Raw genomic sequence first — 288,358 nt, 5'->3', positions numbered from 1 at the left:
CTACGGTAGACATTTATTCATGGTTCTCCTTCTCTGTAAGTCCCCCCTCCCTCCTTCTCTTCCTCCCTCCCTCCCTCTCTTCCTTCCAGTCTGGTGCAGGGGCTGCTTTCTATAGACTCATAAATGCCAGTTTTGCAGGTCTCTTTCCAACCCTGCATTCACTGATGTCACACTGGTGGCTTGAAATCAGCATTGGTGGGAGAAGGTATACTCTGGAAATTGGAGGCCAGTACAAGGAAAGGCGTTTTTTGTTTATTTGTTTCTTTTTCTCCTTTAAGATTTTAAAAAATTGATTTTGAGAGAGAGAGAGTTAGAGGAACATCAATTTGTTGTTCTACTTACTTAAACATTCATTGGTTGATTCTTGTATGTGCCTTGACCGGGGATCAAACCCGTAACCTTGGCATATCAGGATGACACTCCAACCAACTGAGCTACCTGGCCAGGTCTGTTTTATTTCTTTCTTGGACAGATATTTCCCAGCACATCATTGCATCCAGCCATCCCTTTTTCATTCATTCATCTCTTTGTGTGTCCAGACATCCACCCACCAAACCATCACCCACTGACCCATCCATCCATCCATCCATCCATCCATCCATCCATCCACCCAACATTTATGAAACACTTTTTGTGGGCCAGGCCCTGTACAAGATCCACTGGGAGGGCACAATTGGCCAGAGCCTGCTCCCTGCCCTTGATGAATTGTCAGTTTAGTGGAACAGACACCTTACATCTGTCTCCGATTCAAGGATTGTCCCGGATATCATCTCATTTGATGATCATGGTCAGCATTGTTATCTCAGTGTAACAATTGAGGAGATTAAGGCTCAGAGAGGTTAAGTGAATTACCTGAGGTCACACAGTTGGCTGTACATTCATTTGTTTGCTCTTATGACAAAGCATGATACTCGGCTTACTGAGGAGCTCAAATCCAGCCAGACAAGGTGAAAACAGATTTTCAAACCTGTCCTTCAGCAATAAGCCTTCTTTTAAAAAAATAAAAAGAAAGAAAAGGAAAGAATAGAAAAAGTTATTTTTCCATCTTGCTTAGATGGGGACAGTTTTGAATTTATTTTTTCAGATTGAACAATCGTTCCTCAAATGGATAGTGATAGGTGATCTAAAAAATAATCTTTAAAAACGTCCCCGAGTTGGGCATTTCCTCCGGGTGACATAACTCACTGTGACAGAATGCATTTAAATTCACGGGCAAGAAATTGAAAGGAGTGCGGAGTGGAAGGTGTTTGTGTGGACCGCCAGCTTCTTAACCCTCTCCTTGCCCGACCGCACCCCTTCCCGCCTCACCCAGGGGCCTGTGGCTCTCACGCCCTCCCCACCACCCGCCGCCCGGCTCCCCGCACGGAGCCCCGCACGGAGCCCCGAGAGCATCTCCTGCTGTCCTCCAGCTGACAGGCGGGCGAAGAGCGTGTGGCTCCCCCAATGGGCCAGGAAAGAGGCGCTTGGACCTTCTGGAAGCTGATGCTCCCCTTTCCTCTGGGCCCCTGTCTGTTCCCATTGCGTTTCTATCCCTCACCCGGCTAATGCGGCAGCAAGAAGGGGGCTTCGCCCTGGGAAGGCCACGGAGAGGCTGGGAGGCCGAGGTCAAGGTGCCGGCAGAGCTGCGCGCTCTGAGGTTCTGGGTGGAGCCTTCCCCGGCTCCTTCCTAGCTTTTGATGTTGGCCGGCAATCATTGGCGTTCCTTGTCTTGCAACTGCGTCGCTCCAGTTTCTGCTCACTGTCACAATGGCTTTCTCTTGTGTGTGTCTCTCTGTCTTTTCTTATAAGGGCACCAGTCACATTGGATAAAGAACCAGTCACCCTATTCCAGCATGCGCTCATCTTAACTAATTACATCCGCAATGACCCTATTTCCAAACACGGTCCCATTCTCACTTACTGGGGTTAGGACTTTCTTATCATTTTGGAGGGACACAATTCAACCCCTATTATATTCCTAATCTTTTTTTCCTTCTGAATTTGTAGAGAGTGAGGGGAGAAAAAATCTCCATAGAGGAGAGAGCTGGGAAATGTTAATTACATTTTACTTGTTAGAAACTAGTTTTCTGACTGCTAGAAATATAGCTGCTCTCTGTTAATCACCATCTCCTTGTAGCAGGTAATCACTGCAGGCAAAAAAGCCTCTTATTGAGAAAACAAACAGAAAGGTAAGGGCTGGGCCCTGCTGTGCTTGGAAAATGCAGATGCATTCTGCCCGTCTCATCTCTGGCACATTCTCTGGGCGGGGCTGGGGGGCGGTGCAGAGCTGATGGTGGGGGATTGTCTTTCTGCTGTCCTTAAACTGGATCATTACATTGTTTGCCTTCTCCTGGTGTAGACAGCAGTGTACGTCTGCCCTCCTGCTCCAGGGGTGAGCCAGCTCTAAGCTGGAGGACCCCAGGACCAGGACATTTTGTGAGCCTCATGGTGCGCACGCTCTCCAACTACAGACCTGATATCCAATCCTCATGGCTCAAAGTTTGCCATGAACACAGGGTTGCCATGTATGGCGTATATGTTGTGCACTCTACAAGCCTAGAGGACGCCATTCAGATGGACCACTTGGTGCCCCTGGCGTTGTGCAGTGCAGCAACCTGGCCTGAGCACTTAGGCATGAGGGGCCCACCCCCTTCGGGAGCTCATACCAATGTAGTTAAGGGAAGAGATGAGGCACCTGACCCTGGTGCCCACATCGAAGTGTGATATAACAACAATGAAAAGAGCATTTGTCTAATGTGTCGAAGCATTATTCTAAGCCTTCTACATATATTATTTCAATTAATTCTCATCACAGCCCTGTTAGGTGATGCTAATATTACTCTATCCCATTTTGCAGATGGGGAAACCGAGACCCAGTGAGTCTGGGTAATTTGCCAAGGACACGCAGGTGAAAGTGGTAGAGGCAGGATCAAACTCGGGCAGTTGAACTCCCCAGCCTCTAGTTAACTCTTGAACACGCTCTAATACTGGTGTGTCTGACTTTTTCATATCAAGACTGGGAACCGGATCAGCCTCAGAGGAACCCAAGGCCTTACCAGATCCTAAACATAGCACTGAGGAAAGAGATTTAGAACTAGGCAAATGTGGGTCAAAGCAGCCTTCCGCCATTTACCGACGTGACTTTGGCCCCATCCCATAATCTCGGAGCCATTACCTGTTCCAGTGGGCCTTGGCATTGCGCTTACTGGATGCCAAGCACTGCTAGGATTTCGACCACATGACCTCGTTCGGTCCTCATGCAGGTCTTCCTCGGGCCCTCTCTGCATGGGACCTAGGCCTGGAGTGACGTCCAGATGACGTGCGTGGAAGGGCTTTCAGAGCGGCCATATCCCGTGCACACAGGTTTGCTGTCCAGAGCAACACCAGCTAGGTCTCGCCAGCCCCAGCTGGCACAGGGCGGCGCTCTGCTAAGCGCTTCCCTGCGGCACCTCCTTCACTCCTGCAAGGTCACCAGGCTACGAGGTGGTGGAGCTGGTTTTTCAGAGCCCATGCTCTCGACTTCAAGTGCCGGTGCCCCGTGGCTTCTCCAGGTGGCCCTTCTTCCCGGGGCCCTGCCCACAACCTGCCTTTGGCTGGAACAGGAGGTAGGAGGGGGGAAGGTAGAGAGACTCCAGGGGAAGGGGAAGCTCATTTTCAGCGTCTGCAGCTGGGAGCATCTGTGTGACTGGGCCCAGTTTCTCCCAAGGCTGGTTTTGTTGTTCTCGGGAACGTGGTGGGTGCAGAGCGGCCAAATCTGCCTCCTGTCAATACAAGAACTTGGGCACAGGGAGAGGGCCCTCGACGGCTGAGCTTTCTCCTTTGCTTTTGCTGATCTCATCTTCATTTAGGGCCATTGAAAGGGAAGAATAAAGTCATGAAAAGACTTGCTTCCAAGGGCTGTCGTTCAGGCCCCTCTTCGTTTGCCGGCTCCTCCCGCTGGGATTTTAATAGCGGCCTCTGCAGCACATGGGACTTGTACCCTAGCTCTGAGAGGGGCCCCCGGCACCCACGTGGCCCCGCAACACTCTGGATGGCCCTCTCACACGCCTTGCAGGTGGGCAGACTGAGATCCAGGTGTGACAGGATTTTGGATAAAGAGGAGAGCAGACTGGCCACCTGGACAGTGGGGACAGGGACATCGGGCAGGGTTGTTGGTCACACACAGGATTTCTCTTAAACTGAAAAGATGTTTGAATGGTGGGAAATCAAAAAATCCATAAAGGTGCGCTACCCAGGGGCGAGGCCCGACCTTCAGCCCTGAGTTGGATTCTAGGAGGCATGAGAGCTGCGGGGGGGGGGGGGGGGCACCGTGGGGGAGGAGCACCTGGGGGTGAAGAGCACCATGGGGTGAGTTCTGGTTTAAGCATCAGCTGCCCGGGCTCTGGCTGTGCTCTGCACCCACTCACCATGTGACCTCAGGGAGTCTCTTAATCTTTCTGTGCCTTGGTTTCCACGTCTGCTGCAAGGACAGTGAAATCAGTTCTCAGAGCCTGCATCACTTGCGAGCACAGTTAGTGTTTTCCTGCCTAGCCCTCCTCCCCGCCTTTCTTCTGGCTGATTTTCTTGTTCTATGTGGTGCTCAGGGCCTTCCAGTCTCAGCTTTGCTAGTCCCCAGCGCAGAGCCTGGCTCAGAGCAGGTGCTCATAATGTAAACCAAATTCACAAATTAGCAAAGAAATGAATGTTGATAAACAGACTGCCTGGGTGGAAGTAAAAGCTCAAAAGAGATATGTATGGACTCCACACAGTACAAGAGCCCCTGGGGAGACCAGTTATTTCATCTGTCTTAGAGTTTTTTTATTCCAATAATTAATTTAGTGTGATGAGTGATCCTTGGCCTTGCCAAACTGTAGACCTCAGCAGAAACGGCCATTAATGTTACCCATTTATATGACAAAGTGAAGAATTTCTGTTGTCCAAGCAATTAGAATTTAGTCTGATCATTTATGCTAAATGTATGTCCCGATTGACTAGTGCAGCAACTGTCAGTAAAAGAGATAACCTTTTATGCTAGGTCACTAAGAATCTAAGAGCTGTATGGGATGCAGGAAGGGCTGGATCAAGGGGACATCCAGAGAGAGCTGTGTTGTTGACTCTGCACATCTACAGATTCCTTTTGTAAGGTTTTTGTTGTTGTTTGTTTTTCATAGAATAGAAGTGTTGGATTAACATCTCAGTGGTTGCAAACTGTGAGAGGCTCCAGGAACACATCTTCTAGGTACAGTACCAGCACAGACTCACTGAGGTAGAATCTAGTCCTCCGGCGCTGGCCTTGTGCTATGCTGGGCTCTATGATTATGCAGCCTCACTTAGGTGTAGGTGGGGAAAGTAGCCGTATCCTATATGGCCTTAGAAGCCTTTATGTGCGCTTGGCTTTCCTCTCAGAAGGGAGCCCATGGAGTTTAGAGTGAGGAGTGATTCGATTTGACTCAGACGACGAAGGGATTCTTCCGGCACATTGAGGATGACCTGGAAGAGGGCAAGGTGAAGGCGGGGGAGCGAAGAGGCTATTACAGTGGTCCAGGCAAGGCATGATGGTGGCTGGAACCAGGGTGATGGTGGCAGAGGTGGTGACAAGGGGTTGGATTCTGAATCTATTCGGAACCTTAATATCCCTAGGATTTGATGCCCAGGATGACGTCAAGGTTTTGGGTCTGAGAAAGGGGAAAGTTAGAGCTCTGGTAGGAGGAACAGCTTTGGGGCACAGAGGGGCAGTAGGAATTGGGACCACGGTGTTGCACGTGCTTTGAGGCACCGGTTAGAGACCCAAGTGGAGATGTTGGCTGGCGGGCAGTTGGATATCTGACTGGAATTCAGGGGCGAGTTCTGGGGTGGAGGTGGAAACGTGAAACACTTAGGTGTACACAAACTTTTTTAAGGCTTTTGAAAATGACGGTCAAATTCTTTTACAAATAGGTTAGTAAATTAATGCTGTCTCTAGAGGATATGGAAATTCTCAAATGTTGGGTATTAACTGGAAAAAAAAATCTATGCTGCCCTGGCCGGTGTGACTCAGTTGGTTGTGTCGTTCCACTCACGGAGAGGTCACTGGTTCTGTCCCCAATCAGGGCACATGCCTGGGCTGAGGGCTTGATCCCCAGCAGGGGGTGTGCAGGAGGCAACCAATCGATGTTTCTCTCTCATCCATTGCTATTTCTACCTGTTTCTCTCTCTCTCTAAATCAATAAAAACATATTTTAAAAAAACGATGCCAATTTAATAGGTGAAAGATGGTGTCTTAATATTTTAATCCATGTACTTCTGATTTGCATGGCAGCCAAGAGCACCGAGGTGTTCAGTCCTCAGCTGTGGCTGAGCCTGCTGCGAGCCTGCTGAGACTCGGTGTCCCAAATAAAGGAGGCCAGTCTTCAAGACGGAGGCCAAGGAAGGCCTGAAAGGAAACCCATGATTCCATTGAAGTAAACTTCAAGAATCGGCAAAACTCATCCGGGTTGACAAAAATCAGAGAAGTGGTTGCTGGGGAGGGGTGGGCAGATTGACCGGTCCAGGGCCACAAGGGAACTTTCTGGGAATTATTTCTGGCACGCTGAGTCTGCTTGTCAGAGTAGAGTGTTTCCCCCAGGACTTTTTATTCCCTAAACAGCAAGGTACAACCATAGTCGAAGCCCTTTGTATTCCTCTTTGGTCTCATTCCCCTTCCTCTCTCCACAGGCAGCTAATGTCCTGAAGCTGGAAATTCTCACAACCATATTCCCCCCCAGATTTCCAAACACTGTAGTTCAGTGCGTTTTCAACCATTGCATTTAAAATACCACACTGCACATAACATTCTTCATTTTCATTCTCGCTCAATATTTTTGTATCTACTAAGTTTATTTTAACTGGTGAATAGTATTCTATTGCACGTGTCTGCTTTTATTTATCCAGTCTCCTATTATGGGACACTTAGGTGGTTTCCAGTTGTTCCTCGTGACAATGCTTCAGTGAGCATCCCTGCTTGTGGCCGCATATTTATTTGTAACTGGTCAGAATATTGTTTTTCAGTTGGCCCTCTTGAATTCTGTTGAAAGACAATATTACCATGGACTAAAAATAATACTTTTGTCTTTTTCTTTCCTGTAGTTATGATTCATATCTATTTCTGGTCCTTTTACGCTGCTTAGACGTTTCAGAATGATGGTGAAGAGCAGTGGGAATGGAGGCCACCCTCATTTTGTACTTGACATTAATGGGGCGGCCTCTTGAGTTTCACTGTTAAGGATAATTTGGGCTTTCGGTTGGAGATAAATATTATTTATCATGTTAAAGTATTATCTTTTTGTATATGAATTTATTAGGAATTAAAGTGTAAATGCATTTTAAAACTAATTTCAATATTTTTATGATGTGCTTTTAAAACTTGAATTATTATGGTAATAGACTTCTAATATCGAAATAACCTTGCAGTTGTTTTTTTTTAATGTTTTTTATTGGTTTCAGAGAGAGGAAAGAAGAGGGAGAGAGAGACAACATCAATGAGAGAGAAACATCAATCGGCTGCCTCCTGCACGGCCCCTGCTGGGGACGGAGCCCTGACTGGGAACTAAACTGTGACCTCCAGGGTCCTGGGTTAGGCTCAGCCGCCGAGCCAGGCTGGCGAAGTGACCTTGCAGGTTTTGAGGTATTTGCTCTCCTAATCTTTTGCAAGACTACCTTTGCCTAGATTTTCTTCAGTATTTTTGCATAAGCAACATATTAAGTGTGATTCGCCTGCTATTTTTGGCTATCTTTTCAGCTAAGGTTACAAGGTTTTCTCTTTCCTAACAGTACATTATCAAGATATACTTTATATGCAATAAAATGCACAAATCTTAAGTGTATAACCTCATGACTTTTGACAAATATATACACCCCAATAGCCATTCCCCCAGGTCAAGATACGGACCATCCTCATGGCCCAGGAAAGTTCCCTGTGACTCCTTCCAGGCAGTCCTCCATGTCCACCTCCAGCAACTGCTTTTTGAATTTTTATCATCAGACATTAGATTTGTTTCTCCTTGAACTTCATATAAATGGGATCATATAGTTTATACTCCTCTGTATCTGGCTTTTTCCATTTAACATGATGTTTTTGAGATTTATCCAAAATATATATCAATAGCTTTGCTAGTCTTGTAAAATGAACTGATAAGATTTACATCTTTTTTCATGACCTGAAAGGGATTTATTTTACATGGAAATTATTTGTTCTGTGAAAGGTTGAAATAGTGTACCCATGAAATCTGAGGCTGGAACTTCTTTCAATTTTTCCCTTATTGTTGGGCTATCCAGATAGTGTAATTCTTGAGGCAATTCTGGTATGTTATATTTTCTCAGAAAATAATCAATCTCACTAAAGTTTAGAAAATGACTTATAATTTTGCATAAAGTACGCTTATAGTTTTAAAAGCCATAGTTTCCCTTTTTGCATCTATAACATATATTTATGCTTCCTCTAAGGGAGGAAACAAGGCTATTTCATGAACCAACTCTAAAATTTATCTATTAATTCTACTGTGTTTTTTTTTGACTGATTACTAATCAATAAAGTTTGTTTTAACTATATTTTCCAGAATTCTTTTCATAGTTACTTTGATCTTTTATAAAAACCAAATTATTTAAATGAATATTTATTTTACACATTTTTATTCTTACTATGAAGGCATTTAAGGTTATGAATTTGCCTATGAATCAGCTTTGCCTCACTCCATGAGATCTTCTATATGATTTTCTTTTTTTCATTTTTTTTTAAAAGAGTCTGCTTACAGTTTTGATTTTTTCCTCTTTAGCCCAAATATTACCCAGGAGGACACTTAAAAGTATGTAAGTGATTGTTGTTTTTTGGTTGTGGGAAGAAGTATTTATTATTTCTATTTCCCCACTGCCTTTTAGGGAAATGGTTTCTGGTTTTTTTATGGTCCTTTGCCAAATATACAGATAAGAAAGATATCTTACCAAAAAATAAGAAAATTAGAGAAACAGACTAAGAGGTCAACATCCAAATAATAGGAGTTCCAGAATGAGGAAACACAGACAATGAAAGGGAAGACATATTTAAAGAAATAATTCAAGAAAATTTGCTATACTTGAAGGATGTGGAATTGTAGATTGATAGGACCCCTTAAATGTTCAGTAAAATAAACCCACACCTTTAAAAAGATGATATTTTTTAAGGATGGTGCATCTGATGTTTCTGGTTAACTTAGAAGATAATTAGTGCTGCAGTTGAAGAATACAAATTAACCTGTGATTTGCATATCACCAGGCTATATACAAAAGAACTTCTGGCTGCATCTGATAACATAATGGATTAGTATCATGTCAAGGAAATCGATATTCCTATTGTGAAAGAATGCTGTGTAGAAATATAACATTCTTACTTGTAAAGTATTCTAGATTAAGGTGGGGGAGAAAAACCTGTCATTTACAAAACAAGGGGAGGAGGCAAAGAAACAAACAAATAACCTAGCTTTGTTTTTAGAGTTATACAATTTACAAGGCACTGTCACCTATGTGTGATAAAATATTGTCACAAGTGAGGCATTGTGACTCCCACTTGGTAGATAAAAATGAGGCTCAGGGAGGGTAAGTGAACTGTCCACGTTCATAGGGTTTGCAGGTAGGAGAGCTGGGATTTAAATAGAGGCCTCTGGTAAGCCTGTCCCTTATGCTTATCTCAAGGTCACAAGATAGTTGAAGGTCATGAGATAGTTGGAGAAGGGAGAAGAGGAAAGCCTTAAAAAGCAAAGGACCAAAACGTACCTGTGCCACTGAGTCTGCCCTGCCTTTAACAACATTTCTCTGAAGTCCACCAAGCAATTTCTGCTTACATATTATTTTCCAGACAATGCTATGTGGCCACACCTCTTGGCAAAGGAAGCTGGGAATTGTAGCATTTTAATTGGGTACATTGCTTCTCAGATGAAACCAAAGTTCTGCTAGTAAGACAGAAGGAGATTTGAGTAGACAACTAAGAGTCTCTTCAGAAGCCAGGAGCAAAAGCAGCCAGTGCATCCCTTCCTTTGGCCCTAGAAACTGTTTATGTGGATGGATGAGGTGTGCTTTTTCCTCTTGTTGCATTTGGATGATGTGGATTATTTTCATAGAATGGAATCAGGTTTTCAATATAGTGCATGTATTTAATATTTAAATACCACAAGTTGGCTGGCTTTTTCTCTCCTTGTGACAAGATTATTACAATGGTCCCAAATCTTAAAATTTAGTCTGAGTTGTTCTGCCAATAAAAATACAGTGACAACATTTAGTGTTTTAAATACACTGAAAGTAGTTGCCTATAATTTTCTAAGCTTGTCTTTCTGCTCTCTCTCCCCAGGATCATTTCCCCTGTCCCCTCTCCTCACTTCCCGCTCTCCTCCTTCTCTGCCAATACCCCTGCTGTCACCTCTTACCAAAATTTAGCTCATAGATGCCAGAGGGAGCCTTTAGTTTGACCAATTCACACTCTACATGGGGGAAACTGAGGCCCATGGAGTCAGGGAGATCTCTGACAAAAATTGAAGTCTCCTGGTTCTGCTCAGTCTTCTTGAAGGAAGGTCAGTGATTCTTATTTCCAGCATGCAATACAGAGAGTGATGGCTTTGAGGTGGGAAAGAGATTGGGGGCATGTGAGGAAACAAAAAGGAGGCTGGTGTGGCTGGAACATAGGGAGTGAGGAGGTGAGTGGCTTGAGCCAAAGCTAGAAGGGTCAGTAAGGGTCATGGGAAGACAAGCAATGTAGGCCAGGGTTAGGATATGGACTTTATGAGCTAGAGAAGGGCTGTCAGTGGTGTGGGTTAGCTTAAAATCTCAAAAGGTCCTTATGACTGCTTTGTGGAGACAGGAGAACAGTGAGGAGTTACTACAGTTGTCCAGGTGAGAGATGATGGGGGCAATTGGGTTGGAGAGAGAAGTAGATGGAAATAAAAGGTAATGTTGTCAGGGTTTATGACAGATTTACGTATTAATCTATCAGAGAGGGAGAATGCAAGGATGAATCCAAGGCTTTGCCTGTGCAAATAGGTAGATAGAAAAGCCCCCACTGTGTTGGAGGTGCTGGAGGAGGAGCAGATTTGAGGTGAAAATCCAAAACTCACTTTTGCACTGAGGTTTCTGTGATACATTCTCATGGAGATGTAATCAAGGTAGCTGGATATATATCATGCACCATATTTTAAAAATTTTATTTCTAATTGGCTACTGGTAATATATAATATATTTGGTATTAGACTATTTTACTGACCTCTTTCATTAGTTTGAATAGCTTTTCTGTGATTTTTTTTTTTGTTTTCTGATATATAATTATATTGTCTATAAATAATGATAAATGTCTTCCTTCCTTCCCAAGAGGTTTACTTACATCTTTTATTTTTCTTGTCCTATCACAGTGGCTATAGCAGAGGTTCTTCTATAGTTATTTTCAATGGTAAAAATGATATTGATATTTGAGCAGCCAAGAAGAAAATGATTTTGAGACAGAGGAAACTAGAGGCAAAGTAGACAAATAAGAAATTATGGCAGTAGTTTAGGTGTGGTGTGATAATGTCTTTGAATAGGTTGATAACTGCAGCCATAGAACTGAATAGAAATACCAACCCCCTTCCCCCATCCTCACAAAGAATTTTTTGGGCATAAAAATTATCACTAGGCATCAATCTAAAGCAAGGTGGTTGGAGTGACAGGAAACCAAGAATATCTAAACAGTAAATGTTAACGCTGGGTACAGTATGCTCATCTGAAAAAGAGAACAGAAAGGAAATTTATCAAAATATCTCAGTTTATAACAGTTCTAAAAAGATAGGATCAAAAGAAATGAAAAAATATATTTTTCTGATCTATCTCCATGGTTGAAGTTTAATCCATCTTCCAAAATAAAACAATGACAGTTTATGTAATGCAATTTATGTGATGCATATAACATATCATTTGGTCCCCCAATACCTCTGTGATGTGGGGAGTTATTCACATTTATCCAGGCCTTGACATTTTCTAACATGCTTAGATTACCTCATTTGATGCTTATATTCCCAGGGCTCACTCCCTCACAATTCAGGCTCCAATAAAAATCAATCTACTTCCAGTTCTTCGAACACATTCTCTTGTGTTCCCTCTATTAAGCCTTGTGCATTCCTGTTTCTCCTTCAAAACCCAGTTTGGACCCAAGAAAAGACCTTGTTCCATTGCAAGAAGGGGGAGATAAGTATAAACAACACGGTCTCTGAAAGAATCCCAGCCAGAGGGCATAGCACTACCTCAGCTATGCCACAGACACATTATCACTTTTCACATTTTGGGGCATACCTGTGGGAAGGTACACATTAGGTTGTTCATTGGCCCATCTTTATCAGCCACCCCTCTGTTGGGGCAGATGTCAACTCGTGTCTCGTGCTGCCAGAGATTCAAGGGGTGGCGGTGGGGTGTTGATGGGAGCTGTGAGCTGTCCCAATGAGGAATGCCCCAAAGTTCCAGAGGCTGAACAGTCTGAGGCTCTCTTGCTGGGTGATTTGGGTTTTGGGAAAGATGGAATATGCTTGGCTAGATCTGAGACTTTCTGCAGTTTAGGTCCAGTTGGATGGGAGGAGGCCTTTGGTGGCCTGCAAGCCTTGGAGACCCCAAAGCCAAGATCTATAATGACTTGTTTCTGGAACCTCTTCTACACATGCCCTGAGTTTTCCCCTCTTAAGCCAGGAGATTGTTGAGCTATGGACCAAGCCTGTCCATCTCTCTCACCATATTGCCTATTCTGGCTCCTGGAACACAGAGGGCCACAGTGGATGTTGAAACCAAAGTCAGGCCTCCCTCTCTTGTCTTCTCTTTGCCTCCAGCCCTGCTTCTCAGCCATTGCTCCCTGACCTCACAGGGCTGCCTGCAAAAAGACAAAGAAAGAGAATCCCAGGTGAGTTGGTGGGTTAAAGAGGTTTCAAAGCTCTGACTTTAGAAGCTCAAGCAAAACTTTTACCCTGTGTTGATGGGATAAAGCATCCTGTCAGCAAGCCTGGGATTGCCCAGGACTGGGGGCTGGGGAGAAGGGAGAGCAATGTTGTCACTTTAATTGCATTGGCATAAATATTTGATATTCAATAAATTAGATCTGGAGCAAGGAAAACATTCTTGCAAATGGATTTTTTACCTGGAGCCCAGCCCCATTAGCAGAAGAGTGGAGGGCAGCCTGCCCCAGGGCCGGTAATTAACTCAAGTGGAGCAGAACTAAGCATTTTTGACAGCCTTCCTGGTCTGGAATTAACTGTCATCTCAGAGGGAAAAAGAAACTGCACTGTCACATTACGGTTTACAAGAGGCTCCCAATGCTGCCAGCTGACCGAGTTTAGTTATGTCTCTCCCTTGTGCCCCACAATGTTTTTTCATCATTAAAGACAAGCTTAAAAGCAACTAATGATGTATTTTATATCCACGTACCCGAACCACAGATTTCACCCAAAGAGAAGACATTAGCATGGTAATTCAATTTTTTTTCCTTTTGGCAGTTGTAATGAAACAAGATACAGTAGATGCTGTTATAAGTCATAATACTGTGATATCTGAAGATAGTACAAGCTGGATTTTTCTCTCCTCTCTGTATCAGGTCTTGCCTGTAATGAGCAATAGCTTAGCCACTGTTGGTCTGTGCTGTCTCCCCAGCCCCCACCCAGTGTTTGTGAAAGTAACAATTGCTTCTCAGAAAAGGCAAAACCGTTGGAGCCTGAAGCTCCTTCTAGAAGGCACTGCTTGTCTTGTTCCGTGGAAACCGTACAGCGGAAATTGGCTTTGTGCCAGGCCTCACCTTGCCGAGCTGCGTGCACGCACGTTTTTATAAGGTCGGAGAGCCCTTAGCCAGGTTTGGCGCGTGGGGGTGTGGGCCGTCCCCTGTGCCGGGCGGCTGGCTTCAGAGAGGAGAGGCTGAGTGTGTGCCCGTGTGCACTTGCGTGTGGGTGTTGGGAGGGGTGAGCTGTGCTGCGAGGATACACCGATCACGCACACCTGCTTGTCTTAGATCCTCTGCCGACTTCAGAGTAGTGTGAGTGGCTCACCTTCCTCATCACTGAACCCCAACACGGGCGCCCTCCTGTCCTACATTCAGCGGGGTCCTGAGTCTCTCCGGATCTTTCCTCTCTCTGCAGTCCTAACCACTCTTTGCTTTCTGTCTGGCCTCCCTCCCGCACAGCAGTGGATATGAAGATGGGATTAGGTCCCTCCCCTGCTTGAAAATATCTCCAACTTTCTTCTTGATGTCCCAACATGGGTCCCCAACCTTGGCCGTCATTAGAATCTGAGGGACCCAGACCAGCTGGACTAGTTGGGGCCCAGGCAATTCAGATGCTCTGTTAGGTTGGCATCTCCTGTTTTATGGGATCAACCCCTAAAAGCTTAATATCTTAGTCTCCATGCCACCTCCCCTTTGGGCCCCAGAAAGTGTCAGGCTCAGCCACACCCCTAGAAATTCCCTCAACAATGCAACACCCTTCTCCACTCTTCCCCTGGTTAAGTTCTACCCATCCTTTAAGATACACGCAAATGTCACCTCTTTTGTGAAGCCTTCCCTGACACCCCCGGGTCATTCACTTATTCATTCGTTCACCCGTTCATTCATTTGCTCATTCGGTAAACATTTATTGAGTTCTTGTAGGTGCCAGGTTTGAGCTGGGTCCTGTAGATGACTTAGCAGTGAATAAAACAGGTGCAGAGAGGTCCTGGCTAGTGGGGGAGGCAGGGGTGGGGGCTGTCAGTACAGGCTTCCTAGAGGAAGTGACATTTCAGGGTGATCTGAAGGGTGTGTAGGAGTTAGTCACAAGGAGGAGTGAGAGTGGGGGGAAGGGAAAGGCCTTCAGGATAGAGAGCGTGTGAAATCTGAGACTGAACAGAGGCCAGATTCCATCCTGCCTCGCAGCAGAGGGTGGTGGCTCCCAGGGGAAGAGGGCTCGGCAGGTACTTGCCGGTGAAATAAGAGGCCTTATCCTCGAGGGTCAGGCCTCCCGGTCTAGAGGGCTGGGGGCGGGGAGGTGGAAGGTACCGGATGGAGAGTCAACATCAGAGGGAAAACAAGATATAATCCCAGGCCCGGCCGGGCGCAGCTCAGCTCCTGAGCGTCGACCTAGGATCCAGGAGATCGTGGTTCGATTCCAGGTCGGGCACGTGCCGGGGTTGTGGCCTCGATCCCCAGTCGGGGGCGTGCAGGAGGCAGCCGATCAATGACTCTGTCATCACTGATGTTTCTCTCTCCCTCTCCCTTCCTCTCTCTGAAAGCTATAAGATATATATATTTTAAAAAGCATATAATCCCAGGATTATAAAGAGATGGAGAGTTGGTGAGGTGGGTGCTTACACTTTAAAGATATAGTATATGTAAAAACTTCAGGGCCCTCTGTGAGGCAGGAATTATTATTCTCGGAGGCACAGAACAGCTAATGAATATGTCCACAGTCACTCACCTGGAAGGGGTGGAGCTGGGCTTTGCACCCACAGCGCGGCCCTGGAGCCCATGCTTTAATCACTGTGTCCTGCAGCAGTGGCCTGACCTGCCTCTCGCCAGAGCTGGTGGTTCCTTCACCTCCTTTAAGCAGCCCTGCGCCTGGCTCAGGGTGGGCTCCTGGGGGGCTGGAGGCTGTGGGGTCTCAGGGCCCCTGGCTCACAGGCTGCTGTCTGTGTCACACCCTGGGGGTTTGCATTGCCAACAATAATATTCAAGAGGGACAAAGGAGTTGTGAAAAGGGAGTTCAGATCCCTTGGCGAGAGTAAGGCCTGGCCGGCTGGGGGAGGCCGGCGGGTCGGAGGAGCAGCCGACAGCCCTTCCCGAGAGTCAGCTTGGCGTCCCCACTGTTGCTGGCGGGGCTCCCCAAAGCTGCAGCTGGGCTGGGCGCTGGCCGGTAGGGGAGCCATATTTTATTGAGGGCTAATTCACATACAGTAAAATGAGAAATCTAAATATTCAGCTCGATGATTGTTTTGAAAAATCACCTTTTTGTTTCGGAATAATTTCATGTTTATAAAAATATTATGAAGGTAGGACAGAGGTCCCATGTGCCCCACACCCCATTTCCCCTGTGTCATACCTTACATGACCATAACGCCATGATCAAAATCAAGAAACCAGCGTTGGCGCATTACTGTTAACAAAACTCTGGAGCATCTATGGATTTCAGCAGCGTTTTCATGAATGTCCCCTTTCTGTCCCAGGGTCCCACGCAGGGCACCGCATCGCACTTAGTCCCCACGTTTCCTCAGTCCTCTCTGGTCTGTGACAGCTTCCTTGTTTTTCATGACCTTGACACTGTTGAGCAGGTGTTTTGGGTTCCTCAGTCGGGGTTTCTCTGAGGTTTTGCTCATGATTAGACTGGAGTTATAGGTTTGGGGGAGGCGCCCTTCTTTCTACTTCATGTCAGGGGGCGTGACCTCCGCCTGACTTATCACTGGTGATCGATGACATTTTTACAAGTATGTACACCCAAATCTAGATATAGAACATTTCTGGCTTTCCAGAAAGCTCCCTCGTGCCCTTCCCAGCCAATTTCTGCCTCCTACTTCAAGATGACCACCCCTGGGATTTCTATCACTATGAATTAAAATAATTACTCCTGTGCTTGAACTTCGTATTAGAGAATCATCAGTGTGTTCCCTTATTTTGTCTGGCTTTTTTTTCCTTTCCCTTTATTTTGTTTAATTTTTCCCCATCACCATTTATCCCCCACATACCCTCTTCCACCTCCACCCACCCTTCTCCCCCTCATGGTTGTCTGGCTTTTTTCACACAATATAATGATTTTGAGGTGCGTTCAACTTGTCGCTGGTAGCAGCGGCTTGCCTTTTCGCTGCTGTCTAGTGCTCCCGTCTCTATCCACCTTATCCGTAGGCATTTGGGTTGTTTCCAGTTTGGGGCTATAAGGGATAAGCTGCCATGGACATTTTCATGAGTTTCTTTCTGTGGACATGTCATGCTTCAATGCTGAGAGTCCAGGTTGTGGGGCCGGGGGACTTCACCCTCATCTGTTCAGCTCTCACTCCTGAAGACTTTCTAAAAATACCCTCATTTGCTCTCTCTACAAATGGATTAGGGAAGAATAAAAGCCTCTAAAAGGAACAGAGAAAAAAGCTCTTGCCAGGAGATGAGCACTCTTTGCGTTAGCAAATCTCATTAGCTCTAGCTCTAAAATATTTCTTAAACATGTCTACTTCGCCTTCTTTCCCGCCCCCACCAGGGACAAAGCCATGTTCATCTCTTCCCTCCTCCCTCCTCCCTGATCTGGTCTCTCGAGTGACCTTTTCAAAACACCAATTAGGCCCCAACCCTCTATCCACCATGAATGCCCCCAAAAGCTTCCCTTTGTTTTAGGGGACACTCTGAACTCTTCCTCCTGCATTCTAGACTCTGTAACGTGGAGCTCTGCCCTCCTGCCCTGCCTCCTCTCCCTCCCCAACAAGCTCTTTCCGGCTCAGTCTTTGCACTGGCTGTTCCCTCTGCCTGGAATGCCCTTCCCAAGGAAACACGCGTGGCGCGTTCTGTCCCTTCAGTCAGGACTCTGTTCCAATGCCACCTCTGCAGAGAAGTCTTCCCTGACTGCCCAGTCCGAAATAGCAGCCCCTTCCACCTCCCTGCTAATCTGCTTTCTGTCTCTAGATGTGCCTAGTCTGGACATTTCATATAAAGGAATCATAATACCATAGGAATCACAGATTTTTGTGTCTGACTTTTTTCACTTACCATTGCTTTTTCAAGGTTAATCTATTGTAGCAAAAACCAGTACTGAATTCATTTTTATGACTGAATAATATTCTGTTGTTTGCATATGCCATACTTTATCCATTCATCAAACTGATGAACATTTGAGTTGCTTCTACTTTTTTGACTATTATGAGTATGCTACTATGGATATTTGTGTACATGTTTCTGTTTTAACATGTTTTCAATTCTCTTAGCTGTGTACCTAGGAGTGGAATTGCTTAGCCAAATGCTTTTCCAAAGTAGCTGCGTGATTTTACATTTCCACTAGCAATGTATGCACGTTCTCATTTCTCCACATCCTCGCCAACACTTGTTTTTCTCTGTCTTCTTGATTACAGCCATTAAAGGGTGTATGAAGTGGTTTCTCATTGGGAGTTTAGTTCACGTTTTCCTAGTAACTAATGATGTTGAGCATCTTGGTCCTTTGTATATCCTTGGAGAAGTGATTGTTCAAATCCTTTGCCTATTTTTAAATTGGGTTATTTGTCTTTTTATTGTTGAGTTGCAAGAATATTTGAGATATTTTGATTAGTCCCTTGTGAGATATATGCCTTGCAAATATTTTGTCCCATTCTGTAAATTGCCTTTTTAACTTTTTTAATAGTATCCTTTGAAGCACAAAATTTAAAAAACTTTAGTGGAGCCCTGGCCAGTGTTGCTCAGTGGTTAGAGTGTAAGGGCACCTACCTGGGCTGCAGGTTCAATCCCCGGCCCCGGTCGGGGCACATGCAGGAAGCAGCCAATCGATGTGTCTCTCACATCAATGTTTCTCTCTCTGCCCCTCTCTCTTGCCCTCCCTCCCTTCTACTCTCTCTAAAAATCAATGGAAAAAATATCCTTGGGTGCGGATTAACAACAAAATATTTAGTGGAGCTCATCCATGTTGTCACAATGGCAAGCTTTCCTTTTTCTTTAAAGGTTGAATAATACTCCTCTGTACATATCTGCCGCATTTTCTTCACCCACTTTTCTGTTGAGGGACATTTACCTTGTTTCCATATCTTGGCTCTTTTGGATAATGCTGAGATAAACATAGAAGTGCAGCTATCTCTTCCAGACCCCGGTTTCAATTCCTTTGAATAAATAGCCGGAAGTGGGATTGCGGGGTCATAAGATAGTTATGTTTTTAATTTTTTTGAGGTACGTCTATACTTTTTTCCATAATAGCTGTATCAATTAACAGTCCTTCCAACAGTGCACCAGGCCTCCTTTTCCACACCCTTACCGATGCTCGATATCTTTTGTCTTTTTGATAACAGCCATCCTAACAGGTATGAGGTAATATCTCAGTGTTTATTATTATTATTATTATTGATTTCAGAGAGAGGAGGTGAGAGGGAGGGAGAGGGGGAGGGGAGGGGGAGGGGGAGGGAGAGGGAGAGGGAGAGAAACATCAAAGTGAAGCATCGATCGGTTCCTCCTTCCTGCACGGGCCCAGACTGGGGGTCCCACCCGCCACCTTTTGGTGCCCAGGACGATGCTCCCCGCAGCCGCCAGGGCTCATTGTGGTTTTGATTTGCGTTTCCCTCGTGCTTAGCGATGTTGAGCACCTTTCTGTAGATCTGTTGGCCAGTGTATGTCTTCATTTGCAAAATGCCCCTTCGGACCCTCTGCTTATCAGAAGTGCTTTGTTTCCGGCCACCGCGGTGCAGGCGCTCCCTGCGTGTTTCGGGCGCTGTGCGGTTCCCCTCTCTGGCCCCCAGGTTCCCTCTTCACTCCGTTTACTCCTTTGCTGCGCAAAGGCCTTCTGGCCTGATGTAGTCCCGCTTGTTTATTTTTGCTTTGTTGCTTGTGGTTTTGGTGTCATAAAAAAAAAAAAAAAATGTTGACCAATGTCAAGGATCTCTTTCCTTATGTTCTTTTTTAGGAGTTTTACAATGTCAGGTCTTATGTTTAAGACGCTAACCCACTTTCAGTTGATTTTTGTGCCTAGTGTAAGATAAGGCTTCTTGCTGACATCTCCTCAGGCTTCTCCCTCCTTTAATTCTTTAAAGGTGGTTCCCTTTGCTTCTTTTACCATGTTTAAAAGAGCTGATTTAAAAGCTTTGTCTTGTAAGTCTAATATCTCTGCTTCCTCAGGGACAGTTTTAGTGACTGTTTCCCCCCCTATGGGCCGTGCTTTCTTGTTTCTTTGCACGTCGCATGATATTTTTGTTGGAAGCTGGGCATTCTAAATAACAGAGTGCGGCAACTCTGCAAAGCAGATTCTCCCTTCATCCTAGGGTTTATTGTCTTTGCTGTTGTTATTGTGTAGTTGTTCAGTGACTTTCCTGGACTAATTCTGTAAAGTCTGTATTTTTTGTTGTTTGTGGCCACTGAAGTCTCTTCTCAGCTTTGTGGTCAGCTATTAATTGGACAGAGATTTCCTGGAAGCAGTGAGTTTCCCCGTCTTTGCAAAGGGATTCTGTATTCATGTCAGGCATGCTTGCCATACTCAGTCTCGCAGCTTACAACTGCCTTCCCTTCCCGCTTGCAGGGAGCCTCGAGGATAGCCAGAGGTGACAGCTCAGGGCCTTCTCATGTCTTTCCTGATCATGCACACAGCCCTGGGCACGTGCACGTCCCAATGCATGGTTGTGGCCTTCTTTTTAAAACCCTCTATGGAATTTCATTCTCCAGCTTTTCCTTTCAAGTTTTTTGGTTAACTTTTTGTTTGCTCAAATTGTTATCTCCCCCCTCAGGCAGTCACAATGTTAAATAATTGTTACTTGCTGTTTTTGACAAAAGCCCTCTTGGGGGGAAAAGTCTGTTCACACTGGGCCAGCTCTGAGCCAAGTCAAATAAAGACAAATCTTATGAGTAAGGTTTTCCAGGGGACTGCCAGGCAGATCAAATAATGATGATTCTTTGAGAAGGGAGACTTGAAAAGCTCGAACCCTGTCCTGACTCCTCCAGTGGCTGCTGGGCTGCTAGTTTGCCCTGCGATTATGGGCTATGAGCTGACAAGGCTATTGTGGGCTGGAGAGCAGGAGGTGAGGACAGGGCAGGTTAAAATGCTACAAAGCTACTGTTCTCACCAAGATTCATTGTTTTTCTTTACAAAAAAAAAAAAAAAAAAAAGTCCCCCTCCCAGACTGCTGCAAACTTTTGGTTAATTTAGTGTTCTGAAAGAGTTGATTCTGACAATTTTGCCAGTGTTCTCATTGCATTTATGGAGGAAATGGTTTTTGGAGATTCTTACTCTACCACTTTTTGACAGTGTCCCCCCTTCGTAGACAAATTTATTCATTTTCTTCTTTGTGATACTGTCGTGAGCAAGGGAGCATTCCTGAAAGGAGTCACACACATTTGTGTCTTTCCACAAAGCCAGGCTTATTAGGGAGATTTGAAGATGCTGGCATTGAAAATTGGAGTGATGTGCCCACAAGCCAAGGAGTGCCAACAGCCACCAGAAGCTGGAATAGGCAAGGAATAGATTCTTTCCTAGAGCCTCCAGAGGGAGCACAGCACTGCCCACACCTTGATTTCAGCCCAGTGAGACTGATTACAGACTTCTGGCCTCCAGAACTGTAAGAGAATACATTTCTATTGTTGTAAGTCTCCTAACTTGTTTGCTGGCTTAAAATATTTGGTCATTTTTGTGGTTTAAACAATGTTCTTATTTTGCCTAAATTCATGGACTATGGATTGAGTTGTGTTCCCCCTCTTCCAAGTTCACGTGTTTAAGTCCTAATCCCCAGTGCCTCAGCATATGACCTTATTTGGAAATGGCATAATTGCAGATGTAATTAGTTAAGGTGAGGTCAGTAGAGTGGGCCCCTAATCCAATATGACTGATGGCCTCGTGAAAGGGGAAATTTGGATACAGAGATGCGCATACAGGAAGGACACCGTGTGAAAATTGGACTTAAGCTGAGCAAGCCAAGGAACTACCAGAAACTAGGAGAGAAGCCTGGAACCCATCTTCCCCTTCATCTTCAGAGGGAGCTTGGCCCTGCAGACACCTTGATCACAGATTCCACAACTGGGAGATGGGAACTGTTATTGAATCCACTCAGTTTGTGATGCTTTGTTATTGCATCCGCAGCAAACTAATACAGCTCAGATATGATTACAGAGTGGTCTTGCTTCTGTCTTGCTCAGCCATGGTCACAGAGTCGCCTTGTCTGCTGTGGATGTTCTGTGAACTGCTGATGCCCAACAGGAAAGCACCAGCATCTGGCTGTGAGTGCCAGGCCAGCTCTCACAGGCGTCAGGGGCTGCTTTCCTCTTTCTTACCACAAAGCCTTTACTCATCTGATAAATGTTCACTTTATGTTGTCTTTAGGGCTATTCACTAATTCTTAAAAAACACACAAACTGCACCACACATTTAAATCTTCAAGCCAGTTGGCATTTATTTTGGGGGGGTGATGGGGCCCAAGACATACGGCCTCATGTGGGGGCCACGGGGGGTAGAAGTGATGAAAGGGGCTCGGGGGCCGAGCTTGCTGAGGTCTGGGCCGAGTTGCCACAGGGCTTGCTTAGACCAGTCCTCTCCAGCTGGTTCGCACATAGAAATAACGTCAGGACAGCCCTTCGGAGCATTTGGGGCCTTGTTTCTTTCTCTGTTCCTTGTTTTTCTTGATCGAAGGAGAGGTGCCAGCCCCTTTAGTTAGAACATGTCATGGCTGTGAGTGCCTTCCCATGACAGCCATTAATTCGGAGGCTGGGCTCATCAGCAGAAAACCCTCCCGGAGCCCCACGTGCCCCGGACATCTCCTCTGTCTATTTGGATAAGTGCAGCTCGGGATCAATTATGGATGAGGCTCTATGGGAGATGAGTAAGTGGGCTGTTGTCTACTTTGAAAAATTAATGGGATCTGATTAACACAGGAGCATATTCCCTCTTCCTCAGCCCAGGGAAATTCAGATCTCTGCGGAAGCTCAGGGTGGGGGGCAGCACCCCCGTGTCTGTGTGGGGTCAGATTTGATTCATAGAATCATGCTTTGGGATTATTTAGCCCCTTGAGAGATGATACTGAGGTTAAGCCATTTGTGCAAACAGTAAAGAAGGAAAGACAATGGCCAATTATTGTTATATTTTTAAATAAATTTTTTTTTAATATGGAAATTTTAAAACACATGCCAAATAAAGAGAATAATATTATGTAGCCATTCTCAAAAATTTTGGTCTCAGGAATGTTTTACTCTTAAAAAATTTTTGAGGACCTCAAAGAGCTTTTGTTTATGTGGGGTTGCATCCATTGATATTTACCATATTAGACACGAAAACTCAGACATTTAAAAAATATTTATTTAATAACTCATTTCAAAGTAACAGTAATCCCATTACATGTCAACACAAATAACTTTTTTTTTTCCTTTAGAGAGAGAGAGAGAAACATCGATGTGGAAGAAATATTGATTGGCTGCCTCCCGCATGCACCCCCCTGGGGATGGACATGTGCCCTGACTGGGAATCGAACCCACCACCTTTGGTGCAAGGACAGTGCTCCAAGCAACTGAGGCACCGGCCAGGGCTCTGCTTCTGCATTCAATCTGTTGGGCTATCACACGCCGTGTAGTCCCTGGAAAGCTGCACAGTACCCTCAGGAGAGGAGGGGAAAGGAGCGTGACACTGTAGCATTATCAGGAAAAGAGTTTTCACTTTGCAGACCTCAGCTTTAATGGTCAACTCAGGGTCAATCTCGTTTCATCTCTTCCACCTCCCAGGCCTCCCTTCATCACCTGGAACCAAATCTGTGACTATCGATGATTCTGAGCATTGTGTTGGGTGCTTCCCTGCATGGTTTTCCATCTCCCCATGACAAATCTGCTTTGTTAGCATGTACGAGTATGTGGTTGTTCATTTGAGGGTACCAGGCCTCAGGGAAATTTTCCGAAGTTCATGCCTTGGGAAGCTGATATGATGTCATCCAGATGGTGCTCAGGTAAGGTCTTTATGACACGATCTTCTAAATTTGACTTCAGACCATGAGAGCTGTTGGGGCTGCCTCCTGCTTCCTTCTTTTTCCCACTGGGACTTGGGGGGAGGCCCTGGTTTTCCTCCCTGCCTCCACCTCGCACGTGGGGATGCTCCCTCAGTAGACCTTCAAGTAGCTGTCTGGGCCAGACCTCCTGGGGCTGCTGGACAGAGAGCTGAGTTGGATGCTGCCATGAGAAACAATTCTGGGTTATTTCTTTGTGCATGAGCTGAGAAAGCATTTGCACTCCCCATTCAAAAGCCCAGCCCTGGGAGAGGGAGGGAAAACAGCCGAAGGACCCAGGCTGGTGGGGTTTGGTATGTTCTGCTCTAGTTTGATGTGGGGACACCTCCACTCACTACAGAATCATGGGGTCCAGAGAAGACGGGCCTCCAAGGTCATATAATACTGACCTCTGCTTGTGTATCTCCAATGACAGGAAACTCACTACCTACCTCAGCAGATAGCCAGTCCATGCATGGCACTCTCATTGTTAAAAAACTCCACTCACACAGAGTAAGCTTTCAGGAACAACCTGGGTTATGCCATGCTAGGAAGAACCCAGACTGGGAGTTGAGATTCTGTGTATGGGATTAAGGTAGCCACAAGTAAGCTCCATCCCCTCCAACGGTTTTTATTTCTTTGCTGTGAAAAGAGCTGGTCTCTGGTTCCTTTAACTGCTAACATTCGAATTTATTTTCTGATTTGGCCCCCTTTTCTCCGGGAGCAATCTTCAAGGATTTGGAGAAACTGAGGTCCTCTTCCAGGATGGGCACATTCTCAGTTGCCCACCTGGCTGCTATCTCTGGACATACCCAAGGCTGCCCTCGGCCATCTCCATAGAGTCTGTCCCAGCACAGGCCTCCAGGGGTTCCCCAAGCAGCCCTGAGTTCCCCAGATCCTGCTGCAGCCCTGAACACCCAGAGCAGCTTCATTCACCTTCTGTGACACACGCCCCCCAATCACACCAACATAAGCTGTCCTCTGACTTTACAGACAGTAATTATATAATATAGGAGGCTCTCCAGGCCTTTGCCATACATCCCAGTTGATTTTCAAATAGTGGGACCTTCTGACAGGAAGGAGATAGGAAATTAAGTGGAAGAACTTCCCAGCCAGCTCACTGGGGGAGAGCTGAGCTCAGGCTGCCTCTTCGGTTTGTGGATGTGACTATCCCGGCCCTGGCCTGAGAGTCATTCCAGGCTGGTAGGCTGGACTGCCAGTCTCCATGGCAACTGTTGTTATTGGTAACCGAATAAGCATCTCCGACGACAGCCACTGGAGCTGTTGGTTTTCCCTCCTAGTTGAAAGTGAGAGGAGCCAGGCTCTTTGCCGAATGATCCTAAGTGCTGGGCTCTTGGCTCCCATTTTGGGATCTTTAGTTGAAATCAGGCAAGGTGGAGCCCCTCTTCTAGTTCCCCTCTGACCTCTGTGGCCTAAGGGGTGGGACAAACTGACATAAGCTGTGTTTTCCAGCTTCCTTCTGAGAGGCTGAGAAACCCACTCGGGGCATCCAGCGAGCAAGACGCAGAACTTGACGCCTGACCTGTCTGATTCTGTAACCCATGCCTGTGACTACAGGACTGTTGTGTCTCTGTCTTTTTCCTCTGAGATTGCACAGAAACCCAGCAGCCCTTCCTTGTGACACCATTGGTCTGTCTGATTATTTGGGAGGACAGTAGCATCTCATGATGGTTCATGGGCCGCCGTGAGGGCTCTTCTAGAAGCTGTCTCATTTGATTGTCCTGTAATGGGGTCAGTGAGAACTCAAGATGCTGTAGCCCTGGAATATTAGGGAAGCAGATCAGCAAGGCGAAGGGACTTGCTCCTCCAGGCCGTTGTCTCAAACTGCCTGCTCTCCCCACCACTCCCTCCACCCTGGAGGGGGACGTGCGGTGGGGCAGACCCGCCTCAGGACTGAAACTCGGACCACTCTTACGGAGAACCTTCGGGCATTGCACCAAGTTTTATCATTTCTTTCTCTGTATTCTTATTTTATAAAGCATTTCAGACCTACTTCCACTGGTTGAATTTCCCGGATGAACTTCGGAATCATTTTGGTCAGGACTTAGAACTAATCCTGCCGAGATTTTGAGTGGAGTTGCATAAAGCTCGCAATTCACGAAGGCCCTGCCACAGGGAAGTGAGAGAGAACCCAGAGTTTGGCACCTGGCCATTTTTGTTCAAATTCTAGTATCTCTTCTTAAGAAGGACCCTCATCTTTCTTGATTTCTTGGTGGCTTCTGACAGAATTGACTGCTCCTTCCATCTTGAAAATTCCTGGGCCTTTGGCTTCTGCGACCACACCTCTCCCTGGTTTCCCCCTTGCGTCTCTGGCTGTTCCTTCATGTCTCCCTTTGCTGTTCCTCCTCGACTTGACCTGTACATGTTGGAGTGGTTCAAGGCTAGGTCCTAGGTGACACCATCCACCATGGCCATGGCTTCAAGTCCCACCTATCTCCACCTCACACCTCTTCTGAGCTCCAGACCTGAATTTCTCATGGAAAGCCTCAGCTCTTCCTGGATGCCCCTAAGGCATCTCAAACTCAACTCACCCAAAACTAAGCATGACTCTTCCCCACCAAAATGTGCCTCTTCTAACCCCCACCCCCCACCCCCTCTGCCTCATTCCAGTGTTTCCCGTCACAAGAAATGGTGATACCCCCTCCTCACTCCACAATATTCTAGTCAGGAAGTGGGGGATCACCCTCGACAGTTCTCTCTCTAATCCCCACAACTAATCCATCTCCAAGTCCTGTTGATCCTACATCCTTAGATGTTTCTAGAATCTGCTGACTTCTATCTCCACTATTATGGCTTGCTTCCTTACCAGTCTCTCTGCCTCCACTCTGCCCCCGGACTATCTCTTTTCTATTCTAGTAAGAATGACTTTAAAATACAAACCAGGTCATATTATTCCCCTGCTTAAATCTTTTCACAAGCTTCCACTGCTCTCATGATATAGATCTGTGGTGGTTTTAAGACATGGCTGCAAACTACATTCTCTCCCTTGGATCTAAGGTAATGACTGTTTCAACTAACAGCATGGCAAAAATGATGCTGTGTGACATGAAAGGCTGTGCAGGTTCTGTCTTGTTGGTGGAACATTAGCTTTGGAGCCCTGAGTCACCATGTGAGATGTTTTGACCACCCTGAGACCACCCTGCTGGGAGGAAGCCCACACCATGAAGAGTCCATATGTTGGTGTTTTTGGTTGACAGTCACAGCTGAGCCCAGCCTTTGAATTATTTGCCAAATATGAGAGTGAAGAAGCCTCTAGATGGTTCTTGATCCCCCACACCCCAATTCACCTGCAGCCACTCATGTCTTTCCAGGTGAAGCTTCAGGCATGGAGAAACAGAGAAAAGCCATTAATTTTGTTCCCTGTTTGAATTTCTGCCCCACAAAAAGCATGAGTATAAATGGCAGTGGCTTAGGGTGGTTTATTATGCAGCTGTAGATAACTAGCCCAACATTCAGATCTTACAGATGGCCTTCAAGGCCTGCAAGTCTTTACCTCAAACTAGTACTCAGTGCATCATCTCATTTCAGGGCCTGGCATGTTCTTTCCTCCTCCCCAGCTCCTCAACTGGCCACCAAGGACTCATCTTTTAATCTCAGCTCCAACATCACTTCTGCTGGACACCCTTCCTGACCACCCAGGCCAGGTCAGGCCCATCATGGGCTCCCATCACACACCCAACTTCTCATAAACATGATCCCCAATTGGACTATGAGCTCCATGAGGGCAGGGTCCATGCTTGGATCCCTAGCTCCTGGCAGACTGCCTGGCATGCAGTTGGCACACAGTAAATGTTGGATGAGTGAAAGAATGGACAAAGCTACTGTTATCATTGATATTGTTTGGTGGGCATATTTGGGAGGCAGGAGGGCTTCTCCTGTTGGTTCCAAATTACATGGGGCTGTCCTGATAAAATTGCTTACTATGACCAGGGAGCAGACAGGAAGGAAAGGTCCTGGGCTGTGTGGGTTCCAGCGGTGGTGGCGGGACAGGGGTGGTTGAGCAGTGTGGACACTCCTATCTAAAATCAGCCATGCTGAGTGGAGGCAAAGCCCACCTCCGACTTGATGGGGAATTTGGATGGGGTTCACTCACCCTCCCTGGGCCCCAATTTTATATAGATGTTGGATACGAGCCCAATAGAAGCCTGCTCCAGCTCTGTGAATCTGTGTATAAAGATAGCCTGGAGACCAGGCAGAGTGGCTCCTAAACGGCTCTATAATCCAGGCAAAACCAGCAGGAAGGGTTGCATTTTGTAATATTTAAAAAAAAAAATTAACAATTACATTATCAATGTATTCAATTCTTAATCCCCTTGAAAAGGCTCTTTAGACATCTAATTGACATATTTTAAGAGACATATTGGCTAGTTAGACATCAATTGACATCCTTATTAAATATCAATTAACACATTCCCTTACTTGATATTTAATCAGCTTGCCGTAGCTATTCTTTTAAAAGTCAATTAAATGCTTGGAATGTTCTTCTTACAAGTTGACTCCACTGATAGCAATTATGTATGAATTCCTGTCACAAATGGTTTTTGGTTAATTGCAGGGCAAGCTGATTCTGAATATGCATATCAGGTCTTTCGATAAGAATTTTAAAATCAATCATTAGATATCTAATGAACCTTCCTCTCATTCTGATTATGAGTCAAAGGCACATCTGGCTCTGGAAACCGTCTGCTGTTGTGTTTTCAGATGATTGTAGAGGCTCTGGGTCAAATAGCCTTCTAGGTAGAGTCATGCTTCAGTTTTTAAAAATTGTGATAAAATACACATAGCATAAAACTTACCACATGCCACTCAGTAGTGCTAACTGCATTCACATTGCTGTGTAACCATCACCACCATCCGTCTCCAGAGCTCTTTTCATCTGCAGAAGTGAAACTCCGCACCTGTTAAACAGCAGCTCCCTTCCCCCAGCCCCTGGCCACCACCTTTCTGCTTTCTGTCTCCAAGACTGACTGCTCTGGGTACCTCATGTAAGTGGAGTCATACAGCATTTGTCTTCTGTCTGTCTGGCTTAGTTCACTCAGCAGAACGTTCTCAAGGTTCATCCATGCTGCAGCAGGTGTCAGAATTCCCTTCCTTTTTACGGCTGAATAATATTCTCTTGACTGCACAGACCACATTTTAGTTATCCAGTCATCTGTGATGGACACTGGGTTGCTTTTGGCATTGCGAAGAACACTGCTGTAAAGTTGGTGTCCAAATATCTCTTTGAGAGCCTGTTTTCAGTTCCTTTGGTTTTACCCTAGAAGTGGAACTGCTGGATCAAATGGTAATTTTATGTTTCACCTTTTGAGGATGCATTTCATTTTTAACTTCATTCATTCAATGCATTCGTTGAGCACCTGGGCTCGGTGGACGTTCCTAGAGTAGGGGAGCTCAGTGCAGTGGGGTTGCCAGCCCGGGAGTCATCCTAACACAGTGGGGCTACGCTCCAGTGGTGGGGACCCCGGCACAGATGGGGTGCCCAGGGTATTTCTAATCGTGGGCATGTGTCAGGAGCTGTAGAGATGCGAGGGGGAGAACAGGGAGTCAACTGTAAGGGAGGGGCGCCGAGGAAAGTGAACGGAGCAGGCCCAGGGCTCCCCTCCGGCCCCGCTGTCACTTCTACAGTGGCGGATGCTTCCCCTGTATTCTCGTTGTCCCCCTCACCCCACCCAATACCTGTCCTCGCCTCCCATTTTCTCCCAAAATTACTGAGTTCCTATTGCTTTCCTGGAACTCTGCTACATTTTCTCACATAATCTGCCCGATAATGAGGAGTTGTTAGTGTTTCCTCCACTTTGCACATGAAGATCTAACTCACCCACCTGGGGTCTCACGCGGCTGAGGGCCGAGGGGTCCACACCTGTCTGACGCTGACGCTGTACCTGCCTGGCTACCCCCCGTCCTCCTCACATCGTCTGACCTTCACCCCATTCTCTCCGCAAACCCTCCCCTCCAGGCCTCTGGCGGAGGCTGGAGAAGGTGCCCTAGGGCAAACCAAGGCTGCATGTTCTGGGTGCAGGGCACAGAAAGATGCAACAAGCACAAGAACCTCAGGCTCTTAGAGCCTCAGCTTTTCTGCCTGTAAAATGGGGGTAGAGATGTGTCCCTCATATGCCTGCCTTGAGGATAGATGAGATAAATACTTGTGTCATCTACAGGTGTACAGAAAACATTTGATAATTGCACAAAAATATTCAAGACACAAGGCTCCATCAGATCATGAAGAGCACCTTTTCCAGCCCCACCACAAGGCCACTGTCATTCCATCTGTGCCCAAGTCTGCTGGGGATGGCGACAGTCACTTCCAGCAAGCCCTGCAGTCCAGGGGCCTTCATACCTGCTGCCTTAGTTCTTAGGGAGGAAGACCCACCACCAGGACCTAGGACATGCTAATCAAGAAGTTGAACAGCACTTGGAATCAAAAGCTATTAGCGATTGCTGTCTGCTGAACTTAATGCCTTTGTACCTCAGTTTCGTTACCTGTAAAATGGGGATATAAATTGTGCCCATCTCATTGGTTGTTGTGAGGATGCACTGAGTAAATCCATGTGCCTAACACATAGTGAATGTTCAATAAAGGTTAGCTAATGTTCTCCTGGACACCAAGCCTGCTGGGCCCCAAAATCCAGTGGTTCCTGCTCAGGACCAACAAGATGCCTTAATTGCTGGCTATGAGTGGCCCACAGAGGGCTAGGCCCAGACTCCGGGAGACGGTCTCTCTCCAGCACTCTGTGTGATAGGCTTTGTCACCAGTTCTGTCTACCACACTGCTATTTATGAATAGAACTAAGAGATCCATTTGTAAGTGGAGAAACTGAGGCTCTGAGGGGCCGAGGAACTTTCCCTTGCTGGTAAGAGGTGGTCAGGGCCAGATCCCAGGTTGGCTGGTCGTTTATTTACTTGTCAGCCAGCCAGTCACCTGATAGTTATCGAGAACCTGCTATGTTCCAGGTACTGTTCAGGTGCCAGAGACACGGTGAAGAGAAACATAGACAGGACTTCTGCCATCCTTGGTTTTTTACAAGAGCATGTTGCCTCAGAAGTGACAGAGCAGTCAGGCCTAAAAGTTTCTGGCCAAGCATTGATCACAGGGTTAGCCGAGCTGTGGATGGACAATGGTAATGAACTTGAAGGGTTAAAAAGAAACAAGAGCCAGATACTCTTCTGGGTAACGATCACGGCTTTATCAGTGCGAAGGGGGAAGAAAAGATTGGGATGCCCTAAGCTTCAGTAATAGAGTTATAACACCCAGAATACGGGAGATGAGAGTCCCACTTGCTGCAATCCTGGTCAGACCTCATCTGTGTTTGCAGGATAAGTCGAACATGGGCCATTAGAGCACATGTCATGGAAAACAGCTAGGATGGCCTATGGGGCATGACTGAAGGAGCTGGGTGGTACATCAGGCAAAGAGGGGACTTACCTGGGGGCATTATTGTTTTCAGCTTTCCAAAGGTGTCTTATAGACCAGCTTGGAGTAACTTGGGTGGTCTTAAGGTCATGCCTGGACCAGTTAGTGAACATTGCAAGGTTCATATGAGAAAACTTTGACCTGTCAACGTCCTCAACAATAGGGTGGGCAGTTCCTATAAGCAGTGAGTTCCTTGTCACCTAAAGTGTGTGAGTAGAAGCTAGATCATTTAATCACTGGAAAGGGGAGTTGGACTAAGGAGTGTTTCAAGTTCTTAAGCAGTTCCTGTCCACAGTCTTGTCCTACATGTGCTGTTCTGTCTGTCTGGAAGATTTTTCATATGTGCCTTTTCCTCCTTCATTTCTCAGCTTTAATGTCACCTCCTCAGGGAGCCTGCCTTGATTACTCACTCAAGGTAGGTTTCTTTCTCTCCCATCTTGCCATTCTCTATTTCAGAGGCCTATTTGATTCCTTTGTAACATTTCCATAATTTGTAACTATTTAGTTTGTTTACTTAATGTCTGTATCCCTGGTAGAGACCAAAATGTCTTGTTTACCATGTGTATCCCCAGGACCTGGCACATACTATGTCCTCAAAAAGCATTTCTTGTATGTAGATATGCATGTATGTATAGATGTTTATATGTATGTGTGGATGGGTGGGTGGGTAAGTGGATGGATTACTTCCCAGGGCTTCAGATTCAAGCTTCTCCTCTCTGTGTCCAGGACATCCGTACATGTAATTTTTCTGCAGAGCGCTGAGCTGTGTGTGTGTTACATCTTCAGTTCCTGTGGACAAGAATTATGACTTGTCCTTGGGGATTCACTGTAGTGAACCGATTAGGAGCTAATTACAAGAGAAAATTTTTATGTTTTCGACCCCAGAATTAACCACATGAACTTTGATGAAGAGGAATATCAAGGACTGGGTGAATTCATTAGATATCGTTTAACATGCCCTTTCAGCATGTAGGCAGCTAAGCATGAATATCTTTCATGTCCAAATCTGTTCTAAAGGGTCCTTCCCGGATGTCCCAGAGTCACAGCCAGCTCTCTTTGAAGTGCAGCCCAAAGACCTCTGGAGATAGGTTCACTCTGAGTTTTGTTAAAATGTAGATTCTGGGACCCACCCCAGACCCAGTGAATGAGAACCTTAAAAGTGGGGCTCATGATTGGGACATTTCTGAAGTACCCTGGGATGATCCTGGCTCCACTGGCATTCATCTCAGATTCCAGAGGGTGTCAGAGCTTGGGAATCTGGGAGACCATCTAGTACAGACCCTAACAGGTAATGAAACTGAGGCCCAGAGAAGGGCAGTGACCTATATGAGGTCACACAGCAAGTTCATGACAGAGCTCAGACTAGAACTTTCTCTTCCTTCTGCTAGACTTACAGCCTCTTCTTGATAATGGGCCAGACGGAACGAGATTTAGGGTTAAAATAACCATAATGCTCTCAACCTTAAAATTATATTTAACAGTTAGTCCCAATTTTCTCCGAATAATGTCCATTAAATAATTAATGTTCCTTAAAATAGCTTGGGCTCCCTCATGCCTTTTTATTCTTGGAACATCAAACCCTTTCAGATCATAATTAATTAAGAATCTTGATGGCCCCGAGAGGTAGACAGACACCCACAGAAACTTGGTAATTGGTTCTGAATGCCGAGAGAGACAGTCTGTATTCCAGAATTTTCCTGATTTGAGGACTGCTGAAGGAAGGAGGAGGGGTGGGATCGGAGAGAGATGAACATGGGTCGCGAGGGCTGCCACACACCAGGTAACATTCAGGGTTCTTTTCATGTATTCTGGCAAATTCTCTCCATTTTACAAACTGAGGCCACAGAGGCTCAGACCGCAGGGCGAGCTCTTCAGCACAGTGGCATTTGAGGGGGCAGTAAATCTGTGTCACAGAGTCACGTGCCCACCAGCTGAGGCCAGGCTGGTGATTTACCCCACGCTCTTTTTAAAACACTCTTTGCTTGTGGTTTGACTGGTCCTTGACCAGCTTGGCTGAGGGGAGTGCAGTGTGTTCATCCTGGGGTGGGATCGGTGGGAACCATGGGGGAGATGAGGAGGGGTCTGCAGAGCTGGGGTCTGGGCTTGGACAGAGGCCAAGCTGCAGAGACCCTTCCTCAAGGTGAAGACTTATTTCTGAGTCTGTTTTGTGTTATTTATAAATAACCTCCCCTCACATCCATTGAGGCCTGTATGGGCTGCCATGCTAGGGGAGGTTACCCCCAGCTAAACAGAATGCATTTATTCACTCAACCGATGTTTGTTGAGCACCTACTATGTACCAGGCATTGTTTCTGACACTGGGGAAACAGCAGTGAGCGGGACAAGCCTTGTGGGTGAAACAGACAATAAATCAGCAAGTGCATTAATGAATTACCAATGTGGCCCGTGTAATGAAGGCTGAGGGCGTCAAGGGGCCAGGCTGCCGCAGAGAGGGCAGACAGGCGGTCAACGCCTCTCTGAGGGATGGAGGTTTTCGGCTGCGAGCTAAGGACTCAAGGACTAGGCCGAGGAATGGGGATGGAGGGGGCGGGCGGGCTGTTTGAGGATGGTGAGGAAGAGGGCTCCAGGCTCTAGCTGCGAGCTGCGAACTACGGCTGAGAGGTGAGAAAAAGCTCCAACCATTTGAGGGACTAAGAGACTCACGTTCCTGCCAGGTGGGAGGGTGGGGCGTGGGAAAGGGCAGGGCTGCCTGATCTGGGCCAGGGCAGCAGGATCGACTGGCACAAGGGCGTTTTAGCCCTGGATGAGGAAATGGGGGCCACTGGAGGGTTCAGAGCAGGAGGGTGACAAGAATTGACTTATGCTGTACAAGGTCCCTCTGGCTCCAGAGTGGGCTGGAGGTGAGAGGTGCTGGTGGCTTCGTCTGGGGATGGAGTGGTGAGGGTGTGCGCCAAGGCCAGACCCAGATATAGTTGGTGGAGGGATGGACACCGCCAGAGCTGACTCTGGGTATTTGGAGACCCCTCTGGGCCAAGGAGGGGACTTTTCTCCCATTTGATAGGTGAGAGCGCTGAGCCCCAAGAGTGAAGTGATTCACCCCAGTTCTCTCAGCACATATTGCCCTAAACAAGACCTATGTCCACCCTTGGGGCCTGGCTGAACCCAGGGACCTTGTCTCTCACGATGTCAGTGATTCCAGCTTAGGAGAGAACCCAGTCCTGCAGGAGCTGAGGGCTGGCACAGCCATGTTTAGAGGGAGCCCTTCCGCTGGGCTCAGAGAGGCGGGAGGTCTGCCAGGCTCTGGAGGAGGTCACAGTCCCGTGTGGGAGGGAGATGAGAGGCCCAGGCATGAACACAGGTAAATAACTGCGCTCAGCAAGGGCTGGGGACTGGACAAGCTCTGGTGGTGGGCAGCAGGAGGCCCTCCCAGAGGAGCTGAGGGAACCAAGAAACCAAAGTAGCCAGCAGGGGTGTGAGAGATGCCAGGGAGAGTAGAGGGTGGTGGCCAGTGGGTAGTTGGTGGGAAAGACTCTCAGGTTGAGAGGTTTGGGGGAGGGAAAGGTTTTAAGATTGAGGATGGGACCCCATCCAGGCTGGGAAGCAGGAGACCTGTCTTGTTTGTGACCTCAGTTCTGCCCTGAGTGACCAGCTGTATGACATAGCCAGTCACATTTCCTCTGTAGAGTTCTTCCCCCCACTGAGCCTCAAGGGGTGCCCCTCAGCATTCCTCATTCATGGTAGAAATAATCTCTCCAACCCTCTGAGAAGATTTATAATCTATTTCATTTCTTTTATATGGTATATGGTAAAAGGCCATTAATTATTTAGATCAGCACGTGATTAAAGATTGCATTCATGTTTAATACAATTGTTATACAGAAGACACAATTTTTATCTTGCTCCTTTAAAAAGAGATACACACAATTAATTTATTTAGAATTAATTATGTAACAAACTGCACAGTCTGCTGACAAATAAATCTCTGGATGATGTATCATGTTGGATTTGGGGAACAAGTGCATATAAAATGTAGATTGACATTTAATCATGTGTTCATCATTGAAAAAGAGAAAAACTATTCCGTGGCCTGATGTTAGGGATTTTTGCATTCTGTGGCTAAAATAAAAGCCATTGGCTTATTAGTTAATTTTGAGGTTTTGTTTCAAAATGACTAAATTGGAGAAAGGGCTTCAGGCTGGTGTTGGTAAGACCTAGTCAAGGAACACACTCTGTGCCCCCCCCCACCCCCGTGAGTGACAAGTCAAATTGATCATACTCACCCCTGAATTTCCTCTCTTTATAATTGGTTTCTGAGGTGCTGGAAGTGGATGGATATGCTTTGTAAGGACTATGATCAGGTGACACCAGTGAATGCTACCATGAGGCACAGCAAGTGAATTAGCATCACTACGGCGATGCTCATTAACTCGTATTTCAGATCCACTGTTCTCAGGCTTCCTGCCTGTAACCAATATTCTGTTGTGGATATAAACGAAACAGGGGGTGAGTAAGAACAGGAACAACTTGAACTGTCATACAGCCCAAATCCTGCAAACAGATGTAAAGTTACAACAGCCATAACGCTCCTAAGGCGCTTATTGCAGTGCCTGGAATATGCTAAGTGCCCAATTAGCTATGGTAATGGTGATGATTGATGCTACCAAGTAAAGACACGTGGTGCCGAGTGTGTGTAACGTGGGATTTGGTCCAGAGAGTGAGGGTTCTGGAGCTAAGCTTCTGTGTGGCCGTGATTAACCTTTCTGTGCATCAGATTCCTCATCTGTAATATGGAGACGATTAAGGCGCCTGTCTCATAGTTTTGTTGTGAGGTTCAAATGCATTAATACATGCAAAGTGCTTAGGCTGTTCTGAGCACACGGTATGAGCTCCAAATGTTACTTTTAAAAACTCATCATCATCATATCGTTATGTTAGTCAGGGGAGGCTTTCCAGAGGAAATGACTTTGAGCTGAGCTAAGAAAGATGAGTCAGTGGTAGCTAGGCAACAGCGGGAGGGACAAGCATCCCAGGCTGAAGGAACCGCATGCACAAAAGCCCGATGGACAGGATGGCGGTGCCTTTGGGGAGCCGAGTAAAGCTAGCGGGGCTGGAGCAGAGTGATCAAGGGGGAGCATGGTGAGAGATGGGGCTGGCGAGATCAGCTAGGACCATGCAGGTAGAGCTTGGGGACCTTTATGAAGGTTTTTGGTCTTTTACCCTGAGAGCAGCCAGTGATAACAAAGGGTTTTAAGCAGGGGCATGCAAAATCCGATTTGGGATTTGAAAAGCTCCCTCTAGTGGCTTCGGGAAGAATGAATGGGAAGAGCAGGAGAGGGCTTTGGTGGGGCGGGGCCGGCAGGGCTGGAGAGATGACAGTGAAGAATCTAATAGGTGGACCCCATATGAGCTCGAGACCTGCTTCTTTGCAACATAAACATGGAGACTGTCTCCCTTGTAGACACGGTCCTGGGGTCAGTATGTTCATTCCGCCTGTTCCAGGTTCTACCTTTAGCTAATTGTGGAAGGCTGACCAGATCCCAGCCCTTTCCATCTGTGAAGGCTTCTCGGCCCACTGGCCTCTGTGTCTTCACAGATAAATAGGAGGTAATGAGTCGGCTAGAAAAGTGGGTCAGAGGCCCATTAGCTCAGGCTCAGTGCTGCTGAAAGCCTCAGCACCAACGTTTGCTTTAACTATCACACGGGCTCCAGGATGAGCACAGCTGGAGTGTTGGGCCTCTTGAGAGGGGGGCTGGAAGGCTGTGTCATGAGGGGCCTCAGGGGGGCAGGACTTGGAGTTGAACCAGATTCCTGGGGCAGCTTCCTGGGGCCCAGTTGCCAGCCCTGCCACCTGGCATCTGCCACATGCTCAAGCTCTGAGCATCATCTCATTTAATCTTCTCAATGACCCGATGGGGAGGTTGTACAGTGACCATCCCCAATCACAGATGAGAAAACTGAGGAAGCTGCCCACAGTTTCACACTTAGGAATGAGAGAACCTGGGATTTGTATCTGACCCTGGGGTAAGTTGTTTTCTTTGTCATGCAGGCCAGGCACCTTTCCTCAGTCAGATCTCTTGCCAAGCTCCTGTCCCAGAGAACCAACTGCCCCAGGAAGTCTGCCCTGTGGGGAAGTCTGGGGTACTTCAAACACAGTATACCAAAACCTGACCCCCTGACCTTCTCCTACTCTGTCCCCTTCTTGGGGACAAATGGAAGGCTTTCAGAGCCTGGAATTAGACTCCTGGAAGTCACCCTGAACTCCTGTCCCTCCCTTGACCCCATGTCCAAGATTCAATGTCTCATTCATTCAACAAACATTTAGTGAACACCTACTGTGTACCAGACACTGTCCTAGGCTCAAAGGAGAAACCAGTAAACAAAAGACAAAACTTTCTACAGTCTACCTCAGGGATACAGACTAAACAATAAACAAAAACGAGCAAGTGATGTGTGTTAGAGGATGGTGAGTATTGTGGAAAAAACAGAGCTGGGTAAGAGGAACTGGGAAACTTGGGAGGGAGGGTGGGTGCCATTTTTTAATAGGCAGTCAGAGTATACCTTTGAAGAAGCTGACACTTGAGCAAGGGCATTCAAGGATCAAGGGAACTGGTTATGGGGATATTACAGGGAAGACCATTCTAGGAAGGGGAACAGTCAGTGCAAAGGCCCTGAGGAAGAGATGGGCTTTGCATATTCAAGAAGCAGCAAAGAATGTGAGCGGAAAGGAGTAAGAACAGGAGAGAGACGTTAGGAGATGAGGCCAGAGGAGAAGCAGAGAGGGGGATAACATGCAGGACCTTGTAGGACATTGTCAGACTTGGCTTTTACTCTGAATTGGACAGAGGAGTGATGTACTCTGACTTACCTTCTGAAAGGCTCACTCAAGCGGGGAGGCAGGGATACCAATGAGGAGGCTGCTGCCCAATCCAGGTGAGAGAAGACGGCAGCTGGGGCTGAGGGTGTGGGAGCAGAGCCGGTGAGGGAGTGGTTCGACTTGGGTTGTGTGCAGAAGGTCGAGCCAACGAGGCTTCCTGATGGATCAGATGTGGGCTGTGAGAGGAAAGGCGGAGGCCAGGTTGGCTACCAGGTTTGGGGCCTGAGCTCCTGAAGTGCGGAGTTGCATACAGCTGAGATGAGTAAGGCTGTGGGTGGAGCAGGTTTGGTGGCAGACCAGGAGTCCACTTTTGTGCCTCCTGGACATCCAAGTGGACATGCTGAGAATGAGCTAGGTTCCTGGAGTTTGAGTAGGGGAGTGAGGTCTGGCTGGAGCCACTGGCATAAAGGGATATAAAGCTACAGCCTGGATGACCAGCAAGGGCTGAGTCTCAGAGCCCTGGGGAGAAGAGAGCCAGCAGAGCCTGAGAAGGAGGGGGCCAGTGGGACACGAGAACCAGGAGAACTGAGCTGCTATGGGTCAAGTGAGGGGAAGACTGAGCATGAGCCATTGGGTTTAGTAACATGGAGACCATAAATTTTGTGTGGAAGTAGCCTTGGCTGCCGTAATTCTCCAGGTCTGGGCAATCTGCCTTTACCTCCATAGTCGGCTGAATAATCCCCACCCCCACCCCCCAGTCAAGGTATCGGGTCTTGGCTCCTGGAACCAATTAATGTTACCTAGTGTGGAAACATGGTCTTTGCAGATGTGATTAAGTTAAGGATTTTGAGATGGGAAGATTACCCTGGATTATCCAGGTGGACCCTTAATACAATCATAGCTGTTCTTATGAGAGAAGGGCAGGGGGAGGTTTGACACAAATAGAAGGGACAACATTGTGACCACAGAGGGAGAGATTGGAGTGGTGAGGGACAAGTTATGGAATGCCAGCCCCCTCCAGAAGCTGGGAGAGGCAAGGAACAGATTCTGCCCCAGAGTGCTCGAGGGAGCACAGCCCTGCTGCACCTTGATTTCAGATTCTAGTCTCCAGAACTGTGAGAGAATAAATTTCTCTTGCTTAAAGCCACCAAGTTTGTGACAATGTGTTATAGCAGCCACTGGAAACTAATACACATAAACCTCCTTCGCCTGATCACCAGCAATTGTAACAATCTCAGCACCAGACTCCTGCCTCCTGTGTGCCCCAGCCCTGCCCTCCTCTCACGCTGTCTGACCGGGTGACTTCCCTCTGGGATTTCCTCAGCACAGAGCCCACCTTCATCAGCCTGAAGCCCACGGCTTTTCCCGACGTGGTTCCTGACTACCTCTCCATGCTCGTTTCTCACCACAGCCCCCCACCTCTTTTGCTCCAGCTGCATCAGCCTCTGTGTAGTTGTCAACTGCTGCATGTCCTCAAGCTTCTGAGCCTTTGCACTGGCTGTTTCCTCTCCCTGTGGAACACTCTTCTGCACACCAGGTATCCGCATGGCTTGTTTCCTCATTGACTTCAGGTCTTTCCCAAAGACCTTCCCTGGTGACTGATTTAAAAGCGCAACCTCCTCTTCGCCCTCCCATTTCTGATTCCTCTGCCCACCTTGTCTTTGTCCACGGTACTCATCACTACCTCTGTATTTAACTTATTTGTTCATAATCTGTTGCCTCCATTTGAATGAAATTCTACAAGGCAGGGAATGTAGAATGCGTGGCTTAAACTAAACACTTATTTCTCACGGTTCTGAAGACTGGGAAGTTTAAGATGAAGATGCTGCAGACAGATTTGATGTCTGATGAGAGCTCTGGGCTCTCAGTCCCCTTATAATGGCGCTTAATCTTGTCATGGGGGCTCCACCCCCATGACCTCATCCAAGCCAAATTACCCCCCAAAGGCCCCACCTCCAAACGCCATCACATTGACTATTAGGCTTCAACATATGAATTTGGGGGGCACACAAACATTCGGTCCAAGGTCTCCTGGGACCTTCAACCTCTTACAATCCTCCAGGTCAAAAAACCCTAACCTTTCTGAGCCATGGACTTCCCGTCTGAGCAAAACTTATAAATGCAAGAAATAAAATACATTCGATTACAAAGGGTTCCAATTATATTGAAATGCAGTTATCAAAATATTTAAAAAGCAATTTTGATATAGTAATAAATGTGCTCCTTTATTAATGCACTGAGTAACAGGAGCAAGGGGCAGGTGTGATTAGTATCATCGCTTTGAGGCAGTGGTGAGTGTAAACGATCTTTCGAGATAGCTGCGGTGACGGTAATGTGACATGAAAATATCTGTGATTTCTCTTAATGACAAAGTCATGGGCACTGCAAAAGTCGTGGCTTTCTGCCGGCTTCCCAAGGGAAGGAAATGCTAAATTTTAGTTAGAAGTGAGTGAAAAGAAAGATGTAATTTCTTTTTTTTATACAGCTGAGTTTACCCACCCCCTCCACTAAGATGCCCCGCCATTGATGGAATTAGAAGCCAGCAGGGAAGAGCGTGGGCCCCAGGATTTTTCAGAGTAGAGAGGGGCTCCTGAGGAGGGTACCTTCTGTGGCTAAAATGGGGACAGTAGGGGACAGACCTCAGCAGCCAGCAGACCTGAGCCCTGTGCAGGGCCTGCCCCTCCCCTCCGCAGCCTGGTGAGTCACCGAACGTCCTTTCTCAGGAAGACCAAATATAAACAGTTCAGGATTATCTTGAGAACAAGATGTTTGTTTACTTTTCAGAACTGCAGACGTGGCAAAGCGCTCAGGCCTACAACTGCAATTAATAATAATTTAGGTCAATCTCTCCTGGGAGGAAGCTGCTCCTGAGTGTCAGAGGCGGAAACCAACCTTTCCCTGTTCTGTGCTCAGGTAGCAATGCGTGGTGGATTGCCCCTCGTCACAGAAATTTTTATTGTGCACCCCTCCCAGATCGTACAGGCAATACATGCTCATTGTAAAAATCAAAACACGACAGAAAGTGACATTTCCCCCATCTTAACTCGTTCCCCAGAGAGAACCACCGATAACCGAGGAAATAGTCGTACATGCGTTTTATCACCATACATGTACTTACACACGTTACCACTCGCATAATTCCTTTTTTTCCAGATAACGACCTATGAAAACTGTTCTACAATATGTGCTTCTCACCTAATATTATCGCAAATATTATTTGTCTATATGTCTGTTTCCTCAGCTGGAATCTGAGGTTCGAAGGGGGAAATACAGCACCTGTTGAATCTTTATAAATCGAATGCATTGCCCAATAATTTGTACAGAGTAGGATTCAATAAATATTTGCTGAACTCATAACCAAACTAATGAATATATACTTTTTTTTTCCAAAATGATCGCATAAACACCTTCCTATGTTTTTCCTTTGAATAATACTTCATTGTTTCAGAGTAAATGAGAATTAACTTCTTTAATAACCACAAATGGGTCCTTGGACTTAGGTTATTTTCTGTTTTTCCAGCTTATATCTGTGGCGCACTGAGTATCCTTATAACATATGTATCTTTTCATACTTCTCTGTGCATTTTTTAGACTCACAGAAAGGCTTGTTTTGAGAGCTGTTGCCAAATTGCCCTTTCTACAGGTTGTACCAAATTACCCATCACTTGAGAATCTGTTTTTCTGTTCTCTCACTATCATTAAAAAAAATTTTTTTTAAATAATGTAATTTGAAGTTTCAAGCTTATGAAAAAGTCACCAGAACAATACAAAGAGCTCTCATATACTCCTCACCCAGATTCCCCAATTGGTAACATTTTATCACCATTTGTGCGCCCGCGCGCTCTCCAGAATTCTTTCCCTGAACCTTCCGAGGGCAAGCAGCAGACACAATATCCCCGCGTCTCTAAACACCGCAGCGCGTGTTTCCCAGGCCGGGTTCATTCGGCTGCATCTCCCCTGCAGCGCTCCGGGAGTCCGACTTTGGTACCAACCCCCATCCCATGGGCTTGCACAGACCCATTCAGATCATCTGTCCCGACACCACGCCTTTTCCCGTCTGGTCCAGGATCTTCTCCACGAATATGTCTTGCATTTAGTTCGAATGATCTTCAGTTCCTTCCAGTCGGGAATAGTTCCTCCACTGTCCCTGTCTTTTGCGTCTTCAACAGTTTGAAAAGGATGGGCCTTATGTTCTCTACAAGGACCCTCGACCCAGATCCGCCTGATGGGTGCTCAGTTCCAGACTCAGGTCATGCTCTCCAGACAGGGAGACCACAGGCGGACAGACGTGATGCCACGCTGTGCTCCTCTGTGTCCTGTGGAGGGGGCACATGGCCGCGACCCATTGCCTCCTGGAGATGTTAACTTTCGAACCTGGTTATGTTGACGCCTGCTCCATATCTCTACCTTAAGCTCACTGCTTTCCTTTAGTAATCGGTCAGTATGTTGCGGGGATGCTTTCTGAGTGTATGTCAATATTCTGTTCCTTGTCAACCTCCAATGGATGACTCCCGCAGGATCGACCACCTCAGTGACAGTTGCTGGATGGGGATTTTCCATTTCCGTTATTCTTTCTACACTTATTGGTTGGCTTTCTATTGTAAGGAAAAGCCTTTCCCTTTGTCACGTTTATTTGTATCAGCAGGAGCATAAGGATTCTTATTTTATAATCCTTTCTATCATTATTTATTTTGATGTCCAATTTTCCGAGATTTGGCCCGCAGGGAGACCAAGTGGCCTTTTGACAATGTATCCATCATTCATTAATTATTTCCTTACTTTTGGGCACAATGAGATATTCTAGGTTCATCTACTCATCTTGCATTTTCCCTGCCTCGGCCTTGGAGTCAGTCATTTCTTTGATTAGCTCTGGTTCATTTCGGTGGAGGATAATATTTAAAACCAAGATATGGGCACTCACTATGCGTGTGCTAGTGGGAGGTCATTGCCTCTGTCCCTCTATGCCTGTCTGTCTGTCTATCTATCTATATCTATATCTATATCTATATCTATATCTATATCTATATCTATATCTATATCTATATCTATATCTATATCTATATCTATATCTATCTATCTATCTATCTATCTATCTACCTACCTACCTACCTACCTATCTATCATCTGTCATATACACTCATATTTGATTAATTTTACTATTAAGTATATTATTTGGATTATTTATATCCTTTTTATTTTTACTTTGACCTTTTTATTTTTTGTTATTTTTTACATTTTACTTTTCAATTACAGTTTACATTCAATATTATTTTGTATTAGTTTCAGGTGTACAGCATATTAGTTAAACTTAACTGTCAAGAACCAAGAGGGAGAAGCTAAAGTTTTCTACTCTGTATTTCTATTGGCTTCACATTATATTTATCAATAGTTTTCGCTTCCTATATTTTGATGTTACATTATCTGGAACATAGAGTGTCATGACACGTATTCTCATCATGTTTTATATCCTCTGTCATTATGGGTGATGCTTTTTCTCATTGAATAATTTTTGGTTTCAATTCACCCTTTTCTGATATTCATACCATGGATCTTGGTTTCTTTCAGTTTGCATTTGCCTGGCATATCCTTGAAAACCATTTTAATTTCAACTCCTGTCCAGTCCCTGTCCTTGCATCCCACTTACTCTACTCTCAACTCTCCAGTTACTGGTACAGTTTGTCATATGTCTTTACTTTAAAAAAAAAAAGAACATACTCAAACCTCTTTTCTTGATTTATCAACAAACAGAACTGTGTATAATAATATCAATCAACTCTTTACTAAGAAAGATTACAAATCTAAGGATTCATATTTCCTCCCCATCCCAATTTTGTTATGATCTGAGATTTTTATCACAGTTCATTATATTCTATTTTTATTATTTATTTTTATATAATATAGATTTTTAAAGGAATTTTCATTTTGACTTAAAATTAATGTTCACAGTTATGGGGCCTAGTTTTATATTTAAAAGAATCCAAGACTCAGTTCTTGTTCTTTCTTTCAGTAGCTTCCCTATTCTGAACTTATTTTGAATTATCTTTTGGTGGTCTGGATTTTATTATAAAAATCTCTTAAAAAAGAAATATTGGTGGATCTAATGGTTCCCAAAAATAAATAAAACATTTCTTGGGTATAAAATTCTTAAGTCATACTTCTATCAAAACTTTGCAGATGTTACTTTGTTCTGACATCAAATGTTAATATGGAGAAATTGAGGGGATTCCGATAGTCTTCCTCTTGTTGATAACTTGGTATTCCTGGCTGTGTGCTTAAGGATTCCTTAAATCCTTTAAGTTGGGCTTTTTTTATTGATTTTTAGAGAGAGGAAGAGAGGGAGAGGGAGAAACATGGAGTATAACATTGATTGGCTGCCTCCTGCATGCTCCCTACCCAGGATTGAGCCTGAAAACTGGGTATGTGCCCTTGACTGGGAATTCAACCAGCAACCTCCTGGTGCGTGAGCCAACACCCAACCAACTGAGCCAGGGCAAAGTTGAGCATCCTGATCAAAATATGTCTCATTTATCATCTTCCTCTACTGTTTTTGCAATGCCGTATACTCTTTCAATCTTCATATCCAGTTTTTTTCCTTTATAATATGGTGGATTATTTTTTATGATGTATTTGTTCTGCTCTCTTTAAGGTTACTCCTCTGTATGTTACACTTCCATTGTCTGTCACCCATAACAATCATATTCTCTAATTGTTCTCAACTCTTTGACCTGCAACTCATCCTGGATTCTCCTATCATCCTCAGCTTCACCATCCAATTAGTGAACCTGTCTAGGCCTTACCCCCAAGACAGCTCAGTAACTTTTAGCACAACCTCCAATCTCTCTTGACCCCAGTTTCCTCATGAAGGAAGAAAAAGGAAGAAAGGGGAGATGAAAAGAATGAAACAGTTACCGAGCTCCTTCTTTTTGCTCTAGGCAAATTATAAGGAATTTGACATAAAAGTGATTGGTGCAAACCCAACTTTGCTGCGTCTTAGGCAAACTAACATCCCCTTTCTGGGTGTATTTCCTCATCTTTATTTTTCCTTATTTATTTTTTTAAATTTATCTTTATTGTTGAAAGTATTACAGGTGTCCCATTTTCCCCCCCAATTGGCCCCCTCCACCTCGCTCCCACTCCCTTCCGAGGCCTTCGCTCCGACATTGTCTGTGCCCGGGGGTTATGCACATATGCATATAACTTCTTTGGTTAATCTCTTCCCACCCTCCACCCTCCTTCCTCTTTCCTCTGAAATATGATCGTCTGTTGCATGCATCAATGTCTCTGGATCTATTTAGTTCATCAGATTCTTTTGTTCATTAGCTTCTTTTTAAAGAAAACCCTTCAACATTTCCTGTAGTGCTGGTCTGGTGGTGGTGAACTCCTTTAGCTTTTCCTTGTCTGAGAAGCTCTTTATCTGACCTTCAATTCTAAATGATAGCTCTGTTGGGTAGAGTAATCTTGGTTGTAGTTCCATGTTTTTCATCACTTTGAATATTTCTTGCCACTCCCTTCTAGCCTGCAAGGTTTCTGTTGAGAAATCAGCTGACAGTCTTCTTGGAGCTCCCTTGTAGGTAATTAACTGCTTTTCTCTTGCTGCTTTTAAGATTCTCTCTTTGTCTTTAACCTTTGGCATTTTAATTATGATGTGTCTTGCTGTGGCCTCTTTGGGTTCCTCTTCTTTGTGACTCTCTGTGCTTCCTGGACTTGTGAGTCTATTTCTTTCCCCAGGTAGGGGAAGTTTTCTGTAATTATCTTTTCAAATATGTTTTCAATTTCTTGGCCTCATTCTTCCCCTTCTGGTACCCCAATAATACGAATGTTGGGCCTTTGAAGTTGTCCCAGAGGCTCCTTACACTGCCTTGCCCAGGGCCACCCAGCAGGATCTACACAGCAAACCGTAGATGGCTGCTACTTGTGCTGGGCTTGGTGTTGCCCAGGAGAGGCCAAGCTGTGAGCCAATGCAGGCTGCCGCTAGTGCCAGGCCTGGGGCCACTTATCAAGCCGTATGGGGCCCGCTGCTGCTTGTTGGAGAGATTTTAGGAAAGTCCTAAGCATGAGGTTTGAGAGGCCACTTGCACAGAAAAGCCCCTGGAAATGGCCTGGATGAGCTGCAGGTGGGGAGGGGCGGGGCCTCCGGGAATCACGGGGCGGGGCCAACGGTGCGAGTCAGGTGCTGGCGATTCCAATATGGCGCCTGCCTGCCGGCTGTGTGCGGGGAGGACTCGCCAAAGGAGCAACGGCCTCCACCAGCCCTTCTGCCTGGGAGGAAGCCGCCCCTCCAGCTCTCGCCCGGATCTCAGGCAGGTCAGTTCCTCCCCGAGTGTCCCGGGTCCTTTCCAGCTGCTGCCCGGCGCTGGGCTCAGAGGGAGCGTCCGAGTGAGTCCGCGCCGGGCCCTTTAGAGGAGCCGCTGGGGCTCCCGCGGCCTCTGAGACCCTCAGGGACAGTCCCCGCTGGTTTCACAGCCCGGAGTTGTGGGGACGTCTCTTCCTGGCCTGGAGCCCTGGGCTGGGGGCAGCTGTGGGGCTGGGACCCCTCCCTCCTCCGGGAAACCTCGCCACCGAGATTCCCTCCCGGGTTTACCCCGCGGCACCGAGTGTGGGCCCGCGGCCAGGTCTCCGGGATTTGGCCCGGATCCTCCCGCGTCTCCGCCCCTCCTCCCGGTCTCGGTGTTTCTTCAGCTCCCTGGTTGTCAGGCTTCTGTTCAGCTGGATTTCAGGAGGCTCTGAGTGCTGGTGGTTCTGTGTTTTAGTTGTGATTTTGATGTGGTTGCGGGAGGCGGCGGGTGCAGCGGTTACCTACCCGCCATCTTGTTTCCTCTCCCTCGTCTGTAAATGGAGGTGATAATATGTGTTCTGAGGATGACATGAGACAGTGGACCTGGCACAGAGTAAGAAATGATATACTTTAGCCAGCCTGCCTGTCCTTCCTCCCTCTTTCCTTCCTTGCCATGTCCAGAATCTGTCTATTGAGCTGTAGTTTTCCATCCGGGCAAACAATCTGTCCCTGCAAGTGTGCGCCGTGTCTGGGAGTGTGGACCCCGAGATGAGGCTGTGAGCTGCAAGCACATCAGTTCCTCCAGTTTCTGTCACTGGCTTACCGATGTCACATTCATTGAAATAGCAATTTCAGGGCATGCTTTGCTTCTGATTGGTTGGTGCTTCTGCAAAATTAAATGGAGAGAACATCGAGGTGCCAAGGAACATGATGAACTCATTGTAGAAGCAGAGTCAGCTCTTTGCCCAACTCCCAAAGCTCTAAAATTAGACAGCAAACCCTGTGAGGAGGGCTCAGTCCCCTCTTGCCCCAAAGCCAAGGGTGTCCTGTTTGCCCTGAGGCCCTGAAGTTTGGGGGACAGACTCCAGGCTGACCTTGACTCTGTGGCATCTCTCCTGTCCCTCCACTTCCATGTGCAACTAGGTCCCATAGAGAAGAGTGCAAACACAATGGTAAATAGCATCGTCCTGGTCTTTTCTCAGGATTGAAGGGAAATGCTCTTGGGCGTCTCCCCACTGAGCATGATGCCAACAGTCATTTGACAGGCTTGTGGAATTGTTTTTGGTCATGCTATGAAAATATCCTTCCATAGTACTCTTATGAAACATTGCTATAAGGGATAGATGTTATTTTTATTTATTTATTTTTATTGAGTTTTAGAGAGAGAGGAAGGGAGAGGGAGAAAGAGAAGCATCGATGTGAGAGAGAAGCATCTATCGGCTGCCTCCTGCACTTCCCCTACTGGGAGTCAAGCCAGCAACCCGGGCATATGCCCTGACCCAGAATTGAACCAGCAACCTTTCGGTGCACAGGACGACACTCCACCAACTGGGCCACACCGGCCAGGGGCTAGGTATTATTTTAAAAAATTGTTATTTAGGCATTTATTGAGATTGTTATTTTTCTTCTTATATTAACAGACTATCAGATTTTGAACAATCACCACTTAATCTGACATCTCTCCTTTTGACGTGCTATTTAATTTATTTGCTAACATTTTACTTAGTTTTTTGCCAGTATATCCATAATTGAGTCTGCGCTGTTCCATTTCGTGCTTTGTCTACTTTTTATTTTGAGTCCTGCATAATTGGTAAAAATAATTGAAAATTTTCTTTCATTATGCATTGGAACTATTTAAACGGCAACAGACTTGTATGCTAGCGAATGTCTGAGAGCATTCTGCTTCGTGCGATGTTAACATTGCGGCTTTGCTTTCTTATTTGCATCCCCTAGAACATCTTTGTTTCTCCTCTTAGTCACAATCTTTCTGAATCATTTTGTTCAACTTAGTGTTTTGTTGGCCTTCTGGAGCTATATTTTTGCGTTTTAACTAAGCTTTTCTTAAAGCATGTGTTTATTTCATTTCCATTTATTGTCACAATAATTTCTGTTGTGTGAAACTGTCCTTAGGTTATTTTATTTTTTGTTGTGATTCATTGTGGAATGATAGCTTTGTATCTTTTGCTGTGTTGTTTATAATTTTTAAAGAACTTTAATGACTATACAGATTCTGTTTTTCAGCTCTTAATAACCGAGTGATGATTAATCCTCCATTCTCCAATTCATCACTGTTGGGAGCAAGACCTGGTCTTTCTCGTCTCTCTCTGAAAGAGGAGGGAAAAGTCACACTTTAATTCCTTTCATTCTCTCCTCTGTCCAGCTTAACTCCACATCTGCTCCACCAGATTTGTGTATCTGGAATTTCTGTCCCAGTGTGTTATAATGAAATCATTATTAATATTTGTATTATGTTCCTTTCTCTGTCGAGGAATTTAGTATTTTCATTTTATTTTATAGCTATATTTCTCACAGTGACTGAGTCTTATTTCCGTGTTTAGAATTTGGATGGATTTGGCTCTCACTCCAGCCCTTCCACAACACAATTTTCATGTTCAAAAATGCTTATTCATTCAACTAGTTCTGGAGGAAGAGCGTTTAGGTGCCCTTCTCCTCACATGCTCCCATGTTTGACATCTTGTCTGTTTCTTAACAGGTGACTGGCACCTTGGCTGGGCGAAGAATTCTGGGATCATGTGTTGTTATTTTTTTCAAACCTTGTTGTGTCTTCTGGCAGCAAATTATATGGCAGAAAAGCTAGACTCCTGCTTCTTCTGCATGGATATTTACATACATTTTTACATATATGTAAAGTGAAATAATTTTATCAGAATTTGACTTGGTATTGTCTTTTATTTTGTCTTCTCCTTGATGGGCGACATGGAGCTTCAGTATGAGGTCCTGTTTCATATGAGGAAAGACCTCTGAGTCTTTTGTGTTTCTGACATTGTTTCTGTCTAGTTTGTTCTGGTCTCTTCCTTAGGAATAGCAATGATCTTGTGTTGAAGGTTGTCTTTCCTCCATGGGTTTTCTCAGTTTTAGGTCATTTGTCTCTATATTCTGCATTATTTTTCTCACGTCTACCCTCTACTTTGCTAATTTGGGTTTCTTCTGTGAGAGTGTTATTCACTGCTTCTTACCCCATTTTTTGAAAATATTGCAACAGCATTGTGCATGTCCTTAATGTCTTCTCTTAGGATTGCTAGTTCTTCTGTTATCCTGGTTGGCTTTTATAGGATCTCATTTCTCATTCTTTTTGCTTTGGAGTCCTTGACCTTTTTTCCCCATTCCAGTGAGAGTAGAAAGTAGATTTGCCCAAAATTTACATCTGTTCTATGGGTTCAATTTTCAGAAACATATTTTTTATATTCCTCTGCTGCTGTGTTTATTTCATTCTTTCGTTGCAAAGTTTTTGCTTATGTCTCCTTTTCTCATCTTTGAATAGAATTCTATTTAGGATTTTAATTTGCTTCAGACTAGCATGGACAGATTTTCCTTGATGATTCCCCACACTTCACACTCCACCCCCATTTTTCTGAGTAGCTTTGAATTATCTTACTAGATCCACATAAGTATCTATATATTTGGATGCATTTAAAGAAAGACTTAGAAGGATACAAAACCAACAGAAAATATTGGTTACTTCAAGGTAGAACTGGGAGGAGAGAGAGACTATTAACTTTTTCTTTAAAAATTTCTTTTTAAAACATAGGCGAACATTATGAATATCAGATAAAATTTTAAGTGACTAATTACCATTTAAAAAGATGCTTGACCTTGCTGATATCCAATGAAATATAAATTAAAATGACACTGAAACATCATCTCTGGCACATCAATCGGAAAAACCATTAACATTTTATGATATCTAATATGGCAAAGATGTGGGGCAAGATTCACTATTTTAAAAAAATGTTTTAAGGAAACTTGAAGACTGTATTATGTAGCTCTAAATACTATGTCAGGCATTTTAAGATTGAGATGGGGCTATGGACAGAGTGGGTTAATTTAGTCTTTGTGTATTTTGTTTTCACTAAAGAAATATCTTACGTACTTTAAAGAACACTATGAACAAATTCAAGATCAGACTTTACTTTGCATTTAGAATGGCCTTCAGTTTTTTTGGACTGTTATGCTGATTTCTCCACTGCTTTATCAAGAACCAGATTTGATTCTCCACTGCTTTATCAAGAACCAGATTTGACCAAACACATCAACATTATACAGTAGATACATACAGAGCCCGAGGGCTTCAAGTTCCTGTCGAGGTGACCTTGTAGCCCAAGTTGGGGGCTCTTGCCTTCAAACTCTACCCTGGAGAAACCGTAGAAATTCGAAGAAACACAGATTTGTGGAATTAAGGAACTGTTAGAAATCCCTAGGGAGACCAAAGGCTACCTTGAGCTGGAGCGTGTGTGTGTGTCTGTATGTGTGGTGTGTGTGCATGTGTGTGTGCTCTCATGAATGTTGAGGGGCTGGGGAGAAGGCGAGCAGAGGCAATGGGGGGAGATAGGTTACAGCAGTGACTCTCAGTCCTGACTACACATTAAGTATTCACACACACTAGATAATGATGACATGTAGGTGAATGTCCTTGTTCTTAGGAGATTCATGTTGAAGTATTAGGGATGAAAAGTTGATGTCTGCAACTGCTTTCAAAAGATTCGGCCAAACAAAACAGCCCCCACTGGGGAGAGAGGCAGAGAGAGAGAGGAAGAGAGAACACAAATGTGGCAGCATTTGGTGAATCCAGGTGAAGACCACACAGGTATTCATTGTACTGTTTTTTCCAACTGTTTTGTAGATTTGCATCCCGTCCCCCCCCCATATACAATGTTGAGAAAACCTATACTCCCCTCCCGGCCTCATCCCAGGCATTCTGATTTTATTGGTCTGTGGTATGGTGGCATTTTGAAAATCTCCCCACATGAATCTAGTGCAGAACCGGATGGAAACCCGTTGGGTTTGAAAGGTCCTGCTCCTGCCACTCCCGAAATGTCCTGATAGCACCTTTGACGCGCACTTCCCCGTAGAAGTCAGGAGCAGCGGCCCAGACGTCCCGTGCTGGCACAGTGAACAAGGCAGCTGGGCACTCTGCGGCCAACCTGGAACCATGACCTCTCAGGCCAAAGTAACTGGACACCTGAGAAGTTCATTTCATGTGAAACAAAGACCAGACACTGAATGCATTGCATTGAAGCAGAATTATTGAGACAGATGGATCCTGAATTTAAAATAAGAGTTATAAAAAATGAAGGAAATAAGGGAAGGTGTTAAGAATATGAAGAAAAAGTAGGGAATTGAGGGGTTTTTTGTTTTTTTTTAAACCAAGTGGAAATATGAAACATGAAAAATATAATAGTTGAAGTAAAGAATACAAGAAGTGGAATTGGTAGCAGGATGGAAACAGCTGGAGAAATTCAATGAAATGGAAGATAAGGCTGAGGAGCTCTCCCAAGAGGTAGCAGGAAATGATAAAGGTGTGGGGGGAAATTAAGGGCTTTGAAATACGGAGTAGAACTGTTAATTTTCTGATATAAGAACTCTAGGAGAGGAGAAAATTGGACAAGATGAAATATTTGGTTGAACAGTGGTGATTCAACTTTCTAAAATTGGAGACGAGAGGCTCTGGCTTGAAAAGGCTCACAGAACACCAAACAAAAGAGATAAGGGAAAACCTGTACCTGCATTAGGGTGACACATAAGAACAGCACAGAAAAGTTCTAAGTGTTTTTGGAGATGAAACAGATTGCCAACAAACAAAAATCAGACATCAAGAGACTACAAGAAATAATATGGAAGTAAGGAGTGGACATAAATATTGTCAAGTTCAATACCCAAGTAAGGGGGAAAAAATTAAGTATGGAACTTAAACTAAGGGCAACCACTATAAGACCAAAAGCAAAATATATACCTTTGAGCCAGCAAAAGGAAATTCTCTTTATCCTATGGAAAGCAGGAAAAACAAACAAATCTTCGTAAGTGTAAATTGTGAAGTATGTTCTGATATAACAATAATTGCAATAGATGAAAAAGGATCAGTCACTAATTAAAAGACAGACACCTAAGATAAATCTTTTTTTTTTTTTTAAAGAGTCAGTTACTTTTTAAAAATAAGAAATACAGTTAATACAAAAGGCAAAGAAAGTTAGACAAAGATTGGATTCCAGGTAAATATCCAAAGAGATCTAGGGTACTAATTTTAGTATGTGACAAAATAACTTTGAATGTAAAAATTTCAGTGAACGAAGAGGTTGTATACTAGTAAGAGAAACAACATAGTAAGAAAATATAACCAATACAAAAATATATGCACTCTGCCAGAGGGGAGGAGGGTGGGGGAGTTTGGTAAAAAAGGTGAAAGGATTAAGAAGTACAAGTTGGTAGTCACACAATGGTCCTGGGGATGTAAAATACAGCCTAGGGAATATTGTCAGTAACATCGTAATAACTATGTACGGTGCTAGGTGGGTACTTGAGACATCAGGGAAACAGTTTGTAAAGTATATGATTGTCTAACTACTATGCTGTATACCTGAAACTTCACCCAAAATAATATTGAATGTAAACTGTAATTGAAAAATAAAATTTTGAAAACTATACACACTAAAAATATATCAAGCAACAATGGACAGAACCTCAAGGGGATGTTGATCATTCACTATTTGTTGTTGGACATTTTAACACATTCCTCTAAAAAATGGACAGGTTAAGTGGTCTAAAAATAATCAGAAATATTTTAAAAATCTTTTCTTTGCTCCCAGTGTTTTGAGATTTCATGATGATACCCTTCAGCACGAATCCGTTTTTGTCCATCGCGCTGGGTGCTCATGACCCTTTTCAGTCTGGGAATCAATGTGTTTCTCTTTAGGGCAAGCAGTTGTTTTGTTGCTGACACTCCCCTTTGTTTCTCTGGAATTCCTCTTATTTGCAGGTGGCATCTTCTGGACCGTTTCTTTTCTTGCCTATTTCCTATATCTGTCCTTTTGATCTATTTTTCTGGGAAACTTCCTCATCTATTTCTTTCAACCCTACTGTTGACTTTTTTTGTCATTTGTTTGTTAACCCTTGCCCAAGGACATTTTTCCCATTGCTTTTTAGAGAGAGTGGAAGGGAGGGAGGGAGGGGGAGAGAAACAGAGAGAGAGAGAAACATCAATTGGTTGTCTCCCACATGTACCCTGACCAGGGCTAGGGATTGAACCTGCAACCCAGGTATGTGCCCTTGACTGGGGATTGAACCTGAGACCCCTTGGTGCATAGGCCTTATTTATTTATTTATTTATTTATTTGTTTGTTTATTTATTATTTATTTATTTATTTATTTATTATTGATTTTTTTTTTTTTGAGAGAGAGAGGAAGGGAGAGGGAAGAGAGCTAGAAACATCAATGTGAGAGAGACATTGATTGACTGCTTCCTGCACACCCTCTACTGGGGCTGGAGCCCAAAACTCGAGCATGTGCCCTGACCAGGAATTGAACCGTAACCTCTTGGTTCATAGGTCAACACTCAACTACTAAGCCACACTGACTGAGCCCAGCTGTTGACTTTTTTTAAAAAAAGGTTCACTTATCATATTTTTAACTTCAGCAGCACTTTCTTGCTCTCAGAATGTTGCTTTTTAAAAAACAGAATACTGTGCTTATTTCATGCATGCATTATTTCATTCCTTTAATATGTTGCAAAAAGAGATTTTCTTCTTTCTGAATCCTGTGTCTTTCTTTAACACCCCGGTACTGGTTTTTCTTGCTGTTGTAACAAATTAATACAACACACATTGATGATCTTCTTATTCTGTAGGATAGAATAATATCGATTCCACTGGCTTAAATCATCGTGTCTGCAGGACCATGTTTCTTTCTGAGGCACTAGGGGAGAATCTGTTTCCTTGCCTTTTCCAGCTTTTAGAAGCCACCCACATTCTTTGTCTCAAAGCTCCCTTCCTCACCTTCAAAGCCAGTAATGTCATATCTCTCATCTCATCTCTCATCTCCCTCTGCCCATGGCCAAGAAGTGTTCTTGGCTTTTAAAGGATGCATGTGATTAGATTGGGCTCTTTCAGATAATCTAGGCTAATCTCCTCATCTCAAAATCAGTTGATTAGCAACCTTAATTGCATTTGCAACCTTTAACCCACAAATGTGCCATGTAATATAACTATGCACAGGTTCTATATGCCATGTAATATAACTTATGCACAGATTAGGACTTTGACATATTGGGGAAGAGCACTATCTTGCCTACCATATCCCCCCATTTTTTGTTCTGTTCTCTGATTTTCACATTAAAGGTTTTCCTCAGGTGTCTGGTAGCACTTAGGTATCTGAACTTATTTAATAATAGGGAACTAAGAAATTTATTGGAAGCCTTAAAAGCATGAATGGAGCTTGTTGGCTGTGAGTTTCACTTTGGGTGGTTTGCCTGGCCATTTCCTGGGGGCAATCCCAATGTCAGGATCTTAGGGTCTTTCCCGTTGCACTGGTCAGACTCCCCAGAGAAGAGAAGACTTTGACAGTGTTCTGTCTGGAGGAAGAAGGGTTGGCCACCAGAGTGCTGCCAGCTAAGTTGGGGAAGAGGCTTGGGGCTTTCAAGATCCAGGATGTATATGTTTACTTCTTTTGTTTCCTTCCACAGAGAGCAGACATTCAGTCTTCTGCCTGGGTGTGAATAGGCAGGGAAAGAATGGGGTAGAGCTGTCCAACTGTCTCTCAAACAGACTTTCAAAGAATCCTTCAACTTTTAGTTGAATCCTCATCTCTACTTCCAGAGAAACCTGATAACAATGGCTGATATTTGGGGAGAATTACTGAGTGTAAATTAAGTTTGTTCTTGGATTTACTTCCTGCTGTCTTTGACTCTAGCTTTCTTAGTTCCAGGCTAAGAAAGTTTCACTTGTCATCTGCTTTCCAGCTTCCAAAGTATTGTTGTTGCTTTTTCTCTTTTTAGTCCCTGTTAATATAGGCCTTATTTGCTGTTGCTAGATCTTTTATTGTCACTTTAATGGAATTTCTAAGGGGAGCGGACCTCATAGCTTGGGTTCAATTCATCATCTTTAACTGGAAGTTGGTACATTTTTATATATTTTTTTAACCCTCCAGGCAACATGGAGCTGGGGAAGTGCCATAGCCATAGTAATATCCAATACTATATATTTTAATACAGGGCAACCAAGAATGTAAAGCCCCCCTCCCCCCATCCACTTTCCAATTTACAACAGCCTCCAAAATTTTGGCCAACTTAAATATCAAAAACCACAGGGCAGAGATTAAAGATGGTGGCAGACTGAGTGGAAGCTACACTGACACTCTCCTGGGACCAAACTAGAATTACAACTAAAATATAGAAAAAACATCCTGAATAATCAACTGCAACTGAAGACGAGCTAGAGAGCACCCTCATAACCAAGGAGGAAAAGTGGAGATAAGTAATCAATCAGATATAGAGTTCAAATATAGAAATCAATCCTTACTGATTGTAAGGATGTTCAACAGCATGAAAAAAGATATGGAAATTATGAAAAATGACCAGTCAGAAATGAAGAATGACATAGCAGAAATAAAGAATACATTGGAAGGAATAAACAGCAGATTAGAGGAACCTGAGGATCGGATCAGTGAATTAGAAGACAGAGTAGAAAAAAATCACTCAATTGGAGATCCAAAAAGAAAAAACAAAAAACAGGAGGACAGTCTAAGGGAGCTGTGGGACAACATGAAATGTAACAATATTCATATCGTAGGAGTGTCAGAAGAGGTTGAAAGTAAGCAAGGGTTAGAGAACCTGTTTGAAGAAATAATGGCAGAAAACTTCCCTGACCTGGTCAAGGAAAAAGTCACACAAGTTCAGGAGGCACAGAAAGTCCTAAACAAGAATAATCCAAAGAGGCCCACACCACACACATTATAATTAAAATGCCAAAAATTCAAGACAACAAGAAAATATTAAAGGCAGCAAGAGAAAAGCAATCTGTTACCTACAAAGGGGCTCCCATAAGACTGTCAGCTGACTTCTCATCAGAAACTCTATAGGCCAGAAGGGAATGGCATAAAGAATTCAAGGTAATGCAAAATAAGGATCTGAAACCAAGATTACTCTATCCAGCAAAGCCATCATTCAAAATAGATGGTGAAATAAAGAGCTTCCCAGACCAAAAAAAAGGCTAAAGGAATTTGTCACCATCAAACCAGCATTGCAAGAAATGTTATAGTGATTGTTGTAATTAGAAGTAGAAATAGAAGCATTGCAAGAAATGTTAAAGGGACTGCTGTAATAAGGAGAAATAGAGAGAGAAACATAGGCATAAAGAATTAAAATGGCAATAAATAAGGACCTATCGATGATAACCTTAAGGACTTTAAGGGAGAGATCAACAGCAATACAGTCATAGTTATGGACTTTACCACCCCACTGACTTCACTGGATAGATCTTCCAGGCAAAAAGTCAACACAGAAATAGTGACTCTAAATGGCACATTAGATCAGATGGATTTAATTGATATTTATGAACATTTCACCCCATCGCTGCAAAATATACATTCCTCTCAAGTGCACATGGGCCATTCTCAAATATAGACCACATGTTAGGACACAAAACAAGTCTCTACAAGTTCAAGAAGATTGAAATCATATCAAGCATCTCAGATCACAATGGCATGAAATTAGAAATCAACTACAGTAAAAACACTCAAAAATATTCAAACACATGGAGGCTAAATAGCATGTTTTTAAACAATGAATGGGTTACCAATAAGATCAAGAAAGAAACCAAAAACTTCCTGGAAACAAATGAAAATAAACACACAACAACCCCAAATCTATGGGATAAAGCAAAAGCAGTCCTAAGAGGAAAGTTCATAGCATTATAGGCCTACCTCAAAAAGCAACAAAAATTTTTAGTAAACTATCTAACCCTACAACTTAAAGAATTAGAAAGCTCTCCTGTGAAGCCATCCAGACCCTGGCTTTTGTTTGGTGGGAGTTTTTTTTTTTATTACTGCTTCAATTTCATCAGTTGTTATTAGCCTACTCAGGTTTTCTGATTCCTCTTGGTTCAGTTTTACATGATCTCACTCATATGTGGAATCTAATAAACAGAATAGACTGAGGAACAAAATAGATCCAGAGACATGGAAGCATGGAACAGACTGATGAATCTCAGAGGGAAGGCAGGAGTGGGAGAGTGGGTGGGGAGTGATTAATCAAAGAACTTATATGCATAAATTCATAACCCGTGGACACAGGCAATAGTGTGGTGAAGGCCTGGGGGCGGTAGATGCTCGGTGGAGGGGATCAATGGGGAAAAGTAGGAGGATATCTGTAATACTTTCAACAATAAAGATAAACTAAAAAAACCCATTAGGGCATCATTGAAATAGATATTTACTTATAAATTTTACTGGAATAATTTCATTTACATTACAGATTATAAACTAATTTGATATACTGCTTTTTTCTACTTTTTAAAGAAGCAATGTTATTCAAACTCTTCACAGGCATCTTGGGCATCAGTGTCTTTGTCATGGACAGAGCCGTGTTTGGAATCATCCGCCAGTTTTCTGCAGAGCCTGGTCCTCATATCCACTTGAGGCATTCGAGATACATTCATGTTTGAATCTGTGTGCTCACTACCACAGACACTTCTATACCAAGCCACAGTGATCCATTACGTCAGGTTGGGCTGTTTAATTTGTCCTGGTGGTGTCTGTGCATGATTTCCACAGACAGCCATTTCCTGTATTGATTTTGAAGTGAGCTTTCAAAGGCTTGTTTACGAAGACACCTGACACTTGTAATTCAGAGGTGCTACCTCCAGCAATAATTACTAAATCTCCGTCAAATGTCTCTGCCTTCCTTATTTACTGATTCTGTCAGGTGCCATCCCAAATCATGCCAAACCAGCATTGATTGAGGTCATTTTGGGTTGATTTTTCTTCCCCAAACAGGATTTTTGTTCAAGATAAAGAAATCAAAAGGGTGTTGTCCTCTGAACCCAGAGTCCTGCCTTGAACTCCAATCCTGTTGACAGCCTTTGGCCCCACCTTCCTTCTTCTGACTCCGCTGGGAGCTCTGTTCTTTACATTCCCACCTACTTGCCAGGATCCCATGACAAGGACCATCACACCTACTTCTCCCTTGTTGTGAGGTTAAAGAGGGACTTACTTATATTGAGTCCAGAATCTGGAGGGACTGAGGATGTCCAGGTGAGGGTGACTGACAGACAGCTGCTGGGACGGAGGAGCTGAGTCTACGATTCTGTGGACAGTGTGTGGTCCCTGAGAACCTTACCTCTCTTGGCACTGACTGGCTAATTCCCAGCATTTGAGGTCTAGTTAGCACCCAATCCAATATTACATCCTTGTTTAAAAAAAAAACCCACACTGGCTCCCCACTGGCTCCTAAATAAGAGGCTAAGTTTAGTCTAACATTCACATCTCTCTAAAATACGATCCCTGCTCCCCTGCCCATTCTCATGTGCAGCTTCCCCCCAGGATCGTCTGTCCTTCTTTGGTACACTGGACAATCAGTGCAGTGACCCCAGACTTCTCCCTCATGCATCCGACGTGCTGCTCAACACAACGCAGCTGAGAGCGTGGACTTGGGATGCAGGGAGGCCTGGTCAGGAAGTTCATCTTTGCCACTGGCTCGCTGTGTGACCTTGAGAAAGTCACTTCAACTTCCCGAGCCTTAGTTGTTGTTTTATCCGTCAAAATGGGGAATATGCCCACCTGTCGCCCTTGGTGGTTGTGAGGTTTAAATGGACTAAGGTATGTGAAGAGCTGCAGGGAACAAACTTTACCTAGTTCCTCATTCCTCTTTTTGGGGGTGAGGCTCCCCACCCTCTTTCCCTACTTTGGCTGTCAATCATTGAAGCTTACTTCCCTGGACCACAGCCTGGGACAGGGAGCCTGCTGGGGCAATCAGAAGCCTTGCTGGGAATTTTCAAATTGGAGTTGAAGGAAGCGGTTTAGCATCTTTCAGAGGGGGCAACGTGGGGGGTGTGAGGGTGGGAACTGGTGGTGGAGAGGTGGCTCGGGAAGCCAGTATGTAAGAACACGTCGAGAGAGAGTTCTGGAGGCATTGAACTTTGGGTTCTGGTTATTTCTGAGGCCAGCTGCAACTCTTTCCATGTTAAGCAAACATGCCCGCCAATTATCTTTTTTGCCCCAGGTGGACTGCCATAGCTTCTGATTCTTGCATGGAGCCACCTGACTAATTCAGGGGTCAGGGATTGGCGAGCTCTCGGATGAAGTCTTTTGCCGCCTCCATTCCCTCCCCTCCTCAGGGCCCTCATCACTCCAGGTTTCCGTGATTGTCCTCTCTGTGGTGTCTTCCTACCAGATCTGAGGCTCTGCATGAGCAGAGAAACAGTCACCTGTCTTGCTCTTCCTGGTGAGCTGGCTTGGGCTTCAGGCAGTGTTTGAGGATGTACTTAGGAACTCACAAGGTTCAGGCAATATCAAGCAGGGCCCCGAAGCCCTCGCTAAGGGAGCGAGGGTACTTGGAAAGCTCCGATAAGGTTGCGGGACTTCTGCCAGCTCCCAAGGAGGGTTGAATTTGGGCTTCTATAAATCTCAACCGACCACCTTCATTTCCACTCAGACCCACCAAGTTTCTGGAATTGGGGCCTGAGTCTGCATGTTTGTCCAGCTCCTGGGTGATATTAATAGGACCAGAAGTAGAGAACCTCTGGGCTGTCTTTCATGAGGCGCTGGGTTAACAGTTTTAGTTCTCCCAACTCCTGAGCAGAGCAGTTTGGGGAAAGTTATGACTAGAACAAGCCAGTGAGCTCAGTTTCTTGTGCTGATGGTCACAGAGGCCTCACGATTACACGACAACACAAGTGCCCCATAATTAGCGTCTGCTGTCCTGTTCCTGGGGGTCAATTGTTCTGTAACAATGGCCATGCTCAACGCGGGCAGCCACATCCCGCTCCGCTCACTCCCCTCCACATTCCATTCTCATGAGAAAAAAGCCCCTGCATTCTCAGGACTTTAACCCTCTCCTTCCAGGACCCCAAGGACCAGGGCTTAGGTGGGAGAGGGTCACGACCTGGGGCCCGGCACCCAGGGGAGTGGGAGAAAGACTCTGTGGGACATCTGAGGATTGGGGCCAGCTAGCACTTTGCCTCTAAGGCTGTGTTTCTCACTCAGACCCAGTAAAGCACATCTGTGGAGACTGAGGCACAGGCATCCTCCTGGGTCTTCTGATTGTACCAGGATTGGAGATGCACTGGCTAAATCCTTACCTCTTTCAGGCTGAAAAATTGGCTCAGAGGGCAGGGGCACTTACTCCTGACACGTATCTGTCACTCGAAGCATCAGATAGCTTTCTCCTCCTCAGTGGGATTAGGAGTGACTGAACAGAAGCACGGTATCCTGACAGGAACATAAATTTGACCTTAAAACGTGTGGAATCCTGCCAATCACCATCTAAGTGATTTTTGGAATGTTGTTTAATCTCTTAGCTACAGATCCCTTATTTATAAAATAGGGATGGGAACACCCACCTCTATTTGGATATTCAGATTGTTTCCACTTCTGTCCTTCTTGCACAATATTCTTGGCATTAGGAGTTTAGCATTCAAGATTCTGACCAATGGATGATATTTGGGGTGTCCACCAAAACCATCTGGGGAGTTTTCACAACATGAAGACCTAGATCCATTGAGTTGAAATCTATGAGGACAAAACTAACTCAGGAACGGGTATTTGGAGAAAGCTCTGCAGTCCCCCTGATAGACACGTTTTGTTCAAACCCATCTCTGAGAGGCCTGGAAGGACTTAGGCCTGTAAATATGTGTGATTTTGCAGCAGCATCCATTTAAATTGTGCACCTTGAAATGTTGGAGTGAGTTAGCAGGGAGTGAGCCTAGACAAGTGCCCAGACTAGACCTGTCTGTCTCTTTCCTAAGATTCACAGTGGCCTAAATACTTCATTTGATTCTCTTACTTAATCCTAGCTTTGTATTGCCACCCTGAGGCCCTCCCCTCCCCTCTAGACCTACATATCCAGGGATTCGTCTGCTCTCTCCACTTGGAACTGAACGGACATCTCCAGTGGAATTTGTCCCAACTGAATTCCTGATATCCCCCAAACCTTCTCCACCTTCAATCTCAATGGCAACTTAATTGCAACTGAATTCTGATAGTTTTTAAAGAAAATCTTACAGTACTTATAGCTCTCACTCTGTCCTAAGCCACTGTCACCTCCCTTCTGAATTGCTATAAAATCTAAACAATCTTTCTGTTTCACCCTTGACCTGCCCCAGTCAAATGCCACCTTGACAAGAGTCTGTCCCTGAATATTCCACCTCACACATAATCCCCTTGCTCCATTCCATTTGCCAGCTTTATTTTTCTTTTGAGCACTTTACTATTAGCTCTTATAATTGTATTTTGTTATGTCTGTTCTCTTCTAGAGTGTGAGTTCCACGAAGGCATGGAGTTTTGTCTGTTTTACCAGTGCTGGGTTCCAGGGTTTAAACCAGTGCAAAGCGTATGACTGGCATTCAACATATATTTGTTGAACGAAGAAGAATGAATGAATTCCCACAACAGCTAGGCGTTATTATCTTCATTCTACTGACCAGGATATGGAGAGTCAGAAGATGTTATGTTAGTTTCCCTAAGACCACCCAGTGAGCGGAGAGAAAGGCTGAGCTTCAAGCCCAGGACTGACTACTCCACGTGTAGAGATTTTTTTTCTACATGTGAAGGAGGGGCCATTTCTGCAATCTACCTCAATTTCCTTCTAAATGTAGAGTGTAGATATAGACTCTATAGAGACAGACGTGCACTGGGCATACAACAAAGTTAGCATTTCCCACGGGGGAGGAAATGATCAATTATTTATCAAATCGTATCTCATTTGGCTAGCCATTTGGAGAAACTATCCTTGGGTCTTACTCCAAAATAAATTTCAGAGATAGATCAAAGGTGAAAGAAAAAAGAAAAATGATCCCTAAATTTATACAGTATGAAAAAAAAACCCCCAAAACCACCAAGGGAATATTTTGGTGATCTTTAGAAAAAGTAAAGGAAATGATTGACAGATTTAATTGCATGAAGATAGATTTCTATAGAGCAAAAGCAGGGACAAAGTTAAAAGATAAACACCAATGTGGAAGAAAAACTTTAAAAATACATATGAGGGAAAAGGTTAACATCATTAATTTTAATTTGGGGGTAGGAGTAAAGTTAGGGCTTAAATAAGTACTTAGATGGGGGAAGAAGAGTCTTAGATTCCATGGCCCCCACCTGCAGGGATCCACCTCACTGAACCCCCACTAGGTGGGGTAGCTTCTAGGTGGGCAGGTTGGGCCACGGGGAGGTTCTTAGTACCAGGAGCTGAAATACCCCTCTACCACTCCTCCACCCAGGTGGCCCACCCTGGACCCTCCTGTTTAAGGGAGTGATGGGGACCAGGAGGAGTCATCTTCCCCTCAGAGGGTGATCCCAGGTGACCTCAAAACCATGCTAGGCACCGGAGCTGGGGGGTGAAGGGCTAGTACTGAGGGGGGGGGTTGGGGGTTATGGAGTCTGGGGGTGGGGTGGGAGGCTAGGTGGAGACTGTGAATAGCAGTGGGGAAGGTTGTCCAGGAGGGGAAGATTTGGGGGATGGGAGCCACAGGCAGGTAGGATTCAGGGGCAGAGCAGAGGTGGGATGACAGGGTGGAGCGTCACAAGCCCCAGAGCCGTCACTTTGCACCTTCCAATACTCGGATTTGCAATTTGTTCCCTTTGCTACAGAGAAGTTGCCCTCATAGCCTGCTTTCAGGAAATATGATTCGTGAAAGCCCATCTTGAAACATTAATTACATAACTGGTTCATGCATTCAACAAATGATTTATTGATTATTTAACTCCAATCCACACTGAGCTAGGCACTGGGGATACTCTCCATGTCAGTGTGTTTATAAATTTTAAGGCAATGTGAGACAGCTTGCATGTAAATGGGACAACCACAAATAACAGTTTTCTCTGCCAACTCGAATTTGCTGCCTTTCAGAGGCTCAGAGAAACGGTTTTCCATCCTAAGTTTACTGAACTGGCTGTGTGCTGGACACTCAGTGAAGCACTGGAATTACAGATCCTCGTGTGTATATTAATTTAATATGAGGCCCAAAGACAATGTCCAAAGTGAAACAAGCTTTGGACTGACAGCCTGTTTCAAAGCAGCTGAGATCGGTTGCCTTTTTGGCCTTTGATTTTTGGTGCTGGGCCAAAAAAGAAAGAAAGAAAAAAAGAGGGTGTGGGGGAAATCTTATCATAAATCCTGCTATTTAAGCCACTGTCACTTTGTAAGGGTCTCATTGAATTTTTGATGGAAAAGATGTCTGGGTCCACCTTCAGGTCAAAGGGAAATGTAACAAACACAGGGCAGAGTTGATAGTGTTTAAAAACACGTTCAAAGATCTTTACTTTGTAACCCAGTTGCTGAGCAATAGTGGAAGAATTCCTGACACAGCAGGGTGAGCCTGGCCAAGCTCCGCCCACAGGGGCTGAGCCCCTCCTCCCAACTGTCCAGAAAGAAAACGCCCAGGCCTGAGGCAACAGGCTGCTGCCCCTCCTTGCTGGAGGAAAGTGTTTTGATGTGATATGCTGTATGCTGTTTTTCTAGAATACACAAAAGACTCGGTGGCATTCTGGAGAATTAATTTAGATGCAGTAGATTAGAGGAGCTAGCACAGATGCTCTGGGTTCCAGTTCTGACTTCACCTTGCTTGACTTTGCTTAACGCACTCTCCTTGAACCTGTTTCCTCATCTGTAAAAAATAAGGGTGCATTATATGGTAACTGAAGGAATACACAGATGTTAAGTTATAGTTTTGTACACCTGCAAATTATATAATGTTATTAACTAATGTTATCCCAGTACATTTAATAATAGTGTATAATTAAAAAAAGGAATACTGAGCTGATGAGCTCCATTTCCCAAGCCAAGTGAGGGTCAAAGGAACAGCCTTCAGTGAGATGGTCATTTCCCCCCCACACAACTCATCTCATGTCCCAGATAGAATCTCAAGCAAGGCCAAGAGCTGAATTCAAGGCTCACTTGGTGGCGCTCATGTCCTTGGCCCTGAAGCTCCAGTTTCCTCACATACCTGTCACCTCCTATGTAGGTGCCCCAAAAATCTGTGCTACCCCATCCATGGGGTAACATTGTTTTGAGAAGGCATTTTTCCAGCCTGGGACTCCATTTCCCAGCCTGCCTTGCATCTAGAGTTAGCCATGGACTAGTTCTCATCGAGGGAAGGTGAGCAGAAGTAATGTGTCAATTCCCGGTTAGAAGCAGCTGGGGTTTCTCACTGTCCCTGCCTTTGTCTGCTAGCTCGAGGCAAAGGACTCCAAGACCCTCAGAGATGGCGGCACCCAAGATAGAGGAAGCCTGGATACCTAAATCACCACATGGAGGAAAGCTATCAGCCAAAGGAGGAACATCTAGATTGGACTCTCTAGTGAGGTTAAGCCTTTGAAATTTGGGGGTGTTTGTTACAGCATCTAATGTTACCCTAAAAGATGCATACTCTCCAAGTAGACTCCTTCCCTGGCATACCCTTACCTGCTTCCTTCTTTCCAAACCTCTCAGACATTCATAGATGATATTCAGGATATCTTGATCACTGATGTTATCAATTCAGTCATTGATGGAAGCAAATATTTATAGTTCATCTACTATGTGTGAGGAGCAGGGCTGGGCACCTGGAACACACTGCAGACTCCACGCCTGTCCTTCTTTGAAGGGATCATGGTCTGGCTGCTCTCTCATCCCGAGGCCAGCTGCTGGCCTGAGGCCTTACCCTCCCACCATGGGATCCAGGCCATCCAGCCTTCTGCTTCTGGACTTCCCTTTCTCCAAACACCATCCTGTCCTCACTGCAAAGGACACACCCTAGAGATGGTCTCCCCCTTAGTACTGCCACTTGCCCATCTTGAATTAATATGTCCAACTTGTAGGCCTCTGTACCATCCTCAGCCTTCTCACTGTTCCTCCAACTCCATCCCATGGAGACCTCTAGAACCAGAACTACCTCCTCCCTTTCTCCTTCCCCATCCTGCCTTGCCTTCTCTCTTAATTTAGAATTGACTTGAAGGCTGAGAGTTTCCACTGCTCCTTTGCAAATGCCTTCACCCACTGGTGCAGATGGTTGGAGATCTGGGCAGATTTGGGGGGTGAGTGCGTGTTCAGACATCACCAGCAGCCCAAGTGGCCCCTAATGAATCTCCAAGGCCTTCTCATTTATCCTGATTCTTCCCCAGCCTCCTTTTGGACTTGGTACCTCCTCCCTCCAATACACTTTGTCTGGAGTTTGGACAGAGGACACTGTTGCCCACCCCGGGGAAAAGACACCTGAGTTGTTGATGCCTTTGCAAGCTGACCGTGCTCCCTCTTTAAGTGGGAGGATTCAGCCATGGCCACAGGGCTTAGCAAGTCAAATGCAGGCTGGATTTCAACTCCACTCACTCCCCTTACACAGTACACAGCCTATCCAACTGCATGGTCCCCTTGGCCTCAAGCTCCTAAGCCTGGCTCATGGGGTCCTCCCTCTGGCTTTGCCTCTCCAGCTGCATTCAGGCCCCTTCCCTGCTATGCTTTGTAGTTTCTACCAATAACCAGCTTCATGGGAGCGGGGAAGGTTGTGCATAGCAGGCTACTTCACACCACTGTGTCTCTGCGTTGGCTGTTCCTTCTGACTGAAGCATTCTTCTTTGCTCAGGCAGCTCCTGGTCATTCCTTTGTTTGGGATTCTTTCTGTACTCCTTACATCCTTCCTTATTGCCTCCTGCAGCCTCCACCCCCGGCTCCTACAGCGTCTGGGTAACCCCCTTTGGGTACTCACCGCCCTCACTGCCCACACACCTGTCTGAATGCAGCCCCTCTCAGCAGGGACCACATCTGCCGTCTTGGTAGCCTGACCTAGCCCTGGACCTGGCAACAGAAGACAGCAGGGAATAGAATTAAATGAGGAAAATGGCTTCAACCTCAAGGAGGGGTAGATAGGATGAAATGAGTCCATACTGATACTACAGACTCATTCACTCATGATTTACTAGTTCAACAAATCCTTTCTGAGTACATACTGTGTGCTAGACTCTGTGCTGGCACCTGATGGACAGTGAGTAAGACAGACACCATTCCCGGCGAGGTCGGAGCTCCCAGTCATAACATCCACATACAGCACTGCATAGGAGAGAGAAATACGAAAGATGGTTCTGGTGGGAGCAGTGATCGAGGAAAGGAAAAAGCGCTCTAAGAGCTTCAAATGGATTTAACCTGTAGGTGGCAGGGGGTGGAACTCCATGGCTCTGTGAGTGGAAGGAGGGCAGTGGGCTGCAGCCTGGGCCTGGGGCTGTTCTCCACTAGCCCGTGACCTTGAAAAGCCTAGGCCCTGAAGTTGAGGTATTGGGCCCCAGCCTTGCTTTCACCGGACCAGCTCAGCCGGCTTGGGCAAAGGCACTGCCCACTGGGCTTCAACTTTGAAAGGGAAGGAGAGTCCAAGGCTGAATGACATTTGAGTCCCAGATCTCATCCCAGCACAGTGGGGCCCTGCCCTTAGTGCAAGCCCCTTGCTCTTGGTCTAGAGCAAACCCCTTGCCCTTGGGTCTAGAGCCTACTCCAGAGCCAGGGGGCCACCAGGACCACTTTTAAGGCAGGGCCTGGCTGCTTGCTAAAATTTGAACAACCCATCTCTCACCCACTGCTGCGAGAGTTACCATTTTATAACCAAGTTTAGGAGATTCAATTAAGATTAGGCGCCTCATCCCTCTTCCAGGGAGGCCTCACAATTGGTGTTTTTCTTTGCAGGAGCACGAGTGGGGCCCTTTGCAGGGGTTTTTGTACAGCAAGCAGCACAGAAAGAGAAAAAGAAAAAACAACAACTTTGGTTCAAAGATGCCAATAATAGGGGGTTTCTTTTCCCGTTTTTCCCATAGAAGGTTGTCAACAGTGCAGGCATAATGGGGCGGGCGGCTGCCCTGCTCGGAGAGTGGGACGTGTGCTCCTTTGTTGCCACGGGCTGAATAGGATGTCCCTGCACCCAGACCTGGCCTCCTGGCTAACAAAGGGCCCCTTTGTCACCCCGGCAAAGAGTGCTGCAGAGGTTGCCACAGCAACTCAGGGACACAGACTTAACGTGCAAGTGACATTTCAGATGGGAAAGCGGGCATTCAAAAATTCAAATTTCTTTATGTATAATTCTTTCCTTCTCTGGATATTTTAAAGGAACCATACAGCAGACAAACGGAAAAACAAATAAGCCATCAATAAACACATAGCCGAGCAAACAAACATCCTTGCAAATCAGCCGCTGGTTCCTCCTCCCTTAATGAAAAACCTGGTGAAAAGCCTTGTCAAGGGCATCGCTGAGGCCCCTGAGTGAGCTGTGGATTCTTCTTTTCCAAAAGGCAATCGGACACCATTAAAGAAAGCTTGGGGGGGAAACGTCTGGAATTCCACCTGCTGGACATAGGACACTTTTTCCTCTCTGTCTGTGCTTCCCCTAAACAATCCTGGAAGGCCCACTGCACGCCAGGCCGGGAGCTGGGGCGGGCAATGCAAAGATAAATCCAGTTCTTGCTCTCCAAGGTTGACGGTATAGTGGGGTTCCTGTGTGTGCGTGATCTCCTTGCAACTCTACGTGGCTTTCAGTTGCGGCCTACGCTGTTGCCCATCAGAAGGAGCAACTGATCCTACGTGGGGAAAGCGGCTGAGCAGGGCTTGATGGGGCGGGGAGGGGGGTAGTGGAACCTGAGAAGGGATTTACTGGCAACCCAGTGTTGGACTTTGTTGCTATTTGCTGGATGAAATGAGGGAGAAAAGCAGAGAAGGAAGGAAGGATTATTTTAAGGGAAAGCATCATAAATAGCATCATAAATAGTCAGGCACAAATGCTTGTACACAGTTGCCACCACAACGTACAAGATACTTTTCTTCAGCACTATTATGACAGTTGAATAAACAAAGTTGAAAGAATATTACAGTGAGCACCTGCATATCCACCACCTGGATTCCGGCCATTAGCATTGTACTCTCCGGGCTTTAACATATAATTATCCATTTAGCCATTTCTCTACCCATCCACCGATCCATCTTATTTTTTTTTTTTTGATAAATTTCAAACACAGACACCCTTTAACTCCCCCTAACACACATCAACCCACGTATCATTAATTAGAGTCCAATATTTGTTTACATTTTTTTCTTTTGATTTGAAATTTATACGCCTTGAAATGTACAAGTTTTAAATGTACATTTGCTGAGTTTTGTCAACCCCATCTGCCTGTGTACTCAAAACTTTATCCACATATAGAACATTAGGATCACTCCAGAAGGCACCTCAACCTCCTCCCTGGTCAGCCCCTGACATACCCAAGCGCACACACACACACACATCATTTTGTCATTTGCTTTTCACATACCATTATAGTAAAATAACTTTCCTATGTTGCTTTATATATCTGTGTATATATATATCCATTGAGGTTATATATTTTTTCTAAGGTATATTAATATTTACACATTATATGAAGATGCAGTATATACTATATATATTTCTCTCTCTCTCTTTTTTTAATCGTCACCTGAGGATATTTTTTCCGTTGCCTTTTCAGAGAAAGTGGAAGGGAGAGAGAGAGAAAGACACATCGATTGGTTGCCTCCCACGCGCTCCCCAACCCGGGTCGGGGATGGAGCCTGCAACTGAGGTACATGCCCTTGGCCGGAGTCAAACCCGGGACCCTTCAGTCCATGGGACAACGCTCTAACCACTGAGCCAAACTGGCTAGGCCTATCTACTTCTCAATGTGTAGAAATACTATTACAGTTTTGAATGTTTATCTTGTATCCAGGAAACTTATTAAACTCTCTTATTTTTTAAACAGTTTTTCTGTAGATTCTCTTTGGATTTTCTGCATAGATGATCATGTTATCTGCAGGGGGAGGGGGGCAGAGAAAGAGAGATTGATTCTGCTCTTCCTTTCCAATCATCTCACTTACTCTTTCTTTCTTCATCTTTTCTTATTGCAATATCCAGCACCCCTAGAATCAACGTGAAATAGAAGTTAAAACCAGCCATTGTTATCTTGTTTTTTTAACTTCAATAAATACACTGCTTATATTTTACCATTAAGCCTTTATGCAGGATACTTATTGTAAATTTTTGGTAATACTCTTTGTCAATTAATAAAGTTCATTTTTATTCTTAGTCTGCTAAGAGGTTGTTTTCTGGCATGAATTAGTTACAGTTTACAATGATTTTTTAGCATCTATTGAAACAATCTGGATTTTATCTTTTAACCTATTGATATTGGGCATTATATTAATAGGTATTATTCATGTTAAACCATCCTTGAATTCCTGAGATAATTGTCAGAACTTCAAATAGGTCATAATTTATTTTTTAATATGCTGCAAATTCCGTTTGCACTGATTTCATTAAGAATTTTTGGCATCTATGTTAATAATTGAAGTGGGTCTTGAATGTTTTGTGCTGCTGTTGCCAAGTTTTGTGTGTCAAGGTTATAGTGATTTTGCCTGAGTTAGGGAAGAAAAATTTTGATAACTGATATAAGAGCTTAACATTGATTGGTTACCTCCTGCACATCCCTTACTGGCGGCTGAGCTTGCAACCGGGGCTTGTACCCCGACCAGCAATCAAACCAGCAAACTTTCAATGCACAGGACAATGCCCAACCAACTGAGCCACACTGGCCAGGGCTGATTCAACTTCTTAAATTATAATTGGATCATTATATCTTATGTTTTTCTTCAGCAAATTTTGGTAAATTATACTTTTCTAGAAAGTTGCTCATTTCCTATAGCTTTTCAAATATATTGATGTAAAGGTGTTTGTAGTATTATCTTATGGTTTTAAAACTATCCTGTATCTATTAACTGTAAGCCTTTCCTCTTATTTTCTTAACTATGCTCAAGTTTTGTCTATTTCATTAGACTATATATTTTTATAGTCTGTATTTTCCAAATTTTCTACAGTAACTGGCTAAAAAAAATTAACATTTAAAAAAACAAGGATAATATATATAAAGCACTTAGAAGTGTGTGGCAAATATTGGTTAAAGTAATATATAAAAAATATTTTTGAGCACATGTCAGAGACTAGAGTTTCAACTATGACCAAGACATAATTTGTGCTCTTAAGGAGCTCACAGCTGAATTGGGGAGACAGGCAAGTAAATAATCAACTAAATACAGTGTGATAAATATAATAGAGGTGAGTACAAAGTGGAATGGGGGTACAAAGGAGGGCCTTTTGAAGGAGGTGATGTTGAGCTGGTCACTGTAGGATGAGTAGGAGTTATGTAGGTGCAAGAGTTGAGTGTCTCTTGGCCCTACTCTTGGGACAGGTTGGAGTGCTGCTGGGGGTGGTGTATAGTGGACAGGGCTCCACGGATGCCCAGCTGCTGCCCCAGACAATAGCTACCCACTCAACCAAGTTCCTGAGGGAGATGCATGCACGCATGCACACGTGGAACAAGGCTACCGAAGGAAAGCAGAGGTCTACTCTATTATTAGATGATCTGAGCCCTGTTGCAGACACTATAGGTGCTCTATTCACCTTCACACAGACTTCACCATTTCAACACACAAAAACTCAACTTCTGAATGTTGTCACCTACATCTCTTTGTCTAACATCTTTCTCTAGTTGCTAGATCCCTGCCTGGACTGCCTAGCAGGCTGAATTGTCTGAGAATTAATGCCCTCTGGGAGTAGCCTTCAATTGTCAGGAGTTGGTCCGTAAAGACCCCAGCTCCTTGCCTCTCGAGTGGGATAGCTCTGGGCTCATGTTTCACATTGTTTCCCAGAACTCCCGAGTGGCATTAAGCTCCAGTTGTCCACAGTGGTAAACTGCCCTTTGTGGACTGTCTTCTTTTCCTTCTCTCACTTTCCCACTCCCCTACCTGTGTGTTTTGGGAATAACTCTCCAATAAACTACTTACAATAAGATCCTTGTCTCAGGATCGGCTTTTGGAGGACCCCAACTAAGAGAGGTTTCTCTGGGGACCTCCATTTTCTGCACCCCAATCTAGCTCAACATATCCCACCACTTCTTAACTGAGTCAACAATTATGCACGCTGGCTACTGGGAAGGAAGAGACAGAGGGACAGATATGGCTGGACTTCACCAGCTAATTTGTGACTCCTCACTGTCAAATGTGGCCCATCTGTGCCCTGGAATCTGAACAATTCAGAGGCTCCTTCTTCCTGAGCTTGCGTGTGCTTAGATAGGAAGGTATTTGAAAATTCCACCTCCCCTGGAGGAGGGCATGAAGCATCCACGTGGAATTACCCCCTGTGCTAGTCACTGGAGGCATGAAGATGAGTGAACCATTGTCCCTGCCCTGAAGATACTCAAAGGGTAAATGTGTTATTATGGTTTGGTTCTATGTGCAGACGATTATTGGAGCAGCAAATAGGAGCACTAACTTGAAGTCTTCACTGAAGAGGTGTTATTTGACTTGGGTCTTAAAGAATGAGTTGTAATAAAAAGAGAGAAAAAGAAAAGAGAATGGGGTTAAGTACACCCAGACCCTTAAAACTCCCGCCTGGAAATAACATGTACCACTTCTGCTCATGTTCCCTTGGCCAAAGCAAGTGACATGGTCATACCTAAATTCAAGTGGGAGAAGCACAATTCTATCATGAGGCAGAACATTCATGATCAGACCTAAGGACTCCCACAGCAGGGTATTTAGCTCCTCTGCCACAGCTGTTCTTTAGGATTTGGTCATTTTGATTTAAAGCTGAGACTTTCCCCAGGTAAGGGACCATAATTGGAGTAGGACCCGTGGGTAGGTGGCTACGTCTCGTAATAACCACATCTTTTCTGTATTTGATGCTTTGACAAAAGGGGCGTTGCAGACCCTTGATGGACTTTCCCTTCTAGGGTTAGCCAATGCCTAGAGAAAGTAAACAATTTTCCTATGCATGTGCTTTTCAAATGTGAACAGACCAATCCAGAGCCCACACCACAAACCACCTCCTTCATCCAGCTCTCACACTTCAGGCCACCTACCCTAATCACCTAGGGACAGGTGCCAGACAACTAGGTACAGCCCTTAGGCCCCAGAGCCTGTTGAAATTATTCCAACTAGTCAATCCTAAGTCTGCTTACCCTGCCTCACCCATTATTTCCTGCAAAAACCACAATAAATGCTCTTCCTCACAATTTTACCCTCTCTCTCCTGACTGATCCTGGTGCTTCCCTCTGTAACCCCCAGGGTGTGGCATGCCCCCTCCTCTTTGGAACTGTATTAAACTATCTTTTCAGTGGCAATGATCTCCTGATCTGTTTGCCTTGCCATACCTAAATAATAATAAAACATATTAAGATACAGCTATATTTTGATATCTCAGCTATTTATGATACCAGAAGCTAAGAATAGGAAGATGCGCCAGCAGATGTTCTGATTTCCCAAACGAGGCTGCTGCAGGCAGGGCATGACCAAGCTGTTCTGAGCCTGCTGGTCACTGGCTGAGACCTGAGACTCTCCTCTCACAGATTCCGCAGGGGGTTAAGAGGAAGATAGAAGAAGGGTTTGTCAAGCCCTATTCCCATCCTGAGGACAATAAGTGAGGCTGGGTGTTTACTGGGGAGAAATGAGTCATCAACTTCCTATCTGATCAACTGCCAACATAAGAGGGCAAACCCAAGATTTGGGGTGTGCTTGGCTTCCATGCCGGGCATCACTGCCAGACTTCCCAGAGACCTCTTTGGTGTTGTGCTCCAGGTGGGATTTTCAGGCTTAGGTACTGCTAATTAGTCCTACTATTAACACTGTGATGTTGAGCATTCCTCTTTGGGCCTCATTCTTCTCATCTGTAAAATGGCCACAGCACTCCTATTTCCTGACCCAGAGGATTGCTATGAAGATTGACCTCCCCAACTCACAATAGAGGAGACACCTACAGATAACAAAACAAATGAAATGAACCCCCACCTCCCTGTCCCCCCTAAAACCTCACAGTGTTACAGTAAGCAATGTAATTATGGTGAAATATTGATAGCTTTTCTTCTGAGGTCAGGAATGAGACAAATATGCCTGTTATCATTACTTCTGTCTTAAAATTGTACTGGCAATAGTAGCCAGTGCAATAAGCCAAGAAAAAGAAAATGTATAAGGACTAAAAAGGAACAATTAAAACTCTCGTTTTTATAGATGAGAGAGAATATGGTATATATTTTTTAAAAGACAAAGAATCTACAGATTGTTAGAATAATTGAGTTTGGCAATGTTGCTAGATACATGGGCATTATGCAAAAAATCTACTTCTATATATGTTCCAGACCTGTATTGCTGAGTAACAAATTGCCCCCAAAATTCATGGATTAAAATAACAATAGTCATTTATTATCTCTCATGGTTTCTGTGCATTTTGGATTTGGGAAGGGCTCAGCTGGATGTTTCAGGGTTTTTCATATGGTTGCATTCAAACAGTGGATGGAGCTGGAACAGCAGGGGCCTGGACCTACTGAGGACTAGCTAGTCATCTTCCTCTTTGTCTCAGGGTCTCTGCAGAGTAGGGTTTCAAAGACAAATGTCCCAAGAGAGGGAGTTAGGCATAAGATATATCAACTTTCTTCACCTTGAGTCAGAAGTCATGCAGAATCGCTTCTACCACATTCTATTTGTTTAAAAATCTATTCACTAAGCCCGGCCGGGCGTGGCTCAGCGGTTGAGCGTCGACCTAGGATCCAGGCGATCAGGGTTTGACTCCCAGTCAGGGCACATGCCCGGGTTGTGGGTTTGATCAATGACTCATCATTGATGTTTCTATCTCTCTCTCTCCCTCTCCTTTCCTCTCTCTGAAATCAATAAAGGTATATTTTTTTTTTTTAAAAAATCTATTCACTAAGACCAGCCTTTTTAAAGGGGAAGTCTATTAGACTCCACCCCTTAGGAGGAGTGTCAAAGAATTTGTTGACTTGCTTCAAAGCCATCATGCAGTACTGGCAACAAACAAAATAAAGCACCATAAAAAGAAACCACTTATAATAGTACCCAGGACTAAATCTAATAAAAGACATACAAATTCTCTACATAGAAAAATACAAAACATTGCTGAGAAAACTTTTTAAAAAATACCCTAAACAAATGAAGGGACATACTATGTTTATGGATAGAAAGACAATATTGAAAATGTCAATTTTACCCAGCTTGATCTAAAAATTCAATGTGATTGCAATCAAAATTCTAGCAGGTGTATGTGTGTGTGTGTGTGTGTGTGTGTGTGTAAACCAACAAGCTGATTTTAAAACTTCTATGGAAGTGCAAAGGTCAAGAATAGCCAAGGTAGTCTTGAAGAAAAAAGTGGGGAGACTTTTCTATAGGACATTAAGGCATTCAAAAACCACAGTAATCCAGACGGTGTGGAAATGGCACAAGGAGAAAAAAACAGGCTAATGGAACAGACTAGAGAATTCAGAAACAATCCCATTCACATATGGACTACCTGATTTATGACAAAGTTAACACTGCAGAGAAGTGGGGAGTGGGGGAGGAGTGATCCTTTCAACAAATAGTGCTGGGTCAGTTGAATGTCCAAATGGAAAAAAAGGAAAGGGGCCAGTGGGAAATTCCTTCTGATGAGATATGGCAATGTATTTCTAGAAACAATGACTGCTGAAATTTATTTAAAAGTTCTTTCCTTTCTGAGCTGTAATTTCCCTCTGTTGTTCCCAAACCTTTGGTGTAAGCCTTTCTCACACATATCTTATATTAATGGATCCTTATGGTCATTGCTGGCAAAATAAAGTCCAAACCTACAGAAAATTTTTATAAGAGTTTATTTGAGCCAAATCTGAGGCCAGACCCAGAAGCAAAATTTCAAAGTATTAGGAAAATGCTTTGGAGAAGGGCAGTTTTGCAGTTCTTTTTATGCATTTAGAATCAAAGGAGAGAATGCAAGGAAAGTTACATAAAGTCTGTTGCTAGTAACTTAAGGAAGTGGAAGAAAGCAAAGCAGGGAAATCTCTAGGACTGGATAAAAAGTAAAATGGAGAGATACATACTTCTTTTGCACTGCTGGGTACAAGACAGATTACAATCAACAATTACAGTAATTAGAGATGGTGTGTGGGCAAAAAGATAACAATGAGGAGTCTCACGTGGTTTTGTGCTCTGGTGCTGGCGGTTGTGTCTCTGAGGGATCTGGAAAAGACAGTTACTCTGACATTTCAAAGGTATGTTATCCTAGATGCCTAACAATGGACAGGGCTTGCTTAAGGAAAAGGTTGACCTTGCTAACTAAGCGATGGGTCTGAAATGTGACTACCCACCATAATGTGATCAGTTAGGAATTTATGATCACACCATCCTGTGTGATTACTTTCCATCACTGAGTTAGGCTTGCCATGTAGCCCCCTAAGTCTGTCAGGTCTGCTGTGTAGCCCCTTTTATGTTCACAACACAAACAGCGGTCCTTTGTACAGGACCAGCATAGCCCAAGTAACAGCTGGGAGCTAAGTTCCAAGCTGGCTCCTGCGTGAGCAAAAGGCTGACTCCCTTCTCTCCAAATAGCACCCCATGTTCCATTCTGACCCACTTCTGCCTCCTTGCCTCTTGGCCCTTCCCAGCCAGGCATCCTGGGTGTGGGAGAGCCAGGAACCAGAGGACAGTGGTGGGACAGTAAATCGAAGGTAAGGGAGTAGAGACTGCTAATGTAGACAATTCTTGGATGAAAAGGGGAGGAGTAACAGCCCAGCTACCAGCAGGTGACATGAGGAGGGAGGGGGCTCTTTTTGGGGGGGGTGTGAAGAGGGAGCCTGTTTCAGTCACCGCTCTGCCCCACCATGGGAGCCATCCCATTTCTGTACAGGATGCCATGAGGTGGGGCAGATCTGGACACCTCCTCAGAACTTCAGTTTCTAGGCCATTCCTCTGGCCCTCTCTCCCTATCGTTAAAGGGGGCAGCGTCCTTCTGCCTTTTCCCAGTGGTTTCAGTATTGGGGACTCCGGAGGCAGCGGAGCCCATCTGGAGCTCCATAACTGGCAGACAAGTCCTTGCCTCAGTTTCCTCTTACGTAAAGTGAGGGTTTAAGCGCAGCCATCTCCCAGGGCCCCTTTCACAGGGACTCAGTCAGTGGGACAAGTAGGAAGCCCCCGAAAGACAGCACTCGTCTCCAAGCGTGTTCCTGTCACCCCCTTCCAAACTCTGCCCCCCACACCGCGTGGGCTTATTGTCGCCCTAAATATTTAGGGCGCAGGGGGATGTCCCACTTCTGGGGGGGGTGTCGTAGGGGCTTCTCCCTCCTCTCCCCCTTGGTGGCGACAGGCGGGACGGGAAAGGGTCTCCCGGACAGGCGCACAACCCTCCGGGGCTCCCAGGGGCGGCCTGGAGGCCGGGGACCCCGCGGCAGCCCCGCCCGAAGGAGGGACCTAAACCCCAGGGCCCCGGCCCCCGCCGGCCGCGGCGCCCGAGGCCGGAACAATAGCGCGGGTGGGGCGGGGGCGGGGCGAGGGCGGGGCGCTCCGCCGGGCACCGCCCCCGGCCCGCCCCCCGCGCTCGCACACCCGCGCTCACACCGACTCCCACCCGCCGCCCGCCCAGGCACTGCCCGCGGGAGCCGCCGCCGCCGCGCCCGCCATGGACGTCCGCCTGTACCCCTCGGCGCCCCCGGTGGGCGCGCGGCCCGGGGCCGAGCCGGCCGGCCTGGCGCACCTGGACTATTACCACTGCGGCAAGGTAGGCGGGGCGGGGGGCACCCGGCGGGGGGCCGGCCCGCGCCTTCGGACCCGCGCGGAAGCCAGAGCGTCCCGGGCTGGAGCGCCAGCAGGAGTCACCTGGTGGAGCAGGACACTGGCGCTCGCGGGGACACACGCGGGGAGATGCCGGCGGTGTCCGCGCGCGGGGACACGCATGCCTCAGCCCCCCCGACGGGCACATGCCACTAACACGGATACCCTGGAGGTTACACTCACGCCCCGAGTTGTTCCTATCACAGGCAGAAGTCACCCCGACAGTCGCTCACACGATGACACGGTGACACTCAGGCTCACCCGTGTCCCCCTGACAGCCTCACATTCACTCACGAGCTGACCCGCGGTCACACACAGACAGCCACGCACCTACTTAGTCTGGCCGTCCCACACAAGTCGCCCTGACGGTCATTTATACGCAATGACACGCTGTCACTCGCCCACATACACTGTCACACGGTCACAGACAAGTCACCCGTGCACACACTACTGCGCCGCACGCCCCGCTTCGTGCCCCCTCGTGTCACGCCCAGTCACAACTGGGAACAGTCACACAAAGAAGGCGCTCCGACAGTCAAACGCTCGCACTCAAAATGACCCACGTAGGCGCGCGCCGCCCCACGCGGCCGCCGTGGACGGCGAGCCTCAGACACACTCGCCGCCCTGACGGCCACGCAGTCCCACGCGGTCACGCGGGGGCAGCCGCCGCCCCTCCCCCACCCGGCTCCTCCGCGCTCGCGCGTCCAGGTTTAACTTCTCCGGCGGCGCCGCGCACTAATTGGGCCGTTTACTAATTGGCCGTCGCTGCCCGCGGCGCCGCGGATTCCGAGTTTGCAGTGGCCAATCCAGGCCCGCTCGCTCCGGGCACCCTGAGCCGGCGCCCCTTCAGGCCGGGGCCGCAGCGAGGGGCACCGCCCTCCCTCTCCTGGATCGCGGTCCCCCCCGCAGCCAGGTCCCCGCTGCGCTGCATGGGGCGCGACAGAAGCTCGGGTGCCTGGAACCCAGGGCAGGAGGCGCCCGACTCCCCTCCCCGCGCCGAGCCCAGCCCGGGACCGTTAGGTGCACCTGTGCCGTCCGCATCTTTTTCTTCGTCCGGGAGAGAGGAAACTTTCAAACTTAGTTAGGAGCCAGCCCGTCCGTGCGTCCGCGGGTCGGTGCATCCGTCCCGGGACCGCTGGAGCCGAGCGCGGCTTCTCGTCACTCGGAGCCCGGATTGAACGGTGCGCGTGGGTTTCCCCGCGGCCCTGGTGCAGACGCGAGGGCTCGGTGGCGTTGCCTGGTGAGTGCGCGTCGCGAGGTCGGATTGCCGGCCCCCCCTGGGTCGGAGCCCCGCCCCACCCTACCCCACGATGGCTTTTCGTCGTGCGCCTTGCTGTGGGGGTCCTGTGGAAAGGGGCGTCCCCGCGCCGAACGCAGGGCCTCCGGACCGGGCCTCTGAGCGCTTCCCCCGGGCCCTGGGGAGCAGCTTCTGGAGCAACCCGGTCAAAGCCCACCGCAGCTTGCCCCCGGGCGGGGCATGGGGTTGGGGCCATAGGGCCTGGGGCTGCGTGGGGGCGGCGGGTGGGGGCGACTGGTGATGTCTCTCAAGGATGGGGGTTATCTTTTGTCCCGTGACCCGCAAAGTTAAAAGCCAAAGAGGGGGATGGGTATGTGTCCTGGCGAGAAGGCCCGTTCTCTGGCTGCTTCCAATCTGACAGAGGGAAAATTGATTTAAAGTAGCAAGTGGAGCCTTCAGGGAGGAGGAGATGGTTCGGTGTGGGGGCAGCTGGTCTGTCTTCTGCCCTTGGTTTTGTTATTTTTTGAAATATGAAGTTGGCAAGCCTCCAGATTCTGGTTTGGGGACATGGCTGGGGATTGGGAATGTTTGCCTCAAAGTCTGGGTGGGTGCCCCTAGCCCAGGGAGTGCCCCTTTTGGGGATGGTCCTTCTGTAAACCTCTCTGGAGTGGAGCAGTCCCCTATGGGGGCCTTTGGGAGGTGGCAGTCAGCGAAGGGCTCTGCTTTATTCTGAAGCTCTGTAAAGCTCTGACTCAGCACCAAGAACCAGTGTGAAACCCCCGGCCAGGAGGGAAAGGCATAGGGAATGAGACACTTGTTTCTGTATGTGTTCTACGAACCCCCCACCCCCATCCCAGGGCTGAGGGTGTGTCCAGGTGGAGGAGGGTGGCCAGCTGAGCCACTAGGGTGGGTGAAAGAAAGGTCTGACCTTGCACTTGGATGTGAGACAAGCTTCTCAGGCCTTCAGGCTTGTGGCCTGGTGAGGGAGGGTGGGTCAGAGGTCTGTGAGAGGCAGATCCTAAGTGGACAGTGGCCTTCAGTAATGGTGGTTGAGGGATGGGCATTTTATGACAAGAAGCTTATGGTGAGGGATTAGGGAGGGAAGTGCCCAGGCTCCATCCTTTAGCTGGTCACTGTCAGAACTGGAGGGGAAACCAAGGTACAGCCATGACCACCCTTAGGGCCTACAGACTGGGCGGCAGAACCAGGACATAGCCTGAACATTGGTGGCTGGGTCTTTGGGGTCCAGACAACAGGCTTGTCCCCACAGGGACCCAGGCCTGAGAAACACAAGGGCAAGGATTTGCCTAAGTGATGCCGGACAACCACTGCGCAGTTGACCTGGAAGGGCCCTTGGCGACTGTTCCCTTGGTGACTATCCCCTTAGCAATCCTCTACACAGAGATTCCAGCCTCTCTAAACCAAAGTCATGAGCAGTGGCTGTTCTTTTGGTATCTTTTGTTTGAGGAAATACACAACGGCAAAAAGCTGCTATGGTTTCATTTTTGCTTTGAAATAGATGTGTATTTTATTAATCACAATAATATTAGCATGCATCTAAAAAATAGCTTACCAGATATGAGGCAGGCACATTACTTATTTCATATAATAACAGTGCTTGGTGAGCATAGGTGCTTGTGGTCCTGTGGCCCCTAGGCTCTGTGGCACCATTCTGGGAGCCATTGATCCCCTCCTTCTTCCTTGCTTCACAGAAGGGGAAACTGAGTCATGGAGTACTGTACTCAGAGGTTACATAGCAAGCAAAGAACAGAGCTGAGGCCTGAACCCAAGTTCCTTGACTCCCAGCTTGACACTCATCTGGCCTCCCCACAAGTCTCTGTTGTGGTTTGGGGACTTGGGGGGGGGGGGTTGTGACAGCCTTCCTGGGGTAACTGTGAATACCCTTCATTCATATTTTGGTAGGGCGCTTTACCACACTGGGGCATTGCCCGAGGCTTCCTGCTCTACTAGGGTAGACTTGTGTAAACTGGCCATTGGTTTGGGCAAACCTGGGTTCAAATCTCCATTTGTGTCTTTGTGTCCCAGGGCAAATGATTTCTTAGCTCATTTTTTATTGGGATATGATTTGCATACAATAAAATGCAAATTTTAAGTGGTCATTGGTTTTGATGGTAACCACCATCCTATTCCAGATATAGAAACGTTTCCATCATCCCAGAAAGTTCCCTCATGCTCCTTTCTAGTCAACACCCCTTTCCTCTCCTCCAGAGGAAACTGCTTATCTGATTTCTAGTGTCCAGCTTTGTTCAAGTTCACTTTATGTGTACTAAGTATATATAAGTTTTAGAACTTCATATGCAACCTATATATTTTTGTCTGGCTTCTTTTTGCTCAACACAGTGTCTTTAAGATTCAATGTATTGTGTATATTGTAGTTTGTTCCATTTTATTGCTAAGTTATATCACATTGTATGATATAGCACAATTGTTTTATCTATTCACCTGCTGATAGATATTGAGTTTGTTTCCAGAGTGGAGCTATTAGAAATAAAGTTGGAGTAAACATTCTTATACAAGTCTTTTTGTGGATGGGACAAATAATTTAATATCTCTGAGCCTCAGTGTCCTCTTGAAGATAACATTGCCTACCTCAGAGGTTTGGGAGGGTTAAGTGAGGTGATGCAGGCTAGGAGAGTTCTTGGCACATGCCAGCTATGAATTACATAATGGTGGCATCAACCACCTGGAACCTATCCTGAGAAGAGGCTTAGCATCTTTGTGTTTCAAGCATCCTTCATTACTGGTCCAAACACCCAAGGCCAACCTGGGTACCACTTTCTCCATGCAGTGCTCCATAACCAACCACCTTCTTTCTTCCTCTCCTTGCTACCCCCAGTGATACTGCACGGGATTCCACGTGTTCTGCATCCATCCATCAATCAACAGTTACTGAGCATCTCTTTGTGCTAGGCAACCAATACTACAGCAGTGAACAAAAGTAACACCAATTGCTGCCCTCTGGAGCTGATATATTTGTATGGAAGTCATAAGTATATGGGTGGAATATATGGTATTGTGACCAATTGCAATACAACTATGGGGAAAATGAAGCTGGGAAAAGGGTTAGAGGTGCCAAGGCCAGGTGCTGGTTTGCAATTTTAGGTAGGGAGCTGGGGAAGGTTGTGGTCTAGACCAGTGGTTGTCAAATTTCTGTACACATTAGGAATCATCTGGCAAGATTTTAAAAACAGATTCCTGGGCTCCACCCCCAGAGATTCTGATTCAGTTGGTCTGGGTTGGGGCCCTAAGAACTTGCATGTTTAATGAACTCCCAGATGAGCTGTTGCTGGTCCAGCAACCACACTGTGTGTAGCAATAGTTTGGTTGGTTGTGGGCTCCCAGCAGACAGGAACCATGATCAGCACCTGGCACGTGCCTGGCGCTTAGTTGCTCAGGAAATATGTGCTGGTGGGTGAATTACTCAACTCTTCATCCACCCACACAGCTCTGGACACAGCATCTCATACCTGGATGGGATCTAGACAAGCTTGGTTATGAATGATTGGAGTCTTCTTGTGATGTAAATCTATGAAGTGGGAATTGCTGTTCCCACCTCATCTGGACTTGAGATATGTGAGGCCTGCTCAGGGTCCCTGCTGGGTGAGGCCCCCATAGCTTCTTTCTCCAGGGGCACAGGTGGATGTGGCTGGGTTCTGTGGAAAGAGCCCTGGGCCAGGTGAGCTCTGAGCTGAGATGGCTGGTCCCAGGGAACTCTGGAAGGATGCCTGTGCCTCTGTTAAGAGGCTCTTTTTTACTTTCAATCTACATATGTTCCCTATAACCCCTCCCCCAAGCCGTCCTGAAGGATCCTCTCGGACCACACTTCTGTACCTTACCAATCTCAGGAGGGGTAGCCTAGGCCTGGCACTGCTGCCCAATCTACTTGGTGACCCTGAGCATGGCAGTGGCCTTCTTTGAGCAAATCAGTGACCATGAGCCTAGTGAGATGGGGAGCTGTAGTGTGGAAACATAAGGAAATAAAGTCTGAGCATATCTTTTTATAACTGTAGAGTGGCGTACCCAGCAAGGAAGAAGATGATGCTTTTTGAGGAGATGGCCCTCACAGGGCAATCACCACTGTCTCTACCTTAACTTTTGTATTCCCAGAGCTAATCTTGCACATAGGTTCTCAGGGTGGGACAAAAGTAGGTTTATAATTGTTTGTATGGAAAATAATACGATAATTAGTAAAATAATACAAGAATAAACTGTTTTGCATACTCATAACTGTAAACCCACTTTTGCCCCACCCTGTATTTATGGAATAAATGAATGAATGGATGAATGAATTCAGGGTGGCCTATTGTACCCAGTGGCTTGAGGAACTTAGTATCTATTTGGCTTATAACCTGAAGATTTTGTGGTGAGCACATCGATTCCACAGCAGGGCTGGGGCCAGGTGTCTTTTGGCTGACCTGTCATTCCTAGAGGGCCATCCCTGACAGGGAAGGCCCAGGGGACAGAGCTCATCACAGGGAGCAGCCAGTAAGTGGGGAAGAGCAGATTTGAGTCTGTGCATGCAGGACAAAGCCCCATGCTACACCCTTGTCCCAAGGACTCTCCTACCGTGTGACTGTCAGCTCTGTGTGACTCTGTAGGGCCATCTGTTTTGCTTCTGTGATTTACTGGAACTGGTCTCAGGATATGAAGGCAGCATATATTCTGGAACCCGGCAGACCTGGGTTTGAGTGCTGCCTTACCACCGTCAGCACAGGCAAGTTAATAGCCTCCCTGTGCTTCAGTCTCCTCTTCTGCAGAATGGGCACATCACTCCCCCAACCCCCCACAGGGTTGCCTGCCAGGAAGGTTGGAAATCAGACATGTACAGCACTCAGCCTCAGCAGGAAATGAGTTCATTTCTATTCACAAAGAGCAGCACAATTGAAAGTTAAAATGCGAGGGGAGCCTAGTTTTAGCTGGGGCTGCTGGAGGATTGGCCATCCCCGTGGTGCAGGGGGTCTAATCAGGCATTTCCATGCCCTGGTCTCTGGATGGGACTTTCCTGAGCCTCCGATTTGAAGAGGTCTCCTGTTGGACTGTTCAGGATTATGAATTGACAGGGAGCTGCTCATTTCCTTTGCGTCTTTCTGTTTCCTTCTTGAGTCTGTGTGGGAGGAGAAGCAGAGAAGACTGGTTCCCATTGCAGCTGCACCATTCACTGGCGTGGGCTGGCGACCTTGTGCGCAGCATTTAACTGCTTCATGCCTCAGTTTCCTCATCTGCACAAGGGGACCTAATTATTTTTCCATATTATTGCTAGGAAGCACAGATTAAAGCAACAGATATGGAAATTCCCTTTAATTTAGAACGGTGTTTCCCAACCTTGGCAATTAACATTTTAGACCTGGTAATTCCTTGCTGTGGCAGTTGTCCCATGCATTATAGGATGTTTTGTAGCATCCTTGGCCTCTACCAACTAGATGCCAGTGGCAGCCCCTCTCTAGTCATGACAACCAAAAATATCTCCAGCCCTGGCCAGTGTGACTCACTGGGCCCGAGCACTGAAGGGTCTCGGGTTCGATTCCAGGTCAAGGGCATGTACCTGGGTTGCAGGTTTAGTCCCTGGCCCCAGTGGGGTGAGTGTGGGAAGCAATCAACTGATGTCTCTCTCTCTCTCTTCTTCCTCTCCCTTTCCCCTCTCCCCTTCCCTCCCTCCCTTTCACTCTCTCTAAAAAAATTTCAATGGAAAAAATATCCTCGGGAGAGGATTAACAAAAAATAAAAATATCTCCAGACTTTGCCAAGTATCCCCTGGGGGAGAAAATCGCCCCTATTTGATAACCACAAATCTAGAAAGTATGGTGCAGCTCAACCAGACAATGATAGTGATGAGAATGGTAGAGCTTTACGGTTCGTGCTTTCTGTCCAGTATTTTAGTTCTGTGTCTCCCTGTCAGTAAATCCTGTATCCGCTCTGTTGACAGTCATCTTATTTACATGGACCCAAAACCTACATAGTGGTTTTTCAGCAGGGTTTGGGAACAGCAGTAAAAACATATGGTAAGTAATTATTAACTTAATGAGTTGTGGTAAATTTTAATTTTATATCTTAGTGAAAACATGGTTTATAACACAGGATAATAAATTCTGATTAATTATCCTGAAGCTTAAACTTGCTCCTGTACAATTGCGATTTCTGGTGCCTGCTAGAGTGAGCAACAAAGTTGCAGTTTTTCAATATGTAATTACCTGTTTACTGCTGGTTTACTGATGCTCAACAGGCTTTTTTTGAGTGCCTACTGTGTGCTAGGGGTTTCAGCCCTATCCTAAAGGCTCAGCGACTCTGTAGGAAACTTGTCTTTCCTGGATGAAAGGCTGTGTGGATCTGTAATATGTATTTCATGTTATATGTAACTCAAAATGTAATTCATAATTAAATATATAATTGTCTGGGGAAGTAGCAGTGCCAGGGGTGTGGGAAAGCTTCACACGGCAGAGTCTTATAGGAAATGCCAGGCGGCCACGTGGGGACAGGTATAGATAGGGTGGTGGGAGGGCATTCTAGGTAGAGGGAACAGCCTCTCCAAGGTGGCTTGGAGGATGGTTTGGGGCTACTGTCAGCCTAGGGTGGGGAGGCCTGCAGGGGAGCTGGGACACCAGCAAAGATCATCATAGAGTGTTGCAGACCAGCCGTGGGGTTTTAAGTAGCGGAGTGCCTTGGAGCCCCAAGCTTGGTGGGAAGTATGGAGTGTTTCCTGTTGCTGGATTCAGATGATTGTCAGCAACTTCGTCTTGGTCTTCTGCTGATGGGAAAGTTTAATGACTTGTGTTTGATTTTCCCCAGTAGCCAGGGATACTCTGCTTCTCACACTTTAGTGCAACAGAAGCACCCGGAGGGCAGTTAAAACACAGGTTGCTGGGTGCCACTTTCAGAGTTATCAGTAGGGCTGAGGAGGGGCTGAAAATGCACTCTGCTAATAAGGCGGTGATGCCAATGCTGCTGGTCTGGTGAGGCACACTGAGAGAACAGGGCTCTAGACTAGATTACAAGAGGGCTTTCCCTCCTTTGTCTAGGATGATGGGGGTATAATGCTGGCTTGGGGCATGTAGCTCTGGCTGGGGCATGGTCAGGTGTCCTAGGGACTCCTGCCTTCTTCAGGCCACCTATAGGTCATGGGGGAGTCTCCTTCACCTTGGAGAGGCTCTTACATTGGGTTCCCTGGACACAGCCTCAGTTGGACAGTTGCCTGTGGAAGGTTTCTCAGGAGGTGCACCTCTGAGCATAACTGGGCAGAGGGAGATGCTGGCCTGGAATGTGGTTACTGATGAAGGCATCTCACAGGGAGCTCTGGAGCTAGGCTGGCTCTTCAGAGTTGTCCCAAACAGAAGGCAGGGGGCTGCTCATGCCTTTGATTCTTGCACCACCCTGTCACTGGCTGTAGTAGTTCCCTGGGCAGGGAGCAATTCCCAGTGGAAGCTATAGCTGTGAGCCCAGCAATAATATTCCCAGCAGTTGGGGGATGAATGCACAGAAAGGGGACCACCACCGTGTCTATTTCAAGGAGATGCATTTTGGGGAGAAAACTCACCTTCCTCTTGTTCCCAAGACAGGGGCCAGCATGATTTTTAGCGACTCACTGATGGTTCTTCTTTATCTCATGACGTGAGTGAGAGCTGCAGGATAACTGCTTCTTACGTCTGAGTGAAGAAAAATCACAATTAATGGAACTTTCGGGGACCTAAGGAGAGTCTCCTACACATTCCACAGTAGGATTCTAGAGTTTTGGGCTGTGATGTCACACATTTTCCTGTGTGGTGGGGAAGACTCCAGACTGGTTTCTGATGAGCTTCTGGGACATGCCTCAGGGAGTCACCTCTGGGTAGAGGACCATGGCTTTCTCTTGGGGCTGGTGTCCTGTCACATCCTTCAACAAGAGGCTCTTCGCCCTGCCTCCACCTTGATGTAGGTCAGTGTCCATAGCTTTGCCCTTCACCATCTCTTCACCTTCTCTGAGATCCCAGGAAGCTCAGAGGCAATTGAGTGGGTCACTTGTAGCCATAATATAGAATATCACGGCACGCCTTTTGCTCATTACCTAACTCCCAATTTCATTTCACTCTTCTATCATTTTTCCCCTTTCTCTTGAGTATCCCCATACTTTATTTTAAAGATTGTTTTTTGTTCTCTGTAAAGTAACAGAGGGGAAAAGTGGGGGTTCAGAAGAGGGGAGAGGTAAAAAGTGTGTGCTCTATCCATCACCTTGTACAAAAGGTCCCCTCTAATGGATTTTAATTTTTAAAATGTATTCTATTTTATGGAGAAAAGTGGGGTAGAAACAAACACAAATTATTCTCTGAGCTCTTACCACATCTCAGGTGTATTCACTCATGTCATCTCATTAAGTCTTCATAAGAACTATCCTAGGCACACGTGTGCCCATTTTGTGGGTAATATCCAAATAGGTCAAGTTATAAAAGGTGGCAGAGGACCTGTCAGCAGAGCTGGGCTTGAACTGTGCTCTCTCTGCTCCTCTGTCCTGCAGCCTCCACCTGCCAGGTGCCAGGAGCTCCGCCCTCTGCAGGGATGGAGGAGTGGGGTCAGCTTGCCCTGGTTTTTACTGTTGGTGTATTGGCTCTTCTGGGGGCCAGGGGGCTCCCAGCTGGGCCTCCTGCCTTGGTTTTCAACTACATTTGCTAATAGAGTGCCTTCGCATTATAGCTAATTAATACGTGCTTATCTCAAAGTAGGGCCTAATTTGCAGGAATGATTTAGAAACTTGTTGGAAATGAATCCAGCTCAGTAGTATGGCCCAGGATCAATCTCATGCATAGATTCTGTTGTTCCATTGCTCTGTGTTTTGGCTTGAACTGAACGTGATAATGTGGAAGATGGACCCTGGGCCTTTTGTTTCTTATTTATTCTGCAAATATTTATTGGGTGCCTATTGGGTGCTACCTACATTCTTTAAAAAGGTCCCCCCCCCCCGCTTTCTCTGTTCTATAAGTCCACCTGAGCTGTAAGTTAATTTTTATGCAAAACCAGATAGTGGATTTAAATGTGACTTTTGAGTTCAGTGGAAGTGCCTGGGTTTCTATCCTGGCACTTACAGGCTGTGTGACTTTGGACCCGTCATTTAACTTCCTTGAGCCCCTGATTTCTCACATAACCTGTGCTTGCATCCTGGGTTGTGGTGAGGCCTCTGGGAGGTCAAGTAAGTCATCCCTTCCCTCATTCCTGCTGCCAGGTGTTACTCAGGTCATCTAGGCACCCTCGTAGGACAGTGAGTGTGGGCTCCATCCCAGTATTTTATGTCTTTTATAAACAATAGAGTCTCTAAGGAGCTTTCCAGTTCAGAATAGGTGTGGGAAGGTCTCTTCTCTCCTGTATCAGTTCCCTTTTGCCTCATTGCAGCTCCCACAGGGACTCTTCAAGGTTCCATTAAACATTCAGATTCACAAGACTCACACAAGCGACACTTGGTACCTGTCTCCTCCAAGGAGTTGAGACAGGAATCACTACCTGCCAGCAGAGCACACGATCTGTTCCTTGGTCCCTGCAGCAGCCCACAGATGTGGCCAGGAGTGCATCCCTTTGTCAGGCTCCCCACCCCACCCCAGCTTTTAGTTCAAGTGCAAAGGAGTGAGACCCACAGAGGGTGAGTGTAGAAGCCACCCTGGCTTAGAAGCCTCATTCCCCAAAAGACTCATATTGCATGTTGCAGTTGCATAGTCTTCGCTTCAAGAGTCCCTGTGAGGGGCATGTCAGTTTTAAGAGTCACTGTACTCAGGCAACCTAAAGCATGGCTTCTTTATCAGATATTTATAATTTATTTATAGTTTCTTCCAGTCTAGATGCAACTTACCAGTCAGGGGTCATTTTTACCATAAGCAGAGTTGCCTAGTAACATAGTTAACATCCTAATTTCATTAGGTTTCCAGGGGAATTATGCTAGACAATTAACAAAAGTGAAATTCTTGTGCAAAGGGAAAAGGGTTTGGTTAACTTTTTACCCAAATTCACATTCTATTTCCCCTGAGGGGTGGTGCTTTTCGGCATCTGTTTTGGAGGAATGAATGAATCCCTCAGTATGTTTTGTAATAAATTCCATATTTCTGTACATTTTCTGATTGATCCATGTAAGACTCACACACACATTCTGGCCAAGAGAGATGCTTTGGAATCATATTGGCCTGGGATCCAATCCTGGCTTCTCAACTTATTAAGAGTTATTTCAGCCATCCAAAGAACATTTACTGCTTGCTGTCTACAGGGTTGTGTGGTAGATGCCAGGCATGAACAGGTGATTAACATGTGGTCCTTGCTCTTGAGGAGCCACTGTCTGAATAGAGAGACAGGCAAAAAAACAATTCCAAATGGGTGTGAGGCCACCACACCAGGCTGGGGGTAGTCAGGGAAGTCTTCTCAGAGGAGGAGACACCTGGCCTGTGTTTGAAGGTGAATTTGCCACGTGAAGAAGGTAGGGAAAAGCATTCCAGGTAGAAGGAACAGCATGTACAAAGGCACAGGAAGAGATGACAGTGTCAAGTGATGAGGCTGGACTTGAGAGGAGCATGGGCATTTGGAAAGCTACTTTATATCTCTGGACCTCAGTTTCCTCATCTACAAAATGGGATTAACAGTGTTTCCCTGTTTATGAAATTAAATGGGATAATAATGCATGTTTAAGTACCTGGGATAGTTAATTTTAATTTCCTTTCGAAATCTGTCTATAGATGCCTAAGATGCAAGCTTTGATTTTAATACTGAAGGGCCTGGCCACTCACCTGTGTAGTGCAGGAATTTCCTCCCATGGCTCTTCTGTTAGTTGCCCCATCTCTCTTGGATGGAGCACTAAATGTTTGCTCGCTATCTGGGATTATGTCTTACAGTATCAGTGAAGCACATAATTGTGTTTTCCTAATGGCTCGACATTAACAATAAGCCACAACCCTGGTGAGGCATTCTCCAGGACAATTTTCCATCTGCCAAAAGCCACACATCTGTCTGAAGCCCTGTCAACACGTCCTGTCATTTGCTGCTTTGTCTTGCTTTTCTCAAAGGTGGCCACCTCCCACATACCAGCTGGGGATGCTTACTTTTTGGGGACATTTACTATCCAGAGACCACAAGTCACACATCAGGATGAGCTTAGGAGCCATCTTGGCCATGATCGAGATCCTTCTGACGTGTAAATTGGATCCTGTGATTTCTCTGAGCAGTACCACCCAGTGGCTCTCCCTTGTAGCTCGGTGAACTCTTACCAACCTACTCGGCCTCTGCTTAAAACCTTCCAGTGGCTTCCCCTGGTGTGTATATAACATCAGATGCCTTTTTTGGCCTCTGGATTCTTGTGTGATCTAGCCCCTGCCTAACTTTTCCAGCCTGTCCAAGGCACCAGGCTTTGTGCTGGGGACACTGTGCTAAGCAAAGCCAGCCTCCCCCTTGTTGATTCCAATCTGGCTCCCCAGGCCTTTGTTGTTTTCCAGATACCCCCACCCCTGTTCTTATTGCCAAGGGCTGTGCACGTGCTCTTCCCTTTGCTGGGAGTGTTCTTGCCTCCATTCTCCTCATGGCTGGCTCATGGTCCTCCGGGCCTCAGTCTTATCCTCACTTTCTCAAAGACTCTGACCCCTAATCTGTGCAGCTGCCCCGATGTTCTCTATCATAGCCTCTAGTGTACCTTCCCCCACTGTGTGATTTATCTGTGAGATTACTTGTCTGTTCCATCTTGAGGACAGTAAGCCTTCAAACCACTGGAACCATGTTTGTTTTCTTTGCTCCTGAGTCCCAGCACCTTAGCATGGTATCTGCTGTGTAGTAGATGCTCAATAAAAAGTTGCTGAAAGATGAAGGCATCCATGTGTTGGTTATAATTTCCAGAGATGGCCATACATATTCCAGGCTATAGCATACATATTCCAGGCTGTGTTTCCAGGAATAATTCACTCACCCTCTCTGGGCCTTACTTATTTGGATATCATTGTTAGGAGGCGTAAACACATCTATGTGAGAGGCACAGTGTCTGGGGGCTGCAAGTGCTAATACATGTGGATTCCTACCAGAACATACCCCCCCCCCCCAGCCCAGCCCATGGAAGAAAACTGAGACGGGAGTCAAGAGGGTTGATGTTCGAAATCCTCACCATTATGGTTGTTAATCAAGCTTGACTCTCTGGGGCGAGGGCTGGCGGACCTCGGCACAGCCACCCTGTTTTCCACTTCCCCTCTGCTTGCAGGCGGTGACCTTGCCGTTGGCAGGAGGAAGGCGTCACTCCCAGTTGCTTGGGTTGGGGTAGCTGGGGCACAGCCGGAGTGGCCTTCAGAGATAACAAATCTCTTTCTAGTCCGTGAGAATGTTTCTGTTGAGCAAGCAGGACTTTTTGGTGACTTGTCTCCTAAAGTTATCACCCCTTCCTTTTTATTAAACTGTAAATTATGAAGACTATGTTTAGGAAATGGGGAGAAGTCACCCACTACTACCCCCCTCCCCAGACTCAAGAACAGTGTTTATTGGGCACTTTCTTAATATTTAACGCTGCAGACTGCTCTATCCCAGCTTGGTCTCCCAGAAGCCTCTTACCCATCTTTCTCTTTTCCCTTCTAACATGTATAATGCACCTTTTTATTACATTTAGTGTTTATGTCTCACCACTGCCCCTAGAACATCAGTTTCACGAGGGCAGGACTCTGCTGTTTGCTTGTGGATGTACCTATCTATCTGTCTATCTATCTATCTATTGGAACAATTCTAACTGCCGTGCCTCTGGTTTCAGCATTTCCCACCTACCTGGAAAATTCCTATATACATGTGTTTTAAATTTCTGCTCAAGTGCCGCCCCCTCCAGGAGGCCTTCACTGCTCTCCCCTATGCCACCCTCCTTGCCCCTGCCCCAGCACCTGGAACACCATAGGCTCCCTGAGAGCTGAGGTGCTCTCTGTCCCTAGGAGTTGGGGCCTCGAAGGCCTTGTCCAGGAGCTTGGACTTTGTCTCAGGGGTGCTAGGAGTTGAGGTGTGTTGCATTTCAGAAGAATCTTTGTGGCTGTCTTCTGGGGAAAACATTGGATGGGAGCACGGGTGGATGTGGGAAGACAGTTGTGTAGTGATTGCTATGGTATAGGAGCGGCTGGATGATGGCTTGGGGCGGCCCTATCCAATATGGTAGCCACTAGCCACATGTGGTGATTTACATTTAAAATAAAATCCAATCAGATTTCATTCCTCAGTCACACTAGATGTATTTCCAATATTCTGTAGCCTCTAGGGTAGTGGAGACATAAAACTTTCCCTTCATTACAGAAGGCTTGATTGGTGGGAATGGAGAGACGTGGAGGGGCATGGGAGATATCAGGAGGTAGAATGCATGAGATTTGGGGATGGGTTGGATGTGGGGTGTTATGGGGTGGGGGTCAAGGGTAAGACCCAGGCTTTTGGCTATGAGCCAAAGTAGAACTCCTTTGTCAAAGGAGTAAGCATTTTCATGGCTCTTGTTGAGGTTGTCATGCCATTTTCCAGGAGGGTCACACATGTCCACCAATAGCACGAGAAAGCGCCTGGTTTATTGTACCCACCTGGCACGGCTTATTAGCTTTTGAAAAACCTTCCATTGTGTATATACCTCTTGCCCAATCTGCCTTCACTTAGGGTCTAACCTGCAGACCATGAGGTCTTTGTGATCAGGGAATTATATGTATATTAATGCAGATTTAAGTAAAAGGAGTTATGTTTGCCATTGTGGTACAGCCCAATGCTGTTTAAATGCCTTTGGTAATATCTTCAATCAGATGGCAAATAGAAAACAGGAAAGTTCATAATAAAAAATGAATTAGGCGATTAGCAAAAGGTGAACCGCTTCCCTCCTCAGGCGACAGGCAGAGTTGACCGAGCTTTGCAGGGGGCCTCCTGTCCAAACACATGTCTGGATTATTGCAGACTCTGAGGCTGGCCCTGGGGTCTGCTCAGCAAGTAGGACTTGGTTATTGCATTTGGTTTTGCAAAGGTCATGAACATCCCCTTGGAGGGGGCGCCGAGGGGGTCATACCCTGGGGTAAGCTGGAGTGGGGCCTCTTGAAGGGTTTCTGACCCAGGGCAGTCTGGGAGCTGCTTCTTCCAAGGCAGAGACATCAGCAGCCCTGCTCCCCCTCCCTATATCCTCTGGGGCCCTGGAGAACCCCATCTACCCTCTTTCCAGCATCTTCCCCAGGGATGCTTTTGGGGAACCTTCCCAGCTCTCCAGCTACCTAGTGTTGGGGGAGGAATCCTTTAAGAAAGAGGCAGAGGCAAAGGCTTTAACTGACTAATGCAAACACTGAGGCTGGTTTCAGTGGCATCAAAGAGAAACAGAATTCTGTTGACTGAGTGAGGTGTGTGGGGTTGGAGCTCGAACCAGGACACAGAGCTTCCCCCTCGGTAATGTAACTCACACTCACGTAGAGCTGGACCATGGAGATCATACCACTGGCGGTCGGGATGGTTATGTCCATATTAGCTGGCTCACCCCACAGCTGATGGTCCGGGTTAGGTGACACCCACGTTAGCTGTAATGGTCACGTTAATACCATCCCAGTTAGATGATCTCCACAGCAGGCTGGTACCTACTTACCGTAAGCCAGGACTTGTCAAACCTTAACGTGCCTGTGAATTGCACGAGGTCTTGTTAGAATGTGGATTCTGATTCAGTAGATCTGGGGTGGGGCCAGAGAGTTTGTGTTTCTAACAAGATCCAGGTGATGCTGTGCTGCTGGTCAGTGGAGCACAATTTGAGAACCAAGGCCTTTGTGTCTTGCCTGTGTGCAGTCAAGGACAATGTAGGGACCTCAGCGACTGGACAGTCAGAGTGCAGCAAACACTCCTCTTAACCAGGCCCTGGATGTCCGGGAAGCTGTCTTCCCCAGAGTAAACAGAAACCATGGCAACCGGATGTATCACGTGGGGGCTGTTAGCTCATCCTGCTGGCCAGGGGAAGGGCCTGTAACAGATGCCTACTAGCGGTGGGACCACCCAGGAGGACCCCCTTAGCCCTCCCACCCTGCCTGAGGTAGAATTGAGAAGTTCTAGGAAAATGCATACTGACTTTGAGTTTCTAGTCAGCCTCAAATTTTATTATTTTATTTTATTTTTCAGTCCTGGCCCAGAAAGCCTGTCTTAAATGAGATAAGTTGGAGCAAACCTTCCTGCCCTCCCTCTCCCTCTGTCGTCTCCTGATTGACATCTGGGAAGGAGTTGCTGGGATGTTGTTGGAGGCAGGCAGTGAAATGTGAGAAATCTGTGGGAGGGAGGGCAGGAGGCCAGTGGGCTCTGAAGCCTCACCAGACATGCAGAGAGGAGGTGGCCTTAATATCCCCTTTACGAAGACACTCACCCTTACCCAAGGGTGATAGTAAGTGGCAGAGCTGGAATTTGAACTCAGGTCTGCATGTTTCAGAGCTCATTTCCACACTGCCTTTGGCCGAGTTGGGGCTCAGCACTGCTGTGGCAGCAGAGTGCATTTTTGATTGAGGAGGGGAGGGAGGAATGGGGTCAGTAGGAAGAATGCCAGGTGGATAGACCACTGGGCCGACTGTGACCTTGGGACACCCACCTAACTTCTCTGAGTCTTGCTTTTTAGCAGTTGCTTATTTATTTTTGGTCACTCAGCCATAAGAACAGATATGAAGATATAAAAGTATATATAATGCATTGTAAAATTAGAGCCAAAGAAAATATAAAATCAAATTATAGGTGGGAAATGAAACCAGATATGTTGGCTCTGGGCTCCACAGTTATTGAAATTGGCCTGCAAGTTTGGCTCTGGGATTCCTGACAGACAAGTGAAAAGGGAAATAGATTTACGCTATGATTTCTTCATTTAGGAGAAGAGGCTTGGCAGCTTCTCATAAGAAGCACAGCCTTGACTGGCATTTGGAGCTAAAAGAAATTTCTCTCACCAGCCTCATGGAAGTTCTCAGACCTGTTTCCCCAAGTGTAAAAAGAGGGATAAGACCCTGGTCCCTTACTTCTCTGGCTGATCCTGGGGATTGCATGGGTATACAGTACCTGGTGCATGCCTGCTGTGTGGTGGGCACCTGAGGGCATGGTTCTCATCCCTCTGCCCCATCATAGCTAGCTCCTGTCAGTTTCTGGGTAAAAGCTGAAGGCAGCGCAAGGTCAGCCCGAACATACCCAGCCATGCCCAAAGTACAGTTCTGCTATCAGAACCCAGGCAAGGGGCCGGTTGGGGGGGGGGGCAGGTAGAAGTTGCTCAATAATAGGACAAATGCCAAGGCCAGTGGGGCACTTTGACAAAATGAAGCTGGCACATGGCATTGTGCATAAGCCCCACAGAGTAGTGGGCTTGGAGGATGAGTGAGGATCCCTTTGGTGTGACCATCTACACAGTCAGATGTGAGTTCAAATCCTGGGAGGGCTGTGGGGATGGAGGGGGTGATTACAGAGGACGGAGGGAGGCAAGGCCCTGTGCATCCTCAGGTGTGCAGCGCAGGCCTGTGGTGCTCAGCATTTTCAGCACGGAGCCACACGGGATTAAGCAACCACCATGTCCCAGTGGGCAGTAGGATCCCAGCGGGCACCTTAGAGGCACAAAGTGGCTTCAGTCACTTCCCTTGGGTGAGATTTGTTTAATAGAAGCTTGTAGCTTCTCAGCACTTACAGGTGCTGACGGGGGCATCACAATATTGTGAAATTAAGCAGCAAAGCCGACTTTTCATTACCAGCTTCCTTGGCAAGGAAGCAGCCACCTTAGTTAGCACCGATGGTTGGATATGACAGAGCTAAAATTGAACTTGGCAATTACCGCCCGTGAGCAGTTCTCGGTGCTATGAAAGGAAGGTTCCATGGAAATCAACCCTGGTAATCACAGGGTTTAAAATTAGTCAGTTACTATTAAGGTTGCTCTGTCAGCATATGCTTCAGGGTGTGAGGGAAGGGGGATGGAAACGAGTGTTGACTGTCTTGGGTTCCCTTGTGTTCACCTGCACCAACGTTTTTTTAAAAATTTACATTAGTTGCAGGACAAATGTTTGAGAGAAGCTGTGTTAATATCATGGTGCGGGGTGGCCATTTGAATGAAGGCTCACTTTAAAGTCCTTTTTTCATGTGCTTGAGCTCACACCTCTGTGTCAGCTTTCCAGTTTTCTCTAGACTTGTGAGGGGTTTTCCAAACAGCTTCATGCCTCCCTTTAGGATGTCACACGTGAAGAATTCAGCTTTTGGTTGGTTCCCCCTGGTCCCAGAGGAAGGAATGATGTGATATTATTGAAGGTTTCTGAGCCCTTTGTGGAATTATTCTCATCAAGCCTTGACTAGAATATTTCAACAACCTCAGAACATCGTGCCCATTTTGCAGATAAAGACAGTGAGAGGCAGGTGTGCACTTGGCTGCTAGTGCAGAGAGAGTTAGACAGAAAGGAAGGACTTGTGCAGATTCAGAATTGGCCTGGGATGTGTGCGTGGACGCTTGTGAATGGGAAGATGGAAACTCAGGTCAACTCATTGCTTTGAGCCTCAGTTTGCTCATCTGTAAAATGGGAACTTGTGCTGGGCAGAGTGAGGATGAGATGAGATAGTCTAGGCACAGTAGAACCTTAGCACAAGTAGCTGTTGTTTCAAAGAGTGATATTTATTGTCCACCTGCTTTGTGCCAGTCACCAGGCCAGACCCTTTCCAAAGGCGATGGCTGCTTCACACAGAGACCCTGCAGGGAGGTTATAAGTTTGCACAGGCCCAGAGAGGGTATAAGTTTGTCCAGGTCCTGCCAGTGAGTAAGGAATAGGGCCAGGATTCCAACTCAAGCAGTCTGACACCCCCAGCTGATGGCTGTTCCTGCCCCTTCCTCTGGGAACAGCTGAACATCAAGAAAACAGACAGCCTAGATGAGCTGCCTCTATGGCTGAGAAGAGAGAAGCATTAAAGCAGAAATATCTTTTCCAAAAGGCCGTGGCTCCTCCACAGGAAGCTGAGTCATCTCTCTTTGTTTTGAACCATTGAACTGCCTCAAAATCCGAAAACTAAAACTAAAACTAAAAATTGCTGAGTTCCCTCAAGGTACTGTGGCCCCTCCCTGGCTTCTCCCCAGAAGGAACTGAGAAGAGGGTCAGTGGAACTGGGACCCCCTCCCCCCAGCATTGGGTACTGTGGCCCAAATAGTGCAAAATGAAGAACCCCACACACTGGGGTTTGCCCTGCTGTTTCAGTTGCCAGCCTGCCAGGTGGGCACACCTGCCCCAGCCTTGCCTGTCCCATGGAGCTGGCACTCTCAGGGTGAGTAGCTCGTGGCCGGGACACTGCTCTGTCTCTGCACACCTGTGACAGCATGATCACAACCCCAGAATGCCTCCTTCTAGCACGTGTGGCAGAATGACATCCAGAATCTTCTGTCACCAGGCTCAGCTCCCACGGACTCCCTTTCCTGCACATGCTAACATTAGTAAGTGGTGGAGAATGCAGGGACTTCCTGCACTTGTCCCACCTTTGCCTCTGCACATGCTTCCTCTCTGTTCTCTATCCTCAAACTCTGCCTCTCCTTCCAATCCCAGCTTGAATGACCTTTTTCATGAAGCCCTCACCCATTTGATGGCCCTGGGGCCTGTAGCAATGAACACTGTCTCCCTTACATCATAACTTCTCACCTACATATGTGAGCTGGGATGTCTTTGAGAGCAAGGACAGTTCACATGTTGCCCTGGTGTTTGGAACCATGCCCTATATAGAGTAGGGGGTAGGCAGAGGGAACAGAAAATGCTTGTTGAGTGAATGAATAAATGATAATTGAAGGAATTATACCTTCACACTTTATCTGTGACTATCAGTTATATTTTTTACTTAGCAGAGTTTCTGGTTTCCAATGAGCAAGTTTAGCATTCAAAAAGCAATATGAACTTCTTTCTATATCAGTAAATGCTGATCATTTTTCATGGCTGCATAGTATTCCATTATGCAGAGAGCTGTGGTTTATTTAACCAATCCCCATCAATGGGTTTTATTGTCATTACCATTTTCTTATAAATTATGTTTCAGTGAAGAAATAAATGTTCTTGTCAATGTGAATTTGGAATGTCTTTTCCAATTTTTATGTAAATATTCACGGATAGTTTCTTCTCACGCCCTTCCAGCTTTGGAGGTGTATTTCCAAATCATCAGTATGTCTGAAATTTTCATCCATCTTTCTATCATAGTGCAAAATCCACAGCCCCCTTTCCTTAGACAAGGTCCATTTGCTTGAATCTTGGCCTTGGATTTATGGTTCTCTGTACTTCTTATTTGTTGAGCATCTACTGTGTGTTAGGCTCTATGCTAGGAGCTGGGGCCTGAAGGTGAACAAGAGAGGTCATCCTGGCCACCAAGGAGCTCACAGTGCAATAAGGAAGATGAACACTAGAGACAGAAATTAAACTCATCGAAACAACCAACCAGAAACCTTCAGCTGGATGGGTGTGCCATGAAGAAGAAAGTTCAGGCATGCGTGAGCTCAGGGGCGCCCTCTCTGGGGAGGAAGGAGATCTTTGGGCAGGAAGCAAGGATGAGAGAGTCAGTTGCGGGAAGGTCTGGGCAAGCGCATTCCAGGCAGAGGGAACAGCCTGAGAAAAGCACAGAGGCACAGGAGCAAGGCTTCTTCCTTTCCAGAACCTTTTCTAATCCCCCACTGCCCCTTCACACAGACACACTGGGTATCAGCCTTTTATCACTTGGTGTTTGCTCTTTCCCAGGCCCTTTTCTCTGTCACTTTATTTATTATTGTTACAAGTGCTCAGTAGTGAAATGATTCCCCAGAACTCCTCTTTTTCAGTCCTGAATGCTCTCAGATCTGCGATGCTTCCTCAGCAGCCTCTGGTGTTTCTGAAATATCCAGAAATTAAAATTGATTCAGTAGTGCCCAGCAGAGTACACGACATTTCATAGGTACTGTCATTCACATTTCACAGATGAAGAAACTGAGGCACAGGGAAGTTAACCAATCCAGAAGGCAAAGCTAGGATTAAACCCAGTTCTGACTTATTTCAAAATCTGCCTAAACACGGAGCCCTAGTTTAACAGCACTTGTGTGAAAGCTAAGGACGCTGCAGGGGGATCCATAGTGCCAACACTGTCCCAAGCTCGATATAGTCTATGGTAGGTGACCTTGGCCCTTGGCCGACTGACTTCAGAGGAGTGGGAAGGAACCAGGGGAGGCTCTTGTGATTTTGTTTTAAATTACAAATGTGATACATGCTTGTGGAAATTTTTTTAAAAAAATGAAACAAGAAAGAAAAAAAGCAGCAGCTGAAGATACTTCCTTCTCCTACTCCCCAAGGGAACCACTATTAACAGTTTGGAATCTTTTACAGTGCATATCGAAACACACACAGTTACTGTTTTTATGCAAATGGGATCATGCCCTTGACTTTCTCCCAACTGGTTCCAAGTCAGCAGCTACAGACCTTCCTCATCCCATCATATTCCATAGAGTGGATGTATTTCGGCCCATCCCACCCAACCTGATTTTAGACGTTTACCTTGCCTCTAATTCTGCTCTGTAAAAATGCCTGTGGGCACACATCGAGCACATAAGCACAGGTATTTCTGCAGGAAGGATGCTCAGAAGCCTAATTGCCAAATGAAAAGGCATGCAATTTTCACACATTGGCAGGTGCTACCAAATGGCCTTCTGGAAGCCTTTCCAGTTCAGCACCCACCCCCAAGGTAGTGGGTGAGTGGGGGTGGCTCTTAAGTCCCCAGTGATGCCGAGCTGGGCTGTGTATACAGGCTGCCTCCCCTTTCGCTGCCAGGAGCTCTGAGCACATGGGCCCAAATTGGGATAGAAGATGGATTTTGATAAGAGAGGTTAAATAACAGGTTTTTCCATTTCACCTTACAGGAATGGGATGGGGGGTGGGGGTGCTGGGCCTTCAGCCAATAGAGGACCAAGAGTTGTCAGGAGGCTTACAAAGCTTGCTATTTCTGGCATTTTTTTTCTCTTTCTCTGCTGATTATGCAGCAGAATTGCACAGAGGCTGTCGTGGGTGCGTTCTCTCGCTGCCTGGCTTCTGTGGAATGAGACTCGGGCTCCTTCTACTTGCAAGACACTGGTGCATTGCAGGTGTGTTTCAGCGGAAGGTAATCAGGGGGTACCTGCTGTCTCCTGGGGTGGGGCAGTCAGGCCATCACTGTGGGATGAAGACATAGATGATGCCTGGGTGGGGGCAGGCAGCGACCTGGACTGGTGCTTGTAGAATGAAGATGCTTTAGAAGGTCCAGGAGGCCTGTAGTTGTCCCTGGACAGTAGGGTACTGGTGGCCAGAGCATCATAAGTGCCCAGGGTGCTCAGGAAGCATATGATTGTTCATTCATTCATTCATTCATTCATTCAGCATACCCTGCAGTGGGCCTGGCCAAGTGTGGCTAGGGAGTCTGGCCCACTCAGAAGCAGTGATGGGGATAGCCCATGACATGGTAGGAGCCCAGAAAATACCTGGGGTGAGGAGTGGGAAGGGCCCTTCAGGGAAGGAGGGGTGAGGAGTAGCTGGGGACATCGCCAGGGACAAAGTTTGAGCTGCCTCTTCCATTGGATTTTGGAGTTTGTGGAATCTATAAAAACTCCCAAAATTTGGTGAGTCCCACCTTTTCTTTGTCCATTAAGGATATTGCCATTTTCGTTTTGTTGCCATTTTCGTGGAAGGAAGGACAGCAAAAAAGGAGGAAGGACATTGTCACAGATTTGAGGACGAACACATCTACACATGACAGATGACAGATTTTGATTGCAGGAACCTAATGTTAATGGCATTTTCCAGCTGTCCCCAGCTAGAGATTGTCTTTGTGGTGGGAGTCGTCTGAGTTGGGGATGGGGCTTGTTGCAGTTGACAGGGCTGCACCCGGCCCAGCAGGAGGCCTGACCTCTCCAGGTGCTCTTATTTACCACAGTCCTTGTTGAAAATCTGGCTTCCTGCACACGTGTCCCAGAAATGGAAACCACCCAGTCAGGCCTGCTTTTCCTCACTTGGAATATCCCAGGTGAACCGAGACAGATGGAGAAACAGGGGCTCCTGGGCTCACTATGTAATCTCCACTTTCTCCACACTGGATCTAAGAGCAGGAGGCCACAGGCCCCTAGGCCTGCTGGGGAAGGCTTTGGAGCCAGCCGGCCATTAAGGAAATAGCTATTGAGTGCCCACTGTGTACCAGGGTCTGGGTTAGGTTTCAAATCTCAGCTGAGCCCCAAGTACAATTAGTGACATAGGGCAAGCTTCTTGAGCTTTGCAAGTCTCACTGTCCTCATCCATAAAATGGGGACATTGATACCTACTTCCCTCTGTTAGGATGATTATATGTGTGTATGCTTCTATGTACACACATACACACACAGCCTAACACTTTGCCTACTAAGTGGTAGGGCGTACATAAATGTTGAGTGAGTGAATGAATGAATGAATGAACAAATGACCCAGAACGTGCAGCTGTGCTCCAGAGGAGGATTTCATGGCTCGCATTGTGTGTGTGTGTGTGTGTGTGTGTGTGTGTGTGTGTGTCCCCGTCCCAGGGAACCTTCCTCTTGTGCTTTATAGCCAGAGACCCTGTGTTCTGGTTCTGTTCTTAGGGAACACCATTGTAAGGCAACGTCTACTGCACAGACCTGGCTGATATGACTTTCTCTGGTCACTTTCATGGGCCCTTGACTGGGAGAGGGATTAACAGGACTTACTGGCTGTCTTGAAACAGAACTGACTCTTATTTTGAACACATTCTGTGCAGCTTACTGAACACTAGTCACCAGCATTGCATAGATGGGGTCTTGGCAAGAATGGCCAGTCAATGAACCAGTTTGCTGAGAGCCCTGGGCTGGCCAGGGAGGACAGTCTTGCGAGGGAGGTGGTCTTGGAAGGGAGGGTGTGGCTATAGTATCACCATCCTCACATACCCCCCTGAATACAGTGAACAGGAGCCGAACCCAGGTTTAACACTTGGCTATGAGCCCTGGCTCTGTTCCTTGCCTGCTGTATGACCTTGGCAGGTCACCTTGCCTCTCTGAACCAGGGTTTCCTTGCCTACGAAATGGTGGATTGTTGGGCGGATTAAATGGGACAAGATATAGAAAGCACATAGTTGGTGCTTAGTAAATAAAGATACTCTCCCCTCCTCATGAGGGGACCCTGGGGAGCCTTTGACAGGGGCCCAGGGTGTCTGCTGGCACAAAGGGTCTGACATACACGCAGGCACCCACTGAATATTTATGGAAAGAATGAAGGTGCCCGGGGAGGGGAAGCCGGGGTTATATGTGTGTGTCCTGCTATGTAACTGTTCTGTGATCTTGGGCAAGTTCTTCACCTCTGATTCCCTCAGAGAAGTAATTCAGGCTGCTCCCACCAACCTCGACTCTTCTGCTCCATGCTGGAAATCAGGGCTGTGGGTGTCCCCTCTAGAGGACAGTGAACATCACATTTGAAATTAATTTCCTTCTGTGGTTAGTGGCATCAGTGATGACTCTCTTTCCCTGCTGCCTTGTGCATTCACAAACCAGTAATTAATGAAATTGGGAGCAGAGACAGGGAGGCGGGGTTTCCCCAGGAGGCAGCTCTGCCGTAGCTTCCTTGGCCTCAGAAGGACCTGAGGGTGGCCCAGGAGTCCGCATCCCTGTCCAGCCTGGCAAATGTTCCCAGGAGTGGACAGTCGCAAAAGAAGCCCTGGCATATCATAGATGGGGAGTGGACTCCAGCTCTTCCCAGACCCTGGAGGCCATTTCCCAGGAGTGCATGGGGGCTCCTGCTGTGTGTGTTGAGATGAGCCCTGGAGCAGGAGTCAGGTGGGCCCGGATTGGCAGGCTTCACTCTCTCGATTTCTGGCTGTGAGACCTTAGGCAGTGTACTCACTCACCTTCTCCAGTCTTACTTGCCATGCAGAACAAGGGGCCATAGGAGCAGCAGCCCCTTACGAGTGGGGAGTTGTTGCCCTGGCCGGTTCGCTCAGTGGTTAGAATGTCAGCCCGTGGACTGAAGGGTCCCAGGTTTGATTCTGGCCAATGGCATGTACCTCGGTTGCAGGCTCCATCTCCAGTCCTGGTTGGGGCGTGTGCGGGAGGCAACCAATTGATGTGTCTCTCTCACAGCTCTCTCTCTCTCTCCCCCCCCACTCTCTGAAAAAGCAATAGAAAAAATATCCCTGGGTGAGGATTTTTTAAAAAAGAATGGGGAATCGTATAGAAAGGCAGCTTTGATTTGCACGTCCTCGCGCCAGAGGGTTCACCTGAAGGAGACAGTGGCTTCTAGTGGTCCTTGTCTTCATTCACACCCCTCCCTCAGGCACGCCCTCCACCGTCACGCCCATTTGGTGAACAACCTGACTGTCCACTCCTTGGCTTAAGCCATCCTTGACTCCCCATGACTGCCTCTCTGCCCCGCTCTCTGCAGGTTGCCTCACTCCCTGCTGGCTCTACCTTCAGGGCACAGTCATTATCTTCCCCCTTTACCTGAGTGACTATGGGAGCCTCCCCCAGGCCTCCCTGACTCCACCTTCTGGCTTGGAATCTGCTCTCCTCACAGCAGCCAGTGGGGTCTTTGTGAACCACGCCCCTGCTTAAAGCCTTTTATTGGATGTCCCATGCAGCCTGCCGGATCTGTTTGGATGCCCTCAGTATGCCCACCTGGGGGGCTGAGGCACACGTCTGATTTCAATTTCTGCAGTCAGTAAGCCAGCTTCTGTTTCCTCCCTCCCGGGCAGAATCACTGCGCTGCCGCTTCCGAAAGCACCCTCCCCCACTGATGCAGCTCTCATGCTTCTTGACTTTGTATAGCAGCCCTTTTTGTCTAGAAGCAGGAGTTTCCTCCATCCCTGGAACTCCTACTTATTCTTGTAGACAGAGCGTGGCATCACTGCTTTCCTGAAGCCTTCTCTGATTACCCCTGGTCCCACCTCCAACAGTCTGGGCCAGGGACCCTTTCCTGTGCCCACCTGTCAAGTCCTCTCCATCAGAGCTGTGATGCCCTCGAGGGACTAGACCCCTGTGGATGCATGTTTATTCTCTCACCTTCTGGGAGCCTGGATGGCACACAGTATTTGCTTGGGAGCATTAATTTAGACAGTAACTGCAGAGATCCTTAAAGTAAGTGCCTTCAGACCTAGACAGACTGGATTAGAATCCTCAGCCTGTGGTTTGATTTGGCTGTGTGACCTTGGACAAGCCACCTAACCTCTTTGAGCTTAAAGGGCCAGGAGGAGTGACAAGATGATACTGATAACCAGTGCCTTCTTTCCCACTTGCTGGACAGTAAATGTCCCCAGAGACACTTAGGACATTTTAAATGGTCCCTCCTCTTTGCTCTGAGCAGAGCAAACCCAAAGAGGGGCCAAGCTCGGTACTGTCCACAGCAGAGCCCTGCATAGAGCCCGAAACAGGAGCAAAAATAGCAGCCTTGGGGCAACTGGAGATGCAGAAGCCACAGGAAGAAGCCGCAGGCCGAGCGGATGTCAGCTGCTGGAGGCCGCGCTGAGGTTCCTCCCGTATGTGTGCCGAGCTGTGCAGCTGTGACTCACCCCTGCCCTCGCTGGCTCCTCTGACCACAGCATCAGATAAGGCCTCGGAAAAAGTGCTGGCTTCCTCTCGCTGGGGAGGGGTAATCTCAGTGCCATCTGTGGGGTACGCTCCATCCCCTGTTGCCCCTCCTCCCCTGGCCCCTTGCTTGTTCTGCCCACCCTACTCATCTCCACTGGCACACTCCCACCCTAGGGCCTTTGCACAGGCTCTTTCTCCCCCACCTACCTGCCTGGCCCACTCTCTCACCTCCTTTTAGTCTTTGCTCAACGGCCGCTTTCTTAATGAGGCCTGCCTTCTCCATCCCAGAACTCCGGTTCATCTCACCTGCTTTCTATAGTTCTTAGAACCTTCTGCCATACTATATAAGTGACTTACCATGCTTATTTACGTCTCCAATGCAGGAGGGAAGCTCCAGGGATCTCTGGTCACTACTGTATCCCCGGGGCCTGGAGTAGTGCCTGGCACCAAGCAGATGCCAATAAATCTTCCTTTAGGACATAGACACATGAGTGAGGGGAGAAGAGCCAGCCCAGCTCAAGAGGGTCAGCCTGGGTTTGTTTGAATTCTTGTTTCATGTGCATGTACACACATGGGCACGTGCACACACTTACACATACGCCTTCAGCCAATTTTTGAGCCTCTAAGTGTTTGGGACGGGGCTAGCCCAGGACTGATGGTCACCCAGTGCTTGTAGGAAGGAAGGGGAGACTGATGGCAATGCCAGTGTACAGGAGACCTGTGCTCCAGGCCAAGGACCTTGGCACGTCCAGGAGTGGTTCAGCTGGCAGGAGAGTAGCGGTTAGGTGGGGAGGGATGGGGCTGGAGACATCAGCAGGACCTGGGGACCAAGGGGAAAATGTGGGCTTTCATCTTGAGGACAGCAGGACCGTTATAGAGTTTTGAGCAGGGGAGTGACTTATAGATGATTTAGGATGGGCTCGTCCTAGTTTGTGATTAGGTAAAAAATCCAGTCTTTGTTCTTCCACTTTCTAAGAGTCAACTCTATGCCAAGAATCCCTTGGCAGTGCTTTTCACAAGGTTTATGAACCCATTACATAGATGAGAAAACTGAGACTCACAGAATGGAGTCTCACAGAATCCATCCTTCATATGGCAACCTGAGCCATCTTTTAAAAGATAAATCGGAGCATGTTTCTCCTCTGCAAAAACTCTCTAAGGGCTTCCTGTTTGGGATAAAATCCAAGTCCATACCACGGACCCCACATGCTTTCGCCACTGCTGACCACTCTGATCTCCTCCTTGTCCCACCTCTCTGCTTCCTGTGTTCCAGCCACATAATTCTCAGATGAGAGCTTCTTGCTTGCTGACCCCAAGGACTTTGTACTTGCTGATCCTTCTACCTGCAGTGCTCCTGCCTCTGCTTAGCTAGTGGCAGGTTCCTTCTCTTCCTTCAGGGCTCTGCCTGTTTAACTGTCACCTCTAAAGACAGACCTTAGCAAGCGTGTTTCCCTCCATCTTCTATCTCTGCACTCTCTTGGTTTGCTTCATGGCATTGATCAGAATTATAGCTACTTTTCTCTGCTTGATTGTTTGTCACTCGCCTTCCCCAGTGGCTTCTGAGGCCTTTGGGGGCTGGGGCCTTGTCTGTGGAGGATGCAGGGAGCTCTGGGCCTCTGAGGATGTCCAGATGCTCCTGGACCTGTCTGAGACAAGCACCTGAGGAGGAGCAGCCTGATTCCTCTTATCCTGGTCTTTTGGTCCAGCCTCATTGCAGCCCACATTCCCCATAATGTGAAAAGCTCTGCCTGACATTTCAGCAACCTGGAGGGTCCACGCGTGCATGTGGAAAGACATCAGATCTGGGTTCAAATTCCAGCTCACCCACCTAATAGCAGCTTCCTTTATCTTTCTTAGCCTCAGTTTCCGCATCTGTAAAATGGGCACAGAGAACGATGGTCTCCCAACATGTGTGCCCAGTGCTTGTTTCAGCTCTAAACACTCTTAACTGAAATCCAAACAAAGTCTGAATTCTGAAACCCCATGGGCTGAATTCTGGCTAATGGACTGTGGACCTGTGTGTGTGCTGCAACTGAGGACCCTCATGGGGCACAGGAACAGAGCCAGAAACCTCTTGTTTCCTCTCAGTTTCTCAGCAGCCAGCATCTTCTTAGTCACCTGGGGTTAAGTTGGTTTTTGTTGGCTCAGGAGCAGAGGTTAAAGCTTAGGCAGAATGAGCCCAGGTGCGCAAGCATTTCTGGTTTGATTTAAAAGGCAAAAATTTTTCTTATGAATCATCAGAAAAAGAAATGAGAAGGAAGTGTGTGACCAAGGAGAGGAAATTAGGGTTTGCAAGCTGCGTGAGTCACCCCTTTTCTGACTCCCAGGGGATCCCTTGCTCTTGGCACTTTTCATTCATCTCTGAGACTCTCAGTTCTGCATTTTGGAAAATACACTGAGGACTGTAGTGGTTTTATTCTGGCTCCAACCCTGCTTCCCTTTCTACCACCCATATAGATTTCTCTTTTTGAATCACTGCCACACTGTTTTAATTCTTATTGCTTTATTGAATGTTTCTTCTCTGCCCAAGCTCTGCTCAGAGTCCTGCTTCCTGGTCCCAGCCCGGATCATCACAGCAGCTTCTGCTTGGCTTCCTAGACAGGCTCCAGTCTCACCTCCCTCAACTCATCCTTCATCCCGAAGCCAGAGGCCAGTTTCTAAAATGCAGCTCACATTCTGGGCTTTGGTCTCAACTCCCCAGTGTAGGTAGCCCTGAGCCCTACCTGGATAAGGTCCTGTTTGCCTTTGCATCTCAGCTCTCACTGCCTTCCTCTCCAATGAATGAGCCCTCTTCTCCAGCTCCTGGCCTTGGCAAATGCTGTTCCCACTGCCCTCTCCCTTCCACTCAGTGCCTTCTCCCCTCACCTGGCTACTTCTGTTCCGCCAGCAGGTAGATCTGCTTGGAAGCCACCCACCTCCTCTGAGCAGCCTGTAGGCTCCCATGCACTCTGGTTCCCATTATTCTTACCATGCATACTTTAATCCTGTTCCCCTCACTACGCCATAGCTTCAGGAAGACAAAGACTATGTCCCTTCCGTCGCTGGTACCCTCCCCAGCACTCAGAACAGAAGGCTGTTGTAAGCAAGACTGAGTGGACAGTCTTGCTTAATGGGCGGTGTGGTGAAGGGGTGACCCCTGAGGCAGTAGGCGGGGGTCTTGGGTCCCTGCCTACCTTACTTTGGCTGGCTCTCGGTACAGGGTGGGGGATGAGGGGGTGGAATGGGGAGATCGCCCCCATATTGTTTCAAAGTAGACTAGAAACTGTTTTCACTGACAGCAGTGGTAGGAAATATCAGTTTCATTATAATATGTGTGTTTTATGTACATTTCCCCCGTTGTCATTGAATCAAGCGTATGTTTTTTTCTGTGCATTTGTCTCCGGGTAGATTGCCTCCTGTGTGACTTTCCTGCTTGTGTGCCGTGTCTTTGTGTCTTTTGGCATCTTGCTGTCTCTTTAATTTGACTGAGCCATTTCTACACCGTATATATTAACTGTCTCATAGTTGGTGCTATTTTCTTAGCCTGATGTCCTTTTCATTTTGGTTTTATTATGCTTCCTTCCCCAGAAGATATTAATGCGTGTATATTTGAATCTGTCAATCTCCCTGCCTCCGTGATTGCTTCGAGGGCCGAGGAAGTTATCCCGCCGCTGCACATCTGATAAACATTCTGTTCTGTTTTCTGATATTTCCCTAAAACATGACTTTTTATACTTAACTCTTCAATCTGTTTTGAGTACATTTTGGTGGGCGGCTTGCAGTGGATATCGAGTTCAGTGTTCCTAAATAGGAACAGGCTAACCCTGTTCTCCCATTCTGTTTATTAAATAATTGGTCTTTGTCTCTTTGTTTCCAAAAAGAGAGACAAAATAGGGTAGTCGTGTGAGTGTGAGCTTGCACAGTTAAGATTGCGGCTTTGCCACTTTCTCGCCGTGCGATCCTTGAGCACATTGCTTGAACCGAGCTTTTCTCCTCTATTAAACGGGATCATAATGTCTCCCTCACAGGCTTGTGGCAAAGACCGAGTGAAATATCGGATGTAAAGCGCGTCACTCGGTACTGGGCATATGGTAAGCGCCCTCCTTAACCACAGTGTGTTTCCAGGCATAGTGGGGTCTAATTCTGCACTTTCCCTTCTGTTGCATTCACTTAAAGTTCTCCTTCGATGTCGCTGCCACATGGCTTTAATGATTTAATTGTTGCTTCACCGAATGATTTTCTCTCTGGCCAAACTAGGCGCCCCACCGTGACTCTTCTTTTAGAAATACTGCTTCGAACTCTCACCGTTTGTTGTTTTTCAGTGAATGTTGATTTTTGTCCACCCTGCACTATAGCCCCACTTCAATGATTTCTAGACAGCCCCCCCCCCACATACACACACACACTTTTTCATTCTCCCAGCTGCCTCGCCTTTGCTCCCTCTGGTCCCTCCACCTGAGAGGTGTGCATCACCTACTCTCATCTGGCCCATCTCCACCTAGTACCTTGCGCCCCCGGGGGGCATCAGTGCTCATGCCAGTACTCCCATTGGACCCCAAGCCTCCCTGGGGATCTGATCTATGTCCCTGGTCCCTTCAGAGACTGACAGGTGGCCGGGTACATCATAGGTGGTTAGGTCAGGGCTTAGTGAAGGTAGGGATGGTCCCTACATCCTTGGGTTAAATCTGACTCCTTCTGGACGCACAGGCTCAGGGATTTGGTAGTTGTAACCCTTGGCATGCTATTGCCAATAACTGTGGGCCATCTACAAGCCCTGGCCTCAGTTTCCCCAGTGGGATCATGAGAAGGTGTCTGAGGCCTTATCAGCCTGAGTCCCTGTGATTTATCTTACACTTGGAGGCTCCATAGTAAAGATGAATTAGAACTCATTGGCAGCTGCTCTGCCTTGGAGCACGGTTTGTTCTCTGCTTTCTGGAGAGAAAAGGTCTATTAGAACAGAGCCCCCCCCCCCCCCCCCCCGCCCTCCTGGCTCCTGTGCTGCCGGTTCCCCAGGGAGAGCACAGGCCTGGGCAGAGGGGTTCGAGAGTTAAGAGCAGAGGGCAGCTGGGATGAAAGGGGGACCAGCCTTCCTAGGGCACCTCCGTGTGCCCACGCTCCCGGCAGTTCGAGCCCCTTCTTACAGGAGAGGAGTCTGGGCAGCAGAGAGGTGGAACCCCGGCAGCGCCACGCGCCTGTGAGTGCGGAGTCGGCGTGAGCCCAGGTCTGTGAGCCTCCGGAACGGCACTGCCCCGGCGTTCTCTAGGCTCCCAGGCCAAGGCTGATTTTAATACAGCACTTAAGTACACAGCCGCAGTGTTTACAAATATCATTTCCTGTGTTATCTGGTACTGACAGAAGGAAGTGAACGTGGTACTTTGTCTGTGTTAGGTTTTGGGGTTAGATGCAAAAGTGCCAAGTTCAGATGACCTAGAAAACCTTTCTAGGTCAAATTACACTTTCAAAAGGCTTTTTTTCTTTTCTTTTTTTAACCGCCCCACAATTGAACGCTGTCGTTGACATATTTCCCTTCCAACAATACAAGCCCTTTGTGGCATGATTGCGGCTTGTTTTGTAGCGCTGGGGAGAAAATATCTTCCAGATCATCTGCCGCTCATTGTCCCAGCCACACTCACCCCCACCCCCCTCGCCACAGTCCCCCCGACTTATGCTCATGTGGCTGTTAGTTAATTGTCTTTGGCAAGGATCTGTTTTGGGACTTGTTCCCAACTGCTCGGATGATAGATAATTGTCAGCACAACTACAGGCAGTGCCGAGCGACCTGAGGTGCTGACCGCTGACCGTGGACCACGGCTCAGCCTCTGGGGAGGAGGCTGGAAGTGGACAGCGCTGTGTCTTTGTGAGGTGGCAGGGCAAGACCACAGGAGTGGCATAGCCTCATGGTTAGAGCCTGGGCTCTGGAGCCTGAGTTCCTGAGTTTGAATCCTGACTCCATCACTTACTAGCTGTGTGACCTTGGGCAAGCCACTTAACCTTGTGTGCCCTCAGTTTCCTCATCTGTAAAATGGGAGCCTTAGGAGTATAATTTATCTCATAGGGTTGTTGTGAGGATTACATGAGTTAAAATTTGTAAATCAATTAAAAGAATGCCTGGCATATAGTAAGCGCTATGTAAATGTTGTCCAAGTTTTAAAAAATGGTCATAGCTATAGGGGATGCTGTAACAAGTCACCCAGATCTCTTTCTGATGGAGACACTCATTTTGCCAGCTGTTGAGAACGTTGGCTGTCGCCAGCTCACAGGTGAGTCTCTCTCTGGGCATTGCCTTTGGTGGAAGGAGGGGCCCTTGCCCAAGGTTATCAGTCACCATCCCCTGGGACAGCCTGGATCCAATGACTGCCCACTTGGGAATGCAATGGCTCAGCTCCCTGCCTCAATTTGGGACATCTTTGCAGAGCCATCCCAGCTCCAGGCTCCGGACAGGCTGAGGCTTTGGGCGTGAGCTTCTCACAGTTCAATTTATCCCTCTGCCCAGCCCTGCTTTCTCACTATTCTGTAGGGCTCCCCAGTGAACTTTCTGCCTCACTCTCAGAGCGTGTTTCCCGGGACCTGCCCTAAAACTACAGGTAACCATCAGATGCTGAATGGATCTTGATATTCATTTAAAAACACCTGTTCCTTTCACTTGCTTGTATTTCCAGAAGTGTTTGAGGAGTAGCCTTAGGGTTCTGCACTATCCCTGTGCCCCCATCTCTGGGTGTGTGCAATTTACGCATGATAGACATGCCTTGGCGAGCTCCCTCTGCTCTGGAGGGTCCTGGGTGGATGTTTGAAGGCAGGTTGTGGACCTCTCACTGTTCAAATGGGAAGAAGAAGGTCTAGCTCCTGGAAAACCCACAAAACTTTAAACTGATTGAATTGCTGAGGGGCCCAGAGAGCCTTGCACATTCAACCTGTCCACAAACAAATGAGGAAACTGAGGCCCAGAGAGAGGAAGGCCTTGTTTAAGGCCACATACTGAGCAAGGGCCTCTTGTCAACTTTTGGGGGATGGTCCTTTGGGGAAATAGTGGGACAGGCTGTCTTAGAAGTGGACATGGGGCAGCTGGTTGTGGTGTTATGGTCCAGTAAATGCTTTTGTAGATGGTCCCAAGCAGAGGGGCAGCCCCTCTGGTCTGCAATTGGGTGTCAGCGGTGGTTTCCTGGAGGACAGCCTGGGAGTGAGTGGAAGTTAACTGCAAGGAAAAGAAAGAGAAGGGAGGTTCAGGTGGAGGGTACAGAGCTGTAGAGGCCCAAACATGTGGGGGTGTGGGGTCCATGCAGGGATCTCGAAACATCTCAGAAAGGCAGAGCAGGTAAGGGGGCTGAGAGGCATAGGAGGCCAGCCTGGATGGTCAAGTTGGCAGGGGTCTGGCTCTCAAGTGCTTTGAATGCTACAATAAAGAATTTGGACTTTTTCCTCAGTGGGGAGTTGAGGCTTGAAGGAGAGGGACCTGGGCAGAACTAGACAGGGGCCTTCTCTGCTGTGATCTCCCCCCCCCCCCCATTGCCTGATCAACTCTATGCTCAGTAAATAGTTGTGGAATAAATGAGTGAATGAATGAGGGAATGGAAGATTGTTCTGAGGAAAGATGGCTTCAGCTGTAGTGGGGGGAAGGGGGAGGGGACAGGTGGGGGAAGGTGGGAGCAGGGAAAAGCCCTAAGGCCTTGACGAAGCCAGCTCCCAGGTGGGGTGGGAGTGTAGGTCCCTGTCTTCTCTCCTCCCCACCCCGAGACGCCCACTAGTGCCAGCTTAGATGAGACTCTGGACAGACTGGAGGTGCAGGTGGAACGAGCTGAGAACACACACACACTGGCATCTCTTGCAGCAGAAGTTTGGTGGTGGAAGGTCATGAAAGTCATGAGCCGAATCCTATGGGGTCCTGGCTCTGCCCTTGGATGCCTCACCTGACCACGCCTTGACCCACTTCGCAGGCCCCAGCTCCCTCCAGCCGCAGGCAGCGTCTGCAGCCCCCTTGGAACCATTCCCCCTCAGTGGGCCAAATGAAAATGTTTGTTGAAAACAACATGTGCATAATTAAAGCTTAATGAGCGCTTGTCTGTTTGGAATGTGCAATTAGATTTATAATCGGGGATGGGAGAGAGCTCCAAATGGCTTTAAATGGAACTGAGAGAGAGGATAATTTTTGCCATAAATCTGCGATAATGTGGACAGTGTGTTAGCTACCACCAGTGGTAGAAACACAGGCATGCAAGTCGACCATACTATGCCCACTGGGCAATCCTGCCCATCAGGTCCTCTTGGCAGCTGCCACTGGATAATGCCCTGCGGTGGGACTCACCAATGGTCTTTTTGGTGTATCTGCTCTGGGCTGGGGCTAGAGCTCCTGTCTGTAGTCTGTGAGCTCTGTGATTGGGCTGACTGTGGGGAGAGAGAGGTTGGTGCCAAATCCAGCTGCTCTGGTCCCAGGGGGACTTGGCCAGGCTAGGAAGCCTACATCATCAGCATGTCACCCCTGGGCTGGGTTGTGGCTCCCTATTTTTCTCTCTGCTGTATCCCAGCACCTAGAACTCAATAAACATTTATTGAATGAGTGAATGCCTCTACCAGACTCTTGCCTTAAACAAGTCACTCACCCTCCGTGGGCCTCAGTTTCCCCATATCTATCAGGTGAATTGGATTCAGCTACTGCTGATATGGACTCCTCTGTCTCCAAGGTTCTGGGCTGGAGCTGAGGGCGGCTGGGACGGCATCTCAATCAGCATAGTCTAGTAGAAATATAATGCAAATGATACATGCAACTTTAAATTCTCTAGTATCCACATTAAAAAATGTAAAAAGAAAGAGGTGAAATTCATTTTATTAATATATTTTAGTTAACCCCATATATCCAAAATCTTATTTCAGCATATAATCAATAAAAATATATTAATGAGGCATTTTACACTTAAAAAATTTTTTATTGTAATTAGTTTTTGAGACCAATGTCTATTTTATACTTAAACACATGTCAATTTGGACTAGCCATGTTCTAACGGCCACATGTGTCTGGTGGCCACCATACTGGACAGCGCAGGTCTAGAAGGGGCATGATATGGTCGGAGCCAGGTGGGAGGGCTCTGCTTCCTCATCTGTAATCTGGGGGCAGTGATTCCCACATCCCGGAGGATCCAGATGCCTGGTAGCACTCTGCCACTGAAGCTGTAGTGATCACTGGCGTTTACACTACCTCTGAATGTTTTTTATTGACTAAAACAAGCAGCACCATTCAAGCCAGCTCTTCTCAGCAATGGGGAAGAGGGTCCTGCAGTGGCCACAGCACTGGGCTTGCTCACAAGGCACACTACCTGCCCCTCTGGCAGGCTACACCCAAAACATTGTCCCCCTCACTGGTACACAAGGCCCCAGGCTCAGAATTGTGAGGTCACCAGCTCGCAATGGTAGGAGTGAGAAGCCAGTGTAGGATTTTGAGGGACCAGCAGCCTGGACCGCAGACTCAGCTTGAGCACGTCCTGGCTGTGTGGCCTTGGGCAGAACCCCTAAGCTCTCTGGGCCTTAGTTGTCACACTGGATTGTATTTCTCAGCAGGCAGAATAAGAATGTGTGTTATATCTGGCAAAGCAAGACCACCAATAAAGAGAAAACCTTTTTTTGGAGAGAAATTGATATTTCAAGAAGAAATCATGAAGTCATCATCAGTCCTCAGTTGGGCTGTCTTATGAAGATTTTAATTTATGAATTTTATTTCAAATTATATAGGGCAGATAGAGGCATTGGCGGTCTTTCCCATGCTTAGGACCTTAAAAGTTTGCATGAAGCCCCACTCAGTTTCTTCATCTACTCAAGACAGGCAATTATAGTACCCTCATAGGGTTCTTGTGAGAGGATTAAATAATAACATAAGTAATAGCTAATAATTATTAAGTGCCTTCTCTGTACCAGGAAATGTTCTAAGCACTTTCTGCATATTATTGTATTTAATCCAAATGATAGTTATGCCCATTTTCCAGACGAGAAAACTGAGGCACAGTAGCTTAGCTAAAAAGTCTCACTGCTTGAAAAGCAAGCCAGGGATTTGAACCCAGGTAGCCTGGCAACACAGCCCATGTTTATAACCACTGTGCTGTCATCTTTCTCAGGGGGTGGTGGGCCTGGAGTGGAGCACACAGGGCCTGGTCAGAGTTTGAGCCTGGGGCTCTATCCCTGTCCCATTTCATTTGTGCAGTGCCTCTCTGTCCCCCTCCCTCAGCCTCTCCCGGTCCTGATACCTATCTCTCTGTGAGATTTCCACCTAAAACCGCACTCTCAGCAGGGCCCAGCGTGCAGCTGCTACGTTCGCTGCCTCTATCTTTTGAACCACGTTTTATCCGTGCAGAACGAATGTTCTCACAGCCCTGTGTGGGGGCTAGAGGGAGCAGTGTATGCGGCTTTGATTGTTTCCTCTTTAGATCTTTATGAGGCTCCTCTCTCAGGGTCTGTGACTGGCTGGGCTGAAGGCTGTGCATTCTTGGGCTTTGATCTGTGTCTCTGTGCAAAGGGGAGGGGCAGCAGCTTCTACAGAACAACTGTTGCTTTCATACTTGGGGTCAAGGCCAGGTTCATAACGGACGGACTTTGAGCAAGCTCCCCAACCACCCTGAGCCTTGACTTGCTCACCTCTACAATGGGGATGGTCATGCAACCTTGGGATCTGGGAGGGTTCCATGAGACGGCCAGTCACAGCTCTGGGATAAGGTCTGGTATTCAGTAGGTGCTCACTGGCCTGTGCTCACATCAGCCTTGGACATCATGTTCCCTGCTCTTCACCTGGCCAACTCCTGGGTGTCCGCCAAGCTTCATCATGGAGCTTCCAAGCTGCCTTTCTCGGATACCTCTTCTGAAAGACACCCGCCCCCCCCCCCCCCCCCCCCCGCTTCCACTCCCCTGTGATAACCTTATCCTGCCATGGTCACATTGGTCGAAGAAGAGGCCATCACTCGATATCTGAAACAAGGTGCTGAATTCATTGCTGTACTTTGCAAAGCTGGTCTCTCCAAAGCAAGCAAGAGCTGATCTTTGTAGGGTTTGGGGAAGCACAGAGTCCTGGAATGGGAGGACTTTCAGAAGCAGGAGGTTCTGAGACTGGCTGACCCCCGGCCATGGACATGTAGCTATTGGAGTAAGACTGTTACTGATCACTTGACTTTCAGAGGCTGGGTGAATCCCAAGCTCTCACTGACCAAATGGAACGGGCTTCACACAAGTTTTGTGGCTGCTTGTTACTGTATTGGGACTATGGACAAAGAATGGCCTGTCTTCCTTTCTCAGGCTTGGAGAATAGGAACGTTTTATTCTCCCGAGCGTCTCCAATCATATTCCCACCCACCTATCTCTTCATACTCACCCAGCCATCCCATCTCATCCACCCATCTGTTAATCCCTCTAATCCCAACAATGCAGTCCACATATCCCAACCATTCATCTGCCCATCCACCCTTTATTCCACCTACCCGTCTCACCTTCTGATTCCATCTATCCAGCCATGGTGTCATCTGTTTATCCACCTACTGGCCGGTCCCTCCCATTCATTTCCCAAACCACTCATCTTCCCCTCCGACCCATCTACCCATTCATCCCTCCCTCCCTCCCTCCCTCCCTTCCTCCCTCCCTCCCTCCCTCCCTCCCTCCCTCCCTCCCTCCCTCCATCCCACTCATATATCTACCAACCATGCATTCACTCATTTTACCTATTCCTACTATGGTAACTTTATGGTAACTACCAGCCACATGCAAATTTTGAGCACCTGAAATGTGGTTAGTCTAAATTGATATGTGATACAAGATAAAATACATTTGGCTGCCTATTTGCTAAGCTACCTTAAAGATTTTTTTAGAAATCTAGGTTTGGGGGGGCTGTTGGAATAGGGGCCCAGGAGCCCCTCTGGCCAAGGGGACCACACAGCGTGGAGAGAGACAGCCCCTTTAGAAGCCTCTGTGAACTGGGTTCCTGGTGGCCGTCATGAAAGGGTTATCCCCACACATTCGATGTTTGCAAAAATGTGGGTTCTTTCAGATTCCAAAACTCATTTCCATGACAAAACTCTTGGGAAAGGAAGATGAAGGCCTGGCTTTTGCAGAACAATCTTCCAGCTGTAATGAGGACTGAAGATGGTGATGGGAAAAGGAATTAGAATTAGAATATGAAATGGGGAAAATTAATCTATTCCAGTCGGTGGTAAGAGGATGTTCTGGCGTTTCATGGAAATTCTTAGGCCCTTGTTTCCCCTACATTTTTCTTTTCACATTTTAAATCACACGGAAGGTTGTGTGGTGTGAAAAGAGATTTTTGACTGAGGGGATGATGAGTGGTGAGCCATGCACAGAATTTAAGTTCATGTGTACCTTTGCTGTATGTGTCTCTACATGCTCATGCTGTACATGTTTGAGTGCACATCCATGTGAGTTACATTTATACAGTTGCAGGTGGTGTATTTGCACAAACCTGGGCCTCCCCTCTTTTCCACGTGTGCTTGCTGTGGGTATTGTGTACCCAGGCCCATAAAGGGTCTACAGTATGTGCACACTCATGCTTGTGCTGTGGACACACCTGTTTGTGTTGGTTTGTGTAACCATGGATGTGGTACATGTGTGACTAAGTGCTGTGTTGAACGCTGTGTTGTGTGTGACAAGGGCCCCCACTGGTTTGTGGTACATATGTGGTAACTGTGCTTGGGCATGCTGCATATGTTGTATACCTTTGTGGTCACACACCCTGAGCATTCACTGTGTGGTGGGTGTAGATGTGGGTGTTTCCATCTGGTCTGTGTGCACACAGGAGGTGGTGGCCCCGCTGTGCCTGAGCACAGAGGCTGGCTTAGTGACATCTCCCCTTGGTTTGTAAGTTCTTCCCTCTAGAAATGGCCCTTCAAGAGGAGGGCCGAGGGGGAAGCCCCAGGTCTTAGTGTCTTGGAGGCTAAGCCAGGGGAAGCCTGGAAGCCCTCAGGGTCCCCCTCTCTCCCTCCTTTCTTACCCCCTCCAAGGGCTCTGGTTCAGTGGAACCCTAGGCAGAGGTAAACAGAGAACAGATGCCCCCACCACCTCAGGGGCTCTGTTCATGGCTGCTCAGTAGCCAGGTCCCGAGTCCAGTGTGCTCCCAAGACCTGTGCCAGGCACCCTGGGGGAGGGAGGGTGTAACTGAACAGAGGCTGACCCGGGCCCTGCCTGGAGACCTGCCACCAACTCCTCAGGTCCCCCTTGAAAGCAGGAAGCAAGTTTGACTCCCGCACATGGCACCTCTTTCTCGGTGGAACAGATGAGTGAATGAATAAGCCCACTTGAGGTAGGCTCTGGTGACATCGGGGAGACCCACTGCGAGACCCCCTCCCTACCCCCAGCACACGCAGATCAAAATCCAGGGTCTCTTTTGCTCACATTCCCAATGCCATTCCCCACTGCTCACTGCGGGTAAGACCTCCCTCCCTGAACCACTAACACACTCATTAAACACTTGTCATGTGCCAGGGCCGAGCTAAGCATTGGTTATATGGTGTGGGGTGCAGCAGAGCCTGACCCCTGCTGTCGGAACCCACAGCCAGGAGGGCAAGCCGAGGAGGCAAAAAGACCTTCGAAGTCTGCCCTCTGCCTCTGTGCCGTCCGGGCAACTGCTCATCCCCTCAGCCGTTTCCTCTGTTTTAAACGGGGAAAATAATACCGGCTTCTTTGGGTTGTGAGGCCTGTATTTTCAGGGCGGGTGAGATGCATTACCATGCATCCTCCAGGTATCTGCTGAGTGCCTGCCCTGTGCATGGAGGGCAAGCAGGCAGGGCCCACCTTTCACGGCGGTTCTGTTCTAGCCAGCATTTAATGAGTGGGCTATGACACAGGACTTTGGGGGACATCTTTCCCTCTCCTTTGACACCTGCTCCCATAGTTTTAGCCCGTAGCATGCTGTTCGATTACTATTGCTTTATCCGCTGCTTCAAATACCTGGTTAAACTTCATCCCCTCCATTTCTAATCGATCATTCTTTCTTTTAGAACATACTTATGTGTGTTTTAAGAAAAGTTTCACTTTTATCAAAGTAATGCATGGCCATGGTGACACATCACATAGTACCCAGGAGCTTTTGTTGAAAGCTCCCCGCCCTGCCCATGTCATAGTCCCATTTCTGATGCCAGCCTGTGTCAGGCGCTGGGGGATTTGGAGATGACCACGATACTGTTCTAGCCTCTGTGTTGCTCCCACACAGGGACAGAAGACAGACATGGAGACAATCTATGTTGTAAGCCAGAGGAGGTGACAGCATGGCAGGCCTCCTGGAGGAGGTGGTCTCCAAGCAGGGCCTTGGAGCATGAGCTCTGTATGCAGTGTGGTAGATGGAGCCCTGCATTTGGAGTCAGTGCCCAGATCCTAGGCATGACAGGGCCTTTTGTTTTGCTAATTCAGCAGCCACTGAAGGATTCTGCCTGTCCCTGTGCTGGGACGGCATTTGGGTGTAACCACTAATTCCAGTGCCTTTGATGGGAAGACTTCCCTGGTAAAGATAACGTGTTTCATCCATCCACCCATCCATCCATCCATCCATCCACCCACCCACAAGCATTTATTGAGTATCTCATGTGTGCCAGGCACTATTTTAGGTGCTTGGGAGCCTCCATTTTAGTGGGGGGGGGGCATTCAACTATAAGCAACGAGCTTGGTAAATAATATAGATGCTAGAAAGTCAAAGGGGTGATGGAGCCACGAACAAGGAAGAGCAGGGCGACAAGGGACCTGGGGATGGTGGTGGCGCTGATGGGCTCTCAGAGCCCACAGAGGTGGGAGGCTGGCATCCGAGCGGGCTCTGAGGAAAGCCTGAGCGAAGAGCGGCTGGATGAGCTGACGTCTTGTGCCTGATGGTGGGAGCGTGGATTTTCACAGCCTCCGTGAGAGCTGCTTGACGATGCCTATCAGTTACAAATGCACACACAGCTGGACCCAGTGATTACACAGACTAATCCCACAGTAAACTATACTGCTGCGAAGTGATGGACGTAGGGAACTGTTCATGGGAGCAATGCTGGGATAGCGAACCACTAGGAATGACGCGATCGCCGTGTGCTCAACTAGGTCCATGTATATGTTACGTCTGCCCTGCGGAATACTAGGCACCGGAAGACAGAATTCAGTTCTGATGTAAAAGACTTTCCCAGATGTGTCTCTAGGAGAAAAATTAAGTGCAAATCAGTGTGTATAATATGCTGTCACTTGAAAGAACATGACTATAAAATGTACACATGCAGACCATCTCAGGAAAAATATAAAGCGAGCTGGCAGACGCAGTGATCACCTCTGGAGAGAGGCGATGGATGGCTGGGAGGTGGGGTGGGAAGGGGTTTTTCACTCTGTTACTTTTTGTACTTTGGGAATTTTGAACCATGTACATATCATCTAATAAAAAAATAAAATTTTCAATTAAAATGGCCAGCTGCCATTGGTGCCCCACCCGGATCCCTTTACTAGCTAGCACAGCCATCTCCCATCTGTCGTGAGCTCTGGCTGCAAATGGCTCACAGCTGGCGCAGTTCTCTGGAGAGCTGTCCTTGGTCTCACGGGGACCATCCTGCTGAGATTATGACTCTCCCGTCTCCTAAGGGCAGCCCACAGCCAGTGGGGCTGCAAAAGGCCAGCCCCTTGCCTCATGATGGGACTAACTCTATGGTGCAGTTGATGCTCATGCCCAGAGTGCCCCATGGGGTCAGGCTGCAACAAGTGTCCAGCGGAGATCACATCCTTGCTTGGCTCCTTGCACTGCCCTCCTGCGTGTCTCCTCCCTGTGAGGTTATCCCTAAAGAGCACTTAGCACCACATGCATTTGGATTCCTGACTCAGGCTCTGCTTCTAGGGGACGTGACCCAAGTCACCTGTCTTAGGGAAGGGAACTACCTGGATTCGAGCCCAGTGCTCTACTTGTGTCAGCAAAACAGCCCATAGAGAGGGGACTGTCATTGTCCTCATTTTTGTCAGAAGTTGCACCACCAGCTCAAGGTGATATTTCAGGGCAAAGGGCAGCCAGTGGCCCCAGAGCCCACACTTCTCCCACTTAGCTGCTCCCTCTCGCACAGAAATCTTCCTGAATCCAGACTTGGCAGCTCCTCAGAACATAGGACTGTAGTTCCTGTGTATGGTTTCTACCACAGTCCTCACTGCCTATGACCAGCAGCGGCCTAAGGGGCAAATGTGAGGGGGCAAAGCAATGTAGGATGGTAAGACCTGAAGGGCACATCTGGGGCAGGCTGTCATGAGCTCTGGAGATCTCAGTCTCCCTCCATCACGTGGAATTCCAACTCTAGCTGATAGCACAATGTCATTTTGGCCAAGGGAGATATTTGCATACTTCCAGGGTTGGGGAGCTCAGTATCTTACAGGGCAGGCTGCCACATCTATGGATGAGGTATAGAGAGCAGAAGGATTTTCCTCGCTTTATCTTAAGTGTGATAGATGATGCTAATCCTCAGGGAACCGGGGCTGCTCCTTCACTCTGGAAGGAGCCCTGCTGGAATGGGAGCTTGGCATCCTGGGCTCCGTCTGCTTCTCTTTTCCCCTCGGCACATTCAGTCCCCTGACCTCCTCTGGCTTCTCCTCCTGGGGCTTCTTGAGAACACTTTATTCAGATGCTTCTCTCTCTCTCTCTCTTCCAGTTTGATGGTGACAGTGCCTACGTGGGGATGAGTGACGGAAACCCAGAGCTTCTATCGACCAGCCAGGTAGGTGCCCCGTCCTTTCTGAGTTGGGGGGTGTCTAACCTTGGGCTGGCTGGGGCCCAGCCACCTGGGAGTCCCAGATGTCAGCTGGAATCCGATTTTCCAGAGAGCCTCGTCTCTGAAAATTAAGTTGTTTTTCCATCTGGGAGCATCCTCATTATATTCTCTAATGCCAGGGAGCGTCCTCACTGCAGGCTGGGATGCCAGGGAGGGTCCTCACCACAGGCTGATCTCCCAACAGTCTTGAGGAGTAGTAGACATTATTGTTAACCCCATTTTAAAGATCAGGCAACTGAGGCTTGAGGATGTTGATTGATTCATCCAGGGAGCAGTACAGCTGGGATCTGAACCTGCACAGCTGGACTCAGCGCTGCACACATTATCTTGGTGTGTATGTGGAGAGCTCCACTCCCACCTCAAAAGCTGCCACCAACTTGTTTCAGCCTAAATGTCACTCTTCAGAAAGTTCTTGGTTGACCCTGAAATCCAAATTTGGTCCCCTCCCTGTGAGTCTCTCTTATGCTACCATGTCCTTTTAATTCATGACATTTGTCACTGTTTGTGGTGGTCTGCTTACTTGTGTAATGACTTGGTTAATGCCTGATTTCCATCCTGGACTGTGACTTCCATGGGGGCAGGATCTGGTCTCTCTATTCCACTGTGTGTCCTCCATTGCAGCACAAAGCCTGGCATATAGGAGGCACTCAAGAAATATTTGTGTAATGAGTGACTGTGGCTTCTCGTCTCTGACTTCAGTTTTTCTAACAGTGGAATGAGGTGGTTAGACTCACAAGGATCTCCCCAAGCCTCCTGTGCCATCACTCAGAGACTCTTCCTAATTTAGAACTTTATAAAGGAGACACCAGGATACCCTGAGATTGACTAAGTCCACTTGGTGGCATGAGTCAACCTTGATGTGAACAGATTTAGTGATTACAATCTAGACTTCTTATAGTGTATCAGTTAGCTTTTGCTGCATAATAGGCACCCCAAAACCTAGTTTCTTAAAAGAATAAATATTTACCTACTTTATAATTCCATGGGTTGGCAGTTTGGTTGGTTTCAGTCAGGTGGCTGTTCTTGTTGTGGCTAGGATCATTTAAGTGACAATAGGAAGCTTCCAGGTCAGCTGTAAGCTGATTAGTATGGGGGACTCACTTCTACTCCAGGTGATTTCTTATCCTCTGGCAGGCTAGCCTGAGGTTGTTCACACAGTAGGAGAAGGGTTCTCAGAGCAGCAAGAGCAGAAGCTGCAAGATCCCTTGACGTCTAGGTGTAGAATGGGCACTCAACTACTTCCAGTGCATTCTGTTGGTCAATGCAAGTCATAGGGCCAGTCTAGATTCAAGGAATGGGCAAATAGACTCCACCTGTTAATGGGAGGAGTGCAAAGTATTGTGGTCTTTTAACCAACTAGCACATACGGGAAACACGTGGCATGTTGTTCGTGCTGATTTTGCTGAAGAAAAACAGATTCTTCTGGGAACTACACTTCCCAGTGGTTTGTTTGGGCTCCACTGGCCTCTAGTTCTTAATGGCATAAATTCTGTATGTTTCCTTCCAGTCTTTTCCCTGGAGTGCTTGCTTGAACTCACACACAACATTTGCACACAAACACCCTATCGTGGTGTGTTGCCTCATCAACTGCAGGAAATGTATGGCCCCCAATTATTGAAGGGTTGACATAAACATGTGGGCAAAATGAAGGTCTTGAAGCCGATAGAGGATTCAGAGGATAAATACTCTAAATGGCATAAAACGCCGTTTGTAAATACAGTTAAATACAATGTTTACCCATTCAGCAAATGTTTATTGGGCACCTATTATGTGCAAAGCTCTGGACATAAGCTGGAAGCCATTTCTGGGAGATGTTTGCTTCCAGAACATCCATTTTCATCATGTTGAAAACCTGCTCTTCCAGAAACCTCATCTTCTTCATTTAGAAACTGCAGCTGAGACAGAGGTTCCAACGGGATATATATCAGCCAACTATGTCCCTTTAAAAACTTTCAAACCAGATCTTTTGGGCTCGAAGGTTCTTTTGCAAATTCATGTCCCATTGTTTGTTTTTTTGCAAGTCTCCACAAAATTCCTGCATAGCTGCCTTAGCTTTCACATATTATCGTGTTTTCCCCCCTCCCTGGACATTGCATTTCTTTTGTACTAGACTTGCCTGGGTGGTCTGAGACTAATGCTGTTCTCAGGCATGTTTCTGACCCATCAGCATCTTCTGGCCCATCAGATCAACTCTTCCCCTGCTGGGAGCAGACCCGGCCCAGGAGCTACAAGGGCTCATCTTTCCTGGTTATGTGATCTGGGAAGAGTCTCCCTCTCCTTGGGATGAATATAAAGAAAGGAACTGGGCTGGGATCTCAGCAGATCTGCTTTCAAATCCCAGCTCTTCCACATCCCAGCCAGGAGCCCTTATGTAAGTTCCTCCAGGTTCCTGTCCAATAGGAGGAGTGACACCCGGCCCGAGGGTGTCCGGAGAGGCGCGTGAGGTGCGTGCTGTGGCTTCTGTTGTGCCTCCCCAGTTTTCCTGCACCAGGCCAGGGCAACTGTGCACAGCTGCCCCTTCTCTGGAGAACTGGCCTCTGCCAAGTGGGAACTATGAACCAGGAGGGACTGTGGGGGATGGTCTAGAAAGCCTGGCCCCTTGTCTCAAGGGGAGACCAACTCTGTGACTCCCCATGGAACTCCAGCTGACTCCAGCTGGGACCACGTCCCGCTCAGCTCCTTCCCCTGCCCCGTGCTGCTGACCTTCCCCCCTTCTCCTCAGTCACCTCCCAATAGGTCACTGTCACGGAGATTCCTATCTCAGGCTCTACGGGGGGCTCTACGTCTAACCTACGATAGTGTGAAGTCCCTGTGTTCCGTAAAACTAGTGATGACTTATTTCTGTTGATTTTTTTTTTTTGTAACTTGATTTGCTATGTTTGTTTTTTTTAATTTGAGGATGTGATTTTATTATTTTTTTCATTTAAAAAGTTTTTCAATTACAGTTTACATTCATTTTATTGTGTAGTAGTGTCACGTATACAGCCTAGTGGTTAGACAGTCCTACACTTCACAAAGTATATTGTGAAGAAAACACTGATATTTCCATTACCCGCCTGGCACCATACATAGTTGTTACGATATTATTGACTATATTTCCTAGGCTGCACTTTATTATTTCTATTGTTTTTGTTACCACAAATAATACTTTGGTTGCACAAGACAAATTTCTGGTCACCTCTTGCGCTCATTTACAACTCTGAGCCTTTGTGGGCACTCTTTCCTCTGATAGACATCCCCCAGCCTTTTTCACTCAACACATGCCTATTTGTTCTTTCAGGGACATGCAAATGTCACCTCCTTAGTACACCCTTCCTGGCTGTGGGTAGAGTTTCTACCCTCAGGGCTCTGCATACTACTTCTGCTAGGGGTTTCTGACTTTGTCCTAAGAGTTATTGAAAAAGCTCTGTGTGTGTGTGTGTGTGTGTGTGTGTGTGTGTTGGGTGGGGGTGCGAGGAGAGAACTGGAACATGACTGTTTCTAACACATTCAGTTAGTCAAAGCAAGTCACTGGGCTTTGTTAGTGAGAAAGAGAAAAGAGAGAAATTGATATTGAATGACATGATCAAATTTGCCGTTTCAAAAGCTCTCAGTGGCAAGGGTGGATACAGGGAGGCCACACAGGAGGGTGTGTAAATAGACCAAGTGAAAGGTTGATGAGTCCTAGATTGTGGTAGAGGAGATGGAAAGAAGTGGACGGATCTGAGATATATTTTGGAAATAGAGTTGATAGGTCTTGATGATGATGGATGTAGAGGGACAGAGAAGTGGAGAAGAGGTGACTCCCTGGCTTCTAGCATGACCCCATTTTCCAGCAGGTGGTACTATTTTCTGAGTTGGGGGCAGCCTGGGGAAGTGCAGGTTTGATGAGGTCAAACTTGAACATCTTATATATGAGATGCTTGTCCAAGCGGGGAAGATAGTTGTCAGGGTCTGGAGCTCCTGCAGGAAGTGAACTTGGAAGTATTAAAACCTCAACAGGATGAAACTTACAGAGAGAGAGGAGAGTGAGAAGAGCAGAGGACCAATGACTCTTAAATTTTGAGCTCTAACATTTAAAATCAAAGTAGAGGAGGAAGAGAAGACTGTGAAATAGGCTGAGAAGCAGTTTCCAGAGAAGTAGGAGAGCATGGAGTCATAGAAACCAATGGTGGTTTGTTCCAAGGAGGAGGGAGGGGATCTCAGGAGAAATGATGTTGGAGCCACAGCTCCTTCCCTATCAAAGAATAAACTTTAAATAACTAAAAGATTTATATGTACTCAAGGAAACTATAAAGACACCAGAAATAAAGCCTTTATAAGGTAAACTTTATAACTTTGGAATGGGAAAGACATTTTTATGCCTCAAAGTCTTAGAAGAAAAAGACTTAAAAGTTTGACCATAAATTAAAATGAAAAACACCTTTTGCAGGGGCCTAAAACAGCATGAGTAAAGTCAAGAGACAAATGAAAAATTGGGCAAGAATATTTTCAACTCACAATATAGTCAAAGGACTAATTTCCTTAATATATAAAGAGTCCCTAGAAATCAATTGTAAAAATCCCAGTAGAAAAACAGACAGGAGATATGAACAGGCAGGAGTTTACAGAAAAAGAAATGCAAATGGATTTTAAATATCTGAAAAGATGCTAAAAGTAGTTCATAAGAGAAACAAATTAAAATTATTATTTTTTACCCATTAGAGTGGCAAAAATCCAAAGGTTTGATAACACACTCACTCGTTAGAGCCCCTGTGGGGAAACAGGCACTTTATATATAACTGAAGGGAAAGTAAATTGGTGCGACCCCTGTGGAGGGCAAATTGGCAGCATTTATCAAAATTGCAAATGCATTAACCTTTAGCCCAGCAATTCCCTTCCTGGAAATATATCCTACACATATATTTGCACACATGAAAAATAACACATTCAAGATTACTCATTTTGGTATTGTTAATAATGGCAAAAGATTAGAAACAACCTAATGTGCAATAATATGGGACTAATTAAAGAAATTCCGTACATCTATCAAGTGGAATACTGTGTGGCTGTAAGAAAGAAACTGAAGTGATGTAGAAGTTCCTTAGATACATTGTTTATTGGAAAAAGCAAGGTTGAGAGCAGTAAGTACAGTAAGTTACCATTTGTGCAAAAAAGGGCAGTAAGAATGTATGTTTCTATGTGCTTGTATTTGATTAAAGCAACTCTGGAAGAATATATGGAAACTAATAGCATTGGCTTTGTACATTGTGTATGTGTTTTAATTGTGTGTGTGTTATGGAAACTGGGCAGATGGGCAGGGATAGAAAAGATACTTTTTCACTGTACCTTCTTATATTTCAGGGGTTTTAAACCATGGGGATTTATTATAATTTCAAAAAGTTACATAAAATGTAAACGGGAAGGAGAGGCTCAAATGCTTCTGAGGGATTGGTTGAGATAAGAGTCAAAATGTGTCTCATAGTTTTAGGAAAAAAGGAAGCCACCCAGGACAACAGAAAAAGCAGTGTTCATGTGTAGGGGATGTTGTGTGGACCGAGGAGCGTGAGGCGAGGATGTAAACTGTAAGTTTAGACAACCTGTAAGAAGCCTCGCTGGGCAGGACCTGGGCGAGGGCTGTAGCTCAGAGAGGAGGACTCCTTAGGTTTTTTTAAAGACAGGAGTCTTTAGAATGTTTAATTGTTGAAGAAAGGAGTCCAGAAGAGAGGGTGATGTTTAGGCTTCAAGAAAGGGAAGGGTTAATTGATAGTTTAAGTTTGGGGAGAAGGTGGGACCACCTGTGGCCAGGGCACGCATAAGAAGCAACCAATGAATGCACAAATACGTGGAGCAACAAGGCAATCTCTGTCTGTCCTCTCTCTCTCTCTCTCTCTCTCTCCTTCTCTCTCTCCCTCCCCCCTTCCTCTCTCTCTAAAATCAGTACATAAAAATTTAAAGCACACACAAACAAACCCAAAACAAGCAATATAAACCTAGAGTGGGTCAATGGCATAACCAAGAGGCCAGAAGACAGAGAGCTGGTCAGTGCCAGACCTGCAGTCCCTGGGCACTGTCCTTATGGCCTTGAAGGCACAGTGTCCTTCCAGCAGGGGGCAGTGTAGGATGCCCAGAATGGGGAGAGCAGGAATGCTGAATTCCAGGTTCGGCTCTTCTCTGTATCCTTCTGTGTTGGCATCTCTCTGAGCCTCAGTTTCCTCATGTTAATAAGGAGGGTAGATGGCCTGTTGGCTTTTCCCAGCCCTAAACAGTGATGCGCTGACGATGATGACGCTCACTGTGCAATTCCTTGGGCTCGGGCTCTAGGGCTAAATGTTTTCCATGGCTGGTCTCATTTCATCCTTACCTGAACTCTATCGGGGAGATACCGTTGCTATCCCATTTTACAGGCGAGGAAACCGCAGCTCAGAAAGGCAGATTGGTGACTGAGTCTTTTTGAAACAAACAAACAAACAAACAAAAACAAACATGATTCCCATCAAATGCACTGGGAGGCAGGAGGCTCTCCTGCCATTGTTGAAATCTGAGACTCTAGGCTTCGTAACTCTTGCTTCTGAGTCTGTGTACCTCATAAAGGGTAAAGACGATGTGGCTTTTATTGCTTTAATTAAAACCTAGGTGAAGGGCCTGCGATTCATATTAAAATGAAATTGTGTTTCACCTGCTGTGGTGCGGAGGAAGGGAACAGCAGCGTTTGCTGCGAAGATTACAAACAATCAAAGAGAAAAGGCCTTTTGCAAGCATTTCCTATTAAACCACAAACATCACACTTTAAAAATAATTACGGTCATGTTATCGGAACATGATTCATGAATTCTGAATAAATATGAGGGGCCTTAAAGGAAACTGTTTCAAGACCATAGATTTTGTTCAAATCTGATGAAATTTAATATCACTGCACAGCTGGAGAGTAAAATGCAAGGGAGGGGGGAAACCCATCCTATGTATATGGAAAGAATTGAGTATATGTCAGACTGAACTAATGAGCTTTCCCACATCAGTCCTTAGACGTGTGCTCAGAAAAATGGAATAGCCTCTCTGGCTTTCATTGAGAGAAACTGCTGAGACGGAGTTGGTACTTACACCTCACCAATCTTAATTTCGCATTCCAATGGCTGAAAATATATTTATTTTAAAGCTCTAGATTCCGGGCTGCAAGATGTTTAAATATTTGAGATCCTAGGCATGGAGGCATTAGGGGGCAGATTTGGGGGAGGGGGACCTTTGTCTGCATTTATTGCACCTCCCCCACAATAAAGATATTTTTCATACAATGCAGTCAATGTTTACAGCATGTAGTTTTGTTTCCTTCCAACTATTATGAGAGAAATTGAATCCCTGGAAACATTCACTCTCTCTAAATGGAATGGAAACAATGAAGATGGTGCAGGAAGTTTATGGGGTGGGGGAGTGAGCAGCAGTGTGGTGGAAGTGGGATTTCAAGGATTTTCTTTAAAACAGCATGCCTTTCCCACTCCCAGCCACCTTGAACTTAGCATCTTCTGTAGGGCCTGGGTCTTTGCTGGGGAGGGTGGGACAGTCTCTGATTTAACACATTTATTTATCACTACATATGTGATCAAGAAGTAGAATTAAGGCCAGAGGTGGGACCTTCCCAGAATGGTGCAGATCCTTAGCTTCAGGAGGTTCAAGAACCTGGGTCTGGACCCTCTTCAGCCTCTCTCACTGTGTGCCCTTGGGTGAGTCATGTGCCCTCTCTGAGCCCTGGTTTTTGCATCTGTGAATGGGGCTGAATGGATGTCTCTGCAGGACCCTCTAGGTTTTGTCTTGTGGCCAAGGGCTTGGCCTCCTCCACCCACCTGAGTCCCTTAGAGTGACAGAGGTCTCTGTCTGACAGAGCAGAGACTGATCTCCCCAACCTGGATGAGGCACCCCAGTGCTGAGGGGCCCTGGAGGCTCTGAGTGAGGTTTCAAAGAGGTGCTGTTGGTCAGATGGGTTATAGGGGTAATGACACAGAAGACAGACAGATCTGGGCTCAAATTCTGACCTTGACATTTCATGGCTGGATGACCTTGGACCAACTTCTCTGAGACTCAGTTTTGTCTTTAGAAGCTCCTCAAAGTGATGTGGGGAGAAGTAAAGAAGATACATTTATACCCAAAGTTATTACAGCTTTTGGTCTAAAGCTCAGTGACCCAGTAATTCAGCTCCTAGGAGTTCACTCAACAGAAATGCAGTCACCTGTTCACCGAAACATACAAGAATATTCATAGCAGCACTTTTCATAAAAGCATAAAACTGAAAACAATCCAAGTGTCCATCAACAGTAGACTGGATAAATGATTGCAAAATATTCTAACACAATGGAATACTGTGCAGTCATGAGAATGAGTGAATTATAACCACATGCAATAATATGGGCAAATCTCACAAACACCAGGTTGAATGGAAGGAGCCAGGCACCAACACAGCACATTCTGTGTGGTTCTATTTCCATAAGGCACATGAACAGGCAAAATTGCTCTGCAGTGACGGAAATCTGAACTGTGGTTATGCCAGTGGGGATGGGTGTGAGGGGCCTTGAGGGGCCTCGGAGACGCTAGTAAGGTTTTCTCTCTTCATTTGGGTGCTGTTTACACAAGTCTGTTTGCTAGGGGGAGATTCATCATTGAGCTGTACACTTATGACTTGTGACTTTTGGTTAGCATTCTCTGCTTCAATAAAGAATTGAAGCAGAGAGGTATTTGGTATTTGTACATCAAGGTATCACCAAGATATTTGTACAAGTGTCTCCGTTTTTAGAGATGGCTGGACGGGAAAGGGAACCTAGCCAGGTGAGCTCGTTTGTATCTTGTGTCCATCAGCTTACGAGGGTAGTGCGTTGCCACCCGGGGTGTGGATGGCTGGCTCCTTACAGCCTGAGCGATTTCTTGAGCTTCCTGGGAGGGGAGGAATTATTTTAGCCTCATAAGGGATGATGGGCTGTGACATTGCTCTGGCCGTGGCTTGCTCCAGGGAAACAGGTGCTATGGGCTTCCCCGGCTTGGCTCAGCTCTGCAGGCTCCCACCTTCATATCATTTCTCTGTGGACGGGGTTTTCGGAAAGGTCTGAAAACATGAACATCTAAAATACAAAAGTGTGTGTGCACGTGCATGTGTGTTTGTGACACAGTGTTGTGGTGCCAGAAAATCTTGATTATGGAATATTTGAAGATATCTGCAGAAAAGTTCCTCCGGGCACACACGTGCACACATGCTTGTACGCAGACATGTGCATGCACAAGTGTGAGCATGTGTATGTCATGCTCATGCAGGCATGCTTGCTGATATATACTTTTTCACACATTAACATCATTCTATGACTCTGGGCACATTACTTAAGCTCTCATGGCCTCAGGTCCCTCAGTGAAATGGAGATAATGATAGCATCTGGATCGTGGGGCTGTTGTGAGCAATACACACACACACACCATGAGATTTTTATTTGTGTTCATGTTTTTAATGGCTGCCCCTCTCTTAGACTCTTGGTTTCACAGGAGCAGGGACCTGGCACATAGTAGGAGCTGAGTTAATACCTGGTGAGGGAGGGAGCGAATGAATGAACAATGCTTGCAAATCTACTGGCACTGGCACATGTGCTGATGCTTAAGCACATTCACATACACATTGGTACAAGTGTTTGTACCTGTCTGAAGACACATCCATTCACGTGTATAGACATATATAGGATATACATGTACACACCCCCAAACAGACAGGTCCAGGCCCAGAACTCAGGAGGGTGGATTTAGCTGCAGTTTTGAGGCTCTGGACTGGAAGTCAGAACACAGGCGTCTGTTTGTGGCTCCAGGTGACTCTAATTTATTATGTGGCTTTGCAAGTAAGTCTTTTCACCTCTCAGAGGTCAAGGATTCCTAGCTGGGATGTGACAGAACTGGAACCTGAACCATGGTGTGATGGGTCAAAGTCTGTGCTTTTAAGGCCTGAGGACTTGCTGTCCACAGCGCAATCGATGGACCAGCAGCAGCATCTGGAGCTTGTTGGACATGCAGCATCTCGGGCCCCAACCCAACCTCCTGGTTATAAAGAGGCAGAATCAAATTGTCATTAAGAGTACCAATTCATGAGTAGACTCTTTAATTTAAAAACAACATGTATTGATTATCTTGTAGTTTCTGTGGGCCAGAAATCCAAGTATGGCTTAGCTGGGTGCCTCTGGCTCAAGGTCTCGCCTGTGGCTGCAGTCAGTGTGTCGATCAGGGCTGTGTTCTCATCTGCAGGCTTGACTGCAGGAGGATTTGCTTCCAAGCTCATGTGGGGGTTGTCAGCAGGATTCAGATCCCCTGACCTGGACTTTTGAGTGGAAGTCCTGGCTCTGTCCCTTCCTGTGTGACTTTCAGCAAGTTTCACATCTTAGTGCTCCTGTTTTTTCCTCCATGAAATGGATATCATAATAGCACCTGCCTCATAGAGTTGTTGTGAAGCCTAATAACTTCATGTTGAAAAGCACATAAAGCAGGGGTGTACCTAGCACATGGTAAGTGCTGTATAAATTCTTGATGTTATTATTATTTTTTCAAAGCTGCACAGAAGCAGGATAGCACAAGCCTGGCTCACAGAGGGGAATCAATAAGCCTTAAGAAGTGGATGGTGTCTGGTTTGCAGTCTCCTGATAGAATTTCCAGGGGCATATTAATAGGAGCAAGGGGGCCAGGCTGTAGGAGGAAGCCTTGCTCCATTCTGCTCAGAACAGGCTTAGAGTCCTGGACCCAGTCCTTGGTGCTGCCAACTGGGAAGGCAGAAGGGTGTTATGACAAACCTGAGGGTGAGTGGGTGTCACCTGGAGGGACACTGACTCAATCAGAGGGTTCAGCACACCCAGGGGCCTGGTGATACCAGAGCATGCAGTGTCTGGAGGCTGTAGTGGGCTCACTGTGCCTGGTGTCAGGTGACATTGCAGGATCTGCTCTAAGAAGCCTCAGTTGCCAAACAGATACTGGAACCCTGTTCTGAAAGCAGTGAGCCTTGGAAGGGTTTGAGCAGGGCAGTGTCCCTGGAGCATTGTGGACTGGAGGCTTCCCTGCTCAGCCCAGATTCACAGAACCTCACAAAGGCCAGTCTCTGAGAACTTCGGCACCTTCATCCCCAAGCAGCTGGCCTGGCATATTTTTAGGTGATGCTACTTCTGTAGTTTTCAAAAGGTGGAAATGGAAAAGAAAAAAAGCTGCAAATAGACATAATTTTTTTCCAGAAGCTATTTTAGCACGGAAACAACTGGAGAGCCTACTCATCATTTTTAAATGCTTTTAAAATCAGCTCTGCCTCATGTCTGGCTGTTTACCTGCAAACCAGTGGCACATACATGAATTAAAAATCCCTTGGTCCAACTCTTTTTTCACAGGTGGTGTCACTGAGGCCCAGAAGGGGCAGTGTCTTTCCTAAGGTCACACAGCTCATCAGGGGCATAGCTGGGACTCAGACCTTCATGGAAGATGATTTCTATGAGGAAGACAGGGAACCAGGAAGCCCTCAGGAGTCAAGTTAGAATATTTTTGTACTGAACAGCATCTCTGAGGGGAAGGCCACTTCATACCTTCTCTGACTTCTTAGAGCTTACAGGGAAGGTGGTACAGGGCCCACCCAGCCCTGTGCCACAGCAGCCATCAATAAATTCATTTGTGCATTCATTTATCAATTCATTCATTCAAAAAATATTTACTGAGTACTCACTGTGTGCTGGGCAGTGCTCTAGGTGCTGGGGATATAACTGTGAACACAGTAGTCCAAAACCTGTATTATTCATTCATGTATTATTTTATTTAGCAAATGTTTACTGAAGGCCTATTAGGGACAGTGCAAGGCATTGTCTTTGGCCCTTGGGATAACTAGTGACAAAACAGTGAGTTTATATTCCAGTAAAGGGAACAGGCAATAAGCGTACTTTAAAAATCAAGTATAGAAAGACGACAAGATGGTAGCTCAGGTAACCGCGTACCCACCGCCTCCCGCAATGACATCAAAATTTCAACTAAAGTACAGAACAACCACCATTCAGAACCTCCTGACCTCTAGCTGAACAGAAGTCCTACAGCCAGGGAACTGAAGAAGCATTGAGACCGGTAGGAGGGTTGGAGATGCGGGCGGATCGGTGCTGGATCCCAGAGACATGGCTGTGGGCCCACACCTGGTGCCACCGGTTAAAACCGGGAGGGATATTTCAGTGCTGGAGGTTTCCTGGAGGAGCGAGGGGCCCTAGCCCCACATCAGGCCCCCAGCCCAGGGTTTCAGTGCCAGGAAGAGAAGTCCCACAACTTTGGGCTGTAAAAACCAGCAGGGATTGTGCCTGAGTGAGTGAAAGCTGCGTGCGGTAGTCTCAGGCAGCTCTTCTTAAAGGGCCCTCACGGATTCACTCAGACGCGCTCCCTCTAAGCTCCAGCACTGGGCAGCAGCTTGAAAGGAACCTGGGATGTTCAGGGAGGAACCGACTAGTGAAATCATCAATGACATGATAAAGAACCAGTCAGACATGAAGGCTACACTAACTGAAATGAAGAATAATTTACAGGGAATCAACAGTAGAGTTGAGGATGCCAAGGATCAAATCAGCAATTTGGAACATGAGGAAGCAAAACATACCCAACCATAAAAGCAAAAAGAAGAAAGAATCCAGAAATATGAAGATAGTGTAAGGAGTCTCTGGGACAACTTCAAGCAAAGGAGAGGGGAGAGAGCAAGAAATTGAAAACCTATTTGAAAAAATAATGACAGAAAACTTCCCCTACCTGGTGAAAGAAGTAGACTTACAAGTCCAGGAAGCACAGAGAGTCACAAACAACAGGAACCCAAAGAGGCCCACAGCAAGACACATCAAAATTAAAATGCCAAAGGTTAAAGACAAAGAGAGAATCTTAAAAGCAGCAAGAGAAAAGCAGTTAGTTACTTACAAGGGATCTCCAAGAAGACTGTCAGCTGATTTTTCAACAGAAACCTTGCAGGCTAGAAGGGAGTGGAAAGAAATATTCAAAGTGATGAAAAGTAAGAACCTACAACCAAGATTGCTCTACCCAGCAAAGCTATCATTTAGAATTGAAGGTCAAATAAAGAGCTTCACAGATAAGAAAAAGCTAAAGGAGTTCATCACCACCAGACCAGTACTACATGAAATGTTAAAGGGCCTTCTTTAAGAAGAAGCTAATGAACAAAAGAAACTGACAAACAAAATAGACCCAGAGACATTGAAGCATGCAACAGTTGGTCATATCTCAGAGGGAAGCGGGGTGGGGGGTGGGAAGAGATTAACCAAATAAGTTATATGCATATATGCATACCCCATGGACACAGACAATAATGGGGTGAAGGCCTGGGGAGGGGATGGAAGCAAGGTTGAAGGGGGTTAATGGGGAATAAATGGGACACCTGTAATACTTTCAACAATAAAGATAAATAAAATAAATAAATATAAAAATAAAACTTGAGTATATTGCTTGTTAGATGGTAAAGTTCTGTGGGGGGGAAAAGCACCTGTAAGACAGGTATCTGCAAACTATGGCCCATTGGCCAAATCTGGCCCTCTAATTGTTTGTAAATAAAGCTTTATTGGGACACAGCTACACTTGATAGTTTAAATGTTGTCTGTGAGTACTTTCATGCTACAAGGCAGAGTTGAATAGTTGTATGACCCACAAAGCCAGAAAGATTTCTTATTTGGACCTGTGCAGACATTCTGCTGACCTCTCCTCTAGGACATCTAAGGGAAAGTGCCAAAGAGGCAGTTGGAAAAGTGAGCTTCCTTGTCTGTAAAATGGGGTACTGCCTGGTGCTCAGGCCACCCCCCCCTTACTCCAGTGCTGTGCCCCAAGTTATTCCCAGCCTTGTTCCTTCAGTTCTGCTGGGATTGCTTCCTCCTAGAGAAGGAATCCCACCCCCAGTCACTCATTTTTCTGGACCTCCCCCCTCCATGGTATATCAGTCTGGAAACCTGTCTGAACCTTAAAGTGACTCAGATTATTTTATGAACAAGAACACATGGGGATTATCATGTTTGTTCCAGATACAGTTTTAGTAAACAAAACTCATGTCTAATGGGATGTCTGTCATTGTCCCATTATGATGCCTCTGTCTGCTCTGATCCAAGCACGTCAGGGTCTTCTCAGCAACGGGAGGTTATTATATGCCCTCCTTCTCCCATATTACCACGACTGTGAGGATCTGCCTGTAAATAAAGGCTTACAGAAGTATTGCATTCTCCACCCCCACCTCTCCCAGAATCCATATGTAATTCTAACAGCATGGCTTTTCCACTCCCATTTCATTTATGTATGGTATGGACTTTTATTTTTTTTAAAGAAGCCTTTTTAGACCAGGAAAATGATAGCCCAACAAGAAGGCATAATTGTACTGATTTTCAGAAGTGCGGCAATACCCCAGGTCTGATGCACAGCGAGGCATGAATCAGAAAAATTCTATTAAACATCTCTGGGACGGGTGACACAGGGGTATTATCCAAGATGATTAATTCGACTCGGTCATTATGGACACAGACGAGCCTGACAAAATTGCATTTCATTCCCCACTGAATTTGTAAAATCACTGTACACATAATGAGAAGTTACAGTGCTGGGTGCCCTGCTCCAGTGGACAGGGTTTCAGGTTTGGATAAGGTACCATTTTCCTTGTTTCAAAACAGTCAGAAAACGCTGAATTGAAGGACAGTCCTTGAGCTGAGATGTTCATACAGGGTGTGGGTTTTACACGTTCAAATGGTAGCATAGTAGGGTGGCCATATTATTTGTTGTCCAAACCAGGATGATTTTAGAGGGCACTATTAAAAATCACCCTAGGCCCTGGCTGGTGTGGCTCAGTTGGTTGGGCATCGTCTCATGGACCAAGAGGTCACCTGTTTGATTTCCGATCAAGGCACATGCCCGGGTTGCGGGATCGATCCCCAGTTGGGGGCATGCAGGAGGCAGCTAATCGATGTTTCTCTCTCTCTCAAATCAATAAAAACATATTTTTTTAAAAAATCACTCCAGGACAAGAGGCAAAACCCAGGACTATCCTGGGCTGATGAGGACTGGTGTAGAGTACACGCTGACTTCAGATAGTCAGGGCTTCTTGTCCTTGTTTCCTTAATGCTATTCATGTGACTTTGGATAAGTCAGTTTGCCTTTTTGAACCTCAAGTTTCCAAAATGGAAAAGACATTTAACACTTCTGTTTACATCCCAGGTCTTTTTTCCCCCACCTTGCGTTGCGGGGAAGGAATCACGTTGACTTTCTGTTCATGTATCTTCGCATCTGTTTCCCCACATAATTCTCTCAGCTGTCAGGAGTAAGCAGGTGGGATAATTTGCCAAAAGCCCTTCAGCAAGTAAGGGTCAGGACTGAAATTCCCCCAGGTCAGTCTAACTCCAGAGCCAACATTCTTCCTACAGGTCGAAACAATAGTACTCTCTGATTATGACTTCCAAGAATCTTCAAGCCTTTGGGGAGAAAAGATTTGAAATACTTAAAAGCATTTGGAACCCCAAAGTCCTGTGTCAACATAAGGTTTTTCCACTGGTTGTTCAGTGAGCTGGACTCCACAGAATACAAGAAAACAGAGGTCCACCCCATGTTCTTTCCTCCCCAGCTCCTGGCCTCGGAAACCTGCAGTGGGGACGGGGGTGGTCCTCTGTTGCTGCTGGAGACTCTGGCATCAGGGCAGTGGGTTGGGATTAAAGGAGTTGGGTCACATTTTGCCGACTAGCACTGTTGATGGCCCGCCACCGGTGCCCGCTGTTACAGCAGGCTCTCACATGCCGGCTCTTTTCCATGAGGCACACTGAATGGGGGGGGTCACTCTACACCTGTTGACATACCTCCTTCTGCTGAGGTCCCTCTACCCTATGAGGCTACTGTCTTGGGTGGGACCCTTTAGATGCCTTCAGCTGGCTGCCTTCCTTAGCTTTCACTTGCCCACAGCAACTCACATTTCCTTGCTTAACAACCCATGAACGTGCAGATCGCTCTCTGCCTCTCCCATCCGCTCAGTCTCTTCATTTCAGGCAGCTGCAGTTATCTTCCCATCTTCCAAAACCTTCCAGTGGCTGTGTCCTCCTAAACCTCTCAACTCTGGGGACACTAGTTGACTTCTGAGATCTTCCTCACTGGGCTTTGCCAGGGCGTGAGGTGCCCCTTCCCCTTTTGTGCTGCACTCAGAGTCCCCACAAGCTGTGCTACTGGGGCCGTTCTCACTTGGCTTGAAAGCAGGGGTCCAGGATGGGAGAAAAGTGCAGTCGCCCTCCTGTAGCCCCCCAGTGAATCTCCTGCCTTTCTCTTATACAGCGTTGGGGTGGGAGATGGACAGGGTAGCCCAAGTGCCCGTCGGAGAACCTTGCGGTAACCATTGACGGGGATAAGGTAAGGAATCATCGAATAGTGAAAGTTACACCTCTCCGAGAAGATATGATGATCATTCATTTGTAAATAGTTAACAACATGGGCCTGAAATATATGAAGCAAGAAAAATGGACAGAAATACAAAAAGATATTGATAAAATCACAATCATGGTGGAAATTTTTAACCTACCTCTTTCAAACACCAATGGATCGAGCAGAAAGAGAAGATGAATAGTCATTTAGAAGATTTAAACAACAGAATTAAGCTGGAAGTAATAAACATTTATGTAAATTAGTCTTATACTGTGTTACAAAGGAATTCTCAATGACTTTCAGAGAACCAATATAATTTTCATTCCTTTTAAGGTATCTGCTTTTTTCCCCCTTCTTAGTGGTTTACTATTTTGTTAGTCTTTTCAAAAAAACCCCAGCTCTTCCTTATATTATCTAAAATTTGTTTTCTGTCTTATTACCCTTTCTTCAACTGACTTTTGGTTTATTTTGTTACTCTATTTCTGGCTTCTTGAGTTGAGGGCTGAGTTCATTTATTTTGTATTTCTTGTCTCCTAATAAATGTGCTTAGGTAAAAAGTTATAAATTTTCCATTGTTCATCTCTCACAGGTTTTGCCAGGCAATGTTTCCATTGTCTGGAATTTCAGTTGTGATTTCCTCTGTAACCCAAGAGCTGTTTAGAAGATTGCTCTTAAATCACCTAAGTATTTAGGAGCATTTGCCTCCCTCCGTTTTTCTGCTCCTTCATTCTCTACCTTCTTTGTATTTTGTTAAAAACTAGGTTAGTACATTTAGATCCTAGAGTGTGGTCTATATCATTTCAACCTTTTGGAAAGTTTGAAATGATCTGTGTATCTAGCACATGATCATGTGTTTTAATTGTTCCATAGGCATTTGAAAATATTGTGTATTCTGTCAATATTGGGACAAATAAAGAGGGTACACTGCGTTATTCAACTCTTCTATCTGATTAATTTGTCCATTTTTGCAGAGATGTGTTAGTGTCTTGTGTTTATGGTTTCATTAACTCCTCTTTGCACTTCTAACAATTTTTTACATTTTATATTACTGTGGTTTATTAGTCTACATAAAAATTTGTGTCTTTCAGTTCTTCTTATTGTATTATATCATTTGTCAACTTAAGAATTCCTCTTGGTTTCTTTAATGCTTTTTTGCCCTGAATTGTACTTAATTTGTTATTAAATTTCCCACTTTTGCTTTTTATTTGCCTGATTAATTGGGTAATTTTTAACCTTTCGTGTCATTTTATTTTACACATGACTATTATAAATGTCATATGCTGGATTCATTTATTGTAATCAAAATACTAATTTTTATCTTTTAATAAGGGAATTAAAATCATTAATATCTATTGTGATTACTAATATTTAGTGTTAGTACTGTCATTTTATGAAGGTTCTTTATTATCTTGTTTCATAGTTCATTCCTATCTTTTTTCTTTCCAGATTTTGTTAGATTGATTAGGTTCTATGTTTTTCTTTTCTTTCTTTAAAGACAACCTAATTTACAAATGGGCAAAAGACTTGAGTAGATATTTCTCCAAAGAAAATATGCAAATGGCCAAGACACCCATGAAAAGATGCTCAACATCCTTAGTCATTAGGGAAATACAAGCCAAAGCCGCAACAAGACACCACCTCAGACCCACTAGGGTGGCTCTAATGAAAACAGTGGAGCCACGTGTTTGTCTGTGGGGATGAGGAGGAATTGGAGCCCTTCATGCATTGCTGGCGAATGTAAAAAGTTTGACGGCTCCTCAAAAAGTTAAACATACACCGTTACTATGTGGCCCCGCACTTCCACTCCTAGTTATACACCCAAAAGGACTGAAAACAGAGACTCAAATGTACATACTTGTTCAAACCAGCACTCTTTGCGGCAGCCAAAAGATGGAAGCAGCTTCCCTCCCCCTAAGCGGGTGAATGGATGAGCTGGGCCGGCGCGGCGCGGTGGAGGATGGTGCGCGCTACGGCGGGATGACCCTCGGAAACGCTGTCTCGGCCAAGGAAGCTGGACACACAAGGTCACATATCATAGGGTCCGTTTATATCCAGAACAGGCAAACTGTCCGGAAAGGTGACTTTACAGAGACAGAATGTAGATTGGTGGTCACCAGAGGGGGGCGGGAAATAGGGAGAAATTGCTTAGTGGGTATGGGGTTTCCTTTGGGGATGATGGGATGTTTTGGAATTAGATGGAGGCAATGATTGTAAAGCGTTTCGTGTGTACTAAATGCCACTGAAGTGTTCGTTTAAAACTGGTGAACTTTATTTAATGTAAATTTTACCTTAATAAATTTTAAGAAATTATAACAAATGTATTTAAATGTACATTTTCCTTGGACTGTAAATAACTGATCAGTTTCTGAAGTTTCTCCTTTAAGGAAAAGGCACAGCTTCTAGCTGAAATCCTCTAGATTTTTGGTTTGTGATCATTATTAAATTTATAATCCTACACCTCTTCTTTTTAGGAATCTTTATAAAATTGTCACATTAAATCCTGCAGTCACCTCATGAACAGCTATTTTGAATTAATATAAATTGTAGTGGCTTTTCAACTCACCACTCCTAGAAATCTCTTGGGTTTACTTTTAATTCTTGAGGTTCAGCTTTTTGTGTATTTGTTTCAGAAAGGATTATTTAAAAGAGTTTATATATTCTTTTCTTCCTGTGGTTGACTTTTTGATTCCTTTGTCATTTTATTTTATTGTGGTAAGCGAATGAATTTATTCTGATAATCCTATAGAACATGAGCTTATCTCTGCAACAGGCTTCTGGTCCGTTGGATGTTCTTGGATTTCTTCCTCTCCACCATCTCCTCAAGGAACAGAGAAAGGGCTCCCTTTTGCCCATTTTCTCCCCTGCCTCGAGGAGTCATTGCCTTCAATATTTTATTAACACCCCTCCTCCTAGGAATTCTAGGGGAGGGCTTACCCTTCTCTGGCCCAAGGGGAAAGCCACAGGCCATTTGAGGCAGCCCAGCATTCTTCCTGGACTGACAGCCTCCTTCTGGATTCCCCTCCTGTCACAGCCACGTTGCTCTGCTCGGCTTGCCATCCTGTAGTTGATTTGAAACGAGAAGCCCAAATGGAGGGATTGGGGAACAAGGTGCTTCTAGCAGCCTCATAACCCGTGCCTGCCTGGTCCAGGCCTCTGCTTCCTTGCATGTTGCTAACCCCCACCTCCTGGCCCTGCCGTTGCCTCAGTGCTCCCCAACTCACTCCCACAAAGGACAGTCAGTTACGGTTTTTTGGGCACCGGTTCTGCGAAGGAGGAATGCGGGACCATATCATATACTCTGTGTCTTACCCTTGGGCCAGAGTCAAGAGTAAACCTCCTCCTAGAAGGGGGGATCTTCATGGTCTGCCAATCCATTCATTTTCTTACCACTATTTCTTCTGGCATTTGGTGAGTAGATCATTTGTTCATTCATTCAGCAAATACTTTTGGAGCACTCGTTACATGCCAGGCACTGCTGAAGAAGCTGGAGATATAGCAGTGATAAACCATATGAAAACCTCCTTCATGGAGCTGATGTTCTAGTGGGAGAGACAGATAATAATTAATAAAAACAATAAGTAGACAAAATATATTGGATATTGGAAGATGACAATTGATAAAAAGGAAGCAATAGGGCGTGGCTGATGGTTTGCCATTTTAAATTGAGCAGTGAGCATAGACTTCGTTGAGAAGATGTTTGAATCAAGACCTGAGGGGGCGATGGAATGAGCTGTGTGAATACGTGACAGAAGCCTGTTCTAGAAAGAGGGAACAGCCAGTGCAAAGGCTCTGAGGCAGAAACATGCCTAGTTTACCAGAGTGGCATGAACAAGGGGAACAGTAGGAGGTGATGTCAAGGAAGCGAAGGGCACAGAGGTGGAAGTGGGGGGACAAGACCGTGTAGCCGTTGTAAAGACCCTGTTCTTACTCTGAGTGGGAAGGGACCACTGGAGGGTGGTGAGCAGAGGAGCGACATGATCTTACAGGATAATTCTGGCCCCGGGTGAATACAGACCATAGCAAGGGTGAGGCCGGGAAATCAGGCCGGAGGCTACTGCAGTCATCCAGGGTAAAGAGGATGCTGGCTTGGACCGGAGTGGTCACATTTTGTATTTACGCTGAAGATGGAGCCAGCAGAATTTCCTGATAGAATTGGTGTAGGATGTGAGAAGAAAGGAGTCCGCGATAGCTCCAAGGCATTTGGCCTGAGCAACCAGAAGCCTGGGCTTGCCACTAGTTGAGGAAGAGAGGACCGTGGGTGGACAGGTCCTCTTTTGGACACGTTAAGTTTGAGATGTCTATTAAAATCCAAACAGAAGTGTCAAGTAACAGTGGGCTATGTGAAACTGCGGTTCAATGGAGAGGTTTGGGCTGGAGGTATGAGCTGGGGAGTCAGCAGCACACCGATGGGACTTAAAAGCCACGAGTCTGAATGAAACCACAAAGGACTGAGTGTGTTCAGAGCAGAGGTTTGGGATCTGAGCTCTGTGGCATGTCACCATTCATTGATTGGGGGAAAGAATGGGACCAGGGAAGGACATGGAGAGGAAATGGCCTGCGATTTAGGAAGATCAACATGTGTGGTGTCCCAGAAGCCAGTGAAGAAATTTGTTCCCAGGAGAAGGGGGGTGGACAACTATGTCAAATGCTGCCGAGAAGGTCAAGGTGGCCAGGTGAGGACTGAACTCTGACCATTGGGTTTAGTAACATAGAGGTTATTGGTGACCTTGCCAAGCAGTTTTGGTGGATGGTGGAGTGAAAATGTGATTGGAGTGAGAAAATGGGTGGAAGGGAAGAGACAACTCTTTCCAGAGATTTCCCTGTAAGGTTCTGCTAATAATTTTTGCTTCTAGAACTCTTACAACTTGATATCTCTTTCTACATTCTCATGAGGACCCTGGTGCCAGAGAGCAAATTGGGCACCATTAAGTGCCCCATCTCTGACTCAGTTGGAAACAGGAACCTTGAAGAGGTCTCTGACTCAGTGTGGGAAAAATGCTGGATTCAGAGTCACAGACCTGGGTTTAAATCCCACCCAAGATTCACAGGCTCTGTGACACCTCTGCTCTCTAAGCTTCATCTTATTTGTCTGAAAAATGGAGAGAATAGTCACTTCTTTGCAGAACTCATACAGATTAAATGGACAATGTATGTGGAAGAGCCGGGTCCGGTGCCTGGCACACAGTAGGTGCTCAGTATGAGTCAGTAGCAGGACTGGCTGGTGTTCAGGTGTCATGCATTTAGGATTTGATTGCATTTGAAGGAGGCATGCAAGTGTTTGCATGTCTAGTTATTTTTAAGTGCTAATTGCCTCTTTAAATGAATTGTCATAATTGTGTTATTCCAATATTTTGATACAACATATGCTTATATTTGCAAAAGGCTTCTGGTTGATTGGGCCATTTCCAGTGTGTTGAGGTTTTGGTTTTGGTTTTGAAGGGAAAAGAATGGACTTGTGCAGTCATTTAGTGTTCACTGGGCACACGCTTTGTGCCAGCACCTGTTCTGAGTGCTGGTGGGCAGAGAGGAAAGTAGCAGTTGACAGACATGAACAACAGGTCGGTCACTTAGGGACTTATAATCTGTCAGGAGGGACAGCTGTGGAAACAGCTGGGTGCAGTCTAAACCTAAAGCCTGGCACACTCCCCTATTTCATGTGCTCATTCAGCGCCTTCTAATTGAGCACCTACTATGTGCCAGGCACGGGTGACAAGACAGCCTTAACCCCTGCCCCATGGAATCTGGGGTCTGGAGGAAGGGATGTAGCAGAGAGTAAGTAAAGAATCAGAAATAACTTCAGGAAGTAATGATACTATAGGGAGCACATGCAAGGGGCTGCAAGGGGAATGAGAGGAGGGGAGTCTTGTTATAGGATGGGCAGGGCTGGGGAAGGCTTCCGGGAACTCTGTTTTCTGAGTTATGTGATGCTGGTGGCTGAGTCCCATCTAAAGAAAATCAGCCCCGGCCCATGTCCATGGTCAGTCTGAAGACAGACGTCACCCCATGGTGCACAGACCGGTGTTGTGAGGAGTTAGGAACATTCATGGTGGGGAAAACAAGGGAGGGTACTGAGTGCATGAGCTGTTGTTTACTCACTCTGTGTCCTTGGAGAAGTTCCTTAACGTCTCTGAAATTCCATGCAAACAACAGCGACAGCAATAACAACCAACACTGAGAGGGCTGGCTAGGTTCCGGTATCCTGAGCAATTTACACATATTGGTTCATTTGCTCTTTATAGCTAGTCTGTAATACATACTGTTATTACCCTCTTTTCACACATGAAGAAACAGGCACAGAGAGGTTAACTAACTTGCCCAAAGTCACACAGCTAGTATGCAGAAAAGCCAGAATTGAAACCCAGGCTCTCTGGCTCAACCACTTGCACCACACTGCCTCCTGAACAATAGGGACAGTAACGCCCCCTCCAGGGCAGTCGCGGAGGCCGAGATGCTGAGATGCATGCTTATGGCATCTGCCCTAGGACCTGGCATTCATCCATTCAACTAGTTTTGAGCTCTTTGTACCAGGTTCTAGAAAACAGGACATACAAGGACTGTCCTAGCAGAACTCATATTAAACATGAAACAAATAATTATATGAGAAGTTAGTTAGCTACAAGGAGCTGAGTGCTTCCAAGAAGAAATGCAGGGCAACCTGGGGGTGAACGATGGGATCTGACCTACTCTAGAGAGTATGAGGGAAGACACTGAAACCAAACCACTGCTGAGGGATGAGTAGGATGCGCCCGATGAAGGGAAAGCATGGGGCCGGGCCGGGGCGGGGACTTTAGCAGAGGGACGCTCACCATTTCTTTTCAGCATTGCACTGGAGCGTCCTGGTCTGAGCAGCGAGGCGGGAAACATGAGCAAGTCAGGGTCGGAAAGGAAGGTTTCTAGTAGGCTCCTAGCTTGTGCTCCTGGCGGGACGCTTGTACCATTCACCAAGATGCGAAAGATCAGGAGAGAATCCGGTCGGGCTGGGTGCTGGGAGCACATAAGAGAAAGTCATCCTGCTGCCCTGGAAAACCGCCAGGCAGGGAGTCGGGATGCTTCAGCCCTGTCCCCCAGTGTTTCTGCTAACCTGGGATAAGCCACTTTCCTTTCTGGATCCCCCATCTGTAAGATGGGTGGCTGTGGCACGACGGATTCACGGTGGCTGTGGAGGCCAGGCCTGTGGGAAAACAGGACAGGTGAACAGGAGCTGCCCCCCTCCCCAGAGGGCAGGTGTTTGTATGCAGACCCTCTACTAGGAGAAGCACCCATCTGGGGATGGGGCAGGAGTCTGGCCAGGTCAGGGGGCCATCTCCACTGCCTGCCTTGCAGAGGGGTCCTCCCCTCTCTCCTTTGCCAAACATTTGTTATCACTGTTGTTGTCGCTGTTATCGGAGCTGTCGAGAGTGTTCTGCAACTGTGACACTGACCCCTGATGTACCCTTTTCATGTTTTAGACCTACAACAGCCAGAACGAGAGCAATGAAGACTATGAGATTCCCCCAATAACACCTCCCAACCTCCCAGAACCTTCCCTCCTGCACCTGGGGGACCACGAAGCCGGCTACCACTCTCTGTGCCACAGCCTCGCGCCCAACGGACTGCTCCCTGCCTACTCCTACCAGGCCATGGACCTCCCGGCCATCATGGTGTCCAACATGCTGGCCCAGGACAGCCACCTGCTGTCGGGCCAGCTGCCCACGGTGAGTTCCTGTCACCCACCGTGGTGTCCACCAGTTACAGCGGGAAAGCAGAATGCTAACACCTTTATGAGGACCCCCTGCTGTGTGCAGGGCCTGGGCTCAGTTGGTTGCTTGCATGGGGGTCTGCAGAATATTGGGGGGGCATGGAGGGAAATGTATGTCTTCATATTGCTTGCTTCTGGAACTCTGTTTATGATATCTTGCTATTTGTTTTAGTATTATTTTTAATAGTATAATCTCATCTGAAGTTTTATTTTTAAGAGCTTTCTTGAGATCTAATTCATAGGCCATGCAGCTCACCCATTTAAAATGTACAATTCAGTAGCTTTTAGTATATTCGGGTTGTGTGACCATCAATACAATCCATTTTAGAACATCTTTGTCATTCCAAAAAGATAATCTGTTCTCTATAGCCATCATTTCCAACCCTCCCACAACCCCCAGCCTTAGGCAACCACTAATCTACTTTCTGTCTCTATATATTTGCCTATTCCAGACATCGCATATAATAAAATTATATTATTTTTTAAATCTTGTATCTTGTTTCAGCTGCCAGGGAAGACGGTGATTACTGAGTTAAAGTTCGCAGGCTAGGTAGAAATTTGGCAGGCAGACAAGGACAGGAAAGGACCCTCTAGGCTCAGGGTACAGCATGTACAAAAGCAGGAGGCAGGAGGGCTTATTTCATACATGGATATGTCATATGGTTTATTCTTTTTTATTGGGTTGGAGAGAAAGATCCTGAAGCCAAGGAGAGAGAGAGGTGGTGAAACAGTTCCCAGGGCCTGGATCATAAGGGTCCTGAATCCCATGCTATAGAGATGTATGATTTTTTAATTTTTTTTTAGCCTAATGGCTGATTTGTACAATCAAGACCAACAGAAAACCAGTAGAGCATTTTTGTGGAATAGAAAAAGCTCCTTAAGGGAATTCTAGCACTTCTCCTGAATAATTGTAATTTACTTATGCTTTTTTCGTTCATAGTTCATATTGTATACTAGTCACAACTCTTGAGTTCATTCTGAAGTGACAGGAACCAAACTCAAACTAGCTTAAGCAAAAGAAGACTGAGATACCCAGGGCTGGACAAAGGGCCTCAGGCATGGCTGGATCCAGGACATCCAGCCCCATTTCCACGCAGCGGGCATGGTGGCTGCTGGCAGCCAGCATCTTCCCTGACCTCTGGTGGGTAGCAGTTTGGTGGGTCATGTTTACCTCTCCTGATGCTGCTCGGAGTCCACGGCCAAATTTGTGGCCCAATTCTAGATGACTGGGACCTTCAGGCATACAGTTTGTAGTCTAACAATCTTGATTGAGTTTTATTTATTTATTGTTTATTCTAATCACTACCAAATTTCCTTGCTTAAAAAAGAAACTGGTAGCCCTGGCCAGTGTGGCTCAGTTGGTTGGGCGTCATCCCCTGCACCAGGACGTTGCCAGTTTGATTCCCAGTCAAGGGCACATGCCTGGGTTACAGTCTCAGTCCCCTGTAGGGAGTGTGCAGGAGGCAGCCAATCGATGTTTCTCTCCCTTTCTCTCTCCCTCTCCCTTCTTCTCTCTCTAAAAATCAATACACTATTCTTTAAAAAAAAAAGAAAGAAAGAAATATATACTCAATGTATTTTTGTAAGCTACCTCACATTTCCTTTTGAATCTGGGTGAGAAATAAAAGGAGAGAAAGGCGGGGGGAGGGAGGAAGCCAACCCGAGGTCCACATCTATAATGTTGGAGGCCTGGCTAAAGGGCTCAATGGAAATTGATGCTCCATTTCTTGAGGAACAATTTTCTTTGGGCCCATCAATAATGCAGGGCCTGAGCTTCCTCTCTCTCCAGGAGAACTAAAGATACCACAGCTGCATGGTTTTAATTCCACTTTGTCAGAATGCTTAGACCTTAGCTGCTTGCCAGCCAATTTCCTAACAAAAGCTCCCCCACTCCAGACTGTCCCAGTTTGGGATTTATGCTGACACGAGCCAGGGCAGGGCTGCGAGTGCAGGGGTGGGTCTGTCTGTGGTTCTGGGCCACAGTGTCACAGCCTTTGGTGCTGGTGATCAGTGGCGGCCGTGTGGAGTAGCGGCTAGTGTGTGGGCTCTGGTGTCCCACAGACCTGCATTAGACCTTGGCCCCGCTCTCAAACTTCAGCTCCCTTGTCCTGGAACCATCACAGTGCCCACCTCCAGGTTGCCGCCAAGTGTACCTGAGATAATGTATGTAAAGTCTTCGCAAATGTCTGGCACTGAGTACACAATTGGGGAATATTTGCTGTTCTTATTATTAGTAATAAAAGTGAATTCCCGCTGTAACCAAATGGCAGTGTGTGCCGTCAGTCTCATTTAGCTGAAGGAACAGACAGCAGAGGTTCTCAGGTACCTTTGTGGGGCCACCTGGTTATAACAGCTCTGATGACTTCAAGAGAAGTTATCTGTTTATCAAAGATGACCCCTGATGGCTCCTCCTAGGAAATGCTTTTGTTGGGCTCGGTCCAAATAGCCACTTTGCAGTCATTTTCCAGATTTCTTTCAAGTGAGCTCATGTTAAAGATGCTTCACAAATTCAGATTGCTTTAATTCTTCCATTAGGCAGAGTTTTCAAGGGTCCATCGAGTTTTATATTCCCTTGTTAAGTAATGAAAGATAAGCCAGACTGTTTCATCCAGGGAAGGGCTATTGGGCCAATTAGGAAACCAGGTAAGAACATGTCCACCCATGTTCTGAACTCTCTGGCAAAGAGAGACAAGGCGCCATGAAGAGAAATTCTGAAAATATGTCTGAGCCGCAGGAAGCAGGCGTGTGTCTGTGTGTGGATGGATGTGCGTGCCATGTGGGTCATGCGGGAATGTGTGTCATCACCTGTTAGGAATCAAGCACCATGCAGAGGGCTTTGCAGATGTTTTCTCACATAATGCTCCCCAAAACCGAGGAGGTGGGTATTACTGTAAGGATGAAATGGAGGCTCAGACCAGGTAGGTGACTCTGTTAGTGTCCTGTGGCTGCTCTAACAAATCGCCACAAACTTGATGGCCTAAAACAACCAGAAATGGACTCTCTCACAGCTCTGGAGGCTAGAAGTTGAATTCAGTATCACTGGGCCCAGATCAGGGTGTCAGCTTTCTTTTGAAAGCTCTGGACGAATCTATCCCTTGCTGCTTCTAGCTTCTAGTGGTGGCCAATGTTCTTGGCTTGTGGCCACATCATTCTAAACCCTGTCTTCACATCACTGTCACCTTCTCTTCTGTCAGTGAAACCTCTCTCTGCATTTCCTATAAGGATGCTTGTGATGGCATTAGGAATAATTCAGGATTATATCCTTATCTCAAGAGCCTTCACTTAATCACACCCACAAAGACTGTTGGTTTTTCCCCCTCAAATACAGTAACATTGATAGGTTCCAGGGATTAGGACCCAATGTGCTTAGGGGGCCATTTTTCAACCTACCAGTGATCAGCTGTGCAGCAGCCTTTATTGAGCACCTACTAGGGACCAGCTGTTGTTCTGGGCCCTGGGTCTATGAGGCGCCCTTGAAGAACTCCTCGTGCAGGTGTAGAGACAGGTGAAAACTTCATTTCTGAAAATGTATTAATGCTCTGAAGAGATCAGTATATGGTGCTATGTGCACCCAGAAGAGGCACCTTTAGGAAGTGATGGCCTGGCGTATAGTAGGTTCTAGAAGTACTTTATGAATGAATGAGACACAGCTATTAAGTAAAACAAAAAAAAGAAAACAATTCAAGTCCAACTCTGTCCCCTGCCATGAACCTCTCAGTTTTACCAGGTGTTTGAGGGCTGAAATAGCTGGGTTGTGGGACCACAGGGGACACAGAGGATGCCTCAATGGCCAGGATGCCACAGATGCTATTTGCACAGACTGAGATGTGTTAAGAATATTGTCCCTGGAGAGGTGGGTGAGGCCAAGGCATTTGACAGCCATCTCACTAATGCTGAGCCTCTGTGGCTCTGACCCAGAGGCCACCAATTCTTTCCGGTCCCCTGCCCTGGCCCTCGCACCCTCCCTACCTTCATGGGAGCCAGCCCTTCTGCTTTAAAGGTATGGCTGCTGGTGGGAATCCTGTACAGTAGTGGAGCTGGGCCCCTTTACAAAATTAAATATGCTTAAGGCTTCTCCCTCGACTTCTGTGTCTTAACTGATTAAACATTCATTTCCAAGACAAAAAGAGTCAATTTAGTATGAAAGATATATTTTGCTGGTTTAATTTAAAGCGCTGCACCTCCATCTGACCCCTATTTTCATAACTCAATAATTTTATCCTGTGTTGATTGTCTCATTTTGAGAGAGATATTGTATGTATAAATCAGCTTCTAAAATACCCAAAGAAACTAGAAGAGTGGAATTTATTAAGCAGCCTCTGGTAAGTCTGAAATAATTTATTTTGGAGTCGTCCTTGGGAAATGTTCAAGCTTATAGTCCTGGTTTACCCAGGAGAGGAATTATCTTGGGAAGGGACAAAGCTTGATGCTCCCAGACAAGTTTCCCGGGAAGTTACACCTTTGGCAAGATCAGAGAAGCTCCTGGGAGGGCCTTGAGCAGGTGGAGACAGGGTCTGACAGAAAATGAGGTCTGGCCAAGCTCTCCCTGCACCTGCCATGGATTCTGGTGATTCGGGAAATGTGGGTTTCCTAAGGCGGAGCCCTGTGGGTGACTGGAGCTGTGTGGTCCAGTCTGCAGCCTTAGTTAATATAGGGCAGGTACACAGCTGTCATTCAAATCTTCTCCTCCAGCTGTGACTCCTGTCTGCTTTCTCTGGGATCTTAGACAAATCACTTCTCTCCCAGCCTTAGTTTTCCCATCTATGGAATGGAGATTGGGATTCCAACTCTGGCAAACTCACACATAGGAAAATGGGAATAATGGCTTTGTCAGCTATGACTTGCTGGACAAGTGTATGGGTTTGAGGTCAGATAAACCCTCTACTACCATGATCGCATATGCCACTGGCCTGGGGTTTCAAATCTTATTAACTTGGATCAAAACCCTGAGTGCTAGATTGGTAGTTTTAGATCCTTTGTGCTCTGGGTCCCTGTCCCAAAGCAACTTGCCAGGACTGGTCCTTTGGAGAGGCTTAGGGGCTGTGGCCCAGAGACCCCCATGCCAAGTGACGGGTCTCTCTAGGCTGGTCTCCTGGGGTAGACTGTTGGGGAGAGGGCTGGGTAGTACCTTAGGTGCCACTTCACCCCTTGCCTTAGAGATTGTTCCCATGAGAGAGCCTGGGTTAGCGCTTGGCACCTGAGGGCAGGGTTCAGAGCTCAGGGACACAGCCTGTGTATTGACTCTGGGAGCTCCTTAGTATCCCCTCCAAAACCTACCCCCTTCTCTTTCTGTTCTCTACTTTTATGGTCCAATTTCTCTCCTCCTTCCCCCCTTCCCCCCCCCCCAGGAGACTAGGTCTACCTCTGATTCTCACAAGTTGAGATGCAGGGAGAGCCCTTCCCAAGTCTAAGGAAAAAGGGACCAAAGACTCCCAAACCTTGGGGATAGTCCAGATCCCCCAGTCCAACCTATTCATTTCATTGCTCTTAATGCATGATTTTGTTTTGTTTTGTTTTGTTTATGATTGTATCAGTTTTTGCTGCGTAACAAACCACCTCAACACTTAGTAGCTTTAAGCAAACCATGAACTTTGACTATTTCTTGTGATTCTGTGGGTCAGCAAGGTAGTTCGTTTGAACTGGACTGGCTTGGCTGATTTCTGGAGTCAGGTTTCAGCGTGGCTGGGACTGTATGGTCTAGGATGGCTTTGTTCACATCCCAGCAGTTGGCCCAATGTCAGCTGGGGCCAATGGGGATGACTTGGCCGCAGGTCTGTCATCCCATGGTGGCCTGGGCTTGTTCACATGGCTATGATCACAGGGTTTCCAAGAGCATCAAGAAAGGGCAGGCTCCAATGTGCAAGCACGTTTCAAATCTCTACTTGCTGTTGTCCCACTGGCCAAGTCACATGGTCAAGCCCAGATTCAAGGAGTAGAGAAATAGACCCGACCTCTTGAATGGAGAAATGGAAGAGTCGCATTGCAGAAGGGCATGGCAGGGAGGCAGGGATTTGTAGCCATTTTTGTAATCTACTGTGATAAAGTTTTGCTTTTTTGTGTGTTTTTATTTTCTTGATGTATGGCATCACCTATACGGCTCTGGAGTTAGGCCAACCCAAGTTCAAACCCAGCTCCACCATTTGTTACCCTCCATCCCTGAGCCTTAGTTTCTTCATCTGCAGAATGGAGGCAATATTATTGCCTCATAGGAACTTACGAAGATTCAATGATCAGATATAGGAAAAGTCCTCAGCCCAGTGCCTGGCACACAGCAGGCATTCAAATAAATGTAAACTACTCTATTTATTAAGTGATTCATTTTACTGACAGCGTTTGGGTGGCTTCAGCCTCGTTGGTCCAGTCTGACCTGCTGGGGGCCGGCTTTGCTGGGGCAGTGGTCAGGCTGGGTCTCCCATGGGGGGCAGGTCTAAGAGGTGGGCGGCAGAGGTGGATCAGACACGGAGGTGGCTGGGACTGGGGAGAAGGGCCCATGTGGGGGGCGGGCAGGAGGGCATATTAATTACACCAGGACCTCAGTCACGGCCGGGAGCTGGAGATCAACAGCAGAGTGATAGTTCCTCTGCTCGCAAAGAGGAGAAGGTCCCAGACCCAACTCTAGCCAGTGCATGACCAAAGGGCAGGACCATCTTGGGTAAAGCAGGGGGTCCCCAGGTACTTGCAGCCTGGCCTTTTCCTGGGTGCCATGTTTTTGTTTCATTTCCTTCTGGGGGAGGGACTGGGAGTGCTCATCTCCCAAATGGGCCTCTGAGGACCCTAAATGGGGGTAACCAGAGGCCCAGAGATTTCTTTATATTCAGCGGAGTCCAGATGAAACTCCCTCCCCCCTCCCATTTTTCAGAGGCAGTAAGCGAAAGAAATATGTCTTTTTACATTTTATAAAACTCAGAAAAATGGCTTTAAACAGCTTTTGCTCCCCTGCTATAATTATTTATTTTCAAACACTCCTTCAGGGGACTGCTCCGTTTTCTTACCCTACACTCCTCTTTCTCATAAATGAACCATCACTTCAATAAATCATTATGAAAACAGAGACTAACACCGGCTCTGAAAGGTTGAAAGATTTATGTAACACATTTATGTTTCCCATTTTCTCATTCTGGTACTCGGCTGCAAAAGCTAAGCTAATAAAAGCTGCTATTAATATTTCTTGTTGCCTAGCAACCCCAGAGCGGGAGTAATAGCTTCAGCTAGAAAAATAGATGACCGATAAGGAAAAATTCAATTCTTTTATTATCTCAGGGGGAAATGGCCTTTTACTGGAACATTATGATGTACGAGTGTGAAGTTGAACACAAAAGGGTTTTTTTGTGTGTGTGTTTGTTTTTCTATTTTTAATGAACATTATTTTACCTCCACCAACTCTTTCAGGGCACTTTTGTTTTCTTTCTAACACCCCCACCCCCCCTGCACCCCATTCCTCATGCTTAATTTAGCAGCTATAGTAGTTAAGAACCTGTCAGCGTTTTTTAGTTTAAAAATGGCTTTTGCAAAGGTTTAGAATTCGGTCATAAAAATTCACTCCCCGTTAAAACTCAGGCCAGCGATAAGCAACACAGGCTAGTTCCCTGTGAACAGGCTTGCGTCTGTGGAGAGATAAGCCTCATGGTTTTCACTAAGAGAAAGGTCGAAGAAGAACAAAATGTGCTCTTTCCTGTGTCCCAGTTTCCTTTGGAGCTCTGGGACGCTGTCTCTTTTGAGAACTGTTTGCTCTAAAGTTTGAAGTGTGTTCAAAGGTGGACAAGAGGAGACATGGACATTTATTGAGCACCTGCTGTGTACAGACTTGGTGCCATTGCCTCTCTTCATTCACCCTCTGAAATAGGAACCATTATCCCCATTTTTCAGATGCAGAAACTGAGGCTTTGAGAGGCCAAGGAATCATCCTAAGTTAGCCTGATGCTGTGAAGTTTCACACCTTTGTGCTTTGGCATAATGCATCTCATCTTAGCATTACCAGCATTTTGGGTGGGATAATTCTCTGTCGTAGGATGTCGTGTGCATTGTGGGATGCCTAACAGCATCCCAGGCCTCTACCCACTCTTTGTGGCCTCTTATAGCACCCCGTCAGTCAAAATCAAAATTAAAAATGTCTCCAGTCATTATTAAGTGTCCCCCAGAGGACGAATTCACCCCTGGTTGAGAACCACTGCCTGCTGTTCCCTCTGCCCGAAAGGCTCTTCCCCCTGTCAGCCTGGTGAACTATTCCTGCGTCAGAACCCAACTCAGAAGGTATCCTCTCTGAGGTTGTCTGGATCTTCTAGGCTGGGACTAGGGTAAGAAAAGTGAGACTCTAGTCTTGATCACAAAATTTAAGGAAGTGCCAAAAAACTCAGTAATCAAGGTAAATAATATTTTCATATACTATTTTTATAAATAAAAATTACCACAAAAAAACAACAACCATGTTGGACAGTAAAACAAAAATTTGAATAGAGGTGGGATCAGTCTGAACTCATGACAATAGATGGTTGTTCATTTAGAGCCTGTCTGTGTTACCCACCTGGGACAGCCTGAAGGCTAGGTCTTTGCTTTATGCATGTCTCTGGCACCAGCATCTAGCAGAGGGCCTGCCTAACGGATAACCCTCAATGTCTGTGTATTGACTGAATGAATGGGAGAGGAGAGATGACTTGTCCAAGGTCACATAGCAAGAAAAAGAGTAGAGCTGGAACTTGAGCCTGATCCCCTGACTCTAAGCCCAGTGCTCTCTGCACCCGTCAGGCTATGTTCTGAGTGAATGGAGGTTGCCTGCAGAGTGGTGCCTAAGCCCTGGGGGACTGAAAATGTCCTGGGGCACTCACAACCTGGGGGATGGGGACGGGGACAGGTAACGGCAGCCAAGGGTCCACTTGGCTCACTTTAGCCTCACAACCCTGTGCCAGGCAAGAGCTGGCAGCGTCTCCAAGAACAGAACTGTGAGGCCAGCCCCTCGGAACAGTGCCCATGCTCACCATGGTCACAGTTTCCTTATCTTGACCTTTGGAGGGCAAGGCCCACACCTTGTTTGACCCCATATCCTCTTGGTGACCTTTTCCTGAATGAATGGATGAATTATCTGCAGCTGTAATCTGCTCACATTTGCTTAGCTCCTATTATGTGCTTGGCATCCAGGTAAGCCCTTTTGGCTTGTTTCTCACTTAACCCTTCACGTTGAGAAGGAAGTACCATCACTGTTGCCATTTCGCAGAGGAGAAATCAGAGGCACAGGGAGGTAAACCACTTGGCTACATGACTATCATGGTGGCGCCAAAATTTGAACCCAGGCATGCTCACGCCCCGGCCTGTGCGCCCCATATCTAACCTGCACAAGCTTCAAATGAATGACTGAATGAATACATGACTGAGCAAGGGGGCGATCAGGCCAGGATTGAGACCCACTTTATTGGACTCTGAGTCAAGCCATTCAAGTTCCTAAGTAACCATAGCATGAAGCGTAAGGTGCTAGCTTGGACTGGAAATCAGAGGAGTACTGAGGAGCTCAGAGGAGAGTAGCAGCAGGGAAGGCTTCCTGGAGGCGGTGGCCTTGGGGCTAAGCCTTAGAGGAGAACAGCAGCAGAAGCCTGAGAGGAGGAGGCATGGCACCTGCCTGGGCTTTCTTGCCCAGCCCCGATGCCACCCCTTCTGCTGGGATTCGCAGGACAGTTTGTGATGTATTAGGACAGCTTAGGCGCCCTCTGGTGCTCATCCTCTCAAACCCCTGCCAGGCTCCTAATGGGAGTCGTGACCCTCTGGCTGTGAAGGCTGCAAAGGCCAGACATTTAACTTTCATTCCGGGCACGGTGCCAAGCTTGGCAGAGAACCTCTCCCCGAGGCCCGCTCCTGAGTCGTGGGGGGATTCAGGAAAAACCGCGGGCGCGTTCGTCAGCTGCAGCTGCCATATCGCCCGGGATAATGGCTCTTTGCTCCGACTGCATATTCAGTGCCATGTTGGGGAAAATGAGCTTTTAATGTACCGTCGGCATCGCTGAGAAGCCGTCTCTGGCCCCGCGGAGTGCTGGAGCACATAAAACTTGAGATCTATCGGAGTCATTTCCCCCTGCTCTGGCCGGATGAGAAAACGTCGGTCTCGGGCGCTCGGGCCCTCATCTTGCGGCTTTGTCCATTTAGAACTCGGCATCTTCATAAAAGCCAACAAGACAAATAAAACTCATCTAAATGTTAAAGCTTCAGAGGAGAGTGTCGACGCGCCGTCGGCCAGGAGCGTTTGGAGGAGAGGAGCGCCCTGTGGGAGGTTTTAGCGCAGCGGCTGGGTTGGGCTGTGGCCCTGGCTGTGGGGGTGGGGGGGGCGGCCTGGTGTCCACGCCACGGCACCTCCCCGGGAGCCTGGGGTGCTGGGGCTCCTGTTCTGCCATGGCGGCTGGTCATGGCTATTCCTGTGTCTCTTTGAGCCTCAAGTAAGATGCTGTCTAACCCACGGGTGGCTGTGAGAAGCAAATGTGTTAATGAAATACTGCTTAGCTTTGTGTTGGGGATGTAGCAGGTGCCTGATAAGAGTTTGTTGACTGACTGACTGATTGACTGACTGACTGACTGACTGACTGACTGACTGACTGACTGACTAAGTGGACAAACGAATGAATGAATGAATAATACATGCTCCCTCTGTGAACACTTCACAAACTGTAGAGTGCTATTACATCACTGTTGGCAAGTAAGCCAGTGGGGACCGTGTGGCCTATTCTGTCTTATAGTAGTGTCCACCTTCTCTCCTCTGACCCTCCCGCTGACTTCAGAGGGAGATGGAATTATCCTCGGTTCCAGATATGTACCTGAGACTCAGAGGGCAAGTGACTTGTCCAGAGACGCACTGCCCAGCAGAGAGAGGGGCCCCCACCCAAGAATCTGGGCCCAAAGGGCCAGCCTGAGATGGCCACTCCCCACCCCACAGGACTCCTCTTCTCCCTTAGGACCCTATACCTTGGGCCCCCATGCCCTTGCACACGAGACCCCTCTTCCCTGCTCCCTTTCGTCTGCCTTATGAACTTAGCATGTTCTTACTTGTTGGCCAGCAAATTGGCCACACCCTACCGCTGGGTCCACCACTGGGACCTTAATCATGCTAAACTGGAACTGTACCTTCCCATTACCCAAACATGGCAGGGACCATGTTCGCTGTGCCCCAACACATGGCAGAAGGCTGCCACCCAAGCAGGTATCCCCAGCGCAACTGACCAGTGTTCAGCCAATGACACTGGAGACAATACTCTTCTGGGCTTGACCGCTATTGTGGCCCCTTAATGTGGACACTCACATCGTGGCTCTGTGCCCCCTGCCCTGCTGAAAGGGGTCAATACTTTCCCAGAATTAATGTCATTGGTGTTGGACTTTGAGAGACCTGAATTTAAATGAGTTCCTCCAGCTACTTGCCACGCTGAGCATATTATCCACCCCCTCTGAACTTTAGTTTTCTTATGTGTAAAATGGATAAGTTAATAATCCTTATGGGGTTGTTTTGAAAATTAAATGCTATAATGCTTATAAAATGCTCAGCATGGTAGTCACAGCAATGCTATTATTTATCTCTAAACACTTTGTGTATGAGCTGCCTTTGTTTTTCTTCCCTGCCAACCCCCATGGAAAACTATATCCTTTCTAGTTTCCCTCAAGAAATCCATCTGCCAAAGTACTGATGGACAAGGTCAGTTCCCTGGGGATTCCCACCACGGACATGTGCTCTGTGCTCCCAAGTCCCCTTTTGGCCACACTGACTCTGTGATGCATTTTCTGAACCGGTGGTCATGTCCCATGTACCCAAGTCCTCATTAGTCTGCTGTAGCAATGACGTCACATCCAGCAAAGTAGCTGGACATTTTAATTTATTCTCTTGTGAATGGTCTTTTCTTTCACAGTCTTCCACTGGGGCATTTGTGAATTTTTATTGATTTAGCATAGCTCTTTCTTTATTAAGAATATTATCCCTTTTCTCATATATGTTGCAAGTATTTATTCTCAGCTTATTTCCTTCTCATCTAGTTAATGGTGTTTTGTTTTGGTTTTTAATTTTAAACCTTTTCCACATTTTCTATGTACCTAAATCTGTGTTCTTTTTTATGGTTTCTGCCTTCAGTGGGACACTTTGGAAGCCCTTTTCCGACAAAATATCACATTGGTTCTAGGATTATTTTTCCAAATGCTAAGTGGTTATCAAAATCATTTATTTAAAATTCATCCTTTCTTCCACTGACTTGATTTGTTACTAAATAAATATGCTACAAAAATATACTCAAAATTACATGGGTTTTCTTCACTATTCCATTATTTTATCTGTCTTTTCTTATGTCCTTATTGCACTGTCTAAACTCCTGCTTCAAAGTATGTTTTAATGCAATACAATTTTTCTAAAGTTCTTGTTCTTCAACTATTTTCTGACAAATCTCACTCATTTCTTCTTCCAGATAAATTTTTAAGTCACTTTGACAAAACCATTACTTTTTTATATTGGAATTTAATTATACCCACAAAATAAAATGGGGAGATTTTATGTCATCATACTAATGGGTTGTCCTATTCTGAAACACAATGTGAATCTCCATTTATTTAAATAAATTCGCCTCTCTTTATAATTATATTTCTTATAAATTATATCTCTTAGAAATATATTCTTAGAAATATAATTTCTTATAACATATTTCTTATAACATATTTCTTATAAATTTTATTCCTTAGAATTTTATATTTTTGCATTGCTTTGTGGTTAGAACTTTTCAACCATGTTTTCTAACTTTTTGTGATAAATAAGAAATCCTTGTATTTCTCATACTTATTTTTACTTGACTGTCTCAAATGCTAAGTAGAATTTGAGGTTTGGGGGTTTCTAGAAATGCTATTACATCTATATAGATCTTCTCAGTGGTTGTAACTCATTGCTTTTTGTTTCGTTGCATTGGGTCAGATTTCACTAACTGGTGATTCTCAGTGACCAGTGATCTTTGCTTCTCCCTTAATTTAATGGGAATGAAATCCACCCGTGGCATGAAGTCAGTTTCTTCAGCATACTTTAAAAAAATTCTTAATCTTTCAGTTTACCTGTAATTTTTTGTTGAGTTTTAGCACATGCCTATTAAGTATGTACTGAGCTGATTATATAGGTTTTCTTCCTTAGTACATTGAAGTGATGAATTTTATTAATAGATTAATATATTCTACTGGTCATGGGATGCATATATACCTACATATTGAAACATACATACACATATATACTTTTAATATGAGGCTGGACTTAATGTCCTATTATTTAACTTAATATTTTTCTTTAATATTTTTATAGTGAAATGGATCTGTAGTTTTCTTTTTATAAGAAAGGTTTCTCATAATTCTGTATCAAAATACAGATTATACTATAATCTATATAATCATTATACAGGTTATGCCATCTTCATAAAATGAACAGTTTATTACACTGAGATTTATACAGTTATTACCATTGAATACTATTCAGCATTATCTTATAATTTTTATAGGCTTATTCCCTAAGCATATTCCTAAAGTTGTATATTACAATTTCTCTCTTTTTTTCATGTGTTTCTTTACCAGAGCTTTATCCATGTTATTGCTTTATCTACTTTGCTTTATTAATTTTATTCAAGGAACCAGCCATCAGAGTTATGTTTCAATTCTATTACTTTTATTTTTTTTCTTAACTTATTCATTTCTCCTTTAATGTTTATTAATCTCTTTCTGTAGATGTTTAAATTTTTTATTTTAGATTCTTTAGTTCACTTACTTTTGTTGTTTATTGTTTAATAATAGAATGCTCATGGCTGTACATCTTTTCGGAGTATGGCATTGCTGTATTCTATAAATTTTGACATGAAATTCTTACATCTTTCATGTCTTTCTTCCAAAAACATAGCATTATTGGTTTTTCTAAAAATGGCACATGTTCATTGTAAAAAAATAAATAAAATAAACACAAGCAAACACAAAGAAATAAAAGATCATTAAAAGTGCACCATCCACAATAACCAGGATTAACCTAACCATTTGCTAAGTATCTTTGCTGTCATGTCTTTGTGCATTATACGCATATACTTTACATAAATGAGACCATTACATGGTGCCTTCTCCTGTGCTTTCTAGTCTGTTCTAGACCTGCCACTTTTCTGCAAGTCTGTAATGGATGTATTTTCGTGTCCATAATTACAGGCCATGCTCTTATTTTTAGTGTCTGCATAACATTCCGATGTCACAATGGATGCTTCATTGTAAATGTAAACAATGTTCTATTGGCAGACATTTAGGCTATTTCTGACTTTCCTCTATTATAAAATTCTCTGACTTTCCTCTATTATAAAACTCTCCTTAAAGTTGTGAAAATGATTTTTCGAGGGTGCGGGTGTCAGGAGAAGGAGAGGAGAACGCTCCCTGGGCAAGCTTCTTAGCCCTCTGAGCCTCAGTCTTCTCATCTGTAACAATGGGAATCATCCTAGTGCCTGCCTCATAAGAGGAGTGTGAGAATCAGTGAGGATCTATCTGTGGAGCCTAAAGCTCACAACAGGGAGAGGGGACGCATATTCCTCTGACCTGGTTTTTAAGGGTGGGCTCAGCCTGGATTCTAAAGCAGCCTGTTGCTCTGAGCAGCTGCACCTGCTCTGGCAACATTGGGCCATTGCCTCTAAGTGGCTGGGCCACATGGAATGCCTGGCTTCCTCTGCATCCCTCACAGTCTCAGAGCCAGATGTCCCCAGCCCCCTATACAAATTAATTTGTGGCGGATTAGGCAGTGGGAACCACCTCAGAACTCTGAATCCTGTCTGTCTCGTATCCACTGTGTGACCTCAGGCCAGTCCTTGCCCTCTCTGGGCCTCCCATCCCTGGACCCTTCCAGTCTGACCACCTGCAACTTTTCCAAGAAAGGATATTGGACATTTGCCTGCAGCCTCTAACCCTCTCCTGGGCATTTCAATCTCGGCTTAACCAGGGACTTCAATAGGCAACACTTTTCCTGAGAGTTCATAAAAACATGTAAACATGGGTGAGGATTCAAAATATTGAGGAGCAAGGCAGTAAAACACACCAGTGTTTGTTGTATTAATTGAATATTCATGAGATGACTGTTTAAATTACAGTTCACAACTGTTGCAGGGCCTGATGAATAATTGAAACGAGGGTGGCCAAAGAGATTTCAACACCACATTAGCCAACTGCTCAGGATCAGCTACAGAGAATTTATAATTAGCTTAGAATATCCTATAATAAATTCTTTGGAAAGATGGTTTTAATTAGCATATGTGCTAATTCACAATGGAGAGTGTTAAGCGTTAAGGGAGAGGGAGGGGTGAGTAACCCTTCCCTTTCCTTGTGTTTCCCTCTCACGTGGGGTCCCAACACCCGCCAGGGATCTTTGAGCCATGCTGAGCCTGCCTCCTGAATCCCTCCCCCCTCTACTGTCCCCATCCAGGTCCACTGCCCAGTCCCAGCTCAGACATCCCATCAGTGCCTGGCCTGGTGCAGAAGTCTGACCTGGTCTCTCTGCTTCTTTCCCCTCTGGTTCATTCACGAGCCGGTTCATTCCCAGTGTATAGCTTTCTGAAATGCAAATCTGACTCCACTTCTGCCCCTTGTAGAGACCCTCAAGTGAGGAAGCCCAGCAGATGAAGTGGCTGGTCAAGATCCTTCAGGTCCCCAGAGGTACAGCAGGTCCAACTGACTTCAGCCAGTCTCTAGATGTGTGCGGATGGGACAGGCATCCCTGGCAGAAGGAACAGCATAAGCAAAGGCAAGAGGCAGGAGTACTCAGTGTGTGGACCACTGCTCCAGTGAGGAGCAGGATGAGGAGAAGCTTGAAGGAAGCAGGAGCCTGGCCATGCCATGCTTCAGATGCTTGGAGAGGGGGGTGGAAGAGACAGGTCCCACTTAGGGGCTCGAATCCCTGGGCCTGGTTTGGAGCTTGGGGTGGTGGCTCCTCTGGGGCCCAGAGCTCCCAGGCCTACCTGGCTCATTCCTTTAACATTCACTGAGTGCCTCCTGTGTGCCTGGCCTGGGGCTGGACACCGGGGAAGTGGCCCTGAGCAAAGCAGGTCCCCTCCTTCATAGATGGAGCACACATCCAGAATCATTCACATGTGAGGGTGAATGTGTAATTGCAATGATGACAAGGTCAATTAAAAATTAAAAACAAGGTGCCATGAAAGGCAATAACCAGGGACCCTGGTTTAAGTAGGAGAGCCAGCGAGGTCTTCCTGGAGGTGGTGGCATTTGAGTTGAATTCTGAAGAGTGAATAGGGGTTAGGGTGGCTGAGTTCTGGGTGGAGGGAGCTGGGCCAGCAGGACATCGGAGCTGCCCCATCCCCAAAGAGGGGTGCTGAGGACAGGGGTCTAGGAGAGACCCCGGCAATGGTGGGCTGGTAATAGGGAGCTAGGGAGGTAATGGGGGGCTGGGAGGTGATAGGAGGGGTGCGCTGGGTGGGTAATAGGAAAGAGGTGCCTTGTGTGGGGAGCTGAAGGGGAAATAACCTCCTTTTTCTGGACCTAAACCCTGGCTCTGGTGCTTAAAAGTGCAAGACCTTGAGCAAGATGTGAAGTTTCTCAGCTTCATTTCATCAGGATTCACTCATGTCCTTTCTCATTTATTCTATAAACGTTTATTGAGCCCTACTGTGTACCAGGTACTCTCCCAAGCCCTGTGCAGATGACAATCCCCGATCCATGGGGCTTAAGTTCCAGTGGGGTAGACAGACAGGCAATGAGATAAAGTTGTAAAACACACCCTCCCTGCCACTGAGGTGGGGAGGCAAAGTTCCCGCTGATAAGCAGGTGCATCCTTCCAGAACCTGGCTTAGCCCCTGTGCTGTGGGCCAGGGCATCCAGCCCCCTTCAAAATAAGAACCGAAGATCAAATTTAGGAAGAAGGAGGGTTCACAGCTCCGACAGGTCATTTTGGTTATCAGCCAGCTGAGACCAAGGGCGCTAGCTCTACACCTCAGCTCAGCCTGGTCCATCACAGCTGCCCCGGTCCTCCTGACCTCTTACCCTGAGCACAGGAGACCTGCTAAGCCATCCCCCACCCACGGCCACCAGGCTCCCCAGTTTCTGCAGGACCAGCCCTCATCCCCTGTGATCTGCCCCTTGGGGCTTCCCCCAGCTTTGTCCCTGCCTTGGACACAATGTGCCCTGAAGTCCCAGAAGCCCCTGACACTGGGGGAATGACCGTCAAGCTGACTCAGGACCCCAAGCCTTGCCTCCAGTTCCAACTTGCTCACAGCAAGTTCCTGGCGGTTTGCCATTGTTTTTGTCCAGCAGTTCCCCCACGAGTTCAGCAGTAGTCAAAACAGGGCAGATATGCTGTGCTGACTCCGTGTGCTGATAACAGCCATCCTTTCGGGCACTCTGCCCCTGCCAGCTGGCTGGCCCAGCCCACGCCACATCCTGCTGCCCTCGGTGGTGAAGAGCTCAGACTCTGGGGTCAGGCAGACCCGGGTTGGGATCCTGGTGCTGCTCCGATGAGCTGCGGACAGGAGGCAATGGAATTTGCCTCTCTGGGACACAATTTGGTCATCTATAAAGTGGGAGAAACCGCATCTACCTCCCAGGACTGTTAAAAAGATCGCTCAAGACCAAAGCTGAGATGTGGCCCATCAGTTCTATAGCTAAGGTCTCTGTGGGGGCATTACTGTGACAGGAACACCCGCCCTCCACAACTGCACTTTCCCCTTAGCATCTGAATAAAAGGTTATCCTTTGACACCTACCTACTGTCCCATCTCGCCCCTCATGGTCCCAGGGGAGCTTCTAGGAGAGGTCATTGACCCTGGTTGTCTGTATTTCCTCCCCTCCTATTCACTCTGGCTTCTGCCTACCCCTGACCATGAAACTGCTCCACTCGGGGACCTGGTGGCCTCCACATTGCCAAATGCATTGAGCATGTGCTGCCTTTATCATATTTGACACTAGGCTGTCTTGGGCCAGCCAGCCCCCCCCCCCTTCTTCCTGAAACTCTCTCCCTCTGCTCCCTTGATGTGACTGTGTGACTTTAATGCTCCTAGTGTCTGCTGCTCAGACAACCTCTTGGTTCCTTGCAGGCCCCTCCTGCATCTCTCTCTGCCTGATTCTCCACTGTTGTGGCTGGGTACCACTGGGACCCAGGTCAGTTTCCACTGCTTGGTCCCTCCTCTAAGCACCAGACATGTAATCGACCATCCCCACCTGCAGACCCCACTTGGATGCTGTGCCCAAGCTCAGCCCGTTCACAGCTGACCACTCCTCCCCACCTGGCTGGTCAGGTCCCTTCTTCCCAGCCTGTAAATATCATCGGTGATCTGGTGTCATCCTTGACCACCTGCCATGACCATCAGTTCCAAATCCTGACTCTCTCCCATGGCATCTCTCAGGCTCATCTCGTTCTTTCCATCTGAATCTCCAGTGATGGCTGCGTCACCTCTCACCTGGAAGCTGCCCCTGCCACATAGCAGCCAAGTCGGCCTTTCTAAAATTCAAGTCACCACTCTGCCTAAAACCCTCTGGGTTCCCAGTGACCCTCAGGATAAAGTCCAGATGTCTTCACCTGGCACTCAAGGTCCTACCCAGCCTGGCTTGTGCCTGGTTTCCTAAGCTCATCCTTCCCCCCCTCCCCACCCCTATCCACTACCCTTCACGCCAGCCATATTGAGACCTTTCTGGGTCCCCAGTCTGCATCTAGGAACCTCACAGTGGCCTGTGGCTTCCCTGCCAGCACTCATCACCACTGTGTCTGCGTATTGGTTTGGGAGTGGAATTGATCGATACCTGTATCCCCCAGGAGACTGTCAGCCCCATAGGCCAGGGACCTTACCTGCCTTATTCACTCTGAATCCCCAGTGCTCAGCACAGGGCCTGGCACACAGCAGCTGCTTAATAAATATAATGTGAAGAGATGCAGTCCTGAAAAACCTGCAAAATACAGTGGTACCTCTGTTTTCAAATGTGATCCGTTCTGGAAGCCCGTTTGAGTTCTAAAATGTTCGAAAACTGAGGGATCCACAGCCGACAGCTAGGCCTCAGGATCTTGCCCTCGGCAGAAGCCATGTGGCATGTTCGATTTCCGAGGCATGTTCGAAAACCGAAGCATTTACTCCTGGGTTTAAGGCGTTCGTAACCCAAAATGTTCGTCAACAGAGATGTTTGAAAACCGAGGTACCACTGTACTAAAAATAACAGCTTACAGGAAAAATGGAGCTGGGGCAAACCTCTCATGGTCTACACAACTTTGTAACCAGAGTGCTAAGAAAACCATAAGGATTCTAAAGCATACACCTGCAGTTAAAAAAAAGTCTTAAATTCTTACTAATCCTCAGTAGGAACTGGGAAGGTGGCTTGATGGAAGGGGTTGTAGGGACACCTGTCACTGCTGGGTTATGGAAAAAAGGGCAAACACACAGATTGGGGAGAAGCGTGCAGTTGAGCGCTAGAGGCTGAGAGAGGGCTGGTGTCTCCTTGGGATCCCCCTAAATCAGACCCTTTGGCACTATTGACACCTTGGGCGGGGTAATTCTTATGGCGGGGCTGCCTGTGTATTATAGGATGTTTAGCAGCATCCCTGGTCTACTACCCACTAAATGCCGGTAGCATCTACAAGTTGTAACAACCAAAAACTGTCTCTAAAAAATATTGGCAAGTGACCCCTAGGGAGAAAAATTGCAATGAGCTAAAGAAGGGTCCTGAGGTGGCAGCATGCCTGGTTTAAAGGATGGTAAGGAGGTAAGTTGCCGCCGTGGAGTGAAGCGGGGAGTGGAGGTGGAGGCCAGAGAGGTACCAGGTGATTGGGAGGGTGGGGGGTTGTTCTAGCGTCTCTAGCTTAGTAAGGACTTAGGCTTCTCCTCGAAGTGAAGTAGGGAGCTAGTGCGGGCTCTGAGCAGAGGAGTGAGAGCCTGCGTGCCAGAGATGGGAAGCATAAGGACCACGGCCCCCATCCCAGCCTGAGCAGAAACCTCACGCCCTGAGCCAGGCAATCCCAGACCCAGTGTCTCAGCGCCCAGTGTTTGCAAACCTTTAACACACAACCAGCCAGAAGGGGACAAATTGCTTTGCATTTACACCCTTCCCTGCTGGCCCTTCATATTCATAACAGGATGATCAGTGTAACCAGGAATGGGGCTGTTGCTTTAAAGGATAAATTAGTCTGACTCTTAACTCAATAATTAAAACTGTGATGGCGCTCGGCCTGCAGGGATAATGTACTATTATTATAGTCATTTGTTTCAATTAAATGCTTACTGATTTTACAATAGCAGCTGGGCACCTGTGCACTGTAGCTATTACTCTGAACAAGACATCTCAAATTTCACAAGAAATTTGTCAGCGTGCAAAGAATCTCTCGCCGAGCATGAAAGTTTATTAGAAATACTTACTGACAGGGATTCCTTGCAAGGGGCAAGCATTGGGGCAAGCTTCCTATTGGCTTTCTTTTCCCCTCTTTTGTGCTGGAATTTTTCTTCCTAAAAGGAAAGAATTTTCAAATAGCTGCCTCTTAAAGCCTGAGGAAACCTCAGAGAGCAGCGTGCCTCTGGGAAGATCGGCGTGGAGGGCACCTGGGGTACAGTAGACTGAACAATCCCCCCAAGATGTCCCCCACACCCTAATCCCCGGAGCCTATGAGTATGTTACCTTACAGAACGAAAGGGATTTTGTAGATGACTTTAAGGTGAAAATCGGGTAACACCCTCACAGACACACCCAGAATAATGTTTGACCAAATGTCTTGGCAACCATGGCCCAGCCAAGTTGGCGCAAAGTTAACCATCACTTTGCTCCACGGCTCTGCGCCCTTCATATGCTCCTGCTCCAGGGAGCGGCCTCCACACCCCATCTTGTCCTCTGCAAACTTCCCCTTCAGGAGTCAGCTCTGAGCGCTCTCCTGGGGAAAGGCTTTCTGGCTCTCCAGCCATTGGAGGGACCCCTTCCTGCCTGGCCCAGGTCCCTCTGCGCACCTGTGCTGCTGCGCTGGTTAAAACTATATGGGTGCATCTCTGCCTCCTCCATCAGACTGTGCACTCAGATAGGGTGCTTTTGATCTAATCTTGGTCTCCTGCATCTCACCCAGGATCTCAGGCATAACAGCCTTTAGGGAATGTTTTTTGAATGAGCGAGTGAGTGAATGGGTGGTGGGAGCAGTCTTGGGGACCCGGGAGGATTAGAGAAATAAAATGACCGTGGAGATCATTCTGATGAGGACAGCTCAAGGCAGAGGCCCAGTCAAGGACATGAGGAGGCTCAAGTCAGCAATGGAAACTCAGATTTGGAGGGCGGTGGCCAACTACCAGATCTCTGTCACCAGTCCAGGCCTTTCTGATTTTAAAGATACGCTGCAATGTGAGCTAGAGCAAGAGCCCAGCTGGTTGCCAGGGCAGGGCTTAGCCAAGGGACAGCACACCTGGTGATGTAGTGCCCGAGGACATGGGTGTGGGAACCAGACAGACTTTGACTTGAATCCCAGCTCTAAAGGCCTGGGGTACATTATTTCCCTTTCTGAACCTCAGCTTCCTCATCTGTAAAATGCTGATAATACACCTTTCCTCCCACGACTGGGTGAGAATTAAAATTGGTCAGAAGATCAGTGCCCAGCAGATGGTAACTGCCAAATAAAGGCTAATGCTTCTACCAGTATTTCCTTTTATTTGACAATATTTGACTAACATGGGAGCTGGCAATCCATGGCCATAGGTCAAATCTGGCCCTCTGCTTGTTTTTGTAAATAAAGTTTTATTGAAACACAGCCACACCCATTCATTGACATATTGAATATGGATGATTTTGTGCTACAGCAGCAGAGTTGAGTAGTTATGACAGAAACCATTCGGCCCTCAAAGCCCAAAGTATTTAATATCTGTCCACTTACAGAAGTTTGCCAATTACTGCCCTAATGAATGTAACAAATGTTTGTGAAGCACCCCTGTGCCAGGCCCTGTGCTGTAATGTTTGTCGTCATGATTTCCCTTTTCTCTCATATTCCAGAAACTTCCATTGGTTGTGACCTCTTCTTAGCCCACTGAGATTCAGTTCAAGCTCATACCTTCAGCAAGTTCATGAGGGAATGAAGGAAACGAAACTTTCTTGTGTTGAACACCTAATACGTGCTGGGCTCTGTAAAAAGTTTATCTTTACACTGCATCCTCACAGTTGCCCTGTGAGAGCAGGTTCGTTACTTTTCACCCACATTAGAGCCATTCAGATCTGTGTGGGTGCAGTGAAAAGATCTCAGTCTTGGAAAACAGCCAGGATTCTATGACCTTGGGAAAGTCCCTTAACCTCTCTGAGTTTTAGTGTCTTTATTGTAAAATGGGGATGGTGATAGTGTTATGTCAAAGATTTGTTCCTGAAGGTCCCAGTGAGCCTCACTAAATATAATAGTAAGTATTATTGTCATTATTACTAGTGCTACCATCCTCTGTGAAACAGGGATATTATCTGTCAGGAAGGGCTACTCTGAGGCTGTGGCAGGGATTGTAAAATGCTGCTCAGTGGCTTGATAATTTTCCTTTAGGACCTGATTGTGCTTAGAGATTAAGGAGAAGTTTCTGGACCCTCTGGAACTGAGACAGGGTCTTCAGTAAGAGAACACAGTGGGCAGAACCGCTGTGGCCTCCAGGAGACACGTTCGGATTCCCCAGGCAGAGTGTGAGGCTGTGTTAGTGGCACCTCGTCCCTGCCTCGGAGGAAGCAGGCGAGATGTGGGCTGAGTCGGCAGCCGGCGGAGGAAGGTGTGATTTCTCCTCTCCGCCCGTGTGCTTGTGCCCGGGAGTCTGTGGAAGCACCTTTGTGCGCCTGAGCCCTGAGCGCCTAGTAAGCCCGGGGAACCTAATTCCCTCCCAGCGGCTCCCGTTACCCTCTCGCTTCCCGCTCCCTGGAGAGGGCGCAGCGTGGCCCCTGGACCCCTGGACGTGCCCACGGGCTTCCGCGGGCAGGCAGGAGGCGGGGGTCAGCTGGTCGCCAGCCTCTCGGAAGCACCACCTGGGTGCTGGGCCACCTGCCTGGGACTGGGGGCGCGTTATGTGCCTGCGCCTGAGCGGGTGCTTGGATGCTTGGCACCCCCCGTGGTGAGCCCTGGACAGGCTGGGGAGAGGGTGTGGCCAGAGGAGAAGGGAGAAGAGAGAGGTCATGGAAGGCTTCTCTGAGGAGGTGACACTTCAGGTAAGTCTCCGAGGGTGATGACACAGAGGAAACACCAGTGAGCCACAGGGGGAAAGGCTCCATTCTGGAGAGGAGCCCTCATGCCCCGGGGGCTCTGGGAAGGGGCGGGAGAGGTCAGGACGAGAGAGGTGGTGCAGATCTTCGTGGGCGTTTTACAAGGCGAGGACAGTGCTGGCGGCCACCTGGGAGCTACGGAAAGATTCTGAGCAGGGAGGGGAAATTTCACACTCCAGAAGGGTCACTCTGGTGGCCAGCATGGCACCTGGACTCAAGGAAGCCATGCTGGAGGCTGAGAGACGGTCTCTCTTTGGGATCCCCCTAAATCAGACCCTGGCGCAAAGGTTTGGGCGCAAGTGGTTTTTTGGGGACAGACTGCAGGAAGCCCTGTGGAGGAAGAAGGGAGGTGACACTGGAAGGGAAGAAAGCCAGTAAAAGGCAGGTTGATGAGTTGGGACCACGGTGGCAACTGGGACATCATCCTGCTGGGGACCCTCTGAGAGGCATATGGGACTCAACTCAGAATTGTCCCGTTGAGGGGAGAGGAAGTGCGGGTCTGTCCACAAGCTCCTGTCCCTCCTCATTGGCTGAGGGTCATTCCTGGGGCCCTAACTGCTTATCCTCCCAGGTAGTGAGATGCAGGTGCAGTAACCTTCTGCCATGGGGGGGAGGGGTGACCTCCAAGGTCAGCCAAGGGCACAGGGCAGGGCCCGCACAGCATCAGCTATAGCTGATTAGGACAAAAGGCAGTGGTTGCTGAACATGTTGGGCAGAGGAGGGTGGGTTCTGACTGGGGAAGGGGTTCTGTGAGCTAATAGAGTGTTCTAGAACGTGTGGAGGGATGGACATTGTCTGACCACTCTGTACCTCTCCTGTGAGCTCACCTGTTTTTCTTTTACAGCCTGACATTGCCTTTAAATGAAACCCTTTCTTAGGTGAGACATAGGAATTTAGAGGCACCACCAGGGGTCCCTCACCAGTAGCAGTCACAGGCTCAGGGCAGTGGTGAGAGGGGCCTGGGGGTGGAGAAAGGAAGGGGGTTGGAGAGAGAGAGCCTGAGGAATGCCAGTGCCGAAGGGGTGGGCTGAAGAAGACCAAGAGGGAATGGTTAGGTAGCCAACAGCCAAGAGCCTGGCCCTGGACAGAGGGAAGAGGGCTGTCAGGGGAGGCAGCAAGCCCCAGAGTTGAGGACGGAGGCATGTTTTGGGGAAAGACCACATAGCTAAGGGAGAAAGTGTGATGGTCTGGAGAGACCTAGTTTCTCCTTTGGTAGCTGTGCGATCATGGGCCAGTCTCTGAACCTCTCTGAGCCTTGATTCCCCAGCTGAGGGTGATTATATTACCTCCTAGGGTAGCTGTGGTGATTAAATGTTACAATAGGCAAACAGTTCTGGCACATATTAAGTGCTTAATAAAAACTTCTCCTCCTGATGAGGGTGGTGGTGATGACAGCGATGACTATAGTGGTATAGACAGTAATGAAGACATGTGCCAGGTGAGTCGCTGATGGGAGGAGAGGTCCTAACAGCAGTGAGGAGAGGTGGTTCTCAGAAGAAGTTTGAGTGTGCAGGGAAGCAAGAAAGTTGGGACAGAAGTTTTTAGGAGACCTGGAAATAAGGGAGATTTTCACTTAAAGACAGGAGGGGGGGGGATGGGAGAGGGCTGAGCATGATTTGATGCTGATAGGATGCCATCCACAGAGAGGGGAAACCGGTGGACCTGGTGGAGGGTGACTTAGGTGAGGCCCCTCAAGCAAAGCCTGATACAAGGATTCTTGTTGTTTAGCGAGGGAGTGCTCTCAAGAGAAGGGGCTGCAGGAATCAGGGTCTACAGAGGATGGAACCGGCAAGGATTGGCCTCAGTTGGAGGATTGGGGGGCTCTGGGGTGCGCCTGCACTGCAGAGGAAGGAGTCCAGCCTTTTGTACCCCTGCGTCAGTCAAGCAGTGGCTGAGGTCTGCTGTAGGATGGGGGATGGAGTTGTGGGATATCATAGCCTCTCGAGGAAGGCAGCTCCTGTTTGGCCAATGACATGTGGAGAAGGGGACCGGTGCGAGCACTCCCAGCATGGGGATGGATGCAGCAGCATGGCCAGAGGAATCTGGGTCAGGTACCTCAGCGCCTACGTCAGTGACGTCCTCAAGCAGCAGACCTCACATCACAGGCATATTTTCTACTTTGGGGAGATTAAGACAAACATTTTTAATGCCCTAGAAAATCTAAGATGCTTAGTAGCTATACCCATGTCTTGTTGGATTGTATCTATTAATAACCAGCCATATATTCTCTTCATGTAGGGGTTGGTCTCCTTAATTAACTGTGAGGCCCTGAAGAGCGGCTGTGGTGGGGTGGGGATGGGGGTGGCCCTCTCATTCCCAGAGCTCTCTTGTCTGCTTATGTCTGTCACAGAGCAGACACTCATGAAAGGTCTGGCACTCAGTTATTGAGAATATATTTGTCACTACAGGAGTGAAGTGACCCAGAGTCCCACTCACCCTCTGTGGAAACCCTGGACTCACTGAGCTAAATTTGACATCATTCCCAGATCACACACAACTCTGCTGTTTTAGCTTTAATTTTATTCAATAGGACCAGCAAGCATTTGGTTTTTCGGTGTGCGAGGTGCTGATCTAGTTATTAGAAATAGAAATAAAGAGAAAAGTCACTGGACACATGTACAAAAATTGCAGTTCTAAAGAAGGTCCATTCTGAAGCTCCTAATCCAATAAATGGGGGGAACTGCTCATAATTTACAAACTGCAATTATGTAGTGTATCTATGTAATGAGAAAAATTTGAAATCAGGAAAGATTGCGTTTAGATAAAATATGTGGTTATTGGATTTTAAAATGCAGTGAAAACTACTGCAGATAATCAAATAACAAGATTTTCTCCCAAAATCCAAGTCATCTGTTAAAGAGCTCAAAATTAAGACTGAACCGATAAAAGACTCTGAAGATTCAATATGTGTTTTTAACAGGAAATTCTTTTTAAAAGGCCAATGGAAAAGAAGCAATAATCCAAAAAATAATAGAAAGTATCACTTAACTGAAGAAAGTAGGAAGTATCCAGCTCAAAGAGCTTACCAACCATCAGACAAAATTAAGTGAATGTAGCTTATAGAGAAAAATAGCATTATGCAAATTTTTCTTATTTCAAAGGAGCTTTGGGTTAAAAAATTACTTAGAGAAGCAGTTACCTTTGATTGAGAAATGAATTAAAATAGATCAAGTATGGGAAATATATGGTATAAAAAAACCAGTGGTGTGAGCAATGGAAATAGCAAAACCTAGAGTTAATGTCTAAATACTGTTGTTATCATGGTATGAAACTTAACGCAACTGTCAAAATAATGATTGAAATAAATTATTTAATGAAAAACAATAATCTGGAACCCAAACCACTGACGGAGAGAAAAATTAAAAGCTTAAATTTTTTTCTTACATGAGGAATTAGAGATGTAGTACAGTGCCATAAAAATCACTAGATAAAACTTGATCAACAAAGGAAAGACGGGGGAAACTCAGAGAAGCAAAAATATATATATAAGCTTAATATCTATGAACAAATAATTCTATCTTTATAAATAAATATGGATTAATTTTTCTGATTTTTGAACAATATTTGTATACATACTTTAACAACTATTTTACTCATGTATCCTTATTTATTCTCTATCACTTTATTCTGTACTTGCTGGGCATTTTTTGTTTGGACTGTGTTATTTATGCTTTCTCTGCTAAGAGGATAAAGGAAACTTGAAAAGAAAAAAGATGCAGAGATCGAGTCTCATCTGGCTCATAAACTCTTAGGAGATTGTTGATCCAGTAGGAAATGACTACGTCCTGTCCCAAGTCTGACTCAAAGAAGTAGCTAATTAATGTCACATCTTCAATTCTCACCAATTCTGCCCCATTCTGCTGCATAAACAACTCTCATTCTATCACATTCTCAAGAAAAGAGACAACTGGAGAGCTTTACCTACCAGGAGTGGCATCCTCCCCGCCCTTCCTTTTTCCACCCTTTAACAAATATTTTTAAAGTACTCACCGAGCGTGTTCCAGGCAGCACCAAACACACTAGGAATACAGTAGTGAGCAAGGCCTCTGCTCAGGGAGCTTCCAGAGGGGAAGAGAGTCGACAAGCAGATAGAAAAACAAAATAATTGAAACTTGAAATTATGAAGGAAACAAACAATATGATGATAGAACATAATTAGAATTTTCAGACAAAGTGGTCAGGGAAGGCTTCTCTGAGGAGGTGACATTCAAGTTTAGACTTGAAAGATGAGGAGCCACATGCAAAGACCTGAATTAAAAATATAACTCAAAATGAGACGGAAGCAACAATAATAAATCTTTCCTGGCTGGTGTGGCTCAGTGGTTATGTCCACTTGTGCACCGAAGGGCCTCGGTTCCCAGTCAAGGGCGGTTCAACCCCCGGCCCCCGTTGGGGCGCGTGTGGGAAGCAGCCAATCATGTGTCTCTCTCACATCGATGTGTGTGTTTCTCTCCCCCCTCCCTCCCTTCCTCCTTTCCGCTCTCTCTAAGGATCAATGGAAAAAATATCCTCGGGTGAGGATTTTGAAAAATCAGAGAAAGAAATCAGTAAAGGTTAAAATGATATTAAAGAAATAGAAAACAGGAAAAGTAGTGAAAAAAATTGAGATATGATTCTTTTGAGGAAAAAAATAAAAATCCCACATCATAAAAAAGAAAACCCATGAGCTTGCTTAATGAAGAAAAAGTGAGAGGAAAACACAGATAGTTGATGTGAGAAATTAGAAAGAGAATAACTGCAGATGCAGAGAAAATAAAAGGAATTGAAAGGACATGCAAATTGGTATGCCTCACAGAACAGTATGTGTGTGTAATATTTAAGCAAAAGCGTGCACTATTCTCAATATGTACTTACTATGAGAAGTACCTATAGGTAAAAATCAGTAGCTTTCTTATATTCCAAAAATAACCAATTAGAAAATATCATAGGGAATAATTAATACAAATATTACTGAGCTACGGGAAGAAAAATGCAAAACATTAAGGGGTTTATTTATTCTATGTATTTAACAAACCCTTATACAATGTAGGGCTTACTATGTGCTAGGTGCTTTTAATCCTTAATAGCCTAGAAGGTAGGTTATTACCCACATGTTTCAGATGAAGAACCAAGGCACAGAGAGGTTAAGTAACTTGGCCGAAGTCACCCAGCTTATAAGTGGCTGAACCAGGATCCAAAACCAGGTCGGCTTCCAGCATCTGTGCTCTTTGCTATCATGCTACATAGTGAATTCATGCAGAGGGACACCGTGTTCCAGGAGGGAAGACTCAGTATCATAAAATTATCCTTTCTCAGCTGACTGAGCTCTCCAGCAGAGGCTAAGATGCCGACTGTCCAGGTTGAATGTCAATAGAATGTCAACTGTCACTGTGCCAGGTCCCCCCTCGGGGGCACCGAATCATGCAGGGCTCAGAGTAGCATGGACACTCACCTATCAAGGATCCATGGGGAAGCCACAGCTCAGAGCAGATGGAGCCAGCACCCTCCACTTCTCGCCTACATGCCCCTCCCCTGGGCCCCTGCAATGGGCGTGTGATGGTGGCAGGACGGGTCCTTTCTGACTCAAAACGCCCTGTCCTCCTCTCTTAGATCCAGGAGATGGTCCACTCGGAGGTGGCTGCCTATGACTCGGGCCGGCCAGGGCCCCTGCTGGGCCGCCCAGCGATGCTGGCGAGCCACATGAGCGCCCTCAGCCAGTCCCAGCTCATTTCTCAGATGGGCATCAGGAGCGGCATCGCCCACAGCTCCCCGTCGCCCCCAGGGAGCAAGTCAGCCACCCCCTCTCCTTCCAGCTCAACTCAAGAGGAGGAGTCAGAAGCCCATTTCAAGGTAGGTAGGGTGGCGATGCAAAGCGTTAGGATGCCCTCCTGTCAGCAGGATGACGGGCCCTGCATGGAAACGGGCATTGCCTACCTCTAGAGAACACCCAAGAGGATTAGTGTACCCTTTGCTGGAAAACAAGGAGATAGAAAATTCTGGGGGGCAAATGAAATCTTATTCCTGAATGGCCAGTGGGTCATTTCAGTGGCATTGATGGTGCGGGCAAGATCCTCAGGGTCACGTCTCATGGCCACTATGGCCTTTTAGGAGAAAATATTCTGACAAAAATGTGTGGTCCAGCAGAGGGTGCCTCCGGGCAGCGCTGACCTTGGGATGGGGCTCTAAACATGACACCTCCCCTGGGGCCATGACCTCTGGAGCCAAGGGTGGTGGCGCCTCTTGAAGCACACGGCAGGATGAGAGCTCACCAGCTGTCCAGGCTCTGGCCCTTTCTTGACACTGACCAAATCTCCCTCCCTGGTGGAGGGCATCTGGCTTAACTGGGGCAGAAAACAGGCCCAGGAGGGCCAAGGATGGACGAGCTTGCGGGAGTCTCCCAACCCCCTAGCGGCAGAATCAAAACTTGATCCCACACTTCCCGCGGCTTTCTTCTTCATACGGTCCTCCCACCCCGTTCCACGTGGTGGCCCCACGGAGGCCTGGGCAGCAGCCATGGCACCCGCGCCACCTAGCGGAGACCCTGACCTCCTGGCGGGGTGGGCGCCTCTGGATCCTGGTCCAGTTCCATCATCAGGATAACTTGGTCTCTACCATAAGGCAGACAGGGGTGATTTTTCTTTTATTTTTTCATTTAGAAAATACTTGTAAAGCAGTTTCCACGGGCCAGTGTTCTAAGCACATCATAAGTATTGGTGCGTGTAATCTTCCTCACACTCTCTATGGCTATTACTACCTCCCGTGGGCAGATGGGGAAACTGAGGCACAGGGAGGTTAAGTAACTTTATTCTGATTTATTCTTCATTACTGATTAGGGGATTTTATACTCTGTAAAGGGTAACTCGAGGGAAAGGTGATGGAGATGTAAACGGGTTTTGTCTGATTACAAAGAGAATTCATTTTTCCCTGGAGAGAAGCAAATGACTTCTGTCCAGTAGAAAAGATTAAACTAAGCCCTAAAAGTTATAGTTTTATTGCTTTATGGGGCGTTAACCAGTTTCTCTATCTCTTGTATTTCTCTGAATCAACTTGACCGTCATGCCAATTGTCATTAATGAGTTTAACAGAAAAAACCGGGGCTCCTGTCCCAGGTAGGGGTGGGTGGGTGGGTGGGTGGGTGCGTGGGTGGGTGGGTGTGTGTGTGTGTGTGTGTGTGTGTGTGTGTGTGTCTGTTGTGTCTGCCTGTCCATGGCCTCCCCCATCTGGGGAGCAGTTAGCCCAGCAGCGCGGCCCGGGCTTCCCACATTCGAGCCTGGGGTGGTCAGCGCCTGTGTGTGAACAGGGCCTGACCAGCACGGGTGGGCCACTGAGCCTGAGGCTGGGGTGGGTCCCCTCTGGCCCGAGTCCCCGGTGCCTCCAGCTCTCTGACTCCCCTCACCCGGGCAGATATCAGGAGAGAAGAGACCATCGGCTGACCCGGGAAAAAAGGCCAAGAACCCAAAGAAGAAGAAGAAGAAGGACCCCAACGAGCCACAGAAGCCGGTGTCTGCCTACGCTCTCTTCTTCAGGGACACTCAGGCTGCCATAAAGGGGCAGAACCCCAGCGCCACCTTTGGGGATGTGTCCAAAATCGTGGCCTCCATGTGGGACAGCTTGGGAGAGGAGCAGAAGCAGGTGAGTCTCCATCCCTTTCTGGGCCATCCCCCCAAGGCTCTGGTGTCCCCGAGCCGACAACAGACTTGGAAAGCCTGAAACTAGGGGCTCTTGCCGAGGTTGTTACTAGGCTCGGTTTGCCCATCTGTAAGATGGGGAGTTAGGTCCCTTCCACTTCTGCTGTTTTCCAGCCATGTTCACTAGCGACTTAACCATTCTGGGCCTCCACTTCCTCATCTATTAGATGAGAACATCTCAGTCCATCTCAGTCCACCTGGTCTGGGGTCCAGACCAGAACTTTCCTATCCCACTGACCATGTGCCCAGGTGCCCCTCTCAGGGGCCTCCAGGGAAAATTGGGAGTAGAAATAGCTCATAGGCAAAGGCCAGTTAGCAGCAGTGCAACCTCAGGCTGAACACCTCACCTCTCCCCAATGCTGCTCATGTCTTGGATCTTTCAGGCCTATAAGAGGAAGACCGAAGCGGCAAAAAAGGAATATCTGAAGGCTCTGGCAGCCTACCGGGCTAGCCTGGTCTCCAAGGTAACCCTGGAATCCTCGGCACAGCCTGATAAGTGTGGGACCACTGGGGGTGGAGCAGGCGCTGAGGCCCACGGGAAAGAGGGATACTGAGGTCACATCTCCAGCGCACCTGCTGTGTGCTGGGCTCGTGCTGGCCACTTTACATGTATCTCATTTCATTTAATTCTTCCAGTAAGAACCCAGGACTCAGAGAGGTTAAGCATCTTGCCTGAAATTATCCAGCGTGTTAGGTAGTTGTACTAGAAGTCAAACCTGGATTGGCCACTCTTCAAATTTGGCCTTTACGCCTGACCATACTGCCTGCCTCCTCTGTCAACACCAGCACTGCAGGCAGGAGACTCAGGATGGTGGTGGACATGTGGCCCAAGTGGGAATAGGGGTGTTGTCTGGAAGCTATTACAGAGGACATGGCATCTGGGTTAAGCCATAAAGGGCCAAGCAAAGAGGGTGCTCCAAGTCAAGGGAACAGCACATGCAAAGGCACAGAGGCTGAGGAGGAGCATAAAGAGAGGACGGCCCCGTTGGATGATGCGGGCCTCACTGGCCAGGCTGAGGAGTGTGGGTCTCTCCATAGGCAGGGGAGCCCCTAGGATTAAAGCAGGGGCTGGTTGGATGGTCAGAGCCAAGTGCACTAAGGACCCTGAATTATCTCTAGTAAGTCCACAGATCTCTCCAAAGGCACCGGAGCCAGCAAGGGGTCATGTCAGTGGGTTGCAGAACCTCCTGGTCTCATAGCCCAAGTTCTGGATTCCCCATCTTCTCCAGAGTGACCAGTGTCTGTCTCCTTCCAGAGCTCGCCGGATCAGAGTGAGACCAAGAACGCTCAGGTGAACCCACCAGCCAAAATGCTCCCACCCAAGCAGCCCATGTACGCCATGCCCGGCCTGGCCTCCTTCCTGACGCCGTCAGACCTGCAGGCCTTCCGCAGCGGGGCCACCCCTGCCAGTCTTGCGCGGACACTGGGCTCCAAGTCTCTGCTGCCAGGCCTCAGCGCGTCCCCGCCACCGCCACACTCCTTCCCGCTCAGCCCCCCACTGCACCAGCAGCTGCCACTGCCCCCCCACGCCCAGGGCACCCTCCTCAGCCCACCTGTCAGCATGTCCCCAGCCCCCCAGCCTCCTGTCCTGCCCACTCCCATGGCACTCCAGGTGCAGCTGGCTATGAGCCCTTCACCTCCAGGGCCACAGGTAAGCAGAGCTGAGTAGAAATGTACCCTTCTGGGACCCTTTGTGGAGAGGGAGGCAGCTTGGGATTTTAGATACTGGCCCCACCACTCACCAGCTATGTAACCAGAACCTAGGCACCTTACCTCTCTGAGCCTCAGTTACCATGTCAATGAAATGGGCCTGGTACACCTCATTTGACATGTACTGGCTGCAGCAAAGAGTTGACGAGTTGACAAGTTTCCAGACTGATGTTCAGATTCTTAGCATATTCCAGGCCCTCCTTCTCTCACCCTCTGCCTACTGCTCTCTAGCCTGAGGGGCTGCGGGCTCTGCGGTTTCTGCCAGCTCAGCCCTGGCCCCTGGCTCTCCTCAAAGCCTTCGAGGCCTGACCCCACTAATGGTTCCACAGACACTGTTCCAAGACTTGCATGAGGTTGCTCAGCCCAGTAAATCCATTTTACAGATTGGGAAACTGAGTCCCCAAAAACAAAAGACCCTGAGAGCAAAATCTTTCACACACACACACCTGGTGCAGCTAGGACAGGGTTAAATTTTCAAAACATGCTCTGCTGGGCAAAAGGAAAAGCATTCCAGGCAGAGCGGAGACAGTGTGCAAGCCGGAGGGCATGCCGCTGGGAGCTCCTTGGGCACTTGCAGCCCCGCCGCCCTGTGCCTGAGACGCGCCCCGGCCTCTCCCCTTGCTCACCTGCCTCCTTCCCTGTGGCAGGACTTCCCTCACATCTCCGAGTTCCCCGGCGGTTCCGGATCCCGCTCACCTGGCCCATCCAACCCCCCGAACAGCGGAGACTGGGACAGCAGTTACGCCAGCGGGGAGTGTGGCATCAGCACTTGTAGGTCGGTCCTCACCCCAGCTGCGCTGGTGCCGCCCTAGTCCTGGGATGGCGGGTGGGAGAGAGGCGGGAGGGATACGGTGGCCCTAGCTGCCGGCCTCCCTGCTGCTCACCCTGCCGTGCCCACTGGTGAGCAAGCAAACATGGCATGTGCCCCCCTTCTGACGTGCCTGGTGAGAGGGCTACCTGGGCGGGCACTCGGCTCAGCAGTGATTCCCTCGCCCACACCCGGAGCAGGTGCAGGCCCCCCCACCACAGCCCTTCCCCAAAGTCAGAATACTGGGGGGGGGGGGTCTTGAATGGACCATCGCAGAATGTCAGAGCTTCCCCCAACAGGGAGGCCAGAACACAGCAGTGCCCTGTGTTTTATATGCATTTTTATTGAGATATCATTGACATATAACATTATATTAGCATCAGATATAATGATTCTATATTTATATATATTGTGATCACCACAGTAAGTCTAGTTAACATTGTCACCACACAGTTCCTTTTTTTTTCTTTATGAGAACTATTAAGATTCACTCTTAGCTACTTTCAGATATGCAATACGGTATTGTTAACAGCAGTCACTGTGCTGTGCATGGCATCCCAGGACCTTTTTTACAACTGGGAGTTTGTACCGTTTGGCCTGCCACCGCCCCGCCTCGGCAACCACCAATCTGTTCTCTGTATCTACAAGCTTGTTTTGTTTGGGGGAGTCATTTTCAGATTCCACATATAAGTGAGATCATATGACACTTGTCTTTCTCTGACTTATTTTATTTAGTATAATGCCTTCAAGAGTCATCTATGTTGTCACAAGTGAATGCCTTATTTTAAAATGTTTAAAATTTTTTTTTAATTTATTTTTTAAGGCGAGAGAGAGGAAGGGAGAAAGAGAAAAAAGGAGAGATTCTGATTTGTTGTTCCACTTATTTATGCATCATTGGTTGATTCTTGTATGTGCCCTGACTGGGGATCGAACCCACAAGCTCGGCGTATCTGGACAACTGAGCAACCCTACCAGGGCATGAGTACCCTGTTTTAAAAACAGAAAAACCACCTGCTCTCTTTTAATTCTGTTTGAAATTTACAAAAGAAACAATGACTAAAAAAATGACCTAGAGCGATAGTGGTATTAGAATGACAGACACACTGCTGCCACCCCCCCCCAGCACTGAGGACAGGGTGGACCCTGCCGGGATCCCAGGAGGCTATTTGGCTCTGCCTGGCAGGCAGGCAGGGAGGGACCAGCCCCTCCTCCATTCTCAGGGGCAGCCGTGTCCAGGGTGGGAGTGAAGGGCTAGTGAGCAGCTGTCCCTGTGCTCCTGGGGCCCCGTGTTCAGCCCCTGAGAGCTCTGGCACCAGGTCGGGTCACAGCTCTGACAGCCCCCCCTCTCTCCCACAGCCTGCTCCCCAGGGATAAATCTCTCTACCTCACCTAATCCCGCCTCCCCTCTCCTCCCTGAGGCTGCTGGAGGGGCCCACAGCAGAAAAGAGGCCTTGGCAGGAAGCAGGGTGACCACGAAGAGAGAAAGAACAGTGACATGCTAATGTCCCACGGCTGAGTCTCTTCCTCGACCTCTTACCAGACTCTGCAGAGGCCGCCCAACACCCGCCGCCAGCCCAAAGAACCTGCGGGAACCCTCTGCCCCATGACCTGCTTGCTCCAGGGTTACCGTGGACCCCGCTCCTCGTCTGCGCACCGTCCCCTACGCCTGGACGTCTGGCCCCAGCCCGGGCTCACGCGGGCTGCCCCTGGAGGGGTCGCTGACCAACGGAAACCCCCCAGATGCATGGGGCGGGGGCCAGCCCAGCCACAGATGTGCAGATACGGTTTTGCAGCGTGAACAAGATTCTGAAACATACACTGTTGGCTTTGTGTGAGTAGTTGACTACGTGACTTAGAACTGTGCTGAAGACATCTGTAAGATTATTTTGTGTGTGGGGGGGAAAGTAGTTTCCTTTAAGGTAAAAAGCATTTTCTATGACCCTTAGCACATGTTTTTTTAAGTTTTATCTTAAGGGAGACGTGCACAAAGCAGCGACCAAACCGTTTCATCGTCTGTACAATAAAGAACCGGGGCGTTCAGAGCCACACTCGGAGGCTCTGCGTGCGCCTTTTCTTTTAATCATATGCCCATCTATTTAAAATTGCCAACTACGACTTTTGTCTATTTATGAAGAAGACCTGAGGACAGAAATGCAGTCGATCAGAAAGTGTGTGTGGTTTGGGGTTTGGTCGGGGTTTGGGTTCTTCATGTTGTTTGCAGCTGTTTCCTGGCCCTGGTGAACGCCTGGCCCCGTGCCCAGTGCTTCTCTCAAATTTCTTTATAATAAAACTTCTGAAAAGCTGGAAATGTGTCTGTGTCTTTTTGTGCTTCGTAAGCCAGGGCCAGGCCTCCCAAAGAGTGGCATTTGGTGGTGGCTTTGCCAGGACAGAGGCCCTGTTGTGAGGCTCAGGTAAAGTCTCAGCTGCCCATTCACCCACCCCCAAGGGTCTGTTGGGTGACGGGGCTTCTCTGGCCTCCGTTTTGCCATCTGTGAAGGCGGATAGTAAGGGTGCGAACACGTAGGGCTCTCGAGATGATTAAAATGGTATGGGCATGGGTGCTGGGCACATAGGTAGTGATAAAAAAAAAGTAGTAATTTTGCCATTCTTAACTGTACCTGGAAAAAATAGCAATTGCCTGGCTTGGAGGAGCTGTTAGGAGGCTGCAGCTGTTGGGACCCTGACATAGCTATTTTGAGGTGACCTAGACAGAGGAGCCCCCACCTGTCTGGCAGCTTTCGGGGCCTCTCGTCCTCCAATTGTGTAACCTCCCTTCAGTCCCAAAAGGGGTGCGATTTCTCTGTGAGCAGTTTCCTCACTGGAGGGCATTTTGTAACCCACGCTGGAAAAAGAAAAACGAGCCCTAGCTGGGTAGCTCAGGTGGTTAGAGCATTGTCCCAATACGCCAAGGTTGTGGGTTCGATCCCCGGTCAGGGCACATACAAAAATGAGCCAATAAATGCATAAATAACTGGAACAATAAATTGATCTCTCTCTCAAATCAAATCAAATAAAATAAAAAAAGAAAACCAAACCAACAGAGAAAACAACACGCTGTCATGGCGGTAACATCATTGCAACACGAAGCATAAATATTTCATGGGTTACAATTTCCTTCCTTTGAGGAGCTTGTCAGGAACACGGTGCTGAGTTAGATAGTTTAATACTCGACCTCTGCTTCTACATTGGAGAAAACAGCATCGCCGGGATCCACGCAGACAGCCCACGGTACCGAGGCTATCGGTTCCTGCATCGGAGGTGGAGGCCCCCACTCGCCAGGAGCTCAGGAGTCCTTTGGAAATGTCCATGTGCTAAGGCTGGCCTCTCAGCTGCAAGGGACTCTCAGAGACACCCATGCTGAGTCTAAATACCTTGCCTACAGACGGCAGGGGACTGCCAAGTGGGTGCGTCCTGTGGCCCCAGAGAGTGGGCACAGAGCAAGTGGTCAGTGGAAGGTACAAGAGAGCTGACTTCAGGGCCATGGAGTAAGCATCACCAACTATAGTGGGTGCTATTGGCTCCCCACCCAGGTCTCTTTATTGGCCAGTGCCCATCCTCCAACTCCTGAGTGCTGGCTATTCACTGTTCACAGATGCCCACTTTGCCCTAGTCGTTGCCCTTGACTGGAAGGTGATGCCCCATCCCCCGAGAGCTGCCCCCAGCTAGTGACCAAATAATGGAGCAGCGAACTCTAAGGTACCATTCACACTCCAGAGCGCCCCAGGGTCAGGCCGCAGCAGGTCTCCCTCCTCGACCACCTCCCTCCACTCTGAGCGCACCCTCCCCATGAATCACTTGAACCAGGATCCCCAGCTCAGGCTCTGCCTATTTCTAGGGAAACAAGCCTGTGATACCAGCTGAGCACAGTGGGGCCACATCAGTGATGTTCCTTTTTCACTGGCTCTGGCCCTACCTGCAAACACAAGACTTGTAGCTCCTGAAACCAACCCACACCTGGCCCAAGGGAGGTTGAGGTTCCCGAGTGTTCACAAAGAAGTCCTCTCCCTGGGGAGAGTCTGCAGCATTCTTTCTAGGACATCCCGCAATGGTGATGGCCACCACCCAAGGAGCCGCCAAGGGCCTAGTGCCACACCCACCGTAAGAGCACTGATGCCTCTGCCACAGATGCCCCCACTGACCCCTGTGCTCCCTCAGCTGCCACCCTGGGTTCTGCAGCCTCCTAAGGGACCAGGCACCACTGCAGCCATGGCACCCCGATTTGTCAAGGCCAGGCTGTGGTCTGGGCCCCCCACACCTCGAAGCCACAGGTTATTGCCTGGACCCTAGACAGTGCCCCGGACATTGGGAGGACCCTCAGGTTCTGTCTGCAGCCCACCCACTGTCCATGGAGCTGGCCCAGGACCAAAGCCAGAACCTGCTTCAATTCCTCCATCTCCCCCACAAACGCATTGGAACCCTCACAGGAGGCACAGCCTGGGCGAAGGCCGGGCTGTCTGCCTCAGGAGGAAGGCGTGGATAATCCTAAAACCACCCAGCGATAATCCCTCCCATACGAATTTCCACATTCGACCAGAAAGTTTGAAAGAACTCACATGCAGAAAAGATCGGACATGCTATTACAGGTTCAAATTTTTTAAAAAAGCCCAACACATCAGTTGTTACTTAGCTCTGCTTCCCAAATTGCCCGAAACTAAAAACCCCAAACCCACCAGATGCTGGAGGGCAACCTTTCATTGAGAAGGGGCTGTCTAGGTGGCGGTGAGCAGGCAGAGAGGAAAGGAGGCTCAGGGCACAGCCTGCCCCAGAGAATGTCAACTCTGCCGCCTACACGTCGTACAACCTTGGGCAAATTTCTTGCCTCTCTGTTTCCTCATGTGTAGCTCGGGATAGTAATAGTCTCCTTTCAGAGGGTTGTTGTAACAATGAGTTCACACACATAAAGTTCTTAGAATAGTAATTGTAATTGTTGTTATTTAAGCTCTACTCCAGAAGGTAGTTTTCTTGTGCTGTGTACTAGTCAGGATGTGGTAGGGTCTGCTGCAGTAACAACTCCTGACATCTCAGTGGCTTTAACACAGTCAAAGTTTACTCCTAGCTCGCCCTGCCCCGGGCACCCCCTCAGTACCATGAATCTAATACTGCCCTCAAGGGACAAGGTGAGGGCGAAGTCCAGCAGAGTACCGGGCGGGAGGCTGCAGCTGCCAAGCAGTTCAAGAAACCACTTTGAGAAAGTTCCAGTCCAGAGAGAAGGGACATGGAGGCCAGCTCTGATTTGGCTGTTGCCCTTGACTATGGACTGCATTGTGTCCCCTCAAAATTCATATGTTGAAGTCATCTCCCAAAAAGCAATGGGATTTGGAGATGGGGCCTTTGGGTGGTGAGTGGGTTTAGGTGAGGTCATGACGGTGGGTCATGATTCATGATGGCATTGGTGCTCTTATAAGAAGAGACACCAGAGAGCTCCTCTCTTTTTCTCTCTGTCTCTCATCTCTGTCTCTCCCTCTCTCTGCCATCTGAAGACACAGGGAGAAGACAACCATCTGCAACCCGAGCTGTCACCAGAAACTGGTGACACCCAGCCTCCAGAACTGTGAAGCATTTTCTGTTGGTGAAGCCCCCATCTGTGGTATCTTTTTATGGCGCCGGAGCTGACTAGTTTCCCCTCAGAATTAGCAAGGGCTCTGGAGGGACAAGGAAAGGGAGGCAGGACCCCATGACGCTTGGAGCAGCCGGGCCCAGCAGGGCTCAGCAGTGTGAAATCATGCCTGTGGGACAGCGACACAGTGATTTCATGCTGTTTTATAACAGCAATTAGCATCTACATCGGAGGAAGAATGTTAATGTCCAAGGTCCTTGGCTTCAGTTTTAAACTTCAGTACTACATGTCCGTAGCTTAAAAAGTCAACTGTACCATGCAGCTTACAACGACACGGCTGTCCTCGGCTGTCCCCGACTCCCACCAGCTCACACCATACATTCAACTCCTTTAGCTCTTTTCTCTGTTATTTAACAAATAAATATGCATATACTATTTCTTTTTTATTGAATTTATTGGGGGTGAAAGTGGTTAATAAAATTATATAGGTTTCAGGTGTACAATTCTACAGCACATCACCTATATACTGTATTGTGTGTTCACTACCTCATCTCCTTCCATTTGCTATTATCTATTTTAAAATATTATTTATGGGAGGAGAAACAAGATGGCGGGTAGGTAACCGCTGCACCCGCCGCCTCCCGCAACCACATCAAAATTACAACTAAAATACAGAACCACCATCACCCAGAGCCTCCTGAGATCTGGCTGAACAGAAGCCCCACAACCAGGGAGCTGAAGCAGCACCGAGACCAGCAGGAGGGGCAGAGATGCAGGCGGATCGGGGCTGAATCAGGAGACGCAGCCTCGGGCCCACACCAGGTGCCACGAGTTAAGCCCCGGAGGGATTTCCCGGAGGAGCGAGGGGTCTCAGCCCCACAGCAGCCCCCCGCCCAGGGCTCCAGGGCCGGGAAGAGACGGACCCACAACTTCGGGCTGTGAAACCAGAGGGACTGTCCCTGAGGGTCGCGGAGGCCGCGGGAGCCCCAGCAGCTCCTCTAAAGGGCCCGGCGCGGACTCACTCGGACGCTCCCTCTGAGCCCAGCGCCGGGCAGCAGCTGAAAGGACCCGGGACAGTCGGGGAGGAACTAACCTGCCTGAGATCCGGGCGAGAGGCGGAGGGGCGGCTTCCTCCCAGGCAGAAGGGCTGGCAGAGGCCGTGGCTCCTTTGGCGAGTCCTCCCCGCACAGCCGGCAGGCAGGCGCCATGTTTGAGTCGCCAGCACCTGACTCACACCTTTGGCCCCGCCCCATGATTCCCGGAGGCCCCGCCCCTCCCCACCTGCAGCTCATCCGGGCCATTTCCAGGGGCTTTTCTGTGCAAGTGGCCTCTCAAGCCTCGTGCTTAGGACTTTCCTAAAATCTCTCAAACAAGCAACAGCGGGCCCCATACAGCTTGATAAGCGGCCCCAGGCCTGGCACTAGCGGCAGCCTGCATTGGCTCATAGCTTGGCCTCTCCTGGGCAACACCAAGCCCAGCACAAGTAGCAGCCAACTATGGTTTGCTGTGAGCTCAGGCTGGGTGGCCCTGAACAAGGCACTGGCACAGGCTGACTTTGCACCTCCTGGGAGTGCACCTGGTGCTCAGACTCGACCATGCTGGATTACAACCCTACCACATCCACAAGTGACACTCAAGGGTCACACTTGGTGAACACCAAAGCTCCACTGAAGTAAATCCTGATCCATAAGGGTGTCTCCAGCACAGCAGCTCTTTGGCTGTAGCTGCAGCTGGTCCTCACAGCTGATTGGCCGGGGGGTCAGTTCCTCCCAGGGATGCCAACAAAAACCAAGGCTCAACTGCAACAGGGCAGTGCAAACAGCCCACTCAGGGGAGCACCTAGAAGGCCCAACTCAGGTGACTGGGGAGGCTGAGCCACTGGACCCCATGGGACACCTACTACACAAAGCCACTCTACAAATTCCAGGAGACATAGCAGCTCTACCTAATACATAGAAACAAACACCAGGAAGCAGCCAACATGTGGAGGCAAAGAAACATATCACAAAGGAAAGAACAGAAGAAATCTCTAGAAAAGGAACTAAATGAAATAGATCCAAGCAAGCTAACAGATACAGAGTTCAGAATAATGGTTATAAGGATGTTTAAGCAGACTGTTAGGGAAATAACTGAGAAAATTGATAACATAATAAAGTATCAATTTGAAATGAAGGCTACACGAACTGAAATGAAGAATAATTTACATGGAATCAACAGTAGAGTAGAGGACACTGAGAATCAAATCAGCAATTTGGAACATGAGGAAACAAAAAACACCCAACCAGAAGAGCAAAAAGAAAAAAGAATCCAGAAATATGAAGATAATATAAGGAGCCTCTGGGACAACTTCAAGAGGCCCAACATTCATATTATTGGGGTGCCAGAAGGGGAAGAAAGAGACCAAGGAATTGAAAACCTATTTGAAAAAATAATGACAGAAAATTTCCCCTACCTGGGGAAAGAAATCGACTTACAAATCCAGGAAGTACAGAGGGTCCCAAAGAAGAGGAACCCAAAGAGGCCCAAAGCAAGACACATCATAATTAAAATGCCAAAGGTTAAAGACAAAGAGAGAATCTTAAAAGCAGCAAGAGAAAAGCAGTTAGTTACCTACAAGGTAGCACCCATACGACTGTCAGCTGATTTCTCAACAGAAACTTTGCAGGCCAGAAGGGAGTGGCAAGAAATATTCAAAGTGATGAGAAACATGGAACTACAACCAAGATTGCTCTACCCAGCAAAGCTATCATTTAGAACTGAAGGTCAGATAAAGAGCTTCTCAGACAAGGAAAAGCTAAAGGAGTTCATCACCACCAGACCAGCACTACAGGAAATGTTGAAGGGTCGTCTTTAACAAGAAGCTAATGAACAAAAGAATCTGATGAACTAAATAAATCCAGAGACACTGACACATGCAACAGACGATCATATTTCAGAGGAAAGAGGGAAGGAGGGTGGAGGGTGGGAAGAGATTAACCAAAGAAGTTATATGCATAACTCATGAACACTGTTAATAACGGGGTGAAGGCCTGGGAAGGGGGTGGGAGGGAAGTGGAGGGAATCAATTGGGGGGGGGGGAATGGGATACATGTAATACTCTCAACAATAAAGATAAATTTAAAAAGTAAAAAATATGTATATATATATTATTTATGTACTTCCATCCTCCACCTAAGGACCACCTATAGCACTTACTGAGGGTCTACTATGTATCAGGCATTTTATAGATCAAGTCTGTTTTACTTCTCACAACAGCCCTGTGAAATAGCTGCCATTAGCCCCATTTTACAAATGAGAAAGCTGAGGCAGAGAGATGGAATAACTGGTCCCAGAACAGGTCAGTGGCAGAGCCAGAGTCTGATCCCCCAGTCTGTTGGCCTCCTGACTCACACACTCACCACAGTGTTTCTCAACCTTGGCACAGACATCTGGAGCGGGATCATTCTTTAGGGAGGAGTGAGGGTGTGGGGAGTGCTATCCTGTGCATTGTAGGAAGTTCAGTGGCATCGCTGGCCTCTACGTGCTAGATGACTGTAGCACCCCTTTCCCCCAGATCTAACAACCAAAAATCTCCCCAGACATTGCCAAATGACCTCTAGACGGAAAAACCACCCCAGCTGAGAACTACTGATGTATCAGAAGCTTTGGCTGGGCTTTCGGTTGCTGCCTTAGGCCAGGAAACTGGGCTCTGCCTTTCAGGGGTCCCGCTCTGACTGCCACCCTCCCTACAGGGTTAGGGGTCCCTGGAGTCAAGGAGATGTGTCATCTGCAGCATCGACCTTTCTGAACCACACTGCATCTTCCAGGGCTATGTGGGCTTGTGGCCAGTTCTCTTGGCTGCTGGAGTGCGCATTCCTAGCCGAGAGGTGGCCAAGGGTTTGTCCAAGGCAGAGGGAGGTGAGCAGAGCTAGATACGCAAACTCGGTGTCTGGACGCAGGTGCACCCAAGGCCCCTCCGCTGCAGGAGGGTTGTAAGAGGCGGGAAGGAAGGTGGTGGGCCCTGGGCAGGGGTCTCTCTTTGTATTTTGACTCACCCTGTAAATATTAGAGCCAGCCCGCTCCACACCCCAGCTGCTGGTGTCACTTGTGGGAGTGTGGTTATCGGTCTTACGTCTTTGACACAGCAGTCTGAAGAATGCATTCACTTCTTTTTGTGGAGTAGAGGATTCAGTGCTCAGACACCTCCCTCTTTGCCTTCTCTTGCCCTGTCCTCAGGATGAAGCTCCGTAACAGGTGTGGTTAAATCAATACTCCAGTTTATATTATTATTATGTAAACTAATGTTTACTGATGGGCCAAGTTGGGTTCTTTCATTATATTTTTCCCTGAATAAATTTTTGGTTTTCGTTCTCCATGTGTTTCATTTTCCCGTGTTCCTCATTTGTCCCCAAATCTCACAGTACTAGGAACTCACTCTGTCTGTGGTCAGACACCATGCTCCAATTTTCTCCCTTATTATAGCCTCACAGCCACCATCTGAAGCTCCCTTTTAATGTTACTTAACAAATCCCTTTGCTCCTATCCACCAAAGGGTCCTCTTTCTGGATCCCACCTACTTCTCTTTGTTGTTTTGCTTCATTGTTGTGCTGGAACACATCTGTCAGTAGCTTTCTAAAAAAAGGTAGATGGGAGATGAATTCGCAGATCTGCCAGCATTTTTATTGTCCCCTCACACGCGGTTGATAGTCTGACCAGCGAAGGTGTCTGGGCTGAAAGTAGCTCTCTGTGAATTCTGCCGGCTTGGCTTCATTGCCTTCTAGATTCCAGGTGGCTGTTGAAAAAAAATCTAATGTTACTCTGCTCCCCACTTCTTTATATGTTGCATTCTCCCTCCTCTGGTAGCTTTTAGATGTTCTCTGTCTGCTGTGTCTTGAAACCACACAGTGATGTACCTTTAGGTGGGTCTTTTTTCATTATGCTGGCCCTAGGCAGACCCTTCCAATCTGAAGGGTGACAGGTGGCTCTCCTCCAGCTTCTGTCTTACTCCTAGACCAATGAATGGCGAGGACTATAGTCAAGTGGAGCGTGTCTGCCCAGCCCCAAAGCATTTAAGTTCAATGTATTTTAAGGCACCATGCTGGCCAAAACAGGTTGGACACCCAAATGCAGCCTCCAGGCATCTAGGCTGTGCCCTCCGTTGAAGATATGGTTAAGAGTATGGGCTGTGAAGACTGATGGACAGACAGACCTGGTTTTGAATGTTAGCTTCTTATCTGTAAAACAGTCAGTTTCAAATCATAGAGCTGTTGTAAGGAATATATGAAATAATGCAAGTAAAGTGCTTAGTGCAGGGCCTGGCACATAGTAAGTGTTTAAATTATCATAGCTGTTATTATTGTGGTGAATCAGAAAGTAGCGACGGTGATGAATTTTTTAATACGTATAAAAGCAGCCTTCTCTCGAGCCAATTTATGAGCTCGCTCACGTGTGGAGCAGTGGCGCCACCTCGTGCTCATAATTAAGAACCGCAGTGCGCCTGGCCAGGCGTGGCTCAGCGGTTGAGTGTCTACCTAGGATCCAGGCGATCGGGGTTCGATTCCCGGCCAGGGCACATGCCCGGGTTGCGGGCTGCAGCTGATGAATGACTCTCTCATCATTGATGTTTCTATGTCTCCCTCTCCCTCTCCCTTCCTCTCTCTGAAATCAATAAAGATATATTAAAATAATAATAATAATAACTGCAGTGCAGTGAGAAAGGCCTAACAATGGTTCAGAGCCAAGTGGGGCTTTAGGGTCCAACAGATAAAGGTGATCATCATCCCGGAAAAGGAAGTCTAGAAGCTCTGAGATGTTAAGGGAAAGACGGGATTCAAACCAGCAGCCTGATTTCGTAGCTATTACACCAAACCAAGCTGCCATTATGCCACCACATAGCACAGTGTCCGACCCACAGCCACCTGACTCCCAGTGCGGGGTTTCCCTTCTCTGGTGGGCCAGCAAGACACAAGGAGAGAGAGAGGGGGAGGGAGAAGTTCAGCCTCCACAGACACAGTCAGAATTTCACACAAAGAAAAAAATTAAGAGCCTATTTTAATTTCAGCATAGGAGCAAGTTTTGTGTTATACATGTTAGGTATTGTTTGTAGTTTGAGTTATGTGTTAGAGGGTGCTACATATAATTTTTTCAGGCGTGAGGCCTCCAAAGGTAGTAATCTGGCTGGTTTTCTGTTACATGCAGCCAAAAGCATCTTTCCCAGCACAGCCAGGTCCTCTGTGGGTCCGTCAGAGACTAGGAAAATTCCCTTCTTGCCACAAATCCCAAATCTGAATCCCACAGCTCCAGGGCCCCCTCCCTTTCTCTCCCCTGGGAAAGTCCTGCTGAGACCCCCAAGGCAGTGGTCAGTGATCATAGCCTGCTTTGGGGCTTCTGAGATCATCGATCAAAATGCCCAGGGCTGTGTTGCAACTGCAGTAATGATACAAATCTCCATTTCTCAACTGCTTTCCACAGCTGGGCTTTCCATAAGCTTCAGCATTTAATATGACCCTTACTACCCCAGGAGCTACCTGGTTTCTATTACCTTCCCCATTTTTTTTACCCCTACCCGAGAACACGCTTAGAGAGAGGAAGGGAAAGAGAGGGAGAGAAAGAGAGAAACACTGATGTCAGAGAGAAACATCAATCGGTTGCCTTCTATACATGCCCCAACCGGGGATCAAACCCGCAACCCAGGTATGTGCCCTGACCGGGAATCGAACCAGTTACCTTCCGGTGGGCAGGACGTCACTCACAAAACTGAGCCACTACTGCCAGGCACCTTCCGCATTTTAGAGATGAGGAAACTGAGGCTCAGAGAAGTAAAATTAAGTAGGTGAGTGAGACTGGAGCCCAGGAAGACCCGAACTCAAAGGGTGGGATCTTTCTTCTACTATATGTTGCTCAGGGAAGCTTCTGGAACTCAGCTTTAGAGATTCAGGGTCTGCCCTGCAAAGTTTGTGGTCTCTGAGGTGCTATGGGACCTGTAAGAGCGAGACAGAGCCCAGACCAGCATGACCCAGAGGCCCCCAGCCTCTCTCGCACGCCCTCCACCAGGCCCGCACCCTGGGCCCACAAGCAGACACCGCAGCCCTGCCAGGGTCTGTGAGCAGATGCAGATTTATTATTGCACAGATTACAACATCCCGGACCCTTGCCCCAAACACCAGCCCCAAAACCAAGCCCGGAAGCTGACAGCCTTGGGCCAGACCAAGAAACCTGGACAATGACTCCAGAGCCCAGGCCTGGAGCCTGTCAGCCCTGAGCAGTGCCCCCAGCCTGCCCCCCTCGTTCCCTAGGAGTCCAGCAAAGCCCAAACACAGATGCAGAGCCAAGGGCCCTGGGTGGATGGGAGGATCCGCAGGCTTCTCTCGCAGAAACGCAGTCCCTGACTCCAGCCGCGCCGAGGCTTCAGCGGGCCTTGAAACAGCATGTGCGCAGCTGGACGGAAGGCCCCAGTACCGAGGGGGAAGGGAAAGCACACCCATCAGAAGCAAACTTCAGGTGGCAGAGCTGGCCTGGGGAGGCCGGGCCACAACTCCAAGGCCCCGGGTCCACAGAAACAAAGGCAGGAGAGCAGCAGCACCTCCAGCTCTGCCTGGGTGTCATTGCCATGACCTTCCCCAGCCTAGAGGGGCCTGGAACATTCTTTCCACCCTCCCGGGGGCAGCTTCTACCAGCCCTCAGCTTCTACCCACCCCCAGCCAGCACAAAGCCCAGAGACCCAGTGTGGTACCAAACATTTGTAATGAGCTGCATGCAAACCTCTTCTGCCACGCAAGCCGAGGGGCTTATCACACGGACCGCACGGGTGGAGCCCTGGACTTGCTCCTCTCCCCTGGGAAGTGCTTGTTGACAAGCAGCCTGCCTTCAGCACCTGCCTGAACGTCTGGCCCGGGGAAATCTGTCTGGGCTTCCAAAGGCTCCCATGCTCAATGTCCCTGAGCCTGTGGTGGGCCCTGGTTGGGGAAGCGGCCAGACCAACTCACAGGGCCTCACAGTAGCTTTGTCTTGCCAGCCCCCAGGGCTCCTTCCTGTGCAGTGACCCTCGGCACCCTGAACACACTTGAACCCCTAAATGCGATGCCAGCCTCAGGCTCAGGCACACCCAAACACAGGGGCGTCCCAACCCCCCTTAGCCTTTCTTCCCACCCCACCCCCTGGCCACCTGGTCAGTGGCTTCCTAGCCAAAGGCTCTAGTCCCTCCCGTCCCCTCCTCTTCTGTTGGTCCAGAAGGGAAGCTAGCTGGACAGGTGGGAGGAGACAGGAGCACTGCATTCCGGGATATTCAAACCGAGCATGGCCATTTCCTCTACTGTCATCCGGAACACCTGTAAGCAGGGGACAGAGTGTGTGCTGGGTGAAGACAGTGAGAAGAAGGGCCTTTGAATCGTCTGAGGGCGTCACCCTCACTGCTGGCCCACCACAGGGATCTGTCAGCCCAGCAGCCAGAGGTTAAGTTAAAGCGGGAGAGAGGTAGCAGGAAGGGGACCGGCATTTAATATTAATATTCTGGTTTGGTGACTTCTCCCAAAACACACAAAAGCCTGAGGAGGGGGTGACCTACAGGAGCAGATCGGGGCTTCCCCTGCCCCTGGGCAGAGCTCTAGGAGGGTTTCCAGCACATTCTACCCCTCCGGGCACCTCCATCACCCAGCACGGGCGCCCTGGCAGGCCTCCTTAAATGTGTGCAGCATGGGTACGAGCTGGGACCCAGGGCCCTGGGTACAGAGTCCAGTCCTCCTCGGCCACCCTGCCCCGCACTGCAGAACGATGCATCTTCGTGTCCATCGCAGGAACGCCTGGCTCTGCAAAGAGACAGCAAGAAGGTCAGGTGAAAGGAGGGGGGAGGACACATGGAGGCTGGGCCAGGTTCGAGGCAGGGTTCAAGCCTCGGGCTTGATATTCTCGGGGGCAAGATCCCCCCACGCCCCGCCCCCCAGGGTAGCTTCTGCCCCATGGCTCTGACTCGGTGGGATCAGACACAGTTCATTTTCCCTCTGGGTGCTGCCTCTGCTCATTTGCACGCGCTGTTCCCTTTGCTTGGTGCACGCTTCCCTTCCTCCCCCACTGCCAGCCGGCTCACCCCCTCCATCCTTCAGGCCGTTAAGTCCTGGGCCCCCGCGGCACTCACTCCCAGATGCCGGTGAAACAGGCAGCATTCACCCCAGGCCGGCCCCTGCCGGGCTAATACTGTCAGTGGCTATGTTTACATGGTGACAGGACAGGGATTCCTTCTTCTCTGGGACAAAGGTGGATCCCCCACCCCACTGAGCTAGGACGAAGGGAGGAGGGCCTTTGGTGGGGGCAGGACAAGAGGCAGAAACCCTGTTAGCATCACCAAGCACAGCATTTACCGTGTAAAGACTGGTCCTAGCAGGAGATTTTATTCGTCTTGTAGATACTTCATCCTGAGACCAGTGAGGACCACCTTCCTTTAACCCAGCCTCCCACTTCACCTCCTTTTCATGGGACCTTACCCAGACCACCCTCCCAGCTCCATCACAGAGAGAAAACCAACTGACTGACAGCAGGGTTTCAGGAAAAAAGCAGTGAGAGACTGGCTGGGGGCTGGGGGCAAGAAAGGGAGGCAGAGAGAAGAGGGTCCAGCCACCCCAGATGAACTGTATCCAGATCTGTAAGGGTCTTGTGGGGAGGGGAGCAAGAACCGTTTTGCTTGACATTTGAACTGCAAGACTTTTACATCATGAGCTATAAATTAAGGGTTTACTCCCACTGTGTTCACCCCATTTCTCAGGATAGGAGTGAGTCCCTGCTGTACCCCTAGATCCCAGCAAAGCAGTTGCTCAGTAAATGCTGGCCAAATGAATGAATACATGAGCGAAGCCCTTAGTGTGTACCTGATAGAAAGCAGGTGCTCTGCAAATGTTGAGCTAATGAGGGGTGTGTGTGTGTGTGTGTGATCAATCTATCAAATCCACATTCTAGGTCCCTGCCTCTGATGGGAGGTGGGCCTCAATTAACCACAAGCTGAAGGCCCAGTAGGCAACAGGCCCTTTTTTCCCAACATTCCAACACCCTGGTGCCCAGAACTTTCTATGGGCTCCCACCCCCTCCCCCAGCCTCACCTGGCAGACGAGGGTCAGGTCAGGAGGTGAACAAAGAGGATAGCCAAGCCGATGTTAAGCAGGATCACCATGCAGATGAGAACAGTGTTGGGGACCTGGAAGCAGGGGAGAGAGGCTACTTGAGTCCCCATGGCCTCTGAACCACCCCCACCCTCCCCATCACCACAGGGTGAACAGAAGAGCAGGAACCTTCAGAGGGACCCTCCTGAGAGCACCCCCTGTCCTGCTCCCTGCTGGGTCTAGCACCTGGATGGCAGACCATCAGAGCTGGAAGAATTCTTGAAAATAATTAACCAAACCACTTAGGGTCCAGAGAGGGGCAAGGACGTGTCCCAAAGCACACAGTGGGCAGTGCTGGGCCTGGAACCCAGGAATGTGGCTTTCCCCACTAATTCATCCGGGGCCACATTCATCAGCCCCTAGAAGCCTAGCTTCACTCTTCGTCACTGCAATTCCTAGGTCCCAGCCTCCTATAACAAGCTGGGAAATCCAGGACCCAAGCCTTGGTGGGCCCTTCCTCCACCTCCAGGAAGCCCTCCTTGCTACACCTTGTAGCAGACGCTGCTGATGCCCAGCTAGGATCCCTCTGACCCTGCAGGCGCTCCTACCTGCCCCTCCCCTCCAGCTGCTTAGGGCTCCCAGCTGCCCCCTTCTCCAAAGAACTGCCCCCTGCTGACCAGAGATGGCAGGTACAAAGGCGGGTCCCTTGCCCCCCTGGGGAGTGGGGGTGGGGACACTCTGCAGTGTAATTTACGCTCCCAAGGCTACCGGGGACCAGGCTGCATCTCACTAAGCCCACATCGGCGCCGTCACCCGAATCCCGCCTGAAGCGCCACCACCCGCAGGCGCCCGGGCCCCTGCCGCAGCCTCACCTCCTCCGCCGCGCCCTCGGCCTCCGCCAGCGCCGCCTCCTTCCGAGACCTCTTCTTGACCCCGGCCTTGGTCAGCCCCCGGGCCTCAGTCTTGCGGGCCTTGGCCTTGGGCTCGGCTTTGGGGACGATGGGCTTGGGCTCCAGCTTGGCGGGGGTCTCGGGGACAGGCTCCGGGGCCCGAAGCGCGGGGACCTGCACCGGGGCGGGGCCCGGCGACGGGGGCGCGGAGTCGGACGCGCAGGGCTCGGGCTCGGGCTCGGGCTCGGGCTCGGGCTCCGCCTCGGGGGGCGGCGGCGTGCCGGGCGCGGTGCGCACCGCGTAGCTGTGGTAGCCCCGGTACAGCGCCACCTCGGGCTCCCGCGACGGCGGGGGCGGCACCTGCAGCGCCTCGATGGCCATGTGCTCGGTGGCCGGCCGCGCGGGGCTCAGGCGGCCCCCGGACGGCGTGGCCGGCCGGCTGCCCTCGGCGCCCGACTCGCCGTTCCAGGCGCCCGGGCTCAGCAGGCCGTCCTTGGCCGCGCCCGGGCGGGGCCGCTTGGGCTGCGGGGGCGTCCCGGCGGGCGACGGGGGCCCCGCCTCGGGCCCGGGGGTCTCGCGCTCGTGCAGCTGCGGGCTCTCGCGGGGCCGCCCGGGGAGGCCAGCGGCGCCCGCGCCCCGGCCCGGGGGCTCCAGCAGGCTCTCCGAGTTCTCCAGGATCTCCTGCAGCAGCCGGCGCTTCTGATACTCCGGACCTGCCAGAGAGACGCGGGTTCGAATCCCGGCCCCGCCCCTGGGGGATCCTGCGCAAGCTGCTGAACCTCGCCGAGCCTGTTCTTCACCCAGCCAGCGCTCGCCCACCACCTACCGTGTGCCAAGCACTGTTTGAAGAAACTTCCAAATATTAACTCACTTAACAGTTGTAATACCCCTGTGCGGTCAATGTTATTAACCTGCATTTTACAGATGAAGGAAGGGAGGCTCAGAGAGGTGAAATCACTTGCCCAAAGTCGCCCAGACGACAAAGGGCAAAGCCAGGACGAGTACCCAGGAAGCCTAGCTCCAGACTTTATGCTCTTAACGGTGACACTGGTCTCTTTCCATTCCCGTATCTGAAAATTTGGCCTAATCATACCTATTTCATATATACTAATAAAAGGATTAATTGCAGGCCCTGTCACACAATGACAGCTAAGTGTTGTCAAGACGACCCAAGGCCCGGCAGCCAGCCAGTGCCATGCTCCCTGGGACCAGCAGGGGGAGAGCTGGGACCAGGAGCGACCTGGCCTCCCAGGCACAGTTCTGTGTTCCAAACTCTTTTATTTAGTTTACCCTTGGTCTCCTTGCTGCAGCCAGAATAATGCTTAGAAAACAAATCTAATCATGCCACTCACCTTGAAACCCTTCCTGCAGAGAACAATATCCCACCCTGAGGGGCTCTCACCACTCTAAGTACAAGGTCTGTATCAGAGAGGGGGGGTCCTCCTTACTCTGCAGCCTCCTTTCTCAGGAAGAAGAGACAGCCCGGAGTGGGGCCAGTCCACAACTGGGGCCTCTGATACCCTCTCCCTGAGTCCCCTGTGTCATACCTTCCCATGCTTACACCATGCCCGTTTCTAGAACTTACAGGCAATCGTGAACCCACTTGGGCATCTCAGCTTTCCAGTAGGCAAAGAAAAAGAAAAGTGTCCACCCCTGGGGCCCTCCCCCCCTTCCCTGTCCTGACTGTCCCCTCCTCGGCTGGCCCTACCTGGCTGGTAGAAGTCTGGAGCCAGCTCCCTGGCCAAACTGCGGGCGATGTTGGACTCTTGGTTGGCAGCCAGGGCGGCCTGTTCCGCAGCCTCAGCTTTGGCCTTGGCATGGCTTGTCCTAGGAGATAACATGATGGAAACTCAGCATACCTCCGGAGAATCAGCCCCGTACCCATTCTTCCCAACTCACAGAGACACCTTGGGCAGAGCATTCATTCACTCAGGCTGTCAATGAATATTTATTGAGCATTGTGGCCCAGACTACTGTGCATTCCTCAGGCCATTTCCTCTTCTTTCTGGGCACACAGACAGACAACATTTCCCGGCCTCCCTTGCAGCTAGGTAGGGTCAGGTGACTGAGTCTTAGCCAGTGCACTGTGGGAAGAAGTGATGTATGATCTTTCCAGGCCTGGCCCATAAAAACCTCTCCTGTGATTCTGTTTCCTCTCTTTTTCCTCCTGTTGCTGGTGAAATGCAGAGGAGGCCGACGCCCCAAAACAGGGTACTTCATCTTTTTTGTGTCACAGACCTTTCTGGCATCTGGTGACGCCTATGTACCCATTCTCAAAATGTTTTAAAATGCATAAAAGACATATGATTACAAATGGGTGCAATTATATTGATACACTGTTCACAAAGTACTTAAAAGAACAAACTTATAATGCAATATGTCCTTTATTAATACATTATACAAAATACTAGCAGGTCTATTATCTACTGCAATTTTAAAGTATAGATTAGCACAAAGGATATTTCAAGGATACCTGCAACAATAGTAATGTGACATGAAAATATATGTGATTTCTACTGGTGACAAAATCATACATACTGCTAATACTATTGTAGTTTATTGTTTATTTCCATAATTGAAGAAAATGCTAAATTTCAGTTAGAGGCTGGTAAAAATAAAGATGTGGTTTTCCCATCTGTTGTAAACACTTTTGGTGCTCTGCCCAGATCCCTTTAATGGACAGATGCACCAACTCCTAGGTGCTATATTGGCTGCTAATGGGTCATTGCTGTCCCAGAGAACTGCAACCAATAGAAGCCACTTTGTTCCAAGGTCAAAACACCCTCCAAACTAGGAAGCCCACGACCAATGACTGATTGGTCCCCTCTCGCCCCAAGAGGAACCAACTCTAGGGTACAAGCGAGGCTCCAGAGTCCCTGTGGGATCAGGTTAAGGCAGGATGCCAGGTAAGATCACATCCTTGCTTAGCTACTTCCCTATCCAGTCCTGCTTCTTTCACTCCCCTCTCTCCTGAGAGTGTTCCCTCATTAAATCATGTGCACAAAAATCTCCATCTCAGACTCAGCTTCTAGGGAATCTAACGTAAGATAGCATCCAAGTTCATGGACTCCCTGTGGACTCGACTTTAAGAAACACAGTAGAAGGAACCTGGGTCCATAAATGACTATTGCATAGAGCAAAGTCCCCTCCCACAGTCCCACATTGGAACATTTAAGCATTAAATTTAAACAGTAAATGTAGAACATTTAAGCAAGTCTTAAACGTGTATTGCATTAAGCACCGGAGATTCAAGGGATGTTTGTTTCAGCCGTTAGTCTAGCATGATTAATAGAAGCACCTACTAAAATAATAACAGCCCCATTTATGAATGGGCTGGCACCACTCTAAAGGAATTACAGAGATTATCTCATGTAATTATCACAATGCCATAGAAAGTAGGTGCTGTCATTATTTTCCCTATTGTACAGAAAAGGAAACTGAGGCACAGAGAAGTTAAAACTTGCCCTTGGTCCCAGAGTCATTAAGTGCAGGAGCTGGGATTGTGAACCCAGGTGACTCTGGAACCTGTGTGCATGAGCATGTGTGTGGCCGGGAGCAAAGGACAGAGATCCCTATGGATGAGACAAACCCATCCCATGCCCTCGCTGTCAAACAAACAACAAATATTATTTAATAAAATGTAACTGGATTAAAAGTACTTCATTGTGGGTCATGAGGAGTGCCAGGAGGGAAGAGTACAGAATGCAATGAAAGTATAGAAGAGAAAGACTTGTTAGAGGCCAGCGGAGGAGACAGGGTGGTCAGGGAAGGTTTCCTTGAAGATGTGACCTGATTTAAGTTGAGACCTGAAGGCACACATAAATTAGGCCCATAGAGGTGAGGTGGGGACAGCGAGCCAGGTTGAGGGAAAAGCATGGGCAAAGGCCCTGAGAGGGGGTGAGAGCTCAGTGCCTTTGGGGAACTGAAAGGTCAAATCAGTGCCCAAATGTGCAGATGAGTTAATTCCTCAGGGGGCTGAGGCACCTGTGTCTCTGTATCTCAGTCTCCAGCACAGAATCGGGCCCCCATAAGGGAGGTAAATTTTACTAAGCTCCTACCGCATGCCAGGCCCCTTATGTTATCCCTTTCAACCCTCAAAACTGCCTAGGAGGTAGTTTTTACTATCCCTACTTCACAGGTGGGGAAACTCAGTCTCAGACAGGTATCTTGCCCAAAGATGCAAAATAATAGTTAACACAAAGTATTTACTACATGCCAAGGGCCTTACAGAAATTAACTCATTGAATTCCCCTAATAACTGCATGTGGCAGATGTTATCACCATCATTCCCCTTACAGAGAAGAAATCCAGGGCACAAGAGAGCTTTAAGGATCTCGCCCAAACTCGCACAGCCAGCAAGTGGCAGAGTGAGATCTCCAACCAAGGCATTCTGGGATCTAGAGTCTGTGTCCTTCACTACAGGCCATGCTTCCACTCAATAGTGAGTAGTGGAGCCTGGCCGGAGTCGCTCAGTTGGTTGAGGGTCGCCCCATGCACCGAAAGGTTGCCGGTTCAATTCCGGGTCAGGGCACATGCCCAGGTTGTGGGCTCAGTCCTCCAGTAGGGGGTGCACAGGAGGCAGCCAATGGATGTTTCACTCTCACACTGATGTTTCTCTCTCCCCCTTCCTCTCTCTCTAGAAATCAATATAAAATATATTTTTTTAAAGTGAGTAAGTGGCGTTCAAGCCCAGAAGTATCTGGTTTCCAAGCCTCTGGCCTCTCCACTCTGCCACACTGCCACGATGTCTACTGAAGGAGAGAATATTTACCGAATGAAAGTATACATACATGAACGCACCCAAGCACATATGTGTGGGCAAGGGGGCAGCACAGGGAACAGTTAAGAGCGTGGCTCTGCAGTGGGCAGCCCTGGATTCCAATTCTGGCCCTGCCAAGGCTGGGGCCAGGTGGAGGCAAATGAAGCATTCACCTCAGGCTCTAAATTTAGGGGGATGCCAAAAAAACTTGGTAATCTAGATAAAAAATATTTTAATGTAATATTTTTTAAAGTCAAAATTCACGCCAAAAAAAAAATCCTTGATGAATAAGCTATGAACAAATTTAAATAAAGATTGGGTCAGACCCAGCACTTGCATGAGTCTCCTCACTCTCCTCACCCTTGTCCCAACCCCAAGGGGGCTCTAGGACCTTGGGTGAGTGGCTTTGCCCCTCTGTGCCTCAGTTTCTTCATCTGTAGAATAATTATTCTCCCCTCTTGGAGTTGCTGTGAAAACTCGGAGGCAGCACCTGGAAGTGTGTAGCCCAGGGTGGGGGCCTGAGTGATGGTGGTGATGATGATGATGATGATGGTGACGGTGACGGTGACGGTGATGGTGGTGAAGGAGGCGGCGGCGGAGAAGAGAGGAAGAAGAAGGCGTTTGTGACATCAAAACTCAGTGTGCTGCATGCATTTCCCCAGGATCACATTTGCCCGTCCACAAGGATGTGTGATTCAAAGTCCTAAACTTTTCAGAGACACTTCCCTGGAAACCTGAAACCCCAGCTCGCCGGCAAGCAGGGCACGAGCTGGGCAAACCTTCCAACCGAGGAAATGTCCTTTTGTGCTAAAGCGAGCTGGGCGAGGCTTGTTTCTGGCGCTCTGGGACTCTGCTGACGGACTCCTCGGGCCGAATGGCAGCCTTCACACTGAGCTCTGGAAGATTCTGGGGGGCTCATCTGTGGACCCTCCACGGAGCCAGAGGAGGGGCTGAGAGCGGGCTGGCCACACAGCACACTCCTCTGCGCACGTCCATCAGTCTGACGAGCTGAATCCTTTACCAGCCCCCCTCTTCAATGCCTGAAATTTCTGGTATGGCTCCCCAGGGCCCCAGCCTTCACGCCAGGAATCCCGTGTTCTCCCACACCCTCCTTCCAACATCCACAGCCATCGGTCACCTCTTGTCTCTTCTGGTCCCTCGTGGCTCTTGAATCTTCCCATCTCTCCATCCTTCTGTCACGCCTCCTGCAAAGCCCCACTCCCACCCCGCCTCCAGGCCCGCTCCTCACAACTGACTGCACGTGGTGGCACCGAGGCGCGGTGAGCGTGCTTAACCCATATAGCCAGTGGCTTCGCCTGTTGCTCAAAATCTTTGCAAGGCTTCCTATGCTGCTCAACATAAAGTCCTAATTCCTTAGCACGGCCTTCAGGGCTCTCCGCATCCTGCGCCCGAGGCAGCCTTGATGGGGTGTATCTGGCAGCTCACAGGGTAAAGGGCAGGCAGAACTGCTGTTACCCGGAGGATCTTGTTTCTAGTTCAGTGCCACTCAGTGTGGTGCACACCTCCCCTGCCCACAGCCCCGCATCACCTGGGAGCTTGTTGGAAATACATGGATTCTTGGGCCCCACCCCAGACCCACTGAATCAGAATTTCTGGGGGAGAAGCCCAGGCATCTGTGTTTTATAAGCCCTCCAGGTGCTTCCTCTGCTCACCAGCCTTTGAGAAGCATGTGCTAGACAGAGGGAAATCCAGCCCTGTCTTGGATGGTTCCCAGCCTGCTCAACCCCCTAGGAGCCTTAAGTGTTTCTGTTTAAGCACCAGGATCTCTCCCAGGTTCTGCTAGGGAAATGCAGGAACCATTTCTTCTGTGACCCCTCACAGTGTCTGGGCTGATGCCTCCGGACTAGGGTCTCCTGGGATGGCTCTGACCCTGTTGGGGCGAAGGGAAGGAGCAGTAACTGGGGCAGAGGGAGGGGCAGGGATCAGTCACTCTTCTTGATTTCATTCGGATTATCTTTCTTATCTTTCGTCAGCAGGGTTAAAAATAAGGCCGGTGGTTCAGGGATAGGGGCAGGATCTGAACCCCTGAGAACCACTTCTGAGAGCATCTACCCCCTCACCTGCCTCCATATCTCACCCCCAGGCCCCCAACTGCCTGGCTATAGCCGGCCCTGCTGCCCAGTTGTCTCCCCCAGGCACGGATGGCTTCTGTGGGCTTACCCCTGACACCACGCCTTTGCTCAGGCTGTTCCCCCTCCCAGAATGCTCTTTCCCCTGCTTCCAACTCCCAGCCCTAAAGACTAGCTCAGGACCCTTCTGTGTATGGATTCATTCATTTAATACAGCTTCATGGAGTGCTTGCTACATAGTAGGCACTGTTCTGGGCACTGTGGATACAATAACAAATCAAGCCTCAAAAAATCCCTGTGGAACTCCCATTCTTTGGCAGAAGGGTTCTGCAAACCACCGCGGCAGGCCAAATCCAGCCCGAAGCCTGTTGTTACAGCGCCTGTGAGCTAATAATGGTTTTTATATTTTTAAATGGTTGGAAAAACCAAAAGAATAATCTTTTCTGACACGTAAAAATTATATTACATTCAAATTTCAGCGTCCATATAAAGTTTCATTGGAACACAGCCACGCCCTTTTGTTTATGTATTGTCTAGAGTTAAATAGTTGCCATAGAGACTGTATGATCTGCCAGGCCAAAAATATTTACAGTCCGGCCTTTACAGAAAACGTTTGTTGATCCCTGTTCTAATGGATTCACTCAACAATGGCCTCTTTTACTACTATTATTAATAATAATAATCTGTTATTTGTGGAGCACTTTGTGCCCAGCTCTGTGCTATGGCTGCCTTTACTCATATGACCTCAGAGAGGTGGAGTCACTTTCCCCAGGTCACACAGCTAGAGAGTGAATCTGCCCAAGCTCTTACCCCTGCACCAAGACCTCTTGCCATTAACTCTGGCCAGGTCTTCCATGTGCCGGGACCAGGGCTGGGGATGACTAGGGCCCAGCAGCCTAATGCATCCCTGCCAAGTCAACCGTGCAACCTCTCTGAAAGTCAATGGGTGAACAGGGGCGTGGAGCAAAGCCTCTAGACCACGTAGTGGGGTGGCTAAGCCAAGGCAGCTCTGGCCAGCATGCCTGGTGCAGGTCCTGACACCGCTTCTTCCATTCTCAGGCAAGTCTGAGTCCCCGGAGCCCCAGTCTCCTCATCTGTAAGGAGGGGATAACAACAGCACCCACCTGGGCGAAACGCTGTAAAGAATAAATGAATGAACAGTCATATGGCCCTTAGAACAGTGGCCAGGACACAAGAGGTGCTATAGAGGTGCGTGTAAATAAAATAAATAAGAAGCACAGTGTTTTTGGAGAAGATGAAAAGAAAATCCTGAATGTACTCAATGCCACTGATTTGCTCACTTTAAAATTAGAAAGAAGTCCTTCAGAACAAGTTGTCCGTGGTCGGTGTGGGGCACAGAGGCGATAATCTGCAGGCTGCAGAGGTGCTTGAAAGGGACAGTGCTGCCAAGTGTCTTCCTGAGGTGGGGATGCTTCAGATGCCACTGCCCTGCCCTCTCCCAAAATAGCCTCTCGCCCCCGCTCTGGCTGGCCATGGCCATTTCCCCCAGAACAATCAGGGTCAGAGCAAACCCGAGCAGGAACCACAGCTGGGGTGTCTAGCCACCTGCCCAGACAACTCTCTGGGAGAAAGCACCCTACCTGCCCAAGGATGTAGCAAGGGCCCAGTTAGAGAGCCCTGACCGACAAGACCTTCCTCCCCACCCCACCCCCTGGGCTCCATTTGGCAAACATGTGCTAAGTCCCTGCCCCGAAGGCCCTCAGCGGAAGGGTTAAGGGCACAAGCTCAAGTTCAAATCGTAGCACCATCTGACCTTTGCTCTCCGGCCTCAGTTTCCTCAACTGTGAAATGGGGACAATAATAGTCATTTCACAAAATTACCAGGAGTCAGACAAGATAACACAAAAGTGTTTAGCATAAACTGAGCACTTAACAAATATTAGCTATCATTATTATTAGTTTTTTATTATTATAACAATGCTTACCAGCAATTCCCTTCCACAATTCTATGGACTGCCAACAAATTAGAATGTAAACACTGTTTCAAGGTTCACCCACGTTGTAGTATGTATCAGTACTTCACTCCTGTCTATTGCCAAGTAACGGTGGTTGTGTGATAAACCATATTTAGTTTATCTGTTCATCAGCTGGTGAACATGTGATTTGTTTCCATCTTTTGGTTACTATGAATAATGTTGCTGTAAGACACTCATGTACAAGTTTTTGTGTGGATGTATGTTTTCATTTCTTTGGGGTATATACCCAGGAGCAGAATTGCTGGGTCATATGACAACTCTGTGTGTGACCGGCCTTTTGAAGAACTGCCCAGCTGGTTCCAAAGTAGTTGTACCATCTTGAGCCCCGTGGGTAACGTATGAGCACTCCATTTCTCCACATTCTCACTGGCACTTGCTGTTGCCCATCTTTTTCATTTTAGTCACACTAGTGATTTGTAAGGTGGTTTTGATTTGCGTTTCCCAGATAGCTAATGATGTTGAGCATCTTTTTATGTGCTTAATGACCATTTATATGTCTTTTTAGGAGTAATGTCTGTTCAGATCCTTGCCTATTTTTAATTGGTTTTATTTTGTCTCTTTCTTATTGAGTTGTAAAAGTTCTTTATATATTCTAGATATAAGTCCACTATCACATACATAAGTAGCAAATGTTTTTCTCATTCTGTGGGTTGTCTTTTCACTTTCTTGATAATGTCCTTTGAAGTATGAAAGTTTTTATGTTTAATTAAGTCCAATGGTCTATTTTTTCTTTTACTGCCTGTGTTTGGTGTCATAGCTAAAAAGGCTTTTCCTAATCCAAGGTCATAAGATTTACTCCTATATTTTCTTCTAAGAGTTTTATTGTTTTAGTTCTTACATGTAGATCTATGACTATTGCTTCTAATAAGAAAAATGGAAAATAACCCAAGGGTTCAAATGGTTGTAGGTGCCACAACCATTTCACAGATGAGGAAACTGAGTCGCAGAGAGTTTAAGTCATTTGCAGTTTAAAATAATATGGCTTCATCATAAAAAAAAAATCTGGGAATTTAAAAAGAAAAATTGCTGTTATAATTCTGGTATTTTGAGGTGGTTAGAAGCACAGTTGTGTGACTGTGGGTGACTAATGTAACTTTTCTGTGCTGTGATTTTTTTCATCTGTAAAATGGGGATATGAATAGCCCCTACCTCACAGGGTTGTTGGAATTATAGAGAGAATTAAATTGTACACAAAGCATTTAAAGCAGGGCCTGGCCCCTAGTAAGCTCTATGCAAGTGTTCGAAAAATTTAGAAAGTGGATTTGTTCTAGTTGAAGTGGGGGGCAGGGGTTCTGAGTCTGCGGGGCTGTGCCACCTCCTTGGGCCCTATGTAGAACCTCCCACATTGGAAGCCCAGCCTGAAATCCCCAGGCCATGGAGGTGACCTCTTTCAGATCATGTGTTATGGTGACCCTCCTCCCTTTCTTAAAGAATGCCAGTCTGGCTGGGAAGTCTCCACGTGTGACTGAGTGTGTGATCCCTGCCCCAGCCTAGAAAGGGGGAGGCAAAGTAATAGAGTTGCTGTTTACTGAGTGCTCACTCTGTGCCAGACACCTGGCCTACAAGGTTGGCTGAATAATGGCCCCAAAGATATCCAAGTCCTAACCTCTGGAACCTGTGAATGTGACCTTATATGGCAAAAGAGGCTTAGCAGATGTGATTAAGTTAAGGATCATGAGATGTGGGGATTATCCTGGATTATATGGGCAGGCCCTAAATGTAATCACGGTGTCCTTTTAAAAGAGAGGTAGGAGGAGATGTGATGACATAAGAGAAGGCGATGTAAGGATGGAAGCAAAGACTGGGGCGATAAGCTTTGAAGATGGAGGAAGGGGCCACAAGCCAAGGAATGGGAGCGGCCACTAAGAAGCAGAAGAGGGTTGGATTCTCCTATCAGAGCCTCCAGAAGGAACCAGCCCTGCCAACAACAAGAAAACACCTTGACTTTTGCCTGGTGAAACCGATTACAGGCCTCTGACCTCCAGAGCTGTAAAAGAATACACTGTGTCATTTTAAACCACCAAATGTGTGGTAATTTGTTATGGCAACAACAGGAAACTTAAAGCAACCTGTATGAACTCATGTCATCCTCAAGACAACCCACTTTACAGGAGAAGAAATGAAGGCTGAGAAAATCATTTCCCCGAAGCTCACAGCTAGTGATTGCCAGAGCCAGCTGGAGAGCGAATCCAGGTCTGCCTGGCCCCAATGCCTTGGCTGACTCATGCATCTGCTACGCCGCTTCAGTTCAAGTTTGCTTTCCAGAAGGGCCCAGCAGCTGGGACTGGCCACGGCCCAGCCTGGGCCATGGTGTGGCCCTGAGTTCTGCATCCCCAGCATTCATCCTGCCCATCTGAGAGGGAGGGCTCCAGGCTAGTGGTTACCGGCAGTGACGCCCCTACTCCCCTGAAGAAAGGCTAGTCCACAGGGGGCTGGGAATCACCTGGAGGACTACCTATGACTGAGGTCTGGCTGCACTCTGGCAAACCCTGAGGGGTAGGTACTATCATGACCACTAAATAGGGAAACCAGGCGCAAGAGGCAGCGTGACCTAAGAGCAGTCACCTATCAGGAAGTGCAAGGGTTGGGCTAGACCCCAGGTCCGGGTCTGACCCCAAGCCTGTGTCAGCCAGTGCATCATGGGCCTTAGGGGGCATCCTAGTCTAACCCCTGCTACCCCACAGGAGGAAGACAAGAACTGGGTTAAGACTCAGGTTTCCTGAGCTGGTCCTGCTCTATCCGATGTTCTCTAATGCTTCCTTGGAGCTGGAAGGCTTGACTGAAATGCAGGCATTAGGGTGATATTAAAAATATCCAGCAACTGCTACCATGGAGGGGGGAGCAGCCAACCGATGAGAATCGTGCCACGGCCCCCTGCTGTGCCGTGTGGTTAACTAGTTGCTGGGTCCTGGGGAAGTCAAGGTCTTGGACAAGGGGCTAGGTGAACAGGGCAGTAATGGGGTGGGGGAACGCTTCGGGGCTCAGGGCAGCTGCTGGCTACAAGCCGGTACAAACTGGAGTATTTCAGACCTGTAACAACTGGTATGACGTTACTGGAGTGTCCAGCTAGATACTAACTCTGGATGTAAATTTTCCTTCTTATGCTCCATCTTGTCCATGAAGCCTTTCCCAGAAATTTGATCTTGACCTTCTGGTTAAGACCCCACAGTGTCCTTCCCAGTGCCTGAAGGGTAACATGAAAATGTACATATGACTTCACGATCTAGCTCCTGCCAAACTCAGCCCTCCAGATAGCCAGAAAATGCTAGTTCTTCATACGTGCCCTATTGTTTCCACCTCTGGGGCTTTTACACGTGCTGTTTCCTCCCCTGGGAACTCCTGTTCCCACCCTCATCCTTTACCTCTTCATTGGGTGAACTCCTATTCATCCTTCAGGACCCTTCCTCAGGAAAGCTTACCCTGATTGCCTGCTCTCTACTCTTACAGTCCTCTGCACTTAGCTGCCAGGTCACTTTATTTCCCTCTGTGAGCCCCACAAGGGGCAGAAGCCCCACTGTTGTGCCCCTGCCACTAGAACAGAGGCTGGCACATAGTAGGTGCTCAGTATACATTTGTTAGGTGAACACTGTGTTGTATGGATCACATAGCCTTGACTATCAGATTCACAGAGCTGGAAGGACCCTCAGAAAGCATCTCCTCTCATTTAATAACAACACAGCAACAAGATGGAGAAACTGAGGCCCAGAGAAGCCTGTGTGATCATTTCAGTAACTGAAAATGTCCACTGTGATTGTTACTCTGGTACACGTTAGACGGGTCACTTGCCAAGTGCCCACACATATCCTATCACTTAACACAAACAACAACCTTATAAGAGAAAGATTGTTATAATACTCAGTGTACAGATGAGGAAACTGAGGCTCTGGGCATTTCAACAATTTGCCCAAGAGTACACCGCCGGCAAGGAATGGGTCCCAGACGGTAGCTCCAGAATCTGTGCTTCTCCAACACTCCTTTCTACTGCCACTCCACAGTGTGGCCACAGGCGCTACCAAAGAGGGCAGCAGGCCCTGCTTCTGTCTCTTCCATGGAGACTGCCCAAGACCTGGGCACATAGTAGGTGCTCATGGAAACCTTGGGCAATCAAGGTGGCACAAGAACATGATCATGTACCAGGTATCAATAGAGTAAAACCCCAGACCTCTTCCAGCCTCTTGCTCTGGGAACCTGGGAGGTTCCAGACAGCCTAGGAGTGGCCCTCCCCAGATGGCCACGATTGTCACTGTGCTATAGGAGGGGAGAGAGCCTGCTGGAGAATCGCCTCACCTTTTGCCCACTCTGCTCCTTGGGTCCAATCCAGCCTGGAGGATGCTGAATCCCCTGGGGCCCATCATCATCATCACCATCATCATCAATAAGCAATACCTATCGAGTGTATACGCCGGACCAGGCACGATGCTAAGACGGTTGGCATGTCTTATCTCATTTAGTCCCCACAATATTCTCTAGGGTAGGTATCACTATCAATTTCCAACCTACAGATGAGGAAACTAAGAGTGAAAAGCGTATGTAACCCATCCAACTCCCACAGCCCATAAGGGAGAAAGCCAGGCATTCCAGTGTGGCTAACACCGAAAAAAGAAGGTGGAAGCACTGTCTAGCGTTGGAGTCAGACGACCTGGTTTCAAACCCCAGCTCCCCCACTTCCAAATTGCATGACCTTTGTCAAGTCATGGAACCTCTGAAAGTCTGTTTCTTTCTCAGTAAGATGAGTTAATAATAATAGCACTTAGCTACCACTAGAATTATTGTGAGGATCTGTAGCATATGAAGTGTACAGTCATTCAATCGAGACCAGTATTTATTAAGCACCTACTGTGTGCCAGGTCCTGGGCTAGATCTGGGAGTGCAGCAGTGAAGAGGCGAAACTCATCTCCTGGAGCTTTATACACCACCCTAGCAAGGCACATAGTAGGTACCCCATGAATGGTAACTACTATTTGTGTTACTATTACTTAGAAAGTGATTTTTCTCCTCAGGGGTTGAACTCCCCGCCCCCGGGGGTAGGGGTCTGTTGGGATCCCCTGCCCCAGAGAGCCCGCTGAGTTGGCTCGGGCGTGCACCCCACCTCGCCCCACCCGGCCCAGCGAGCCAGCCGGCGATGGCATCCGCAAGCCTGGAGTCAGCAGACATCTCCTGCCTAAATAAGGACAAGGCGCCCGGGGAGCTTTCTGTGAGCCTGAGGAATGTGACAGCTGAGCCCGCCCCGCCCGCCCCGCCCCCGCCTCCGGCCCCTCCCCAGGTGGGGCCCCACTATGGCATTCTAGCTTTTCCCAGAACACCCCCAGTGTCCCTGACCCCTCTCACCCCGCTCCAGGCTGCTCTGAAAACTGATAAGGAGCCTTGGGAAGGAATTCCAGGCAGCTGCATCTGCTCCTGGGGGCTGGCATCCCGGCTGCCACAGGGACTGGAAGAGGAAGCCATGGGGGGGGGGGGCAGGCCAGCCCTGGAAAACGAGCATCCCTGGGTTGGAAAAGCATTTCCAGAGGTTTTATTTGGTCCCAGGAGCTATGCCAGGCATGAGGTCTCTGGAGGAGCTTCCGACCCCCACTGCTGCCTTCCTGTCACAAAACCACATCACAGCAGTTGTGACTGGGATGAGTACTTGGCTCCTGGTGAGATGGGGACAGGGGAGACACACCCAGCCCCAAGCATGGGGTCAGGGAAGGCCTCTTAGAGAAGTTTTCCCTGAGTCTGAGAGAACTCTGGCACCAGATGACCTGGGTTCAAATCCTAGCCCTGCTCCTTCTGGGCTGTGTGACCTTAAGCTAGTTACTTTACTGCCTTGTGCCTCAATTTCCCCATCTGTGAAATGGGACAATAATAGCACCAACCTCTTAGGGTTAAAAGGATTAAATGAATTGGTATTTGCAAAGTGCTTAGAGCAGTAAGAGAGGTTATGTTCTCAGGCTTTGTTTAGGGTGACTGGAGAGCTTATCATTCAAACTAGGGTATCTGAAGGCAAAAGGGAGACTGTTCCTTATACCCAGCAGGAACCAGAGTTGTTCCAGGCACATGGGCCTGGGGTCATCCCAGCCTTGACCATACAATGGTGCCAGCTGAGGCTGAAGATCAGCAACCATGTCTATCATTTTTGCGAACCCTGCAGCAATGAGCATCCTACCCCCACACAGTAGGTATGCACATGGGCTGTTGAGATCTTGTTTCTTTGGACAGATACAACCTTCAGAGTTCCCAGAAAAAAGAAATAAAACTTACAATGAAAACATTTAAAACCAAAACTTGAGCTAGAGGCCAAGGAAGAATCTAAGATTTTAATGCATTAACGAAGAGATACAGTGGTGCTTCGGTTTTCGAACATCTCCATTGATGAACGTTTCGGTTTACAAATGCCGTAAACCCGGGAGTAAATGCTTCGGTTTTCGAACACGCCTCGGAAGGCGAACATGCCACACAGCTTCCGCTGAGGGCAAGATCCTGAGGCCCAGCTGTCGGGTGTGAATCCCTCAGTTTTCAAACGTTTCAGAACTCGGTCTTCCGGACGGAGCACATTCGAAAACCGAGGCACCACTGTATTTACTGAGCTCTTCATGTGGGTCTGTGCCCGGGCCCTGGGAGGGCAGACTGATGGGGAGGGGAAAGAGGTGCCAGGGAGAACAAAATAAAGCAGGTTCCATTCTTGGTGGCCAACGATGGCTGGTGGGATAAAGAGGGAGGATTTGGAGACAGAGCCAGAGACATAGAAAAGATACCATCGGGGAGGGGTCAGGTCATGAGTGGGCCTGAGGGATGAGTTGGGGGAACAGATCAGACGACAGATGGCACTGTGGGGAAGGGCATGGGGAACAGCCTGAGCAAAGGCAGGGAAGTAGGTCGAAGGGGCGTTGTGGGCAGGGAAGGGCATGTCACAACAGCTAAGAACCAGTTCCTGGGAACAGGTATCAGGGTCCGAGTCCCATCTCCACCCTCCATGCACGAGCTGATGTCTGGCAATTCATGTGACTGCTTCTCCTCACTTTACACAGCACTATGATGGAGCTAATGATACCCTCGCCCTTCAGGGTTGCCCAGAGATGGCGCCTATGAAATTCCGCTCAGTTTGTGGCATGCTGCAAATGTAAAGTGGGAAGCCACACAGAAAGGATTTTTGCCTATTTTGTTCGTTGATGAATCCCCAGCACCTAGAAAGCCACCTACTATAGCTTTTCCTTTCTCTGAGGCTCTGGGACGACAGAGAAGAGAAATCTGCCTTTCAGGCCAGTGTCTCTAAAGTATGGAATGCTTACTACCACTGGTAGGACCAAAAATGACAGGCAATCCCGGGACACTCATCGATATCATTGTTCCTTTAAAATGTGAATTCAACCATCCTGATCCCATCATTGAGAAAGTCTTATTGGGTACTTATATGTCTTTAATGAGTCTCTTATATTTTGTATTTTTATTATTTAAAATTTTTATTAATTTTAGAGAGAGGAAGGGAGAGAGAGAGAAAAAAACATCGATGTGAGAAGGAAAAATCCATCAGCGCCTCCCACAAGCACCCTGACAGAGGACTGAACTCACAACCTGGGTATGTGCCTTGACTGGGTATTGAACCTGCCACCTTTTGGTGCACGGGAGGATGCTCCAACCAGCTGAGCCACACCGGCCAGGGCATGTTTCCTTTTTTAACAGAGCAGAGCAGCAAACAGCCTCGATCTGGGCTTCTGGTGAGTACTGAGGGATGGTTTAATGATGTTTGCTTCATTGTATTATCTTTTTCGTGTGCGTGTGTGTGTTTTCTGCTTGTTTGGGTTTTTTAGCTAACTCTTCTTTATGTAACACTGATCTCTATTTATAGCAATGAACTGAAGTTCCTTTATAAAAATAAATGTAGGTTTAATAAAGTTAAAGTATTTTTAAATAGTAAGGAAATAATAACCCAGATGTTACATGGATATGGTATGGCTCAGGAAGGTACATCAGCGACTGGCATCTGGGAACTCGGCCTTACCCTACACTGTCACACCTCTGTGCCTTTGCCCACGCTGGTCCTCCTCTGTCTGCTCTTCCACGCCGACGTCCCTGGGATGCTTTGGCCTCCACTGGGGCTGAAGTCATCTCCCAAAGAAGCCATGACAACAGTAGCTGCACATGGCTGGGGCGTGGGAAAGGCCGAGCAAGGAGGTGAGTCTGGGACAACTATTTTCCCAAGGACAAGGCAAAGAGAGCTCAGTGCCCCAGGAAACGGAGACCCTTCGAGGGCAGGCACTTGCCCAAGGTCATTCAGCACTCTGTGACAGAGGCCTTCTCACCCTCACACACCGTGGAGCGGATGACGGAAAAGGACAACTGCTATAGACAGCCTCTGATCAGTAACTGCACTTCAGGGACTTTGTCCTAGAAACACACTAATCCACAGTTTTTTCTAACAGAGCTCAATTCTGGAAACTACCCAAGCAATCCTGTTCCACAACAGGGGCCTCAGTAGCTGAATTATGTGTATACGGAATACTATGCAGGTGTTAAAAACTGGTGAGGTCCTTCATTTGGAAAGATATGGAAAGATCTCTGATGTCTACACAGTGAAGAGAAAAAGGCCGGATTCAGAACAGTACGTTTAATATGCCGCCTTTTATGTACGAAAGAGGGAAGTTGGCATCTAAATGCGCATTTGCTTATTTCAGGTGGAACTGTATGAAGTTTACATTTTGGAAGTCAAACGCGGTCAAATATTAACAATTTCCTATTAAGGTCCACCTTCATACAGGCATAAAGTAACTTTGGGAGGAAAGAAGCTGCAAATAATAGTTGCCTGTGGGGTGAGTAGGTGGCAACAAGGGGAGGTCAGGACAAGCAGTCGGACTTTACATTTTTATAACTGGGGTTTGAAACCATCTGAGCATGTAACCTATTAAAAACTAAAGGAAGAGCCCAGCCCGTGTTGCTAAGTGGTTGAGAGTCGACCGTGCTCCAAGAGGTCTCAGGTTCGATTCCCAGTCAGGGCCCGTGCCCGGGTTGCGGGCTCCATCCCCAGCAGGGGGTGTGCAGGAAGTTGTTTGTTTTTTATCCGCATCTGAGGGTATTTTTTCCATTGCTTTTCAGAGAGAGTGGAAGGGGGAGAGAGAGAGAAACATCGATGTGAGAGAGACACGTCGACTGGCTGTCTCCCGCACACGCCACGACTGGCGCTGGGGATGGAGCCTGCAACCGAGGTTCGTGCCCTTGACCGGAACTGAACCCGAGACCCTTCAGTCCGCGGGCGACGCTCTAACCACTGAGCCAAATGGGCCTGGGCTCATCAGTGCTTCTATCTTCCTCTCCCTTCCTCTCTCTCTAAAAATCAATACAAACAAAACAAAACATATTTAAAAACTAAAGGAAGAAATAATTAGGGCTCCTGGGAGGCTTTTCTGCCACACGATGCTTGTCTAGGGAAGAATTTTGCAGGTCTGGAGCCCGGGGACTACCCCAGGTTAGCCTCTGACAAATTCCCTTCTGGAGGACCCACTGTGTGGCATTTGTGACCCTCTCCCTGGTGGGTCAGAGCTCAGGGACCCCACCCTTGGCCAGGCTCCTGGCAAGGCCACAGCAACCCCCTGCGGGGTTACAGTTTTGGCAGCAGACTGCCGTGACCTTGCGGTAGCACCCCTTCCCAGATAGGGTTTCACAGGCCAGACTGATGGGAATAGCACTTCAGCAGTAATGTGATAGGATGTGGCATGGCCCAAGTGGCCTTGGAGATGGATCCCTCCCTCCCACCTGTGGTCCCAGTCCACACCCCTTCTCCACGGAACGAGAGAGGCTCTCCCAGGGGTGACTGCTGGGATTATGGAAACACCTCGGCTCTCCCAGCAGAGTTGTCAACACCAGAAGGAACAGATGAAGTAAGAACAATAATAGTTATAATAAAAATGACAACTGCCACTATTGAGTAGCTGATTACCATGCACCAGGCCACGTGGTTAGTACCTTTCGTGGGCTTCTCATTTCGCCCTCACAACACCCTCAGCAGCAAGTACTATACTAACTTCTACCATATGCCACCTTTTGGGAAACTGAGGCTCAGGGGAGGGACTTGCCAGATGAACTGGTGTTGTCTGACCCCCAGACCTGTGCTCTTGATCAGTAAATGATGTCTGTGCCTCGGTTTCTCCAACTGGAAAGTGGAGAAAGTGGCGAGACGTGAAAACGGAGGCTGAGGGAAGGGACTGGAGATGTCTAGACCAGAGAAGACTCTTGGGGCTGCTAAGATCACAGGCTTCAACTCTCTGCAGGGACATCTGGGACAGACATCGCTAGCTGCTCACCAAACATCCATTCTCTTCTTCTTGCCCACTAACAGAAGCCTAACCTTGTTTAGGAAAGCGTTGCGTTCCGCTAAAAACACTCACCTGTCTGCATCTAAGGAAGCCCATGTGGCCCATTCTGGAAAGTGAGATATAAGCTCCCCATGAAGAGAAGCTGCTGCATTTCGACTTCTGCCCTGGAATACAGAGGTGAAGCCAGGGATACAGGGGCCATCTCTGGGCCAACGAGCAGAAGCCACACGCTAAGGAGGAGAGAAGGAAAAGACAGGTGGCGGTGGGTCCCTGAGGGCATCCTGGAGCTGCCTCTCTGATCTTCTTATGAGAAGATCATCCCAGTGGCTAAGACACCATGGGCAGGTTCCGTCACCTGCAGCTGACCACAGTTCTAACGACACAGTCCCAGGGGGTAGAACTGGGACCAATGTTTAGAAGCTACAAAGAGGCAGAACATTCTTCTGGTTTTAGCAAATCCCAAAGTCAAAGCTGTGCAAGTCGGCCTGGACTGTCTCGAGGTGGTGAGTCTCCCATGCCTAGGGATATAGAAGCGGTGACTGCAGGGCTGTTTGGCAAGGGCGCTGGGAAAGGCATTCTGACATTGTCTGGGGCTGGACCAAATGGCCTTGCATGCTTTAATCATACCCACTTTGCGAGGTGAGGAAAGGACCCCAGGATGTGTGCCCAGTTATGCGTGGGCAAGGTTGCTGCCCTACAATGAGTGACCCGCAGGGCCCGGCTAAGGCATGTCCGCTAGGACTTTGAGCAATGAGGGAAATGGTCTATATCTGTGCGGTCCAATACGGAGGCTGCAGGCACTTGACATGTGGCTACTGCAGCTACAGAATGGAACTTTTAATTTATTTCATTTCAATCAATTTCTATTTAAGTTACCCCATGTGGCTAGCGGCTCCCATACTGGCATAGTGACCTGTCCCCACCCCAAGCTCTCTCTGGCCTCTTCTCTGAGCCCACATCAGCCACGCTGGCCTCCTTGCTGTTCCTAGAGCATGCCAGGCACGTGGCCACCTTGGATCTTTCTCCTTGCTCTGCCCTCTGTTGGGCTGCTCTTCCCCCAGCCATCCCCTTGGCTAGCTCTTTCAACTCCTTCACGTCACTTTCTTAACGAGGCTTACCCTGGCCACTTACTCAAAGAGGCAAGTTGCAGCCTTAGCCGGGTAACTCAGCTGGTTAGAGCACCTGATACACCAAGGTTGCGGGTCCATCCCTGGTCAGGGCACATACAAGAATCAACTAATGAGTGCATAAATAAATGGAACAACAAATCTCTCTCCTTCTCTGAAATCAATCAATTTAAAACAATTTAAAAAAATAAAGAGGCAATTTGCTCTGTAATTTATTATGTCTGCTGTGCTACCTCCCCAGCTAGAATATATATTCCACGCAGGTCAGGATCTTTAGGTTTTCTTCCCCAAGAGCCTAGAACACAACCTAGCACATAGTAGGCACTCAATAAATATTTGTTGAATGCATTTGAAGGCTTAAATGAGTTAAATAGAAGGTGCCTCCCATTGTGAGATGGTTGAGACCTAATACTAGTCAGTCAGCAATGCTTCCTGAGCCTTACATATGTGCTGGGTGCTGGCACCTGGCAGTGAACACGGCAGACAAGGTCCCTATCCTCACGTAGTGACAACCAAACAGGAAAACGGAGCGAGTAAGGACAATGGGGGGAGGTGGCAGTTGAGGCAGGGTACCGCGGACATGCAGAACAGGGAACCCAGATTCGATGGGAGCTCAGAGCTTCCCCAAAGAAGGAACATTTGAGCTGGGTGAGGCCTGACGAACCAGAAGGTGTCAGCAAGATGAAGAGTAAGGAAGGAGGGGCATTTCCGGCAAATGGAACAGCATGTGCCAAGGACCAGGGGCAGAAAAGAGAATGGCCCTGTGAAGGAACGGCGGCTGAAGTTCCTTCACCCACGGCTTTGGAGGACAGCTCCCCTGGCACTGTCAGTGTCCCAGACAGTTTTCAGCTTTCTGCCCAGGGCCTGCTCTGATGCTGTGAGAGGCCCCTTCATCCCCACCCGACTGCAAGCACCCCTGTAAGTACAGGGGGATTTATGCCCCTAGGAGAAATCTTCAGTGAATGGGGTACTGGAGCCAGTGGATAATGCTTTGCCCACCAACCCTATTCCCCAGGTGTACAATCCAGGGGGTGTTCTGTGCCGAGGTCCCAGCCTCTGGCCTGCAGTGATGACTCAACAACCATTTATATTGGCTTTTTCTTCTCGCCTGTCTCATTCTACCCACTCACTTCCTCTCACCTCCTCCTTCCTAGCATCACCTCCCCAAATCAACTTACCTGTACCCAAATCTGTCTCAGGCTCTGCTTTCAGAAAATCCAAACTAAAGAGCCCATGAAAGTTCTGCTTACCGGCGTGGCATGGTCAGGCTTACATTTTGAAAAGCTCACTCCACTGTTGTGTGGAGAGTATGGGGCAGGAAGAGGAGTGAAGAGCTGAGGAGGGGCCCTGACAGTGGTGTGGCGAGAGGGGCTGGTGGCAGGAGAGACAGAAAAGAGGCTGGAGACCAGTAAGGGGCACTTGGTTCCCCTCAGGACCAGAGGCTCGGCGGCCAGGTGGGGTGACATGGACACCTGGCCTGGGGCCTGTCTGGCTGTGACAACCAGCCTTGCCAAGTTCCATCCCTCAAACCAGCCTGGCTCCAGAGACCTGTGGCAAAGGAGCTATTTTTAGAGAGCTGGGTGTTTACTTGAAGGATTTGAAGGCCAGGCTTTATTTTTAACTCCTCTCCCAATGGCAGCGACTCACTGGTATGCACTTAGGAAGTCAAGTGGAAGTTAGACTGGGCTTTGGAAACCCAGGGGTGCAAAACGGATGACACTGGGGGAAGATGAAGCTCGGAGGAGGAGCCTGCTGGCCTCTCTTACCCACTGAGTCTCGAGGTAAGAAGAATGATGATAAAACTGGCCAAGGCACCCCCTGAGCATGAAGACCATGCAAAGTCCCCTACACACATCATCTCATTTAGCCCTTACCATATCTGGGAGGCAAGGCTGTTACTGCCCCATTCTACAGGTGAGGAAAGTGAGGCTCAGAGAAGACCAGGGACATACAGCCGGCGAGCAACAGAGCGAAATTTGTACCTCAATTTCTTGGTCTCCCCAGCCTATGCTCTCAACAGCTCTGCCATACAAAAAAGTATGGCCACGCGCCAAGGTCAAGGCAGGAGAGTGGCATGAAATGTTAGAGCTCAGACTTTCGCTTCCAACAGTGAGCATGAAGCCTTGCTGTTCCAGTTATTTTGGGACTCAGAGCTAGTTTCCTCACCTGTGGAATGGGTTAATATAATAAATGGCACCTCCCTCGTGAGAATTAAATGAGATGATGCAATATAGGGAATTAACAAAGAGCCTGGCACTGGGGGGTGAGAACTGGGCACTGAGCTGTGCCAGGCATTGTCCAAGGCACTTGATCTTCTCATATGCCCCACAAGGCGGGCTCTTGTGTGACCCCACCTTAGAGATGGTGAAATGGGGGTACAGAAAGTTGAAGGGAATGTCACTTGCCCCCGAAACCAGCAAGTGTCCAGGACTAGAAAGAACCCAGAGAGCGTGACCGTGAGTCTGAGCCCTGAAGCCCTTACCCTGCGGCAGCCACTCCCATTCTCATTATGACCGTTAGTCTAACATCTCTGTCTGGACAGTCCTGGTGTTTGACCCGAGTCCCTGACACTGCTCGAGCCAAGCACTGGCTTCATGTGGTTGGACCTTTCACTGAGACGTGAGAAACCCTTGCGTTGGGGAAAAAGGGCATTTTTCTCCCCAAGTTACTGGCTGTTGGCTTATTTTCTAACTGTTATTTAGGCTAAAAAGTCAAACTGGAAAGGTTTTGGAACTGGACAGTAAGCACATCTCATAGAGCGCTGGGGGGCGGGAGAGAGAAAAACATTCCTTTCCACCTCCCAGAGCCCTGTCCCCTTCCTAGCTGATTGATTCAATGTGACCCAGAAGCCAGCTGAGGTTCCACTAGAACCCTCCGGCCACACTCCTCTCTCGGATCTGACCCTGAGTCACTGGTCCTTTCTAGGCCTTAGTTTCTCCAGCTGTGAAATGGGCACATTGGGCTGCATCCTCCCGAAGGTGCCTTTTGGCTCTGACCGGCTTTTTCTGGGGGCTGACGGGAGCTTTCGATGCCTTTCCTCTGGTTCTCCACTACCCAAGCTTGGAAGGCCTGGCTCCCTTCTACAAGTTGTCCCTGTACTGGAACTTCTCCTGGCTGCCAGGGACCCAGGTGAGCTCTTCTCTCTCTCCCCAGACCACTCAGCTCAGAGGCCGACGGAGGAGTCACAGCTGCCTCGAGAATGTCATGAGAGTCTGGCTCTGACAGCACAGGACATTCCACTCACCCCAGTCTCCAGTCTCTGGCAGCAAAGGAATTCTGTCAATCTGGCAATTCTCGGAGCAGGGATGCGATGGAGGGCAGGAGTCCGGGATGGGGGGCCTGTCCAACAATTCAAGGCTGTCCCCGGGGAGTTTAACGCATCCGTGGAACCCCATCTCCAGGAATCTCAGGATGAGAACCAGAAACGGAAAGAGCAAGAGCAAACTTTTGCCTCTATGGCCCTGGGCAGTGAACGATGGTGACTGTGCTCATGGAACACCTAACTGCTCTCAAACAATTTGGTGAAAATGAAAGACTGATGACACGTGGTACTGTCGAGGGTGTGAGGAAGGCCGCCCTCTTGTACACCATTGGTGGTACAGGGATAGAGTATAAATTAGGTGCTACCCTTTGGAGGTTAACTGGGGTTCTGATAAAAATTAAAATGCACATTCATTCTGACTCAGCAATTCCATTTTTAGAAATTTAACCCATAAATGTAGGTCTATGCAAGCAGGGATGGGCCAAGACATGACCCTCCCCTCCGAAGCAGGCAAATAATTTGCACCCCTTGCAACAGTTACTCTTAAATACCTATTGAGCATCTACTGAGTGTCAGGAGTCAGTCCCTTGCAAAGGCCTGGGTTAACTGGCACTATATTTCCAATGAGTTCCAATGACGCTTGAAGGTGTCTGATTAGATAAGGTGTCTGGCCGAGCCGTCCCTTTAACCAGCTCCGTAAACAAGAATATGAGCAAGATGTTCACTGAAGCCTCATTTGTAACCATCAATGGGGATCTGTTTAAATAAACCACGGGACATCCAAACTATGGAATATTATGCAGCGATTGAAAAGAATAAGGCAGGTCTATGTGTGTAAGGTGAAAAGATCTCAAAACACACGAAGTCAAAGCAGCAAGCTGAAGAACATAAGGAAGGGGGCACCAGTTGTGTGTGCTGAGGGGAGCAGAATCGGTACAAGGAGAGTGCTGTCAACATTGGCTACGTCAGAGGTTCAACTCAGGTGGAGATAGGAGAGGGGGTTTGTTACTTTTTATCTTTTATCATTCTGAATTTCCTTAAAGTTGAACAACTATGTTGTTCTGAACAATGTAAAAAATAATAAAACAGAGAAAGAGAGACGCTCACTAAATCTGGGTGGCAGAACAGCGCAGTGGCTAAGGAACATAAACTCTGGGGCCAGACTCTCAGTTCTAGCATTTACTAGCTGTGTGGTTTGGGCCATGTTAAAAAACAAAATCTCTATGTGCCGCAGTCAGAATTAGGTACGTGTACTCAGCTAAGCACTTCGAATAGTGCCGGCCACATAGTAAATTTGAAGCTCCTTACCCTGGCATTCAAAGCCCGTCCTAGCCTCCCCCCAGGCTGCCTTCCCAGCCTCATCTCTAATCTCTTTCCCCACACACTCCAGTACTCCCAATGACTCACTGCTCCCAAAATACACCACACAGGTTCCTACCTCCATGCCTCTACCTGGTGCGACCTTTCTCTCCCTCTTCTCCAATAGGCAAATTCTCAACCAGCATCACCCACCACCCAGGCGCTTTGCCAGACCACCCCTGGGGCAGTTAGTTACTCTGCTCAAGCCTCCCTCTAACCCACCACTGACGGTGTCCCATCCCTATCTGTCTTCGCCGCTAAGCTGGGAGTGAGGATGCTGACCACACTGATCCACCGGTGCCCAATGCCCCAGCACAAGCCTGGCACAGAGTAAGTGCTCATGAAAGTCTGTGAAAGAAAATGTCAGATTGTGGTTAAGAGCATTCTAGAACCAGGTCTCCTGGCTCTGGGGTCTCAACTCCTAGCTCTGCCACTACTCGGCTGAATGCCCTTGTTTGAGATACTTAACCTGTCTATGCATCAGTTTCCTCATCTGTAAAATGGGAATAAGAGTACCTTCCTCAGGACTGTTTGGAGGATTAACTAAGTTATTATATGTAAGGTACTTAGAATCCTGCCTGGAACCCAGAAATAAGGACTATACGGATGTTTATTATATAAAACTAAAGAAACAGGCTCAAACATGGGCGATTACCAAGACCTGCCCTCAGACCTAGTCCAGGGCCAGGCCCTCTTCCCCCAGGTGGTCTGCATAGTCTGGCAGTGCTGGAAATGAGTGCTGACAGTGCAAAGTCACAGGTCGAAACAGCACCAGGTCCGTTCTTCTGTGAGTCAAGGACAAACCTTGGTCAGGTGCCAACAGGTCTTTCACACCTGCCAATATCTGGCCAATGTCTCTTTTAGGCAAAAAGAGAGCAGACTTCAAGCTCAGCACCTTTGGCATTAAGCGTTTGGCCTCAGATTTGAATAAAATCGTTACATTTCCCTCCCAGCTTCTCGGGATATGGGTCTCCCACTCTGACCAATGACTCAAAAGCCTTCCTTTCCTTTCTTTCTTCCTTTTTTTTTTTTAAAGATCTGCTTCCTACCTATTCTTTCAATCTTCTTTTAAAATGTTTTTATTGATTTCAGAGAGAGGAAGGGAGATGGAGAAATAGAAGCATCAATGATGAGAGAGTCGGCTGCTTCCTGCACGTCCCCGACTGGGATCAAGCCCACAACCCGGGCATGTGCCCTTACCGGGAATCGAACCTTTACCTCCTGGTTCATAGGTCAATGCTCAATCACTGAGCCAGGCCTTCCTTTTCAATAAATGCACATATTTTTAACTAAGTTGATTTAAAGACAAAGATTAAAACAGTTAAGTACAAAAAAATGGTAAGTAGAGGTGATATATGGATGTAGCAAAAGCTGGGATTGTGCAGAAGATGCCAGTTTGGAAAATAATTGCAGGGACCGTGAGAGAAAACAGGGCCTTTCCTCAGGGTGATTTCATTCTCCAGGGAGACACTTCAATCAGTATAGAACAACACAGGATTCATAAGAACAGCTTCTACCTCCTTGCACACCTTCAAAGCACAGGCCCTTTACATGGGCTATTTCTTTTACTCGGTAGCCATACTTTGAAAGAAGAATTAATGTAATTCCCATTGGAGGAATAAAGAGGAAAGTGAGGCCCAGAGAGGGGAGGTAACTGGCCTAAGGTCACACAGCTTACAAGAAGTTGAATCCAGATTCAAACCCGGGTCTGTTCAACTCCACAGTCCAAGCCTTTGCTACTGTACCACACGGGCTCCTGTTCGCCTGAGAAAGGCACTTCCCACTAACTCACAAAGCCAGCTCTGACCCTGCACTAAACTTAGGAATTTCCAGGGCTGGGCGGAGAGGAGATGGACATGCGGAGGTGGAGAAGCAGAAGACAGGCCAGTTCAGGGTGCCCTGTCCTCAGGGCCACACTGACACCACCCCGGTACCAAACCTGAAATGTTCCAAACCTCACTTCCTGGGGCAGCTGAGGGCTCCCGCAGGCCAGCCCCTGTCTCTGCTGGGGGACACAGGGACAAGAACACAGACAATGACCACCATAGCCCACATTTACTGAGCTCTTCCTGCTTCCAGCCCCCAGCCCTGCGCGGAGGCTTCATATACAGTCTCCGATTTAACTCTTGTGGAAACACTTCAAGGCAGAGACCACTATTCTCCTTTCAGAGATGAGAGAATTGAAGTCTGGAGAGAAGACAAGATGCAGTAAGCGAGAGGCAGAGCCAAAGCCCCACTCTTAGCCACTCACTATGCTCCTTCTGGGTGGGAGCCATTCATCAGGGTGTTGGCATGACAACCAGAAAAGTTTAGACACCTTTCCAAACATCCCAGCTTCCCTCCACGGCTCAGTACTTATGACCTTAAAAGGTATTACAAAAAGGGTTCTTAGCTACAAAATCAGAAGTCAGGAGGCTTAGTTCCCTGTCCGCCACTTAGTGGCTCTGGGTACCGCTTTGTCCCTTTCTGGGCCTCAGTTTCTCCATCTGGTCAGGGAAGGGGTTGGACTATCTCCTAGGGGCCTGAATGGGTCTAGAGCAACAACACTGTCCAATAAAAATATAATGTGAGTCACACATGTAATTTAAAATGTTTCTAGTAGTCACATTCAAAAAGTGAAAAGAAACAGGTGCAATTAATTATACAATACATTTTATCTAACCCAATATATCTAAAATATATTCATTTCAACATGTAATCAATATAAAAAATGATTAGTGGGTTACTTTATATTCTTTTCTTACTAAGTCTGTGGAATCCACTGTCTGTTTCACAGTTAAAGCACATCTCAGGCCCGGCCAGGCGTGGCTCAGTGGTTGAGTGTCGACCTAGGATCCAGGCGATCGGGGTTCGATTCCCGGTCAGGGCACATGCCCGGGTTGCGGGCTTGATCCCCAGTCAGGGGCCTGCAGGAGGCAGCTGATCAATGACTCTCTCACCATTGATGTTTCTATCTCTCTCTCCCTCTCCCTTCCTCTCTCTGAAATCAATAAAGATATATTTAAAAAAAGAAAAAAAAAGAAAAAAAAAGCACATCTCAGTTCAGATCGGCCACATTTCAAGAGCTCAACAGCCACAAATGGCTAGTGGCGACCGTACTGGATACTGCACGTCTAGAATCTTTTTCAAGCCATAGGCCATCTTAGGGGAAAGAGACGTCTCAGCTTTCTCCCTTCCCTCTGGGAAAGCTGTCTTGATCCTAGATTCTGAGCTGACAAGTTCCAGATAAGCCCGGGACAAGGAGCCTGATGTCACAATGGAGAGACACCCGGGCCTGCCTGGGCCCAGGAGGCTGCTGGCTGCAGGGTAAGCTTTCTGTTTCTCTGTGGCCCAATTACTTACCAAAGCCCCCAGGAGGGAGACAATGCTGCTTTCCTTCTAACCCACAGATTCCCTTAATTGGAAATTCATCTGAGCTTAAAAGGAGCCAGGCAGCCGCCCCCTGCATGGCACCAACCCCATGGGCACACAGGACACATTCCTCAGACACACGAGGAATCCAAATGTCCCCTGCACTCCCCTCTTGGCAGCACCGTGTGGAGGGAGCTGGACACCACCTTCTCACTTTGGAGACTTGGGCCTGGCAGCCTTCTCAGACAGAGCTCAACACCTCCACATTCAAGGGCAGGAGGGCAGGGAAAGCAAAGGGGCAGAGAGGAGCAAGATTTTTGCCCCTAACAGGTGAGAGCTTGGGGAAGTCCCTCCTTGTCCCCAAGCTTCCTTTCCTCCCTTTTAAAATCAATCACGTTAGATGATGACAATGACTGCTTTCACCGCTGGCTGCTCTGTGCCAGGCATTAGCTCATCTATTCCTCAAAACAGCACTTGGAGGAAAGAGAATCCAGCGCTCAGAGTGGTGAAGCAGCTTGGACCAGGTCACAGAGCTCTTCAGTAGAAAGGCCAGAATTCCAACTCACGGCTTTTAGAATCAAGAGCCTATGATCTTGCCTGGCCAGCGTGGCTCAGTGGTTGAGCATCGACCCATGAACAAAGAGGTCACCTGTTCAATTTCTGGTCAGGGCACACGTCGGAGGTTCTGGCTTGATCCCCAGTAGGGGGCACGCAGGAGGCAGCCGATCGATGATTCTCTCTCATCAGTGTTTCTCCCCCTTCCTCTCTCTCAAATCAACAAAAAATCATATTTAAAAAGAATAAAAGAGAGAGCCTACAATCTCATCTACTCTAAGCTCCCCAGTGTCCCAGGGTGTTTCCAGGACAGTCCTTGCTTATGCCTGTTGTAACTACATAACTTAGCATAATTTAAAACATCCAATTTAGAAGAAGGGACAAATCTGCGCTACAGAAGAATTCCAAATAATATATATTGACACTCCGCCCTCTGGAGCTTAACTCAAGAACCTTCTCCTTCTCCAGTATGGGCTGAACTTAATGTATTCCAAAGAAAAGGAATTGGAAAGGAAATGGTAACTTATAGGAGAAAAGCCTGGCAGACACCACCTTAACCAAGTGATCAAAGTCAGCATCTCCTGGGATAAATCATGTTGAAATCACGTGCTCCTGGTAGGATGTGATGAGAAGGGCACTTTGGTTCTTCCCCTAAACCTATAACCTCCATCTAATTATGAGAAAAGCATTGAGGGACATTCTCAAAATACGTGACTAGTATTCCTCGAAACCGTCAAGGTCATGAAAAAACAGAAAGACTGAGAAACTGTCACAGACCAGAGGACACTAAGAAGACTTGACATCTAGGTAGTGGAGGAAACAAGACGGCAGCGCAGGTAACCGCTGCACCTGCCGCCTCCCGCAACCACATCAAAATCGCAACTAAAACACAGAACCACCATCACTCAGAGCCTCCTGAAATCTGGCTGAACAGAAGCCCCACAACCAGGGACCTGAAGAAGCACCGAGACTGGTAGGAGGGGCGGAGACGCTGGGGGATCAGGGCTGAATCGCAGAGACGCTGCCGCAGGCCCACACCCAGTGCTGCGGGGTAAACCCGGGAGGGAATCTCGGCGGTGGGGGTTTCCCGGAGGAGCGAGGGGTCCCAGCCCCACAGCAGGCCCCCAGCCCAGGGCTCCAGGTTCAAGAAGAGAAGTCCCCACAGCTTCCGGCTGTGAAACCAGCGGGGACTGTCGCTGAGGGTCTCAGAGACTGCGGGAGCCCCAGCAGCTCCTCTTAAAGGGCCCGGCACCGACTCACTCGGACGCTCCCTCTGAGCCCAGCGCCAGGCAGCAGCTGAAAGGACCTGGGACACTCAGGGAGGAACTAACCTCCCTGAAATCCAGGCGAGAGGGGCAGCTTCCTCCCAGGCAGAAGGGCTGGCAGAGGCCATGGCTCCTTTGGCGAGTCCTCCCGGCACACAGCCAGCAGGCAGGCACCATATTTGAATCCCCAGCACCTGACTCACACCTTTGGCCCCGCCCCCTGATTCCCGGAGGCCCCGCCCCTCCCCACCTGCAAGCTCATCCAGGCCATTTCCAGGAGCTTTTCTGTGCAAGTGGACTCTAGAGCCTCATGCTTAGAACTTTTCTAAAATCTCTCAAACAAGCAGCAGCGGGCCCCATACGGCTTGATAAGCGGCCCCAGGCCTGTGTAGCTCATGCTGGGTGGCCCTGGGCAGGGCACTGGCAGAGGCTGACTTTGCACCTCCCCGGAGGCCCCAGAGACAGTGCACCTGGTGGTCAGACTCAACCACGCTGGATTACAACCCTACCACATCCATGAGTGACACACTCAAGTGGCACACTTGGTGAACACCAAAGCCCCACTGAAGTAAATCCTGCTCCACAGGGGTGTCTCCAGCACAGCAGCTCTTTGGATGTAGTTGCAGCTGGTCCTCACATCTGATTGGCCGGGGGGTCAATTCCTCCCAGGGATGCCAACAGCAATCAAGGCTCAACTACAACAGGACAGTGCACACAGTCCACACAGGGGAGCACCTAGAAGGCCCAGCTCAGGTGACTGGGGAAGCTGAGCCACTGGACCCTACAGGACACTTACTACACAAAGCCACTCTATAAATTTCAGGAGACATAGCAGCTCTACCTGATACATAGAAACAAACACCTGGAAGCAGCCAAAATGTGGAGGCAAAGAAACATGTCACAAAGGAAAGAACAGAAGAAATCTCTAGAAAAGGAACTAAATGAAATAGACCCAAGCAAGCTAACAGATACAGAGTTCAGAATAATGGTTATAAGAGTGCTTAAGCAGACTATTAGGGAAATAACTGAGAAAATCGATAACATAATAAAGTACTAATTTGAAATGAAGGCTACATGAACTGAAATGAAGAATAATTTACAGGGAAACAAACAATAGAGTAGAGGACACCCAACCAGAAGAGCAAAAAGAAAAAAGAATCCAGAAATATGAAGACAGTGTAAGCAGCCTCTGGGACAACTTCAAGAGGCCCAACATTCATATTATTGGGATGCCAGAAGAAGAGGAAAGAGAGCAAGAAATTGAAAACCTATTTGAAAAAATAATTACAGAAAACTTCCCCTACCTGGGGAAAGAAATCGACTTATAAGTCCAGGAAGCACAGAGGGTCCCAAACAAGAGGAACCCAAAGAGGCCCACAGCAGGACACATCATAATTAAAATGCCAAGGGTTAAAGACAAAGAGAGAATCTTAAAAGCAGCAAGAGAAAAATAGTTACCTGCAAGGGGGCACCCATACGACTGTCAGCTGATTTCTCAACAGAAACTTTGCAGGCCAGAAGGGAGTGGCAAGAAATATTCAAAGTGATGAAAAACATGGAACTACAACCAAGATTGCTCTACCCAGCAAAGCTATCATTTAGAATTGAAGGTCAGATAAAGAGCTTCTCAGACAAGGAAAAGCTAAAGGAGTTCATCACCACCAAACCAGCACTGCAGGAAATGTTGAAATGTCTTCTTTAACAAGAAGCTAATGAACAAAAGAATCTGACGAACTAAATAGATCCAGAGACATTGACACATGCAACAGACAATCATATTTCAGAGGGAAGAGGGAAGGAGGGTGGAGGGTGGGAAGAGATTAACCAAAGAAGTTATATGCATATGTGCATAACCCACGGACACAGTCAATAATGGGGTGAAGGCCTGGGGAGAGGGTGGGAGCGAGGTGGAGGGGGTTAATTGGGGGTGAAAAAAAATGGGACACCTGTAATACTTTCAACAATAAAGATAAATTTTAAATAAATAAATATATATATGAAGACTTGACAACTAAATGCAATATGAGATCCTGGAACAGAAAAGGACACCAGTGGAAAAACTAGAAATATTCAAACTAAGTCTGGAGTTTAGTTAATAGTAACACACAAATTGGCTTTCACAAATGTATTATGGTCATATAAGAAGTTAACGGGAAACTGGGCAGAGGGTATGTGGGAACTTTCTGTACTATCTTTGAAACTTTTCTGTAAATCTAAAATTATTCCAACATGTTTTACTTTTTAAACATGCCCCTTTTAACTCATAAAAGTGTCCATTTTGTACCACAAATTATATGATCAATTGGTCATAAGCCTGGCCCTGCCCCTAATCAAGAAGTCTTATGAAAATTACCCATACCTTCTTTCCATCTTAATGACACTAACTGCTCACACATTCACAGCAATTTAAGTTTACGAAGTTTAGAGATTCCAAGATGTGCTGGTTAGAGCTTTGGAATCAGAAAGCTAGGGGCTGAAGCCCTGGTTCTCCCACTTGCTTGCCAGGTGGTCTTGGGCATATTACATTCCTTCTCTGGGTCTGTTTCCACATCTGTAAAATGAAAGCACTGAATGACAACAATGACAAATAAGACTTACTGAGCCTTTACTAGGTGTCCAGCACTGTAGTGGATACTGTCATGTGCCACCCAGTTTCCCCTTCAGGACTGAGGGCATTATTTCTACACTCCCCTGCCCCCAGCTGCTCAGAGTGCTGCCGGCGGTCAGCCCTGTCCAGAGATTGCCCTTGGCTGAAGAGAACCATCCAGCCTCAGGTCGTGCTCCTCTCCAGAGGGCAGCCTGCATCCAGCCAAGAGGATGTAAAGATCCCGCTCCCTCACCTCAACTTGGGACGACTCTGAAGGTCATCTCTACTGCAGCACACCCGTGGCTGGAAAAAGCCTTTGTGGGGACTGCCCGTCTCCCTTTGCCCAATCCTACTTCCCTCCCTTCCCCACAAGTGTTGATCCTTAGAGCGCCCCCCAGAAACTCTCTGCACACTAATCATCTCGAAGTCGGCTTCCCAGGGAACTCATCCCATGACAGGACTGTGAACCAACCACTGGACCTGCACCCATCTTTCTCAACCCTCAGGCCAACCCCATTTTAATAAATGACACAACTGAGGTTGAAGAAAAATACTGATTTGGCCAAGAACATACAACTGAGAAGCGGTGGTGCCACGGATGAGGAAACCGAAGCTCAGGCAGGCAAACTGATTTGCCGGGTCTCTGAGCTAAACGATGGTAGAGCCAAGGTTTGATCCTAGGTTTGCTTTACACTGAAGACCGCAGTGCCACAGCCATTTAGAGCCACCAGCGGGACTGCTACAGGCACCAGTCAGGCAACTGCCTTTACCACTGTCCTGCCACACCCCCTGCTATCCCTGCAGTTCACTCCACATTTGCAAAAAGGGAACAACAGTGCCTACCTCATCAAGATCTGTTAAAGACAGAATGGGTTTAAATACGTAAAGACCTCAGAATGATGAATGGCACATAGGGCCCCCTCTACAAGCGATAGGTTAAAAATAAGTTACGTAAGCAGCCTAAAGCTGCTGTAAGACATTCTAAGATGTCGATGTTTCTGAGTGATAGTTGACCTGTGACAGGGGGCTGGGCCTCATCAGCTCTTTAAGTGGTTCAAGCTTGACCTGAGCTCTGAAGGAGAGGTAGGAATCAAGGGGCAAGAGGAAAGAAGAGCAGCCCAGGCAGAGGAACCAGCGGGAAACAGAGCCCTCTGGCAGAGAGACAAAGAAGATTGATATAAGGCCAGGATGACTAGCACAGCGAAAAAAGCCAGGTCCAGGTCCAGAATGGTAGAAAATGAGGCTGAACAGGAATGTAGGAACTAAATAATGAAGGGCCTCTTACTACACGGGTGATTGGGGACAAGTCACCTTATCTCTCAGAGCCTCACTTGGCTCATCCGTAAACTGGAAATAAAAATAGTATCAATCTTATAAGGTCCTCAAAGAGATTGAACGAGTCAATATTTGCAAACCACTTAAAATAGGGCCATGCACACAGTAGGCGCTATAAACGTTTAAAGACAACATTGGAGTTTTTTCTGAAGTACAATGAAAAGACATAAAGGGGTCTGAATACAGATGGAAGGTGGGTGGATGGACACTGGGCTGGCAGATGGGTAGGTGGCCGTGGTTGAGTAAAGGGCAGTGTGGATGGATTGTTGGATGGAAGTACAGTTGGGTGATGGAGGTGGCTGGCTGGCTGCCTGGATGGCTGGCTGGTTGGATGGTTGGATGGCTGGGTGACAGGGTGAGTGGAAGTGGATGTTTCTGTGGATGGAAACATGTTTGGATATTAGGATGGGTGCCTTGGAAGCAATTGAGTGAATGTGGGTGGTTGGCAGATGAGGGGACGGATGGGTGGTTGAAGGGTGTCTGGATGTTTGGATAGATGTCTGGGTGGTTGGGTGGCTGGAGGTGGAAGAAATGGCTGGGTGAACGGGCGACTGGTCAGATGGATGTTATAGAGATTGGCTCAGATGGATAGAGGGGCTGAGCAAATGGAGGGGTTGTTCAGGTGTGTAGTAGAGAAGTTAGGTGGGGTTGGGTGAACCGATGGGTGACTGGGTGGTTGGATGGGTATCTGGGTGGTTGGGTGACTGGATGGGTGATGGACAAACAGAAAGTGGAATGGGTGGGCGGGTAGGCCGGATGTTTGATGAAGAGTTGGTTGTTCAGGTGGATAATAAAAAGGTTGGGTGAATGAAAGGATTAAGTGTATGGAGGGGTTGGTAAATGGGTGGATGGGAGTAGCTGAGGGAGGGAGGGAGGCAGGGAAGGAACAGGTGACACCAGATCCTGAAGCGCCTCCAATGACCTCTCTAGAGGTGATGGAGGACGCCCTGCCGGTAAAAGAAACAGAAACAGGCTTGGAGAAGGGCGTCCTCGGTGGCCGGTCGCAGGGCCCGTTCCTCAGTGGGCCACCCACCCGTGCGCACCGGGTCCTACCTGGAGGCGGCGATCTCGGCCTTCTGGCGCGCTATGGCGGCGGCGCGCTGCGCGCCCTCCATGCTGTGCTCCACCTTCTGGCGGACCTTGTTGCTCTTGAGCGGCAGCACGCGGCGCTTGGTGCCTTTGACCAGCACGTTGTGCCGGTACTTGCCCTCCTCGCGGTGGCCGTCGGGCAGCGTGGTGCAGCCGTAGCCGTGGCGCAGGTTGTCCAGCCACTCGCCCTCGTAGCGGAGGCCGCTGGAGCGCTCGCTGACGCCGAAGCCCGAGCGCTTGTCGTTCTTCCACTCGCCCATGTAGGTCTCCGTGGTGGTGGCATCGATGTCGGCCTCGAAGGGCGCGGCCTCGTCGGCGACCTCGCCGCCCTCGCCCAGGCTGGCGGTGGACGCGGCGTCGCTGGCGCCCGAGCTGAGGTCGCTCTTGAGGAAGCTGACCCGGCTGCGCTGGCTGCCCAGGGACGCGCGCGACTCGGCGCGCCGCAGCTTGCCCAGCAGCGCGCCCCGCTGGAACAGGCCGCCGGCCCGCGCCGCGCGCGCCGCCGCCTCGGCGTTGGCCAGCAGGCTGAGCGCGAAGCCCCCGCGCGGGATGGCGGGCGAGGGCAGCGGCGGGCCGTCGGCGGCCGGCGAGGCGGGCGAGTCCGGGGCCACCGTGCCGTTGCTGTGCTCGCTGCGCAGGGACGACAGCGACGTGCGCAGCGGCGAGCGCACCACCACGGCCATCCCGTAGGGCACGCTCTGGCGCACGCCGTAGCCGTGGCGCATGCCATTGGTGAACTGGCCTTGGTAGGTCCCTGTGGGCGAGGAGAGGGCGCGTCAGTGGGGCGCACGACGGGGCCCCTGCGTGTGCGCAGCGACCTGGGTGGGCGGGGCAGGAGTGGGCAAGGCCATCAGGGGGGCACGGAGTTCGAAGTTATGAGAACGGGCGAGGCCCTGAGGGTGGGAGGTGGCACGAGCGTGCGAGAACGTGAGTGGACAAGCCAGAAGGAGTTGGAGCAATGGTGTGAGTATTTCCATCGGTGGAAACATGGCAAGGTCACAAGTGGGGGAGATAGTGAGGTTGCGTGAGTCAAAGCGTCAGTGTGCAAAGTTGTGTAAGCAGGTGAGGCCCTGGGAGTGAGGTTAAGCGAGTGTGCGGGGACACAGATGGCCAAGCCAGAAGGGGTTTGCATGGCGTGAAGATTTCTGTTGGTGGAAACATGCCGAGGTCTTTAGTGTGGAAAATAAGGCAAGGCTGAGGTGGTCAATTTTAAGTGTGAAGCTGTAGGAGCAGGTGAGGCTGTGAGTGTGGATTTCAATGTGTGCCCAGCTTTTAAATCACACACAAGAGAATGAAGGTGCGAGTGAGCAGGCAAGACATTGAGTTTGTACAGTGATGTGAATATTTGCACTAGTGGGGGTGTGCAAGGGAGTGGGAACATGACGAATCTTGTGCACAAGGCAGCCTATGCACAGAGGGTGACCAAGATCACGTGCACGTCATAATGAGACATAACATAAGCTTATGAGAGCGTTCGAGGTCTTGGGTGTGTAAGGACAGCCCCACGTGTCAGCCTGGAGATGGATGCCCCCCCGATGTGACAGAGCCACCACCAACTCATCTCCCATCACCCACACACGTCTTCCACCTTCTTGGTCTTTCTCACCCCAGCAGCACCACTGGAAAGTTGCGCAGCAAGCAAGGCTCAGTCAGTATGTGAGGTAAACGTGCGTGGTCGTGCTAGTGTGCACGTTGATGTGAATGTCCAAGCTCACGAATGAATAAGACTGAGTTTGCAGTCATATGAATGTTGGGAAAGCAGGGGACTGTGTTGGAGAGCATGGGGGAGTGTGTATTTGTGCAAGACCATGTGACTATATGAGATCATGAGTGTGCAATGCAGTATGTCTACAGTAGGATGTGTCCAAGGTCTTATGGAGGTGAAATTATGGGTGTGAGAGGTTCTGAGTGTTCACGTCATCTGAGTACAAAGCATAATAGGAGACACTCTCGGGTAAATGGGTGGGCATTAGTGAAGCTGAGACCATGCGTATGCAGGATAGTTGTGAGTACCAGGAGACCTTGCGTGTCCGTGAGTGAGCCCGTGAGCCCCTGAGCAGAAGGCTCTGCAAGTGGGCCCCCATGTGAACAAAAGGCAGCCGAGAGTAGCAGTTAGGAGCGCAGACAGCGGAAGCCAGACTGCTGGGTCCAAATCCTGCCTCTGCCATTACTAGCAGTGTAACCTTTGGCAAGTGACTTAACCTCCCTGTGCCTCAGCTTCCTCATCTGTCCAACAGATAATAATTGCCTCTTACCTCATAGGGTTGTTTGTGGTTTAAATGAGCTAATATCTCTGAAAGACCAAAAAAGACAAGATAGGTGTGTAATAATGTGATTCTACAAAGTTGTGCTAGTGTGTGAGGTCACCTGAATTATATGAAGAGGTCGATGCAAAGCTGACAGAGTGTCTTCGTGCTCCACCCCATCCTGATCTGCTGTGCTCCCCAGGCCTCTGTCCAAAGCCTTCTCCCCATCCTCCCTGGGTGATCGAATCATCTGCTTTTTATAACTGTCGTCTATGTCCTGCTGACTCCTTCCTGCCCCCCAAATACATCCTCAGCCCCTTCCCCTCCCCTCTACAGCCCCATGTGTCAGCCTGGAGATGGATGCCCCCCGATGTGACACAGCCACCACCAACTCATCTCCCATCACCCACAGGCGTCTTCCACCTTCTCGGTCTTTCTCACCCCAGCAGCACCGCTGAAAGCCAGTTCTCTGCCTTCACCTTCGTGCCTCCAGTATATAGAACGGTACCGCACACAATGTTCACTGAGTTGGGGACGAGGGATCCAGAGCCTTTGTTTTAAACACATGCTGATACTTTCCCCTGGTTAACCAAAAAAATCCCAAATGGCCTGCTTCTCAATAAATCCTCCTGCCCCGGATGGCTGGGGAACTGAAACAGCCAACCAGGTAAGGGAATCCCCAGGTCAACTGCACAGGCATGTCCCACTGGGGCCTTTGCAGGGGCTGTTCCTCTGCCTGGATCTCTTTTCCTCCAGATGACCGTCAAGTCTTTGCTCAATGACCACCCTATTTAAAACTGCAATCTGCCCGCACCCCCACAGCACCCAGACATCCCCAATCTCTTTTTACTTTTTTTCTCTAGCATTTATCACCTTCTAACATACCATATGACGGATTTGTTATCTTTATTGCTTTTCTCTTCCTGTTAAAATGGAAGCTCCGTGAGGGCAGGGATCTCTCCTGCTTTGTTCTCCGATGTATCCCCAGCACCTGGAACAGTGCCTGGCAGAGAAAGGTGCTCCACAAACATTTGCTGACTGATTGGCTGACCCTGTCCAGAAGCTCCATCTCATTGTGTGACCTTGAGCAGCTCTCTTCCCTTCTTAAGGCCTCCATTGCCCTATCAGTCAATGATGTGTTGGACATGAAGCTCACTGAGGGTTGACCTAACTTTGAGATGTAGGGCTTCTAGAAATTGGGGCACTGTGACTCTGGAGGGGAGGGACAGCATGTCCACATGACTCCACACTGCCTGGTCCCTCCCAGCACAGGCTGTTCCAGCTCAGGCCCCCACTCCTACCCAATCCCAGCCTTTTGCCATGAAGAGCCCCATCGAGGACCATGCACAGTGTCGAGGGCTCACTTAAACCTCTCAGATCCTGTGAGGCGGGTCTCATGGTGCTGCTGGTACACAGGAGAGGTCTAAGAGCTGAGAAATCAGGATCCAAAACGCAACTCTTTCTGACACCCAGAGCTCATGCTCTTAGCCCAAGGTTCTCAGCCCTGGCTGCCACTTTAAAAGCTCTGAAAATAGACTACAGATTTCCTAGGCCTCACCAGAAATTCAGCTTTAGTTTGTTGGGGAGGGTGCCTGGTGCTTGAGGCCCCTCTGTATAGAACAGCAGCCAGGGGGAAGACATCAGGGCTCCCCTCTCTTCTATGACCAGCCGCACTGGAATGTAAGTCCCCTGGAGGCATGAGGTCTTCTTTTCTGTTCACTGCTGTGTCCTCAGTGTCTGGGACAGTACCAAGTGGGCACTCAGTGAATATTTGTTGAGTGAGTGAGTATATAATGGACAGCATGCCTTCTGTAACTGTTATTCCATCCTTTCTGCTCTATCCGTCAGAAAGAGCTCTGTGAAAAGGACCGCAGAGGTACGTAATGATTCCTGTAAGACTCACCCAAGATGGCACAGCTAATAAATCCGCCAGAGCCAAAACTCACACCCATGTCTAGCTGTGTGCCTTCCGCTTGTCTCAGAAGAAATGGGGGGTAAAGTGGAAAAGTGAACAAGAATAGAGCAGGGATGATGGCAAACTGGGGAGAGAGAGAAGACATCTAATCTCTGGTTGGACAAGTTTGTGAAATAAAATCAACCCATCTACCTTTAGCTTAAATTTGGGGTGAGATGGGCTGACGTGGTCCCTTTAAGCCCAGGAAAAACTAAGATTGCAACAGGAGGGCAGCTCTTGGCCACCAGTTGGGGAGGAAACCGCTGGCTATATTAGGAAACTCACAAGCAAGTGGCTAGAGGCACAGACACGGGGGGGGGGGGGGGGGGGGGGGGGGGGGGACTGGGAGCGACGGGTCCCTGGGAAGGGGGGAAAGCCAAGTGCTGGGACCATCTGCAGCCTCTCTCTAAGACAGACAGTGCTCTCTGGGGACAGGAAGAACACATTTGAAGAGGGAGAGAAGGAGGACCCTGCTCGGTTTTCTGGCCAGCAGGAGCCCTCTGAGGGAGGAAGTGCATCCTGACCCGCTCTGGGTTGGCCCCTCACTTGGCCTTGTAAACACTGCAGGGCTTCCCACTGACCTCGGGGTAGGGAGCAAGATTCTCAGCAGCCTCCACAACCTGGCACAGGCTGCCACTGCCCACCTCTCCCGACTCATCTCCAACAGCTCTCTCCTCACACTCGCCTTCCTACTTCAGGGCCTTTGCACATGCCTTCCTTCCTCCTCGTGGCCTGCTCTTCATCTCCCTCCTCCCCTGTCCAAACTCTGCTGATATTTCAAGCCTTGGCTTAAATGTGACTCCACCCAGGAATATTTCTTGAACTCAACTCTCCAAGTACTGCCACATGGTGTCATGTCACTTTGTGCTTCTTCTTGACACTTTTCCCAGTTGCAGTTAGATACTAATCATGATCATTTGTTCACCTTAAGCCTTTCCTACCAGACTTGGGCTTCCAAGAGGGAGGGAACCTTGTCTAGGTATTTCTGCTATGATCCCAGTGTCTAGCACAGCTCCCAGGCCCCAGGAAGCCCTCAGCCGACAGCTGATAAATCTGTATCTCTCCTGATTGCCACGCTATGTTTTCCCAGGGCCAGGGGCCACATCCTCTCGTTTTCCTCAAGACTCTGAACATGGTAAGTGCTCAGTGGTGATCGGCAGTGACTGCCAAGCATGTTTGGGTCTTGAGACTCAGCAGCTCAAATTCTGGGAGTTATTGGGGTACTTGTAAAAGGCTAGTGAGGGCCATAATGATGGTAAATACAGGCCACTCCCTCAGATGACGCTCCTAAATTTAATAAAACTTGAATATCACCTTCTCCCTGCAGGTGCCCTTGTGGTGTAATGGAGAATGGCCACCTGAGTCTTAACCTTCACTGTGACACTGAATAGTTTTTAAATAGGCATAATTTATTCAAACCCACTGAGCCTCCTTTTGTCCTTCTAAATTGGAGGTAATGAGACCTACCTCATATGTTGTTCATTCATTTCTTTGAATTCAACAATTATTTGCTGTGGACCCTGCAATCTTGGTGCTAGGTGCTGGGGATACAGCAATGAATAAATAGACATGGTCCCTGCCCTGGAGTCTAGTGCCAGGAAAAGACTAGATTTAATCAACTGTCACAAAAATAAACATTAGGCAGCCACAGCAGTGGTCCAGAGAGATGATGGGCTGGGTCTTGGGTGGCAGTGGAGTGGGAAAGGTTGGTTGATCAAAGATTAATTGAACTATGTGAGCCAGCTAGCAGATTCTAAGTGCTCAATAAAGGCCAGCTTTTGTTACTTAAGATTTTTTAAAAATTTATTTTTAGAGAGAGAAGAAGGGAGAGGGAGAAAGAGAAACATCCATGTGAGAGAGAGCCATCAATCGGCTGCCTCCTGCACGCCCCCTACTGGGGACTGAGCCTCCAACCCAGGCATGTGCCCTGACCCGGAATCCAGCCCCAACCTTTCAGTGCATGGGACGACGCCCAGCCAACTGAGCCACACCGGCCAGGGCTAAAGGCTAGCTTTTTGACAGGTCAGAGTCTTTGCTCAGAAGTGCTGGCCCAGAAAGGATTAACTGGAATGATGACGAGGAGCCAGAGAGGACAGAGAGAACTCAGAGGGAGGGGATGAGACCAGCTCCCATTTTCTGCCTTGGCCTGCTTGTCTGTACGAAAGCAGCCTTGCACAAGGAAAGGCCCAGCTTTCGCTGGTTTGAGCACACCCCTGACTCAGGGAGGCCTCAGAGCCTCCATCCTTGGAAGGAAGAAAATTTGGGAGTTTGTTCATCAGTGAGACCTTCTCCCAACCCCCTAAACACACACATGACAGAGTAGTTTCTGGAAGCCACGTCTATAGTACAAGATCCATCCTCCAGGCCAGAGATTATGATTTCATTGATGTGGATACTGGAGTTTTTAAAAGCACCTTCGAGGTGATTCTAACATGCCGCCTGGAGTAGGACTGTATAACCTCTCCACTGACCTGCAGTTAACCAGCATGCTAACTGATGCCCCTAGCCCCCGACGTGCCTGGCGGGCAGACCATGCTCTAATAGTCTGCACACTTCTGTACCCATGGAGTTGTATGTTTATTTAAGACTGTTTCCAAACCTGTTTACTCCGCTATGCTCCTTATGGAAATGATGTGATTTACTAATACTGTAGTTATTATCTAAACCAATGGGCTGTGAATGTTTTAAATAAAAAGAGGGTTTTACTTCTCTGAAGACAAACTGAAGGCTTGTGGGTGTCCATGAAGGACAGTTCCTTTAAAAATGCCCTCAAATTCAGTATTAATAATTATAAAAGACTGGGAACGAAATTATAAAAATCTAGACCTTTCCTACACTCAGATTGTTCTGCAAGTGCCTTTAACTTCTCAGAAGCTGGAAATCGTAGATGATATACAAATGCAAGATAGTGGGAAACTCCATCAGCTCAGCCTTGTGAGGTCAGGAGAGCAGGTATTGTGCAGATACTGTGGGTTACCCAACTGCAACTCTCCTCTTCTTTGCTGATAGAACCTCAACTCTGTTCCAGGGTCCAGTGCTCCTCTATGGGACTCAGATAAAGGTCCCTAATCCAGGGATAAATCCTGATTGCTCCAGACCAGACATTCAGGCTTATGCACATGCCAACGACTGGATCAGATAAGACCATGTGATGAAATCTGGCATTGAGACCGGAGGGAAGTCGGTTGGAGAGGGGTGGAGAGGGAGGCAGGAAAGAGTGGAAGAGTTCTTACAAAGACAGACACGTAGAGAAATGTACCCTCTCTTCTGCTGCTTGATGTCATTGAGTGTGAAGATGATCCCTGGAGCTAAGGTCCCATTTGGGGACCCTGAGGGGACCTAGCTGAGAACAAAGGTGACACTCTATGGAAGGCAGAGCAAAAGGTGGCTGGAATCTGCGTCCTTATTTATGCTGTTGAGCTTCCAAATTAAGCAATCCTGAGACTGCCCTACCTCTAGATTCTTGCTTATGTGAGAGCAAAATGTCCTTATTGTTTAAGTCTGTGTTGTCCAGTATGGTAGCCACTGGACACATGTATTCACTGAGTACTGAATTTCAAAGAGTTGGTACAAAAAAGAATGTAAAATATCTCACTAATAATATATGTTGAATACATGTAATACTTTGGATAAGGCATTAAATAAAATATATTATTAAAATTAACTTCACTGTTTTTAATGTGGCTACTAGAAAATTTAATATTACATATGTAGCCCACATTATATTTCTATGGAAAGTGCTGCTTTAAATCTTGTAGAGTTAGAGTTCTCTGTTGCCTGCAGGCAAAAGCATATACAGTGGTGGGCAAAAGTAGGTTTGCAGTTGTGAATATGCAAAACACAGTTTATTGTATTATTATTTATTATTTTCCATACGAACAACTGTAAACCTACTTTGCCCACCCTTCTATATCTTAACAGATAGAGGTGCTATTCTGATTTTAGAGTTGGAAAAATTGAAACTAAGAACCTAAATGACTTGCTCATGATCACATTACTATGGCAGTTGGTGGTCACAGACAAGGGTCTTGGTCAGTGCTTTCTCCTCTGCACCACTGCAAACCTGAGACTATCCCTTGCAAGTCAAACCTCAGCTCTGAAGAAAGCATGAGCACTTTGGAAACCCAAGGGAAGTCTAGGAAATCCAGAGTTCACTTTGAGACAGAGAAGAGACTTGTGGCCAGACCAGGGACTCTGCCTCCAAATAGAGAATGGACGCTGAGAACACCGCCCATTCTGGCCAGTGACACCTGCCTATTTCTAGAAAACTGTCTGAGGTCCAAACATCAGTGTCCCTGGAGGACTGAACAGAGATGGAAAGGAATCAGGACTAGCTCCTCTCCAGGGGTCCCCACTGCCTGTGCAAGTCCTTACCTAACAGCCCAGTGTTCTCCTGACCGTGACTCCATTTACCTTTCCAGCTTTGTCTTTCCAAATCTGCCAAAGCCCAGTTTCAAAGCCACCTCCTTTAGGATACCTCGCAGGCCACCTTCTTCCTCCAGAGTCTCATTGCTTCAGACATTCTTGTGGCAGCTATCTTGTCTCTGTCTTGCCTGTTTTGTCTAACAGGCATCCCTGGCCCTTCCCCGGGTCCTCTACGTAGTCTCAGATGTGAGCACAAGATTGTTGGGTGTCAACAGGACCATGGAAGCATCAACAGATTTCACCTGGGGCTTATGATGGAACGTGAGACGCAGAGAGGCCAGGGGCGAGCGGCTCCTGTCCAGGCACACCAACATCGGACCAAGAAAAACAATGCAGTTGTGGTGAACATACCTGCCTGTGCCACCCATAAGAACCTCCTGAGTACAGGGGCCCATCCCAGCTTGGCTCTACCCACCTTGATAAGGACCATGGACCCAGCATCCCAGAGAAAGCAAGTCAAGCCTGAGACATCTTTGTGGGCAACAAAAAATAATGGAAATTGCCTGGGCTTTGGAAACAGATAGACCGGACTCCGAATATGCCTTTAATTCCTCTGCTTGTCTTTATTTCCACCTATCCATCTAGTCCAGTCCGCACCAGTCCTCCCTGGTTGACTACAACAGCATCTTCCCTGGTCTCCTGCCTCTCCTGATACCCAATTCAATCCACCCCTCACTGCCACCAGCCTCATCACCTTTTTAAGATGCAGATCTAATCTGGTTACCCCACTTAAACCCTGCAGTGGCTTCCCAGTGCCTTGAAGATTGTCTTGGGTCCTAGGAAACACATTCCGAGATAGATTGAATGGGGGTGATTCTGTGGTGAGTGCTCTCTGATCAGACACCTGTAAAGAAGGGATCAGGATTCAACAGTGGAAAATGTCGAACAATTACAACCACGGCCCCAGCTATCCCATGGGGATCTCTGGAGCTGGCCCCTCAGAGTTGTCCAGAATCAAAGCAAGGAGGCCAGGCCACTGTATTCCAGCATCAACCAGTCATCAGCTACGGGTTGCCCTGGAGGGAGGCACCTCCCTTTGACAGAGGGCAATGTCCAGCTATGAGCCATCAGCAGCTGAAGTTCAGGCAGCTGAGGGAATGAGGACCCTGGTCCTGAGGGGGTCTGAGGGGGTCCCGCAGCATCTACCGTAAGGATAAAGTCCAAACTCCTCATTGTGATTCATGAAGCCCTTGTGACCTGGGCCCTGCCAACCCTCCAGCCTCATCTGTCCCACTCTCTTTCTCAGTCTCTGTGCTCCAGCCTTTTCTTAAACACAGCAGACTCCATCCCACCTCCAAAGCTTTGCACTTGATGTGCCTTTTGCCTGGCAGTGTGGCTCTCCCGGCACCCATATGTCTGCTCAGCAAAGGAAGCACAGCAAGTTTGCTCTGCGGGGTGCTGGAGTAGTACACAGGTTATCTAGCAGAGATCTCAGACTCTCTAAAATGTTGGCTACCTGCACCTCATGGGAAAGAACTGCAGGGAGGCCAGTCATCCCGGTTTGCCTGAGACTGAGGGGTTTTCCCAGTGTGGGACTTTCAATACTAAAAGCAGGTCAGTTCCCAGGCAAACCAGGATGGCTGGACACCCTAAACCCAGGTGAGAAGGGAAAAAGGGCATTTCATATTAGCACAATGCTCAGTGGTACATTGGCAAGGCAGCTCTTTGGGAAAATACACAGATAACCCTGATTTGTAATATTAGGCAATCTCCATATTTCATAGAAATACTCCCATCATGGCCAGTCAAGCTACCAACAGTTGAACAACCAGCTCGCACAAGTCTTGAAAGTTCAACAATGGGCTCTCATGAGCTGGTGGGAGCTGGTGCCAGCACCGTGTTTAATACAGACTGTCATGTTCCTGATATCTGCAAAGAGGCAACATGTTCACGCACAACCTCAGCTTGGCAGTCAGGACATCTCCATCCCAAGGTCACTGCTGGAGAGGATCTTGGAGACCATCTAGTCCAAGGCAACAAGTAATCTGTCACATGGGCCTCCTCTTCCCCATGCTCTGTCCACAGTAGGGCTGGATCCCCGTGCTGGATCCTCCTAATATGGTGGTGCTGTCTCCCCTCACCACAGGCTCCGGGCAGACATAGTCAGCTGATGTTGCATATGAAAGAAAATCAACTTACAGAGAATGAAGCTTGGGCACAGAGAGGTAGAGGGACCTGCCCAAGGCAACACAGCCAGGCTCAGCTGGACTAAAGAACAGATATCTTGCCTTGCTTGCTCTTCCAATCTTTCCTTACTTTAAAGAGCTGAATCCCCCAGCGCGGGGAGGAACAAAGGGCAATCATTTGGGATCTAAGCCTAGATTCTAGAGAATTCCGCTTAGAGCTCCCAAATGCATTTTGTACCCTGAACGTCTGTATATAAATGTCATTTATGTGTTGGGGGGAGGGCACTTTTTAAAATTACAAAAGTCACGTATGCTCATTGCATAAAATTCTAACAATAAAGTAATTTTTTTTAAGTGTACCATTTCCCGCAGGGGAATCGCTGTTAAGAATGTAGGTCCTTCTGGGCTATTTTCTACTCATTTACAATCCTATACAAATAACAAATAGACTAAAAAGTTAGCTGTACCCCACTCTACCACTATCCCTGCCACTGAGAACACTACCTAGCACATAGTAGGCACTGAATAAACACTTGTCGAATGGTTCTTGTTCACTTAAATGTCTTAGATTCCTTTCTATATGAGTGTAGGTGGGTCCGCCTTGGTCTTTTGAATGGACTTGTACTTCATGGCATGGCTTGTGAGTGAGCATTTAGACTGAGCTCTGTTTTCCCCGTAACAATCCCACAGCCTGGCTCTCTAGCTGGCTTGCAAGGTGGCACCAAGTCCCTTCCCATGGTTCCCAAATGCTGCCGCCCATCAAAGCTCCTCTGTCTCCGGTTTCTCAGGATCACCACTAGAAGACCTAATGTGGAGGAGCTGATGACAAATGTCACCAGCTCCAAAGAGCAGGGTCAGGTTGCAGGGGTGCATGACAAGTCCCCATAGCCTGCAGGGCTCTGCCACCCCCACATCCAGAAGCTGCTGCCCCGGATGACGCCCCACAGCTTGCACAAGAAGCAGGGGATTAACCAGGCGACGTCGCCTGAATGCTGACAGCCTGGAGGCCCATGGCCTGGGTGAGCCCCTTTGCCAGGCCTTGGGTCCTCTCAGCGACCCTGGGGGCCTTGGAAACCAGAAATAATTGGGTGTGTGAAGCGGGGAGGCAGAAGGGAGAGCATCTAGATTCAGGACGAGGCCCCCCAGTGGTCATTCAGGCCCCTGTGTGCAGGCCTCCCCCCAAGCCTCATGCCCCCCTGGCACGTCTAACGGACATCTGTCACTCGCGGTGTCCAGCACTGAGCTCCTGACCCTCCCTCTTCGAACCCTCATCCCATCTCAGTCCAGGGCAGCACCGTCCTGTGGCTCAGGCCAAAGCCATGGCACACCCGTGACGCCTCTTGCTCTTGCCCCCACCCAGTCTGTCAGCACAACCCGCCAGCTGCACCTCCAAAGCAGATGCGGAGCTCCACCACTTCGCTCCTGCTACGACGTGGGGGGCCAGCCGCTGTTGCCTGTCACCTGTGTTATCGCATAAACTCACTGATTCTAAAATCTCCCTGCTTCTACCCTTTCTGCACCACCTCGTCTCCCCCAAACAGCGTCTCGACACAGCCGAAGGAATCTCTTTAAACAAAATCAGATCATGTCGCTTGTAGAGTCCCCACTTTTCTCAGAGTAGAAGCCAAAATCTTCCGGTGGCCTACAGGTCCCTGCATGAACTGTCCCCTCTCCACCCTTCCTGGCAGGGATGTCGTGTAGTTGATGCTGTGTCCTTCCCTGTACATTTCAAGGGCCCATATGTGAAGTTGTGTTATCATCGATGCTGTGAAATGTGATCACTTTGTGAAGGTGGTATTCACAAAGGGTTCTAATGCGATTAAAAATAAAAGGAATAAAAACGATTGTACCTGCCGAACAACATTTCCTGCAGGCCTCGGTGTGTGCCACCCCCCCCCCCCCCAGGCTGTTAGCAGCATGTGCTTGAATACTTCCAGATACAAGGTGCTCACTACCCACATGGCAGGAGAAGGGGGGTCTGTAATTCTCACTGCCCCTGGATCGCTCTATGGATTTTGTCACCAAGGTCTAGACCCACCAACTCTCAGTTACACAGGAGTGAGCGTGGGCCCTGGATGCTTCACTCGGGACCAGGCCTAGCATGGGCCCTGGATGCTTCACTCCAGACCAGGCCTAACTGCTCACCTGCTCTGTGGCTCTGGCTTAGGAAGTACAGGCGACGACAGGACAACCCTCTGGTCTACAAGCAGGAAGCAAGCCCCACACCCTGCACCCCACCCTCAGCCAGGGCCCTCAGAAAATGAGACTCGACATTCCTTGCAAGGGTGTTTCAGCAAGGGCTATCCAGGGAACAGCTGCTGGGGACACAGAATTAGCAGGCCCTGGAAACTCGATGAATCCAGGGGACTAGCTTTGGACGGGGGCACGCCTGGGGGACTTGGCCAACTGGACACATGCATCACAAAAAACAACACCACAGAGAGGAAAAAGTGATTACAGCCACTCCTCTGTCTTGCTGAGGGTCCACTCTGCTCCCCTGGGGTCCCAGACAATGCCAACGAGCTGGCGTGGCGGCAACTCAGCCGGCTATCACGCCGACTGCTGGCTGTGAACTGGGACATGAGATTTTCAAGATGAGGTTAAATTATGCTGATTCTACATTCTAGATGGAATCATGCCTAGCGTGGATTTCATTTACACTGGCAGGACTCAAGGCAGAACTAAGTGAATCAAAGTCTTGGCCTATTAACTGCTCCAAAGTAAAAAAGCTACTAGTTTTGTGCTGAAATATTCTCGCCAAAGCAGGGACAGCTGAGGTGCAGGCCATGCTGAATTAGTCTGCCCTTTGGGTTGTGCAGAGAAATACAGACAGGAGAATATATGTCTCAGCATTCCCATGTGATAAGCATTATGATAAATGCTTTTTATGTATCATCTCATGTCATTGTTTCAATCATATTTTGAGGGAGATTTTGAGGTCCTTAATGGAAAAAAGAAAATAGAAGCTCAGAAAGTTTACATGATGTCCCCATGTTCATAGAATTAAGAAGTGGTACAGCTTGGATTTGAACCCAGATCTGGTGACACTTAGCCCTGACTTCTACATGTGGTATTTAACAGCAATCAAGAAATTTTCAATTAAAAGATGTTTTTCTTAAATCTGAAAATAAAAAATAAAAAAATCCCACTAGAACTAAGAAATTAATATAGCAAAGTAAAAGGATTCAAAGCCAAGATACAAAAATAATTGTATTTCTACAACCTAGCAAGGAACAATTGGAAAAAATAAATTTAAAATGCCATTTGCTGTATCACAAAAAATACTTGTTAATTTTGTTTAACAAAAGACGTGCAAGACACTGAAAACTGCAAAACACTGCTGAGTGAAATTAAAGACCTGAATAAACAGGGACATATATACCATGTCCATGGACTGGAAGACTCATTGCTGTTAAGATGCTCATTCCCTCCAAACTTATGTATAGATTTAATGCATTTTTAATCAAATTCCCAGCAGGCTTTGTAGTAGAACTAGATTAGCTGGTTTTATCATGTAGATAGAAATGTAAATGACCTAGACTAACCCAATCTTTACTCTGATTTAAAATTTACTGTTAGGCTCCAGTAACCAAGGCAACATGATATTGGCATAAAGACAGACAAATAGATCAATAGAAAAAAATATTCCTTTGGGGAACAATTAAATAAATAAATATGGAGGCTGATTCAAGGAACAAATATCATGGGCCCAGATAATGTGATACAAGGTATTATTGCTCAGGGCTCTATCCTGGAAAATTCATTTAGCTTCCATGTTCAGAGTCATTTGGGCTAAAATGAGTTGAAGTTCTCAGCTTTGGGCAGGAGAAAAAAAAAGGGGGGGCATATTTAGAACATAGAAGCTTGGGTTTTTGACCCAGTTGTCATAGTTAAACATACAAAATATCATCTTTCCAGCATGTAATAATAATAAAAGTGCTAACCAGATGCCAAACCCTGTTCTAAGTGCTTTTACATATATCAGGGCACCATTTAATTCTCTCAACAAGATATCAACAAGATAGAATAATAGTTCTATCAATGAGATCGAATAAAAGAGAAAATAGCAAGTACTGCATCGAGAAAGGGAAATACTGTCTTATGATGATCTGTTTGTTTAGTGCGCATAGAATCAAAATGTGAAATGCAGTCTATACCCCATAGTGGGTGGCAGTCGTCAACATTTCAAAGCCACTAGTGTAGTAGATGAGAGAGTTGTTAAGAAGCCTAAATAATATAATGCGTGGAAGGTTCTTAGCACAGAGCCTGGTACACGGTAAAGACTCGGTAAATGGCAGGTGCAGTTACACATTACTGCTGTCAGGGCGAGCTTCATAGACATTCATGTTTCCTGGGCAGGGGCACAGGGCCCTGTGTGTAGAAGGCCCTGCGCTTGGTTTAGTGCTTGGCTGTCACCATCTTGAAGTTCTTACTGATCTGAAAGAAGGGTGCCCCACATTTTCATTGTGCACTGGGCCCCACAAATTATGTTAGCTAGTCCTGACTATGTTCTGTACTTGTTTATCATTTATTAAAATACTTATATTATGAAATATTTAATTATCACATATTATCAAATTCTACCTCTGCCTCTTATTAGCTAGAAGACAGCAAATAAGAATACTTAAAACCTGTGTCTCGGTTACCTCATCTATAAAGTAGGGGTAATGCAGTCACTATGGAAAACAGTATGGAGATTCCTCAAAAAATTAAAAATAGAGCTGCCATACTCTCCAGAAATTCTACTTCTGGGTATTTATCTGAAGAAAACAGAAACACTAATTGAAAAAGATATATACACGCCTATGTTCGTGGCAGTGTTATTAGTAATAGTCAGGATATGGAAGCAACCTAGATGTCCACAAATAAATGATGGGTGAAGAAGATGGGTGCATACTTACAATGGGATATTACTCAGCCATAAAAAGAATGAAATCTTGCCATTTCCGATGACATAAGTAGATCCTGAGAGCATCGTGTTAAGTGAAATAAGTCAGAGAAAGACAAATACTCTATGAGCTCACTTATATGTGGAATATAAAAAAGTAAATAAATGAACAAACAAAACAGAAACAGGCCCATAGATTCAGAGAACAAGCTGATGGTTGCCAAAGGGGGGGGGGGGTGGTGTAGGAATTTTCAAAGTGTTTTTAAATACAAGAAACAGGGAAAAGATAGTTTTTTTAAACAAATAGTATTGCCTAAAAATAAAATAAATTAAAACTTTTCATCTAATACAGAAGATTAACTCATCCCTTAGTCTTTTATTTTCCTGGTAAATTAAACCAATTATTTTAACTTTTCCATATAAAATAAAATAATAATAAAATAAAAAAGTAATAGTAGCACCTCCCCATAAGGTTGCTGTGAAAATGTAAATAACACGTGTGTCACGTGCCAAGAACAGTGGTACACACTCCCCAAATATTAACTTATCATTATTATTATTATTATTAGATTTATGGCAAAGCTGGTATTTCCACTTCACATTTTGGGGAGAGGATTACTGAATTAGATCAATGCTTGAGGAACTTGTCTGAGCTCCAGATTGCTTTGAGAATCTGATGGCTCTCTGAGAAAACACCTCCCAGAGAAACACATAGTCCATGCACGTATGCACACATCTTGCCTCAGTTTCAGGGCATCTATAGGCCCCAGGTGAACAACCTCAGGAAGCAAAGATCGCTGAAGGCCCTTCTAGTCCCGAAGCCTGTGGGTCTCCGGGGTGGGATCCCCAGCAGCCCCGCCGCACGTCACTACTTAAGGCCGGGTATACGCTGGCTTTGGAGTTTCAAGTCAGCGGCTATTTTTAGTTTGACTATATATGGCCAGGGGAGGAATGAGGGCTATAGGCAGGGGAGGGGTGACAAGAAGTGTAGGGCAGGGTTTAGGAGGCCGGAGCCCCTTGGCCAGTCCCACCTTCCCCTTCCCACAAGAGAACGGGAGAGCTTAACCCCCAGCCAAGGAGACAAGCGTGGAGGAGACGGAGGGCCTGTGCAGGTGGGAATGGCGGCTGCTTCGACGAAGACGCGGGGCAATCCCGTTAGAACCGTGATTTTCAAACCTTTCTGATCCTGATCTGCAGTAAGAAATACACTTGACATCATGACACACACATGAACACAGACATTTTTATACACACACACTATATATACATATATTTCCAACTTAACAAATATTCCAGGAAACAACACTGATATTTTCTATCCTATTACAGTATTCTTTCATTTTTCAAAATGCAGGTCATGACCCACTAAATTGATTTCACCACTTATTAAATAATGGGCTGACACCTCCAGTTTGGAGAACTGCTGGTTTCTTAGGTTTAGAGCAGGCCCCTGTAACATCTAACTGCCTGGTAAGGTGGGGAGTGGAGGAAATGGGACACACGGTCCCTTTGATCACTACATCTCAAAGCTGCCGATAAGATGCACGTTTCAGCTTGATCTCGGGCTGGACGGCAAGTTTTGGATCTCCTGGTTTTATGCACTGTTCTTTTGACCTGGAGCACTAGCCCTCCACCCTTGTCACCTGACTGGCCCCATATTTCAGAGCCTGGCTTGCCACTTACTCCAGGAGGCCCCCCTGAATGCCTGTCTGGTGAGCTGCCTACCTCTTGCTCCGTTAGACCCCAGCAGGTACTCCCTGGCCAAGCACCCAACACACTGTAGTACAAGTTCATGTCAGAGTCTCTGGAAGGCAGGCACCTTTCCCATCCCGTTCATTTCTATACTCTGCCCCTGCCACTCACTGGCTTCATAACTATCACTCAGTACATATTTATTGAATGAATTAATGACAGTTAATAGTGATAATAGCAACTACCATTTATTGAGTGCCCATTTTTCCCATGAGAAATCTTAGGAGAGATTAGGATAAATTCATTTTATGGATGAGGAAACTAAGGCTCTAAGAGATTAAATAATATGATGGAGCCAGGATATGTAATAACCCAGGGCTACCCGACTCTCAACCTTCCTAATCACAGGATCTTAATTGTCCACATTCCCCTCAGCGCTACCCAGAATGGGGCAAAGGGCAGGTCCTTAACAAACCCTCGGGGAACCGATGACAGGTTGATTAAAGAGATTTTCCAAAGCAGTGGCCACATCTAATTTTGGAGAGTTGCACCTCGTGTGTGGCTTGGGAGAGAGGATCTGAGAGATTTCCAGGCTGCCTGAATGTGGGGTTCTCTCATTCAGGAAAAGAGGCTGGACCAGGTCTTCTGGTTACCTGAGCACACCTAGGATAAAACTCAGGCCCCCCACAAAGCCTCCTTGATCCAGCCCATGCCCACATCTCCAGCGCTGACCGCGCCTGTTCCACTCGGTCACTCTGTTCCTGACACCCTGGCGTTCTTGCCGTTCCCCAAACACGCCAAGCCCAGTCCTGCCTCAGGGCCTTTGCAATGGCCACTCCTGCTGCCTGGAAGTCTTCACTTTAGAACTCTCCACCCTGCTTCTCAGGCTTCCCTATCCAAAAACATCACCGTCTTCCTTCTTTTCTCTTTTTCTCATAACACAACTTCTGGAAATGACATATGTTTGTTTTTCAGTTTATTTCTGTCTTCTTCATGAGACAGGGAACTCCCTGAGGATTTCGCTGTTCACTGCCCCAGTCTCCGGAACTCGTGTGGGATGGTGCCTGACATATAGTTGATGCTCTAAAATATTGGTTGCATGAGTGAATGAGCCTCCCCACTTTAAATATATCAGGAGATCAGCCCATAGCTTCCCAGAAATGTGTGTCTCTGACTCACATCCATGCTCCAACACGCACACACTTTGGTCTGGAGAGAGAGGAGAGTAAAGAGAAAAGACATTTGGCACCCGTGTACTGTGCACGACTTTGCAAAGGTAACTGGAGCCTGGCAAGCTCTCAAGAGTTATCTCCATCTTATAGCTGGAGAAACTGAGGCTTGCTCTCTGCTTGTCCCCAGTGCTCAGCATAGTGTTGGGCATGAATATCCAGCGAATTGCATTGCACTGAATTGCAGAGGTTCAGCAAACAGCTCAAGGTGACCGAATTAGGAAGCATGGCGCCAGAATTTGCCCTTAGCGCTGTCCAGTTCCAGCCAGTGCTGTGTCGTTGCCATCGCACACAGAAACTCCAGGGATACAACCTCCTTAACATGCAGACACTTTCGAGGGCGGGCCCTCACCAGGTACCCACCAACTGGCAGCCCAGTCAGGAGCCCATGTGCTCCGGAGACCACTCTCTACATGCCCAAAGGCCTCAGCTTGAGCAAACCCTCCACCCTGGGCTATGTCCTTCCTGCCCCAGCCCACTCCCAGACTGCCCCCTTCCTGCCCTCCGCCATAAAGAGGGCAAACTAGTGACAAAATTGATGTACAACAAATGTCCTCTGGTGCCAAATGTGTATTTTTTAATGAGCCATAGTTTTGAGTTATCTGTGCCAGTGCATCTTCCTAACAGGGCACGTGAGGGGGACGGCAGAGGATAATCTTGAGCTGGAAGGGCCCTGAATGAACACTTAAAGCAGGAGCCAGCAAACTTTTCCTGTACAGTCAAATAGTAAATATTTTAGGCTTTCCAGCCAAGAGACAAAATTGAGGATGTCATGTAGGACTTACATATCATTTTCACGAGTCACAAAATAGTGTTCTTCTTTTGCTTTTTCCCCCCAAACATTTCAAAATGTAAAATTACTGTCAGCTCCCAAGCCGCCCAAAAGGAGGCAGCTGGCCAGTTTGGCACGCTATCTAAAGTCTGCAAGCCCCTGATTTAAAGCAATAGTTCTTAAGCTTGAACATGCATTAAAATTGCTGGATGAGCTTAAAACGGATGTCTGGGTCGACCTGCAGAGATTCTGATTTAGCAGGTCTAGGGGGGACCCCTGAATTTGCATTTATTTCTAACTGGCAGATAGATGATGCTACCTGAGTACATTTTGAGCAGTACTGATATTTGAAAACACCCCATTTTATGGATGAGGAAACTGAGGCCCAGATAAGTGCTATGCTCAAAGTTATCCCCAGTGGATGAGGTGATGTTACCTGTTCTGCCGCTTCCCAGGACTGTTTTGCCACAGAAAGTTCCTCCCCATTTCCCGAGCCCAGAGTCCTCTCATGTGTCTGAGCTTTTGCTCACCCTCTGTCCCACTCACACCCTCACCAGTGCACCTTCCCCGTCACGACCCACCTCCAATGTCCCCTCTCCTAAAGCACCCTTCTCTTTACGGCCACAGCCCTCTGTACAGACTTATGTGTAATGGTTTGTCTTCAGGTCTGTAGCTTATTTCTCTTATTTCATGGGCTGTAGCTTATTTCTCTTTATACTGAACCCTTTTACAATGCCTGGCAAATAGGGGGTATCACAGAAATATGCTCTAAAGGAAAGGATACGTGGATGCATGGGTGGACGGGTGGGTGGGTGCGTGGATGGAGGAATGAATATTTCATGGTCTAGTCCTTGAAAATAATTTTCATGGCAAAGTTGAGCCTAGACCCAATTCTCCTAGAGCAGAAGCTCGAGCACACCTAGCATGCTAACAGCAGGTACATCTTAATGGGTGTGCGTTGAGTGTGCATTTATATGGCGGGTCTTGTCTTGCACTGAGCACTCCTGCCAGTCCTCTCAACAGCCCCATTATTGGCCCCGCCTTTCCTAACAGGAAAATGGGTGCTGAGAGAAGCAGAGTAGCTTGCCTGAGGTCACACAGCAAGTAACATCCTGGCCCCTCTGGTTCTGTGTCCTACTGCCCCTTGCTCAAGCCCCGCCTGGTCCCTACCCCAGCCGCAGGCCCCAGGCTGGGCTCACCTCCGTCTGCATAGGTCTCCGTGCCATAGCCGTCCTGCAGGCCATTGTTCCAGGTGCCCTCGTATTTGGCACCGCTGCTGCTGCTCTGCCGGGTTCCATAGCGTCCCTTGAAGCCGTGTGTCCACTCGCCCTTGTAGAGCCAGCGTCCCTTGGTCTCTATGCCCAGCCCGTGCCGTTTGCCCTGGCTCCAGTATCCCTCGAAGGTGTTTCCGCTGGGCCAGGTGTAGACGCCCGCCACCTCGAAGCCGAAGTTCCAGGAGCCCGAGTACTCGCCCTGGCCCTTGGGGCCGGTGCACAGCCCATGCCCATGGGCCTTCCCGTTCTCCCAGCCCCCGCAGTACGCCCCGCCATCGTCAAAGTCAAAGCGGCCCCCACTCATCTCATCATAGCCCCTGACAACCTGACTGCCCTCCAGCTTGGGGGTGGAGGGCAACTGGAGTGCCAGTGGCACTCTCCAAGCTTGCTCAGAGATGGGCCCCCCACTCACCACCGCCGCACCCCAGCAGGGGGAAAGCAAGAAGCCACCAGAGGCTGAGCGAGCCCAGGAGCCAAGTCAGCACTGGGTGGGCTGGTCAGTGCCATGCCTGGGAGGCCCCCTCTCAGTCAGCCAGAGGGAGGCTGCCAGCTGGGGAGGAAGCGGGAAGAAAAGATTCAAAGTCTCCACAGAGCATCCCGAGTCCGGCTTCCATGGAGTCAAAGGAAAAACGCTGTGATCCCTTTAAGAAGCACAGTGAAAGGGTGGGGTGGCGGGGTCCCCAGTCTGTCTCAAAGAGGGGAAATTCCCCTCGGTGACAGTCCCAGCCCCCCAGGCTGAATTCCTGCGGCCTGCTGGCCCCCTTCTCCACCCGGTGGGTGTGCGGGGCTGTCGATCTCCTGGCCGCTGCCCCGCCCCTGCCAATCCTGCCCTCCTCCCGGGACAGAAAGGTCAGTGTTGCCCTAACAAGGCCATTGGATCTCAGAAGCTGCTCCCAAAATAACCCCCTGGCCAGCCCAGCCTCCTTCAGAGTGGGAGGGGTGTTTCAGATTGGGCTAGTGCCTCAGACCCTGGGAGTGGCTGCAGGGATGAGGGAGGGAAGCTGAGGGCGAAGTGTAGGCAGCTGGGCGATCTGGTGGCTTTTCTCCCCCCGGGTAAGAGCTCTCTTCCACCTCAGGGTCCCCCGAGTCTGCGGGAGGGAAGGGGCAGAGGCACTGGGGAGGCAGGGGAAAGAAAACCAGCAGAACACCCTGTCCTGGCACACTTAAACCCCCTCAGAGCAAATCTCAGCCTCACCACCACTCACATGCCCTCACAGGTCCTGGGGCTACGGCACCACTGCCAACCCCCAAAAAGGAATCTGGTGACCTAAAGAGAAAGGAATGGGGCCTGGTTTCACATATGCTTTTGAAAGCAGAGGGGGAACTCAGGAAGAGAGATGAGGTTCTGGAAGGAGTCTGGAGGTACAGCAAATCTGAGTCCAGAGCTCACGCACCACCTCGAGTTCCCTCCACCCAGGAACCCCGAGGAGCCCCGGGAGGAACCTCGTGCAAAGGCACCGATCACTCCTTCTTTCCCCTACGAAGGGTAAACACCTCCTCTGAAGGGCCAGGGGTCTGTCTGTTCTCCATCTCTGAGACACAGAGTTCCCAGCTGCGCTGGAATGAGTTCATCTCAGAAACAAACACTCAAGGATCATGATTTTTTTTTTTTTAAATTTTCTTTCCAAGCTCTATCACTCTGGTGTCCTAAGAGCCTGTGAAGCTAGACTTCATGACGTGCCTTGGGCAGGGGCAGGAGCAAAGGGCCTGGGTGGCTTCCCAACACTCAGGTTCCCAAGCTCCAGTGAATGGGACAAATAAATCTCCAGGACATAAAGCTGTGGCCAGGACTAGTGCCTGGAAATCCCAAAATCCCAACTGAGCCCAGAGTTAACAGGAGCATAGAGTAATTCCGAGAAAGGTAGGAACCACCAAGAACAGGAAGCGAGGGCACGTGGGGGGGGGGGGGGGGTGTGAGAGAGAGAGAGATGGGGGAGGGGAGGGGAGGGGAGAAACCACTAAAAAAAGAAAGCACAGGAGGTCCCTGAGAACAGTAGACTATTATCTGACTGCAAACTTATCATACCCAAATCGCGTGATGGCTTAGGCCACTTAAAACCACTGCAGAGCTCTGCTTATTTCAGAAACGGATAGAAAATGTTCTCTCCCTTCCTCCCAGCCGATCCCTAGTTCTTACGACTTGGTTCCTTCGTCACTCACAGCCCCCTGCCTTAAAGAGCCCCTCTGTGTCCACGTCCCACCCCCAAGTAGAAATACTCGGCCTCTGCACTCGCTATCGCTGGCTGTTTGCCAAGCTGGCAGCAAATAGCAGTAGATAAAGGCTATCATCTGGGTTTTGTCGCCCGCCGGCCAGGCCGGCTGACAGCCTGCTTGCACCCTTCACTGAGAGCACCTCAGTGCTGCCCCCAGAGAGTTCGCTTCTGCCCCTTCTCACCTAAGTCTTGGGAGAATCGCCTGTTTCTTTCTCAAGGGGAGGGGAAAGGACACCTCAAACTGGAAGCCAGAGGAGTCTGAGTTGCCCAGGTTCAATGCTCTGTAGTTAAATGCCTAGCAAATCACCATAATCCTGTTCTGAGGCTGGGTGGCCGCTGCGTCCTAGAGAACTGTTTGCCTACATAAACCTAGCCACTGCTCACCCGTGCAGCTCCCGTCAGTGGCTCCCTACCAAGGGCCTGTACGCGTAAGTCACCAGTAGAACTTAAAAACAGATTCCAGACCCCCCCACCCCACCCCACCCTACTGAATTCGATTGTCCTGGGGGAAGGCTGGGACAGTTGCATTCTTTTTAAAAACTCAGATGAGCCCAGCCGGGCGTGGCTCAGTGGTTGAGCATCGAACTAGGATCCAGGTGACCGGGGTTCGATTCCCAGTCAGGGCACATGCCCTGGTTGCAGGCTCAATCCCTAGTCGGGGGTGTGCAGGAGGCAGCTGATCAGTGACTCTCTCATCATTAATGTTTCTATCTCTCTCTCCCTCTCCTTTCCTCTCTCTGAAATCAATAAAGATATACTTTTTAAAAAAAACAAAAAAAACCTCAGACGAATCTGACCCTCATTCCTGGTTAAGAACCAGTGCATGCTGTCAAATTAAGAAACTGTTTCTTAACATAACATTTACATATTCATGAATCTACTTACTTACCATAGGCTATGTATGTTACCAAATTCTATGGGTTCCCTGCTTGGGGTGCTCTATTAAAAAATGAAAGATGGTTGTCCCAAGGTAGTTTTATTTACTTGCAGCAAGTAAAGAAGACGGGATTCATATCCAAAGCTCTGTCTCCTGGAAGGGACATTTAGCCATTGCTTAGATACACTATTTGGTCACTTTCATGTTTTCTTTTTTTTTTTTGCAGTTGGCTACTTTCATCCCCCTTGAGTTTTTGTCAACTCATCCTGTTTGCTGCTATATCTGCAAAATACTATGCTACATTTTAACATTAAACAAGAAATAACATTTAGCAGGAATGGCCCAGACCTTGAGACCCTCAACCTATCTAAGATGTAGGGTAAGTAGTTGTGGAGTTAGGTATCTGTTCAAATCCTAGTTCTGCCCCTCACAAGTTGTGTGACCTTGAACCAGTTGTTAATTTCTCTATGCCACAAATTCTTCATCTGTAAAAGTACCTTTCTCAAAGGGTTATTCGTATTAAGGATAACAGTATCTACCTTATATGGCTAGGTGAAGATTACATGAGTTAATACTATAAAAAAATCCCAAAACTTAGAACACACTAAACAATAAGTGTTAGCTATTATTATTATCCTCACATGATGTTACTTTTCAAACTATTATGCTTAATAAAATAGTCACCAAAGAGGGAAGAGATCACTCCCTAAATATTAAGTACTTTGATATTGAAACACTCCTTACTCTTCCCAGTACGTGTTTACTCTACATTACGCTGATAAACTATGTTACTGTTAAAGGGACACTTTGGTTTCTTAAAAGTTTAAGTGAATTCTTTGCCAATTTTGCTACTGGCCTTACCCTGACCAGTGCTGAGCTTCTTGACGCCCCATCACTTTTTGGCCCCGCCCTTTAAACCAGTGCAGCTCAGGGAAAGGGAGACCTCTTGTGGCCATATGTGCATTACAACAGATTTTTCCTTTGGAAAACCAAGCCCTGTCCACGAAATGGAATTTATTAAACTTGGAGTGAATTTTAAACTGTGTTTAAAAGTATCTATCCCATTCCTCTTTTTCATAGGACTTTTCTTGGTTAGATGGGGCAGTCACTTGTTTCCTATGTTTCCTTCTTAATTTATCAAGTGTGACTGCTTCCTAGGGAGCCTGGAGAGAAGGGAACTGAAAATCCAGAACAGAGAGGACTGCACACGGAAACCCACTAGAGTTCTCAGCCTTGAAGACTCAGCTGAAGAAACCTCACCTCCCCAGACAAGTTTCCTGGCTGGTTAGGTAACTTCCCACATGCTGGCTCCTCCCCCAAACTAGGAGTTGTTTGAAGCAAGGATTATCATCATTCCAAAGCAATGTATGCACGCCTACTCTGCGGGGCACTCTGGCGCATCTTGGTATGCCCAGTGCCTGCACATAGTGGGTTTCCCTCATCTCTTCTTAGCATTTGCAGCTGACAGCTCCCTTCTTGAAATGCTTTTCCATTTGACTTCCACAGCTCTCTTGGTTCTGCTCTTGCTGCTCCTACTCGGTCTTTTACTGGTTCCTTCCCATTCTCCCACCCTCTCTATACCGAGAATGTCCTAGAGCTTGGTCCTTGGACCGATTCTTTATCTACATTTGCTTCCAAGGTGATCTCCTGCAGTCTCATAGTTTAAATACTGATGGCTCCTAAATCTGTATCTTCAACCTGTATCTTTTCCTATCTTCAGTCATATATCCAACAACGAACTCAACAGCTCTGCATGTCATAAGCATCTCAGACTTAATGAGACCACAACCAAATTCCCAATTTCTCCTCCCAGATCTGCTCCTCCAGTTCAACTCCCAGCTTGTTAAAAGTCATCCTTAATTCCAATCTTTCTCTCACACCTTATGTCCATTCGCAAGCCCCTTCAGCTCTACCTCCAAAATGATTTCAGAACACATCTTCTCTCCTGTACGGCCAACTGTCCAAGCCACTACAAACGACTGCCTGATTTACTGCAATAGCCTCCTCACTGCCCACCCTGCTTCCCCTTCCCGTTCCTAGTCCACACGCAGCAGCAGCCAGTGCTATTTTAAAAGTCCAGGTCTGATATCATGTCTCTTCTCCAACATCTCCACCCCAAAATGGTTCCCTATCTCCTCAGGAGCCCAAGCCTTTAAGGTGGCCTACAAGGTCCTCTCTGATCTGTCCCTGCCCTATGCTTCTGTGACCTCACCTGCTTCAAGCCAGGTATCTTTGCTGTTCCTCCTGCCAGGAATCTTATTCCCCCAAATACCCTCATGGCTCTCCCCCTCACTTTCTCCAGGTCTCAGCTCAAATATCACCTTATCAGAAGTTTACCTGATCACCCCAGCCCTGACTATCCCCAATCCTTCTGTCTCCATGGCACTTTCTCTGAGGACAAGGATGTTGTTCTGCTTACTGTTCCATTCCTAGCACCTAGTATAGTGCTTCTGGTGCATTAGGCTCTTGGTAAATGTGCTGAATACGTGAATGAATGTTCAATGACTAATTATTAAAGACACATGTCAGGATGCCCCTCTTCAAAATTTATTAAGAGTATAAATTCCTCAATCCACAATCTGAATCCATTTCCCAGGGCATGTAAGAGAAAGAGTTCAGTAAACCGCACTCACAAAAAGTCGAATGTCCCAATGAGGGACACATATTAATATTCGCCCAACTGTGTCCGAACAGAGCAAGTTTTAGCTTTAAGATTCATGTTTTGAGGAAGATACTGAGACGTTACTACAACTCATTCCTGCAAATCCGGAATGCCTAAGCTTTCACCGAAGTTTGGATTTCTTCAACAGGTTCCTTGGACACTGGGACTTGGTCTTTTTCATTCTGACACCCCCTCCTCACAACTTAGTATGAAAGGAATGTGCATCATCCTTCATTGTCTGAGGACTGTTATGTTAATACACAGAACTAAGCAAATAACCAGACGACTGGTTTGAAAAGCAAACCGAAAAGGACTTAGAGACAGGAACCATCTGAATTCAAGTAACATGTTAAGCCCATTTGCTCCATTACTTTGCAGTAAAAAAGGTGAAGCAAGACAGGAGTTATGGAGGTGAGGGTGGGTGGTGGGTACAGTCAGCTCTAATGGCCTAGACCAGTGGTTCTCAAAGCGTGCTCTGGGAACCCACTCTTTCAGAGGATCTGCGAGTTCAAAGCCATTTTCATGTTAACATTTTTTCAAACTCATTGTCTCACAAGTGTAGTTTTCCAGGTCACATGACAGGGAGTGTCACAAGAGACTAAATGCAGAAGCAGACATGAAAATCTAGCTGTCTTCAATTAAGTCAAACACTAAAGGGATTTGCAAAAATGTGAAACAATGCAACTCTCCTCACTAAATACTTTTTGTTTTGGAAAAGTTATTTCCCAATTTAAAATATTACTTATATTAACATAAATGGATTTATGGATTATCTTTAAAGTAATATATATATTTAAAATTTCTTGGTTTTAACTTCTAATATGGTAAATAGTGATAAATATAACCCACATAAGCAAAAGCTCTTTGGGATCCTCAATTTATAAGCACAAAAAGAATCTTGAGGCCAGAAAGTTTCAGAACTGCTGCCTTAGCTATATGAATAGTGCACCTTCTCCTAGCATTATGAAACCCGTTAGTTCCCAGTGCTGTGATGGAAGGCATTTTGCTTGAACCACGGCCTTCAGATGTTACTCAGTCTATACTAAACCAGTAACCAGCAGGGGTCTCTCACTACTTATTAGGTTCAGGGCTTTTCCAGTATATACCTTTCCCACCTCTCCCAGTTATAAGTCCACCTATTTGTAAGCCCAGATCCCACTGTCATGAATCAACCCTGCAGACAGCGGGATGTTTGAGTAGAGAGTAAAACTTATTTTGTAATCTAAATAAAACAAACTTTTTGTTAACATGGTGCTAAAATGGCTGAACAGGTTTCCACTAAATTCGATGGGTATGCTTAGGATGGTCTGAATTAAAATAAAAGTTAGGTGGCACATGTAAAATTCACTTTGGAGCCATCTGAAAAAGATAGGGATTCATCCTACAGCTGAAATTAAGGACAGATTTTCTTATTTTTTATCAAACTTTGGAGAGTATTTCACGATGGTTGACCAGAAATACAGGATACAATACATATAAAATTCTCTTATGGGGCTGCTGGGGTAGGAGGGCAGTGCAAAGAGATAATATCCAGTCAGGGCATTTGAAACTGAGGTATGAGATCTACATTACAAGTGACTGAAACATGGCATATATATTAAAATGAGATGAAGACACATACTAGTTTCAAATATCATACCCCCTCCCTCCAACTGAAGCAGCCCACTCCAAGCTGCTGCTTCCATGAGAGACGTCATGTGACATGCCCCAGGATGAACAGCACCAGCAGGGTTTGCTTAGTGATGGCTAATGATTCTCTCAAACAACACAGGGCAGCCAGCTAGTTTATTCATACTGAATCTAAACCTTAGATCTCTGGCTTAACAATAACGTAAGAAACCTGTAAAGACAATAAATTTTGTGTTAAATCAGAGATGGCTTAAATCAGTCATAGAAGTTCTAATATTCTGGGCCGGCAACGACAGCATGACAAATGTTCAGTCCAATTACAAAACCACATTGCATTTTCCTTGCCCGCCAAATCTTTAACAGATTTGAAAAATGCACCGTTTTACAAAGGCTTTTAAAACATGTACCCACTGCTACCAGTCAAGTAATTGTGGTTTCTTCATCCCCCAGGAGCATTGCTAAGTGAAAGGGCTTTTTCTTTAATCAGCTTGCCTTGGTAGGTGTGTAAGAACTCAGAGAACAAGTTTAAAGAATGAAGATGAACAGATGCCAAGTAAAGTTTTTATTGCAAGCACAGTGAGCAGATGTCTTCTCACACAAAGTGGTTGCCAGGTCTGCCATTAACTACATCTCTCTGACAACCCTTCATTGGTTTAAAGCATGTTAGTTGGCTTCTTGCTATCAGGTGTACATCATTTCTGCCATGTGGGACATTTTCTTGGGAATATACAAGTAATATTCCATGTAGCCTGACAGGTCCTCAATGGTCACGTCATCCACATAGACTCGAGCTTGCTCAGAACAGGAGCGGGGGGAGCCAGACAGAGTTCTGGTGTGAAGCGACTGAGAGTAGTCCTCAAGAGTGGATCTTCGTTCTGGGGCCAAGGGAGGAACATTCTGCAGGCCTGAAAAGGAATACACCTCCATATCATGCCACCTCTTACACTGGCACTCCTTGCCCAGGCATGCACATGGCTGGCCCTGGTTTAGCTTGGAAACAGATTGAAAGTCAGAGAGATCATTGGCTTTGAGACTTGCTTGGGAGACTTGAGTAGCATCAGAAGAGTCTTCCTTCTTACTCTCTGACGGCAGCCTTGGAACCGAAGTTCTCAAAGGCTCAAGAACTGCCCCTGTGTGATTAGTATCGAGAGAAGTAGAGCATTCTCCTGCATTGAAGTCTTTAGGGGTTGAAATTCCCAGCCCACTGCTGCCGTCAGGGGAGTCAGTCTGGACTTTGTGCTTGAGCTGGCTGCTGGAAGAAGACGCTATTGTACTGCAATGTATAAACTTTGGGGGATGAAGGACAGGAGACTTAGAACGTCGACGACGCTGGGTTCTCATTGCTCCTCGTGAAGACTTCCTTGTAGAACTAAGAGGAAAAAAATGTACAGGAAGATGTTGGGATACAGAGCTCTCCTAAACAAATTCTTTATGACAGTTGAAAATCTGCCTCCTCCCAGGCTTATGAGTCTAAGGTCAGAAGCTTCCCCCAAAGAGCTGTGCCTGCCTCCATTTTAAGTTGCCTATGTCTGTGTCTCAGAAACGTCCACATCTCCATATTAACCAGCTATAGAAACAGGAGAGGTAAAGGGTAGTTTTTACCTGCATTTCTTGAGCCAAACATTTAGTGCAGAACACCCGCCCTGTCCTAACCCTTGGCTCAGGAACTTGTGACCCAGAGGGTCTGGGGAAGCACCCTGCACAGACAACTGAAACTGATGCTGTAAAAACTAAATGTTTCTATGCCCTGAATTCAGCAGCTTCAGTACCACTGTGACGCTAATGCTACAAATGGCCACTATGCCATGATCACTAAACGGAGCAGCAGGTTTAGGATTCATGTCTATCACTGATTAACAACAGCTGACAGACTTAGACTCCTAAAGTTTTCAGATATTTGGAAATATCAGATAAACTATATAACTGTTCAGAAAATATTTAATAAAGAAAAGAACAGAGCAAAGCAAAAAAGGGACTCAAAATTGCCAAGCAAATTTGAAAACAGAACCAAATAGAACTTTAAGAAGTAAAATACTTTATATTTGGAATTAAACAAAACTGATGGGCTAAACAGCAGAATGCATAAAGTTAAGGAAAGAAATACTAAATTGGAAGATAAACTTAAATTATTTATAATAGGGGTCAGCAAATTGCAACCTGTGGGCCAAATCAGGCCTCCTACCTGCTCTGTACAGCCCACATTGCTCCTGTGGGCTAGCACTGTGAGCCAGTGTTCCCCTTTGCCCCCGTTCTCCCCTCCACTCCCTGCACCTGCCTTCCTGGCCAGCAGACATGCCACATCTCTCCTTAGGGCCCATGCTGGCTACTATTTGCATGTTGAGGTCCTATTGTAGGCAGTCACTGGGCACTGAGAAACAGAATCTCAGTTTGAGCGTCTGGCCTGTGCCAGGCGCTCTCTGGAGGAGAGAAAGGCATGCTAGAATCTGGGTACCACTAAGGCAGAGAGTAAAACTGACCCTGTCACTGTCCCCTACCTACCCATCACACCAGTCAAGTCGTTTCATCCCAAAAATGTCTCAGCATCTTAACACAAAGTGTGTCCTCCAGCCAGGATAGTACACATGAGGAGGGCAGGGCAGGAGTTTTCTCACTTACGTAAGTACCTACCTAACATCCTCAAGATCTCACCTCTTGCCCTGCAAAACCTAAAATATTTACTATTTTGCCCTTTACAAAACAAGTTTGCTGACCCCTGACCTAGAAGGCAGGACAGAGACTAGAGAGTTGGGAAAAAGTAACAGTTAAGAGAGATATAAGACTAAGATGTCTGGAGTCTCTGAAAGAAAGGCTACAGAGAAGGAAAGAGAGTGATTTTTTAGGAGATGAGAGCTGAAGAACTGTCTGAATTGATGAGAGAATCTACAGATGTAGGAAGCACACTGAAGCAGGACTAATAAAAAAAATCAGCACTGAGACACGCTGAAGCAAACTGCAGAATACCAGACCCGAGAGGACCGTAGGAGCCACCTGAGACTTGACAGATATTTCCAACTGAACAACTAGATGGAAAGAAAGCTTTTCAATGTCAACATGGAAGCCAGAAGACATAGAATAACACCTTCAAGTGCTCAGAGAAAATAACTACCAATCTGGAACTATGATTTCAGCTACATCAAATTAGGTATTTCTTCAAAGAACAAGGATGAAATAAAGCCATTTTCAGAGAAATCAAAGCCGAATATATTTACCAACAGAACATGTGCTATACAACTCCAGGGGCACCATTAAATTTATTCTATGTGGAGTTCTATAACACCCTATTTGGCCCTATTTGGTAATAAGACCTTTACTAAAGGAACCTCTGAAGGAAGTACTTTATGAAGAAAAAAAGTGATCCTATGGAAGGTCTGAGATATAAGAATGGTAAGAGCAAATAAAGTGTAAATGAGATAAATCTAAACAAACACTGTCTATTTAAATAATAATAAAGTTAAATAAAACCTAATTTGTGAGACTAAAAAGTGACAGAACTAAAATAGCAGACAACTACACCACGGAAGTCAGGTCAGAGAAAATGGGTTTTAAGGAGAAGGGTTAAATACTAACTTATGTCTTTGTTAAACATGTTTGGTAAAATTTCAAGGTTAACTACTAAAACAACAGAAACAAGGTATACAATTTCCAAACCAATAGAAGGAAAGCGGTAGGGGGAAAAACAAACCCATTTCAAACAATTTTTCTAAAGGTGAGAAGAGAAAAGGGGGGGAAAAAAAGTATGACAAATAGCATAAAATAAAATGGCAGGAACAAGTCCAAATGTATCAATCATCAAAATACATGTAAATGAATTTAAGCAGTTAAAAAGTTATCAGATTGAATCAAACAAAACAAGCCAGATGCACTTGTGAGACACACCTAAAGTGTTAAAACGCAGAATGACTGAAAATACTAGAAAAAGATACACTGGGCAAATACTAACTAAAAGGCAACTGTATTAGCTATATTAATTCCAGACAAAATAGACTTTAAGACAAAAGCCATTATGAGGGATGAAGAATGTCACCATGATATCTCAATTCACCACGAAGAAAACATTCTAAACTGTCATGAACATAGGCTGTATGATCCTACAAAATAGCCTCAAAATACATAAAACAAAAATATAGAGCTTAAGGGGAAAACAGGCAAATGCACTTCCATAGAGGAGATTTCAACATACCTCTCAATTACTGATCGGTCAAGCTGACAAAAAAATGTATTAAAAAAATTCAAATAACACATTTAAAAAGCTTAATTTAATGGACATATATGGAACCCAAGAATTAGAGAAAACCCATTCTTCTCAAACATAGAACATTTATAGAAATTGCCTATGAACCAGGACATGCAGCAAATCTCAGCAAATTCACAAATGGAAAGAATGGGTCTTCTCTAAATGTTGGGTCCTGGGTCCCGTATTATAACATACCCATTTCTGAATACATGGGAAAGAAAATCCAGTGACATTTTAAGGTATTGACATAAAAATCATCTGCAAGCAGCAGCTCTTACCCATGCCAACTATCTTTAGATGCACATGTGGTTTTAGGTTTGGTATCGTCTGCTGCTGTTCTGACTGATGCTCTGACACTCGGGCCTTCTCCAACAGACAGAGACGCTATGGACCTAAAGACAAGAACAAAGTTTACTGCTACAGAACTTACTGCTCTCACCAACACAAAGAAAACTTGTTTTCTTTCTAGTTTGAGTTTCTCAAAAATTGTTCAGGTTTCAGTGCAAATTTTCCTTCTAAACCTAATTTAGAGAATCCCTAAAAAACCCACTCTTGCAAAATCACAAGCCAAAGAATGATTCTTAAGTATAACCAGCAGCAGGATATAAATAGACTTTTAGGCTGTTTATCTGGGGCAGATCAGGCCTTATGTCCAGGGAGAATGCTAATGACACTGACCACTTATTTTACGTGGGCAAACCAGAGCAGGAAACTGAGTTTAGGAGTAAAAACTTTAGGAGACTCAAACTTACTTGAAAATGAATACATTTTCCAATATTATACAACTTTTAGAAAAATATACTAATTTTTACAATAAACTTGAAATATTACTCAGAATTAAATCTTAGCAGTTTGAAATTACACAAAGTAATATGGATTCCCAGTAAAGATGATGAAAAAATTTAAAAGAAAAAAGAATCATTTGTAATCTCATAACCCAGAAATTACCAACATTAACATGTTGCATAAATCCTTTCAGACCTTTTCAATACACACACACACACACACACACACACACACAGCTTCTATCACACATGCTATGTATGATACTGATAAAAATCCCTTAGAAATAGAAAATCTACTAGAGTAAAATAAAAAGATGTCCACCAAAATATAACTAAAAATAAAATGTAACTGGTAATGATTTAAATGTCCAATAACAGAAAATACTGTATTATATGAATTATGGCAGATTTATACAATGGAATATTAGAAATTTACTAAAAATTAAGTGTATAACCCAAGCCAGTTTGGCTCAGTGGTTAGTGTCTGCCCACAGACTGAATGTCCCAGGTTTCATTCCAGTCAAGGGCACATACCTCGGTTGCAGGCTTGATCCCCGGCCCTGGTCGGGGTGCATGGGGAGGCAACCAATCGATGTGTCTCTCTCACATCAATGTTTCTCTCTCTCTGTCTCTCCCCCTCCCTTCAATTCTCTATTAAAAAAAAAAAAAATCAATGGAAAAAGTATTCTCGGGTAAGGATTAACAAAAAAAATAAAATAAAAATAAATAAAAAATTAAGTGTATAAAGAACTTTCAGTAACATGAGAGAATGCTTATAATATTAAGAGGAAACAGCATGGATAAACACCTATAATACATTATGATCTGAACTGTGTAAAAAAAGCATATGGTGTTATATACATATACAGGTCTAGATAGTAACAGTGATTATGGTGAAATGTGATGTTTACTTCCTTTTTTATTTTTGTGACTTTTTCTATAATCATGTATTATTTTAGAGTCAGATAAAAAGGATTATGTTGTTTTATAATAAATATATAGAGATTTGTCTTGATAAGACAAATACCATTAGAAATCAAAACCTGTTGAACAGGACCATACTAAATTCCAGGCAAGGCTTCCTTAGTTTATGAGTCAATACCTCAGATGTCCCATTTGTAAGTCAGCAACAATATGAAATAACTACAAATGTATGATATACTGTAGAAGTCTTATTCTGCTTAGTCATGGTGATGACTCACCCCTTCTACTCTTATTTGTTCAGTTTTCTCAAATGTTCTCCACTGTTCCTTCTCTTTATATAATTGTACTCAAAGCAGATCACATGCTACAAATATATATTTGGCCATATATTGTGCAGATATTCTGAAAGGTTATTTAATGTTCCAAGTAATTTTTAAGGGCACTAAAACAGCTTAATTTTATGTTCCAACTTCTTAAAATACCAGGAAAAGAATCTGTGTATCAATAGTCATTTATATAATATAAATGTATAAACTAAGAAATTTATATGTGTATATGTGTATATGCAGCATTCCTAGTACTTTCCTGCTTTAAAAAAAATTATTTCTATACCAAAATCACGAAGGCATACACTATGACCACAATCTGGAACTGCTTCTCTGCTTTATTTCCATTTCCCCAAATGGCTTATAAAGTACTGATCAATTTTAATGGTAAGATGACCACCATATTGGAAAAACCACTGAGAGGAAATAGATACTTATTAGAAGTATCATGGAAGCAAATGTGGGCACCTGTAACAGCTATTACACAATTAATATATTTAGCATAAATCAGTCAGTTAGTATAAATCTTCTCATTTGGTCAGCCAAAAGAGTGTTACCAGACAGCTATAACAACAAACATCTATTTAATTTTTACTCTGTGCCAGGTACTGCATGCATTTCTTCGTGTTGTTTTCAAGGTACCATATAAAGGAATGGTTAAGAGCACAGGTTCTGGAGACATGCCGGGTTCAAATCCGATCTACCACTTCTTACCGATGTGACCTTTAGCAAGTAACTTAATTCATCTGTGGCTCATCTGTAAACTGGAGTAACAATAGCATCTATCTTCTAAGTTGGTAGTGAGGATTAAATAATGTGTATGAAGTACTTAAACTAGTGTCCAGGGCACACTGAGTATTAAATTTTAGTCATTATTATTATTACTTGTTGTGGAGTATTCTTCTCTGAGTTTCCACTATTTGGTTTCCATTCATGAAAAGAAATATTCTTAAATCCATTACAAATTTGAGATTCTTCTGCCCTGGGGCAAAGAATGGGGATCCTGCACAAAACATTTTGCAAAGGGTGAAATATTAACATTCAGACAGCAGCTGGTCTGTAAGTGCTCTAATTAGTTTGGCCAAAGGGTCCAAGATTATTGATCTCTGTGACAGAACCCTAATGAATAGGTTTCCATAGTGATAGCCTCAGCAACAAAGCCCATGAAATTCACAGTGCCTGCACAGATTTCTATTGAGGCAATTCACTTTTAGTGAAAAAGACTGATTTCTTAGAGATATATGAGGAAATCCTTAATGGGACACTGCTTGATAATGTTTGATTAAAAAGAGAGGGGGAAAGCCCTCCTCAAAGTTAAGGAAAACCAAATCATGGAACCTTGAGGTACAAATGAACTACGACTTTTCAAAACTTAACAGAAGAGTTTCTTTTACAAGTAACACACTGCGGTGCAGAACTTGGTAGACTGTCACATAACATTTATATCTTCTACAAATGAGAAATTTTAGTAGAGAAAGAGCTCTTCAGATTAAAAGGCTATTTAAATGTCGTGAATAATTCCCAAATAACATATTATATATTTAATTACCCTGATGCATCCACTCTTAATTTCTTGAAAGCAGTTTGTAGGCTCTCCTCCTCTCCATCCTTGGCTTCGGATTTCATTGTGAAACTTTTCACACTACTATGATGTTCCCGCTAATACTAAAAAAGAAAATCAAAATGAGCACAGTGAAAAGAGATGTTCAAAAGCATACCTTTTGTTAACATCTTTATTGCTGTTACTATTACTACAGATACTATTATTGTTTGTTGGGGAAATGGGGGTGAAATTTCTATTTCTAAAAAAAAGATTCAGTATAGATGATTAAGAAACTATATATTCTATTTCTTATGTTTATTATGACAGAATTTAAACTACCCAAACATTTGATGCCCAGATCCTTTTACACAGTTTTGGAAACAAGATCACCTAAAATATCTGTTTAAGTGCAGTTTTTAAAAGGGGAAAAAAATCTCTCCAGTTGTAGAACTGTAGAAACCTACAGACAAAATTATCTTTGCATCAGAAATAAATAGCCCTCTTGTTCTTTAAAATGCTACTATTTATCTAGTCTAACCCTAAAAATTCTAGTTAAGTATAACTTCATGATATATGGCAGCATTTCTCTAAAGCAATCCTGACCTAAATATCATTATTCTTATCAATATTCATACCCAGATTTGCAAGCTGTTCCCATTGTTAAAGCAGGATTACAAACATGTTTCAATGATTACTGATTATTCCACACTCTACCTATATGGTTGATACCTTCATTTTTTTTAATAGCTTTGAATATTTTATTACAAAAGAGAAAATAAATGTGCAACTCAAAAAGATAAGAACAAACTTAGCCTTCCCTCCCCAAGAAAGGTAGGAAGTAAAGAAAAAATAGAAATTATTGTTCTATAGATGAGCCTTTGAATGATCTTCATTTAATTTTTAAAAAGCAAAAAAAAATAAAATAAATAAATGATCAAGTTCTCAATTTCTTCCACCCTGATTATTACATTTAAACAAAGAAAAGGGGAAGGGGGACCAATCAAAGCAACAAGAAACACAACTGAGAAGTCTGTTAATAAATTCTTTGAATCTAGTTTCCCAATTATTTTTTCACTCAGGGTAAAATATTAGCTAATACCAAATCCTGAACAAAAAAATAAACTAGTATCTATGATATCATAGAGAATCAGAAAAATATTAAAAAAACAAAACAGAGGATGGAGTATTTTTTAAGCAAAAGATTCACTTCACCTCTTCTGTATTCCTAACCTGCTACCCCAGACCCCATCCCCCTCCCCCCTCAGGGACTCTCAGAGAGAGCAGTGCCTCTCTGTAGAGCCTTGGATCCTCTCTGATTCCCTCTCTATTCATTTCTCAGGGGTGGGTTTGATGTTATTGTGAGACCTCTAATATTCCAAAGGTCAGGGTGTCATAATATGCTGAATATAATGTAACCACATAGTACCAGTGGCAGAATAAAGAAGCAAGGAATCAAGACTATTAGTTTATTAATTTATGTACAGAGGAAGGTATTCTATGCAGCTCTCTCTGGGGAATGAAACACTGAACACTGAAAGTCTCAAAAGAACTCAGCTAGCTTTCACCTCAACTTAAGACAAAAAATTTAAATACACTCACAACATATATTTTGCTGGTTTATTTAACCAGTATATGAATTTGAGGAAACATTATCAATTCTATACTTCATTGGTTTCTAATTCTTCTGAATTTAGAAGAGGATTCTTTCCCCACACACACACAATAATGTCCTATATTCTAGGGAGAGGAGTGAGCAAAGATCACACTGTCATATTTTTAAAGCCCCACTGCACCTAAAAGAGTGCTAGCGTAGGTTTGTAAACAAATTCTTCCTGCTGGCAGAACTAAAATCAGGTTTGACGTATGGTTTTCCTCAATTACTTTATAACCAGTCAGTCAAATGCTCACTTAGACTAGTGGCCTTTATAGAGAAATCATCTGAGCCAGTCTCCCCAACCCTGCAAACCCCACACTAACCCTCTTCCGCCTCTCTGGAAATCAGTACATCGCATCTAAACATACACTGCTGAATTCTATAGGCAGAAATTCACTCCTTCCACTAATACAGGATTCTTACCATGGGCTTAAGCACTAGACTGGGTGCTAGGGATATCAGGGTGAACTTGACACACACCAGGGCTGTGAACCCCCTTCCTGCAAGGACTAGAATCTCATTCCTGCTCTAAAACTATGCTAAGAAGCTCTATGCCCAGATATGTAACTTTTAATTTTATAGTCCTAATTTAACAGCACTACAAATGACCTCTAGATGTTAATACAAACTTAATTAACATTCTTGTTGACACACTAAAAGTTAAAAATCAAAACAGACCAAAATAAAAACTGGATGCAGACTAAAACTTTGGGAATGAAGTTCCATCTCAAGTATTTTCAGACTTCCAGCATTTTGATTACTCACCTTTTCTCTCAGTTATATTACCCCTGAGCAAAGACAAGGGTTAGACATGACCTTAAGAGCTAAATCACAGTATGTCTGTCATTTACAAAAAGTTTACTATGCTGCTCTGTATTCCTAGCTTACCATTCACTCAAATCAAGAGCTCTAGGACAAACTCTGGGAAACATAACTGGTTTGCCCTTCTTCATTAACATTAAATTTGTGGGAGACTTTCTTGCTGTTTTCACAGCACTGACTTTTTGAAATTGAAGAATCCCCCAAAAGATCAAACTTTCAAAGGCCTATTAGAAGTCACTTTGATTGTTTTAAGTCAAATCACACAGGGCAATTTATGCCTCGGATTTTCCCCAACCTTTCAAAAATGACAAGCAAAATTCTTCTAAGTTCCTCCATCAAAAGGGCAAATTTCTGGTTTTCTCTGACTTTCAACGAATACCATGTGTCAGAATCTTATTTATATCTTGAAATTTTAAACAAGACAAGACCTCTTTCAACCTCAAATCTAGGTCCAAATGTCCAGGACCCTGGAAAGACCTGAGACAGAATAAAGGATCCGTGAGTAAGCGTGTCAACACAATGTTAAAGATTTAGAAACTGTCCCAGCCCACCAGGGTGCACGGAGTCCGGGAAAGAAAACCCTGTCCAACAATTCCCGAAGTCGCCAACAAGACTAGGTCGAAACGATTGGCCCCCGGGACAAAACAGTCACACCTCTCTCAACACACCCACTCAACCCCTACACGCTCCCTGCTAAAGCCAAAGCACAATGTTCTTCTTTTCACCCAGAATCTGGGTTGGTGGCAGTTAAACAGGATCAGAAGGAAAGGTCAGAACCCAGCGGGGCTCGGAGAGTGGGAAGTTATCAAGGAACCCCCAGCTCTGGGCGCCCCGGGGTCTCCAGCTCGGAGGCTGCCCCTCCAAGATACTCCACCGGCCAGAATGAGAGGTTTGAGTCGGAAGGAGGCGCCAAGGATGCAGGAGGAGGCGGGAGTGGAGCCACAGAGGCAGCCAACGAGACTGGGGCTCAGAGACGAGCGGGAAAGGGCGGGAAGGGGCAAAGGGCGGCTGAGGAGGGCGAAAAGGGGAAGCTACGGCCCGGCGGGAGAAGGCGGAGGAAAAAGACGGGGCGGGGGCAGCTAAAGGAAAGGAAGGCGGGACGGGGCGAGAGCGGAGCTCGGGCAGAGCCAGGCCGCAGCAGGCGGAGGAGAGGCCCAAGCCCGGCCGGGCCCAGGGAGTCCGCGCCGGAGCGCGACGCGACGAGAGGCGGGCGGGCCCAAGGAAATCGCCCGCGGCCAGGTCGGGCTCGGGGCCCGAGACGCGGTGCCGCGGCCCCTCCCTGTCAGGACTCTCACCTCCTCGCTACAGGGACTCTCCAGTTACCCAGTGCCGTCGGTTCAGGTCGTCGGTCCCGGATCGCGGAGCCTGACTGACCCGGATCCAAACCCGCGGAGGGGGCAGCCCGCGCCTCCGAGTCGCACTGCGCCTGCGTCACTCGGGCACGCGCCCCGCCCTCTGTTTATGCTCCTCCCGCCCCAGTGACTCGGCAGCGCCGCCAGCGGCGACTGCGCAGGTGCGGAGCGGCGGCCGCGCCTCTCAAACGCCGCGCACCCGTCCTTCTCAGAAGCACGTGCGCCCTACATCATTTCCTGTTATTCTCTTTGCTCCCTCCTCCGTGCGCAGTGGGCTCGCTCTGGACCGGATTTTGGGGCGCGCCTACTTCCTCCTCTGTCAGGTGAGCGAGTAGGCGTCGTTCTCCACAGTTGCCCGGCCGTCTCTGCTTCGCGGGGTTCGCTGTGCTTGGAGCTCTACCCGGAGTCGCCAAGGCAACGGACTTCCTCGTGGTGAGGCCAGGGTGGGGAGTCTTCGCGGCTACGGAGCCCCCCGAGCGCTTGGCTTGCGTCCTCGGTGTTAGAATCCGGACCGCCTGCCACATCTCCAGGGCTCGACACCAGCCCTCGCCTCCGGGGTCTTTCGGGGCCTGCAGAGAAGCGAGACGGCATCGGACAGGGCCGGGGCCGCGCATCTGAGACAGGAAAAGAAACTGAAAAGCCTTCGCTTGAGTGCCCCTGTGGTTTGACTTGAGGCAACAGCTTTTACCTCTCTCCGCCTCAGTTTCTTCGTCTGCTATGTGAAGAATCTTAACAGCAAATTTCGTTTTTTTCAGTCATGGACTCCTTTAAGAATCTGGTGAGAAATAATAGACTCTTTCGAAGAGAAATGCACTAAATTTTGCGAAAAGTTTTAGGCAGTTCACCTAAATAGGTGATTTTTAACGATTTTCCCATTTTTATGATTCTGATGGTTGCTCCGATGGCGGGCAGGGAAGGGGTGAGCTGCGCGACAGCTGCCAGCCCCTCCGTCACTGGGACTGATTCTGCGGATCTAGCCGTGCCTCTCTCCTCACTCACCATGCCCCAGCTCCACGTCTTCACTTCCCTGAGCTTTGTGGGAAAGAATGGCTGTCCTCAGTAGAATTGGCTAGAGTTGGTTCTGGCTCCTTCCGACTCTGGTGAGAGTTGTTGCCTGAACTCAGACTGGACCCTCCCACCTCCACTCCCCAATACTTAGATGTAGTCATGTAACTAGATAGGATGCCGAAAATAGTTTAGCATATCCAACTTAATGACAGCCAGAGCTTGGAATGCCTGACCCATGTCTGAGAGTGGAATCGACAGGTCATTGTATAAGGTAGTCAAACATAAAGCATGTAATGGGGCCTGGGTAAAACTTTTAAAATTCTCCTGTTCATTCCAAAGGCTCAACTGACAGGGGATGAAAGAATAACTGTTTATGGTAAAGTTGCAACATAAAACGTAATGATGGTAATAATAATGGCTGCCCTCTACTGTGCAGCAGCTATGCACATGTTTTCTCATTTAATAATCCTGTCATTTTACATGCGCTACAGATGAGGATGACTGGGACTCTGAGAGATTAGATAACTTGTTCTGGCTCCCTTTGTCCTGTGTCTCACAGTGCTAATAAGTGACAGATCACAATTTAATCTCTCAAGGCATGTCCATCCACTGCTGTCCATCTCTCAACATTGCTTAGAAAAGAATAAAAAAGGAAAATATGATGCTTTTTTCCCTCAGAAGTTGCCCAGTGACTTGCATCAAGATCAAATATGTGTTTTTAAGGTATCATTTCAAAATATTTCTTCAGATAAAACACATCCTTGAGGGCAAGGACTGGATCTAGTTTAATGAATTCCTGGAAGTTGGTAGGTACTAAGTATAATTTTGGTGAATTCTTCATTTTACCTTATTTCTACCCATTGTGGCGTTAAATACTAAAACCCAAATGTTTTAAAGTGCTTCATGAAAGCGTATCTCCATCATGAAGTTGCTTTCTGAGAATGTGGTTTATTACTCAGGGAGTATTTGGAAGGCAGGAACCCTTGGGAGGTCAGTAGGTGGCACCATTCCCTAAAGAGGGAAATCCAGAAAACCAGATTTGTAGAGAGAGTATAGTTTTGGACACAAGGAGTTTGAAGTGCAAATGAAAGCAGGAGTCAGGTTATGAAGGGTTTTAAAGGCCATGCCACGGGATTTGTTCTAAGAACCATGGAGGCTATAGATGAGAAGAGAAAGGACCATTTTACTTTAGAAAGATGACTCTGTTTTCCACCTGGATGGCACAGTGATCCAGGCCTGAGATGGCAGTGCTCTCAAGAGCAGGTGGCGGTAGGAATGGAGAAAAAATTAACATTGAAAATTGTATACGGCCGGGCATGGCTCAGCGGTTGAGCGTCGACCTAGGATCCAGGCGATGGGAGTTCGATTCCCGGTCAGGGCGCATGCCTGGGTTGCGGGCTGGGTCCCCGTTCGGGGACATGCAGGAGGCAGCAGATCAGTGACTCTCATCATTGATGTTCCTATCGCTCTCCCTCTCCTTTCCTCTCTCTGAAATCAATAAAGATATTTTAAAAGAAGAAAATTGTATAGATCAGGCTTTGGTGAGAGACTATACAGAAGGAGCAGTGGGAGAAAGTGGACAATGACAGTTTGCTTTCTAGTTTGATCAACTGAATGGGTATTGTTGCCTATTTCTAATGTAACTACTGAACCCAGCTGACAGAGCAGATGAAGAACAACATGTAAGTGGACGATAATAGTAAAGGATAGTACCTTTATAGCTCTTACTGTGTGTCAGACATCATTCTAACCTTCACAACAGTCTTGTGAGATTACCATTATTATCTTCATTTTCCAAATGAGGAAACTAAAGTAAAGTAACTTGGCTGAGTTTATACAGCTAGTAAGTGGTGGAGCTAGAATTGGAACCTAGGTAGTCTGGCTAGAGTCTGTGCTCCCACTGCCTCCTTATGATGAGATGCCTTTAAGTGACTAGCTCACTTTGGACACATTGAACTTGAGAGCTATGGGGTAGCTGTGTGGTGGTATCCGTAGAGCAGGAAGATACATGAGTCTGAAAGTCAAGTGAGAGATTCAGGCTGGAAATAGAGATTTGGAGTCAGCATGTAGGTGGCTGTTGAAACCATAGGAGTGGGGAGGGCCCACAATGAGAGGGTGGGGAATAGTGGGGAAAGAAATAAGGGGGGAACCCTAGAAGGCAAACACAAGCATTCTACTTGTGAGAAAGATATCTTCCCTTCTGCAGATTAATTGGCATCTGGTTTGTAGGTCATCAATCAACATAGATTAAGTCCATCCCTGTGAGTTTGATCAGCTCTGGGTACTGACACAGTCGAGTTGTTGTACTTACAACCCTAAGGACCTACCCTTGGTGGTGATCACCCTTCCCACTCTCTCCTATTATGGATTCCACTTGGTGGCCACCAAATGAATTCCACAACTGAAGAGCCTCTAGCTCCTCTGTCTACCACCTACAACTTTGTCAGCCCAGACTCCTCCTCATCTCCAGGACTCCAGAAACACATCACTTGAGATTTCTTCAGGTGCCTCAAGTTATTTTTTTAGCCGTTTGCCCATACATTTCTTGTGTCTCCAGTTGGAGTCTAAGCTTCTGGAGGGCAAGAATTATGTTACATTTTTCTCCCAACTTTCCCTCCCTCCTGTTCTCTCTGTGTAGGTTAAATGACCCTACACTGTGTGCTCCCATAGCACTTCACTTACTCCATCATATCAAAGGCTGCATCTTGTGTCCCTGGTACCTGGCACAGGGTCTGCCACCATATGTATTGAATGAGTGAGCCCATCAATAAGTCAGTTGATCATCTCAGCAAATAATTACAGTTGTCGCCTGGCTTTTTAGAACCATAACTGGGGTCTCTTGACTCCTTTGACAGTGATCTTAGTAGCAGGGCCTTTTATAATGATCTCTTGTTTGGGGGAAAAATCAGTGAAAGTTGAGGAAGAGATTAACTGTACTTTCCTGGCATTCTCTTCATTGCCCCAAAGCTATTATGATCTGTTATTTGACAGTTGTTTTTCTGAAATGTTGAGTCATAGAGTGGGGAATGAATGAAGACTTTGGGGTGCCTTGATAAATGCCATATCCCTCTGCACTGGTTTGGATTAAGTCTGCAGCAACTTCATTCCTGGTCTCAGAGCTCCAAGAAGGAATGGGAGGCTTTTCCTGGTAGTTACTGATCACCTGCAGAGGGAGTCCTAGGATTGTAGATTCTCTTTCCTTAACTGTGATAAGGCCCTTTACAGTGGGTTTTTAAAACTTAAAGACCCAGGGTCTTTCCTTCTCTCAGATTTTCATTCATTTGAACTTTGTAGTGTAAACTGTATGACGACATCAGGAAAGTGTTAGGCTAAAAAACTGAATCAAGCATTAAAGCTACAGAAGAAAATCTGTAAGTGGTAAGGACTGGAAGGGAGAATTGAGCAGGGCTTCAGGGGTGCTGGTAACACTCTGTTTCTTGATCTGATGTTGCTCATAGGAGGGTGTTCAGTCCACAAGGTGTACACATAGTATATGTACCTTTTTCTGTGTGTATATTAAACTTTGATTAAAAGTTAAAAGCTTAAAACAGATCTTTGTGTGTAAGCCACAGACACGCATTAGGTTGGGGTTGAGCTATTCTTTCCCCCCGTAGTTATTGACCTTGTCGGAATCACGAGCCCCTCTGAGAAAGCCACAGACCCCAGGCTAAGAACTTGGAGCAGCAGAATAGAGGAAATGAGCAAAGGGCATGAACACATGCTTCACAGAAAAAAAATTACAAATGGCCCTTCAACATGAAAAGATGCTCAGTCTCTGTCTTCAAAAGATAAAATGCCTGTTGAGTGCACTGAGATACTAATTTTAACCTATCAGGTTGGCAGTAACCCCAAATGTGACAGTGCACACAGTGGGATTGGAAGTACGGGGTAGGGCAATAGGCAACAGGCATTTTCAGACATTGCTGGTGGGATTGTGAAATGACAATATTTATCCAAATGACAAGTCTGGCACCCACCCTGTAGATGAAATTTTACACATATGCAATGACTTGTGTAAAAGGTTATCCATTGCAGCATTGGTTGCAATAGCAAAAGATTGGAAACAACCCAGGTGTTCGTCCATCTGTAGGAGCCTGGGCACATAAACTGGTGCAGCCACACACTGAAATACTATGTAGCTAGAAAAAAAGGCACTCTTTGTGGCCTGAGGAAAGATCTGTAAGATATAATAAGTGAAAAAAGCAAATGCAAGCTAAGAATATATATTTGTATTGATTGTGTCTGCATAAAGAAACAGTGAAAAGATATACAGGACACTAAGAGAAGTGTTTCAGAGAATGGTGGAGGTAGGGCAGGGGCAGCCCAACTTCCTAATGTGGACCTGTGTTCTGATTTTTGAATCCTGACAGTGTATCACCCATGCAAAGCAACAACACTCAACAGTTTTAAGAGCGCCTGCTCTAAAGCTGTTGAGCATACTTATATCTGCCAGTTTCACAATGGCTGGCTTTGGTGTGTTTTATGTTTGTTTTTTAATTTGAATTAAGCTGTGTCTTGAGAAGAGTCTTCAACTTAGTCTACATTTGAACTGTAGTATCACGGTTTCCTGGCTCAGCCTAACTCCCAATAATTCTTTCCTTGCCCTGCATTGTGCTCGAAACCAGTCTGCCAACTCAAATGTTGACAGTTACATCTCATTCAAGAGCAACTAATTCTGCCTGAGGGAGAAAGGAAAAGTTTCACCAGAAAGGTGCACCTGTGTCCTCAGAATTCATTGGATATGAGATCTTGTTCTGCGTCCTTTCGTCTTTGCCTATCTCTACAGCCATTCTTTCCCCCTTCCCTCTAAGATCAGTCCCTACTCTAACATCACTTTGGTTCCCATCTCTCCCACCTTCTCAGGAAACTCCCACCATCTTCTCCATACATGCAAGCACACCATGTTTTCTCTCATCTTTAAAAAAAAAGGAAAAAAACCCTGCAACCCCAAACCCACAAAGCCCCCTCCTACCCAGATTCCCCCAAGCTCCTGTCCTTTTCTCCCTTTTATAACTAACCATAGTATCTCCACTTCTTCAATTCTCACTCTTCAGTCCGCTGCTCCCTGACTTCCATCCCCGCTGCAACACTTCTTCCCAAGGTGATGAGTGAGGTCTTGTTGCTGAATCCAGTGGCCCTTTCTCAGTTCTTACATTAATTGAGCTCTGAGCATGGTCTGACACTGGACGTGGCCTCCTCCTGAACTCCTCCTCCCGGCTTCTGTCGCCTCTGTGTCAGGAACATCCTCTTGGCCTATCTTTTGCAGTCTTCTCCTAAGGCTCCTCTTCTGCCCATCTGCTGGTCCTCAGGGGCCTCACCTTGCCGCTTTTCTCCTGTCACATTCACTTTCTGGATGGTCCTGTGGCAAAGAATGGAGAAGTTCTACCCTGACTTGCTTGAGTGGAAAAGGAATTTACTGGCAGGAAATCAGAAATCTTAACATGAGGGAATGCTGAGCAACCAGGCCTTAAGACAGGAGGCCAGAGCCTTCCACAGGCAGCCTCTCTGGGCATTGCCATCAGAGAGATTCGCTTCACACATTTTTATCTTCCTTGGCCCTCTGTTTGAGGTTCGGGTTCCCAGGAGAGAAGCTCTGATTGGCCCCCATGGCAGGGTCAGATTTTACCCACTACTACACAGAGGTACAAAATCAATGCAACTTTCTGTGTCTCCACTGATCTCATCTTGCACTCAGACTTCCATTCTCCAATTTTAAGAGGTGTTTCAATCTCTTCAGGTTTACAGGACCATTTTGCGTATTCAGTATTTCAAAGTTTTATCCATTCCCCCTTTTCTTTCCATTCTTCCTGCATCTGGATAGGAGAGGACAGTGGATGAGCTTTGTGGTTCAGATGCTGTTCCCCACCCTTTGCTGGTCTTATAGCTGCCTTGTGACTGGCTTTAGACTTGTGCCCAGGCATTATGGATGCTGGTGGAACCCAGCAAGATGGGGCTGACTTGATTTAGTTCCTGAGCAGAATCATGACAATTGCCAGTATATCCAGTCATGAGATCCTCGTGGGCCACAGCCCTGACAGCTTGTCTTCTGGCCTTTCCTCATCTATCAGTGCACTTAGCACATCTACAAACTCCTCATGGGGGCGCGTGTGCCCTTCCAAATTACCCACAGCACACAGGTCAAAGGAAGGGACTCTGTTGTCCACCCTGTTATCACTCAGGACTACTCTTACACTCTTACAGCTTAGGTGCCAACTTGGTGCTGTGGCACGGTCAGTGTGGGGCTCCCTCAGCTCTGCTCGGGGGATGGGGCATCAGCATTCTCCAAGCCTGGCTAGGGCTTTTGAGCCCCACACAGACGATTTTACCTTAGAGGAAGGTGGTCAAGAACACTTGCATTGGAACTTTTGTCCTGATTTTTCTCCTGGGCGGGGCCAGAAGGTCTTTGTCCCTTCTTGTTGCATGGGGACTTCTTACCCCCAGGTTGTGCTCTTGATCTGCAAAAACAAGAGTTTGGAAATTAGGAAACCTTTTTTCCCTTCAACAAAGCCAGATTTAAGACTTATCTCACTGTAGACTCAGGAAAACCAAATTTCAAACTCAGAACTGAGCAGTGGCTTCCTGAGCAGCAAAAGCCATTCATTAAATGGCTGGGGAGCTACAGGCTTACTAGGAATCAGGAATTATCAGCAACAAAAAACATTGCTTTTGATCTCAAGAAGTGTTCTCCTTTAGCTTGACAGATGTGCCCACCCTTGGATGGTGGGGCACTTTGACTATCTCACCAAGGCCACATTGAATGGGTGACGTACTTCTCCAAAGGAAAAATTGGGTTGCTATTACCCAGAGGAAGGGGCAGAGGGAAGGGCAGGCAGAAATGATAAGTGCCTTCCACAGCTTTAGTGGTATCTGCTTGCTATTGATACCACATCTGGGTCTCCAGCCCATAAGTCTTCTCTGTCCCATGTCTGGTCGTCTCTATGTGGATGTCCCACAAACACCTGGTGAAATGCAATGTGTTCGGAATCCAACAAGTTATCTTTCTCTCTAAGCCTAGTCTTCTGGCCTTTCCTGGCCCGTTTCAGTATAATTAAATCAAATTGCATTTGATTCACCAACTCCCATCTGTCTGCCTCGTAGGTTATTTAATACCCCCAAACTTTGGAAATACTTTGAACCTGTTAACATATTGTTTTTATAATAAAAAGTAATTTTAACAAAAGAAATCTCTATAGAAAATTTGGAAAGTATAAAGAAAATTGTCCTTTAGCCCCACCACTTGGCGATGACAACTGTTGGCATTTTGCCCTAGCCGAGTTCCTGAGAGCCAGACTGGCTTGTGTTACAGAGCTCCTGAGAGCCAGACTGGCTGTGTTAGAGGTCCTGCCTCACCACACCCACCCCTGTGTGGCCTTGGACACTCTGCCCAAGCCCCTGTGCCTCCATTTACTCCTCTGAAAAACGGAGTAACAAAAGCACCCATCTCAGAGGGCTTGGAGAGAACTGAGTGAATAATGTGACAGGACACTGCCTGGCTCATAGTGAGCAGTCAATAAATGTTAGCTGCTATTTTTATTACTTAAATGTGTATATTTTAATTGCTGACAAACTAGACAGTTTTATATTCTGCTTTTTGTCATTAACTATTGTAAACATTTTCAATGTCACAAAATATCCCTCAAAAACATGATTATAATGGCTGTAATAGTCCATCATTTAAATAGATTCATAATTTCTTCTGTAATTAACCATTTCTCTATTTTTGGACAGTTGTGTGTATGCATGCTTGTGTGTGCATGTATGTGTTTGTGTGTGTTTGCTATAATAAATCTGAGCTGAAAATCCTTGTGTGTGTGTGTGTGTGTATATATATATATATAAGTGTATGTATATTTATATACATCTGACTGTGAGTCTGATTGTTTTCTTAGAATTTTACACTGCAAGTCCTGGGTGAAAAAGTATGAACTGTTTAAAGTCTCCAGAACACGCTGGTGAATTGCAAAAAAAGGGTTATCGACCATTCACGCACTCAGAGCCCACTTCACCACACCCTGTCCAGCAGTGAGGTAAGCTTTTTTAAGCCTGTCCTTTGCTGCTTCCATTCCTTTACAAGGTGGATGTTGCCACATTTCACTGGAATGGAAGGAGATAGTCCCATGCCCAGGGTGCTTCTGCATTCATTACTTTTTATAATGTTAATAGATGTAACTGAGCAGTCTGATAAACCCTGGATAGACATATTAACTTCTTGTCCAGTCCATTTTCCTGTGAGTAGAAATATAATCCATGGTGCTGATAATACTTCAGGTTTCCTTATTTCCCTGTTCCCCCTGCCTGAAGGTGTTTAGCATTGTGGCATCTCTCCCTCGTGACAGCACAGGTCCCAAAGCCCAGTAATAGGTTCTAAAGGAACCTGGCTCAGTTAAGACACGAGCTTAGATGGACTGACCCATTATCTGAACTGTGTGTATGGCCTTCTCAACATATATTGCCAATCTTTGTGTCATATTTCACACTCAGATTCCCATTCAATGTATTCCCCTTGCAGTTAATCTTACCAGTGTGATTCTAACCCCATAGAAAGAGAACTTTATTTTGTTAAAATTAACTAATGTTTATAAGTCCTTTGTAATTCACAAAATGCATTCAAACGCATAATTGCTTTGATTCTTAAAACAACAACTCAGAATTTAGTACGTTTACCTCCATTTTACAGATGAAGCACAGAGAGGTGAAGCCACTTGTTGAGCTGAGGGGCGACAGGGTCACATCTCCAGTCCCTGCTTTTCCCAAGCACAATGCCTTTGGCAAAGGAGAGCCAGAAGGATAAGAATTGCTTTGGGAGATGAATGCCAGCTTTGGCTGAAGGAATAAGAACCTAAGAGGAGCTGAAGGAGTCGAAACCACATATAGGAGTGCTTGAGCGGGACAAGCATTTAGGCCGTGGTTATAAGAGCCTGTGTGGCTGGACCTGCTCCCATTCATTTGGGGTGCAAGTGGGAGGTCTGGGACTCCAGAGACCTGGGCTCCCTCTTGCTTGTTCCTGGGCCACCCACTTCTGCTCGTTGGCTCCTGGGCAAGTCACTGCACTCTCTGAGTCTCAGTTTCCCTATATGATCCTCTCTGCCAACTTAGGAGAATTGCTTTGAGGATCTGCTGAGGTGGTGTATATGAAGCTGCCTCGAGAATTTGAAAGTGTGTGGCACAAGGAACCCCTTAAGCCAAGTTTACTCACTCCAGGAAAGGGCTGGCAGGACTGCAATGAGGGCTTCTTTCCCTTTCTCCTTTCTTTTCTCCTTTGTATTTTCATCTTTATGATTTTACAGTGTCCTTGTTGTAAAATGATGCAAGTGATGCTGAAGTATTTAAGGTAGAAATGGAAAGTTCTCTATGCTACCCACCTGCAGCCCTCCGTCTTGCTCACAGACAGATCACCAGTGTTTGTGGTTTAGTATACCTCCTGCCAGGCTTTAAAAATATATGTATATACTCCCCTGGCCAGATGGCTCCGTTGTTAGAGGGTCATCCCATACACCAAAAAGGTTTCAGGTTCGATTCCAGGTCAGGGCACATACCTAGTTTGCAGGTTTGATCCCCCATCATGTATGGGAGGCAACCAATCAATGTTTCGTTTTCACATCGATGTTTCTCTCCCCCTTCCCCTCTCTCTAAAAATCAATAAAAGTATATCCTCAGTGAGGATTTAAATATATGTATCAGTTTCTATGCATATATTTTTCAATATATATATATATTCACACATGCACTTGCTCATACAACTTTGTTCTTTAGATTTTACAAAAATGTCCTCTACACTGTTCTGTACCTTTTCTCCCCCCCCCCCCAACAGTTTTATCTTGAAAGCTCTCTACATCAGAGCTATTTAATTCTTTTCTATATCTCGGCGTATATATAGGCTAGGAACAGATGTCATTTGGATCATTACCAATTTTTTTAAATGTTACCAATGGTGCTGCATGAAAATGCATGTCAAACAAGTTTCTACTTTTGTAAATGTATTTTGAAGTAAAGTTGCTGGTGACACAAATTTTAATATTTGATAGGTATATCAAACTGCCAGATTCCATTCACACCAATGGTGTTTGAGGTAGACATTTGGCAGTGCCTGGAGACATATTTACTTGCCACAGCCTGGGCGGTAGCAGTGGAGATGCTATTGCTATCTAGTGGGTAGAGGCCAGGGATGCTGCTAAACATCTTTCAATAAACAGGACAGTCCGTCCACAACAAAGAATTGTGTCAATAGTACCGTGATTGGCAAACCCTGGCCTACACCCTTGCCAGTGCTGGATATTGCCATTCTTTTTAAACTTGCCAATCTGGTTGTTTGAAAAATGATACCTAATTTTACTTTGTACCTCTTCTGGAGAACGGAGTTACTTTTACTTCTTACTTTATATATTATTTAAATTTGTATAATGACCATGTATTATTTTGGGGGGTTTTGAAAAACCATTAAAGATTTATTTTCTTATTTATTTATTTTTTAAATATATCTTTATTGATTTCAGAGAGAGCAAGGGAGAGGGAGAAAGATAGAAACATCAATGATGAGAGAATCATTGATCGGCTGCCTCCTGCACATCCCTGACTGGGGATCGAGCCCACAACCCCTTTCGAAGCACGTTCTACCAGTGGACGCCAGACCCAGGAGCCACCTCCAAGAATCATCACAGCCCGGAGATACTCCTCACCACAGACCAGGGCTCAAAAAAAAAGTTTCCTACATTGACCCACAACACCCACCATGGACTCATCTGCCCAAACACCAGAGAGAAATCTTCATGCTCATTTCTCAGCTGTGAAACCTGTGGTCCATTTACCCTGTGAATTTTCCAGGCTGGCACAGCTGAGCCAAGCCCCTGGGGCTTTAGCGGAGCCTGGAGCTGCTGGTATATGCTCTGGTGCAGCATGAAAGTGTTCAACTCCCTCCACTATGTCCTGTCAAATGGAAAAGGAGTGGAGCCCAGTCCTAAGCCCAGCTCAACATGTAAAGGACTCCTGGAGAGGTGTCTGCATCCTTTCACTTGGCTCAGAGCAAGCTGGAGCCAACCTGGAGGAAGTATCCATGGAGGACTTGTCAGTAATACCTGGATACTCCCAAGAAAATGTCCCATGTGGCCGAAGTAGTGTAGGTGTTCCTGCAGCCTTTGCAGATCACCCAATAGCAGACTCCCAAAAGTGGTAAACAGCTCCTGGCCCTGGTGCCTGGAACAGGACTTCTGCCAGCAGTTCTGTGCATTGGGTCTACAGCCTGCTGTGGTTTTCCAGTAAACAAAGGCATGTGTGGAGGTTGCCTGCCTGGTCTAGTGGCTCTCTCCACTCTAGAGTCCACACAGATCATGTCAGTGGAATGGAGTGTACAATCTGTGGGGCCATAAATGCCTGAGATACCCCTGCACCGCTGACTTAGACGGAAGGCAGTAAGGGGTTCAGAGTAGACTAGAAAGGAGTAATAGAAGGAAAGAACACCAGTCTGCAAGTCAGGGCCTGAGTTTTGCGCCTGCCTGGCTGTGTACCCTGGGACAGGTAAATCACTTTACTTCTTTGGGCCTCAGCTTCCTTGCTAACTGGTAATTGGAAGCATTCACTCTATTTTTCAATTTGCAGTTTTCTCAAAAACATTGCCAATTACATAAAGCTACAATGGTTTAGAGATTTAAAATAGAATTTAGAAACAATCCACTTCCTGTTGATTCATTTTTCTTACTCAAAAGTCATAGATGCTCAGAACAGGAAAAAAAAAAAGTTGGATACAGCCAAACAAAAAGTAATTCATGGAGAACACCCATAATTCCGCCCACTCAGAAACCATGCTGTTGGTGTTTTGTTGGGATCTGTTCAGATAAGCGGCTCTTAACTGGTGGATGGGTGGGCTTTGGTGGGAGAGAGTTCCTGGATTATTTAACGAACCCCTTTTCATGGGCCATTTAGGATACGTTAGATGTTTTGCCAAAACATTTTTTTTTTTTACAAAAAAAAAAAAGTGCAAATAAAAGCTGGATGAAAAGGAATTAGAACTTGAGAAAACAAGAAAAAATGGATAATTTGAACACCTGACAAAAATGCTTCAAAGGGCACAAAAGGATGCCTGGTTATCCTACAGTGCACAAAAATTACCAGTGAGAGACATGAGATTAATGCTCATTTCAGCTATTTACATTTAAGTCAACAAATATTTCCTGGGCAGTTACTATAGTATGCCAGGCCCTATAATACGAGCTCCACAGGTAGCCCAGCCACTGACCTCACTGAGCTTTCAAACTAGTGGAGACCAACACGGAAATTATTTTATGCACAAACAATAGTTTGTGTTTAACCAAATCACCTTTGTGAGTGATTAGCACAGCCGATCCCTAAATTAGCTCACTCCCCCTGCTCTTCTCACTCCTTGACCCAGGCTCCCTGCTTTTGAGGGGCTAATGTTTGAGCCTTGAGTGGAGGCCTCTTTCCAGCCTGTGTCTAATCCAGAGGTTGCCTCCAGGAGTCCCTGAATGAAGGCCATTCAACCTCTCGTTCTTTTTAAGGAACAGGAAGTTTACTACCCTCTGCTGGGCTTCTTCCTGCTTGTTTGAAACTTTTCCTTATATCAAACTGTAACCTCCACTCTCCCCCCCAACTTCCTCTGATTAGTCAGAGAAATTCATAAAGCAAGTTTGTCTGTTCCAACCTGAAGATCTTTAGATCTTCAGGTGAAGCACCCAGTCCCATGGTCTGGTCCTTGAGTCAATACCCAGCGTCTGTGCTGCCCTTCCCTGGCAGGAAGGACCTGCAAGCCCCCTGTTGTTTCATCAAACTGTGCAGATGAAAACTGTGCAAACTCCAGACCTTCCAACAAAGTATCCATGAACAGATGGCCATGGCATGGGAGCAGAGAGGCCCAGACCTTTGAGAACAGACTATGCTGGTGACACTTGAAAGGATTCTACAGTTTTAAGAGGTGGATGGGGAGGGAGAGTAGATGAGCCAGCCCTGATTGAGGACCTGGTTTGCTGTTACAGGGTTGTGCTAACTAGCATACTGCCTCCAGGACTGTGGCAAAAATTATCTAAAGCAGAGACTGCAAACTAGCAACGTAAGGGCTTAGATCCAATCCACAAATATATTTTGTTATGCCTGATTTTTTAAAATTTATCAATAAATTTTAAAATGAGCTATTTCAAAACAAATATCTGGATTCCCAGGTTCTTGAAAACCCAGAATAGCTATTGGCTAGAGCCAGGAGCAGCTGTCACTATAGGGTGGAACTCATGCTCTGGGCTTCACCACAGTCTCCACCACATCCTGTGGGTTCATACCTGGTTGGCCTCATGTTTATGGCATTTCTCTGGTCTCTGTAGCTTCCTCAATCAGCAGGCCCTGATGTAACAGATGTAGAAATTAGATGCATTACTATTAGGATTTTTTACAATGAATTTCTTCGGGGACCTTCTAACTCTCAGGAGAATCATCTATCTGCTCAGAACTTGGAAGCAAACTCCCCTGAGTGATCCTTACAGGCTGGAGGATGTCGCCAACCCCCACCCCACCCGTGTCTGTGACCATTTCAGCACCTGTTATATGGAGGCAGTGGTATGAGGAGAAAAGGGCTCAGTTGTATTGTGATCAGATAGACCTGGACCCCATTCCCAGCTCTGCTGCGTCCTAGCTGGTGATTTTGGATCAAGGATTTCGTGTTTTCTGAGCCTCGGTTTTCCACCTGTCAAGTGTGAACATTAGTACTCTTCTCATGGGATTTCTGTAAAGGGTCTGGCTAAAAGACACTCAGACTGTGTTAATTCATTCCCTTTTTCCTGTAGTTCAAGGACTAGGGCCAGCTTGTTCCCAATCATATAAGGCAGAAATCAAGCAGTACCTCTTTTTTAACTACTTTGGATATTTTTTAAAAGATGTAAGTAATACACTTCTATCTAGGTATATTGGCCTGCTTGGGCTACCATACCAAAATACCACAAATCGGGTGGTTTAAACAACGGAAATGTATGTTCTCACAGTTCTAGAGCCTGAAAGTCCAAGATCAAAGTCCCACAACGGTTGGTTTCTGGTGAGACCTCTCTTCTGGTTTGCAGTTGGCCGCCTTCTCACATGGCCTTTCCTTGGTGCTTGATTGAGAAAAGGGATCTCTGGTGTCTTCCTCTGATAAAGACATGAGTCCTATTGGATTAGGGCCCCGCCCTTATGAGCCAATTTTACCATGATCACCTCCTTAAAGGTCCTATATCCAAATACTGTCATTTTTGGGGTTAGGACTTAAACATATGGATTTTGTGGGGACATAATTCAGTTCACAATAAGAAAACCAGAAAATCCAGTTTTTAAAAAGTCACTCAGGATCTCTCTTATTTCTGTCTACACCCACCCCAGTCCAACCACATAACTACTTTATCGACTATCCTTTTATAATTTATATATTTAAAAGTTGAATTGTGCATACCTTTTTGGTAGCCTGTTTTTTTCCTTTTACATTTTATTTTTATTTTTTTTAAGTATATCTTTATTGATTTCAGAGAGAGGAAAGGAGAGGGAGAGAGAGAGATAGAAACATCAATGATGAGAGAGTCATTGATCGAGCCCCAACCCGGGCATGTGCCCCGACCGGGAATCGAACCCTGATCACCTGGATCCCAGGGTGACGCTCAACCGCTGAGCCCCGCCCGGCCGGGCTCTTTTACATTTTAAAGATTATGGTAACCTAAGCTAAACAGGAGTTTTAAAGCAACTTATGTAATTGTAACCTGTTTTTAATTGTAATCTTTTCATTGTAACCTTTCTCATTTAGTGCATATAAATTGTTTCATGGAATGGATATACTCTCATTTATTTATCTAATCCCTTCTTGTCTGGACACTTAGAATTCTATCGTCTATAGACATGGGTGTTTGTTAGCTCTTGACTTTGGGCCAATAATAACTTCATCCATCTGAGCATCAGTTTGTGTCATCAGGATCATAACAATATCACTTCATAAAGTGCTTCACACAGCATCTGGTACATGGAAAACCCTCACAGTCATTATAATATTATAGTGACATATATATTATAATCTACCAGTAGTGGACCCAAGTGAAACATTTCCTCGAGGCTCCCATCTCACTGTGCCGAGTTCACATTCAATGGCAACCTGTCGGTGGCGAGTCCATCCCTAGTTGCCATGGAAGCAGGGCATGCATAATCCCACCCTAGGAAGGAGCATTTAGCTCCCAGTGTGAATTAATACATGGGAATGGCAGTATAAGTACTTCAGGCCTTTTAAGGTTTCTGGCACCCAAACTGGATGTTATTTCTCTGATTAAAACTTCCCGGTACCCTCAACATGTGATAACTCTTAAAGGTGGCTTAACAGGCCTGGCATCACTGCTCAGCCTCATCTCTCACCTCTGCCTCCAGCCAGATGAACGGCCATCGGCCCCTCGAACACCACTCTCACCCTCAGCTCTGGGGCTTTCACCTGCTCCTTTCACTGCCTGGAGCATGCCTCCCTTTCCCATCTTCATTTAGCTAATTCCTCCTCTTCTTTAGCATCGCTGCTTAGAGGCCCCTGAACAGATGCCCTACCTGTGTCTCCCTCCCCCACACCCTTTACCATGTCAGTGCACACAGGCTAACCCCCAGCTGGCAGCACCCATACTTATTGCCAGGGGGCTTTTTGGGGTCACTGGAACCCACTCTGCCAACTCCAGGACAGGCCTGAAGTGCTGGGAGTTAACTCTCCCGGGGCACTCCTAGAGCAGTGACAGCCTGGGTATATGAATTCCCCAGCTCTCTTCCTCCTCTGGTCAGATAACACCGAAGCGTTTTACACCAGCCTCAGAATTCCCGGTGGGATTAAGCTCCCGCTGCCCACAGTGCTAACTTGCTTGACAACACACCTTCCTCGGCTGCCTTTCCCATCTTCTTTCCCAGGATTTCCCTTCTCTCCCAAAGTATTTGCTTGTCTTTGAATTCCTGTCTCAGGACCTGCTTCAGAGAGACCCATACTGAGAGCCACTGCCCCTGAAAGCCTTCCCAGCACGGTCGGCACCTGGGGCCATGGGCAAGCGGGATGTCCCTTCCCAGCTCTGCCACAACCCCTCCTCACCCCAGTCCCTGCACTCATCATGCTGTTATAATTGCCCAGGTCCCCACAGAAACACAGACAATTTGCTGGGAAAGAAATTTAAATGGCTTTTAAGCATTTGAAAGGACGGTCAGCTTCACTCATAATTAATGAAATTCAAATAAAGAACGCCTGCTGGTAAATGCAAACAAAAAGACAAAATTAGAAAATCATTTTACAATCCCTGATAATTGATTCATTCAAGGACCATCAATGGATGAGGAACTGGATACCCACAAGGTTCTTGTGGGAAGGGGAGAAATGGACATTTAACATCGAGAGATGTGGTCACCACCTTAACTGGTAATCAAACTTGGCATCATTAATAGTGGAGCAACAAGACATTATGGATCTCCTGGTGCCAGGCAAAATGAAGCACACAGCACCACCCATCAAGTGTTAAATTCTTGCCCCCAAAGTATTTTTAACCTGAATCTGTCCTTTACATCTAAGTACTAGTTTATAGGAAATACAAGGCAGAGTATGAGAAGTTAAAGGACATGACAATGACCAATCAGACAAATCCCAAAGTGGAACATTGTAAAAGACAGCTGGCCAGTCCCTTCATGAGTCAATGTTATGGGAAAAAATTAAGGAGTGAGGACCATTCTAGAGACTTAAGGTTTAAGAACAGAATTTATTGCATGGCTGTTGATTGGATCTTTGTTGGATCTTGATTGGATCAATGAAGAAATTTCTGGTACAACTGCAGAAATTTGGATATGAACTAGATATCAGGGCCTTACTGTTAATTTTTTAAATGTGAAAAATGTGTTGTTTTATGTAAGAAAATGACCCGTGTTAGATATAAAGTAATACTGAAGTTGCCAGTGAGTGAAATATCATGATGCCTATATTTTATTTCAAAACAATTCAAACCCTCTCCCCAAATTAAACATTTGACAAGTTTTTAAGAACGATTATATCTAGATGATGGGTGTTCAATGAACTATTTTGTTTGCTGTTTTATATGTTTGAAAATGTTTTTTATAATAAAGCAAAAAAGCAAATAAAAAGTTTGAGATACCATATTTCACCCATAGATTCCAAAAATGTTTAAAATATTCTGTGTTGGCAAGGGTGTAGAGAAATGGGCACATTTATAGACTGTTAGTGGGGAGTATGAACCGGGACAGCCTCTTCCGAAGGAACTTTGGCAAAGACATCTTTGATCTAGCAATTCCATTTCTAGGAATTTATCATACAGATTATTCTCAAACATGTGCACAAGTATATATGAATAAGGATGTTCACTGCAGCATTGTTTTTATAACCAAAGATTAGAAACAGCTTATATGCCATCAGTAGGAGCTGTTCAATCTGTCATGGTGCATCCATACAGCACAGGCTGTTCTGCAGTATGGGGTAGACCTGGGCTGATAGGAAACTCTTTCCAAGATGTATTGCTAAGGGAAATATACAACGAGCAGGCCAGTGTCTATTTATCACTATATCTCTCGTGCCATTGAAGTGCCTAGTACATAGTGGGTGCACAATTAATATTTGTTAAGTGGGTGAACACACTGAGTGTGACTGCTGAGTCTGGCTCCCTGGATACATCGGGTCGAAGACACAGATGGGGGCCAGATTTGCCACCTTCATCAAATTTCTAAGGCCTATTCTGAATTCACAGATATTTGAATTTTCCCTCAAGACACAGAGTATCCTTCTTTGCACAATCAAACTGTGAACAACAAGACACTTTGAAAAAGAGAATTTGCTAAACGATGGAGGCTTAATGTGGCAACTGGGACTTAACAGAAAATGTAGCTCCAAGCTTCCTTGGCAGCCAAAGAAAAAAGAAAAACCGATGGGCCACAGAACTTTTGTTATTGGGTAGAAAGAAGGCCACTGATTCCTCAAGAGCCATGCTTACCAGTCTGGAGGGTGATGTGGCCAGGGGTCCTTGTTGCATGACTTGGGGGCGAGAGGAGTTAAGGAGCTTATCTTCCTGGTGCATCTATTTGCTCCATGGGAAATAAATTTAAACACAGTATTTATAGTAAGGGAAGCAAAGGTATATTAAGGGACTTTATGCAAAGTTCTCATGAATGTTTAGGATAACCTATGTGACAGCAAAGGTGCTATAGGCTTTCTTTGGGCCCCTCTGGTTGTGCCTCAGTGTCCTGGGTGAAGATGTGACCTTGCACCAATGACTTACATCTCTGAGCTTCACCTTCCTCACCTGGGAAAATGATAATTGTGCCGATGAAATGAGATGATGCACGTAAAGTGTATGGGTTGATAAATGCTTGCTGTGCTGCTCTTTATGTTCATAGGTTGTCATGACCTTATGGCTGAGAGCATATTGGCTAAAGCT

General features: G+C 47.1%; 3 protein-coding genes across 9 annotated transcripts; 1 reads left to right on the top strand and 2 right to left on the bottom strand.

Annotated features, from left to right (window-relative positions):
- Positions 1–76,678: 76,678 nt before the first annotated feature.
- TOX2 (TOX high mobility group box family member 2) lies at positions 76,679–180,057 on the top strand. 6 transcript variants are annotated; one of them, XM_081148864.1, is made up of 9 exons: positions 76,679–76,820; positions 120,183–120,248; positions 144,101–144,346; positions 173,157–173,396; positions 174,951–175,178; positions 175,618–175,698; positions 176,490–176,885; positions 177,592–177,719; positions 179,293–180,057. In XM_081148864.1, exons 1-9 carry the CDS (start codon positions 76,722–76,724, stop codon positions 179,357–179,359), a joined length of 1,551 nt encoding a protein of 516 aa, XP_081004990.1. In that variant the 5' UTR covers positions 76,679–76,721; the 3' UTR covers positions 179,360–180,057. The 6 variants fall into 6 exon arrangements, with proteins under 6 accessions (XP_081004990.1, XP_081004991.1, XP_081004992.1 ...); XM_081148865.1 differs by having other exon boundaries at positions 179,109–180,057; XM_081148866.1 differs by lacking the exon at positions 76,679–76,820 and adding an exon at positions 77,653–78,113.
- Positions 180,058–190,338: 10,281 nt separating this feature from the next.
- On the bottom strand, positions 190,339–250,996 carry JPH2 (junctophilin 2). Its single transcript, XM_081148664.1, has 6 exons — positions 249,857–250,996; positions 229,290–230,079; positions 195,972–196,090; positions 194,246–194,976; positions 193,374–193,468; positions 190,339–192,092 (listed from the first exon to the last, which is right to left on the bottom strand). Exons 1-5 carry the CDS (start codon positions 250,233–250,235, stop codon positions 193,388–193,390), a joined length of 2,100 nt encoding a protein of 699 aa, XP_081004790.1. The 5' UTR covers positions 250,236–250,996; the 3' UTR covers positions 190,339–192,092; positions 193,374–193,387.
- A 6,453-nt stretch (positions 250,997–257,449) lies between these two features.
- On the bottom strand, positions 257,450–287,031 carry OSER1 (oxidative stress responsive serine rich 1). 2 transcript variants are annotated; one of them, XM_081149472.1, is made up of 6 exons: positions 283,241–287,031; positions 276,287–276,415; positions 268,896–275,773; positions 265,131–265,246; positions 261,825–261,938; positions 257,450–258,681 (listed from the first exon to the last, which is right to left on the bottom strand). In XM_081149472.1, exons 4-6 carry the CDS (start codon positions 265,205–265,207, stop codon positions 257,994–257,996), a joined length of 879 nt encoding a protein of 292 aa, XP_081005598.1. In that variant the 5' UTR covers positions 265,208–265,246; positions 268,896–275,773; positions 276,287–276,415; positions 283,241–287,031; the 3' UTR covers positions 257,450–257,993. The 2 variants fall into 2 exon arrangements, with proteins under 2 accessions (XP_081005598.1, XP_081005599.1); XM_081149473.1 differs by lacking the exons at positions 268,896–275,773; positions 283,241–287,031 and having other exon boundaries at positions 276,287–276,409.
- Between the last annotated feature and the right edge of the window lie 1,327 nt (positions 287,032–288,358).

This window comes from Miniopterus schreibersii (assembly GCF_964146895.1).
Source record: "Miniopterus schreibersii genome assembly, chromosome: 10".
Lineage (NCBI taxonomy): Eukaryota > Metazoa > Chordata > Mammalia > Chiroptera > Miniopteridae > Miniopterus > Miniopterus schreibersii.
The sequence above is the reverse complement of the archived record's forward strand: the minus strand, read 5'-3'. Positions and strand labels throughout refer to the sequence as shown.

Excerpts from the sequence above, each read along its gene's own strand:
- TOX2 (XM_081148864.1), top strand. The coding sequence starts at position 76,722 with ATGGACGTCCGCCTGTACCCCTCGGCGCCCCCGGTGGGCGCGCGGCCC. Across the intron at positions 175,699-176,489 it reads GGGCTAGCCTGGTCTCCAAG|AGCTCGCCGGATCAGAGTGA; the intron begins GTAACCCTGGAA and ends GTCTCCTTCCAG. Across the intron at positions 177,720-179,292 it reads TGTGGCATCAGCACTTGTAG|ACTCTGCAGAGGCCGCCCAA; the intron begins GTCGGTCCTCAC and ends ACCTCTTACCAG.
- JPH2 (XM_081148664.1), bottom strand. The coding sequence starts at position 250,235 with ATGAGTGGGGGCCGCTTTGACTTTGACGATGGCGGGGCGTACTGCGGG. Across the intron at positions 230,080-249,856 it reads GGAGACCTATGCAGACGGAG|GGACCTACCAAGGCCAGTTC; the intron begins GTGAGCCCAGCC and ends CCTCGCCCACAG. Across the intron at positions 194,977-195,971 it reads TCCAGACTTCTACCAGCCAG|GTCCGGAGTATCAGAAGCGC; the intron begins GTAGGGCCAGCC and ends TCTCTCTGGCAG.
- OSER1 (XM_081149472.1), bottom strand. The coding sequence starts at position 265,207 with ATGAAATCCGAAGCCAAGGATGGAGAGGAGGAGAGCCTACAAACTGCT. Across the intron at positions 261,939-265,130 it reads TTAAGAGTGGATGCATCAGG|GTCCATAGCGTCTCTGTCTG; the intron begins GTAATTAAATAT and ends TCTTGTCTTTAG. Across the intron at positions 258,682-261,824 it reads TCTAAAGATAGTTGGCATGG|TTCTACAAGGAAGTCTTCAC; the intron begins GTAAGAGCTGCT and ends TTTTCCTCTTAG.